Source organism: Leopardus geoffroyi, chromosome B3, assembly GCF_018350155.1.
Source record: "Leopardus geoffroyi isolate Oge1 chromosome B3, O.geoffroyi_Oge1_pat1.0, whole genome shotgun sequence".
NCBI classification, from domain to species: domain Eukaryota; kingdom Metazoa; phylum Chordata; class Mammalia; order Carnivora; family Felidae; genus Leopardus; species Leopardus geoffroyi.
The window spans coordinates 11,739,379-12,027,736 of record NC_059337.1 but is presented as its reverse complement, the minus strand read 5'-3'; the positions used below and the strand labels follow the sequence as shown (position 1 = coordinate 12,027,736).

General features: G+C 44.6%; 3 protein-coding genes, 3 long non-coding RNA genes, 1 other non-coding gene and 1 pseudogene across 16 annotated transcripts; 5 read left to right on the top strand and 3 right to left on the bottom strand.

The window, feature by feature from the left end:
• The first annotated feature begins 12,509 nt into the window (after positions 1-12,509).
• Positions 12,510-59,909, top strand: RGMA (repulsive guidance molecule BMP co-receptor a). Its single transcript, XM_045448738.1, has 4 exons — positions 12,510-12,815; positions 30,306-30,421; positions 48,542-49,056; positions 57,491-59,909. Exons 1-4 carry the CDS (start codon positions 12,802-12,804, stop codon positions 58,211-58,213), a joined length of 1,368 nt encoding a protein of 455 aa, XP_045304694.1. The 5' UTR covers positions 12,510-12,801; the 3' UTR covers positions 58,214-59,909.
• On the top strand, positions 34,185-36,127 carry LOC123582524. The gene is made up of 2 exons (XR_006704425.1): positions 34,185-34,401; positions 35,853-36,127. It is a non-coding gene; the product is annotated as an uncharacterized LOC123582524 (long non-coding RNA).
• Positions 59,910-71,625: 11,716 nt separating the features above from the next.
• Positions 71,626-194,853, bottom strand: CHD2 (chromodomain helicase DNA binding protein 2). Of its 7 annotated transcripts, none has more exons than XM_045448733.1 (39): positions 194,243-194,853; positions 193,765-193,897; positions 171,699-171,930; positions 167,860-167,946; positions 165,812-165,873; positions 159,855-159,962; positions 157,288-157,428; positions 155,664-155,797; positions 154,347-154,572; positions 152,950-153,050; positions 151,923-151,967; positions 151,574-151,752; positions 149,228-149,352; positions 146,053-146,269; positions 143,761-143,850; positions 142,718-142,908; positions 132,104-132,292; positions 126,165-126,327; positions 125,238-125,390; positions 123,000-123,071; positions 119,184-119,333; positions 118,219-118,367; positions 117,125-117,221; positions 116,602-116,694; positions 113,050-113,220; positions 111,886-112,061; positions 108,493-108,534; positions 107,045-107,184; positions 102,698-102,836; positions 102,354-102,504; positions 101,092-101,214; positions 99,732-99,860; positions 98,656-98,796; positions 96,791-96,925; positions 91,530-91,708; positions 89,513-89,612; positions 86,773-86,986; positions 79,955-80,201; positions 71,626-75,151 (listed from the first exon to the last, which is right to left on the bottom strand). In XM_045448733.1, the coding sequence occupies exons 2-39, from the start codon at positions 193,824-193,826 to the stop codon at positions 74,818-74,820; spliced, it is 5,487 nt and encodes a 1,828-aa protein (XP_045304689.1). In that variant the 5' UTR covers positions 193,827-193,897; positions 194,243-194,853; the 3' UTR covers positions 71,626-74,817. The 7 variants fall into 7 exon arrangements, 6 of the variants coding, with proteins under 6 accessions (XP_045304689.1, XP_045304688.1, XP_045304692.1 ...); XM_045448732.1 differs by lacking the exon at positions 194,243-194,853 and adding an exon at positions 189,996-192,892 and having other exon boundaries at positions 193,765-193,878; XR_006704419.1 differs by lacking the exons at positions 71,626-75,151; positions 194,243-194,853 and adding exons at positions 86,365-86,653; positions 189,996-192,892 and having other exon boundaries at positions 80,089-80,201; positions 193,765-193,878.
• A 2,193-nt stretch (positions 194,854-197,046) lies between these two features.
• Positions 197,047-213,585, bottom strand: LOC123582309 (spidroin-2-like). The gene is made up of 6 exons (XM_045448508.1): positions 213,564-213,585; positions 210,486-211,137; positions 208,118-208,176; positions 207,465-207,548; positions 202,467-202,536; positions 197,047-197,410 (listed from the first exon to the last, which is right to left on the bottom strand). The coding sequence occupies exons 1-3, from the start codon at positions 213,583-213,585 to the stop codon at positions 208,173-208,175; spliced, it is 678 nt and encodes a 225-aa protein (XP_045304464.1). The 3' UTR covers positions 197,047-197,410; positions 202,467-202,536; positions 207,465-207,548; positions 208,118-208,172.
• Positions 213,586-220,665: 7,080 nt separating this feature from the next.
• Positions 220,666-261,193, bottom strand: LOC123582522. Of its 4 annotated transcripts, none has more exons than XR_006704422.1 (3): positions 261,068-261,193; positions 260,268-260,463; positions 220,666-221,244 (listed from the first exon to the last, which is right to left on the bottom strand). It is a non-coding gene; the product is annotated as an uncharacterized LOC123582522 (long non-coding RNA). The 4 variants fall into 4 exon arrangements; XR_006704423.1 differs by lacking the exon at positions 220,666-221,244 and adding an exon at positions 238,093-240,562; XR_006704421.1 differs by lacking the exon at positions 220,666-221,244 and adding an exon at positions 254,459-255,118.
• On the top strand, positions 226,277-235,497 carry LOC123582523. Its single transcript, XR_006704424.1, has 2 exons — positions 226,277-226,460; positions 234,567-235,497. It is a non-coding gene; the product is annotated as an uncharacterized LOC123582523 (long non-coding RNA).
• Positions 261,194-266,721: 5,528 nt separating the features above from the next.
• LOC123584753 lies at positions 266,722-266,815 on the top strand (annotated as a pseudogene).
• Positions 266,816-276,853: 10,038 nt separating this feature from the next.
• Positions 276,854-276,926, top strand: TRNAK-CUU. The gene has a single exon. It is a non-coding gene; the product is annotated as a tRNA-Lys (tRNA).
• The last annotated feature ends 11,432 nt before the right edge of the window (positions 276,927-288,358 follow it).

Below are 288,358 nucleotides of genomic sequence, written 5' to 3'. Positions count from 1 at the left end.
CGTTAGGTTAGTTTTGGGCGCACAACATGGGGATCCCATTTCTCTGGAAGTTATGCTGCTCTTGGTTCTTTAATAAATAAATGTAAAGATGACACAATAGGTTCACTTTCACCCAAACTAGGAAGTCTGTGACCTCTCACTTTTTATTGAAATGTTCCAAACCACCTTTCCAAATTCTAAAAAAAAGCGTATTTAAAGTTTATCAACTTTTCGAGTAAGCTTTATGCCCCTCGTTTATGTTCAGTCTCCTCTTCCAAGTGTTCAAAAATATATTCTAGAGGCCTTAACACATTCCACACTGCAAGACTCAAACAGCTTCGCCTTGGACAGACATCCTCATCACACTCACACTCTCGAAAGAAAAATGCAAGCTCGGTCAACCTGAAAAGAAAACCTGTAACAGATACAACACCTTTAGGCAGGGGCAGCGGGTGACAAGGGAAGGAAATACCCGAGGTGACTCCTGATTGCAGCTATAATATTTGATTTTTGCAAATTTGCAAAAACGTATGGCCATGGGAACACATTTGTCCCCTCCAGTCCTTGGAAGGACCCTGAAACAGAATCTGCAGGTTATCCCAACAAGGGGATAACATCGACAGAGGCCCCAGGGGCTTGAGAGGCCACGACAGGGTTCACAGGACCGCGGCAGCTGGGCCCTGCCAGCTCAGGGACACTGACAGAGGGGGAGCTGTGGGTGATGCGATGCTCAGGAAGGTTCGGTGTTTTTTTCAAATGGATGGGGGAAGGGAGAAGGGGAGCTTAGTATTTAATGGGTACAGAGTGGGGACAGTGCACAACAACGTGAACGTACTTAATGCCCCAGAACTGTCCACTGAAAAACAGTTATAGTGGTAAATTTCACGGTACGTATATTTCGCCACGCCAAAATAAATTTTAAAACACGTACACGTTCAAACGTTATCAATTTTTTTCGAAAACGGAGTCTGAAGACAGCTGCAAAGGACCCGCCCATCCACACGCACACCAAGCATTTTCCAAAGCACGGGGCACACCTCACACACCTACCTGCTATTTTGCAGTTATGCGTAGATTTGCTTATTATTTCCCAAACCCGTTTAAAGGTGTCGATTTTCAGATTTTGCCATAATGACTACCTTTCAATCAGATAATAAAAGCCAAACACCTGTAAAAGCGTGCAGAATGGTTCACCATCTAGAAGTAGCCCTGACTTCTGGCTAGCTCGACTTCCCAGGGACGAGGGGTGTCTGTCGCGCTTACGTGCCGGCTCTCGGGTCCCCCGGATATTCTTTCACTGAAGGCACTCTTCCACCTGCTGTCTTCCTGGGAGATTCCCTGCCTTCCGCCTGCCCCCGGGTCCCCCCACCCCCAACCAATTCCTCTGCAGGTAACAGGTGGCTGCAGTTCTTCCCGCTGAATTTGAGAATCTCCTTCCCACCAGCCCAAGGGCTGATCCCCTCTAACCCCCCCCAAGCTGTGCCTGGACCCCCTCCACGGGGCATCCATCACCGGGCCCCGGCCCTCTGGGGCAAACAGCGCTGACCGTGCACCCCAGTGTGGTCAGCACTCCTACGAGATCTCCTTTGCTCCCTTTATGAAGATTACAAAATTACATTTTCTAAGGCCTTCTGCTCTCCAAATGTACAACACCCGCACCCCAACCCTACCTCCATCCCCAGCTCTGGAATATGAAACCAAGCGAAGCCCCAAGATGGGCAGAAATGCAAACCACGGGGCCTCCCAAGGACGCCGTGCCGCTGGGAAGCACCCAGCTACGCCTTTCAACATCTAACACAGCACACAGTGGGGTATGAATGTGGATTCCAGCCTTGCCTCTGGTATCTTACAAGATGGCTCCCTGAATGTAATTCCAAGGAAATTGAGGTTATTCTTGGGAGGGAGGGAGAGAGGGAAGGAAGAGCAGGCTTGGCCTGTTCTATGACTGAATTGCAGTCACCATTCCTTTGTGGCACAGAAACCGTAGGTCAAATCCAGGACCTTCCTGCAGACCAGAGGGAACTGTTCTCCCAGGAATATGAGCCTGGCCTCTTACCTCGTAATAACACCCCCCCAAGTCTCCTGCACTGAGAATCAGCAAAGATGAGGACCCGGGCCCCCTGCCCGCCATCACTCTGCATCATTTAATCGACCGTGTGTGTTTCCCAGCTCTGAGCTCCGAGAGCCCAATCGTGCTTTTTCCAACCACAGGAAAAAATCGTGAAGCTTCGTTTTCCTTAGATTTATCCTTTTGCCTTATTTTTGGAGTTTTCTAAAATTAAAAAACCCAATGTCCAGACCCTGGCTATTTAAAAACAGGCAAGTTAACTTCCGCTGCAGAAAACGGCCCTTTAAATAATTTCCCTGGAGGCCCCGAGATTCCTAAAATGAAGCCATCTGAGGAAGCTGGGAGGTAGGAAAGGAAAGAGAGAGAAATGGTAATTGAGGAGATACTGCCCTCATTTTGCATCCTTGATTTTCCTTCCAGAATCTTCTCAGGCCTGTGATCAAAGGACCTCCCATTGCCACTGCCTCACCCTGTACCACCTCCCACAGCTGTGGGTCTAGGGAGGCCCACCTGAGTTTAGCAGCACCGCCCCCTCCTTGGAGTGATGCCAGGGGAGCCCTATGCCCCACTGAGGGTAAGGAAGAGACCTTCCTAGCGTCTGGCGTGAGTTGGTGTCATTGTTTGGGGGCTCGCTGCAGAAAGGCCCCCCCAGGCTTCCCATCAAAACAGAATGTCACAGCCACAATAACATGGAGATCCCATTACTGAAATCAGTAGATCCAATGATTTGGGGAGTTCACAGATTTTTTTTTTTAAACATGAGGAAATATATACACATTTGCTAACTTTTGATTGTGCCAAGAAAGGATATTTTTAAAACAACCACTTTCTACTAGCACTTTTTCAGAAGGAATGCTTTACCAATTAGATCTTCATATTTACTTGAACTTTGTCTTTTAACACTTTCCTGGCAATTAAAACTATCTGAGAGTATTTGCTTTTTTGTCTAGCATATCTCCTGGGGACCTTGTCTTATTTCCAGCTTGTGTTCTAGTGCCTGGAATAGTGTCTGCCATGTTAATGTGCACAATAAATGCTTGTTGAATAAACAAAAGAAGAAGGAGGAGGAGAAGAAGAAGAAGAAGGCAGAGGAGGAGGGGGAGGAGGAGGAGGGGCAAGAGGAGGGGAGGAGGAGGAGGAGGAATGCTTTAACTCATGCACATACATGCATGCCCACACGTGCAGAAAGAGAAACTCTCAGAGTAAAGAAGAGCCTGTGAGTTAACAATGAACCTGGAGCTTTCTGAAAAAGCCAACCACTGTTGGAGAAGTCCTAATTTGGGGTACCAGCCCCCTCCCTTGGCAATGTGTGGGGACCTAGGCTACATCTCCGTCTAGCAAAGATGATGAGTGGGTTTGAGGGCCCGAAGTTCTGCTGTGAACTTCTCCAGGAAATGTACATAAGAATGAATCAACTCCCCTGAAAGTCATCCCCTCCCTGGAGAAAGAGCAGAAACATGAAAGACTAGTGACCAAAACGTGATGCCCATTCCTTACCCACCGCTCACCGCCCACCAGTGTGGGTTTCCAAGGTCAGCTTAAGTCTGAAGCTTCTGATTCCTGGAGATAGAGGCCTGTCCCGAGAGCGGGGCCAGCACTGTGGTGTGATCTGCTCCGGCATCAGCATGGAAGGAAGTGCACCTGCTTTCCTCCTACCGTAAGGCCCAAGTCACTCCAAATGTCCCCCTCAAAAGACCCCGGAAAACTTTGGGGGCTCAGTGGAGAGCAACAGCAGACCTGCAGAATGGAGAAATGGAGGCCTTCGTTCTGATAAAGACGCTGACGCCCCAGCTTTGTGCCAGGCGGGGAGCCCCATCGTCACTCCAAAGCAGTTTGTAAGGGATTGGAGGCCCTTGAAAGGGGGACGCACCGGTGACCAGGGTTGTATAATCCTGGCCTCTTAGTCACAGCTGACTTTTTTTCACAAATGCACCTTCCGAGCATAGGCACTGTCCAATTTATATTCTAACAGGAGGAAGGACAGGGCCCCTTGGGAGCTTGGCGTGAGCGGCAAGAATCAATTTCCCTTCTCCCTGCAAATATTCGCCCACCTGAATGTGTGCTTCTGAGGATGAAGGAGGAACCTGACGACCGGGAAATAATACATGAACACAAAGCTCTTTTTAAAAGGGGAACAAGGAGATGAACAGGCCGTTAGAAAAAGACTAAAGACATAAATGCAAATGGCCAACAAACCGATCTAAAATATTTAGCACCACTGGTAACTTTTTTTTTTTAGGGGGTTGGGTGGGGAGAGAAATCAAATAGGGGAGGGGCCGAGAAAGAGAGAGGGTCCCAAGCAGACTCTGAGCTGACAGCATGGAGCCAGACACGGGGCTCCAACTCATAACATGACCTGAGCCAAAATCAAGAGACGGTCACCCAACCAACTGAGCCACCCAGGGGCCCTACCAATGGTAACTTTTTAAAAAATGTAAATCGATACAGTGAGTTACCATGTTTAGTACATCCTGCCTGCAAAATAATGTTACAATAGATCTTGTTTCCTGGGGTCTGAGGAAATCGACCCCACAGCAGGAATAGAAACAATTACAGTCTTTCTGGAAGTCAGTTTTTCTCTACAGAGCAAACCTCAGAAACATGCCTATGCTTTGACTCCATGGTTTCACGGGCACAAATGTATTCTAGGAAAAAATAAAGAACACACAAGATGTCTTTATGTAAGGGTGTTCTCTAAATATCCAACAACAGGGAGTTGTTTAAATCAGCTATGGTATACCTAAGTAATGGAACAGGGGAAGCTTACAGGATATGGTAGCTGTGTATTTGTTGAAATGGAAAACAGCTAAGTTGTTAAGTTGTAAAAGAGTTTCAAAAATAGTAAGCTTACTTTTTTTTTTTTTTTTTTTTGGTTAACCCATTATTTCAATCAATAAATATTACTAAGCAAGAAGAATGCATCAAAGATCAAGATAGATAGTTCCTTGGTCTTCTAAAGATTGCGTTTACCAGGGCGAGGTGGGGGGGGGGGGTGTCTGCGGGCTGGATAACAAAAAATAACTAAGTCGGTGAGACAATTATAGTATGAGAACTGCTATACAGGAGATTAGAGTAGGTGACATAGGGGGCCTGGGTGGCTCAGTTGGTTTGAGCATCTGACTCTTGATTTCGGTTCAGGTCATGATCCCGTGGTTGTGACATTGAGCCTTGAGTCGGGCTCCTGGCTCACAGCTCAGAACCTGCTTAAGATTCTCTCTCTCTCCCTCTCTCTCTCTCTCTCTCTCTTCCTCTGCCCCTCTCCCCTGCTCATGCACACTCTCTCCAAAATAAATAATAGTAATAATAAAGTAGGTGACATAATAGAGATCTTTCTGAATTTTATACTGAGATCTGAGTAACGAGAAGGAAGAAGCAATGAGTGTTCCAGACATAGAAAATAGCTCGTGCAAAGGTCTTAAGGCAAGATGGAGCTTTAGATGACATGTTTAGATATAGCCGGGACCTGTGGCTAAAGCAAAGTGAAAGAGAGGCAGAGTGGTAGGTGAGGCCAGAGAGGGGCTAGGGGCTGGATCATGTGGGGTTTGATAAACCAGGGTGAGGAGCTGGGATTTTATTCTATGTGCTATGGGAAGACATTGTAGGGCTCAAGCGGGAGGTATGATCTCATTAATGTCACTAAACGTCACTCTGGCCACCGTGTGAGAGAATGGATTTAAGAGCACAAAGAATGGAGGCAGGGACACCAGTCACTGGAGCCGCTGCAATCATCCAAGCCAGGCTTAAGGCAGGAGGTGGATGTGGAGAGAAACGGACGCAGTCAGGATTTATTTTGGAGCGAGTACCAACTGTATTTGCCAGCGGATGGATGACTCCAAGGACTTCCCCCTCTTTCCTCCTGTTCCCCCTCGGATGCTCCCAGCTCTACGGCCAGTCCTGTCCTGCCAAGGATCATCGTTACCTCCTGCCTTTGGCTCCTGTGGGGTTCCTTGCCCCATAAACGAAATCTCCCTTTCCTCAACCTACTTCAGGCTGGTCTTCACTTCTCGCAACCCTGACTGAGGCCATCGAACACCTGCTGGGTTCCAATCCTCCCGACAGCCCTTCAAGGACACTGCTTGTGTCCACGGCACTGGACATAAGCAAAGCTCAGAGAGGTGAGGCAGCCTGCCCCTCTGCCGGCAAGGATTCGAACCCAGGTCTTCAGGGTCCAGGGCCAGCACATCCTCCTCTGTGCTATGCTGGATGACCAAGATGTACCCCGGTTGCTGGCTGACTACCAAATACCGCTAGCTGTGCCCTGAAATCTCAGCTCCTCTGTTCCCCCAAAGAAGAACAATGGCTGCCGGCCGACATTAATTTCCCGGCCTCCCTTGCAGCTAGGTGTGGACGTGCTCCTTTCTCCAGTGAACTATTAGGAGAAATGACGATGCAAACAGAGACCTTGCTTCCTCCACCCGCTTTCCCCTCCCTGCAGGCAGCAAGCCAGGCTTGGCGGGAAGCCAGCTTCAATTATGCAGATCACAATAAGGCTTTGGGGGATTGTGGAACAATGACTTGGAAGGAAGCTGAAGCCCTTGAATGGCCACACCGAGCTGAGTCTGCCCCCAGCCTGCAAAGCCCACGTGGACCTTTCCGTGAGACAGAAAGCATATAAGCTTTCATCTTTAAGTGATCCTACTGTCAGGTCTCTTTGTACAGCAGTCCTGCCTTACCTTAACCGATGCATCACCTCGACGTGATCTACATATTTTAAATACCAGCGACCTCTCTTGTTAAACAGTCATTGAGCCCCTCAATCAATACTTCTAGAAAACGCACAGATCCTTGAGTTTCCCCATTTCTGTCCATGGCTGAATGTCTCCAGTCCGTGCACTCAAGTCAATGCCTCATGCTCTCCGAAGAGTAACTTTCAAACCCAGTTTGAGTTGGAAACCAAAATTAAAAAGACCTCCATCGCCATGCATGAGAAACAAATTTTTTACATATTATTTATAAACAAATATTTGAAGTATTGTATTCTTTCTTAATAAATGCTCAACAATTGAAAGCAAAATTTAAAAGTCATGCATTCTAATATTAAATCTGCTAGAAAAAAGAGTTATTTTTTTTGTTTGTTTGTTTTGTTTTGTTTTGAATTGGGCTCGTTCCAGAGAGTCCAGCTCTTGGGGGAACGTGGGATCTGGTCTTCAAATGTTAATGAATCATTTTGCTTTTCAAAATTGTGGTGGGTTAGTCAGCGCGCAAGACAAAAACCCTGGTTGATCACGATGAGAATTTATTTATGTCAGCCAGTGAGTTTCTTCCCAAAGTGTCCAAATGGGGAAAGGACAGTAAGAAAAAGGGGGGCCACATGCTTAGTGGGAAATGTACCGGTTTGGGACTCGGATGGGTATGGATCCCAATCCTGACTCGACTCTGTGCTCATCAGCTCATTTAACTTCTTTGAACCTCAGTTCCCTATAAAATATCAGTACTTATACCCACCTCGTAGAGTGTCATGGGGACTAAGGAAGCATCCATAACACAGATAGAATGTTCTGGCAGGCTCGGCCCTTGGGAAATGACCGAAAAATAAAACCCAAGCTCATCCTGCCTCGAGATAAGGAACTCAGCAAGCCTGGCCCCTTTGCCAAGTCGCCATGAAGGAACACGGCATGCCAGCTGGCCTCAAGGTTTCTAAATTGTCAAGGACGGGCTTCTGTGGGTGCTGTTGTGGGGCGGGCACATATGATCACTGACCACATCCCAGCGTTGTCCTGCAGCTGTGGCTGCCCAAACCTTCCAAGCATCCTCGTGGCTAAACCAGCCAGCAAAGCACAGTCAAGGTCTCATGGAAAAGTCTGCTTTCCAGTCACCTTATTCTGTTGTCCAAATTCATGAACAACAATGAGGGAAGGCCCTGTTTGCCTTCTACTCCTGAAGCTGATCATTCACTTTTTAACCAAAACAAACAAAATCAAAACAAAACAAAAATCATTCATTCGCCTTCATTACGGTCCTCACCATTAGAAAACAAATGGCTGGTGTCTGGGAAAGAGGCTAAAGAGAGACAATGGATTGATTAGGTCTTTTTTGTAATGGGCACAGGTACTGGGTTTTTAGCTTAAACAGATGTACATAATATCAAATATGGAAAAGCAAGTAATTTCCTCCGTATAGTTTTGAGGCTCCCCTCCCCCCATGCTGAGACCATGATGGTTGGTCTGATGGCCATCACCCCCACCCCTTCCAAGCTTCTCCTCATGACTCCCCAGCCTCTGCACTGAGCACTCATCGTCTCCAGCACCTCGATACCCCTCCATCTCCCGATGAAGCAGCCAGGTGTTCAATCAGCCACTGCTTCCATATGTGTTCTTAGCCCCTTGACTCACGCTCTCGATAACGTCGTTCCAAGATTATTAGGGTCTTCTAGACACCTCCTGTGTCTCCAAACCATCTTCCATTGGCCTACCGAAAGTGCAGCTTCATTTACGTCATTCCCCCCACTCAATAACCTTCAACGGCTCCCTGTTGCTCATTCCACAACCAAGATTTTCCACCATATGGCGCTAACCTGTCTTCTCAATCACATCTCTCCTCCAGCACCCACATTCCAACCAGACTTCATCACTCACTCCTTACTGAACTTGCCCACCTCTTGCCATCTCCATGCCTTTTTCATGTGATTCCTCTGCCTGGAGTCCTCAGCCTCCTTGCCATTCATTCACACCCCGAGCTCAGAGCTAACCATCAGAGACCATCTCAAAGGATACATCTTCCATAAGGACTTTCTCCATCCTTCCAACCTAACTTCTAAATCTCGTGACATTGTATTTGCACTTTTCTTCTGTCTCTTGTTCCCCTCTACCTTACAGTCAACTCCTAAATGCTTCTGAGCACCGTCTGGTTGGAAGGAAAGGCCGGGAGACTGGGCTTAAACCCCTACTTGAGAAAGCACTGGTTTTACTAGAATTACATGAGAAGGGAGAAGGTCAGACAGAGAGGCTCAGGCACAAACCAACCCTCCCCCGTCCCCCACCATGCCACACAGCTACTGAAGCCTTCTTGGCCTTCTTTTCTTTCTCCCACTGGTCTGCAAGTGCCTTTTTTTTTTTTTTAAGTTTATTTCTTTTGAGAGAGAGCGTGCATGCAAGCTGGGGAGGGGCAGAGAGAGAGGAAGAGAGAGAATCCCAAGCAGGCTCCACGCTGTCAGTGTGGAGCCTGACGCAAGGCTCAAACTCATGAACCATGATATCATGACGTGAGCGGAAATCAAGAGTCTGCTGCTTAACCAACTGAGCCACCAGGCGCCCCTGGACTGCAAGCGGCTTACAGGTAGAGGCTGTGTTCCCTGAGGGGACACCTGCTGCAGGGTCGAGCACAAATACCAGCATCCTGACACCAAGCGGGTTGGGTTCGTAAGAGCAGACACGCCCCTGGGACGCGTCCAGCCTGTACAGCTTCTTCGGTGCAAAACAAGCAGGTCCCCAGCACCCAGTCCCTCCTGGCGTCTCACCGAGGCCAAGCGGGGGACAGTCTTTCCCTTTTCCTCTAACAGCCTTCTGTGAAAGCTTGTGTCCCGCTCCTCCCTGAAGCTGCCATGTTCCTTTTGAACCTAACTTTACCCAGAAAAACATAACGGCGTGGCCCCCAATCCAAAGAGACAGCCCCCGATGCCAGCCCCGAGTGAACGGTCCCGCCAATGCACTCCACGTTGTTTTGTCAGCTGGGAAGAAATCCTTCATCACTTTCCCCAAGAATCCACCTTCTGAGGGTGTGCTCTAGGCCAGCAGGCGCCACCCTGTATTTGAAACAGCCAGAGACAGCAGATCAGCCCACACCCTGGTAGCACCGGTGGGTGTGGTGCCTCGTTCCACCAGCTGGAGCCCCAAGGGCTGGACTGATCACTGTGCCCTTCTCGGCAGGCTAACGCTCTCCCCATGGAGTAAGGGGCTTCCAGAAGCAGCCTGAAGATACATCCAGCCACTGCACGTATCCCTAACCTAAAAAAAAAAGAAAGAGAGAGAGAGACAGAGAGAGAGAGAGAGAGAGAGAGGCCAAGAAAGGGTGGAAGCCACAGCTCTCCCGTTTGCCTACAAAAATGTGAGGCCAAGGCTCATGAGTTCAAGCCGCGAGTCAGGATACCTGTGCGGACAGCTCAGAACCTGGAGCCTGCTTCGGATTCTGTAACTGTTTTTCTCTGCCTCTCCCCTGCTCTCTCTCTCTCAAAACATAAACGTGAAAAAAATAACAAAAATAAATGTGAGGCCAGATTTCAACCTCTCCCTTGGCAACTCTGCATATGGGACAAGAGAGGAGCTGATACAGACATCACTCTTGGACTGCATTCCATACTCACTTCCCCCTACCCCTTGTTTCTTAATGGCCTTACTTTTTTTTTTTCTTTTTCTTTTTTTTAACACTTGAGCCCAGGTTAGCCTGTTTCCTGTTCATATTTGTAAGGAATCCAGGCCCTCGGCAGTAAAGAAAGACAAGCATCCCCTGGAGCTTTATATTAGGAATGTTTCTAGAGTGTTGGTGGAAAGCATGTACATTTGTTAATTTGCACCCTAAACACACCCCATGGCCTCATTTAACTCTGAGTGCTCATGTGTGTCTTGTAACTACCTATGCATGGTTCCAGCTTAATCAAGTACTATTAATGAGCAGCATTAATATTCATTGTCATCTCCATGGGAGCCTATGCTCATCAAGGTAAATATCTGTGGGCTGTATCCAGAGTCTGTGGTTGAACTAAGAATTGTCTGTCCTCATCCAGACAGCCAACTCTTTGTCCCCCGAGATGGGAAAACCCTGCTGGGTACTTTCCGAAGGTTGCTTTGTAAAAACGAGATGCTTCCACTTACGGATCTTTTGCAGATGCCAAGCGATTTGGAAGAGCAGTAAGAAATCCACTATCTGGGTGGTAGTCATTCAGAGAATCTCGTGGCATGCCTCTTAAGTGCCGGACCCTGGGGGTGCGATGATGACCTACCCTCATGGTGCCTACAGTATGGTGGGAGACACCTACATTTATGGAAAGGTCACCCTAAGGAAGAGGTGAGATCAGCGTTTGGCAGGAAACGCGTGGGGTGCTGGGGGAGCCATTCCCCAAAGGAGAGATATTGGAGCTGAGCTGAAAGATGAACGTGGGGAGAAATTAGTTCTTCAACGGCTATTAGGGCCGGAGCGCGCATTTGCACACAAGTGCGCACGCACAGCCACATCGAGTACAACTCCTCTATTTATAGCGGGAGAAACGGGGCCCAGCCAGAGCTAATTATAGAAACCGGCGATCCCAATATCTAATCCCTTCCTGCTAAATCACATGGATTTTATTTACATCCCAACCATAGATTATTTCAATACCTTTGGCCAATAAAACGCAGAATATTGAGTTAAAACCACATCCCTCAAGACCGCAAGCATAAATAACGATCGTGTTTTAACGTGGATGGAACCTTTTCATTTTGCAAATCCAGGTTCTCATATCAAAATCCAAGGCAGTTTGTTTTCTGTACCAACGGGAAGGTCATAACCCTGTCTGAAACGCACTGGCAAAAATCTCTCTAACCGTGCAATGCTAATTCGGGCGTGAGCTGTGTGTTGAGGCTGACTTCACGGCCCAGCTGGGGTTTCAGATTCGCACATGGCGATTGGGTGGCTCTTTACCGTTGCACTGCAAGGGTCTCTCCCCGGACTCCGGAAGCCTCCGGAGATTTACCGCTGTTCTCGCCAGTGCGTGCCTGCGTTGCCGCAGGGTGAAACATCCTTTTGAAAAGCCCGTGAGAATCCACTTGCAGTCTGTGCGTTGGCCTGTAAGAGCGCAGGGCAGGGACTGGAAGGAAGCACAGAGGAGCCCACACTGACCCGAGGTTACCCCTGGGGAGCTGCTGCAGTGGGGAGGGGATAGGACACGGCCTGCTTTTCACTCTCGATATGCCTGAGTGGTGTAAAACTGTACACAAGAACGTGTTTGTGTATTGCACATTGAATGCATACGTATGCGTTTTTTTAAAAGAAAAAGCTTAACCTAACATCTCAATAGAACAAAGGTGCGTCTCCGCAGAGAGAAGCGTTTCTTCTGGATGTGACGGTCTTTTCCAGAAACCTCAGAGCGACGCCCCCGCTGACCGGCACAGAGCTGAGGGTGGCAAACGTGCCTTCCGCAGCATCCCCGAGGGAAATTTGGAAAGTTGGAGGCGCCTCGAGGGTCGCCGCACTTGCCGCCCGCGCCCCCCTTACCGGTGCATTCCCGCAAGCCTTGACTTTACCGCGTGCGCACCCCCCACCCACCCAGCGGGTGCGGGTGCGGGTGCCGGTGCCCGAGGGTGCGGCCGCTGCCGGGGCGGGGCCAGCCGAGCACGCGCCCCCACCTCCTCTCCCGCCCGCGCTCGCCCCCCGCCCGCGCCCGGGGCGCCCGGCCCGCCCCCTCCCCTAGCGCGCAAACGAACCTCTCGACGCCGCGCGCGGCGGCGGCGGCGGGCGGGGGCCGGGCGAGGGAGGGGGCGGGCCCGAGCAGCCCCGACTCCGCAGTTGTCTCCCGAGCGCGGGCTGCGCCGCCCGAGCCGCTGGGCTGGGGAAGCGCGAGCGGTTGGCTCCCGGGCCGGCTCCTCCAGGCGCTCGCAGGCATGCAGCCCGGGAGCAGGCGGCGCGCCCCGGGCCGGTGCTGAGCCGGCCGGGGCGGCGGGGACCAGCGCCTGCCGAGCCCCTCCCACCTTGCCCCGGGGCCCGCGAGCTGCGCTCCGGAACCCCCTCTTCGCCCGCAGCCCCGCCAGCGCCACCCCCCCACCCCCCGCGGGCCGCAGGGGCTCATGCAGCCGCCAAGGTAAGCGCGGGCCGGGAGCGGGGCGGACCCGGCCCTGACATCCCCGAGGCGCCGCCGGCACTTGCGGGTCCTCTCCAGCCCCGCGTCTCTTCTTGCTCCCGTCTTGTCCACAGTTGGAGCTTTGCTGCGCCTCGATCGCTTTAGCTCTTGGCAGCAGTAAAGTTTTTGTGGTTTAGTATTTGCTCTTTTTTCCTAAAATGCTCTCCCCGGGCAGCCGGCAGCGCGCGTGCTTGGACAGACCCGGCGAGCGTCTCTTCCACCGTGCGCGGGCTGGGAGCTCCCTTTCTCCGGCGCGGTCACCGCCCGGCCCGCGCACCCTGGGATGTCCCGCCGTGAGCCCCCATTGGCCCGACTCACCCGGGTACCCCTCCTCCAGCTCCGCGCCTGGCTGCCTAGGCCAGCTGCAGAGCCTTGGGACAGGCGCCGGCCCCCGGGGGGGGGGGGGCAAGGGGGGGCGTCGGTGCTGCACCTTCTGGGCTCGGGTCTCAGTGGTCCTTTGAACTGGGAGCATCTGTACGCAGGAAGGTGCGGGACTTGGGCTCAGTGCTAAGGAATCGGACTCCCGAGTGGCCCCGGCGTTCCTAAGTGGAGGGGTGGGCCCGACGGGCGGGGCACAGAGACGATTCCGCGCCCGGCTCGAGCCGTGGCTCACGCCGGAGAACTAGCTGAAACAGGGGGACAGGTGTATTTAGGGGGAGGACCGACGTGTGTTGGAGCGGGGGGCGGGGAGGGGCGCTCAGTTGCAATTCTTGATTGCATCCTGTTAATGTAATTGCATTAGATTTGCTCCGGGGCAGAATCAATTCCCCCAAATTGAGATTTTTAATGGGAGCCTGCGAGTTGCTATTATGTATGTGGTTTCGGAAGGCGTTGGGTTGTATTTATTTTACAATTCGGGTGTCTCGAGGGCGGAGTAGGGGAAATCGCGCCATCTAGCGGAAATGGTAAGCCGCGCCTTCCTTTTCGCCGCGAAGTTGGGTGTTTTCAAAGTACGGGACTCCAGCGCCAGGTAGAGAGGGGGCTGAGCCCTCCCAGGAAGGGTGATTATCCTAGTTATCCGAGTGTCTACAGACTGCGTGAGTGGGAGCGCCCCGACACCCCCAGCTCAGTGCGCCAAGCTCAAGGGACAGAATTACAGGTTTTTGTGAGTGGCAGGCTGGCACCTCGAGGAGATCTGTCACCTTCTCCATCTGGCTTTAGGGTCCTCCAGCAAAAACAGAAAATGTTACCTTACGGTAGGTGGACACCCATTGTTCGGGCATCAGTCGCAGGGGGGAAAAAAAACATGCGCGCACCTTGCTCTTCTCCAGGACGTCACAGAGGAGTGATTTGTCAGGCGAATCTCAAGCCATGACCCCGAGGAAAGAGATTGACCGAGGACAGCTGAAGGAGAAGTGGGAAAGGGCCTCTTGCAGATCAGGCCAGAATAGCATTTTTTTTTTTTTTTTTTTTTTTACACATACAAAGGGCTTCTGAAAGTTCCACTGCTGCAGCAGATGACAAGCAGGCCCCTTTACAAGGGATATGATCTCCTGGGAACAACAGGGAATTACTTTGCTGCGTGACCAGCAGAGCGGACAAAGGCTCTGGGTGGAGCACCCACACACCCAGGCGGGCTGCACGTTCTCTGTGGCTCGTTTTTGCTGCCACCTTACAGGCCAGAGGATATTAGCCACGCCAGCCGGCTTCTCCCTATTCTAAAGGATAGGTTGGTTCCTTGTAGAACAGCACAGTGGTCCCCCTGGGGTGAAGACCCTTGCCCCCTTGAGATCCTCTTGGTGGTGATGATGGGGAGGAAGGTCCCAGATTCCTTTTGTTCTTAATAAAAATAAATTTTTTCTTACATTTTATTTATTTTTGATAGAGACAGAGGACAAGTGGGGGAGGGGCAGAGAGCGAAGGAGACACAGAACCCGAAGCAGGCTCCAGGCTCCGAGTTGTCAGCACAGAGCCCGACGCAGGGCTCCAACTCACAAACGGCGAGATCATGACCTGAGCCGAAGTCGGACACTTAACCAACTGAGCCACCCAGGCACCCCAATAGAATTTTTTTAAACATTTATTTATTTTTGAGAGACAGAGACAGAGCATGAGCAGGGGAGGGGCAGAGAGAGAGGGAGACCCAGAATCGGAAGCAGGCTCCAGGCTCCGAGCGGTCAGCACAGAGCTGGATGCAGGGCTCGAACCCACGAACCATGAGATCGTGACCTGAGCCGAAGTCGAAAGCTTAACGGAGGGAGCCACCCAAGCGCCTCCCAGATTCCTTTTAACAAGAGCCCTGCCCCTCCCTTTTCCCTTCCAGGGGAAAGACAGGTGCTTACATTCTAAATAGACATGTAGAGTGGTAGGTGGCGTTTCTGCCTCCCCCCATGCTGTCTCTCCCTTTGCAGGCGTTTACTTAATAACCAGATTTGTGACAGAAAGGGTCTTGCAGTGACCTGGCATCTTATTCAAGGCAGGCTTCTCTGACCTTTGCTAAGAAACGCCTTACAAGGTGTGACTGCTGCCTCCCCAGTGTGTGTGATCATACAGAGTGGAGCCATCAGAGTCTCCTATTTATTACGACCCTTGGCCCGGCCCTTCGGCCAGCCACCCCATGTGGGGCCAAATACAGGAACTCTTAGATGAAGATGCAGAATAAAATGATAGGCACTGAGCATCCCTGACATTGGGACAGGAAGTTTTTTCCAGCCATTGTTGTAGTGATGCTCACCAGGCTAGTGATGACGTCTACATCTTGCTAGAGAAATGGATGTCCAGAGAAGTATAGCACAGGTTCTGCGGGTTTAAAGTGCTTTTTTCCCTCCAACCTTGCTACCAAATGAATTAAATTCAAGCATTTGCTTTTCTCACGTGTGGTCCCCAAATTCAGTCATGCCTTAGGAGGTATGATCACCGATCTCTTGAGAAGTCTGCCATCCAGGGAAGATTGGATATCCCCAAGTGAAACCGAGCATAAACAAACTAGGATTACCAGAAACCAGTGCAGGCTCATGTGAATCTGTTAGTTCTGTGAAATGAAAAGGCACTACTCCATAAAGATCGTTGTTCTAGAACCTGACTTATAGTAACCCAAAGGTAAGTTCAAATAACTTTTCAGCATCAGTGGTGTTTCTGTGGCTCTTTCGGAGGATGGCTTGGCTTTTCAAACAACATGCATCATTTATTCATTCAACAGACTTAACATAAATTTAACCCTAAGAAGAAGGAAGGCTCCAGACTCTCCCACCTGCCTGGTATCCAGCCCTAATTCAAAGGACAGACTCCTGTTTTCCTAATTTTGACCCAACGGCAGTGCATTTTCAGCCTCTTTTCCTTTCACAGCAACAGAGTTAGGACACAGCAATGAACAAGGCAGTGGAAAAACTAAGGACTGTCTCACCCGAGTGTGCATACACGGTCAGGCAGAAGTCGGTCTCCTTGGTGACAAATAAACATCTTTTAAAAGGATCCCCGGTTTCTTAGCCAGGTGTGACCCTATGAGTAGAAAACGCAGCATCAGGATGCCTGGGTGGCTCAGTCAGTCAAGTGTCCAACTTCTGCTCAGGTCATGATCTCATGGTTCATGGGTTCGACCCCCGCATTGGGCTCTTTGCTGATATCTCAGAGCCTGGAGCCTGCTTCGTATCCTCTGTCCCCCTCTCTCTCTCTGCCCCTCCCCACTCACGTGCTCTCTCTCTCTCTCTCATTCTCTCTCTCAAAATAAATAAACTTTACAGGGAAAAAAATGCAGTATCATATTAGAGCCTAGGGGTCGAGGCAAGAATGCCTACTGAGTGAGATGTGAAATCTTTTATAATTCTAAGGGCAGTAAGAAGAGGAAATTTTGAAACTTGGGCAGAAATTAACAAAGCAAATGCAAATATCTTTTATAGCCTCATTTAAAAAATTTCAAGGCACTTCTACTTGATGGACGTAAAAATGCCCCACGTACTTACTTGACCTATAAAATTATATCCAGATTACTACAGTAAAGAACTAAAGTGTAGCAAACAGTGTTTATGCAGAAAAAAATTACAGAACTACTGCTTGAGTTTACTTCGTGTTCTCCAGTTGTTTGTTTAAAGCAACACCACGAGGTGAAGAACTTTCTAGAATCAAGACACTAGATTTGCCAGAGTCTGGAAATCTGGCAAAAACTTGAAAACAAAAGCTTCTGTCATCTGTCTGGTAGACCAAGGCCAATTCCTGTAGATTCTGTGTCCTCCATGGGGCATAGCAGAGATCAGCAGATAGGAGTGAAAAATGCCCTAAAACTTACTGATTTGCATCTGTGAGGCATTGCGTAGTAATTACCAGCCCTTGTGGCTGCCACTTTGTGTGTTTCATTTTTCCATCTTCGGGAACTCTCCCACTCCGGGTCTTTGCCTGGTTGACAGCAACATTTTGGCTCGTTTCCTGGTAATGCTCAGCTCTTGTGCCCTCGTGAGCAGAGATACTCTGGCCAAGTCCTCGATAAGAGTCTCAGTACGGTTATTTTATTCTTAGTATGCTGTTCCTCTGAAGATGGACACAGACCATTTTTTTCGTCCTCTTTTGGAGTTGTGAGGACTTCTCTCCCTGATGACTTTTTGAAACGAGATAGGTGGAAATGCACAAACGTACAACGACTTGCCCCAGTGGCCTCCTGAACGTTCGTGCGTAAGCCTTGTCGGCCACAACGCAGACGCTCTACCTCAGAGTTCAGTCTCCTGCTAGTTTTTGATACGTTTCACTGATCCGTACCACGTGGATCTCTTCCCTCCAGTTAGCTATTTAAAAACCATGATACCTTGGGGCGCATGGGTGGCTCAGTCAGTTAAGCATCCACTTCCGCTTAGGTCATCATCTCATGGCTTGTGAATTTGAGTCCCCCCGTTGGGCTCTGTCCTGACAGCTCGGGGCCTGGAGCCTGCTTCGGATTCTACATCCCCCTCTCTCTCTGCCCCTCCCCACTCATTCTCGTTCTCTCTCTCTCAAATATAAGTAAACATTTAAAAACAATTTTTTAAACCATAATACCGCATTGTTCCACACACTTCCACAAAGCTTTATCCTCTGTCAGAGTCTGATCCTCTTGTGAGATCCCAAGATGTTGCTAGTTACCCCCCTGCCGGGACGCTGTTTCACTGGCTCTCAAAGAAGCTTGCTCAGAAGACATCTGCTGGGCAAAAGTGACTTCGAAATTTGCTGCCAGTGCCCATTTTCAGCTCCTGACACTGACATTGGCATCCTGGAGAACGGATTGCTCTCATAAGAATATGTCCCCTGGGTACGGAGACTTTAGGCTACTCCGTGGTGTTAGGGTCTCTGCAGCCGTTTGCTTTGGCCACGTGGCCTGTGGGGATCTTAAATTGACCAGAGCCCCCTCGTGCGAGGGCATGCCCTAGATAGCAGCCACTATCCATCCCAAGCAGATGGAACTCCTGATGACTTCCCTCACGGCCCCCGTGATAAACCATCTCCCCCACCTCCCAGGCCTTTCTCTTTATGCAGCCCTTAGAAAAGACCCCCATGGGGCTCCACAGAAGCCCACTCTTTTGGTCTGAATTGACCGATCTAGCCTCAGCACAGAAACCCTCAAACGCTCTACCGTGGACCCTAATAAAGGCATGAGCCCCAGTCCTGCCTCTCTCCCTGCACCCTCCCTTGACCACCCCACGTGACCCCTCAAGGTATGCGGCATGCTTTGTCTAGATCTGTGAATAATAAACGTCTCCATTTTAGTTTCTCCTGCGGTCTGTCGTTGAACTGTGGCTCACCTCCCGTGCCCCACTTGACAAGGGTTCATTTGACAGATTCATACCAGAAAAGCACATGGAAATGCGTATCCCCCCCACAGAGCCATAAAAGCTGTAGGGTTTCCCCAACCCAGTTGGTAGCTTGGAAACAATACGATTTAACGTGGGTTTGGAAATTTGGGTGTGTACTTTCATTTACATTTAATTTAATATCCGTTATGGAAAGCGGTAGAGTATAAATAATAAATAGACTTTTTAAATGCAATTGCATTTTCCCAGATGGGCTTCCATTTATGCAAGAGAGGCAAAACAGCAAGAAATATAGAGCGTAGAGGCCAGGCTTACCTGTAGACATTATGAGGTTCACGATGGCATCCCTTCACAGGTCCGGACCCACCAGTAACCCCCCCCCTGCTAAGTTTGCTAGGTCATTTTGCCTCAGAACAAGGGAATCACGGGACATTAATGTATGGCGCTTCATGTCCCTTTGTGCCGCTAAAATAGTCTGATACTCAGAATACTGACTTCAAAATTGCTTACCTTCCTATCCTGAAGCACACATTCGGCTTTGTATCTTCACGTATCTCAAGAGCGTATGGTAGGGAAAAGCCAATGCCACCCTTTTCTCTGCTGTGAGGGTTTTAGCTTGCTTTTATTTTCCTCTGCTAAGAGCATGTTAAGAAAGGAGATCCCTGGGGCGCCTGGGGCGCTCAGTCGGTTGAGCGTCCGACTTCAGCTCAGGTCATGATCTCGCGGTCTGTGGGTTCGAGCCCCGTGTCGGGCTCTGTGCTGACAGCTCAGAGCCTGGAGCCTGTTTCGGATTCTGTGTCTCCCTCTTCCTCTGACCCTCCCCTGTTCATGCTCTCTCTCTCTCTCTCTCTCTCTCTCTCTCTCAAAAATAAATAAATGTTAAAAAAAAGAAAGAAAAAAGAAAGAAGATCCCTAAAGTCCATGTGTCTGATTTCTTTATGTGTAAATGGATGCTCTTGGCAGAATCTACAGACTTCAGGCTTAGTTAGAAATATATTTACCTCCCCTGAGCCTGAGCCAGGAGGCAATGAGGACAAAGCAAACCCAAGCCAAGATGGCGCCCAAGCCCAGCCTTTCTGGGTCAGTGACCAATCTCTAGGGGCAGGAGCCCGCCCGGCTTTGAATTGGAGACACGGTCTGAATGGCTTGTTATCTGAAGGGACTGCAATGAATTGAGACTATAGATAGTTTTATCGAAATATCCTGTTGTGTAATATTTACCTGTCATTCAGAGGCTGCATCCAAGTAAGCACTCTATGAAAACTTGCCCCCCAAATACCATTTAGTATCCTAAAGAAAGGAAGGGAATTCTATAACTCTTTCAACTTCCTAAATCTTTGAAGGGGAGGGGGAGATTGTTCAGGCAAATTGTTCTTTTCTGAAAACATTTTGAAAAGTTTGTTTCTGGAAGACCACGTATCTCCAGACATACTCTCATTTCTAACACGTGACCCACCATTCTATAAATGGAGCATATTATTTGACCAACAGAAAAAAGTAAATGCCAGGTGAAGATGAGAAGAGATGTGAAGCAGCTGTGGTTTGGTGGGGAAACACTGAGCTTGCCATCACAAGGCCAGGTTCTGAGGCTCTCCCTGCCCTCGCTATTCTTAGTGACCTTGGACAAATCACTTAATCTCCCAGAGTTTTGGTGCCCTCGTTTGTGAAATGGAGACAACGGTGCCTGCCACACAGTTGAGATGACTCAACGGTTATGTGGGAGACTTTGTGTTTTAGTGGTTGCTCAACAGAACTTGCGTATAGCTAATAATGCACTTAGAACCCACCCAGGAGTCAAGGTTATCCAAGAGTGCTTGGGGGATTCTTCAGATTTCCCCCCAGTTCCCACATGTGCGAAGACTCTAGCAGAATCGGGCGCACGGTAGACACTCTGTTATAATCCAAACAATGGTTCGTGTCCGTGATGTTGTCAGCTACTTAGCAGCACTTACTCTGGGCCAGGCATCTGTCCTAAGTGGTCTGTCTATATTGTGTCAACTCATTTACGTCCTCACAAGAACCCTCTGCGGGAGCTAAAGCTTATCCCCACTTAACAGATGTAAAGGGTCGGTGTTCAGACGGCATGTTCTTAGCCAGAAGGCTGTATTGACTCTCTCACGTCCAAGTGAAGCCTCCAACAAATGTAAAAAAAGAAAACAACGGTGGAGGAGGAGGCTGTCACATAAAGCAACACATTTGTTCTTGCTTCTGCATTGGCGCTCGTCCCCACCTCCCATCATCTAGGGATCTTCGGTATTTCAGCTTTGCATTAGCCATTCTAAACAGTTTTGAATTTGATGAATAACTTGGTTATCTGTTCCTATTGCTAAATGTCTATGGTATTTGTGCTTGGCACCAAATTGTTCATTAATCCAAATACTCCAGCCTTCTGCTGGTGGAGAGAGAGAGAGACAGACTCCCTGTCAGTTCAGACAGTTGCCATTTGGTGAATAAATGGTTCCAAGCTGGTTATTCTCCCCAGTACTTTCTGGAATGGGGAGAAGTAAACACTGGGTGGTCTGTTCTCCATTACGGGAACCTGGTGTTTCTTGGTATGGGTACCCAAAAGCTTCTTTAAAACAAGAGGTTATTACATGTTCAGAAGGCATGGTTTCAGGTGCAGGGTGGAATTGCTGGGGATTATAGCTGAAGAATTTGCTCAGCCACGTTTTTACTGGGGGAACCCAGAAATGTGACAGAGGAGGCCCCAGAATGGCTCCTTGGAGTCAGGTGTAGGCAAAGCCAGTTAGTTACAGAGCTAACACCAGTTGACCGGATCCTTAGAGACCCCTCCTGGGCGGCCAGGCCACAGTTCTGCAGATTGCAATTGTGTCTGAGGGTCCAGAAACAGGACAGAACATTCAGGGGCCACAAAGTTAGAGGTGGAGCCACCCCAAATGCCCCGTCTCTCTCTTTCCCCAGATCCACTGCAATGTCTAGAAAGCCTCAATCTCGACGCTGACAATTAAGCACTTCACAAATGCTATCATTTTCATACTGGCTTTGTGGGCAGAAGAATTTGTAAGCTGTAGACCAGATGGTGGGTGTGCCCCAGAGTCACAGTCCCGAGACCCAATAGGAAGCGAGACTTTCGTAGGTGACACTCCAGTTATACACTGGTTTGTAATCCCTGCAGGGAGAAGTGGGAGACGGATCAAAAGAAAAAGTGTTGGCTTCTCCAAGCGTTTCGTGAGAAACTCAGAAGTCAAGAAAGAGAGGCGAGGAAAGGCAGAGGGGCTGCTCAAATCCAAAGACCATGGAAATGCACTGCCAGAAACTGTTAGCAGGTGATCAGGAGGGCTCCAGCCCAGCCTGGGTTAGGCAGAGTTGACACAGAGGGAGTCTGAGCGAGAAGATGAACGCAAAAGGTGGAGTAGGGATAGTAGAGGCAGAGGGAAGACGTGACATCGCTGAGCCTGGGAAGGAGTTGGTGAGCTCAGCAGAGGTAGTGTGACAGCCACGAGTCGCCCAAACCCCACTCTGCCACCCAGCCATCTGGGTGACCTCAGGTTACCGACCTTCCGCAGTGTAAGTGGGGGTAGATGTGAGTTGTCTGACTTCCAAACGACAGGGGACGGAATAAGCATCTTTAAACGGGAACTGAAGAGGAAAGGATACAATCTGTTTGTACATACATCTGTCAATCCTCCTTGGCTGGTGATCTCAGTTCTTCTCTGATTGCTTAGCTCCTACCACGATGGGGGAGTTCACAGCACTATTTAACAGGAAATACCTACTGGGAGAGAGCAGTCAGAAGGTTGCTAATCGTTCTTGGCGAAATGATAGTGAATGAGCTAGGCTGATTGATTTTATATGTGCTTACATGCACATGGAAATATCTAGAAGGATGCACACGAAACTGTTAATAGTTATTGCCTCCAGGGAGAGTCACCTAATTTCATTTGACAGGAAGTTGATTTGTTTGGATCATGTGCCTATATTGCTGTTTGAATTTTTTTACGAAATTTGATGCTAGACAGAAGGAAATGGAAAGCCCAGAAAATTTGTTCCTTCTAGCATTTTCTTTAAAAAAAAAAAAAAAAAATCCCGGGTATATCTTCCCAGCACAGTGACTGTGCCCATGCCTACCATCAGGGGTGAGTTTCTGGGAGGTTCTAAGGGGGGCACTCCATACCGATGTCCCAAGCCCAGCCAGTTCTCCAGGCTCTGTTCCCGAAATTGGAATCATGAGTGGAAATGCTAGCCCGTGGGACAGTCTGTGTAGATTCCTAACAGGCGGAAGTTTGACAGAAGGTGTTCCAGACAGGGTGAAGCTGATGGCAATGTGGATGTCACCAGTCTTTGCCATCGGTGGTCCTGTTTGTTAAGGAAGTTACTGACAGAGACTCCCCCCGCCCCCGCACACCAACTCTGAGACACTCACCCGTTCTGTAAAGGCCCTAGTTGATGTGCAGTAAGGATGACGGGGAATCGATGCAGGGCTCTCAGCTCCTGAGACACGGAGAAACCGCATCAACACCCATCTCAGAGTTCTGAGCACATTTTAGTGGAAATCATTGGTCTCTACACCTGACTGCTCCCCTGGGCTGCCAGGAGGGGGCCAGGACTGTCTGTTGCTCATCTGAGAATCCCCAACCACCGCCCACCCCCCCAATCCCAGAGCTGAGTGTTCAAGTACTTGGTGAGTGCTCCTTGAGTGAGTAAAACAGAAACACAATAAATAAATAAAAAGAATCTCCCTTGTGTGGGGGAAGACAGTGTTACTGATCTGATCACGTGCATTTAAAGCCACGTCCAAGAGCAAATAAAATCTGCTCATGTATGAAAGTCTTAAGAAAGAATCCAAAGAAAAAGTGAGATACCTCTTCCGTTCCTAAAGAGAGCTGTTGGAATGTCAGGAAATTCTATTTCAAAACATCACTAAAATATTGGAGTACAATCTCTCCATTTTATTTACCAAGAATAAGCATCCCTCGTGGTGAGGGAGGCAGCGCAGAAGCACACGGAGAGGAAAGGAAGCCTGCCGCAGAAGCGAAGAAAACAAGATGGGCCAAAGAAGGAGGACACTAAGACATTCTGAGATCTACAGGGAAGGGGTCCCTCCCTGCCAGAGTCTGAGACTCACAAATGCTTAGGAAGAAGAGAAGCAAAGAGAGGCCCTCTCCTAAATCGTCATGGAAATAGGTCAAGGAAATTCTAGGGCCACCAACCCCCAATCATGTGGACAGAGCGGAGCAGGGGTAATTAAAGATGGCAGCCACGTCCTGGTGGCCAGAATGCGCACTGACCTTCCACACTGGGCCTGCGCCCAAGGGCATACAACCCTGGCCTCCCTGCCCACAAAGGGAGCCCACCCATCTAGGAAGGGGCCCTTTTCATAGCCACTTTGTGGAACATATACTAAAAAGTAATATCACCAGGCACGTTTTAAAGTCCCAATGAACTGGACAGAGCACAGCACACTTCCTGAAAAGAGAACATGAAACCGGAGAAATCTATTAGCATGCTTTGAGGAGGTAGAAACAGGCCCGGCGACGAGGGAGAAACCCAGGGATGAATTATGTTTAGACTTTCAAAATTCCTTCCGACTAAGTTCCACCCCGGGGGTCATTCGCAATAGTTAAGTCGCTCCAGAATGTGCCGGGTGGGGAAGGTGGGGGGAATCACCACGGATTGGAACTGTCCTCAGAGACAGGAAACAAAAGATGGGATAATCAGGTACTTTTCTGGATGAAGAATTATAAACCGTGGGGATCCCCAAGGATCGCTGGTGCTCCCAGACTTAGCTTAAATGTCCATAGATCATCTGAAGGAGCGAATGCTCAGATGCTTCCAGGCCTGTGGATGAATTGAAGGGTCCGGAGACAGATGGAAAAACAAATAGTGGATAAGCTGGAGGACAAGCTTATGAGTTAGCAAGCAAAGGCATATTTAAGCTTTGGCGGGGGGGGGGGGGGGGGGGGGCAGGCCTCAGTTGGATATGGGAGAACATATCCAAATCATAGCAAAATGGACTCTGTCCAGTCTGTTGATAGCCCCAAAATGGGATCTTGGGGGTCTTTGCAAAATGTTTGTGGGATAACGATCGTGCAGGACCCAGTGTTCAGAAGGTGCTCAAATGCTTTCAGAAATGGCATTGGGAGCTAAGCCAAAGATAGGATTCTCCCTGGGCTGTACCCAAACCTGGCGGTTTTATGACTTTGCCCTAGAGAAAAATACCGCAGAACTGTAGAAAGGTTAAGTAATCACCCAGGTAGAAGACTTCCCTGAGAAGCTGGGCTGCTTTGTTCTTTAAGAGCTTTAGGGTGGAAAGATGAAACCCCAAAGATGATATGGTCAAAGTCTATAAAACTTTGGAAGTTACTGTGATGAGAAAACCAACTTTAGTTTTTCTGAGTTGCTGCGTTTTACATTATGAGAACCCTGCTGTGGACATTCAGGTAAGGACTCAAGTTTAGGGTTCCTGCCTTAAGCTCCTGCTTTGCCAGGGTACCTTTTGAAATAACCCTTAGAGTTGAGCCTAAAGAAGAGTTAGTGACCTTCACCTCCACCCCCTTATATATAAGTGCCTGCCACCCCACCGTCTGTCTCCTGTTCACGATCTGGGATGAGGGAATGCCCCTGGCCTGGCCCACTGTGCATCCCACCATCCCACTCTTTCTGGGGCCTATATGCAATACAGCTCACGACTCTAATTCTTTTTGTACATTATTGAAACTACACCTTCCATCAAAATGACTTTATGGGTTTCACTTGCCCAAAGCGGGGAGCTTGGGTGCTGAGGGAACTCCCTGCCTACCGACCCCAGGGGGGTGCTTTTGCCTCCCCACTCAGCCAATCATAAACTGCATATTCTTTTTTTTTTTTTTTTTTAGTGTTTATTTACTTTGAGAGAGAAAGAGAGCGTGAGTGGGGGAGAGGCAGAGAGAGAGGGAGACACAGAATCCAAAGCAGACTCCAGGCTCTGAGCTATCAGCACAGAGCCTGAAGCAGGGCTCGAACCCATGAACCGTGAGGTCATGACGTGAGCCAAAGTCAGACACTTGACTGTTTAACCGACTGGGCCACCCAGGCGCCCCTTTAATATACATATTCTTAATGCAACACACCAGCTCCGGCTGCTCAGCACTGTTACAGAGAGAGTGAACAAGGTCTAGCTCATCAAACCCCAGACCCACGGGAGCCCTTGAAGTTTGAAATAGGAACTTGAGATTAAGTTTTATTTCAATTAAAGAGGAGTGGGTCCCCCCCCCCCTCAGTCGTAGGCAAAACCAACCAAGCTCCTCAAGACTTGGTATAAGCAAAATCTGTTCAAAGGTAGGGGGTGGAGGCAATGGGAGTAGACCCAAGAAGTTCTTCCAGTAAATGAATGAGTTGGGAGCCATTGACGACATATCCCTGGACTTGTGAGGTTGGCGAAAATACTTCTTGGGACCAGTGCTGGGCCATCAGCTTCCTCCTTGTTACGAGTCTGTGCACACAAGTGAGAGAAACCTAAATCAAACCAGTTTCGGCAAAATGAGGAACTCTCTTGTCTCCCGTAGCTGGACCAGGGAGGAGGAGCTACAGGGAGAGTGGCATGGGGAGCCCTGAAAATCTCCAACCGTCCCAGAAAAGCTCACCAGATAAAATGCGATTTTAGTAAAAACAGCACGCTAACTCTGCAGACACATCCTCCACCTGCAACACTCATCAACACTGGCCTTCACATCAGATTGCTACCCGCAGACTGACTCATCATGTAGGGATCAGAGACCAGGATGCGGCTCCCCCATAGCAACAGTCTCAGGACAGATTCTGATTGGTCAGCTTGGGTCATGTGCCAGTCACCACTTTATCGAAAGTACTTGTTAGGTTCTCTGCCTTGCCTTGACTTTAAATCCAAGAGGATAAACTGATCGACTCAGCCTGAGTATTAACGTGCACCCAGGGTTGATGAAGCGTGATGCAACTTACAAACCTAGCGAATCCCTACACATGAGTCACCTGGGAGAGCTCATTAAAAATGCTGATGCCCAGGCTGTACTCAGGGATGCAGATTCAGCTGCTCTGGAATGGGTCCTGGGCAGTGGTACTGGTTAGCCCCCACAGTGGTCTCCCAAAAGAATACGTCTCTCCTCTTCTTTAGACCTCAGGTGGGGCTTCCAGCTGCGATAAGCATGGACACCCTCTCAGAGCCTGTGCTGGCCATTCTCGAGCTTTCTCAGGCTCCTGTTCTGTCTTTCTGCAGCCTAGTCTCCTCCTACAGCCATCCTCAAGCTTTCCAGCCCCTCAGGCAGGCCACACCTTGGTACATGTTATACTGAATGTTCCTTCCGCCTGGAATCCTTGCCCTGCCCCCCCTCCCTCGCCCACCATCTCCCCCGGCACTCTCCCACACTGGGAGAAACTTCCCTCCCCACCCTGCACCTGGGTCTGGGCTGGAGGCCCCTGGCGCCTGTGTTCTGTGTCTCTGCTGTCAGAGTCTGTGTTATGCTTTATTGAAAGTGATTGTTAAGTTATCTGTCTAGCCTTGACTTTAAGCCCAGTGCGGACTTGCATCACTGGAATTAATGGCACATAGAGCACATCAGGCATGGGCTTGGTGTGTTCCACTCTACGGTTTATTAGCCAATAATTGGGTGAGTACTTAACTGCACTCAGCCTCAGTTTCCCCATCTGCAAAATGAGGATGACACTAGAACGTACCTTCGCTTTAAGTGTCTAGAAATGTAAAGTACTTAGCCAGCCCTGGACATAATGTGACAGCACAGGGACACCTTGGCCATAACTGCTGTCATTCTTACTAAAAATGAATCCTTCAAGACAACTCACAAGACACACCATCTTTTTGGGAAAGCCTTCCCCGGGCGGTTGGCCGATCACCCCTCACCTTCCTCTATCATCTGTTTCTACCAGCGATTCAAAGATAGGAGCTGTCTTATTTCTTTAGCCCCCAGGGACTGGCATGCAGTAGTCCTGAGTATATATTTATTGACTGATGACTCAGACCCTGGATTTGGGAACACCCTGTCCGTACCCAGAGGCAGGGAAAGCTAGAGTCCCTGACACCCCTCACTCCTGGGAGGCATTAGCCTTATTCAGAACCTTGCCTTTCAGAAGCCCCGTGCCCCTCCCCCCACAGCCCCACTGCCCGGAACATGGGACTGGGGCGAAGGGTTCAGTGCTGGGGCCTCCACAGCTAGGGCTGGGGAACAGGGAGCAAGAGCCATGCAAGGGAAAATCTCTAACCCGAAGCCCAGAGAACAACCTAGGGGAGAACCCATAAGTGGTCAGACTCTATAATGGGAACTGTCTGTATGAAGTCAGCTACACTTTGAGTTAAGTCCGTTTCTGTGGCGAATGAAGTGCTGAGTTCCATAACCCAGTGGTTCAAGGATTTCTTCTTGCAAAGACCTGGGGAGTTGTCAATAAGCTGGTTGGTTTGGCCAGTACAGACAGATTGTTCCAGGTCAGCAAAACCCCATACTGCTCTACTGGGGGCTGGATTTCTCTTGATAGTCTAAACTATGTAAAAGCCAAATCTCCATTTCGGTGATGTCCAAAATCAGCCTCACACATCTCTCCTCGTGAGGGGGAAAGGAAGTCCTTTGCGTCCCTTTCCCAGATTATTTGCTTACGTCATAAGAATTGGATCTCCTCACAAAATGGCGGCCAGTCTTGGAGCAGGAACTGTGGGGAGTTCCCAGTGCCTCTCCCAGACTGTATTCAGTTGCAGCCACTGGGTGACAATATTATCAGCCTGCCCCTTACAGACAAAGAAATTGAGGTGTAGAGGCTCCAAGTCCTGCTTCCAAAGGTCTACCCTCAGGCCAGGACCATGTTGGAAAGGCCTGCGTTGAGGTCTTCTGAAGGCTGCACAGCCTATCTGCCACTGGAGATGTTGCCTCAGCAGCTGCGATGAATTCACTGCTGGGGATGGCTGACGGATCCCTTCTCTCTCATTAGTGAGAAGCTTTAGAACTAACCGTGAAAGGCACAATCCAGCAAACGGTGTTCATTGATGGGCCTCAAAGGTGCCTCTGTGCCGTCTGGCTCCGTGTGCCTGCCCCCGTGTGCCAATGTTATCCTACCATTCTGTGGACTGAATCCTTAGGTCTGGCCCAAGGACAGGCCCCACTGGAGAGGAATGCCATCAGAGCCCTGGATTGTGAGGTGCTGGGCTCTCACTGGGCAAAACTGCCGTAGTTTTGCAAATCAGGGCTTAAAGTGGACCCCAGTTTGGGGGAGCGATGGATAATTGGAGCCTGTTGAGCTGAGAGCTAACTATTTGGGGGGAAAGCCGCGGCACTATAACGTTAAAGGTGAGCAGTACCTTTGTGGCATTTGGAAATGCCAAGGAAAGACAGCTTCCTTTTGCCCCATGACATACCTGGCTGAGAGACATCAGTCCCCTTTCTTACCTGGTCTGCAGATGCCAGATTCAGAAGCACTTCTGCTTGGCGTGGGACTTCAGGGACTTAGGGCTTTCTTCCCCTTGCCCAAAGCTTGCTCCTCCAGAACTGCCCTCCTGGCAGGCAGCGCCCCAAGCAGCCCTGCAGCCTGTGTGGCCGTCTGCGAGTGAGGACTGCGATAGTGCTTAAGGGAAACATCAGAATTGGATAAAAATTCAGATTTTTTTTTTTTTCCCCTCAAAGAACCAGATGAGTAGGCTTGGAGGAGAGGTGAGGGGGGGCCACGGGAGGAATTGGTTCGACTCAAAACACTTGCTCTGGCCTATTTGTGTTCCGTCCAAAAGATGTTTCCCAGGGAAGGTTGCCAGTCGCTTAAATATCCCAACCAGAGGCAGAAGAGCCTCAGGTCCTAGGGAACCTTGGGGAGGAGACATATTTCTCCTGGAAAAATAAGCGACCAAGTTAAGGGAAGTCACCACCCTGATGCCCTCCCAGGAGCGGCCTTGGTGGCCTTGCCCTGGCAACCCCAGGCGGCTGGGCCCGGTGCACCGCCGGGACCGCAGTATCCACACCTCCTCCGGGGTGGCAGCCGTCCTGCCGCCTCCGTCAGGCTCGAAGGCCCCCAACTCTGGAGTGCAGCCAGGGCAAGTACTGGCGAGGCAGCGAGGTGCTAGAAGGGGATGCCAGAGGCCCTGGGCCCAGGCCGGGTGGGTGGCCCGGCGGGATCTGGGAGGGAGCCGCGAGGTGCGTTAGTGGCGGAGACCCAGCGGGCCGTCCCGGACACCCTCGGATTTTTCGGCCTCCTGCATGGGGGACCCATCTGAGTAGAACAATGAACCAGGGGGTGTCAGTGGCGGCTTCTGGACGCAGTCTGGTTGGAAACGGGGTCCTGGGGTTTGGCTGCAAGCGCAGTGTCTACCCGAGTTGGATATTTACAGGTTGGATGGGGGAGGGGGGCTCTCGGCAGGCGGTCCGGAGGCTGGGCCTCTTCGGCCTGGGCTGCCCCTGGGGTCGGGGAGCCGGGGCGCACCCTGCGGCCCCGGGCCCGGGTTCCCGAGCTCCCGCGACCAGCGTCGGAGCCCCGCCGCCTCGGTCCCCGCCCAGCCTGCCCCCCCACCCCACCCCTCACTCGCCGCGCTGAAACCCGAGCTCGAGGGGGCGGGCCGCGCGGCGGCTGGGGCGGCGGGGCCGCGCCGACATTGGAGGGGACCCGGGGGAAGGGAGGGCGAGGGAGGGACGCGCGGGGAGGGGGGGGGCGCGCCGGGCGCCCGCGGCCGAGGGGGACCGAGCCTCCCGGCTCGCTGCTCCCGCCGGCGGAGCGAGGCTGCCCTTTCTCCGCAGCGTGATTGATTTTCCTCTTCTTTTCTTCTAAACTCTTCTTCCAGGGAGAGGCTAGTGGTAACAGGCCGAGCTGGATGGATGGGTATGGGGAGAGGGGCAGGACGTTCAGCCCTGGGATTCTGGCCGACCCTCGCCTTCCTTCTCTGCAGCTTCCCCGCAGGTAAGGCACTGCCCCCGGCGCGAGGATGGCCGGCCGGGCCCGCTCCCCGGGCCTCGTCGCTGCCCTCGGCCCCGCGTCCGGGAGCCAGCCGGAGCTGAAATCCGCCGGCGCCCCCGGGACCCCCGCCTCCCGGTCCGCCTCCACTGGTCTTTGTTTCCCCTGCGCCCCGCCGAGGGCGCGATGCACCCCCGAGGGGACCGAGGAGGTGGCAGGCCCCCGCCCCGGCTGCAGTGAGAGGGAGCCGGGAGGTCGCAGAGGCCGGGGGCGCCTCCCTCCTTGCGGGAGAGGGGGTGCCGGGGACGCGCCCCTTAGGGGCCCCGAAGGAGGAGTGGGCTGGGCTGGGGAGCATCGACTCGCAGCAGGGGGCACTTTCTCCCGCTGCTCGCCCACCAGTGTGCAGACCTGCCGTGTGCCCAGGGGTGGAGCCGGGGCTGCCCCGGAGGTCCCAGGCGAGTCCCCGGCCGCCCCCTCCTCCGGGACGCCGTCCCGCCCCCACGCGCCGGCCCACGCGGGGATGCCCACGGCCTGGGCTCCCGCGAGCCCGGGTTCCTGTTTGATAACATTCCGCGTCGCCCCCTGTTTGTTTTTATTGTGTCAGAAAGGGAGAGAATTTCAGAATTAAAGCTGAAAAAGCCATCTGTTTCCAATGAATCCCCCATAGTTTTTCACAATGTTTTTGGCAGATCGCTGCTTTCAAATTCCTCCGAGCCCGGACCTCTTGTTTTTGTTGGGGGAAGGGAGACCAACTCCACAGAGAAGCATTTGTTCCTTCCCAAACGCTCCAGTTTCTTTACTTTTTTTCCCTCCCCCCCTTTCGGGGGGAGGGGGAAGGCACGAAACTTAAATCCCCGGTCTGTTTTCTTTATAATGTTTCATAAAACTTTATTTCATTTTGGCCATATGCTACTCACAGCCTGGAAACGCCAGTTAAACCCTTTATACCCACTTTTCTCTTGCTAAAAATACAAATAAACCCAGTGTCACGGGCCAAATGGCCCCCTTTGCAAGGCGGGATCTGCCGGCCGCGTCCATCGTGTTGCGGGGCGCAGAGGTGTCTTTTCGGCCCCGACGCGGATCCGCAGCCCCCGCGCACCACCGAGCTCTTTGCAAGAAAAGATTTCAGTTAGCCTGGGATTGGGTTGTTTTGTTTTGCTTCCCAGCCAACTGGGTTTCAGGAACTGGCGGAACTGGGCAGTCCGGGCTCGGCCTGGCTGCAAGTTGGGGCTGCGGGCCCGCGGGCGGGCGGGCGGGCGGACCGTGCTGGCAGCGGTAAGGGCCAAAGGATCAGTTTACCTTCTCGCCCCAGCCCCGCTTCGGGGCCTCCGGCGCCAACCCAGTCCAGCGCGCCCAGCTCACTCAGCAGCTGCTGGCGCCCCAAGGGCGTCCTGGACAGCCTCAACCTGCTCCCAGCTGTGGATTCCACCGGGGAGGCCCCGGCTGAGGACAAGATGGGGGGTGTCAGTTGCCCCAAAGGGCCCCCGCCCCGGTATGTTAACACCTCTGTAGTGAGTCCAGCAGCCGGGTGGCCTACTCCTTCTTCACACACACACACCTTTTAAAAGGAAAGGCAGTTTCCCCATGCACAGAAAGGCTTGGCTGAAAGGCTGATTTGGTTCCCTTACGAAAACTGAGTAAATAAATAAATAAATAAATAAATAAATAAATAAATAAAAAGGACCATCATCTTTAAAAAGAAATCCACCTTCTGGAGAAGCAGGACTTTGCAATGCGTGTGCATCTCGGTTTGGTCCAGATAAAGATCCAGCCCGTTGGAAGTTTTATCAGATGGGTTGATAAATAGCTTTTGTCCCTTGGCTGCCTTGGGGGATGTGATCTCAGCTCCGAGCTGAAATTGAGAAGGGGGGCTTAGAGGCCCTTAAAACAACACCTTCCCGCTCTTAAAGGGGCAGCACTTGTTAACTTCTTGAATTGGGGAGAGGAAAGGGAGGGCTGGTGGGAGGTACTCAGGAGTCCGGCGGCTGCCAGCAACCGGGTGGTGGTGTTTTTGTTGCTGCTTTCACATCTCCAGCTCAAAACCTTTATTTTAAAGTATCACCCCCCCCCCCCGCCGCCCCCAGTCAGAGCAAAGCTGGTGGGTTATAGAATTCAGAATGCGAATTCCATCACTTTTGTTTCCTAGAAGCCCATTTCTTTTTTGGCTTCAAGGCTGGTAACTAAAACCTGGCAGATAGAACAGATAGCTGTTGCCCTGTCATGCCAGCTGGCTCCCGTTTCTTCTAATTTGAGGACTTGACAGCTGCCTTTAGTCAAAATTGCCCACCTTACTGAAAACAGCTTCCAGGCCTCCCCAAACCAAATGCACCGGGGGCTCCAAAAACTTGTATGCTCAAGAAACCTGGGTCAGAAGACCGTTTCCTAAGTAAGAGATCAAATGGGTCATTTTCGCAACGAAGAGATGGACTGTCCTAGTCTTTGACCCAAGGACAGAGGGACTGCTTTGGAAGAAAGTCAGAAACACTGCAGGTGTGGCAGAGGTCAGGGCAGGGAGGGCCTGGTGGCTGCTGGGGAAAACACAAAGCCTTGGCCAGTGCAGGCACAGAGACCCCCAGGGGCCCTGCGTGCTGCCCACTGAAGGCAGGTGGAATCCAGCTCGAGCAGCCACGTGAAAGCATAGGCTTGTTCAGGGCTGGTGAACTTGAATGACTGCCAGGAGTAAACCCATAGGAGTGCAACTCAAATTGGACGTAGTTATGTGGAGAAAGATGCCTTCAACTCTGTGGACTGAGAGGGTTTGTGTCTTTGGAGAGTGTTCACGTGGACTTACCCAGTGGGTATGACATACCTGCTGTGTCCCAGACTCAGTGACGGCAGTCGGGGCCCTCCTCCATGCAGGGCCGGCAGAACCCCCAACTCCTAAAGGGTGAGGGGTCTGCAGTGTCCTTTGGGCGCTAAGGGCGTGCGCTTGGACGATGCCGTGCCCATAGTGGATGGACCAGTGGCCTCGTCTAGCTGCGGCAAGGAGTGGGGCGGGAAGGAGGAGGCCCAAAAAAAGGCTTCTCGGGAGGAATCTTCCACAAATAACAGCTTGTTCAAGACCCAATTAATAGATCCTTCATATTCTTAGACTTTGAAAGCTTTGTGACTTAATACAACAGATTTTTTTTTTAATTTTTGAATGTTAATCTTTGAGAGAGAGAGCGCGCGCACACAAGCAGGGGAGGGGCAGAAAGAGAGGGAGACACAGAATCCAAAGCAGGCTCCAGAGCGGTCAGCACAGAGCCTAATGCAGGGCTCGAACCCAGGAACACTAGATCATGACCTGAGCCGCCTAACCCTCTGAGCCACCCAGGCGCCCCTCAGATTTCCAAGAGAAACCCATCAAAGACCTATGTTGTAGATACGCTGGCATGCTTCCCGTTAATTTCATGTGGCTGCTGTACTCCAAGCACAGTGGTTCCTAAAGTGTGGTTCCTCCTCCAGCAGCATCAGCCTCCCCTGGGAGGCTCCTCCTCCCCAGACTCACTGAAGCCAAGCTCCGGGGGTGGGACCCTGGTTCTGTACTTCACCAGGTCCGCTAGGGGGTTCTGATGCACACTCAGGTGTGAGGGCTGCTGTTGTAAGAATTATTGCCCCTCGGCCTTTCTCTTTCCCTCGTTGCTTTCCCTTTACTTTTCAATTGCACCTGTCCCAGAAATGTTAATCCTCAGGGGAGAAACTCTAGCTTGGGGAGACCAAGGCTCTCTGCTATGTCCAAGTGCATCTCTGTCATTATAGAGATGACAATAGTTCCGCCAGAGCTGCTGTTCAGAAATGTGCAAGCAAGTCAATTTGCGTACCACATTTTTGTCTTCCCAGTGGGACTTCGTGTCCCAGAGGCAGAGAATGAAGTGATGTCTGGTTGCAAGAGCCAGATGACAGCTGAGCCAGCTAGCAGCTAAGAGGTCTGCAGGGAAGAGCGTTGGCTTCCAGGCAGAGTGAGACGGAGAGTCCTATGGACCATTTGCCCCCTAACCCCTGAGGTGAGGAGGTGGTCTTGTGGTTGAAGAAGGGAAGCCTGCCTGCAGGGTTCCAGTCACTGCTAGTGATCGCCCCCATCTCAGAGGACAGGTGGGGACAGGCTCAGATAAGGATGCTCCGGGAGGTGGGGAAGACGGGGCCCCAGGACCCTGTGGAGGTAAGAGGATGGGGTGGGGCCAGTTTATGTGTTGGGGGCGACATGTGGTTCCTGTGCCAAACCCTCTCTTGAGTGAAATGTGCAAGGCCCTGGACAGAACTGGGCTGAGAACCCCAGCTTTGTGCTCTGGTTGAGTGGTTAGCTACCATGCTGTTTTCCTGCTTGGCTGAATTCGACCTGCCTAAAACTGCAGGCGCTATTTCTTCTAGGGCAACCAGCTCATCTAGTATCGCCCCCTGGACTCTTACAGGTTTAAAGCTGAAAGTCCCGAGTCCTTAGCAACCCTCTCAGTCCTAGGCACACCAAGATGCTTGGTCACCCTCCACTCCTCCCCCCACCTGCTCCCCGGGACTAGTGCCTGGTTTGAGTCCATTAAGGAGCCCGCTGCCCAGAACGGTGAAGCCCTGAATGTCCGATGGGCCTCTCCATTCAATGCAGTTGCTTGGGGCTGGGCCTCCTTCCTCCACCTTTTCCTGCCTATTACCGTTGTCATCTTGCTACAAACAGCTGACCAGCCCTAGGGCCTTCCTCTGGGCACCCCCCCAAACCCCCCTTTTAGAACAAAAGTCCTGCTCAGGAACTCATCCCTCCTCATAGCCCTCTGAAGCATCCAAAAGGGAGGACCCTCTGATTTCTGGCCCCACACTTTTCCCGGGCCTCATTTGCATGGCTTCTGGAACATCCCGAGGCTCCAGGTCACCCCTTCCTGCCCCCCTACTCCACCACCACCCACCCACCTTCCCAGGCCTTCCTTGCCCAATGCCACTGTCCACCTAATCAAGGCCCAAGTTCAGTGCTGTCTGTTGGGGTCCAGTGCCATCCCTCCAATGACCTAGACACCTGTCCCCTTGGCTGCAGACACCTGTGCTTCCTCCCAGTTTCGCTGCTTCACAGGTCTTGGGGTTTTGCTCTCTTCTAAATCACCAGTTCTGTCTATAAGGGCAGAACCGCATTTTCTGTTCCTTTATCCCCTTCTCCTTTCTGGACACACTGAACACACCCAGCAGCATCCTGGGAATTGGAGGGCCCTTGGGTCTTTTTGCATTTCTGTTACGTGTTTTCTCAAGAGACAGAGACCACAGGCTTTTTTTCCCCCAGATTCCCCAACCTTTTTTCTAAAATAATTTTTTCGGGGTTATAAAAGCAATACTCATTTTCAAAGCTAAAAACCATAAAGGGCAAATAAGTACGTGAGAATAACCCAAATGCCGACCTCCCACAGACAACCTATCACATCACTACTTAAGATTATGAACATCCTTTGAGACGTAATACCTTCTCCTGTGCTCTCCAAAGTATGATCGTTTGAAGGAGGACAATCATTTTTAAAGCTCTCCTCGTTTATTGAGCGGCCACAGTATCCTGGGCACTCGGCCAAACGCTTTGAGTACAACACCTCGCGAGATCACCACACCTTCCTCACGGAAGAGAAAGTACCGAAGAGGAAACAGAGGGTCACAGAGGTTGCCTGACATTACACATCTAGCCGGTGACCAAGCTGGGAGTAGAACACAGACCCCCGATCCTTTTCTGTGTCCCATATTGTGAATAAACATACTCCTTAGATTTGCTTCGGAGCATATTCGAGTTTGTGCTGTGCAGCATATAAGGCTTCAAGGTGGCGGGGGGAAGACCCCAAATTTGGAGGTATTAGATAGCAGAGTGAAAAGCTGACCACGGATTCTGTGGACCTAGTGGTTTTTTGGGGTGGTTTGTTTTTTTTTTTTTTTTTTTTTTTGCCTCCTCCCAAAGGCCCTCTCTGCTCCCTGTCTGTCCCTGGCTTAACATTTCAAAGAAGATGCCACCCAGCCATAGGTCAGGCAGAGAAGTTGGCAAGGGCTGTCATTGTGCAAATTTTCCCAAGTCAGATTTATGTCTTTTGGGTTTTGCTTATTTATTCACTTCATGCACCATTTCACCCGAGCAGTCGAAACACCGAGACGCCTATTAAAGTGATCCGTCTGCACCCAGGTCCCCGCAGAAAGGAGCCCATTATTGGTTCGCGTGCTAAGGAATGTCCCATGAACACAGGCTCACACACGTGTGCGCCAGCCGGGCGTGTGCCCAGCTGGCATGCATTTGCCCTCCCGCTGCATGAGGAAGGTGGAGGAGGGAGGCCCGCCTGCGGATGGCGGTGAGGGAGAAAAAGCCACTTCAAATGAACCTAGACGTGGAGCGGCCAAGCAGATGAGCCGAGAGTTGCTGGAGGCAGAGCCAGGATGGAAAATTATCATTTCTTGAGCCAGCCCTGGACTCGGGAAAAGGGGTTATGCCTCCAAGCGGGAAGAACACTTTGCTCACCTGAAAGCTTCATTGATATCTGGAAAGTGATGTCTTTGCCCGTAACCGCTCTGCTTGTGGAACCTGGAGTAGCTTCGTTCTGTGCCCTAAGACAAGATGGTATTGGCCTGGAATCTTGCGCCCGGCTCAGCCCTTGGTCATCATGGGTCCCTCTTCTAAGTTTTTGTTGTCATTGTTGTCGTTGTTTATTTTGAGAGAAAAAGAAGGAGACAGACAATCCCAAGCAGGCTCCACGATGCCAGTGCCAAGCCCCAGGTGGGGCTCGAACCCACGAACCTTGAGATAACCTACGAACCTGAGCCGTAATCAAGAGTCAGACGCTTAACCAACTGAGCCACCCAGGCGCCCCCATCAGGGCTCCCTTTTACCCAGAAGCCCTCAGCCACCTGATTTGACAGGCCTGCTTGTGGCCTTGGTGAACACAGGTGCTTCTGAATGTCCTGTCTGCCATTGATCTGGTTCCATGTGGCCCCAGTGGGAGTCGGGGGAGGGTGCCCAGTTTGGAAAGCTGCAGTGTGCCCTTTTCCTTGGCACTCGGTGTGGTTTCTTGTAGCAACTTGGCGTGTGTGATGGCTGGGGCAGAGCAGCCCTGGCAGAGTGTGACAAGTGTGACGAGGGGCAGTGCCTCCTGCCTCAGCTCAGTAGGTGGCATTTGGCCACCTCTTCCCACACTGGACAGTGAGTTAACCCCCAGCTCCCTGGCCTCCCCACCTCCCCTTCCTAGAGCAGTCGAGACTCTCTGAGAACCTCCCTCTTGCCTGGTTCTTTATCCTGTAGGCCAGTTCCCGGACAATGGGGTTTCCGGAAAAGTCCCAGCACCTTTGAGGGACTCACAGGCTAGGCCGGTTCCCCCCCAGACCACCTTGGGCTGCATAGGGAGGAATGCTTTTTAGGAAGGATGATCACTTCTGACTTCGTGCAGGTTAAGTAAGGTGAATTCTGCTGTAGCTGACAAAATCTTCAGTCTGTCACCGGGCTGTGTTCCTGTAGGAATCTGATGTCAAACACCTGGCACCAGGAGCGGTTCCTGCAGGAGTGACATGAACAGGCAGCTTTAGACATCTCTCTCTTTAAAAAAACAAAGTAAAACATTTATTTATGTTTGGGAGAGCGCCTGTGGGGGAGGGGCAGAGAGAGGGAGACAGAGGAACCAAAGCTGATGTGGGACTCTAGACTCACAAACTGCAAGATCATGCCCTGAGCGGAAGTCGGACACTCGATTGACGCACCGAGCCACCCAGCTGCCCAGCTTTAGGCATCTCTTAACTCAGGAAGACTCCAGAATACCGCCCAGGCCAGAGTTTGCCACATGTTGGCACTAGATCTGATCGCGTCCCCCTCCTTGATTCCCCCAAGTGGGTGGGGAGTGGCCAACTGTCCCCATGCTGAGTGCAGGCAGGCTGGCGCTCCTGGTTTGGTGCTGCCCTCCCCTCCTCCTTCAGGACCCCCTGTCACAGCTTGATGACAAGAGAGGGGAGCCCCAGGGCCTCTGCTGTCCAGGATGGATGTGAGACAGGCCGTGGGGACAGGAACAGGAGGTCTCGGGCTTCAGTGCTGACCTTGGCACAGAGGTTGATCAGTGACTGCTCATTCTGCTTCTGCTTCTGCTCATTCTGTGCCCTGCCTGCTTCTACCCAGACTAAAGCCACCACCTCCTAAAATAGTATTGTGATCATGCCATGCACTTCCTGGAAATTATCCCGGGGCTCCCTACCGTCAACTGCATCTAGTCTGAAATCCTTAGGCTGGTAGGTCAGGGTCCAGTCAGGACAACAAAACCGCATGGGGTATTTCCACGGAGGGACCTTCATGTAGGGGATTGTTGGGCGTTTGTGGGAGCACCGGAAAGGCCACCGGGGACCACAGAGGAACACACACATTGTAGGAAGTGGCTTCCCTTGGGAGGCAAAAGGAAGAGAGAAGCTGGGGGCCAGGTCTCTAGAGGAGGGTACTTTGAAAGCACAGTGATGGAAACAGCCTGGGGACAGCGCCCCCTTGTGGTGGAGTGTAACGGAGCTGGGGGACGAGAGGAAAGGGGTTTGAAGTCCCTCCGGTCCTTCCCCCACCTCCCCACAGCGGAGGAAAGCACTTTGGAGCTGAGCGACACTGGCTACCAGCATGCAAGCAGCGTGTCCCCTCCAGCCAACCTCAGCTGTTTCGGAGGCCCCTGTGCTTCCGCATCTCTGTCTCGCCTCAGCTGGCAAATCCCCCGGCCCTCCGAGACCTGGCTGAACTGCCCCTGGTCCCCTCTCGTGCCTCCACCCTTACATCTTCCTTGTGACTCAGTATTCAGATGCAACGTGTTGGCTCCGCGTTCCAGAAGTTTGCTAGCTGTCTCCACCTGAGCAGAGAAACCACCTGAGGTTTGTTGCAGGAACAGCGTGAAGCCCAGGGTAGGGTCTAGAACTTCCAGCAAGTAAATGACTCCAGGCAGGCAGGTGCCATGCCAGCCACCGAGTGGGACAGAACCAACTTGACCGTGGGGCGTGTGTTCAAAACGAGCCTTACCCCTTTAAGAGGAGGCAGGTTTCCCCCTTTCCCGGCTCACCCCGCCCCTCCTCCTGCACAGCAACTGAAACCTGATCTAATCCCTTTGCACGCGGGTAATTTATTGGTCTATTGGGCTTTTCTTGGTGGCAAATTGCATTGTCTATTCCTGGGTTCGGGCCGCGGAGCGGCTCGCCGCATTCCTGAGACTCGCTTCTCAGGGCGATCCTTCACACCCCCTCGGTGCACAGTGAAATAAGTTTTATTGGGCTTCTTTGTTATGCAAACAGGGCGGTAATAATCAGGCTATTCTTCTGAAAGATTGGGCTTGATTAACAGTTCAAAGGAGGTCTCTGAAAGCAGCTAATGCCGCACTGGTGCATAAATATTTCCCTCCCGCCCGGGTAAGTGCAGCTGATACTCCGAGCTCCCAGCCCCCGTCTGTTTCCGAGAGGCACTGGGCCGCTAGTTAAAGGAAAGGAATTCAGTCGCGCAGGCTGTGAGGCTGTGATTTCTCTCGCTGGCACGTCTCCGTGCACAAAGGAGGAGGTCCGGAGCCGACCTCCCCAACAAGTGAAATGTTACATATGTGGGGTGTCGGGGCACGTGGAAGCCGCCAGCCTCCCCCGCAGACCTAGCAGAGCACTGGGTTGGGGGCTTTAAAAAGGCATCCAGTCGAGCGCCTGGGTGGCTCAGTCAGTTAAGCATCTGACTTCGACACACGTCATGATCTCAGGGTTTGTAGGCTCGAGCCCCGCATGGAGCGCTCCGTGCTGACAGTCGGGGCCTGGAGCCTGCTTCGGATTCTGTGTCTCCTGTGTCTGCCCGTCCCCTGCTCGCTCAGTCACTGTCTATCTCTTTCAAAAGGGAGTAAACTTAAAAAATAAATAAATAAAAAGGCATCAAATCTCCCAAGATGTTTTGAGAGTAGGGTGTGGAAAATAAGGGACCCCTACTCGCAGGGTCTGCGGGCAGGAGGGGGACACCTCAGCTGGGCCCTCCATGGATGACACAGACTGTTCAGTGAGGCCCACAGCAGCCAGGGGACACCCAGGGGGAGCTGAGGGGCCATCTGCAAAATTTGCAGGGTGGTTAACACTTGAGGCTTTTCTGTGTGGCTCTAGAGGAGAGCTGAGGCCCCTCGGCCATCCCTGGAGGCAGATGCGGGTCCACAGCTGGAGCTGTCTAGCACAGGAGGGGCCAGCCCTGCCCTGGCAGATCTCTGGTGGTGGCAGAGGCCGGATGCCCACCGGGGAGGGATGTTACAGGGAGGGAGATTCCATGCTTCTGCTGTGGAGGCTGCCTGGAGGTGGAAACCAGTGACCAGGGACACTTGGTAGCCTCAGGCCCCGGGCTCTAAAACTCCGTGGGGCACCTTGAGAAGCCAACATAGTTTGGTCACCAAGTGTTGAGTAGATAAAGTGATCTTGATGAAGTAGGTTGCACAAAGAGGCAAGGGATTCTAGCCCCAACTGCAGTTGGAAGCAGATGGGTCTGATGCTTGCCGGGGTGGCCGTCTGAGACCCAAGGGGCCACCCACCCTCTAGGCTTTGCCTACACCCCACCCTTAAAGCCAACCCGCCCACCTCAGGGGCACTGGAGGGAGTTCAGGGGCTTCCTGTCATGAGTCCCAGCCAGCCACTGTCTTCGCCTCTGCATTCCCTTCGGTTTGTCCCCTGCTAGCTCATCCTGAAGTTCTCAGTCTCCCGAGGCCTGGGTCAAACCCAGACACGCAGATTGTGCTTCTAAGGAGCATAAAGTTCTTCTGTGCGGCACCTTTGCATTTCCCTGGGGGTCTGAGGTGGCGCCCCAGGTCCCAGAGGAGCCTTGCCTGAGGACTAGAGTGGCTAAGATAGAAATGAAATTCAGGAGAAATTCTTACTTCCCATCAGGTTCTTCCTCCCCTGGCTCTGTGCATATTGGCTGTCTTGGGTCCACCCAGGGGTAGCCAAAAGGGCCAGAAGGGTCCGCTCTGCCGCCTGCAGGAACCAGGCAGGGAGGGGGCAGCCGGGGCCTTCTCGTCACCCCAAAAGCGGCAAGGGGTGGCTCTGCCTGCAGAGCTGGTCTCCCCTTCTGCCTGTGTGAGTTGCAAACACACTTTCCTCTCCTTGCTTCCTTCCTTGGATGTTCAGAGCAGAAACAAGTCCAAGGTTTCCTGCCTGGAACGAAGTCTCCTGCTTTTTTCTTTTCTTTTCTTTTCTTTTTTTTTTTAAGATACGGTACATAAAAAATCAGTCCCTCTGTGGTTTCTTTGGCAGGTGACACTGTGGCTACAAGCTTTTCCTTTTGATGCTGGGCCAGATTACATCCAGGTCCCTGACCTGGGGTGGCCTTCAGCCCGTGATTTAGTGGAGTGGATACGGGGCGGCAGGATGACTCCAGCGAGGGGTCAAGGGCCCCTCAGCTCGCCACCCGTGGGGACCGTCCAGCTCTGGCATGCCTAAAGCCCTTCTGTGACCCCCAGGAAATGACAGCTCATGCATGACCACTTGAGGCAGACAGGCCCAGGAGAGCTGGGTTACCGCCTGGAGAGAAGGCAGAGGGGCACGGGAGCCCCCGACTCTGGTCCCGGGCAGTCACTGACCCCCCAACCCTGAGCTATAGCTCCTCCATCTATGGTGGGAGGTACTTGGACTTGCCCTTAAACTATCAGGAAGGTGTGAAAGGCTGGCTCAGAGTCCCCCAAGGGTTTGGGGCAGCCAAGGAAACCCAGCAATTGGCAGGGGGATCATTTTGCATGAGGACTTGCTCCTGGTATCTCCATGCAGGCCTTTCTGCAGGGAAGGCTTGCCATCCACTGGGAGGGTGGTCGCTGCCCTGGGAACAGACAGGTAGCGCTGACTGTGTGTCAGGAACTGGGCGTGGTCAAAGAAAACACATCTTGCTTTTGGGGATTTCAGGACCTGGATCGTTCTTGGCTGGTGTCCCAAGAAAGGTATGGCAAACGCACTTTGAAAAGCATAGAAGGAGGGGCGCCTGGGTGGTTCGGTCGTTTAAGCATCCAACTTTGGCTCAGGTCATGAGCTCACAGTTTGTAGGTTCAAGCCCCGCATCCAGCTTTGTGCTGACAGCTCAGAGCCTGGAGCCTGCTTCAGATTCTGTGTCTCTCTCTCTCTCTGCCCCTTGCCTATTCACATACTCTCTCTCTCTCTCTCTCTCTCTCTCTCGAGTAAATCAACATTAAAAAAATTTTTAAGAAAGAAAGAAAGGCATAGAAAGAGCCCCAAAGCCTGTGGCGGTGTGAGCCACATGTATGTGCGTCTATCAAATGAGGATAAAATTCCTGCCCGTTGATTCAGAATAGCAGTGAGGGCCTGGCCTTCAAGCAATTTGTAGTCTGCACAGGTTCAGGAAGTCCGGGCGTTATTACCATTATTTCTTTCTTGGAGGTGAGGCTCCGCCCGTGTGTCCACCCCTAGCTCTACCCACGGGTGCACCGCCCCTGCGCGCTCAACCCCCGAAGGGCAGAACCTCCTCTTTATTGTCTTTGTGGCCTCACAGCAAATGGGCTCAGCCTGGTGTGTGTGTGTGTGTGTGTGTGTGTGTGTGCGCGCGCGCACAGGTACAGAAGGTGAAAGAGGAGGGGGAAGCTGCTGGGGGGCTCTGTCAGAGCACCTGGGAGGAGGGGGCTATTTAATGCCTCTAGGACTCAGTTTGCCTGTCTGTGGAATGGGGATAACAGATCGTCCTAGGGCTGTCATAGGTGAATGGAGGTACGTGTGCAATGCGTTGTACCTAGTAAGTGCTCAGTACACATTAGCTGTTAGGGAGACCTTAGCCTCCCCCACAAATTCTCATTTAACCAAAGTTAACACAAAGCTGCCTTCCACCGAGCTTCCTTCCAGTGTTCTCAGGGTTTGCTGCCGTCAGCTCCGCTGGTCCCTGAAGTGTATACTGATGAAGGCACTGATGCATGTCGGCAGCACAGAGAGCAGCGCCGTGTGGCCCCTGGCCACACAGCCACTGAGCTGCACAACTGCACGACTCGACCACGATCATCTGCCCCCAGGGCACATCCCCTGAAGCCCTCCCCACCACTACTGCCTCCCAAAGCGAGGGCCCCCGTTTCCAACTCGGCAGTGCCCAGTGACACAAAATCTGTCACAGGCAGCTTGTTGACACTGACTTGACCCCGGTCTGGTCTCTGGATAGCGAAATTGCCAGGGCCTTCGTTCTTCTGTGTCTCACAGAACCCGAGGTCTGTGCGTTTGTTCATTAACAAGAGTAAAGGCGAACTTGTAGAAATTGTGCTTCGGGACCCAAAGTTTCTGATTGCGCCATCTCCCAGGAAATGGGTGGAAGAGGGATTGTGGGCGCCTTGGCAACAAGGGGGGAAGGGACTGTGGCAGGAGGAAGGGCCACACGTGGAGACTGGGTCACAGAGGCTGGCAGGACAGAGGGACGCCAGCAGGAGATGAGGGCTCGGTTCGTCTCTTCCTCCTGGATGCCCTCTCCGCCTTCAAGAGCCAGGAGAGTCGTCCCAGCCTGGGTCACCCCTGCGACCACAGGTCCTTGCGAGGAGAAGGGACAATGGAATAGGTGAAGTGGAACCCACCCGATTTTTTGGCCCCTGGCCACGCGAACGTCTCCAGTGATCCTGGCTTCTGCAGGGGGGATGCGGGAGGGCCCAGGAAGGGGAGGAGAGACGGGGGTCAAGGCTTGCAGTTCTGGAGGCTGCAAGTCGGGGTGCCAGCGTGGTCGGGTTCTGGTGAGAGCTCTCTTCCTGGCTTGCAGACGGCCGCCTTCTCGCCGTGTTCTCACGTGACAGTGTGTGCCTGTGCCCCCGTGTCTCTTCCTAGAAGGACCCTAATCCCATCATGGGGGCTGTACCTCACGACCTCATCTGACCCTAATCATCCCCCAGAGGCCCATCACCCCCCATCCAAGTGCTGTCACACTGGGGTTGGGGCTTCAGCGAAGGAATTTGGGGCAAACACATTCAGTCCACAGCACCCTCGCTGGTGAGAGGTGGTGAGCAAGGTGGCGGTGAAGCTATCCTGGGTGCCCCCCTTGGGAAGTGTGGCGGCCAGGGAGGGGTAGAGGGCGGGATGCTCCAGCACCCTTCCTGTCCCTTTCGTGTCCCGGACCTGTGACTTCTAATCTCTTACCTCACGGTGGGGCGGGGGCGGTGTTTATCTCCCTCTGGGACCTTTGTCAGGGCCACTGGGTCCCAGGCAGATTCCGTGCATCCTGTTTAACCCTCAGCAGCTCTCTAAGGCGGTTGCTACCCCCGATTCACAGATAAGGACACAGAGGTAGAGCCGATTTCCCACAACTACTGGCAGGGGACAGAGCGGGACTTTGAACCAGACACTCTCCCTCCAGTGCCCACTGCCCACCACCCCATCTGGCCATTGTCACCCTCACACCTTTGCATTTCCGTCCTAGTCCCGGGTGATAACATCGGGAACATTCTGCAGATGGCTGAGAATTGGGATGGGCAGCACTTACGGGGAGGGAGGGGTTGGAGGAGTCCCAGGTCACCTCTGTGTGGACCCTGCCTCAGGTGGAAGGCCTAGCTCCTGGGTGCAAGGGCAGCCCAAGAGTGACCTCAGGGTCGCCCCCTACAGGTGGTGGGAGGAGCTGGCTCTTCAGAGGCGGAGGCAGGGTGGCCCTGTTCCCCTGCGGCTCTGGGAGGGGGAGGGGAGCAGGTGAAGGAGCCCCTCGGCGTTTGAACTGAGAGGTGAAAGGCCTGGTCTCCGAGGGCTGGGGGCCTGGGGTCGTCCCGGGCTGCTTAGGGTTTGCTCCTTTTGGGAGAGCTGTCTCTTCTCTTTGCCCCCCTCTGCAGCCCCCTCCCACCCGAAGGAAATGCCCCATTCACACACTTCAGACTGGCTGGTCTCCAGCGGGGTTCCGGCTTGGCCCTTCTGTGACCATTTGAAAAGAAAATGGCCCAACTCTAAAGAAGTGTGGCCTGCGGACCAGCAGCACGGGCCTCCCTTGGGCCCCTGACAGACACGTCGGGCCCGCGGAGGCCCTGCTGCCCCAGCCCAGGCCGTTGGGGTGCAAGGCGTCATCCCAGGAACGCTGCTCTGAACAGAGTAGTAGGGGCCACATCTGTGGTGACCCCAGAACATGCAAGGGACCCCCTTTCGGGGCACCTCGGTAGGACTTCATGCATGAACTCCAGACACACTGGAGAGCTCTGCAGCCAGGACCCTGCTCGGGGCCATTTTCAAGGCTGTGAAGATACCAGACTCTCATCACCCCGCGGGGGGGGTCCCCCATTTGTGGGGTTAGAGCCACCAGTGGCAGTCAGGAGTGAGACACCTTGCCTATCCCACATTGTCTGTGTGCGGGCTGGTCCTGCCCTAGGCCCCATTCCTGACCCCTGCCTTCCAGCCCCTGCCCAGCCTGTGGGCTGGACCCTGAGCTGTGGCCTCTGGGAACTGAGGGCAAGGCCACGGAGAGCCTGCGGACCACGGGCCTGCCAGCTGGTGGGGTCCTCGGGAAGAGGCTGAGGGTCGCTTTGCAGCAAAGCGTGCCCCTGACCCACTCGGCAGCTGGCAGGGGAAGTCGTGAACATGCTAACTATGTGATGACTTTTGGAACTGTCCACTGCATGGGCTCTTAGGCCCAACAGGCCAGATTCAAGTCCTGCTTCAGCTTCTTCAGGGAGGCCTCGGGCCAGAGAAGCAGCCCTGCTGAGCCTGGCTTTGGCCTCGGGGCTGCCGGGAGGGCTGGCTGGGGTGAGGCCCTGGCCCCAGACTGAGTAGCTGTGACTTCACCCTCTGCCGTCCCGGGTCAGCTTCGGCGGGAGCTGAGGCCGGTGCAAGTCGTGCTCTGGCTGCAGTGGTCTGGTTATAAAGGGGCTAGGGGTCTCCTCTCTCCGCTTTGGGCACAGTGAGGGCCGGAGGGGCACCCACACCCGGCTGTGGGCCGGGCTCCCAAGGCTGGTGGGCGAGCGGTGGGCGTAGCCCAGGCGACTGCCACTCAGCAGCGGCCTGTGCCCCATTCAGACAGTTGTCTTTGATGCCGTGTCTCCAGGATTCTGAGAAAGCAGCATCTCGGGTCAGCACACCCGGAATGGGTGAGGCCGCCTGAGCGGGCGCTGCGGAGCCCCCCCCCTCCTTCCCCTCCTCCCCTCCACCACGAGGGGCTCCTCTACCTTCCCCCACGTAGGCCACGTTAGCATTTGGGGTAGGTTGGGTCTTGGGTGTCTTCTGTAGGTTGGCGAAATATGAAGACAGCAGGAGCGCCTGGGTGGCTCAGTCAGTTAAGCCTCCGACTTCGGCTCAGGTCATGATCTCCTTGTTCCTGAGTTCAAGCCCCCACGTTGGGCTCTGTGCTGACAGCTCGGAGCCTGGAGCCCGCTTCGGTTTCTGTGTCTCCCTCTCTCTCTGCCCCTCCCCCACTGGTACTCTCTCTCTCTCTCTCTCTCTCTCTCAAAAGTACTAAACATTAAGAAAAAACTTGGAAAAAAAAGAAATAGGAAGACAGCATGGCTGGAAACTCTTCCAGCTGCCTTTCAAAGGACACAGGACACCTACCCCCAGGAGCAGGTTTCTGTGGGAGGGAGACCGTGCAGGGTGGGGGGTGGGGGTGGGGTGGCTGTCCCACCTGCAGCTTTTCCCGTGTTCCCCCAGGTGCCCTGTTGTTAGCCAAGTCTGCTGAAGTCAGCACACTTCTTCAACTTGAAAGCTACTAAAATGGAAAATCCGCGGCTCTTCTATTCTGTTGGTTTTATCTGTCCTCATACACGTTGAAGTAAATATGTGACTTCTCAAAAGAAAAAAAACGCCCACCCAGATTCCACCTGAAACAACCGAATTGGCCGGCAGTGTGACAAACACAGGAGAAGTTAGGGGAGGGGCCTGAATTTCGGGACAAGCGCTGGCTGCCCGTACCCAGGTGTGTGACCTGGCCAGGTCAGCCTCAGCTCCAGGCAGGTGCCTATGGAGGTGGCAGATCTCCCAGAGATGGGCCATCCAGGTGGCCACGCACAGGGCAGCTGTTCAGGTGCCTCCCCCCGCGTATTTCTGTCCCAGGTTTTATTTGCAACTTGATTTTGTAGGTCAGAAGCCAGCACCAGAGAAGCAAACGGAGTGTTCCAAGGGTTCATGAGCCAGGCTAGTGGCCTGGGCAGGACTGGCTGAAGCAACAGCCCCGTTCTCCTGCTGATCGTTCAGCCCTGGGTTGCAGTTGCCCCCTCCCCCCCCCCCCACCTCCGCTGGTCCGCCAGCCCCTTTCACTGCTAGAGGCTGCGTAGAATGTTCTCTCCTGCTGCTGGGCTGCATGCCTGGCCACTGAAGTCACTACAGACTGTGCAAAAGAATCTGGGAGGCCGGGAAAGGGCAGGTTCTACGTGTCCAGGTACAAGATGCAGGTGTGTCAAAGCCCCAGTTTTTCAGGCGCCGTCTTTTGTAGCTGATTATCACTAAGGTCTCAAAGCTTGTCAGTGACTTTTTTAAAAACACAACTTAAGGCAGATCCAAGGTTATTACTGTCGGTTGCTTCCCAGCGTCCCCTCCCGAGCAGGATAAAGGAGGGATGGAACTGTGGCCACCAACAGGGAAGCTACTCTTGCTTTGCAGACAGTGACGGTAACCGGGTCTTCTGTGACCAAAGCCCACCGTCAACTAGCCAACATTCATGGAGCTTCTGATCTACGTCAGTGCCATCCTTAGTGCCGTAACACTCTGAGCGGCCTCATAAGGTACATGCTACCATCATCCCGCTTTCTACAGAAGTATAATGAGGCACAGAGAAGTCCAGTGATTTGTCCAAGGTCACACAGTAGCAGAGGCCAGGCCACTTACTGAATAGTGGGGCTTAATTCCCAGCCAAATTTCTGTTGCTTTTGCCAAAATGCTTGCGGATCGCTGTGAAAGCATCAGCAGATGTCCAAGGCGGCAGGGTGGCTTTGTGAGCTCGCAAAGTCTTGCTGCCCAGAAACACTGACCACTCCTCTTTACAGGCTGGGGGCAGTGGGAGGAGCCTCCACCGGCCCTGGTGGCAGGCTGGTCTGCACGCCTGGCCACTTAGGGTCATTCTAGGCGGAAGGCTGGGAAGGGCAGGTTGCACACTGCACTGCCACCTGCGGGGACTCTTTGCCTTCTGCGTGCAAACGTGCGGCGCAGGTGGCGCCCCCTGGGAAGGGATGTCCTCATGCGTGTGCCTGCGGCGCTGGCCCCCAGGGGTGAGGGGGCGGAGCTCGCCCAGGGATCTTGACGGCGTGTCCCTTCCTTTCCCCACAGCCACGTCCCCGTGCAAGATCCTCAAGTGCAACTCTGAGTTCTGGAGCGCCACGGCGGGCAGCCACTCCCCCACCTCGGACGACGCCCCCGAGTTCTGCGCGGCGCTGCGCACCTACGCCCTGTGCACGCGGCGCACGGCCCGCACCTGCCGGGGCGACCTGGCCTACCACTCGGCCGTCCATGGCATAGAGGACCTCATGAGCCAGTACAACTGCTCCAAGGATGGCCCCACGTCGCAGCCGCGCCTGCGCACCCTCCCGCCGCCGGGCGACAGCCAGGAGCGCTCCGACAGCCCCGAGATCTGCCACTACGAGAAGAGCTTCCACAAGCATGCGGCGGCCCCCAACTACACGCACTGCGGCCTCTTCGGGGACCCGCACCTCAGGACTTTCACTGACCGCTTCCAGACCTGCAAGGTGCAGGGCGCCTGGCCGCTCATCGACAACAATTACCTGAACGTACAGGTCACCAACACGCCCGTGCTGCCCGGCTCGGCCGCCACCGCCACCAGCAAGGTAAGCTGAGGCTGAGGCGTGGGCGTCCCTGCTGTGACCAGGGCCCAGACCAGACACCTCCTGCACCCTCCCAGTGTTATTTTCAGTAAATGGGCTGATGACTTAGGAATGTCCAGAGAATCTTTGTCATGAGATAAACCAACCAGGAACCCCCTCTTCATGCTGCCTGGAGTCTGGTATTTTTCAAACTGCCGGGTACTGCCCACCAGGGGTTTGTGACATCAGTTTTCTGGGGTCAGGAACCAGCATACAAATGTCATCTTTTTTTTTTTTTAATTGGGCAGGGTAGAACAAGATGGCATAACCCAACACCGATAGAAAAGGCAGGTTGTGAATGCATTGTACGTGGTAAGGGGACACGTTTCAGGAAGCTCAGTATGTGTGCACACATGTATGCGTATCAGTGCAAATGCTGGGTCCGGCTGTTAACGTGGATTTCTCACTGAGGTTATTGTCCACAACTTTTATTTATTTATTTATTTTTGAGAGAGAGAGAGACAGAGCGTGAACAGGGGAGGGGCAGAGAGAGAGGGAGAGACAGAACCCGAAGCAGGCCCCGGGCTCCGAACTGTCAGCACAGAGCCCGACGCGGGGCTCGAACCCACGAAGCATGAGATCATGACCTGAGCCGAAGCAGGTGGCGCCCCCATCCACTCTGCCACTTGTCCACAAATTTTAGGAACACTCGCCAGGGTACTTGGTTTCCGACTTTTGGGATATTCCTTTCTTGCCTCCAGACTGTATGGTGGTAGAATTCCAGTATTAAAACCCAACGAAAGAGGAGCCTCTCTACAGGTATGTTTCCGTCATCACTCTCAAGGAGGGCGAACTCCTGTCCGCCCTGGACAAGTGTCCCCGACCAGCCCCTGGAGGTGACGGTCCTGCCCGGGGCGTCTCACGTGGCTGCACTGTTGCAGCGTGAACAGATTTTAGAAGATGGTGATTCTGGCCCCACCCCCACCCCCACCCCCTCCAGGCCTGTGTGACACCAGATCTCTGGGTTGGGTCAGGCACGTGTTCTTTTCTTAAAGCCCCCAGTGTTGGCTCGTGGAGCAGGTGAGGGACGCCGGGTTGGGGGCCAGGGCTATAGGACGCTGATGGGGTCAGCAGGGCTGTGGGGTACCGTCCTGCCCTCTCTTTGCCCCACGCCTATATGGAGAGGCCGCAGCCCCAGAGCAGAGAGGGCGGTGGGGTCTGGGAACAGGGGGAGGTGGAACAGGTGAGGACAGAGAAGCAGCTCACAGAGCACCCCAGGGGCCACCCACACAGCTTTCCTCTCCTCCCTCGGGCCAGCCCCCAAATGGGATGCGCCTCTCCACCCAGAGTGCAGTCGGCTGGGAACAGCGAGCTAGCGTTGACCTGGGCCGGGTGGCTCTAGAAGTCGGCCACATTCTCGTTGCCATGAGAGGCGTTTCCGAACCATCTGGAGCCCCAGAGGCCGCTGAGAGCCGGTCGTCTTCTGACCCAAGGAGGCCTCAGTATCTGGGTGGCAAGATTCAAGTCCTGCTCACAGGGCCACAGCCAGAAGCAGCCACAAATGTGGCCTGTGGCCCAGGCCTTTGGACATCCCCATCCTCCACAGACCCTCCCTCCCCTCCCCACTTCCAAGAGAGTCTCCTGTGGCCTCCTCCTGAGACTGGGCCAGAGGGCGCAGCCTCAAGGCCAGGAGGCTGGTGGGCTCTGGGAGCCCAGGGGATGGGGATACGTGTGCCTCCTCAGGGTCTGGCCCACCGCAGCCCCCAGGGCTTTCCGGATTGGCAGTGAGTCTGTTTTCCTAGGAAGAGCACGTTGCAAGGCGTCACGTTGGGCAATGCCAGGCTGGTCCACAAGGGCGTTTCTGTTCCTTCCTGTCCCTCCACGCCCAAGAGGAGGACAGTGAGGTGACCTGGCAGCCAGGAAAATTCCCGCCATCTCCCCCTGCTCCGGTGGCCCTTGCTGCCTCCAGAGGGTCTCTTCCCGGGCTCATCTGCAGGGGCGGCAACAAGTGGGTCTTTGCCCCATGGCTGCCCTAGCAGGGTCCTGGCACCAGGCCGTGAAGCCTAGTGGGCGGCAGGGTTGTGGCCAGCGCCCTCTCCACCCCGTCCGCCCTCTCAGCCCTCCACGGACAGCAGGGCCCACGTCAAGGACCCAGCCGCCTTCCCTGCGGCCCCTGCACCTACCCACCTCCCTCCTTCCCTAGAGCCAAGATAAATGAACGCCAGGAGCCTGAGGCTGCAGCTTCTAAATCCAGCAGCAAACATCCCGCGGGAGGGGACCTCGCCTCCCTGTCCCGTCCTGGCAGGGCCACACAGGGGAGTCTGAGGGTGTGAGAGCGACGCGGGCCTTGGAAGCCCTGCCCCTCCTAACCCAGGGCGGCGTGAGCACCAAATGTGATAACAGAGCCAAGCACAGACCTGGGAAGAATTGTGGGAGGAATCGTGGGCCTCTGCTTCCCACTGCCCCGTGGGGGTGGGGGAGGGGGGGCGTGACAGGCTGGAGCGAGAGCCTTTAGGCCACTTCCCGTTGGGTCGTACAGGCTGGGGTGACATGCCTGGGCTTAGAACCCCTGGATGCCACCCCCCGTTCTTCACTGACACGCGCTGGGACCCCGAGCCCAGCAATGCTGTTCCCAGACCAAGTGGATCAGTCGCCCATTCGTTCTTGTGTGCTGTCTATTCAGACGCCCGCCGTGCTCCAGATGCCCGCTGGGCCCTGTGGCCGGGAGAGGTGCCCGGACAGGGATGGGAGCACCTCTTGCCCTGTCCGGGCATGGAAGTTCTAGAAAGTAGGGAGCTCTGCAGCAGAGCTCGACTGACCCAGCCCCCTTCTGCTGTGACCTAGGGTCACCTCGGCCATCCGGCAGGCTGAGAGCCCAGCCACCTTCTGTTACGCCCTCATCAGCCAGGAGGCAGCAGGAGGCCTGGCCGGACACCCGGCTGTGACGGGCTCAGTCTGTCTCAGGCCTCAGGGCAGACAGGGTACCCGGCTGAGAAACATCGGTGGCCGGTTTCCAGCGCCCTGGGCCTGCCCGCGCCTGTTTTTTTAGGTCTCCACCACGCAGGTGTGTTGGTTTTGTTCATTCATTGATTCGGCAAACATTGACGAAACACCCCTTTTGCGGCAGCCTCGGTGCTAGGTGCCTCCTCCCCTCCTGGCACCTCCCAGGCCGAGGATGGAGAACAAAGCTGGCCGAGGGGTGCCTGAGGTGGGTGCAGGATGCCGAGGCCCTTGGGTGCCCCCGGCTCTGCCCAGAGCACTGGGCAGGGCCTCCTCCACATCCTTCTGCGGAGCCTGACATGGAGGGACAGGAGCAGAAGCCTGGGGGAGAGATGGGAGGGCAGCCTGGAGCCTCGGGGGAGGCAGCGGAAGCCAAGAGGCTGTTATCTCTGAGGGGCCTTTGTGCCTCCCCACCAGAGCCTTCTGCCTGTCTCTTCTGCCCACTTGAACCCGCTGTTCTCGGCCCGCCCCTCACCCAGAGGGCCTTGGCTCGTTTCCTGTGATACAAGCATCATCCAGCCCGGCCCCGTGTTCTCGTAGGTGATCAAGATGTAGGGTTTTCCAGCCCAGGCCGACATTTTAGCCAGCTTCCCGCCCCCACTTCCCCCGGCTTCCTTCTGTGCCCAGCCCCCAGCTTCACTGTGCTGGTAGCACCCCATTGCACAGATGTGAAAACTGAGGCTCAGGGAGGAGAGGAACTGGGGTCTCTGCTCTGCGCTCCCCCTCCCCTCTAGAACTTACCATGTGTCCTACTGCCTCACTCATCTATTTGATGTGTCACCCCTAGAGTGTGAGCTCCTTGAGGACAAGGGGCTTGGACTGTTCAGCCCCCTCACGTGGATACAGCTCCCAGTGCCAGGCCTGGTGGGGGGGGGGACAGGGGGGGCTCAGACCCCTCTGGGCAGGGGGGCAGCAAAGACAGGAGTGGCAGCCGCACCCGTGGCCATGCTGGCAGCGAGCCGCCCGGCTTTCGACAGGCCCCTTCATGCTGTTACTTGTGGTTGAGTCCCTGGCACTGGTACCAAGAAGAGTCTAGCAGCCTGTCAGCCTTCCAGGAGTCTGTCTCCACGAGAGATGACGGTTAGAGGGAAACCAGCCTTTCCTGTTCCAGGAGGCTGATGGCACTTGGAAAGCAGCAGCACCCCCCTCCCCACCCCCCCCCCCAGCACACCAGGCAGGGACACCAGAGCCCCTCGTCCGTCACCCCCTTCCCAATGGCAGGACCACCCACTGTCCAGACCACCCTGGCTGCACCTCCCGGCCCCCCACAGGCAGCCTCCACATCAGGGCGGGAGCCGCGGGATGGAGAGAAGGAAACAGCAGGAGGTAGAGGCAGGAGGTGGAACTGTGAGGTCGCCATTTTGGTAGGCCGGCGAGGGCAGATGGCAGTGGCCGAGGCCCCCCCCGGGGCTCAGAGAGTAGGGCTCAAAGCAGGATGGAGAAGCCACGGCCACCTTTGACATCCCACAGCAAACCAGAAGTGCGCTGCTTCCCGGGACCAGGCGGTGACCTCCCCAGGGTTGGGGAACTGGGGGCCAGTGCCCGATGGGCTGTGCACAGCCGGGCCTCTGGTGCGGCGCTCCACGGACTCTGGCCGGGTCCCCAGCCTCCAGCCTGGGAGCACCAGCCCCTCCTCGTGTCCCGTGTGGACAGCAGAATGTGCCCCCCTCCGTCCTGACCATTCCCCGGGCCCCACAGGCACAGCACCGAGGGCCCCAAGACTGCCGGGGACCCGCGAGAAAGCTTTCATTTGTTTTAAAGTTGGAAGGAAAAAATCAGCACAAGCCAACCTAGACTGTCTTGGCCTGGATCCCAATGCAGTCACAAAATGTAGTTTTAGTATTTTGGAGGGAGGAAGGGGCCCACAAAGGCCCAAGAGCCTGGAGCCCCCAAAAGTCCAACTGTCCATCTCTCTTCCTCACCGTTCTGAGTACTGGGGTGACAAGGGGGAGTTTCTCTCTGAAGGCCCAGGCCCTCCTGCTCTCCCAGCCTGGTCACCCCTACGCTTTACAGTGTGGGGGCGCCCACAGAGCAGCGATGAGACCGCCCTGGACACCTCCAGCTGGGCCCTGGCTACCATGTTGGTTTGCTCAACCTAGAACTTTCTGTGGACCCTGGGCCACCCCGTCCAGTCCTTAGTCTGTTCCCCTAGCTCTGCTCCTGAGGCCCCAGGCTGATGGCTCTCTGCCGCGTCCCCCTCAGCCTCCTGTCTGTGCCCCAGGGCCACGCCCGCACCCCCGGAATTGCAGCCGCACCGCCTGGCCTGGGGCTGGCTCCAGACCCCACCCTCAGCCCTGGCCTTTCCCACCCCTCGGCCTGAGCTGAGGTCCTTCACAGCTGTCCTGCCTCCCCCTGCCGGTAGGACCTGCTTGCGGTTTCTAACGTGCCTGGGCCTCGCCCTTGTCATACACCCACTGTTTGACCAGAAACTCCCGTAGCGCTTCACAGCGTCACCCACCCTCTACCCCGAGGGTCCCCCTAGGCAGTCATCCGCTGCCACGTCGACCAGGGTGCCAGGCACAGAATTCAGCCACAGCCAGGGCGTCCGTGTTGTCAGCAGCGGCCTGCCTCTTACCAGGGCCCCCTGGACCTGCGGCCCCTCTGAGGTGTGTTACCCCCTCAGCTGGCGAGGAGGGCAGCTCCTGGGGGGCAGGAGGTTGGGGCTTGGTGGCTGGGGCAGGGAGAAGGGAGGGACAAATTCTAGGAATAGTGGCCAGGGGTAGGACAGGGATTAGGGGTGGGGGTAAGCAGGGAGCCCCAAAAGGCCTTGGGTGCCATCTTGCCCCATGACCCCACCTGCCTCCCTGGGTTTGGTCTGGAGTCCGGGTTCCAGCTGCCCTTGGCTCAGGGGGCAGTGGCCTTAGAGGCACCCGGAGCCACCAGTGGTTAAAAGCTGGCACCTGGGAACAGGAATGAAGGAGGGGTGGTGGTTGCTCTCCCAGATTTGACTCATGTCTCCAGCTCATGCCGTCTTCCCGGTTGGGACCATGCAGGAAGGAGCAGGGAAGGGAGCACCTCACCCAGGACAATGCGGGGAAAGCACTCACTCCCTGGTCCGTTTGTCTCTCCTCCTTCTCCCAGGCCTCCCACCCCGCGGGCTTGTGGCTGAAAAGAGCCCAGGGGCTGGAACCCAAGAGACTAAACCCCGCTCTGCCTTTTGCTGCCTGTGTGAGCCATTGTACCTCTCTGAGCCTGAATTTCCCGCACTGTAAATGGGAGGTCCTGTCCTTGTCCCTGGCAGTGACACACAGGACTAGAAGCAATACACACAGGGCCCGGCACGGCAGATGCAGCCAGTGGCAGTGCCCATGTCTGTGGTTCCCGGGAGGACAGTTACTGGTGGAGCCACACAGCCACCCAGCCGCCTGCTTTTCCCCCAGCAGCTGCCCCTCACCCCCCAGCTGCAGGCGCCAGCAGAAATGGGCCTTCCTCCTCCGGCCCTGGCCAGGGCTGCATGCTCAGCATGGAACCCCACCCCCGTCTTCCTTCCTCCACTTCCTCTTCCTCCTGCTCACCTCCAAGGCTCAGCTAGGTGGCCCTCGGGGCAGCCCTGCCACAGTAGCCTCTGCTGGCCTCTGCCTGCTCATTCTTTCTCGGTTATGTTCAGCCAGTGGCCCACAGTCCTCTCGAAGGAATTTGGCTGCAGGTCCGCCGGCGGCTTGAAAGATTGTGCTAGATGATTGTGGACCGTATTCGTTTCCTACGGCTGCTGTAACGAATACCACAAACTGTGTTTCAAACAAGCAGAGATTTATCTCTCGTAGCTCTGGAGGCGAGAAACCTGAAATGAGTCTTTCAGGGCTAACGCGAGGGTGTTAGGAGGGCCAGTCCTTCTAGAAGCTCCCAGGAGAATCTGTTCAGTGCCTCTTCCAGCCTCTGGTGGCTGCCGGCACCCCTGGGCTGTGGTCACATCCCTCCAGTCTCCGCCTCCGTGGAGAGAGCCCTCGCCTTTTCTGTGGTCAGATATCCCCCTGCCTCCCTCTTAGGAGGATACGTGTGATTATATTTAGGGCCCACCCAGATAATCCAGGATGACCTCTCCATCTCAGTATCCTTAACATAATCACATCTGCAAAGTCCCTTTTGCATATAAGGTGACATTCACAGTTGCGGGGATTAGGGCCTGATATCCTGGGGGTCATTACTCAGCCTACTATAGTAGATAATGAACTTTTAGGGGCTCCTGGGTGGCTCAGTCGGTTAAGCATCCGACTTCGGCTCAGGTCACGATCTCGTGGTATGTGAGTTCGAGCCCCGCGTTGGGCTCTGTGCTGACTGCTCAGAGCCTGGAGCCTGTTTCAGATTCTGTGTCTCCCTCTCTCTCTGACCCTCCCCCGTTCATGCTCTGTCTCTCTCTGTCTCAAAAATAAATAAATGTTAAAAAAAAAAATTTAATGAACCTTTATTTTTAATTAGCTATGCTTTTCTTTTTATGGTTCACCTCTCTATGTAGTAAATGATCCGGTGTCCTATTTAGGGTAGTGATCTAAAGTTCCCCTTCTAAGTCAGTTGTTTTGTTTTGTTTTTTTAAAGTAAAACAAGTGTGGGTTTTTTTTCTTTACTTCGTTTTTAACTTTAATTTTTTTAATGTTTATTTATTTTTGAAAGAGAGAGACAGAGTATGAGTCGGGAATCGAGGGGCAGAGAGAGAGGGAGACACAGAATCCAAAGCAGGCTCCGGGCTCTGAGCTGTCAGCACAGAGCCCGATGCGGGGCTCAAACTCACAAACTGTAAGATCATGACCTGAGCCGAAGTTGGATGCTTAACCGACTGAGCCACCCAGGCACCCCAAAGTTTTTCATTTTTATTCCAGTATACTTAACATGCAGGGTTATATTAGTTTTTCAGCTGTACAATGTAGTGATTCAAGAATTCTATAATCAGTGCTCATCATGATAAGCGTATTCTTTTTAAGTTTTTTTTTTAATTTTTTAAGTTTATTTATTTTGAGAAAGAGAGAGAGAGAGAATCCCAAGCAGGCACCACACCATCAGCACAGAGCCCAACGTGGGGCTTGAACCCACCAACCATGAGACTGTGACCTGAGCCAAAACCGAGAGTTGCGCGTTTAACCGACTAAGCCACCCAGATGCCCTATTAAGTGTCCTCTTAATCCCCGTCACCTATTTCCCCTATCCCCCCACCCACCGCCCCTCTACTAACCATCAGTTTGTTCTCTAGTAAGACTCTGTTTCTTGGTTTCCCTCTCTCCTTTTGTCCCCCACTTTGTCTCACAGTAAAACTAGTTGTTTCAAGGAAAAGTACTAAGTGCATAATAATGCAGGTGGCACCGAAAGGTGACCAAAATGGGCAATCGGGGCATCATGGGGGCTCCTCCTGTCCCCAGCATCGCCAGCATGGGGCTGGGCCTTCCCCTCTGACCCCCCCCCGCCGCCACCATCTCAGCACCGCCTAACCCCCTCTCTCCACCCCTTTCCTGCCCCCCCTCCCCCCCAGCTCACCATCATCTTCAAGAACTTCCAGGAGTGCGTGGACCAGAAGGTGTACCAGGCTGAGATGGACGAGCTCCCGGCCGCCTTCGCCGACGGCTCCAAGAACGGTGGGGACAAGCACGGAGCCAACAGCCTGAAGATCACGGAGAAGGTGTCGGGCCAGCACGTGGAGATCCAGGCCAAGTACATCGGCACCACCATCGTGGTCCGCCAGGTGGGCCGATACCTGACTTTCGCCGTCCGCATGCCGGAGGAGGTGGTGAACGCCGTGGAGGACCGGGACAGCCAGGGCCTCTACCTCTGCCTGCGCGGCTGCCCCCTCAACCAGCAGATCGACTTCCAGGCCTTCCGCGCCAACGCCGAGGGCCCCGGCACCCGCAGGCCGGCCGCCGCCAGCCCCGCGCCCGCGGCCCCCGACACCTTCCCGTACGAGACGGCCGTGGCCAAGTGCAAGGAGAAGCTGCCCGTGGAGGACCTCTACTACCAGGCCTGCGTCTTCGACCTGCTCACCACGGGCGACGTGAACTTCACACTGGCCGCCTACTACGCCCTGGAGGACGTCAAGATGCTGCACTCCAACAAAGACAGGCTTCACCTGTACGAGAGGACTCGGGAGCCGCCGGGCCGGGCCGCCGCGGTGGGGATGCCCCCCGCCCCCCGGCCGCTCCTGGGCAGCCTCCTGCTCCTCACGCTGCTCCCCGCTGTCCTGGAGGCTGTCGCCGCGTAGGGCAGAGAGGCGGGCGCTGCCTGTCCCTGAGCCGGGGGGGTGGGGGTGGGGGGAGCAGCTGCAGGGAGACTGGGGCCGTCAGGGGGAGGGAGGGCATCCTCCCGGGGTGGGGGGGTCAGGAGCCGAGGCGGCCGCTGGCCAGTGGACTGTGGACGGTTACCTCACAGCTGCCCTGGGCCATCTGCCGGCAAGGGCTGGGGCAGGGGGGCAGCCTCCCCACCCACTCTGCCCCCAATGCATCATTGTCGTCGGCGGGGAGGCCGCGAGAGGTTGTGGTGACCGGTGCTGTGATGTTTGTGACAATAGAGCTGTGTGAGAGGGGGAGCCGCTCCCCTCCACCGCCCCGCAGTGTGAATGTGCAAAACAGAGCCCCTCGGGCCGAAGCCCCCCACCCCGCCCCGCCAGAGACACTGGGATTGATCAGAGTCGAGCTCCTCCCCCCCCCCACCCCGCAATGCACTGAAACAGGCCCAGCTGACTGCTGCCCACGCCCGCCACACGCACACACACACGAGCACACTCGCGCACACTAAGCTGAGGGGCTGAGGCATCTGAGAGGCTGGACCCCCTCCCCAGGCAGGGCCTCCTTTCCCCCTGGGCCTGAGGACGACCCCCGGGAATCGTGACCCTTTGAGAGGTTGTGCCCGCCTGGTGCCTTCCTGCCCGCCCGTGGCCTCCCTGTGAGCCGAGGAGACCGTGTGCAGTGTGGCCGCTGTGCCCCTGCTTTGGTTCCCAGGCCCCCTGCCTGACAGCCCGCAGCTGACGCCACTCGTGGGCTCACGTGCCCTCCTCTGGTTCCTTCCCTCCCCGTCCCCCATTCTCCACCGTGCTTAGGAGGTCTCGTTCTCATTTCTAAATGTCTAAACGGAATTCTCCCCGCCCCCACCTCGATTTCTGTTCCCTTCTCTCCAGCAGGTGGCAAGAGCCTCCTGGGTGGGGGAGCGTGGGCTGCAGGGCGTGGGCAGGAGGCGCAGTGGACAGGGCCAGCTGGCCTGCCCTGATTCTCTCCGTCCTCCTCACCTGCTCCCCCGGAGCCCTGCTCCCCGCCCGTCCACCCAGGTCTGCGTGCTGGGGAGAGGAGCGGGGTCTGCCGGTCAGGGTCAGACGCTCCCTGCCCCGAGCGTCCCTGGACGGTCTCATCCCTCTAGTCCCCTCCCTTAAGCCCATGGCCGCACAAACCAGGAGAGGCTTGCCTTCGAGAGCCCAGGCGCCCACCTCCTGTCAGCCCAGGCCGCCGATCCGAGGAGCCCCGAACCGGTCCCGCCTCTGCTGCTGTTCCGGAGAACCCAGGGACCGACGCCGGGCTGGGCTCCACGCCCGAGGGTGCGGTGCCCGCGGCGGGCGGTTCCCGCTCCGGCCCCTCTGCTGTTCCCCAGGGACCTCTCATACACTGGCCCGGGAGGCTCCCCGCCTCCTCCCCAAGAGGTCCCCTCTCTCTGCCCAACCCCGGGCAGGGCAGGCGGGTGGGAGGCACGGCCCCGGCCCACCCTGCTGGTCTTTAGATGGTCCCTATGTCGGAAGTAAAAAGTGAAGCACTTTATTTTGGTTGTGTTTGATCGCGTTCTGCTTGGAAGTGGGGACCCCTCACTGCGTCCTTGTGTCTGCGACCTGTGTAGAGTGTCACCGCATGTACATATTGTAAATTATTTATTAACGGCTAAATGCAAGTAAAGTTTGGGTTTTTTTTGTTTTGTTATTTCCTTTTGGACTGCGTGTTGGAGTTTGCTTTCTGAATAGACTGGATCCTTTGCAGGGGTGGAGAGTGGGGCACACTGCTGGGCGTCCCCTCACCGTGAGGACATTTGGGTGGGGCTTAGCGCGTGTGTGCGCATGCACTTACGCGGCAGTCGTGCATGCTTGTGGAGGGGAGAACAGTTTAACACAGGATCCCTACTTCTCTAAAATTACTTTTTCTTCTTACGGGGCATGAGGCGTCCCAAGTTTTCTTGCCCTGGTAAGGCTGGAACAGTGTTGGAGACAGATGGCCACGTGGCAGAGGAACATGAAGGGGGTGGGGGGCGCGAGGTTGGGTGGGCTGGCCTCAGATCCAGGGTGACGCCCTCTCGGCTGCCACCCTCCCTGCAGGTCCCCTACTCACATAGCCCAGGTACGCAGTGATGGCTCCACAGAGGGGACCGAGGCTTGCTTGGGGGACCAGGTTCACCGCTGGCTGTCATCACATTTCATCTCTTAAAACCACCCAATGAATCAGGAACAAATTCATGCCCATTTTACAGACAAAGAAACAGAGACTCCAGAGAAATGGATCCACTTGCCTAGGGTCCTTAGCGAGGGCAGGGCCACGACGTATACACCTCGGTCCGTTTTGCCCTGTGTCTGCTCTTAATGCCAAATATGGGGCACGATAGCAGCACTGTTAAGCTAGGCCACATCCTGGGCTCTCCACTTTCCTGGCCCTGTGACCTTGAGCAAGTCACTTCACCTCTCTGAGCCTTTGTTTCCACCTCTGTGAAGTGGGGAGTATCTATCACACAGGGTTAATTCCTATCAAAGTAGGTGGGGGCGTCCAGTGCTGGTATCGCTGTTTTCCCAGAGCAGGAGGGGTCGCGTGAGGCACTGAATGGGAGGAGAGTGGGGAGGGCCACACGGGCCCTTGGAACCTTGGGAGAGAAGCAAACCGAAAAGCTAGCGAGGGAAGGAATCCACTGAATGAGCAAGTAACCCGTCCAAACGGGAGAGGAAGGTCAAAGGCAGGAAGGGAAAACTTTCTAGAACCCAGCTCTCACACAGGCTCCCAGAAGGAACACGGGACTCCTGGGCTTTGGGAGGAGGAACCAGACTAACAAGACCAAACGTACCTATGCCTCTGACCCCATTGACCGAACTGTCAGCACCCACAGGCCTCTCAGTCTGTCAGTAGCAGCCGGGAGGGAACGACACGGGGCCAGCGGAGCCCCTGGCACTGGGCCGGCGCAGAAGAACTGATTACTGAGAAGCCAGGGCGCACAAGATTGAAAATAAAAAATCCCGTTCGCCATCAGATGAAAATGCGACGGCCCTTGCCAGAAAGTATTCTTGGTTTGGAATCTGTACAGGCCCCTAAATTTAACCAGCTGGAATTCTTTCCCAGTGCCATGCTGGTAGTTGCCCATGAACATGGAAATTTGCATTTCATCATGAATATGGAACACAGTCTTCAGCTAAAAGACGCCCAAGAAGAGGCTTCGTCTTGCACCGCGGGCCGGGTTCGGAGCGCGGCGTCCTCTGTGGCCATGGGTCGGAGGCCAGCCGGCCTGGAGGGAAATGCGCTGGCGGATGGAGGTGCGATACCTCGCTGCGTCCCAGCGTTCCAACGTGTGGCAGAAACTCGGAGATGTTGGGCGGCGGACTAGAATTTGTAAGGAGAGAAGACAGGGGAGAAAGGAAGGGGGGAAGCAAATGAAAGGAGGGTCCTGTATAACGAAGGGGGCGGATTCTGGGATGAAGAGAGTTCCCGGGACCCTTGGGCAGGGCAGCAGTGGAGCCAGGCGTGAGTGGGGCTCGTCAGAGCGATGCCGGCCAGCGGCGTGGAGCAGGAGGCGGCCCTCGGGCTTGGGCTGCGGGCCCACTTGGCGTCCAAACTGGCTCTGCCTGTCGCTAGCTGTGTGGTCTCCCTCGGATTTTTGGAGCCTCAGATTCCTTATTTGTAAAACAGAATTAGGAGTACCTGCCTCCCAAGGTCATTATCGAAATCCAACGAGCTAATGCTCATAAATTGCCTCGCACCTGGGCCCCAGCGCAGCCCAGAGAGGCCGCCAGAAATGGAGGTCCTCTCCCACTGCAGGGGCAGGTGCTCCTTTATCCATTTGACAGTTCTTAAAACTTTGTAAGTTTATTTATTTTGAGAGAGGGAGAGTACGAGTGAGGGAGGGGCAGAGAGAGAGGATCCCAAGCAGGCTCCACGCTATCAGCACAGAGCCCGACGTAGGCCTCAAACTCACGGGACTGGGAGATCATGACCTGAGCAGAAACCAAGAGTCGGACGCTTAACCGACTGAGCGACCCAGGCACCCCTTCACTGGATAATTCTTTCATGATCACCGGCACTGAGGGCATTCGGCAGAGGCCACACGTTGTCCCTGGGGAGACCAGTCACTACACAGCACAGGGACACGGTCGAATGTCCCGCACTGACCAGCACCACAAAGGAAAGGGAAGCAGGTTCATCTGCAAGAGGCCCACCCGGATTGCAGGCAGGCGGGGAGGAGCCTCCATCTGGGGTGGGGGTGGGGCACCTTTTTCCAGATCACCTGGGTGGATTTGGGGAATGAGCCTGGCCAAGATCCGGGGAGAGCCTTCTGTGCAGAGAGGTCAGGGAGCGCAAGGAGCCTGGCCCGGCAGCGGCAGAGTTTCAGGGGCAGCAGAATATAATGGGGCTGGACGCCGTGAGCGGGCGGACCGGGGTCCTGGTGAGGCTGCAGGGCCCAGGGAGGGAGCATCGCAGACTGGCGGACCGGAGAGGGGGGCGTGATGTTTTGTGCCAGGGGTCCGAGGAAGCCATCTGCAGCTCCGAGCAGGGGCGGCATGTGTCCGACTTGGGTTTTAAAGGGATCGTCTCGGCCATGGTGAGGTGGGGGAGAGAGAGGAGGCTGGGGGCGCCAGCGCAAAGCTAGCGGGAAGTGGGATGGCCGGGGTGGTGCCGGAGGCGCCAGGAATGATCTGCTTTGGGGTGGAATATGGAGGTGCTGCCGGCCGGTTGGCCGAGTGGGAAAACGAGGTGTGGGCGCTGAGCGCCTGGGTAAACTGTGGCGCCGCTTACTGAGCCACGGGAGCAGCGGGTTTGGGACACGTTATCTGGGGACAAAAATCGTCCTTTGGGACACATCAGAAACCACACGCAGCTGGACTGTCTTTAATTGTTCAATTAAATGACGTACACTTCCCAGGAGCAAATGTTTAAGGAGTGCAGCCCTCATAGGAGAAACTTGTGAAGCTAAGGGAAGATGCCGTCGCTGAACAAGCCGGTGGCAGGGCTGTGGTTGGTAAGACTGGCAGGGGGGGTCTACCGGTTGTCACTTGGTGGCTAGGCCCAAGGCCACACTCCCCGCGGCTCCGGGTGACCCTGGGCCACGTGCGTGGGAAAGGACAACTGGCTGACCGAGATGGGGCTTTACCCCAAATACCAACTTCAGTGCACGGACTGAAGTTCTGATCCGGGTGGGGAGCACGGTGTTGAAACTGTAAAACAGAAACTTCGAGAATAGCAAGGACCCCTGGGCGGGGTGGTATCAACTCCCTGTGGCTCCTGGCTGGTAGCCTCCGTGGGCTAGAAGGAGGCCACTTGCTCCTGGCCTTGCCACTTGCTGGCTGTGTGACCTGGAACCTTAGTCCCCTCGTCTGCATTATGAAGGTGGTGGCCGTCCCGCAGGGATACCTGGGAAGACCGGTACAAGGAGTAACAGAATATAGGGAGCTCTCCCCAAGCAAGCCATAGACCCCAACAAGCATTTACTCCCTCCCCTTCCCATCCCACGGGTCACACCGCCTTCATGGGTTCACAGCCTGAGCTGGCATCCAGGGGGAAGCCCCTGGTCCTGCCTGCCCCAGGCTGACTGAGATCTGGAGAGAGGGCACTTGAAGCAAAGGCCCAGCCTCTAGCCTCACACGTTCTGTGTCTCCCACCAGACACTAAAGGTGGGTGGGGACCCTACTCTGCTCCGTGTGTTCGTCTCTTAGGTGTGGTCTTAAAATCACATCTCTTTGGTCTGATTAGCCTTAGCTGTCCAACTCCCGAAATAATTGAAGAGCAGGGCGCCTGGGTGGCTCAGTCGGTTGAGCGTCCAACTCTGGGTTTTGGCTTAAGTCATGATCTCACAGTTCATGAGCTCAAGCCCTGCATCAGGCTCTGTGCTGACAGCATGGACCCTGCTTGGGATTCTTTCTCTCTCTCTCTCTCTCTCTCTCTCTCTCTCTCTCTCTCTGCCCCTCCCTGGCTTGCTCACTCTCTCTCAAAGGAAGAAAGAAAGAAAGAGGAAGAAAGAAAGAATTGAAGAGCTCTTTATCCAGCTCCTACTTGGGCCAGAGAAGCTTGGCGTTCTGGCCAGGGGTCAGTGGGAACCCCACACGCCCTAATCAGGAGTCCAAGGACCTCTAATTCCATGGAGGCTCTTGTTGCCCTGGGAAACCGCCACCTCCTGAATGCGTAGGCTGAGGACCCCACCACCTGTTTCAACAGCTTCCTCTTAGCTAACTTTGGGCTTTCTGCACCTTTGGCCATTTAATCATTTCCTGCCTAGGACATGGGGAAGTGCCTAGTACCCTGAAGGAGAGGAACAGAAAGGAGTATTCTCAGAAAGTTCCAGCAGAACGGACTTAATTAAGAGATGGCAGTGGTGGATATACAAGGCATGGTGTGGTGGAAGCGTGGGGGTTTCTGGGATCAGGGGACACAGTCCCAGGCAGCCTAGATCCTGAGGCCAACAAGGGCACACGACCTGGCCTCATTTCATCCTTGCCCAGAGGAGTGCTGTGATGGCCCATGGATTCTTCCACATTTGAAGCCATCCCGACTCACCTGATGCCTCCCTCTGGCAGGAGCCAGAACCTTCCCCAGGCCAGAGGAGTTTGCTTTGTCCAAAGCAGTGGTCAAACCTACTGACCGTGTGACAAGGGCGAGATGTCATTGTTCTCAGCCTCAGCTCCCTCTCAACCATGAGGTCCTCCTAAAGATGAAATACCTACATACGAACCTGACCTTGAGTCTTGCAATTGCCTTGACAATTTTCACGACACCCTGGAAGGTAGTTGCCATTGCCTAGTTTCCAGATGAACACCCACACCCATGCCACCTACCTGCTCTTCTCTTGAGGGCAGAGAAGGGGTTCGAGAGCCCCCACACATCGGTGGAGTCAACCCAGGGTTCTGGTCCTGGGTGAGCAGGGAGTGGGGCCAGACCCCTGCCTGGAGGCTGGGTGGGTAGAGGGACTTCAAACCTGGACCCTGAAGAGAAGGAGGATGGGAGAGATGGTCCCTCAGATCTGAAGGCTGAGAGGCTTAGAGTCCAAGAAGGAGATGGCCCCAGGGTTCCAGAGAGTTCTTGGCTGAGTCACCACAGTCCAGGGGTGGTCATCAGCTTCCCCAGGTGGGGGACAAGCCTTCTCGGCAATCCCAGACATGATCCAGCTGCTGGAACGGACCCGCCCCCATTTGCATGGAGACTGGAGTCACCCCAGCATGACAGCTACATTTTTTGGCCACCTGCCACCTGCCAGGCACCCTGCCAAATGTTTGATTCCAGTAGTGATTTATCATGGGGGAGCCCCCTTCTAGCCACCTCCCTCCTGGAGTTCAAGTGGCTTGAAGCCCAGGCTCCATCCTAGAGCCTTGGTGAGCAGGGCTCCCGAGTGGCCTTCAGGCCCCCAGCCTTGACCACCAGAAACCAAATGCCAAGGTACAGGGCCAGGGCCCCTCTCCCCTGGGCACTGCAGGACAACTGCATGTTGACCTCACACAACTTTTCCTTTGCTAACGATCGGGGATGAACCCCTAAGGCAAGTGGCCCCAGCCTCGTCCCTCTGGGGTGTCCACTCTGTAGGTCTAACATGGCCACAAAGGCATTCCTGCCTTCCTTTCTCTCCCTCCCTCCCTTCCTTGCACGAACATTTTAGGAGCATCCCTTATGTGTCCCATCATGGTCTGGGCTTGGGGCATCCATTTGCTTATTCCACATAATAATCACTGAGGCCCTATGGGGTGTCGGCACGAGGCTCCGTGTTGGGGATCGAGCAGTGCAGTTGACCCCAGCAGATGAATGTGCCTGCCCGAGCGGCACCGACTTCTTGAGAGAGAGACAGTGCACGAGTTAGTTTGCTGTGAGCAGAGCAGGGAAGGGAGTGCAGAATGGCCACGGGGATGATATACCGGTTCTCCCCACTTGTTAGTCCTCTGTCCCTGAGCCAGTCACACATGGCTTCTGAGCCTGCTCATTGATAACAGGGGGAAGGTTAGGGCTGAGTCCCGGGGCCTGCAGGAATAAGATGACACCAGTGGGACAGTACTTGGGTGACAGTAAGGGAAGCCATTGAAGGAGGCAGTGACAAGGTGGCCCTGAGAGGTGGGGGGAGCTGGCGTGCAGTCTGAGCTCCACCCCTCACTAGACGTGTGATCTTGGGCACATTTTCTAAAGTCTCGGGGCCTCGTGATGCTCAACTGGAAAATGGGGATAAATCCTGCCTCCTAGCATTTTCATGAGGACGTGATTCTAAAAATACAATAAAGCAGGGGCGGCCGGGTGGCTCAGTGAAGCATCTGACTCTCGGCTCAGGTCGTGATCGCACGGTTTGTGAGTTTGAGCCCTGCGTGGGGCTCGCGGCTGTCAGCACAGAGCCGGCTTTGGATCCTCTGCCCCCCTCTCTCTCTGCCCCTCCCCGTTCATGTTCTGTCTCTCTCTCTCTCTCTCTCTCAAAAATAAATAAACATTAAAAAAATACAATCAAGCAAAGGGCCTGGAGCCTGACACCCAGTAGCCATCTGCAGACGGTGGCTTTTGCTCTCACAGGCACATCCCGTGGGGCTGCTTCATTTACTCTTAAGTTCAGGTCACCAACAGCTCAAGGTCCCCAAACATACAAGACATGCAGACCCCTTCCGGGAGCCAGTCTTTCTCCAGTCCCCCCATGGCTGGAGTTTTTATAATTCATGAGGCTAGGTATAAATTCTTAATTGTAATAAATTGTAATTATAGCTCCTTTCAACTACAAATCCAGACACACTTACCAATCAAGCCCAAACCAAACGCAAACAGATCGCATTAAACTGCAGTGATGAATGACACTGTTTTGCGGACACCGAGTGGGCCCTCTTCGTGTGACGAAGGTGGGGTTGTCTGGCCCCTGTCATTGCTGCCAGGCAGTGACTCCGGACCCCGCCTTCTTTTCACTCTTCAGACCCCGTCAAACTTGTTGCCTTGTGCCCCCCTGTCCACCTGGGTAAGTAGCACTGACCGCTTTGTGCCAATGTAACACCAGAGTCCTGGGTTCCTTTCTTCTCCCCGTTCTTCCAGATCATCCAGGATTTGCTTAGATTAATTCTTTAAAGTGTTCACCAAGGGACACCTGGGTGGCTCAGTTGGTTAAGCGTTGACTCTTGATTTCAGCAGGTCATGATCTCATGGTCATGGGATCGAGCCCCACATCCGGCTCTGCACTGAGCCCTCTCTCTCTCTCTCTCTAAGTATTTTTTTTTTAATGTTCATCAAAAGGAAAACAGAAAAATTTTAAATTCTTCCAGGTATCTCTAAGAACGATCCGCCCCATCATACGTCTGTAGGCCCCAAGTTTGGGAAACACCAAGCCAGTGTGCAGTCCAGAGGGAATTAGCTAATCTGATTACTATTTGTACCCGCTGGCAGAGCAGGCCTCAGAGAGGATTTCAGGGAAGGAAAGAATGCTCTGGGGCAGTGGGGACACAGTGACGTGTGGGATGGGGCTCAGAGGAGGCCCACAGGCTCTGTGGTGGGGCCCCCTGAAATGTGGGAAGAGGAGCCAGGGAGGCCCACAGAGGCTTCATCTCTAGGCTCTCGGGGGCAGGGAGGGGCAGGGTGTGGGCTTGACCCCAGGACAGGTTACCAGGCTTAGGCGGGGCCACGCCGAGGACCCCGAGCCTTGAGGAGTTGGCCACAGTAATGATGGTCCACCTTGCACTGTCCTTAGCACGTGCCAGGCACTGCTCCCCCATCAGGTTTGGGTGGAACTATTCCCTCTGAAGGTTAACACCTGGCCCAGCTCGCGACAGTCGGGGGTGAACCCTGACTTGAAGGTGGACGGTGTCTCCGGAGCCCATGCTCTCAGCTCAGCTGCCGCCGGGGCCCTGGGTCTCCTCGCTGGGACCGAGGTCCCTCTTGTGTGAGCCCACTCGGCTTTGCGCCTGCTGCCGCCACCTTCACACCTTCCTGCCTCCTCACCCTTCTGCCTGCTGCACAGAGTCCCCGGCCAGGGCCTGGGCTAAGGCAGTTGGGGCCATGGAGCCAGCCCCCCGCCCCAGCAGAGCCATCCCAGACCCTGCCCCACTGAAACAGTACCATGGTGGCTGGTGAACTGCCTCTCCTTACTACCCGCTCTGGCTATCACCCTTTTAGATTCAGCTCCCTGAGGTTTGGCTGGCGGCGGGCAGGGGGCTCCAAGAGACGGGGACGTTCGGAGTGGCCAGCAGGGGCAGGTCGTAGAGGGCTTCGGACCCAAGCCAGGGAGCTTGCAGCTAAGGTGAAGGTTACACACAGGGAGCAGCAGAGTGATGCCTGGGCCTTGCGGCTCAGGACGTCCCTCTGGCGGCTACACGGAGGGGAGGGGGAGGAGAGGCTGGACCCGGAAGGGGCAGGAAGGAGCCTGGGTATCCCGGAACAATCGCTGGACGTGTCAGTACATTCGGGGCTGGCTGGTGGGGAGAGAGCCCCCCGTGCTGGCTGAGAGGCCTAGGCCGCCACTGGCCAGCACTACCCCCTGGGCCTCCTGCTTGTGGAGCAGGTGAGGCTGGCTTCTTCCTGCAGCCTCTCCTCTTCCCCATCCCCTGTCACGCTTCCTGCGGGGATGAGGTGGCTCCACGTCTCTGGCTCCAGCGTGGGTTCCTCAGCCAAGGGAGGCGGCCCGCCAGGGCGGAGAAACGACGGTAAGCCTCCCCAGGGGGGGTTCTGTAAATGTAGGTGTTGGCAGTGAGGCAGGCTGTTTGTGGAAATCTTCTGCCCCCTGCAGGAAGATTCTAGAACCACATTCACTCAGGACCCTCGGTCAGGGAATGAACGGGGAACTACCGCTCACTTTCCAAATACAACTCAGGCCCCAGGTCTGGTGGCATGAGGGGTCTGTGAGGAGCCTCAGGATGTTCCAAGGCCGCCCTCCGACACTGATGATGGCCACCAAGCCGTCTCCCTCACCCCCCCACAGGCTGGTATTCTCCAACAGGGAGGCTCAGAGAGCTAGAGAGTAAGCCCAAGAATGCCAGTTGGTTCAGACCCAGCTCTGCCCACTTCCTACACGCACGCCTTCCCCGCCTCCTCTGGGCTCCGCTGCCACCACCTGTTCCCGCTCCCATGTCCCGGCACTGAAGTGACATTTTGTCCTCTTATTGTTGGTCTAGGTGTGCCTCACCACCTCTCCGTCGAAGAGGGCGGGGCCCTCATCCTACTTCACCCTGCATGCGTCCCCACCTTTTAGAACAGGGCCTGGCCCACAGGAGATGCTCAAGATCTTGGTGGAGGGACAAACTTTCTCTCTAGTGACGGTCCCGTCCCCGTCGGACTGTGAGCTCCCTGCAGGGCCTTGCTATTGGGGTCCAGTCTCCCCCTAGAGCAAGGCCTCTTCCTGGGCCCCTCTGATGAGCTGGTCCTGGGCTGACGGCTGCTGGGGCAGAACGCTAAGCTGGGCCTGCCCAGCAAGTGCCCTCCACGGTGTCCCCATCTTCCCCCACCTCCCAGCAGGGACTGATGAACACTGTGTCCCTCTGGGCAGCTTTAAGGGTTTATAAACCTTCCCCTTTTCCACTGTGTGAGCTTCTCACGTCTAGAAGCTGCCTTCCTGGTGTGCAAATGAGGATGTGGATGTGGAGGCCATCTGCCCAGCTGCACACAGGGCGGGGCCCCCACGGAGACAACACACTGACCTTCCTGCCAGCCCCTTTAGACCATTGAGGTCCCCTCTCCCCCCGCCAAAGCCACCGTGGTGCACGTGATCGGCAAGGACTGAGTTTCAGCAAGGACAGCCCCCTTTGGGGTCACACACGCACACAAAATTTAGGAAGATACCGTGTGCGAACACTCCATGAGGCAGCTGGCCCCAAGAAGTAGATAACCCTGCCTGTTTCTGAGGTGAGAAGGCTGTCTGTAGGGCAGATGTGTCATGTTCCCACACAAAGCCAGATCACATGGCCACAGAACTGACCGGGAAACTCCCAGACGTCAAGCCTGGGACAGGGTGCCCCATGCACCACGAGGGCCCAGGTTTCTACGGGATGAAGAGCTTTTTATTCACTCGGGCTCTGTCCCTTTCCCAAATCACCTAGCAGAACAGACAGCGGAGGCAGGTTGGGAGGCGACGGGCTGAGTGGCATTCCAGCCTCAGAATGTGACGGGCAGGGGGTTGGGGGGACGCCGACACAGCGAAGGCACAGCCTCTGGTGGCAAACCCGGTCCTGCTCCTTTAAAGAGCCACAGGTCGGCATCCGGAGTCCAGACTGGTCTGGCAAACCACGGGGCCTTGTGTTTCAGTAAGTGACCTTTCAGTCGGTGCTAATTGAGGAGGGCTTGCCTTCATGCCAGACACTTGAGGCCCCGCCAGGGAGGAGGGAGGGGGCCTTGCGCCTGCTTCTTCCAGTAAAAGGCAGGCTTCTTGGCAGCGGTCGGTGTAGAAGCCGCGTTGCTATTGTAAATCCTGAGCTGATTATTGCAGTGCTTGTTCTTAAAAGTTTCCCAAAGATGTTCCAGCCGAGCTGTGAGTTGCAACACGATTGTTGAGTTGTTTATCGGCAGGAGGAGCCCTCAACTCTTCTTTTGAGTCTTGGACTCAAGAACTCTTGTGCACCAAATATCCCAGCCTCTCCCTCCCGCACAGGACAGGCTGAGGGAGGGCCCCCGTGGCCGGGTCTCCCGGGTTGAGAGTCCCAACCGGGGAGTTAACTGAGCTAACGTTATGGGTTTATTGGGTATCAAGAATAAGGAGGTTCGAGAAGACTAGGAGTTTGGTTTTGAAATCCCCCTAAGCATTAGCAAAACCCCTTGGGTCTGGCAACCTTCTCCAGCTCCTACTCAGACGGGATCTCCACCCGAGGGCTGGGCCACCCCTCCTGTCTGGGCCTCGTAGGAGCCGGGCCTGCCCCTGTGCCAAATTGCTAGAGTTAACATTCGTGTCAGTGTTTCCATTATAAAATGCCTTTTTCCCTCTTCATGAATATATAACCCAACTGTTAAATCACCCTCACTGCTGTGGACTGGCAGACGCTGTGTTTTCACTTCCTCTGGATGGAAGGGGAGCTACAGGACCCTGTCTGGATGACACAGGTCTTCAAAATGCACCTTCCAGGTCTCCAGGGCTCCTTCTCTGGCACAACCAACGTGGGAAAGGGTGGGCCGCTCTGCTCCACCAGGGACTGTCACTGGTCCGGGTAATCCCATCAGATGTGGGGAGCTGCCCAGCCAGGGACCACTACCCTTGGCAGTGGCCACGCAGGGAAAACCTCCGGAACCTGTGTGTGAGGGTCCTAGACCCAGCAACACACTGGTGCTGGTAGGAAGAACACTGCGACTTCAAAAGGCTCCATTTCACAAGCTGTCGAACAGGCCAAATGACCCGGCAGCCAGGGGAAGGGAGCTGGATGCGTATCTGGTCACGTTTCACGCCGATGCAACGCAATGCAACGTGTCCGCCCAATTCTAAAAATCCTTAGTAACACTGTTTAATATACAAGAATCAAAAGTACAGCAGTTGTACAATGTAGGAAAATTTAATACATACTATATAAACAACATTATTTACATCAGAAATCACTAGGACAGTGGCATTTTTCACAAATATAAATTAATTACTGTTTAGTCAACAGGTTTGAAAAGTCCACAATTTTACAATAAAGAAAAACCATCTGTCCCCAAACGAGTGGGGTCAGATGGACTAAAGCAGCCTGGACCCTTGGCCTGGCTCTCTCCGCCTGATACTGCGGCCCTCAGACGAGCCCGGAAGACCACCAGTGCTGGGCCCCGGGCCACCATTCCTGCTGACGAGTGGATTTTGGTCTGTAGGGTTCCAGTGTCCCCATGTGAATTCGTAACCGAATCGCGTGTGCACCACACATCCTGATATAGCTCTCAGCCATCAGGCTAGAGTGCCTGCAGCACGATGCGAGAAGTGTTCTGGCTTCCCGTGAAAGGGCCAACGCAAGGACTAGGAGAGAGGGGGACCAGGGGCCGTAAGATGGGGCTCTGCAGAGGGCCTGGCAGCTTCTCTCCAGCATCTCCGAAAGACCGCAGTGATGCCTGGGGCTCTCACCGCACCCCTTCCCAGGGCTGTGGGATACCATGCTAACCCTTGTTCCACACTCAGACTTCAGGTGATGCCAACTCCCCTCTTCCTCAACCCCTGCAGTCTCCACCCAATTACTGAATCTTTCAAAGCTAGGCTCTGTGATATCACCCTCACAGGTTCCTGGGGTACTTTATCCTATCCACAAGGGAGAGAATTCCTATCTGTGCAAATCTGTTTTTGATAAAAGCATACAATATTCATACTGATTTAGGTCAGTGAGGAAATGCCTCCTTTTTCCTGACTCTTTAAACATACCTCAACACCTAAAATAGATGCTTTTATGGGGATACTGTAATTTTATAATCAATTTAACACTGATCTGGCTAATATTGCCTTTTGCTACATCATATGGCACAGTAAGTCCTGAATGTAAACAAAAGGAAGTTCCTTTTTCTTCATGATGAGACATCTTTGGGAATAACTCACATCTCCTATCAGCTTCAGAGGAAAAAAAAACCCTGATGAGTATTGAAACACAGGGCCTCCGGTGACTTTCCTGGCTTCCCAGGGGACACAGCCTGACTTCCCTCCCACAGGGGAAGACATCCTGGGGCTCATCCCTCCCTCCCTTCCTCCCACCACAGGAAGGGACAAGCCAACCTAGCCCTCCTCTTTGGCCTGGGCAAGAAAGACACAGGGTAGTGTCAGCAAGAAGTTAAGCTGGTGGAGGCCACAGCAGACACCCTCTTCTCTCCCAAGCAGTCACAGCATGTGCCCAGTGGAGTGGCTGTGGCCAGAGGCTCCCAGGCATTCTTCGGGCTGTGGTCCAGGGCATGGTCACCGGATACGAGCCCACGGTGAACAATCCCAGTCCCGAGAGGAGATAAATAAGGAAGGGGCAGACCTACTAAGCTCCCAACATAAGCTGTGAGGACCCAGACTCTCATGTGGAACTCACACCCGGCCAGCCCCACGAGGCTGCGTGCGATGACCCACCAAAGCCACATCTGCTTCCCTAGGGCGAGCGGACTTGGGAATTTCTCAGTAAAGGCAATAATGGTGCTGCCCAGGTTACCAGCAAGTAAGCGATAACAGTTTTATGAAGTCCTCACAGGTCAGTTCAGGGAGTTTAACCCTGTGCACACCCAATGGAAAGGTGGTCACCAGCTCTGAGCCTGGACGCATATAGGCACAGTGTAGGTTCAAGTCAGTTATTCCACCTAGAAAGGCCTTTGGACAGTCAAACAATACTGGCAAGCTATATTTAAAGGGAATAAAATGGAAGGCCCAGTATCCGTAGAATGTAAAATGAAAGGAGCCTGATTAATTGGTACAACTGACTCACCTTCCCACTTCTGACTCTGTTCAACCCGAGTAGGACTCTTACTGTCTGCAGCTCAGTCCCCTGTCCTTGGAGGCTTCCTATTTTGGAAAAACTTTACCTTAGGTGTACGCCTTATTTGATCTCATTCTAAAAACAATGGAGTTCAATTCTAACGATCTCCGACTGGGAGTGGGAGCCTGTTCCCAACAGGGACCCAGACTTCATCTGTCCACCCGCCCTGTGGCGTCAGGAGTTGCATGTTCTGTGCAGTCTACTTCTTCAAGCTGTGCGAAGGGAACTGAAGTAACGAGCGTGGCTGCAAACGCTGACCTGGCGCAACAGTGAAGCCCCCCCCCCCCAACCTCCCCCGGGAAGCATGCCTGCCACCCACACCCCTGCCTGGGCGCGCGCTTGCAGCAAGCTTCCCCTCCTCTCCAGGCCCTGCCCTCAGACTGCTCATCCCAGGAATCAGAACCCCACCGGGGATTCCGGGTCCCTGGCCACACCGCCCCTCTAGCCCCTCTCTCACCCCTCTCACCCCACTCCCAGCCAAGGAAGACCCACGCCAGCTCCAACGCTGCCGAAAACTCACAGTACGCACAAGTTAGCCAGATAGGCCCGACTCTCCCCTGGACCAGGGCAAAGGAGACCCGCTCAGGAGACCGAACCTCTGAAATGTCCAGATAGTGTGGGAAAGGTTAGTGTTGTAGGGAAGGGGCCACTGTGGAAGCTGCTCCCCACCAGCCCCTGCACCAAAGGCATCACAAGGAGGCCCAAGTGTATGGTTCTCCCAAGAACACATGTGAGGAGTGTACCTGCTCCCCTTCAAGTCTTACGAGGCGACACCCACGCCCCGCCCTGTCAGCAGCATCCGTCACATCACAGTGAAGCAGATCACGCACGGCCCAGCAGGTCCCGTCAACCTTCACACACACACACACGCTCCTTCCCAGCCCACTGCACATGGGCCCAGAGCACACGGACCCAGCAACAAAATCCTCGTGACTGAGATCCCTTCTTCCTTCACTGGGGAAACACAGCCCACGAAGCTGGGACACAAAAGTCACGTCTTCCTCCTAGCACTCCTCGCAGTGGGAGGCCAGGACCAGGCTGGAATGGGAGGGGGTGTCAAAGTGCAGGAGTGGCGACCCAAACCCAAGCTGGACCAAGTGAAAGGCCCCCCGCTCCTTGAGGTGCTCCTTCCACCGGCGAGCTGACAGCAGCAGCATGTCCAGAAACTCCACTCACTGGTCTAGATAACTGGCTCCTACTGGATCAGACCAAAAATATCCAGGTGCTTAATGACTCTTGCTCTCCCCTTCATTCCCAGCTGTCCTTTATGTTTTCCGAACATTCCAGTTATAATCTGGGTTGTTTTTCTGTTCTAGTGATCTCTCCAAAGGAGACCTGTGATCCAGGGGTGACTTGGAATCGTGGGGGGATTTCTGAGAAGGGGGCGAGCGAGGGTCTGAGACGGCGGGGTGCAGGGGGGGCAGGGGTTGTTTATACTCCCCCAGTTTGTCTGTGTGGAAAGAGCGGTAATGGTCCGAGGGTCCCTGGCCATGGTAGCCCACAGGGGGGCGGTGATCAGACATTCGTCGGAAATCCTGCTGGTGGTAATTTTGAGGCCGAAATTCATCGGCTCTCCTCCGCTTGGAGTCATGATGGTGCCTGAAACAGAGACACAAGGCTTAGCTGACAGCTCAAGCCCGACCCTTCCTCCTCGCCCACCTGGCTCACCCTCACGCGCTCATACCCAAGTACCCTTCCAAAGGACTCAGAGTTCACAAATGTTCACATTACTAGGAATCAAAAACAAACAAACAAACAAACAAACAAACAAACAAACAAAAACAAAAGTAATAACAAAGGGCTATTTTACACTTATTGGCCAATCCTACCCTACAAAATGACATACACCTCAAGTCTGCAATGAAACAAGGACACCCTTGAATCACTGGAGGTTCTGTAAAGATGCACTCCCTTCAGGAAAACTGGCCAGACCTACAAACATTTTCATATTCTTTGACCTGGCCTGAGGGGAAAAAGAGCCACAGAAATTATTCGAGAAGTTATTAGTAACAGCAAAAGCCACAATCAACCCAAACATTCAACAATAAATGAAGAGTTAAATAAAGTATTTAATAAATTGACTCCATGTAAAGAATAGTAAAATTTTTACTTAGCACCACAGTAAACTGCTTGTTATCTTACTAAAAGAAAATTGGTACAAGTCAACAACAAAAAGACAAACAACCCAATTCAAAAATGGGGAAAGGACTAAAACAAACATTTCTCCAAAGATCTACAAATGGCCACTAAGCACATGAAAAGATGCTCAACATCTTTAAAGAATATTAATCATCAGGGAAATGCAAATCAAACCACAAGGAGCTACTTACCTGATTCACACCCACTAGGATGGTCACGTTGAACACACACACACACACACACACACACACACACACACACACACACAGAAAGTAAGTGTTGGCAAAGATGTGGGAAAATTGCAACTCTCATATGATGCTAGTAGGAATGTAAAATGTTTCAGCCACTGTGGAAAACAGGTGGTTTCTAAGAAGCCAAATGTAGAATTCCCATACAACTAACAATTACCTCTTAGGTATAGACCCAAAAGAACTGAAAACAGGTATTCCAACAAATAATTTTGTGCTCATGTTCATAGCAGCACTATGTACAATGGCCAAAGGTGGAAACAATTCAAATGTCCATCAATGAGTGGATGAACAAACTGTGGTATATATATACAATGGAATATTACTCAGCCACAAAAAGAAATGAAGTACTACAATGCAAGCTACAGTGTGGATGAGACTCAAGCATTATGCTAAGTGTCCAAAGAAGCCAGTCACAAAAGGCCACATCTTGCTTGATTTCATTTATACAAAATATCCAAGACAAGTAAATCCATAAAAACAAAATACAGATTGGTGATTATCTGGAGCTGCAGAGATAGAATGGAGTGACTGCTTAAGGGTCATGGGGTTTTCTTCAGGACAATGAAAGCATCTGGAACTTAACACCAGCAGTGGTTGCACAACATTGTGGATGTATTAAAGGTCACTGAATTGTTTGCTTTAAAACAGTTCATTCAGTTTATGTGAATTTTCCCCTCATTAAACAAAAGAAAGAGAGCTGGTGACTTCAACTTCCAGTCAAGGTGGAATACGGGGAACTAGTCTCGCCCTCCTACCTGAAACAAGCAGAAAGGGACAAAAAATGGTTTTAAAGATACCAGATGTCCATTAACAAAGAACAGCGATTCCCTGAGGGATGGAAAACTAGTGAGATGAGGCTTGTAACAACCCCACTCATTGCCCTGAGACAGTTTCCAGGCCTCAGCACAGGGAAGGGGAGACGTCCTCAGTTGAGAGGCAGGGGGCAGAACCAAGGCAGCTGGAGCTCACAGGATGGAATGCAAAAGAGAATTCTGCACACAGAAAGAAGTTCAAAGACCTGCAAAGGGTTCCCCTTGGGTATTCAATTGAGCACTATAAAGTGTGTACATGTGAAGAAACTATCCAAGGCCAGGAAAAGAACCACCCAGAAGATTAGAGGTACAAGGGCCCTGTTCTCACCAGCCACACCAAAAAGCCTCAAGCTTCAAGGGACATCAGTGGAGTACAACAAAGTGTTCTTACCCTAGTGAGGGGGAACAATTAGACTGCCAGAGCATTGTTCTCATTCTGACAAATCTTAACAGCAAGAGCTGAAACAATCAAACTGCCTCTAAATAACCTATTTCTCAGAACAGAGTTCCAGAATATTTATAGGAATACAAAATATCCAGCACTCAGTGAGGCATCTAATCAAAAATTACTAGGCATGGAAAAAAGAGGAAGGACCATAATGAGGAGATAAATTAATCAGCTGCAACTAATCCAAATGGTAGAATCAGACAACAATGATATAAAAACTATTTTTTTTATATTTAAAAGGAGAACTATCATCTTTGAGAGCTGCTGCTTTTACTTTTATTTCATTTTATTTATTTGTTTTAGAGAGAGTGGTGGGGGAGGAGCAGAAAGAGAAAGAAGTTTGTTTTTTGTTTTTTTTTTAAATTTTTTTTCAACTTTTATTCATTTTTGGGACAGAGAGAGACAGAGCATGAACGGGGGAGGGGCAGAGAGAGAGGGAGACACAGAATCGGAAACAGGCTCCAGGCTCTGAGCCATCAGCCCAGAGCCCGACGCGGGGCTCGAACTCACGGACCGCGAGATCGTGACCTGGCTGAAGTCGGACGCCTAACTGACTGCGCCACCCAGGCGCCCCGAAGTTTGCTTTTTTAATTTTTTTAATGTTTATTTATTTTTGAGAGACAGAAAGTGAGCGGCAGATGGGCAGAGAGACAGGGAAACACAGAATCCGAAGCAGGCTCCAGGCTCCAAGCTATCAGCACAGAGCCCCTGACACAGCGCTGGAACCCACGAACTGCAAGATCATGACCTGAGCCAAAGTCAGATGCTCAACCAACTGAGCCACCCAGGCACCCCTAGAGAGAATCTTAATCTTAAGCAGGCTCTACACAGAGCATGGAGCCCGACCAAGGGGATTGATCCCACGACCCTGGGATCATGACCTGAGCTGAATCAAGAGTTGGACACGCAACCCAGTCGCCCAGGTGCCCTAAAAACTATTTTTAAACTGTATTCCAGATTTCAAAAGGTTAGAAAGATTTAAAAAAAAAAAAAAAAAAAAAAAAAAAAAAGCTCAAATACAACTTCTAGAAATACAACTATAATGTATGAAATGCAAAATATATTGTATGGGGCTCAAGGCAGGTTAGACATTGAAAAAGAAAATCTTAGTGAACTTGTAGACACAGCCAACAGAAACTATCCGACTGAGACAGAAAGAAAACAAAATTAAAAAAAAATAAGCAGAGCATTAGTGAGCTGTGACAGCAATCAATGCAAACAGCTTAATACAGGTTTAAGTGGGATCTCCACAGGAGATGAGGGAGGTAGGACAGGAAAAACACTGATGAAATAATGGTTAAAAAAAAAAAAAAATCTTCCTAATTTGATAGGAAAGACAAACCCACAAATCCAAGTTCAACACTTCCCAAGCAAAACAAACATGAGGAAAAATACAGCAGGATGCAGCACTACAACCAAATGGCTAAAAACCAGTTAATGAAGGAAAAAAAGACATGTTTTATAAAGATGACAGATTTTCCATCAGAAACAGAGCAAGCAGACAGAAGAGGAACATCTTTAAAGTACAGAAAGTGTTAACCTGGGAATTTATACCCAGCAAAGTATCTTTCACAAATGAAGGCAAACTAAAGACTCTCAGACATACAAATGCTGAAAGAATTTAACCCCAGCAGACCCATACTAAAATAAAAGTCCTTTGGGCAGAAAAAGAGTGATGCTGAATAGAAATACAGATCTACACAAAGAAATGTAGGGCAAATGCCCACTGGAGCCACACAAGATGATACAGAAGGGTGGGGGCAAAGGGGCTCAGTTGAAACCTCCTCTAAAGGAGACAGCTGCTACTTGGCTATATAATGTGTTACCAGATCCTCCAAAAAGGGAGATGCTGAATATGAAATTTTCCAAATTTAAATTCAAGTCCAAGCAAAGCATGTCGTTAGCCTAAGAAAAGCCAAAGTTGCTGTGAGGTTAAAATATAGTCAAGTCCTATTCTAGGAAGAATGCAGAAAACTTTAGCCCTTCCTATATACTTGGTAACTCTCCCAAGTTACAATCTCGGCTCATTAATGGTGGTGTATAGTTGTAGACAGGGTAAAACTTCACAAGTGTTTCACCCCTAAACTGTGGACTGGTGGCAGGCAAGGTCCACAGGCTGGGACCCATCTCAGGATCCCTGCTACCCAGTGTATCTGAGAGCCTCACATCAAGCTCAATAATTTTGGTCGTGGACTCTAATGTTTCAAGGCTACCACTTTCCTACATTTCCACAGAAGAAGACACAAAACTCTTTTCCTGTACAAGCAGAAGGATAAAACTGCAAATGGCTCCCTATGACCCAGAGAACACAACTTAAGACCTATAATCTGGCATTCAAGGCCTTCTTACTATCCAATGTGTCCATCTTCTGGACTTCCCTCCCCGGATGCTCACCCTTGGCCTGGGCCTGTGATGCCCATTCCCTTTCTGTTTAGCAGACTCTTCGAGGCCCAAATCAACAATCAGCAACTTCTTCTCTGCCTCAGTCCTCAGGAAAAACTCAAAACCTCTACTTTCAATCATCCACTTAGCACACCATATCAGCTGTCTACACCGTGATACCTCCCCAACACCCTGAGGATGTCCTGATGGCAAAAACATTGGTTCAGACTAGGGACCATGACTGGCACAGGATGAGATGTTCAGTGAACATTTAATAAGTACATTAATGTGTATGTCACTTTATCTCTTCCCCTTAACCAGTGAGACTCCTGGCAGAGGTCGGCCTGGTGTCTCGGGACCTTCTGCCTACCTGTCATAATAATCTCTGTGTCCCCTGTGGTCTCGGTCGCTACTGTACTGGTCATAAGGTCTTTTTCTGGACAGATTGTTGGGTCTGTAGCTCCCAGAGCGGTGGGCGTCCATGTGTCGCCGGTCCCCATAATGGTGGTCCTTGTACCAGTGCTGCTCATACTGGTGGTGCCGGTCACTACCCCACGGAGGATTGCTGTTGCCACCACCATAGTTGAACTTTCTTTCCCTCTGCCAGTCTCCTCGATCTGCGGGAAAAGAAAGAACAGTTTCATGACTTCAAAAAACGGCTGAATTTCACATCCACTGAAGTTTAAACTCAAAGGCTGACACGTTATATAAATAGACATTAAATTTCCTCCTTCCTAGCCTTTTTGCTGCTGGTAAACATACCAGTAATGAGTCCCAACCTTCTCTCCCTCAACTTTTAAGGCAAAAGAAAACTCACTGCTTTTCTCCTTATGAAATCATAAAAATTACTGCTTTTTCTTTTCCATGCCTCTTTACCCTCCAATCTGGGGCAGACCCTTAAAATCAGATTTCACTCAAAAAAAAACCCCAGAAACAAAAAACAAAAAAAAAACCTAAACATTAATTCAGAAAACAGAACTGCTGAGTTTCATAGCCATAAAGTGGTATCTTCTGTTTACACATCTCAACTTTATTTACCCACTGCTACAGATAACATGGTCAGCCAGTGCCTGGTCTCTGAAAATATTTCCAGGCTATTCATACTGATTCTACTACTACTCTTTCCCAGCCCACGTCAAGGAGATAAACCTCCTCCTATAAAAAGTGAATCCTCTAACGTTGGATTTGGATCAATACACTAACTCTCAAAAGTAGGGCCAAACTGATATCTGTTTCAGCTTCTATAGCCTCCTTTTTCCTTCAGAAGAATCACACTTATTTTAATCAGAAAGGCAGTAAACACATAAAAGTCCAGGAATGGAGGCTATAGTGGGTTTAAGTGTGACCCCCAAAATGTATGTCCACTCAGAATCTGTGACTTTACTGGGAAACTGGGTCTTTGCGTATGTAATTAAGGATTTTGAGATGAGATCATCTTAGATTTAGGTTGGGCCCTAAATCCAATGACAGATATTCTTCTAAGAGAAAGGCAGAGGGAGGTCTGAGACAAGGAGAGACTAGAGATGGAGGCAGAGACGGGAAGAATGCAACCAGAAGTCAAGTAGCAACAAGGGTTGCTGGTGGCCACTACAAGCGAGGAGAGAGGCAGGGACCAGATCCTCCCCCACATCTCCCAGAGAGAGACAACCCGACCGACACTCAGTGCAGACTTCTGGCCTCCAAAAGTGTATAAAAATACATTTCCCAGTTTGTGGCGCCTTAGGAAACTGGGACACAGGCTTACCCAGAAGAACTACGTGGCCTCATGGGAAATTCGTCTTCTATCTACAACTATATTAACACCAAAAATAAGCCACCAAGTAGATACCCCTCTACTCATGCTGCCGGTCTTCTAAATACTTTTCTATAGAGCCAAAGAATAATGAAGGAACCTGACAGCTTAGGAACTGATAACACACTCAGCCAGTGGCTTAAATTCCCTGCTGCTCTGGTTGTGGATCAGGCCAGAGGACCAAGAAGTAAAACACTTTAACTATTCAACCTAATAACTTAACAGACAACAACAAAAAGAGACACCTTCACAACATGAAAACCAATCACTTGGCGATGGCTTCAAATGGAAAGTAGTATTTCAAATGGGGTGTCAGTGTCTGCGGTATCATGGAGAGGCTTACAAATCAAGCCAACTCATTTATTTCCAGAGGAACTGAACAGTGCTTTTCTTTCTTCTCGAACCCATCATGAGGTAGGTCGCTGTTAGGAAGTACTGAGCTATTTAGTAGATGGGTGAAGAATCCAAGACTTAAATAAAAGACTACAGTGATATAAGAAGAGTTCTTTCAAAGGATCAGAATACAAAATCAGTGACATCACACGAATAACACAAAACCAGTCTGATCCCAGGAAGAAGTCAATACAGATAATACAATCAGATCTACGAACATGGATATATCTCGCTCGCTCTCCCTCTCACTCTCCCTCTCTCTTCCTCTCGAGAGGAATTACTCTTGTAGAGTAATTACCTTTTGTCCCCCTGCATCAAATGGGGATCAATTAACTCAGAACTACTTAGATTTGTAACATTAGAAGACCTGGCACTTGTGCTTCCAGGCAATTCAGGGTAGCTTACAGCAGAATTATGCTCCTCCAAGGACAGTAAGAAAGGCCAGATAAATAAAAATTACCTGTTTGAGGACATCAAAGAGTAGACAGGGCATTCAGGACTAGACTAGAAGGCATTAAGACTGAAGAGCAGAAAACCTTAGAGAGGTAAGGTGACCGCTGTAGTCATTGGGGAGGCCTGTGATTCTGAGCAGAGGCAAGGAGCTGAACATCTGAGCTTTTACCAGCACAAGCTGAGCCTTCGGTGGTCTTTCTAGGCTAGAGGGACATGGCAGACTTGAAGGGCTCAAACACACATCCAGTCTTCCCTTAAGATAAGTGCTGAATCTGCAGGGAGCAGAAGGCTGAAGACCTAAGCCTCAGAAGAGCAGAGCAGTCCAGGTAGTCTCATGGTGCTGAGAAAACCAAGATTCGAGTCTAGGGCCTGCAGAAGATGAGGGGCAGAAAGTGCTCCAGGCCCTCTGCTGAGCACTCTGAAGAGCTAAGCCCCAGGAACAGGGGAGCCCAGAGGCAGACTAGATGACTAGACCAGAATGATCGCCTTACACTCCATGTGCCCTTGGGGAGGAAAGAATGAGTCCTCTCTAGGAAAGCAACACCACCTGAAGCTTCCATAATTTTTTTTTCAAGTAGGCTCCACACCCTGCATGGAGCCTGGCATGGTGTTTGAACTGACGATGCTGAGATCAGACCTGAACCGAGATCAAGAATTGGATGCTTGACTGACTGAGCCACGCAGGTGCTCCTGGAGCTTCCACAATTTTTAAAACATAGGTTCCCCCACTTAATCAAAAATAACTAGGCATGCCAAAGACAGAACTATATGGATGAAAACCAAGAAAAATAAAACACACAACAGAAAATGATTCACAAGAATTGAGATACTGGACTTAGCAAAGATTTTTAAATAACTGTTCATTCGTATGCTCAAAAACAGAGGAAAGGATGAAGAAAATCAAGTTTTCTAAAAGCTTGAGAATTTTACCAGAAGAATGAAATGTATTTTTCAAAAGAAATCAAATGGAAATCCTAAAACTGAAGTTTAGAAAGAAATGTACACTTCGTTAAGATTATTATGGAATATTTGATTCTTTGCAAAATCCTATACTAGGACTTCTATGTATGCTATATATAGTGTGTGTTTTCACAACTTTCTCGATACTAATTCAAACACAGTATTGTTCTGAATAAGCATTCAAAACAGTATTCAAACATACACTACAGAAAACGTTTGATGGTTCCTCAAAAAATTAAATTAGAATTACCACATAACCCAGCAATTCCCCTACTAGGTATATACCCAAAAGAACTGAAAATAGGTACTCAAAAGTAACTTACAGATTTTCACAGCAGTACTATTCACAATAGCCAAAAAGTAGAAACAACCCCAACAGATGAATGGATAACAGACTGTGGTGTGTACCCACACAATGCGAGGTTATTCAGCCACAGGAAGGAGTGAGGTACTGATACCCATTACAACACAGACAGACCTACAAAACCACATTGAGATACCACCTCACGCCTGTCACAATGGCTAAAATTAACAACTCAAGAAACAATACATGTTGGCGAGGATGTGGAGTAAGGGGAATCCTCTTGCACTGTTGGTGGGAATGCAAACTGGTGCAGCCACCCTGGAAAAGTGTGGAGGTTCCTCAAAAGCTTAAAAATAGAACTACTCTATGACCCAGCAATTGCACTACTAGGAATTTATCCAAAGGATACAGGTGTCATTTGAAGGGGCACATGCACCCCAATGTTTATAGCAGTGCTTTCAACAATAGTCAAATTATGGAAAGAGCGCCAATGTCCATTGACTGATGAGTGGATAAAGAAGATGTGGTACATACATTCACAATGGAATACTACTCGATGAAAAAGAATGAAATCTTGCCATCTGCAACAACATGGATGGAACTGGAGGGTTTTATGCTATGCAAAATAAGTCAGAGAAAGATACATATCATATGATATCACTCATATATGGAATTTGAGAAACTTAACAGATGACCATAGGGAAAGGGAAAGAGAAATAAGAACAGAAAGGGAAGCAAACCATATAAATACGGAGAACAAACTGAGGGTTGATGGGGTACGGGGTTGGGGGGCATGGGGAAAATGGGTGATGGGCATTGAGGAGGGCACTTGTTGGAACGAGCACTGGGTGTCATATGTAAGAGATGAATCACAGAAATCTATTCCTGAAGACAAGACTACACTGTGTGTTAACTAACTTGAGAATAAACTAAAAAAAAACAAAAAAAACATTAAGAATAATGAACTATTAAAAAAAAACAACATACAAAACAGCCAAAAAACAAATAATCCAGTGAAGAAATGGGCAAAGACATGAATAGACACTTCTCCAAAGAAGACATCCAGATGGCCAACCAACACATGAAAAAATGCTCCACATCACTCATCATCAGGAAAATACAAATCAAAACCACAATGAGATACCACCTTACACCTGTCAGAATGGCTCACATGAACAACTCAGGCAACAACAGATGTTGGTGAGGATGTGGAGAAAGAGGATCTCTTTTGCACTGTTGGTGGGAATGCAAGCTGGTGCAGCCACTCTGGAAAACAGTATGGAGGTTTCTCAAAAAACTAAAAACAGAACTACCCTACGACCCAGCAATTGCACTGCTAAGCATTTATCTAAGGGATACAGGTATGCTGTTTCAAAGGGACACATGCACCCCCATGTTTATAGCAGCACTATCCATAATAACCAAAGTATGGAAAGAGCTCAAATGTCCATCGATGAATGAATGTGGTGTATATATATATACAATGGAGTATTACTCGGCAATCAAAAAGAATGAAATCTTGCCATTTGCAACTACGTGGATGGAACTGGAGGGTATTATGCTAAGTGAAATTAGTCAGAGAAAGACAAATATCATATGACTTCACTCATATGAGGACTTTAAGAGACAAAACAGATGAACATAAGGGAAGGGAAACAAAAATAATATAAAAACAGGGAGGGGGACAAAAGAGACTCATAAATATGGAGAACAAACTGAGGGTTGCTGGAGGGGTTGTGGGAGGGGGGATGGGCTAAATGGGTAAGGGGCATTAAGGAATCTACTCCTGAAATCATTGCTTCACTATATACTAATTTGGATGTAAATTTTTAAAAATAAAAAATAAAGTTAAATTATAAAAACAAACAAACAAAAAAACATAAACCTTGAAAACAGAAGTCAGACACACATAGTATGATTCCATTAATATGCAATGTCCAAAATACATGAATCCAGATAGACAGGATACAGACTGGGGACTGCGGAGGCTGAGAAGAAGGAATGGGGACAAACTGTCTCCTGGATGTGGGATTTCCATTTGAGGTGATGGAAATGTTTTGCAACTAAGATAGAAGTGGTGGTTGCACAACACTCTGAGTGTACTAAATGCCATTGAATTGGGTATTTAAAATGGTAAAGTTTAACTTAAGATACAAAACAGGTGAATGTAAGGGAAGGGAAGCAAAAATAATATAAAAACAGGGAGGGGGACAAAACATAAGAGACTCTTAAATATAGAGAACAAATTGAGGGTTGCTGGAGGGGTTATAGGTAGGGGGATGGGATAAACGGGTAAGGGGCATTAAGGAAGACACTTGTAGGGATGAGCACTGGGTGTTAATAAATAGGGGATGAATCACTGGAATCTACTCCTGAAATCATTATTGCACTATATGCTAACTTGGATGTAAATTAAAAAATAAATAAATAAGTAGATAAATTTTAAAACTAAATGTCAAAAACAGAAAAAAAATGAACAAATACATTTAAAAAGAAATAAAAAATAAAATGGTAAAGTTTATGTTATATGATTGTCACCTCAATAAATTTAAACACAGACATATAGATTTTGTTGTTGATCTATAAAGTCAACTCATTCTTTTTAATAATTGATGATAATATTTAGAGTACAAATGTCCTACTATTTATCCAATGATTCTCCTATTAATGGATATTCAAGTTATTTCCAACTTTTTGCCATTCTAAGACTGAATGGCATCTTCATACATACAGAAAAGGGGCTTATGTATTTAAGATATTTGAGATTAATTCTTGGAAAGATTGTAGCAATTCACACTCTTAGCAATTTGTATGTATTTCACCCTTTTAACTTTTGTTGATCTGAATGGCTGAAAAAAAAAAAAACTGGTTAGCTTACCATTGCTTTAATTTACATTTCCCTAACAGCAATGCTGGCCATCTTGTCATACTGGCCATTTGAATTTCCTCTTCTGTATGAATTCCCAACTCCTAACCTTTGCCCATTTTTCTATTTGGTTATTCTTTTGTTACCAATTTACAAGGCTCTTTCAGTATTAGCAGTTTTAACCATGTGACTGTCCTATATAATGTAAATTGTTTCTCTCAGTCTGTCATTTGTTTATGATGGTGGCCATGTTCTTCTTAGAGCTGGAGCCTTTTGGATCTTTACTTCATGTGCTGTGCCACTAAGACAAAAGAAGACAGTAAAGTGTTGAAGGAGAATAAAGTACAAAGGTCTAGCTATTTTCGGAAAGTACAATGATTCTTTTGGCATCTCTTTTTAAAACTCCACTTAATGACCTACCTGCATTACTAAAGTGTCTCTTGTTGGGGTGATTATAGTTATCTCTTGGGTGTCCGTGCATCTGTGGGCCATGGGAGGCAGGCAAGTGAGGCTTCTGAGGGTGAAGGTTGTGTGGGGTGTGGGACTGAGATATCAGGGAGTCCCGGCTGGAGCCTGAGGCCTCTGGTCGAAATGGCTTCTTACCACCAATCACATCATCTTTCTTCTTTTGCTCCTGAGAATAAAAGGAAACCAAAGAATCTTAAGACCCCAGGCTGAATTCCCAAGAATAGTACAGAGGTCACCACCTCTAAGTATTCCCCTCTTGCCCCTCTTCCGGCTTCCAACCTGCCATCTACTATATTCTTATAAACCATGTTCATAAGTTTCCCTGAGCAACCCCTGCTGCTCTGACAAGAAAGTCACGCTCCCCTGGCAAGTCACTGTAAGACCGTGTGCATGGGCTGCTGGGTGCCACTGCACAGGGCCCGCCCAGGACAGATGCCCGGGCTGTCAGCCTTCTCAGAGACTCATCTTGGACCACGTAAAAGTAGGAACACAACTTTCCTAGACTAACTAGAGCAAACAACCTCTGACTAGCCCAGTGGGAACTAGTTCCTACACCAAAGTCATCAAGCTAAACATCTCAATGTTTATTTACTTCTTTACCACACAAGAAAATGTAATAGAGGGGCGCCTGGGTGGCTCAGTCGGTTAAGCGTCCGACTTCAGCTCAGGTCACGATCTCACGGTCCGTGAGTTCGAGCCCCGCGTCGGGCTCTGGGCTGATGGCTCAGAGCCTGGAGGCTGTTTCCGATTCTGTGTCTCCCTCTCTCTCTGCCCCTCCCCCGTTCATGCTCTGTCTCTCTCTGTCCCAAAAATAAATAAACGTTGAAAAAAAAAAAATTTAAAATAAAAAAAAATAAAAAAAAAATTTTTTTTAATAAATAAATAAATAAATAAATAAAATATAATAGAAAAATATTAGAAAATATAATAAGAACAGCAACAGCAAAAAATAACATAAAGTGCCCTAAAATCTCACTACCAAAGAAATTAATGTCTGCGATTTGGTCCATATCTTTCTAAGCTTGTGTTTATATGTGTGTGTGTTATTTTTTTTTTTTTTAACAACAAAAATATTATTTGGTATTCTTCTTTCACTTAACACATTATGAAAATTTTCTCATGTAAACACTTACTTACACTATTGTATTATGGCCGAATAATATTACCCAGCATGAATATATCATAATCTATTTAACCTATTTTTTATTGTTGGGCATTCAAGTCATTTCCACAATAAACATGTTTAAATCCTTAATTACCTCATTAAATTCTCAGAAGAACTGTTTTTGTCTTTTGACAAATCTGACTGAACTGTCCCTCCAGAAGGCTGTGATAGTGCACACCCCCAGCAGCAGGACCACTACTTTTGTTCAATATGCTAACTGCTGATACTTAGACTAACGTGGCCCCTTTACCATCGTGTGTTCAGCTATAAACCCTCATCGTAACTTTCACTCCCCACTACAGGGTCTTTCCCACTATTTCATTCCCTCCTCAGGCTTTTCCTGACTATCCTCGCAAACTTTTATAATGCTTAAAATTTACATTAACGTTCAATGATACTAGTATATTATCTCTATATATTACTACCATATCATATTTTTCTAAATTATAAACTACTTGAGCATACTATTCTACAGTACAACACAATACTAAGCATGTTAAGTTCATGCAACAAATACTTCTAAGCACCTTCGCTGTGCCGAGTACCTTTCCAGGCACTGAGGATATAGCAGAGGATGAGAAGCATAATATCTCTGCCTTTGAGGAGCTGACAGGTTAGTGGAGGAGGTATTAAATGTCCAGAGACTGGCTCTAAATGGCTGATTTGAGGGCCCTAAAGGGCTGATGTGGCAGGTCAGCAGATCTGTGAACGGGCATGTCTTCAAAATCAGCTAAGGCATTTATGTGCCCATCCCCCTATGCCAAAGAAGGGAAGGAACTTCTGGGCACCTTCTCATGTTGGCTCCTTTACATGAGTAGCTGGGACGTTACATACAAACGCGGGAAGGAACGCCAAGTATACGTGACCCAGAAAAGAACAAAACAAGTATTTTCTGCCCACATGACTTATCAAGAGCCACGTTTATAAGCTACCACAAGACGAGAGAATAAATGATTATGGGCATAAGAACGCAGGGTAGGGGCGCTTGGGTGGCTCAGTTGGTTAAGCGTCTGACTTCGGCTCAGGTCATAATCTCACAGTCCAGGAGTTCGAGCCCTGCGTCAGTCTCCATGCTGACAGCTTAGAGCCTAGAGCCTGCTTCAGACTCTGTGTCTACTTCTCTTTCTGCCCCTCACCCTCCCTCCCTCCCTCCCTCTCTTGCTCTCTTCCTCTCTCTCAAAACTAAAATTAAAAAAAAGAATGCAGGTAACAACACCTTGTCAGAATTTCAACACTCTTTGGTTCTAACAGATTGGCTATTTCAGCCACCGAGTCTGTCACTTTCACTACCAGTGTGCTGAGAAAGCGCAGAGCTAATACGGCATAGGAGCACACAGTACAGGGAGGCAGGGCTGTGGAGGACCTGAACCTCCGTCTGTGAGGGGAGGGCAGAGAACCAGGGACGCTTCTAGCACCAAAAGTATCATTCCATGACCATCTCCCCAGGGAAAAACAGTAACTAAGGAATTGCTCCGCGCAACTGGCTTTTATCTGTTAGTACGAATTAGGATTAAATTTGTATTTTACCTCCTCTTCTTGAGATCTTTTCTTATGAGCCATCTTGTACAATTTATGCAATTTTCGAGCATCAAATTCTGTAAACTTGGAAACAAAAATCCATAGGTTCCTAAAAAAAAAATAATAGTTTTAGTAAATTACAGAATTTTTAAAATAACTTTTTATTCTCTTTATGGCTGGCAAGCTACTGAATTCTGCAATGGATACTCTCCAAGTGTAGAAATTAAATAACAGAAACATTCTTTCAGGTCTGTGTTTCATTAACACTCCTTCAGATGCCGTGTCCACAGAGTTTGACTGAGGGGTCTGGAGACGAAGGCTCTGTTTCCGAGCTAAAATCCCTTATTTCACTGGCACTCAGGAAAGCCCTGGAGTCTTCCTCCACGTTCTGCACTTCCTGGATTCTGCCACCCAACCCGTCATTACCATCTTCCAGGTGGAGACCTCCATACACTCGGGCATCTCCGTGCTCCTGCCCCTTCTCCTCCCAGTTGTCACCACAAAGTCTATCCTTTCTTCCTGAAAACTCCCAAGAGGCGCCTCCACTGTAATTCCACCACATCCACCCCAGCAAGGCATTACAGTGAACAGGAGAGTGCTGGGCAACACAGGTGTCTAGAACAAGGAGGCAGGGGTACTGGCAGTGAGCTGGAAAAGGAGTCTCACCTCTCTCCACACAATGAAGACAAGAGTTTCACCATGGCACACCACCCACAGGAACCACGGGTTCCCTAAGTAGTAAACCTGCTGCATCAGGTGCAAAGCCATCGGTGGTCTTAACAAACTGCCTTTAAACCCTAAAAACCTCCCAGCCCCCCTTCTCACTGTCTCACTTTGAAGCCTTCGCCAAAGCCTGAAAACTCTCCTCATCTAAGCAAGTCCACCCTGCCCATGCCCACTCGCCTGCCTCTCAGAAGAGTTTCCTCCGACTGCTCTTCTGCAGGCCCCTCCTCCTTCTCGAACACCTACCACACACATGGTCTCACAATCACCACTTCATAAAGGGCCGTCTCTTCTGAGTGGACAAAGACCTTCTTATGAACTACTGTTAGCCAGGACCACAGTACCTGGTACAACTAAACACAGACAGGCCCCAGGTCACGGGAGGAAGCCTAGCTTCACAGACTATGTACTAGAATGACCTTTTGTTATCTTCCAACAGAGATTAAGTTGGGTAGAAATACATCCCAGAGGCTAGCTACGTACAGGAAGAAGCTGGTTAACAGTATAAAGGGGAATAAAAGTAACATTTGAAGGTTAATATCTTTTTAACGGGTGTGAAGCATGCTACAGATAGCATCATGGCGAAGTTTTCTTAAATCTATTTTTCACTCAAAACCAATCCACTGAGATTGGGCATATTATACCTAAATAATTATATTAACCATGAAGTATAGGAGTTCAAAGACTGTGGATTTTAGAGATTCAGTGTTACAATGATTTTTGAGGAAGACACTCCAGTTGTTTTTGTAAAATATCGTAAGTGAATATATAAATGAATATATACGAGCCATGATATGCCTTAAAAACTGAAGTTCTGTATTAAACTGTATTAATACAAATGACTACTAGCGTTCTTTTTATTTATCAGAGAGAATAGAGAAATCACAGTTCTGGTGATTTTAACCTTTGCTTCACCTCATGTGTTAGTAAAGAACTGATCAAATAGTTTTTATATCTGACTAGCAACCTGAGGTGGGTGAAATAGTGAGACCAGATGATTTTTATCCCTTCCAGGCTTACAGACCAAGTCCTTGTTCTGAGAATAGGCCAGCAAATTCGGTACTCCTGCTGTTCTCTTGTAAAATAATGACATCATCCTACCTATTTCAAAGACTGGTCTCAGTGGAATGACCTATTGCAGGAAAATGAAATTGAAGCCTGCAGGTATGTTGCCAATAGATGATTTTTATTGGGGGAAAGATTTTCATTAGGTGGTTATGTCACCCTTTATAAAACAAGAACAGATCCCCCGCCCCATACACTGTCAAATCAAACAAGGCATTCTGAGACCAAGGCCACTCACCTCCTCCACAGTTTGATGTGCTCCTGGTCTGAGTAGGCTTTAAGGCACTCGGCTATCCGGTCTCCGATTTTCAGCAGGCAATTTCGGGTATGCTCCAGCTGTTCCTGCACATTGAGCCCCTTGTCAGGTTTGTCCAGCTGTTTCAGTGCCTTTTTCACGGGCCTCATCCTCTCTTTGCACTGGAACAGGCCAACAGAGTAGAGATATAAAACACTTGCAGCAAAGACACCTTGTCTTTGGTTCCTGTGCCCTAAATTCCCAGAGAAAACCTGGCCCACTCTCACGCCATGTTACCCTAGAGGAGGAATGCGTTAGAGTCAGGGGAACAAGTGTAAGTATTAAGTCAGGAAAACCTGAGGTGCAGGTCCCAACAGCATCTCTTCGAGTGAAGACCTCTACACCTTTCCTTTATTATAGCTCAAAATGCTTCTGTTTCCTCACCTGCAACAGGGGCATGATAATGCCTCTTAAGTCCATTATGAAGATCCGATGAGAAGCGAAATTACAGACCTAACCTAGAAACTTCTCACCACCATCTAAACTATCTAAAACTGCAGGATAAAATATTTACAAGTCCTTCAGGCTTATAAGAAACTACGTGGGTAGCTTCCAGATAAAGATGGTGGGCTAAACACCAGAATCATTTTCTCCTCCTGCCCAACTCCACTAACACAACAGTAAAGGGAGGGTCTTAAAAAGACATAAGCCCATAAAGACAAGGGAAAATGAGAGAGAAAACAAGAGCCACAAAATATTGGCAGCAAGGGAAATCACTCAACAGACCTAACAGGCGAACCAACCTGGTTTATACTACAAAATTCCCCCCAGAGTCTCTCTAGACACCCCTGCAAGTAGGAGAGGGTGAAAACTAAGGATTGGGTTTTTTCAACAATGCTTAGAAGTAACTGATACCCAGAGTCACAAGAGACGCCCAAATCTCCAACTCTGCCCAGAAAAAGATGTGGAAGTTATTCTCTGGAGAGTATGAAGGAAAGGTCTCTGAACTGGGCTACATGGGCACAGCCAGGAGGCAAGGCTGCCGCACTGAAACAGGAGCATATGGACATATGCACACTAGATGAGCCATCACCTGGCCTTGTGCCTCCCAGACTCCAGAATGAAGACAGCCAGGCCTTCGCCCTCCACTCAGGAGATGGGAGGATTCTTCTCCACAAAATCTGACCATCTAAGAGGAGGAACTACACACTGGAAGCCTCCCAAGGCAGCAGCCCTACCATATCACCCATGGTGAGCACTCAAAGTTGATCAGGCTCCACCCACGTCAGATGGCTAGGCCCCTACTCCTAAATATGTGTGCAGACAATGATAACCAAGCCATTTGAAAAAATATCTAACATGAATGATGGAAAACAAATTCAACAGAAATATAAAAACATTCAAGAGAACCATGAAGGGGTGGGGGTGGGGGGGAGATCTGGGAAATAAAACATGACAAGAGAAGTAAAAAGCCTGAAAGAAATAATGTGAGGCATGCCCGGGTGGCTCAGTCGGTTAAGTATCCAACTCTTGATTTCGGCTCAGGTCAAGATCTTATGATCATGGGATTGAGCCCCGCATTAAGCCGTGCTGGGTGTGGAGCCTGCTTAAGATTCTTTCTCTCCCTTCCTCTGCCTCTCTCCCCCACTTGTGCTCTCTCTCAAAAAAAAAAGAAAAAAAGAAGAAGAAAAGACATAATGTGAGATAAAGTGAAGGGCATCTCCTAGAAAGTAGAATCTAAAAAGCAAAAATGGAAAATAAAAAAGGTAGTAATATTGGGAACCATCCCAAGAGTTCAATATCCAAAACAGAAAGTTCCATAAAGTTAAAACCAAGAATTAGGAGGAAATTACCACAAAATAATTCAAGAAAACTTTTTCGGACCCATAGAGAATGGTTGTCAACGGCTTAGATACTTGGCACAACAAACTACTAAGGCACAAGATCATGACATTTCAGAATGATGAAAACCCCACAAACTTCTATCACTCTGTGATAATTCCTTCTGTTTACTTTTCAGAGTTATACCTCAATTTTAAGAAAAAGGACACAAAATAGAAAAGTGTACCACAACCTGGAAGATACCTAGAACAACTGTTATGAGTAACAAATTAGTATCATGAATGTATAAAGGGCACTATAGAAAAGGTAAGAACAAGCAAATTACCCTAAAATAGGCAAAGAATATGCACAGGCAATGCATTAGAAACATGAATGCCTAACAGATACGAAAACAAGTGTTCACCTACGCCACTGATCAATAGTTCATACTTCTCAGATAAGCAAAAATTAGGAAGTCAGAAATTACCAAGTGTTTCTAAGACTGGGAAGCAACTGGAACTCAAGTTCACTGTGAAAAGGCGTGTATAAATCTCCATAATTGCTTTCAAGGTTAATTCAACAGTACCTAGGAAAGTGATGGGTGTGCATGCAAGCCCTAGGAAGACCCAGAACTAAAGAAACGTTTACACGTGTAAATGAAAATATTTACATTTTTCGGGGTGCCTGGGTGGCTCAGTTGGTTGAGCATCCAACTTCGGCTCAGGTCATGATCTCGCAGCTTGTGAGTTCAAGCCCCGCATCAGGCTCTGTGCTGACAGCTCAGAGCCTGGAGTCTACTTCGGATTCTGTGTCTCCCTCCCTCTCTGCCCCTAACCCACTTGCATTCTGTCTCTGTGTCTCTCAAAAATAAATAAACATTAAAAATTTTTTTAATAAAATATTTAAAACAATTTTGCTATTTTTAGTAGTAAACATTTGGAAAACCTCAAGGTTCATCTACAGGAGAAACCATGAATTATAGAAGTCTTAATACAGAATAATACAAAAAAAATTATTTTAATTTTTAATTTTTTTGTTAAGTAAGCTCTACATCCAACGTGGGACCTGAACTCTAGACCACGAGATCGAGAGTTGCATGCTATACCAACTAAGCCAGCCAGGCACCCCGAAAGTTTAAACTACTAACATGGATAAACCTCAAAAAATAGAGATGCTGCGAGAGGAAAATCAAGTTACATGACATACACAGCGTGGCATTTATATCAAGTCTTTGAATACGGAGAGCAAGATAATGTGCTGCATATGGAACTCAGGAGGCTGTGCAGTAGAACAGTTAAGAACCCAGGCATTCATGCCCAACTGTCTGGGTCAAACCTCTGTGCCACATCTTAACTGTGGTGACACTGGACAACTTATGTGACTCTCTTTACCTTATTTTTTTTTTTTTTAATTTTTTTTTTTTTTTCAACGTTTATTTATTTTTGGGACAGAGAGAGACAGAGCATGAACGGGGGAGGGGCAGAGAGAGAGGGAGACACAGAATCAGAAACAGGCTCCAGGCTCTGAGCCATCAGCCCAGAGCCTGACGCGGGGCTCGAACCCACGGACCGCGAGATCGTGACCTGGCTGAAGTCAGATGCTTAACCGACTGCGCCACCCAGGCGCCCCTACCTTATTTTTTAATAAGTAGAGTGGAGATAACTACCTACCTCATAAGATTGTTGTGGAGAAAAAGCCCTAAATGCACACAAACAGTGCCTGGCTGTTTATGTGACCCATTATGGTCTTTATAGACAAACAAAAGTCCTAAAACTCTCAAACCAAGCACAAGAATGACAACTGGACCTAAAACCACCCTTATTCCTGGGGAAGGTAAGAAAGGAGAGGTGTGGGTTTAGAGTCAGAAACACCAGGGACTTCAACTTTACCCTCAGTTTTAAAAACTCACATTTGACAAGGCTTCATGGCACCTGTATCAATGTCTCTCGTATTCTTTACATTTTTCTACATTTTTTAAGGATTTCATAATCCTTAGCACAATTAAAAGAGCCAATATGTAAGATGATTCTGAAAACGAAAATGGTACACAGAAGCACTAGCTGGGGTTTCCTCTCAGAAACACTGGGCTAAGGACAAACCAGGATACAGATCAGACGGCTGGCTGTACAGTGAACTTACCCCTTTCAGATAGCTTAAATACTCAAATACTGATGTATCTTTTACTTTAGAGATACTTCTTCAGATACACTTCTTACACCTAAGTATACTTGACATAAGAAAGTAGTCCCCATCAGAGAGCTCAGGGCAGAACAGTAACAGAGGAGTAAGATAAATGAGAGAAGAAAGAATAAAAAATAGATATGTGTGTATAGATTTGGGGGAACACAGAGACAGGAGTAACGAGAAGACTACCTTACAGGATGAGGTCAGTATCCTACCCTCTGCTGCCACACAGCAGGAATATTTTGAGATTTGGAAGACCAGGTTCTCTTTGAGACTGAATGAACTACTCTAGCGAGCTGTGATTTATGCAAGGTTGGGCAGAGGAGGTGAGGGGACTCATGGAGCACACAGCCCAGTGAAGAACCTGCAGCTCCGGTGAGGGGCTAAGGTCGCCCTTAAGGACACACTGGACTGTTTGCAATCCCACATGAGACCTGGGCCGTGACTTAGCCCCTAGCACCGCAGTACAGAGCATGGAAGGTAACACCAGGCTCACCACTGCTCCAGTGCACTCAGCCAGGACCCCGGCCGCGTCTCGTGTCATGCTGTCCCCTTGTTCTCACCACACAAGCCACAGTGGCCTTCTGTGACCCCCTCACTGCACCATAGGCAGTTCTGCCACACAGCCTTTATGCATGCTGCTGCCTTGCCCTGGCACGTTCTTCTCTGCCCTCGTCTCCTGTGACTTCTTCCTCTTCCTTCAGAACCCAATTCAAACATCACCTCCTTAAACATGCCTTCCCAATAGCCCCTGCCTGGGTCCGCTCCCCTTCTCACAGGATCTTCAGAGCATCTGCTGTCCCCCCCGCACGTCCCCATCACAGTAGCACAAGCACAATCTGTGTGCCTATCTGACTATCTCCCCCACTCAAATGTAAAGTCTGCAGTGACAGAAACAGTCCTCTTTGCAACACAGTAGGTAACTCCAGGGGCTGGCACACAGAGAGTATTTAGGAAATGCTACCTCAGTTAACACTTGGGTTTCCCAAATGCCTCTAAGGGCCGCTTGCAGCCTTTCTGAGTGGGAGCACAAGATATGAAATCGATCCCCCAAACTCTCTCCCCAGAGAGTGAGTAAGAAAATCTCTTCCTGCCAGCCTGTTCCAGAGCAAAAGGTCTTTAGACAGTAGAAGCAATGTGTTCCAAAGTAATATACTAACACTCAGGCCAACTGTGGTTGTGTGGCTGACCTGAGAAAGACGGAGCCACGGCAAGCACTGTGGCCACACACACCAGCACCCCTCAATTTTAAGACTTACTATGCTGAATGTCTCCTGGTCCAGATCATCGTCCTCATCCTCTCCAATGGGGACAGGCTCACTTCCTGCTGTAATATGGACAGGACCCTGAGATCGCTTTGATTTACTTGAAGATTTGGCATCACCACCTTTAGGCTTTTAAAAAAGAGTTACAAGGAATCATTGTCATTTGTGCAATCCTGCCTTGTAAGCTGGACTTCTTACCTATGTCACATCACTCCAGTGGGGAAATGTGACGGACTCAGTTTATAAAAAGGGTAAGATGAAGTCTTCAGAAACACCATGTAATCAAATCTACACAATTAACAAATGGCTTAATCACACATCATTTCCATTTCTTTCTCCAAAAAGCCAATTATAACTTCAGCTTCAGAACAATGCTATTTTGGCTTCTATCCCCTCACCATAAAATGCACAAAAACGTCATCAACAGGCTAAGATTATAAATTGCCAAAGCTCTTGTAAAGTATCACGTAGCAACTTTTATTAAGAGCTTATGAACATACACTTTGATCAAGAAATCTGTATTAACTTTAGTACTGTAAATGACTGAAATGCACACAAATCCACATGGATAAATCTCATTTATCCATGAAAGGATGCAGAAGGATGATGATACATACTATACACTGACTTCACATATGAACATTTGAAAACCTAATAGTATGCTTTGTTTACGATTCTTTAATACATGGTAAAAGTATAAAAATACAGATAGGAAGGTTTCAAACCATGAGAGGAAAAAACAGGGAGGCAGAGTCAGGAAATCAGGTAGAAGGAATGGAGGGGGCTTCAACAGTGCCGGTAAGGTGTGCACAAAACACAAAATACACCAGCCAAACAAAAGGCACTTGGAATAAACATGAAAAAATGTTGGTAACAGTTATACATGGGTGGTGGATGAGTGGATGTTTGGTACACTGTTCCTCGTGCTTTTATTTTGGAAATGTTTCACTTAAAAAAAAAAAAACTGATTATCTTTCTGTGGGAGCACAGATGCCAAGGTATCTGGCACAGGTTTTCCTAACATAAAAAATTTCAAAGTGATTTCAATATGGGAAGCTTAAATTGCTTCCAAGATATATAACCAAACAGAACCTTCTTTATTCAAAGTGATTTTAACACTTATTCACTTGGAATGTTGTTTCTGATGTACTGCTGAATTTGGGATAAAGGGCTACCCAAAGAGTCTGAGTTGATCTTCATTTTATACTCATCCGTATAAAACAAAAGTTCCAAAGGGACTCATCAAGAAATCTACTATAGAGATCACTGGATGATGGGATTATAGTAGATATTTGTTTGTATGTTTTAATGATTAAGAGTGAATTACAAAATAATTTCATCAGAAGTCAGCAAGCATACAAGCAACACTCTACCAGAAGTCTGTGGTTTAGAATTAACTTCTTAAAACTCCCAAAGCAAAGGTTCTAGAATAGCAGCGTTTTTCATCCATTTCTACTCTAAACACTTCTCTGGATATATTTGGTTCAACTCCTAAACCCATCAAATATTCAAATTCATCTATGGATTATATTCTTCTACCATGAACGTAAGAACATATTTCAAGTCATTACCTGTGAATGCAGATTTCTCTCACCTGTCCTATGTCATTCAAAACTTCCCCTCTGAAATGTTATGAGAGATCAAAGGCCTTCTATATTAAAAAAAAACAAAAAAAAACCCAAACTGCACATTCCCCTCTCTGTAAGAGGAGGTGCGAGCATCCCCCTGACAACCCCATCCTTCCTTCTTAGATGTGCCCATAAAGAGACGATGATTTCCGGACCCTCAAACCCCATTCTAAATCCTAGAAGAAATTTCAGAGGCTGTGGGTATCTCAGTAAGTAGAAGGACACTGATACCTTCTCTTTCTTATCTTTTGACTTCTTCCTCTCCTTGTCCCCTTCTTTGTCTTTCCTAGAACTCATTTGTTTCTCCTTGTTCTCCTTGTTCTCTTTCTTCTTCTGTTTCTTTTTCATTGGACTTTTTTCTAAGCCATCATCCTAGAAAACAAACAGGGCTATGAGCTTTAGCCACAAACTTTGTATCTACTCACCTACTTTCTAGAGAGGAGCAACCGTCTACATTGGTTCATCACTACATCTACACTTGGAAGCTTGTTTTCACGCTTACAGCCTTAATGCATGCACTCACACAACTCTAAACTCCCCAATGATAAATAACCAGTTAGGCCTGGAGCCGCAGATGCTCTTGACTCACATCTCTCTAATTCTCACAGCAACCCTTCAACCAGAGGCATTATCATTCCCATTTCACAGACAGAAAAAACTGAGGCCCAGAGATGTTATATACCCGCCACCTAGTAACTGTCAAGGTTGCTAGTTTTTGAATTCGCGTATGCATGACAAACCCATGCCACTTTCTGCACCCACTGCTGACCCTCTTGGAGCTAATCTCAAAGTACCATCACACCCAAAGGGAAACGACATAAAATCCCATAAAGTTGTTACTCCCTGAAACAACACACCAAATGCTACCAATTTTTCAGTTTGCTCAGGCCAGAGGTCTCACAAGCTGCCAGGCCCCGGGCCAAACCTGACCCACAGAAGCGTTCTGTTAGCCCACGAAGCACTGAACAGCAGAGCCGCTGCCCCTCAGCATCAGGCACGAGGCCCCTGGTGAGCCACAGTCCCCACCACTCCCTAACCTTTCTCACCGCAAGGCTTGGTGTTGTGTGCCATTTATCACTTCACCTTGCACGGGTCCCTTCATTTACTTCCACTATCTAGGACTCTGCAATGGCCGACTTAAATGAACCGATTCCCCTCTCACGGGTTAAGCAAAGACATATAGATTCTATTTTCACTTTATTGACTCTGCATATAAACCAAACACATCTTGAATGGTTTTATATATACCAGTTGGCAAAATACATGTAGTGTACAAGCAAACTGTCAACTGAAATCCAGCCGCATACCTTTACTTCTCCCTCTTCCGATGGATTGTCTGAGTGTCTAGGTGATGAAAACTCAATCCCATGCTCATCTTTCAGCCTGGGCTCTTTGTTTTCCTTCTTTACTCGAGGCTTCCGCTTCTTTAATTTGGCCTGGAAGAGAGAGAAAATGATGTTAAAACCACAAATCAAGTCCCTTAAAAAGCATGACCAGGTAACATTAGGACTCTTCGGAGCAGGAGCAGTCATACAATTCAAACGAGAAGATTCAAAGGCAATTCAAAGCATGCAACTTATTCTACCTGGGGGAGAAAAAAGGAGAACAGTCATGTAGGCCGTATACAGGGCCCTATGCCACATAAAAGCCTCCACATCCTTGAACCTATGGATTCCAGTATTTGGAATTCACACTAAAGACAGAATACAGAAGAAGGAAAAGCACCTTTATGCACAAAAATACCAATAAATTTAATGTGAGACATAACAGTGACATTTGAAAATCGAGAAGTACACTCTATCTAAAAATTAGGAAAAAGGTTAAAATATGGATCCACTCCAACATGGTTCAGAAATCTACAAGTATAAACATGACCTAATCTGTCCCTCCAGAACCTAATGTACACTTCATACTCAACATGCTATCTGGAGAATGGCACTACTTATGACACTATAATATTAAAAATGATCAGAAATGAAATGTGACTTTATATAAAATTTGTTTTGTTTATAATACAGGGAAACAAATGCAAAAGGCAGAGCTCTCAGAGGACTAGGAACCAGCACCCACAAAGGCTGCTACTACCAAATGTAACCTCTCTCCTCCTCACTGTGATTCTCATTTGAAATGAAAAATTGGGAAAATAAAAGCAGATTAAGGTTTAGATGAGTTCACTGGCAACTGTGCTGGTATTCTTCACTGAGCAGGTAAGGCAGTCCTAACTGAAGGCCAGTTTCTGAATCCACCGAATCCACTAACCATCCATTAGACCTACGGGACCCATCATTCAAGCAGCCCAGAGTTAGCTACACCAGGTAAACCTGGTGGTACTCATACAACAACCAGTACCATGTTCCAAAATTGAGGAAGCAGCATAAAGAAACAGTAAAAGCATATGTCTGGAGGTGGGGCTGGGAGAGGTGAGGACTATTTTGAGGCAATACTGGAGGACAGTGGGCTTGTAAGAAAGGTGCCAAGATGTTTAGGTCAATTACCGAATGAACTTTTCTATTACCACCAACCAAAACATCATTACTGCACCCTCAAAAGCAACACGTGACTATGGAATGTACCTCCTGGAGAGGGCAAGCATCCCTTCTCCTACCTAATTCTGCAGGGTTGGAGCCTCGGCCCGCTGAAGGATGCCCGGTCGGCTGCCCCACTCACCTCTTCCCCGCCCGTCACAGCCCCCTTCTTCTCCAGACTCTTCCTGAGCAGCTTCAGCAAGTAGTCCGCCCGGGTCTGCAGCTGCTTCCCCTGCGGCTTTTTATCCGTCTCCACGGGCAGAATCTTCAACAGGAAAGGAAGAGAAGCACCCGCCACCACCCATGTCCTGGTTAGTGGATCCGGATACACAGAAACAACAAAGAACTGAGCAGTCCTTTCCCTCCCCAACCACCCGAAATACAGATAAAGCCTCAGATCCTATCTCACGTCCATGGCTCCCGGTCACTGAAAATCCCTCATGAGCCGTTCTCGTTTTACAAAATGGGATGGAGAAATCCAGCTCTCCCACTGGCTCCTACCTGTGCTGTTAACAGGGTAGAACAACTCAGGTAGGAGGGGCTTGTTGGCTTCATCTGCTAGAGCATCCCAGCCGTCGTGGATTTCCTCCTTCCAGGAGCAGGGAATCCCTGGAGCTAGGTTAAAGCTTCGTTTTAGATTGAAAATGCTTCTTAGAGCATTGCCGGAGAGCACTGAGCTATGCCAGGACGTGGTCCGTCCCTGCTACCACGGTGGGACCTCTCGGGCCAGACTGGATTTGGTCTCAGTGCTTATGGCAGGGTGCTGTCACCCTCTCAGAACACCACACGTGGGATGAGCATTGTTTGACGTGCCAGGAAAAGCCCTGCCAGGAGCACAACGTGGAGCGCGTCCTACTAAAGTTTGAGCCAGTCAGCTTTCCCTGCTTACAGCTCTGAGCACGGCCTCACTGTCTGGTAGCCTGACTGCAACGGGTAGGGTGGGAGGCTCGATTTTGTGGGAGACGTACAGCCAAGGTTTAATCCCATTACAAAAAACACCAAGGTGCGGCTCACTCTGTGTGCAGAATGGAAATACGACTGCTTCAAATACAGTTTTAAACAAGCGGCCAACAGCTAAGGCCGAAGAATCCTTGTATTATTAATAATCTTACCCTGGTATTTGTTGCAATGACATTTGATGTACCTTCAAGAAGAATTAGAATTTTAAGATTTCTCCTGTGATTTCCCCAAAATTTCACCTGGCTATTATCTTCATCTATGTAACAGTGCCCCAGTCCACCAAAGATGGTAATAGTCCCCAAAACAAAGAAATCCCAGGAATTTACTACTGTACTAATTTCAAATTTGATCCCCCACCCCCCAGAAAATAGTTAAAAATAAGTTAGCAAAAAATATATATTATTCAACAAATCTGGAAATCTCCAGCATCACAGATTTACTTACTTTGTCAGTTAACTTAAGCTCTGGATCCGTTTTAATTAACTCCCAGTTTCCATAGCCATGCTCATAAATTCCCAGGAGTAAACGCGAATCATCCTCTACCCCCCACTCGACATCGAAATGTGCAGCTTTCACTCGACAGGTTAAGCAGTATCTAGAGGGATTTCAAAAACAGGAGGACATGAGAGGGGGGCCCTTTCAAATTTGGAAATGAACGCAAATGACACAAAGTATCCTGATGCATGTTACAAAAGACAGTGAAAACATGACCTGACAATCCATGACTTAACCCCAAACCCACTTTCTTACAACACAACCACTCATGAGTATGCACAGGACAGACTCACTTTTTTTTTTCTTCAGGGTCCACAGGGATAGATTTATGCAGCATCTCAAACTCTTCCTCATGTTGTATAATGGATTTCACATTAACCTGAACCCCAGATATTTTGATTGTTGGGCCTCTCTTTTTCCCTGGTCCTTTCCCTGAAGAACACCAATTTCACATTAGTTAAGTGAGAATTTGCTGGAGTTCCAACTCCTATTCACTAGAAATCGATCTGTGGCTTATTGTTATAGTTCAAAGATATAATCTAAAATCAAAAGTTTCTCAATTAATGTTTATAAAGTAGCCTCCAAATAATTCAGATTTTTAAGATTTAGGATTTTTTTTAATCCACTGGTATTTATAATTCTATTTTAACTTTCCTGTTTGTTTTATACTTTGGTTATAAAATTAAAAGTAAAAAAGAAGATTTGGAAGGATGAATTGTAATACTGATTTCTTTCGTTTTCTAACTATCTTCTTAACAATTCAAGAAAACTTGAAATTTTTTTTTATGTTTATTTATTTATTTTGAGAGACAGACAGACAGACAGACAAAGAGAGTGCAAGCAGGGGAGGGGCAGAAAGAGAAGGAGAGGAAGAACCCCAAGCTCACAAACTGAGAGACCATGACCTGAGCCCAAATCAAGAGTAGGACACTTAACCGACTGAGCCACCTAGGAGCCTCAAGAAAACTCCAATGTTACAAAGATGATCTTCTCCATGAAAAAAGTAGATCAAGTTAATACCAACTGAAATGATGAACATAAGGTGTCATGGAAAGACTTCTTTAGCCCTAGTGCCAGATTAAAATAATCCTAGAATTAAAGATGAAACCCAGTCAAATCTAGTCATAGTCCAGCACAAGATGATGACACTTGTCTATGAAAGGAAAAAATGGCTCAGAGCCTGAAAAAAAGATTTCTTTTTTGTTAACATTCAAGTTGATGAAATGATGCTATGATTATAAACCATCATTTAGATACTCTTCTGTAACCCACTAGAATTCACTTGCAAATACTATTCCCAATACAGAAGAGAGTTGGAACAGAATGTGAGAAAGTGGGAAAGGCACTTCTCTAAAACTCAGAAATCTGGATTTATTCCCAAATCTGCACATAGTACCCCTTCCTCCCTTCCCTTTTCTCATTCTCACTTCTAGTTATTAACCTGAGTATCAGTTTCCCCACCTTAAAATAAAAGGATTACAACAGAAATACGGGCAAAGGACAGAGACAACTCACAGAGAAGCAAATACAAATGATTCCTAAACATTTGAAAAATACTCAACCTCACTCACAAGAAGAAAAATGCAAATTAAATATATATGCATACCATTTCTGACCTATCATGTTGAAAAATTCAAAAATTTGAGAAAATTATGTTGGTGAGACCAAGAGACCAACACCCTCATTCAATGCCTGGTGGGAGAGAATGGTGCAAAATGGAAAGCATACACAATTATCTACCACAATACTGTAAAGCAAAAGATTATACAGCTGAATGTCCCTTAACATATGGTATATCAGTAACAGACTATGCAAGTCTTAAAAAGAATAAAAATCAGGAAGTGGGAAAAAGATGAATCGTTTTTAATGGTATTGAGATATACAGTAACCATACAAAAAATAAATAAAATTGGGTAAGTCCAAGTGGGTCAGAGATATAAAAGTAAATGAAATCATACAAGAGGAGAAAAAGTCACAGTGAATTCCTTTTTATCCTGGGAGTAGAGGAAATGTTTTTAACGGACTCAAAACCTAAACACAATAAGGTAAAAAGACTGATACATTTGATTATATAAAAAATTTAAGTTTTTTTAAAATGCCATAAGCAAAGTAAAAAGACAAATTACAAACTATAGGGGAAAACCAGGAACTTCCATCAGAAAAAGAGATCCTAAAAATTAAGACCAACAGCTCAAAAGAAAACAAAGCAGAAAATGGGTGGTTCACAAATGGCTCTTAGAAAAACCTTACTCATTAAAAGAAAAACAAGACACCATTTCTCACCTATCATCTTGGCAAAAACCCAACCATTTGACAATATCCTGTTTGTGAGGCCTGTAAACACCACCAATATCCATTGCTGGTGGCAGTATAAATGGTACCAGACGGTTGGAGGAGAATTTAGCAAGTTCCAACCAAGTCATACTTCCCCAGGACCCAGCAAACCCCTTCCAGAAACCAATCCAAAAGATACGCTAGCAGAGATACGAAACAGCATATCCATTAGACTACAAATTCACTGTGGCTTTCTTTAAAATGGCCGAAGATTAAAAACAACCCAAATATTTGTTGCTCGGGAACAATGAAGTCCGAACTAACATTTACTACGTGGTGGAGCACTGCAATTGCAAAAGGAAGGAGTGATCTCCGCACGTGAAAATACGAGGAACACAACAGGGGAAACACACACACACACACACACACACACACACTGAAATTCTTACAGAGAAACAGTAAAAAGATAAACCCTAAAGTATTATTAGAAACACCGACCTATGGGGGAAGAAGAAAGCAGGACTGGGGGCTGGGATGAAAGTAAGATTCTCTAAAGGAAACTTGTTTCAGAGTTTTGGAGCTTTGGACCATGTAAATGAGAGTTAAGTCAACATGAGAAAAGCAACCCCTGAAAGTTGAAAATAAATGAAACTTAAAGGGGTTGCGCTATTAAGTGGGTGAGCTAACAGCAGAGAGAAAAGAAGAACTTCAAATAATTTTAAAACACAGTATTTTGACCGCCCAGAGCCAGTGGGATGAAAAAAAGCAAAGAAATCAAACTTTGAGGAGTAAGACTGGTATTGATATTTAGAAATGTGTCCAATGTAGGATAAGACAAATACATAATTATGTTAGCTTTTTTAGGAAAAATTTCCCGCTTAAGGAAAGAGTTATCGACAATCTTACATCTGAATGAGAAATGTCATCCTGAACCCAGAGTTCATGGCAAATACAGATAGGGGGAACAAGTTACCCAATGGCAGGAGGAAGCAATTAACCGGATCCAGAATGAAAACATGAATCAAAAAAGAGGGATGTGGGAGGCAGGGAACTGTTACAAGGAAATCTCACCAAAATATACTGGGAGATAGGAATAGCAAGGCGCGCAGAACATGTGCTGCATTTTGTAGGAATAAGGGGAAAAAATATCATCTATTCATTTTTTGTAATACGTATTTTCTTATTTCTAGAAAGATACAAGAAACAGGGTGCCCGTTTTTAAATTTTGAACCCTGTGAACGTAAAATTTATTCACAACAATTACAATGAAAAAAGAAAACACTGTAAACTTAAAGTTTATTCTTGGGTGTATTCTGAGTGCTATAAAAACATGAACTGGGATCACTGTCCAAACCACTTAAGTTTCTTTCACAAAAAAGGAAAAGACATCTAAAGAAACTTTTGACTCTACTGAAGATATTTTAATTTTTTTAATATTTATTTTTGAGAGAGAGAGAGAGAGAGCGTGCGTGAACACATGCACACGTGTGGAGGTGGGGCACAGAGAGAGGGAGACACAGAATCTGAAGCAGCCTCCAGGCTCTGAGCTGTCAGCACAGAGCCTGACAGGGGGCTCAAACTCACGAACCATCAGATCATGACTTGAGCCGAAACTGGACACTTAACTGACTGAGCCACCCAGGCACCCCATCTAACTGAAGAGATTTTAAAATTCTACTACTTTCGATAATGCCCTTAAAAAAATCTAAAGCACAAATACCTCTTCACTGATCTTAGCTAACACTGCAAGCCAGACAACATGCTAATAGGCACTTTTCAGGTATGGGATTACGCAGTAATCGTTCTAACCTGAGGCTGGCACCGTTACTCTCAGCAAATGAGACCACTGAGAGGGTATAACTTGTCACTCATAACAAATTCTAGTGCCACGAAAATCTCGCTGTAACAGAAATGTTTACAACATTCATCTCCTATTTTATTTATTTCAATTCTCTAATCCTTTTAAGTCTGCCACAACACAACTCATGTTTGTATATCCCAGATAATTAGAGATGATCGTTGTCAACAAGGTCCTCATTTGTAGCTGAAATACAGATGTATACAGTCAGCTCTGCCCACTCAGGGCTTTAGAGCGTTAACACGAATCTAAGGTTTCTGGAGCAACATCAGAAGAAAGCATTCATGCTGTTCATTACCTCCACCTTCTGCAAATCAACTTCGTTTGTGAGTCGAGCTCTGGGATCTCACAAAACTGAGCTCACAGAAAGGAAGGTCAGAATACACACCTCAAAGGATTAGGGATGCATGGGATAGAAGTCTGTTCTTCAAAAACCAGCCCCTTAGCACAATTCCCATTCCCAAGCGCCACGTCCAGGAGAACCATGGGCAGGGACTTGCTGACTTACCCTCGCTGGCATTTTCTTTCAGCTGTTCTTCATACTCCTGCATTGCTGATACACAGCTGTTGTGAATCAGCTCACCCAGGCGTTTCAGATCCGCTACGGACTTATCTACCAGCTCTGCATCTCGGGCTATGCACTCCAGCCTGAGGAAGGACAGATATGGGGACACATCAAGGCCCTGTGGCCACTGTTCTAATGTCACATGAGCTACCACCTGGTCCCCTACATGCTTGCTCCTGCAAAGACATCTTTCTCTCCTTTCCTCACTGGTTGTTTCAAGGCTCCACCAAGAGCCCTCCAACAGTGACGCAGGGCTAATGTACCCATTCCATCATTAAGAACTGTGCCTTGGAGTAGTTCACAAAACAAAGTAATTTCAAAAAACACAGGGGAAAGGAGTCGGCTTCCTTTACTAACTAGATGGGCTGTCTGACAATGGTAGCAGGTCAAGTGCCAAAAACTGCACTACTCTGCTGCTTTGGACAAGCTCACAATCCTTTCTCCAGCCCTACTCTCATTCGTTACAATATTCCTAGAAGCAAAGTACAGTTACTGCTACAGTATGTTTCACTGATCTCACATGAAGCATGCAAATACGTTAACGTCTAAAAATCAGTCTGCCCAAAGGAGCTAGACACACTTTCCCAGACCCTGGTGATTTTTATGGTACCAGGCTCAAAGACCAGCATTCTGACCTGGAGGATCAGCAACAATCCTGGGAAGGTGCACCTGACTTTCTTGGTTTCACTGTTGCTACTGCTACACGTCACTGCTTCCTCTCCAGACAGGACAAAAAACACACAGGCTTGTAATGTTCTACTACTACAGAAGTTTATCAGGAATAAGAGAAAGGAATCTGGTATTCCCTTCAAATCAGTACTATTATTTATAGGATATATTGCTAATTCTGGACAAAGTACTAAACTAGGTTGAAAGAGTCTTGCTGAAATCCAACTTCTGAGTTCATTTTCAGAATGCACGTAAAATAGTGAAATAGTAGTGACAGTCAACCTTTAGTAAGTTACAATTGGAAAGGTCTCAAGCTATTTGCATTTAATCCTCATGACACCCTATTAAGAAGAAGAAGAAGACTACAAAATCGCAAATTTACATTACTGAATAAGAACTAGGATGCAAATAGTTACTACATGTATTCTTTCAAATGGAATTATGTCAGCATCGCTTCTGGAAATTATTTCTTTGCATTACAGTTTTGAATGTACTTGCTACATCTTCCACTCCAGCAAAATCTCTCTTCAGATGGTCATCTTTGTCGTCCCTCCCCAAAAGGCCGTGTACAATCACACAACACGCTAATACTTGTTAAAAAATGTTTCCAGGAAAATAAATGTTCTTAGCGTTAGTACTAAATGGAAAGTAGTACCTCCCCCCCCCAAAAAAAACCCTGCTACATAATAAAAATGAAAAACAGGTGGAGATAAGGAGCTTACCGTTCAAGAGGGAGACCAAACTTCTTATATGCCTTGATGAACCTGAGAACAGGATCAATAAAACACATTAAAAAAGAGGCTCTTAGCTCTGCTGATGCAAATACAACACATCCTGTGATGAAACACGTCATACACACTGTCAAAACAGACTGAGCCCAATCCTTGCAACTGCCACTAACTAAAAGAGTGCTGAATGACTCTGAAACTTGTCAACTGAAAATAACGAGTGCTAAAAATGTAGTCAAAGTAAAGATCAATTTTACTCAGTGACTGAGCAAGAAACTGAAAGGGTCATTATAGAGAACAGAGACCTAACTCTAAAAATACCCTTTTTAGAAGGTACAAGTTTGTGGAGTTCATATGGAGTAAATGATTCAACCACCACAACTCTTGGGATAAGACTCCAATATGATTAACCTCTCTATTCAGTCCAATACAGTTACTATCGATTCCACGTGGTAATATTTTTTATTCTTTTCTGGTCAATAACACAACTGTAAGATTTTTAAGACTGCCTCAAATACTTCTGGGAACAAGGCAAAGTAAATATATGATTTAAAAGTTCTTAGGCAAAACTATTTTGCAAACTCTACTGACTCCTCCTGTGCGACCTTATCTGCAAACAAAAATCCAATCGATCCACAAATCTCTACCCTTAACTGTGTTCTGTGCTGGCTCGTGTGTCATCTGCTTCCCTCCCAACAGCTAAAAAGCAGGATGTCATGATACATCATAGTCCTCACCGTAATCTGCCACATCACTAAAATCAGACATTTAACCGACTGAGCCATCCAGAGGCCCTCATTCATTCATTCTTAAGTTTTATTTATTTTAAGAGAGACAGCAAGCATGAGTGGGGGATGTGCAGAAGCTGACACGAGGCTCAATCCCATGAACCATGAGATCATGACCTGAGCCAAAATCAAGAGTTGGACGCTTATCCAACTGAGCCACCCAGGTGCACAGCCTCCCGCTCTGCCAGCTGATTTTTTAAAACAACTGCATAAAGCAGTAATTATAAAACTGTGTTGATGTGTTTATAACATGTAAAAATATAACTTGCTTGACAATAATAGCACAGAAGAGGGTTGAGGATTAAAGCTATATTGGAGTAAAACTTTAAGACAGCACTGGAATTAAGTTGATGATACTCCAAACAAAATTGTTTCAAGTTAAGGTACTAATTATAATTTCCAAGAAAACCACTAGGAAAATAACTGAAAATACAGTAAACGAAACTATATGGGAAAATTATGAGAAACACAAAGAAACAAGGGAATTAAAATGATCTACTAAAAAGCACCTACATAACACAAAAGTTTGTAGCCCTAGGAATAAAAAAAAAACAAAAAACAACAAAACATAAGACATAAAGAAAACAAATGGCAAAATGCAGACATAAATTCTAACTTCTCAGTAATTACATGAAATGCAAATATGATTAAAGACTCCAAAATGAAAAACTTGAAAGAATAGATTTTTAAAATATGATAGAACTACATACTGTCTGTAAGAGACACAACCTAGGTTCAAAGACAGCATACTGAAGTAAAAAAGAGAAAAAGATGGTGTGCATACAATATCCAAAAGGAGCTGAAGTGGCAACACTGGTACAGATTTTTTTTTTAATTTATTTATTCGACAGAGACAGAGACAGTGCAAGTTGGGGAGGGGCAAAGAGTGCGGGAGAGGGAGAGAACCCTAAGCAAGCTCCACGCGGCCAGCGCAGAGCCTGACTCGGTGCTCAAACCCACAAAACTGCAAGATCATGACCTGAGCCGAAACCAGAGTCAGACGCTTAACCAACTGAGCCACCCAGTCGCCCCCAGTATCAGATATATTAAAATGAACTTTAGGACAAAAATCATTACGAGAAACCAAAAAAAAAAAAAAAAAAAAAGAGAGAACATCTTATGATAAAAGGGCCAATTCATGCAGATCAGTAAGGAAATGGAAGACTCAGACAACATGGAAACAAACAGGCATAACAAACATCTGTAGAACGTTGTGTTCAACTATCGCAGAATATGTTCTTTTTTAAAAAATTTTATTTATTATTTTTGAAAGAGAGAGCGAGCGCACGAGCAGGGGAGAGACAGAAAGAGGGGGAGACAGAGGATCTGAAGCAAGCTCTGTGCTGACAGCAGACAGCCCCGTGTGGGGCTCAAACTCACGAACCACGAGATCATGACCTGAGCTGAAGTTGGACGCTTAACCGACTGAGCCACCCAGGAGCCCCCACATTCTTTTCAAAATAATAATGAGGGTAGGAGGCAAGAGGACGTAAGGTATACATATAAGACTACCTACAAATTCAAAATGGTTACGATGATAACATCGTAAGTATGAGAGGACATATACTCTATTCTGTCAATGTTTGCATATATTTACACTGTTCCATAATAAAAAAAGAAGGAAAGGATAGTTATAACAATTCAGGGGAAAATAAAGACCTCACAGTTTATATTAACTTGGAAGGACTAATTGATATGAAGTATCTTCATACTATTTTCTTCAGCCTAAAATAAAAAACATCATGCAAAGTGGGGGAAAAAATGCTTACGAGCATTTTTGGAGGGCAGATGTGTACGAATTACATACCAACAAATGCGCAATAAGTATGGACACAGACATCTAACATCAGTTACAAGTGAGAAAAGGATACAGAACCAGTATGTTGGGTATACTACTAATAAACCAAACCACATCCAAATGGGTATCAGCTTGATGGGAAGTGAGCTGGGAAGACCAAGGGTATGAAAGTAGCATTATCCATACTGTTTTAATTTTTTACATTCATACTATTTCTTTTATATACACAGACACTTGGGCATGTGTGCATTCTAATTTTTTTTTTTTTTTTTTTTTTTCTGAGAGAGAGAATTCAAACTGAGGAGAGGCAGAGAGTAAGAGACAGAGAATCCCAAACAGGCTCCATGTTGTCAGCACAGAGCCCGACACAGGGGCTCAATCCTACAACCCATGAGATCATGACCTGAACTGAAACCAAGAGTCGGGGGCTTAACCAACTGAGCCACCCAGGCGTCCCTATATTCCTATTCTTAAATAAAAAAAAGAAAGGCTCAGCCCAAGTTTACCTCCAATTATGTCTTTTCTCTTGGCTGGACTTCCTTTGTGAAAATGCTCAGAGTAACCAGAGAACAGAAGAAAACAAAAAGAGCTGAGCAACCAACAAGAGAGTGCTCAAGTGAGGAAAACCCTGGAGAGGGAAGAACCATTTTGGAGACTCAGGGAAGGATTCCGTCTCCTGCCTTCCTTGCAGGTTGTCAGCCTCTGCCCTCCCTGTCTTAAATGCAGGAATCCCAGCAGCCCACGGCTCACAGCACACCCTCCAAACACACTCGAGTGAGAGACAGCAGAGCCTCCACCAACCTTCGGATCTCTGCATCGGTAAATCCCTCGACAAGGTCCTTCCGCACGCTTCGGGGGCGCCCCCTGCGCTTTGGCTTCTTGTCATCATCGGAGTCATCGGTCTCACTCTCAGAGGCAGAGGATCTCTGGGCTTGCCTCTTGGACTCAGTGTCAGAGTCACTGTCATTTGTCTGAGCCTGAAAGGGCAAAGTCACATTGTAGCTAGTGCCAAGCACAAGAGGCCAAAGGACCAAAGCCAGCCCGTCTTAATTCTTTAGTACCCGGAACTTTTCATCCTATCGGACACGTCCATTTTCCTTTAAGAAAATAAGGAGGCAGATTTCACATCATGAAGGTAGACCTGCTTGGGATATTCACATTTCCAGAGATATACTGAAACGTAATGCCAAGTGAAGTGGAATAAAACTATCTGAATTGTAGGTTCATGTTTACTTCCTTGGGTAAGTTACTTTACCCCCTTTGTGCTTACATTTTCCATTTGTAAAATGGGGAGAACAGTACCTCTTACTTGGGTTTTCATGAAGATTTAAATGAGTCAATAGGCACAATAACATGACTATGCCTGGCACACAATTAGTGCTCAATCAACGGTAGCTACTATTACTAATATTCATTTGCTATGACCTTGGCCAAATCTGTTATGTCCAAGAAACTAGGTAATAAAACTTGTTCTACCTATATCAATGTTGTTGTAACAATTAAATTAGATGGAGCTTGTAATGGTGCTTTATAAGCTGTGAAGTACGTGTTTGTTCTCTGTTTGCGGTCATATAATCTCTTACGAAGTATTTATACCAAGTGCCATGAACAAACACTTAAAGGCAAAAGGAGGTTGGCTCTAAAAGTCAAAGGCACAGTCAAATAGAACCAAGCTGCTAGGATTACTGGTTCTAATCTCAACAGGAAAATGCACATTTCTGCCAAACTCCAATCCCATCCATCCGTCTCACAAAGAACCAATTTATAAAGATCAAATGTCAAACCGGTGCACTCATGAGCAATGCAGAGTGCTCTTTCTCTGAGAATTTTACTCTGAAATATTCCTCCCATGTCAAGGCAACAATGTAAACCTCTTTCTTGAATAATCAGTACTTCCATAGTAATTTAATAATTAGTACTTTGCAGAGTAAGAAGTACTTTCCTATCTTGATCTCAGTTGATCACCTTTTTAGTGGAACTCCGAATTCGAGGCAACATATAAATTTCTTCTAGCTCCTTCTGACGCTCTTCCTCCTCTACTTTTTTTCTTTGCTCCTCTGGAATGATCTCATCCCAGTCCTTATGAGGCCGCTCTTCTAGCTCTTCTTCATCTTCCATTGTTGCAAAGTTGGCAACCTTCAAACAAATGGACAACTCATTGCCTGACTGACATTTCCCTATTTCCCAAACACCATCTGCTAAACCTCCAACTCAGCCAGCATTTTGAATCCAAAGAAGACACTGTAATATCAGAACTCCTGTGATATTATATAATCAGATAATCAAATATCTGCTAATCTCTCCCTTATTCTCCCTAAATCATCCTGCCAAACCCTCATCAGAAATATTACTGAGAAATAGGGAAACAGATACAAAGATATAAATTGTCTTAGAAGTTTTATGCAAAGATTTGTTGTTAAATCATACACACTTAAATATGATACTAACTGGAAAATTTAGAGAGTTACTTAAATACCAATCCATTATGAAATTACAATTATAAATTATAAATTGCTACTAAGTCGTGCTCATTGGACATAATGCATAACTCAAAGCAGAAGCAATCAATACCCAACCAGCTGCCTTACTCATTTTTATCCGAAGTATAGAAACTAAAGGTATGCAATGATTTCATACACTCAAAAGTGCACGTTACTCTCAGAAATGAAAACGAGAATACAAAACACAAAAAATTCAAACAAACCTGGAAGAATATTCCATTTGTGACATATCAAATATTTATTATCTGGCATCGATTTGTACATATGTACACATATGTATATGCGTATGTATACGTATTATGTATATGTATATATGTACACCAGAACAAAAATCATCTAAGTGTACGCATTTCAAAGACTCAGACTATGGCTACACACAGACACATCCTACAGCTCTGGTCAGCCTCTGAGCAGTGGTGGGCAAGCCCCAGACACAGGCTTCACATCCTTTTTACACCCTCCCATCTAGTCTTTAAGGCTATAATTAAGTACAAAAGAGCTTTTGGAGGTTCCACTCCTCAAAGTCACTTAGAACTGACAGTGAAGCCAGAAGTTTATGACTTTTGGCCACAATTAATTCTAACTTCCACCACAAGATACTGTGGTCTTCAGGATAAGATTTTTATAATTCCAAGGCAAAAACAAGAGGTATAATTTCTTAGACTGAAAATTTAACATTTTTGTTTTATAAAATCATTTGGCCAATCTCTTAAATTAAGTACTGTCTGTAATTACTTTAGATCTGACTTTTAAAATAGCTAGATAAAAATAACATAAATGATATAAATATATATGTCAGTGGTTCATGCAGACGGGAAGTGAAGTGGTTAAAGCACGAAGTGGTTAAAGGCCACACGCTACAGGCCAGACCCCCTGCCTAAGATGTAATCATAACTCTAATACGTGTTACCTTAGGAAATCTACTTAGTCCCTCTGTGCCTAAGATGCCTTATCTACAAAACGAAGAAAATAATATCTATTTCATCCTAGGGTTGTAAAAGGGCTTGAAGTATCCAAATATCAATTACTATTGCTTAAGAAAATAGTAATCTTAAGTTATCTCAAAAAAAGCTTACTATCTTTTCCAACATATTAAATTAGGATAAAAAAAGATTTGTGGGAAAAACAAAGTCAATTCAGTTGAAACACTCCAGAAATAAAAAAGCCCCTCTAGGGTAGACAGACTCTTACTGTTAATCAAATCACTTGATCAGGTACTGAAATATAACAGCCAAAAAGGCTTTAGAAAGGCAAGGGTCACCAGTAATATGCTGACCACTTCTGATTAACCTGTTAATATGCAGAAATTGTTATACCTAAATAATCACATAATATTTTGACCAAATCATCATCATGAAGATTACTTTTTAAAAGGGAGTAGGGGCGCCTGGGTGGCGCAGTCGGTTAAGCGTCCGACTTCAGCCAGGTCACGATCTCGCGGTCTGTGAGTTCGAGCCCCGCGTCAGGCTCTGGGCTGATGGCTCAGAGCCTGGAGCCTGTTTCCGATTCTGTGTCTCCCTCTCTCTCTGCCCCTCCCCCGTTCACGCTCTGTCTCTCTCTGTCCCAAAAATAAATAAACGTTGAAAAAAAAAAAAAAATTTAAAAGGGAGTAGTATTCATAGAAGTGGGAGTCCAGTACAAACAGTAATAATTCACCTTGAGCCTCAAACACACTTACTCTGATCCTTTGGTTTATTCAATTCCTTCTGTGTTCTTCCTCTGAGACAAGTTCTACCTGTGGCCAAACTTGGACCTCATCACATACTAGTGCTCCCTTCCCAACACTTCACCCATCTCTCTCACAATCCTAAAGGTTGTACTGCATTTAACCATCACTGGAACCTCCAGATGTCCCCTGCTTCTCTAACCTGTATGGAAGCAGCCCATAGCCAATCCTTTCAACCATGTTCTCACTTGAATTCGGGAAACTTTTGCCACGTGGACAATCCTCAGTATCACAAGCCAATCTCCCACCTTGGGACCACCAAATGAACCAATCCCTCTGGCCTCAAGTACCACTGGAGGAAGTCATATGACCCTGCTGATTGGCTCCAACTTGAAGTCCTATCTTCTAAATTCAGCTCACTCCTCCCTTCAGTTTCTCCCGTAACTCTTGGCCCCACCTATGGCTGTCTCAAATCATTTCTACTTTATTTACTTACTGGTAATTAGAGTCACCAAGGAAGGAATCCCACATCTTCTCTCCCTTCCTAGACCCTGAAGCGTACCTTCCTTTTTCTTTTGAAGGCCAACTCCACCACCATGTTTTTGATTATATCCCTTCTACTCTCTTCTAAGGCAATGTGTTATCAAATTTTCCTTCTTTCCTTAGAACCTCCAATATCTCCCTATTCTCAAGCTCTTTCCTCAACCTAAAGACATAACATCTTTCAAAACCCTTGCCTTCCTTGACCCTTCTATCCTCATAAATCACCTCCACTACACTCTTTATAAGCTTTTAAATTAAGTCTATACTCAATGCTGCCACCTCCTTCCTATTCATCTGGTGCCCAGCTTCTGCACTTAGATCTGATCTCATTTAATTTTGTTGTATCAGACACCACTCCATATTGCTCTTAAGAAAGAAAAAAAAAAACCATCAAGTCATCAAGAGCTGTCTGTCACCTTCTGTTTCATACCTTTGACCTCTTTTGTCATCTGATTCTATTAATGTCTCTCCACAACCCCTTCCACACTTTCCAGAGCTCCACACTATCTGCTTCTCCACATATCTCATTGACACATATTCTGAGCCCCTTCACCAACTTTTCTCTATCCACTGGCTCTGACTGGGCAGGACACACCACGTAAGCGACCACCTCCACACAGAAGACTATCTATAGTCTACACTCACGATAACTATCTACACACACACCTGGAACTCGGGAAAAGAAAGGTAAGAGTCAACTGAGGTAAATTAAACGTAGAGCACCTTGCACACAGGAAGTACTCACAGATAATTAGTAGTAGTTAATAAATCAATGCTGAGAATTTCCTCCCACAATAATTTTCATACCTTAAACTGTGACAGAAGCTCATCTGTCGCACTTGTTGACACTTCATTCTCTCTAGTTTCAGCCAAGCGTAAAATTTCATCTATGTCCATTTCCTAAAGGGACACCAACAATACAATATGGTAAATGGGCAACAGTTATCAGCATGAACTGCAGACGTTTGGTGCAAATAAACCAAATCTCCTTTCTGATACTTCATTTACCTTTACAGTACTCAAGCTTATTCCTTTACCTCTAATGTCTCAAACTATTATTTACACAAATGACAAGGTGAACTTAGGAAATTACAGGAAATAAAACTGGAATGAAAAGGAGCAAAGACAGAATCCTCAAATGCTTTTCTCATTCTTTCCTATTCTATTTAGTAAGAGCTTTGAGCTCTATTAAAAATAAAAAAGAAACTATACCCTTCAAGTAATTACTATTCTTTATAAACACCTCTAACAGACTCAAAATCTGCTTCCAGAAAAATTTAGACTCCCACAGATGCTTGTCAAAAAACGTTTTTTCCTCATTGTTAATTACCTGAGGCTCTGACTCCTCCCCTTCAAGTTCTTTGAAGAGATCCTCTGCTCCAAATTTCAAAATAGCTGTCAGCTCTTCTTTATTAAAAGGATTTGAGCTGTAGAAGTAAAATGTAGTTGTAATCTCTCAGGAATGTCAAATAACCTCTATGGAATTCTACTATAAAATAGCTACCCTTCAAAAAGGAGTCAAATTACTGGTAAATTCTGCCCCAAGAAAAATGATCTCTCAAAGATTTCATTTTTTTTAATCCCCAGGATAAGTCTGTGTTGGTAAAGCTAACCTAGCAGCAGACTAAGAAATGAATTATTTTCCCGACGGCTCATCCATTACAGGGTTAAGAAACATAATTAGCAACATGAAAGAAGAGAATTCTTTTTTCTCTTTGTCCTTTGACTCAGAAAGTTATCGTTTACCAAGAATTTTCAACCTCTCATCTTTGGTCCAAAATAAAAGAACCAAGCTTTTTCCATTTAGGTTCCTCTTGAATGGAAAATGATCTGAAAATATTCTTTTTAGGGAAGGGCTCATTTGACTTCTACTTGTGACAGAGGCTGCAGGGAGGCCTCAGAAGACACTCAGCAATTTGGTCAAAACGTAAACTCAATCAGAGAAATAATTGTGCTCCTAAATAAAACCAACTGAAACTTGACTATCTTCCTTCTAGACGTTTCTGTTTTTAGTAGGAAAAGTAACAATCTCCACACAAACATTTTTCACCAATAGTAAACAGCGGCCGACCCATCTGGCAGATTCTCACTACTGAAATGTTTAAGGCAACTTCGCGCTGAGATGAAAGTATGATGGAGGGGCATGTGGCTGCCACTGCTGCTGCGTCAAATGTCATATGTGGAGACAAAACCAAAAGGCAAGCAGAGGAGCAAGAAAGGGAGAGCACATGAGCAGAGGGCTGAGAGGCAAAAAAAGAAATTAAAAAAATGAAAATGACATCTTGTGGTCTTGGATTGGCCTTTTCTAGGTAATTAATGAATAACACCAGTTGTAGAGAATCCTATTAGAAGGATGAATTCTATCAACTGTTGATGTAAAATCAGTTTGGCTCTGACCACCTCCTCTGTCTTTCTGGCACTTACTTGGACCTTCCTGAGTTGTTTTCTAGAACTGTCCGGCCAGTGGTATCCATGCGCTGAATCACCAGATGGTCCAATACCATCTTCTTTTTGGCCCGTTCAATGATCTCCTCCTCCACAGTCCCCTTTGTAACCAACCGGTAAATATTTACCTACACAAAGAGAAAAGGTTATGTTTATACCAGATCACACACACACACACACACACACACACACACACACACAAAAGTTACCTCTGTCTAAAACCAAGAAGAGAAATAAAAAAAGACTTACTCTCCTACCAGAAATGACTACAAGCCATCCATCCAAACAGGTGGCTTGAGTAGATGCAATATTTTTACCGTAACCAGTTACAATCTTAAATAAAACTGCCTCTAAAGAACTATTATTATAGCCTATTCTAACGATAAAAATCTTGCTAAGAATAATCAGTTTCACTGATGAGAAGTTTCACCAAAACTGAACCTCTGGCCAAATATGAAACTTAGGTGTTACCCGATACTAGAGCAGATTTTGAGATTCACATGGAATCTCAAAGCAAAAAACAAAAAACAAAAAAAAGCAAGCATGTATTTTTACAACATAGCTCAGAGCAAACACTGTCATGTATAATAAAAATAGGCCATTTTAAACAATGTTAGATTATTTAACAACTTACCCACATTAAAATAGAGAACAATTTCAGTTCTAAATCTATTCATCAAATCTCTTTCCTGGGGTAAACCTGAAAGTCATTGGTGATGTACTTTTCAAACACCAAAAGAGAACAGTTCCCTAAGAAGTTCATCTTAGCCCCAAAACACCTTAGACGCCTTCTCTGTACTAATTAACAAGCAGGCATCTACACTTAAGGAAATGAAAGCAAACCAGGAAAAAAGCATTTTACAAACATCCTGGAAGGGCTAAATAACACCCCCCCGCCTTTTCCGCCTCCCCCAAACCACATCCAGATGTCTCTCTCCACTGACCTGCTTCTTCTGACCAATTCTGTGGGCTCGGGCTTGTGCCTGCAAGTCGTTCTGGGGGTTCCAGTCAGAGTCAAAGATGACGACCGTGTCTGCCGAAGCCAGATTGATTCCCAGGCCACCAGCCCTTGTCGAGAGCAGGAAACAGAAGTCCTGTACACAATGCAATATACTACTTTATGCAGTGGCCTTCTCAGAAACAGTTTCACAGTCCAATAAGCCCTTACACCTGGAAACCCCTGCAGGTGTGAAGAAAAGTGAGATATGATGGACAAACTTTATGGAGGCTACAAGAATGTCAGGGACTTGATGGTAGAGTGAATTTTCGTTTCATTAAGCTGAAAGAGTCAGTGCAGTACACTAAGGAGTAAAGTCGATTCTAATAAGGCAACCAGAACCAAAGAATTAGTGTTTTCTCCCGGCTAAAACTAGTGTTACAAGCAGTTAACAAAATCCAGAGAAACTTCATTATCAAGGGGATCATTCCAGCAAGTGGCCTAGACACTCATTTTCTGGGTAAAGGTGAACTATGCCTCATAAGGTAGTCGGTTAAGTGGGTGAGGAACACAGCGACACTGCACCAACAGATCACATGCACTGGGACCAGCAAGAAGCACAGGATCCCTGATGAGCACGGCACACGCACAAAAAAAACGGAGCTGAAAAAAAATGTGCAGAGCACAAAAAAATGTGTGGCTGAAGAGTCACGTGCAGGAAAAGACCCAGGCTCTGACATACTCGTTTTCACACCAATAATAAAGAATAAGCAGCCACGTATACCTGCCTGCACCTGAGCGCTCAGAAAATATGGGGCAGGAGGCAGAGAATAAATTATGTGAGTCAGAAGAAAAGAAAGCCAAACAGATTTCTATTTTTAGGGCATTTGATCATGTATGTCAAAGGCTGACACCTTTTTGGCACACAAGTGACACTCAAAAATTGGTAGTTCTGAGTTGCATTTTGATAAATGAGTGTATTTAATATACAAAGACAGAACGAAAAGCTCTCCACAGTCTAATTAAGTCACCCTCACCAGCATTTGGCCATAAAAATTTTAAAAATAGAGATAGCAGTCTCAGAAGAACTTTAAACAATTCCAGTAAAGACTGATCAACAGCTGTGCTGAGGCACACACTTCATGATGCTTGGTACAAATACCAAGCGACACGCCACACTCTAATTTACAGAAGCCTACAGGTAAACAGTGGACACTTCAGAATGAGATACCTACACCAAATAAAACACGGGGTCTGAATTAATCATAGAAACAATTTTCTCTATCAAAGATAATATGAATTATAAGATGTTATTTGTGTCTACTATCACACTGAAGAGAGAAACTCAACGAAATTCAATGCTGCTAAGTGTGACATAAAAATGGAAATACTCATGCACAAGGAGTATGAATATAAACAGTTTTGGGAAATGTAGCAAAGTATACCAAAAACCTTTTTTAAATGCTCATACGCTCTTGACTACACATCCAAAGACAACAAAGTATGTGATCAGGTTTAATCATTAGGTTAAATAAAGGCACGAGCATGAGAAAATACTAGAAATTAATGTTTTTAATCTTTAATGACATGGGAAAATGCTCACAGAATTTTAAATGAAAAGTGACAACTATATGCAAAAGGATCCAATTAGGTAAACATACAGAGAAATAAACAGTTACATCCATTATGAATGGAAACACACCCCAATGATGTGAGCAGCCAGTTGTCTCGGGAATGGGGGTTTTGTACAATTTTTCTTCTTCATACTCTTCACCATCTCCTAAATTTCTAAATGTGCATCGCATATTTCTCCCCAATGTTAAAGTATTTAATTTTTCTTAATAAAAAAGGCTCAGATGTGCAAAAACAAAAACACAAAAAATGGTAGAAAACCTGTATCTTATATACAGCCATGGGGTGAAGAATTGAGATTTAAAAAAAAAAAAAAAAAAAAAAAAACCGGCAACTTTAGCTTTTCTCTGAGAGAAAAGGGTAATATGAAACATTCAAAATATTTTTAATGTTTATTTATTTATTTTGAGAATGTGCAAGCAGGGGAGGGGCAGAGAGAGAGGGAGAGAGAATCCCAAGCAGGCACCGCGCTGTAAGCACACAGCCCGTGTCCATCTCATGAACAATGAGATCACGACCTGAGCCGAAATCAAGAGTCAGATGCTTAACCAACTGAGCCACACAGGCACCCCTCATATTATTTTTTAAACTAAGAGTAGGGAACACAAAACCAATTTCAATAAATACTAAATAATAAAAATAGCTAGCATTTACTGAGTACTAGTTATGTGTCCAGCAAGGAGCCTAGTGATTGCTGTGTGTGGATTACTGCATTTAATCCACTAACATTTTAGGCTAAAGAAGCCAAAATACTTTTTGTCTAACTAGGACTACGATGTGCAGTTCTAGAGGCAGAAGACATACCATTTTGGAGAAACAGACATAAACACTAAGAATTTAGCATTTAGCCCTTTAGAAAGCAGAACATCGTTAACTAAAATTTAAATGGAAAAAAAAAAGACGTAAGAGAACTCTTTATAACTTTAAACGTTATGTTTCATTTTTTGTTCTTGGTGATAGTTATATGGGTGTTTTCACTTTGTAAACATTCATCAAATTCTATACTTAAAATGTGCGTACTTTTATTTTTGAGAGAGTGAGAGTGCACGGATAGCACGGAGCCCAATGCAGGTTCAAACTCAAGAACCATGAGATCGTGACCCGAGCTCAAGTCAGACACTTAACAATCGAGGCACCCCAAAATGTGTGTACTTTTTTTTTCAACGTTTATTTATTTTTGGGACAGAGAGAGACAGAGCATGAACGGGGGAGGGGCAGAGAGAGAGGGAGACACAGAATCGGAAACAGGCTCCAGGCTCTGAGCCATCAGCCCAGAGCCCGACGCGGGGCTCGAACTCACGGACCGCGAGATCGTGACCTGGCTGAAGTCGGACGCTTAACCGACTGCGCCAACCAGGCGCCCATGTGTGTACTTTTTTATATGCATGACACTTCAATTTAAGAAACCTGACTTGAAAAAAATCAAAAGAAAGCAGAATGTTCAGTCCGTTCTACCTACACAAAGTAGTGGCCCAGGCTTCAGAAGCGCTCATGTTCTCTCTGAAACTCTAGTTCTACTTCTGGCTGTCTCTGCTGATGCCTTTACCCGCACACGGGGCTACAGTGTTTTCTCCACTAAACCTCTTCTCCCCAGCTTCTCTCAAATCCCACAGCATCTAACAGTTTGATATGCACAAACCACAATATTACTATGGTTTCTAACTTTTCCTAAGCACCCCTTCTATATGTGCCTTAAAACCAAAATACTTAAGAATGCAAATCTAAGGTGGACAACACAATTTAAGCCATCTCGTACCAGCAATCCAACAAATATGAGACCTGGCAAATGTATTTTTCAAGCCTCAGTCACCAAAAAAGTACATATCAGAACCTTCTGATGTAACACACATGTAAAATTAATCCTACAGGCCAGCCGTCCCCAACCCTTGCCTTGCTACTCTCCCAGGCCCAAAATTTTGCTATCTGGAAGTGACTAGAGAACACTCAATTGATATTAGAACTACTCTGTCAGTAATCCGGACCAGGGGAGATAAACAAGCATGCATATGCTTTTCTGGAATAATAAACAAAATTAAGAGGCATCCTTTATCTTGGTGATTTCTCATTCCATTCTCAAAGCAGGAGAAATTTACAGCGAACTGTTTCTGAAATGAAATATATTAAGCCAGAAAGGCTTTCCCCTGGACACAGAGCCCAAGCTGCCCAGATAACAAAGCCATGCATGGTATACCTCAGACCCATCTGCATTGAAGTGGTCCAGGGCCTGTTTTCGGATTTCTCCCTTGATGGAACCATCCAGACGCTGTAAAAATAAACCACAAGAAAATCATAAGGTAGGAAGATCAGCTACACTCTGAACAAAACACCAGACTTGCAACCTTTATCATTCTAACAACACCCACTTAGTAAAAATAACCGGAATGCACTGGCAACATGCTGTCAGGGGACTGTGCTTAAGCAGCACATCCTACTTGCCCAAGCTCTCCAGTTACAGACTCAAGGTCAGAAACTTCTGGATTCAAAGGGCTATCTAGGTTGATCCAAGGATCAGAATGGCTGCTGGGGCCTATAAGGAGAAAGATGGCAATATTCAAGCTGTGCTCAGAAGCTGTGTTTGCTTCTACATCTATAGGTACTAAAGAGATCAGGACACTGTACCACTGGTCACCTAATAACTAGCTCATACAGAAAATGGTCCTTCTTAGCTAATGCGACTACAAGGTGCACAGTTATTAAGGGCTACACAAACCAAAAAATTTTGTCCGGAAACATTTTGCCATAACATTAAAAGTGTTAAAATTAAGTTGATCATATATCCCAGCTTTTCCAAAAATTACACTCTGAAATCAGAGTAAAATGTTTAAGCAGCCAAAATGCATATTCAAGAGAGCCTCTGGCATTAACTAGTTCTTTTATTAGAGTATGTGTCAGTTCTAGATCCTAATGTCACCATAGAAAACCGTATGTCAAAAAAATACTTGAAACTGTCACCTGTCATCTGTACACATAAAGCATTTCTTACTCTTTAAAATCATATTCACGTGTCTTCCCCTCACAATCACCACTTGAGATGAACAAAATATCTCATTTCACAGAAGGCAAAACTGACCCAAGAGATGATGTCAGCTGGCCAGTGATGGGCGAGTGGCCAGGGACATAGTCCATGGAAGGACCTACACCTCCCCAGCTCAGAGCTCTGCTGACCAGACCCAGAGCCACAGAAACACACGTCAGATCACACCTGGCAACCCTCTTTCTCCTTTCTTACTTACCGACTCTGTTCAAAGCCTTAGCCCAAATATATGTTTAAATGGCAGGTTCAGAGCCTATATTTGAAATCAGAGAACCTAAATGCTCTCCTTTAAAATTCCCATTAATAAAAAACAGCAGACATGCCAGACCCAAGTGGACTGCAGTCTAACATTCCCTTCGGAGAATAGAAATGAGTTTTTGTTCTACTTGATATCAAATGATGAGCTTGACCTGAAAGCTCATCAGACACACTGAGAGATAACTGTCTTTATGCAGCGTGATTTCTTAAATAATAACCACAGTATTAAACCATATTCTAAGACAGCTGCTGAAAGACCACACAAGATATTATGGATATGACAACACCTTTCAGGGCATTTTGAAAGACAATCTGTTAGTGAGTTTAAAGCTTGGCCTTCTTAAGAAACAATCACTAACTCCAAGTTTCTTCAATACCAGTCTAATTACATAGGTTGGTTGGAGAGTCCATCCACTCAAAGTCAAAGAAAGAGTATTTCCCAGACAATCTTAAACATCAAAGCACTTAAAGGTTATGCCAAAAGTCAAGATAAACAGCACACACGTCCATAAATGTATCCGAGAGAAGTTTCACACAGTCTAATACCCAAAAAAATACTGTGCTGAGGAAACTCCTCTCCCTCTTATCTGGTTTTTCTCCTTACATTGTAGGAGATAACTGAGTGAAAACAAAACTCCACAGTAACAATCCCACAGAGAAGAGAGGGGCCACCTGCTTCAGGGCCCAGCAAACTTTTCACGTGCGCTGATCCTCTGAGTCCCAGCCTCACAGCCAGGGTCAGCTTCCTCTGGGATGAACACACAGAACTATCACCTCTCTCTTTCTTCCTAGGAACTGGACTTCTGTAATTAGGTCTACACTCCTTCCTCTCTACTATTACCCCAGACATGGGGCCATAGGAAACCATCTGACACATTTCTCTTGCCTGCTTTTCCTCTATTACTCACCTCTTTACTGCCCCCCCGGCCCGCCCCCAAAACAGAATGACCTCACATGACCATTTTCATTACAGGGTAGCTTAAAGGTATGGAAATAAACATAAAGACCCTCCTGGAACCTTAATTTCAATTTGTTTCCAGATAGGAAACTTGTTTCCTAACTTTAGGATAATTTAACAAGCAAAGCACATAAGCCGGAGAGAGGCAGGCAGGGACTCCAATTCCTGAGTGTCCTTACCTGGAAAGGATAGTGCTTGATAGTCAGGTACTCAGCCAGGATGTCCAACATTCGGACCATCTGGGAGAAGATAAGGACTCTATTCCCCCTTTCTCGAAGTCTTGTCAACAGTTTATCTAATAGAATCAGCTTCCCACTGCTCCTGATCAGGGACTGGAGATTAACAAGACATTCCAATCATCACACACCAACCCATACTTCAATTTGCCCTTAATCACAAAGAGTTCCTTTATTTTTAATTTTTGTCAACATTTATTTATTTTTGAGAGACAGAGACAGAGAACAAGCAAGGGAAGGGCAAACAGAGAGGGAGACACAGAATCTGAAGCAGGCTCCAGGCTCTGAGCTGTCAGCACAGAGCCCGATGTGGGACACGAACCCATGAACCATTAGCTCATTACCTGAGCCGAAGTCAGATACTTAACCAACTGAGCCACCCAGGTGCCTTGAAGAGTTCCTATTTTTAAAATCATCTTTAGGGGCACCTGGGTGGCTCAATCAGTTTAGTGTCCAACTCTTGATTTCGGTTCAGGACATGATCTCACTGTTCGTGGGATTGAGCTCTGAGCTGGGCTCCGCACTGACAGTGTGGAGCCGGCTTTCCATCCTCTCTGCCTCTCTGTCTCTCTGCCCTGCCCCTCTCGCACAAGTTTCGCTGTCTCTCTCAAAATAAATTTTAAACCCATCTTTAGGCTGAAACCCCATATAGTCTGGCTGACAAGTAATTCCTGAAATGCTCTTCACCTGGTTTATCTGCGACATTATACTTTCCATACTTCTCCTATTTAACTTTCCTCATCTGTTTTTAAAGCTTCTTTTGATGCTCCATGAAGAGTCATCAAAGGAAGAAAGAAAAGACTTTGATAAAAAGCATCTATAGACACTGAAGTGCTTGAGGACTTCATTACAAACAAGGTGGCCACGCACCAGGAGAACCTCCTGCCCGTTCTCTCGCTCACTGTCTTCTGGGGGTTTGATCAGGTAGCAATGGTTGCAGCATTTTTTCAATTCCATCACAATGTTCAGGAAACCAGACGTGCTGCCTCGTGTTCCCTTGGCAAGAGCCTTGTAATTCCTGGTCAGAATCCATCTGCAAATTAAAATAATGACCTTCAATTCAAAGAGAGAATCAGAGGCATCAGATTATAAGAGAGAGCAAAGTTACTGGAAAGATAAAGACCAAAAAGGCCTAGGACCGTTAAAAACCATAGAGGGATATTTCACTTTCCATCTCCTGCCGCCCAACCAGGACCGCTCACAGCTTGAGTCTGGTTCAGAGTGTTAACCACTGGGTAAACATGTTCTACTGGGCATTTCAACCTGACTGAACACAGGAATATTAAAAAGAAATAACAGTGAAATATATGTACATATACACACACATGTGAAACAAGGACTGTCACCGAAGCACTCTTTATCACAACATAAAAATGGAAATAAGTTGCCTAATAGTAGGAGACTAGTTAAATAAAGATTACCAAGAGACAGAAGCTATGTACCCATTTACAAACTGTTGTAGAAGGACATTTTATATGACAAAATGCTCATGGTAACTATCTTTTATATCTAAATTTTAAAAGAGAAAAGGAGAAATACATAGGTATTTATGTATATCCATATATAAGCTTTAACTATACACTATAAAACATTAAAAGTGCTTTTTTTCTGAGCAATGAAACCTCTTTACACTTTTAACAATCCTACTTTTAGAAATCTATCTCAAAGTAGAGTGTTCAAGGATTTTCACTGTAGTACAGTTTGTAAGAGTAAAGTATTTGAGGGTTGTCTGGGTGGCTCAGTTAGTTGGGCATCAGACTGCTAATTTCAGCTCAAGTCATGACCTCACGGTTGTGAGATCGAGCCCCATATGGGGCTTCGCACTGAGCGTGGAGCCTGCTTAATATTCTCTGCCTCCCTCTCCCTTTGCCCCTTCCCCCACTTGCCCTCCCTCTCAAAAATAATAGATTAAAAAAGAAAAAAAGAGTCAAGTATTTGAAACAATCCAAATGTCCTCCACGAGGGCTGGTTGAATAAACTAGGCTACAAATCGACAATGGAATATTATGCAGTTGCAAAAAGAAGAGAGTATCTTTATAAACTACTATGGAGTGTTCTTCAGCACACATCATTGAGTGAAAAAAGATACAGAAAAATGTATACAGTATGCTGTTTATATAGGAGGAGGGAGACAGCAAAATGGTTAAAATGTATTTGGTTGTATTTTAAAAATTAGAAAATAAAGGAAAGAAAAACATTAAGAATTTTACTTGGTATCACCTAAGGGAAGAAAGGCCTAGAATGAAGGGGACAGGGATAGAAGCTAGACATATTTGAACATGCCAGTTTTTGTAGTTGTGCCCTTGGAACTCTACAAATATTATAAATAGTTATGAAGAAATATTAAGCAAAGTCATCTTTAAAAAGTAAAACTAAAATGAAATCAAATATTGTATCTAGTTAGGAGCATATCCACAAGACAAAGGATCTCAAGTGCTTTTAAGACTCTTATCCATTTCTAATAGAATATACCTTTAAATTTTATTTATTTTTGAGAGAGAGAGCGAGCGAGCGAGCGTGCACGGGTTGGGGAGGGGCAGAGAGAGAGGGAGACACAGAATCTGAAGCAGGCTCCAGGCTCTGAGCTGTCAGCACAGAGCCTGATGTGGGACCTGAACTCACGAACCATGAGATCATGACCTGAGCCAAAGTGGGACACTCAACCAACTGAGCCACCCAAGTGCCCCTCCAGTGGAACACAAACAAAATACAAACAAAAAAACCCCTTAACCTGTTTTTGTTATTCACAATGCTGACAATAATCCTTGCATTGTAATTATTGTAAAGCTGTGTGTGTAGTATGAATTAGGTTGGTGCAGTTGAGAAGTCAAGTTTTTGGTAGGGGTATTAAGACTATTAAGGTCAAATAAAATCTCTATGTTGTCCTGTTTAAGTGAAAAAAAAAAAATCATGATATATTTTTCTTCTGTTTAAAAACAAATTTTCTAATTCTGTCCACGGAAAAAGCCTGTGAGTGATGTCCAATGTAGCTGCAAATAACAGCTCTAGTAGCCAATTTGTGGTCTCCAAATTCCATCTTCCAACAAAATAGTATGCAGAGCATGCTGGATATATGGCTGACTCTAGTTCTGGGGCAGGAAATGTACAAGATGAACATGAACATTTTATTATTTCAGAAAGCAAAAAGCTATCAACTACTGCGAGGATTATGTCAAAAGGCCTCAGAACCAACTTGAATAAGCTCCTCCCAGCTAAAAATGGAGCCATTCTAACCATGAGTGTAAAACAATACCTGTCACAGAATGAAGCACAAATTTGCTTATTGAGGAGTTCATAATCATACCAAAACAAATCTCATTGGTCAAAACCTCTGAAGACGTGGAGATAACCTATTGGTTCTTTTAAAAATGTCAAATATCCAACATGAAAGGACCTCGAGCACACTGTGCTACGTCAGACAGAGAAAGACAACTACTATATAGTATCACTTATATGTGGAATCTAAAAAGGCCAAACTCATAAAAACACAAAGTAAAATAGTGGTTACCTGGAAATGTGGGGCTGGGACAGATGTTGTTTAAAAGTACAAACTGCAATGAGTAGTAAATGATCCCTAGAGATCTAATGCATGGCATAGTGAATACAGACAACAATATCATATATTCAGCCACTCTACTACGAGACTAGAACTTAATGACTCCAACCACTAAAAATAAAGGATCATTAGGTAACGTGATACTGGTGCTAACTACACTACAATGACAATATATTATAGTATATAACTATATCAAAGTAACATGTTATACACCTTATATTTGTACTTTATATGTCAAACATGTTTCAATTTACTTATTTTTTAATGTTTATTTTTGAGAGAGAGAGTCAAAGAGCGAGCAGAAGGGGGACAGAGAGAGAGGGGGACACAGACTCTGAAGCAGGTTCTAGGCTCTGAGCTGTCAGCACAGAGCCTGACATGGGGCTTGAACTCACAAACCACAAGATCACGACCTGAGCAGAGTTCGGACATTTAACCAAATGAGCCACCCAGGCACCCCAAACATATTTCAATTTAAAAAATTATATTTTGTTGGGGTGCCTGGGTGGCTCAGTTGGTTGAGCATCCAACTCTTGATTTCAGCTTGAAATCCCCAGGATCATGGGATCAAGCCTGGTGTCCAGCTCTGCACTGAGCGTGGTGCCTACTTGGGGGTCTCTCTCCCTCCCTCCCTCTCTCTCTCTCTCTCTCTCTCTCCCCCCCCCCCACTTTGACCCTTCCCCACTTGTGCTCTAAAATAAAACAAAAAACACTTTTTAAAAAATTAGTGTTTTTTAAATGTCAAAAATCAAAAAGAATTATGCATTTACTTATTCTGTTTTTCCTATATGAACTGTTCCTCAGTTGAAACAGGGAAGTTTCTTTTTGTAGAAGTGTTCCAGCTAATAAACAAAGGAGTACTAAAATTTGAATAGCACCACTTTGTAATCCCTAATAAAGTAACGGATCTAGGCAATGCTTACCAAATACTTGCTAATATCACAAGAAGACAATCTCCTATGAAAGAATGTACCTTTGCATTCTATGAAATACTCATATTGAATCTGAGTCTAATCAAACATCTACACTTATCTGGAAATGAGAAGGGATCAAATAAAAATATTAAATGATGCCACAGAGCTAGAATCAGAAAAATCCAGGCTGTGAAAAATATCTAGAGAACACAGACTCAGCTTCTTCTCAAAAAATTTACAAGGACGGGGTAAACGGGTTCAAATAAACTAAAGAGACATGGCAACCAGTCATAATGTATGGAGCTTACTTAGATCCCAATGCAAACAAGCCATCTGTGTGCATGTGTGTATGTGCCTGTGTACATTATGTATATGACAACCAGGGAAATGTAAACACTAAGTATTATAAAAATAAGGAATTATTGATATTTTAAGTATAATAGTATTGAAGTTATGTTTTTATTGAGGTATGATTGACATGTAACACTGCATTAGCTTCAGGTGTACAACATGATTTGATACTTGTATATACTGCAAAATGATCACGGTAAGTCTAACATCTATCACCCTACACAGTTACAAAAACCTTTTTCCTCGGTGGTGGGGACTTTTAGGATCTATTCTCTTAACAAGTCTCAAATATACAATATGGTATTATTAATCATAACTGCCATGCTGCATGCTCCATCCTCATGACTTATTTTATAACCAGAAGTTTATATGTTTTGACCCCCCCCTTCACCCATTCCTCTCACCCCCCATCTCACCCCCTCCCCCGGCAACCACTGTTCTGTTCTCTGTACTGTAAGTTTGGTTTTGTTGTTGCTGTTGTTTTGTCTCACTTTAGTCCTTATCTTTTAGGTACCTATAGAAACATTTGATAAGTACCTGAACCATGTTTCAAACAATCTAGGGGTGGAAATGGGGGTGCAAATGAAGATACAGGTGAACTGAGGCTGGCTATGAGTGGATAACTGAAACTGGGTTGACTCTGGGTACATGACTACCTCCTATTCTATTTCTGTACATAGCAGAGATTTCCCAGAATAAAAAGATTTTTAAAAGTCAAGGTAGTATTAGGCAAAAGGGTCAGATAGTAATTTTTGACCACTAAAATCCTGTGGTTTTTTTGGTTTCATTAAAAACAAGCAGGGACTGGGTGCCTCGGTCAGTTAAGTGTCCAACTTTGGCTCAGGACATGATCTCATGGTCTATGAGTTTGAGCTCCACGTCAGGCTCTGTGCTAATAGCTCAGAGCCTGGAGCCTGCTTCAGGTTCTGTTACCCGCCCCCACCACACACACACACACACCTCTCTCTGTCAAAAATAAAAATATTTTTGGGGCACCTGGGTGGCTCAGTCGGTTAATCGTCCGACTTTGGCTCAGGTTATGATCTCACGTTTCATGGGTTCAAGCCCCACGTTGGGCTCTGTGCTGACAGCTCAGAGCCTGGAGACTGCTTCAGATTCTGTGTCTCCCCTCTCTGCCCCTCCCCTGCTCATGCGCGCGCTCTCTGTCTCAAAAATAAATAAACATTAAAAAAATTTTTTAAATAAATTAAAAAAATTTAAAAAAAATTTTTTTAAGTTTTTAATTAAAAAAAAAAAAAAGCAAGGCATATTATTAGAGAGATTACCAAACTTTTAACCTTAGACTATAATTTTCACGGTATGTAGTTATAATTACTCCAGATTTAACTTGAAATAATCAAAGAGCATATTATATACCACCCCTGTCCCAAATCCAGCATTTTGCCTTAAACTCATCATAACCTAAACCAAGTCCATAACCTGGCCAGGCCACTTGGGGTGCCAGAAAGGAGAGCATCTTCCCCCATCAGCACAGAGGGGAGCACTTTTCCTTCTAAACCTGCACATCCCCCTGCATCTGCCTCAGTTAGTAAACAAACCTGTTTTAGCCACTTGTCTCTACTCTGTCTTCCCTACTGAGCAACACTTCTGGCAGGAACATGTTCCACCCATCTTCGTACTCCCAGTATTTAGCACAATGCCTGCCACTTTGTAGAATCTTAGTAACTGATTGAATTGAGTAGCAGAGAAGAAATACATGACTGAGTGAAATATACCTGTTTATTGGAAGGGGATTAGCATTAAAATTTAACATATACTTCAGACTACCCACATAATGAAAAGTGCCGTGCAAATTCTCACCCAAAGAAAAAAGCAAGAATAAAACTTCCTCTTTCTAACCATGAGTATACTGCTTCTTAAATCTGTGTTGAGGCATCACTGAAAAAAGCAGTCTGTCAACTGTCTATCTTATGGCTTCTCTGTACTGATGTTAATCCCACTGAGGCTTGACCCGGCCCATAGCTTACTTGTAATACTGCTTCTGCAGAGCAGACATCTCCACCCTGAGGATCTGTTCCACTTTGGCAGGAAGGGATTTTTCTACATCCTTTTTGACCCTACGGAGAAGGAAGGGTTCCAACACCTTATGGAGACTCTGATAGCCGTTTTCCCTTCCTTTCCCATGGTCCTCTTCAAAATCTTCCCAGAATTCAAACCTGGAAATAAAACAGGACAGTGTTCATTACAGAAGCAACCGAGAAGAAAAAGAAGCATTTTTTCAAGCTAAAATTTCAATTAACTAAATGGAAAAAATAATCTGCAAACAAACAACAAACAAAATAAGACTCTTCCCTATAAGGAAACATAAATTTTATCAGTCACTAGCTCAGGAATACAAGAGAGGGGAAAACAGTAAGGAAAGAGAAAACCACTGAATCAATCCAATGAGTCTACAGAGAAAACCCACTGAATCAATCCAATGAGTCTACACTGGATATCACTGGGTTTCCAATTCTTAGACTGGATCTAGAGTTCACAGGACACTTCTGTATAACATGCAATGAGTAAGTATACATAAGTTATTGTTATGAAATGTTCTTCAGAAAAACTAATAAGCTATCTTTTAATAAGCTGCAATTTCTTAGGAAACAAATCCAAAGGTAAGAGAATTAGTGATAATATTACAGCTGTCACCACTCAAAGGTAAAGTCAGTTACATAATTTCCATCAATAATCTTCACTGTTCATAGATTAAAAAATTAGTGGATTTATGATGACAGTAACCAAACTATAGCCCCCAAATAAGAACAGTAACACAAGTGACACCAATTTAATAGTATTAGAACTTGAAGACACAAATTTTATTAACAATAAATTCTAAAACTTAGGGGTGTCTGGGTGGCTCAGTCAATTACATGCCCAACTTTGGCTCTGGTCATGATCTTGCAGTTTGTGAGTTTGAGTCCCACATCGGGCTGTCTGTTCTCAGCTCAGAGCCTGCTTTGGGTCCTCTGTCCCCCTCTCTCTCTGCCCCTCTCCCACTCTATCTCTCAAAAATAAATGTTAAAAAAATTTTTTAATGAATTAAAAAACTTGTCACCATAATAATTCTGCCTCAACTCTATAGAGGAAAGTTCCTTGCATTTCAACGTCTTTTAACTTTTTTTCAATGTTCATTTATTTTTGAGAGACAGAGCATGAACAGGGGAGGGGCAGAGAGAGAGAGAGGGAGACACAGAAGCTGAAGCAGGCTCCAGGCTCTGAGCTGTCAACACAGAGCCTGATGCAGGGCTCGAACCCATGAACCGTGGGATCGTGACCTGAGCCAAAGTCGGACGCTCAACTGACTGAGCCACCCAGGTGCCCCCTTGCATTTCAACCTTAATTCAATCATCTTTGAATTAAGGGCCTGTGGCAGAAGTCCAGAATAGGACACGGTGAACGGATTTCTTTCAAAAACAAACCCCAAAAATGAAGGAAATTTATTTCATGAGGATTGAAAGAAATACACGGTTTTGCCACTAGAAAGCCAATGATGCCCTTGGAGGAGCTAGCAGGGTTCTGTGTGCAAACTAAAGCTCAGTAGGGGAGAGCATGCCATCGACCAAGCCTAGCACTGGAATCTCAGTTAATCGCTGCTGCATGGTCTGCCCTCTGATACCAGGCAGCCCTCCTCTGTTGAGGCCAGTCACGTCCCGGAATAAATAGCTCAACATTTCCTAGAGCTCTGTAAGACTCCAAAGCAACTACTCTCTGGTAAAATGGAAAGTCAGAGAGAAAATGCCAGCACCGCTAGTGTGCACTGGCGTCAAGAGAGCCTGCTGCCATTTCTGAACTGATAAACGGCCTCGCATTTCACCAGGCACTGCGAGGTGGGTCAACACCTGCCTCGGTAACACCTAGGAATGAACAAAACAGCCATCTTCAGGAAGTTCAGGCAAAAAGATCTTTTGGGGTAGAAATCTAAACACATCACTAGAGCTTACAGCCTGATAAACCTAAGTTGTATTTTGTCACACTTCTATGAAAATACTCCAGGAACAAAAATAAATGAAGAATTAAAACCAGGAAGAAGACTAAAATGAACAAGGCCAACTGAACTATCTCAATGCTAGGGATGGCACGTCACACACAAAATGTATGAAGCAACTGGACATCAGGAACTATCACTATATCAAGCTATTTTCTGAAGAGCTGGGAGACAAATTTAAGAGAACATTTCAATTTACTTAACATTCATTATTGTTAATTAAAACTATATTAGTCTAAAAACTTAAATATAAACCTTATTTATAAGTTACTTCCCCTACTGTGCTAGACAACAAATATTTTCACCTACTTAGTGTTTTCTTACTAAAAAGCATAAGAATCCCTTTATGTATACACTGAATGGTTTATGAATGGCCTATGGCTGCTTTCCCGCTAAACAGCAGAGATGAGTAGCTGTAACAGACCATAATGCCTACAAGCTGGAAATGTTTCTTATCAGGTCCCTTTAAGAAAAAGTTTGCTGTTCTCTAGAGCAGAATACTGTCAACTTAAAATACCACCTACATAAAAGGTATAGGGTTATAGCAGTAAGTAACTTAACAATAACACCATGCTACAGCCTAGAGGTTATTTTAGATATATCCCTATTATCAACTTGTGTACATAACATCTGTCTCTCACAAAAGTAGGAACAATTTGGATTGCTTAAATATTCCAGACTTTGGGACTTTAGAAAAATAGAAGTTCACTCTACTGAGGAATAACAAAGAAGAAAATTAAAAGAATGAAAACAGTATGCTAGAATTCATGTGATAAATATGCAAACAAATTCAGACTGGCCTAGACAGCAGAGGCAGAAGCAGAAGCAAAAACAAAACAAAAAACAAATCTTATACCAAGAGGTTACGTCTCTGAAATCTGCTCTACTGAGATATTTTGTGGAGTGGGTATGCAGTACATTTTGCAAGTGATTATACACTCAATTCTTGGGGCTTGCTTTATCTTTTTGTATTTTTAATACCAAGCACCATGCTTTGCAGAACAGTACTTACAAAGTGAATGACTGGTACATATTTTAATAAGGGTAGTGATCAAATTGCTAAAAAGGGTAGTAGTCTGGTCAGAGCCACCATGCAGGAAAACTGACTGGACAGACCATGTGCTAAGAAAACAGATTACAGTTGGTTAAAAAAAGAACTAACTTCTGGATTTAAAAAACAGTAATAGACCAGCGAAGGAAACAATCAGCAAAACTAAAGGCAACCGACGTAATGGGAGAAGACATTTGCAAATAATATATCAGATAAAGGGTTAGTACCCAAAATCTATAAAGAACTTATCAGGGGCGCCTGGGTGGCGCAGTCGGTTAAGCGTCCGACTTCAGCCGGGTCACAATCTCGCGGTCCGTGAGTTCGAGCCCCGCGTCGGGCTATGGGCTGATGGCTCGGAGCCTGGAGCCTGTTTCCGATTCTGTGTCTCCCTCTCTCTCTGCCCCTCCCCCGTTCATGCTTTGTCTCTCTCTGTCCCAAAAATAAATAAACGTTGAAAAAAAATAAATAAATAAAAAGAACTTATCAAACTCAACACCCAAAAATCAAATACTCCAGTGAAGAAATGGGCAAAAGACATGAATGGACACTTCTCTAAAGAAGACACCCAGGGGCGCCTGGATGGCTCAGTCGATTAAGTATCTGACTTCGGCTCAGGTCATAATCTTCCAGTTCATGGGTTCAAGCCTCGCGTCGGGCTCTTCCCTCTCTCTTTGCCCCTCCTCCACTCATGCTCTCTCTCCATCTCTCAAAAATGAATAAACGTTAAAAAAAAAAAAAAAGAAGACATCCAGATGGCTAAGAGACACATGAAAAGATGCTCAACACCACTCATCATCAGGGAAATACAAATTAAAACCACAATGAGATACCACCTCACACCTATCACAATAGCTAAAATTAACAACTCAAGAAAGAGCAGATGTTGGCGAGGATGCGGAGAAAGAAGAAACCTTTTGCACTGCTGGTGGGAATGCAAACTGGTGCAGCCACTGGAAAACAGTATGGAGGTTCCTCAAAAAACTAAAAATTGAACTACCCTACGATCCAGCAATTGCACTACTAGGTATTTATCCAAGGGATATAAGTGTGTTGTTTCAAAGGGGTACCTGCACCCCAATGTTTATAGCATCACAATCAACAATAGACAAAGTATGGAAAGAGCCCAAATAACCATCAACGGATGAATGAATAAAGAAGATGTGACATACACACACACACACAATGGAATATTACCCAGCAATCAAAAAGAATGAAATCTTGCCATTTGCAACTACATGGATCAAACTAGAGGGTATTATGCTAAGCAAAATTAGTCAAAGAAAGACAAGTATCATATGACTTCACTCATATGAGGAATTTAGGATACAAAACAGATGAACATAAGGGAAGGGAAGCAAAAATAATATAAAAACAAGGAGGGGGACAATATAAGAGACTCTCAAATATAGAGAACAAATGGTTGCTGGAGGGGTAGTGGGAGGAGGGATAGGCTAAATGGGAAAGGGGCATTAAGGAAGACACTTGTTCGGATGAGCAGTGGGTGTTATACACAGGGGATTAATCACTAGAATCTACTCCTGAAACCGTTGCACTATATGCTAACTTGGATGTAAATTTAAAAATTAATTAATTTAAAAAATTTAACACAGTAATAGGCTGTAACAGTTGAGGAGATGAAGGTACAAAAGTTATCTGACCAGGGGCACCTGGGTGGCTCAGTCAGTTAAGTGTCTGACTTCGGCTCAGGTCATGATCTCATAGGTCCGTGAGTTCAAACCCCGTGTTGGGCTCTGTGCTGACAGCTGAGAGCGTAGAGCCTGCTTCAGATTCTGTGTCTCCCTCTCTCTCTGCCCCTCCCCTATTCGTGCTCTGTCTCTCTGTCTCTCTGAAAAACTAAACATTTAAAAAAAAAAAAAAGTTATCTGACCAAATTTAATTCCGCTCTGTACAATAATTTTTCTTCAGTGGATCATTTCTTTAACAGGACCAAGTGGTTCTGTAGCACCATCTGGAATCTAAGGAACTACAGCTAAGCATGAGGAAAATACTGGATTTTAGTCCTCTGCATACCAAGCTCAGGCAGAAACAAAGGTAAATCTTAATTCCTTAAAAAATGGAGTTGCACGAATCTTTGTGGAAAAACAATCTTTTAAAAAATGTTTGAGGAGCCCCTGGGTGGCTCAGTCAGTTGACCGTCCTGACTTCAGTTCTGGTCATGATCTCATGGTTTATGAGTTCGAGTCCCGCATCAGGCTTGCTGCTGTCAGCACAGAGCTTGCTTCAGATCCTCTGTCCACCCCCTCTGCCTGTCCCTCCCCCATCCCACGCTTGCACTCTCTCTCTCCCTCTCAAAAATAAACACGTAAAAAAAAATAAAAAATAAAAATGTTTGAAAACAATGTTTTACAAAATTTTTTTAATGTTTATTCATTATTTTTGAGAGAGAGAGAGAGAGAGAGAGACAGAGCACGAGCAGGGAAGGGGCAGAGAGAGAGGAAGAGACAGAATTTGAAGCAGGCCCCAGGCTCTGTCAACACAGAACCCGACACGGGGCTCAAACTCAGAGACCGTGAGATCATGACCTGAGCCGAAGTCAGATGCTTACCCAACAGGGCCACCCAGGCGCCCCGAAAACAATGCTTTAAAAACAAAGCTTTCGAAGAGAAAAAGTTCTCTTACACACACACAAAACTACATCTCTAACTCCAATCCATCATTCCAAAAGTAATTCAACTGGCCACAAAGAACACTTTGGATGAACTATCAGAATAATCATGTCTACTAGGAATGCCACAGTTGCTAAATAGCAAAAAAGTAATTATGACCAATTAGGAGCCAAAATCCCTACCATCCACTCCAGTAGTCAAGTACAAAAGGGCAAATCTAGCTAACCATTCATTGGAGGAAACTATGCACCACATTCTTTTTTCAGGGGACAAGCACAGATGTTGCCTGGTGCCTCAAGACTCCTACTACGTAGAATGGTCTCATCTCATCTCAGTGGTGCTATGTAGGATGTACTTCTTCTCTTAGAATTTGAAGACCAAAGGATATTGACCTTAGTCATAGAAGACCTGAAACTGACCTCAGTCCATCCAACTTATTGAATGATAAGGGACACATTTTCATCATCTAAGTCAGCATTCTGAAGCAAACACTTCCAGTGTATCGAAAAGACCCAATATGAAAACTATAAAGTAATACACAGGAAAACACACTATTTCAGAAAACAAAGGTTAATAATAAATAATTGACAATTTGACTATTTCTAAACTTTTCTACGTTATGTTTTACGGCACTTGTACCTTTGAAAAGCATGCTTTATAAAAACTCGGCCTTATGCTAATATGTGATGAACAGAAGGTACCTTCATTACAGAAGGTACAACAGACTGTTCAAGACGAGAAGAGGGCAACTGTCTCCATCCTCAGGCTACTATCGACTCACAGAGCTCTGTGGAAGGGACAGAGGACCCAGGTGAGAAGAAACAGGACAGGGAAGAGGACAACAAGGAGATGGGATAGGCAGGGTGCAGTGTGACAGGAAAAGAACCTCTAACATAGTGTTTCTCGACTGGTGGTGATGCCCAATGTCCCCCAATCCCTGGGGGACACTGGGAATGTCTGGAGACATTTTTGGTTGTCACCACTGAGAAAGAGGGCAGCTACTGACATGTGGTGGGGTAGTGGCGAGGGATGATGCTCAACAACCTATAATGCAAAGGACAGCCCCCAGCAAAAAAGAATTATCCAGCCCAGAATGTTAATAGTGCCGAGACTCAGAAACTCTGCTCTGAGAGAAGGCAGAGAAAGGAGGGGTGCCGAGGGAGCTCCACTCCCAGAAGCACACCGTAGTGAGGGTGCCTGAAAAAAAGGGAAATAGTTTCAGCCTAATCTGCTAACGTAGTAGTCAGGGCAGCATGGTTAGAGTGGTCAAGCTTCTCTACTCATCTTCTGAAGAGTCTTAAACTATCCTTGAAAAATAAAAGTCAGGGGCGCCTGGGTGGCTCAGTCGGTTAAGCGTCCGACTTCAGCTCAGGTCACGATCTCACGGTCTGTGAGTTCGAGCCCCGCGTCAGGCTCTGGGCTGATGGCTCAGAGCCTGGAGCCTGCTTCCGATTCTGTGTCTCCCTCTCTCTCTGCCCCTCCCCCATTCATGCTCTGTCTCTCTGTCTCAAAAATAAATAAACATTAAAAAAAAAAAAAAAAAAGAAAAAGAAAAGTCAAAAAAGGACAGCCACCGACAAATGAAAATAGAGAATTTGTTGCTAGTAGGCCTGCCTCACAAGAAATACTAAAGAAGTCCTGTAAGCTAAAAAGAAGTGATTTTAACCCAGTGACAATCTCCATGGGGAGAAATAAATATAACTGGAAATGATAATATAAATGTGTAAATATGAAAGACTATGTGTTTTTCTCTTATTACTTTAAAAGACAAGCCTGGATAAAGCAATAATTTTATCACTGTCTTCTTGGGTTTACAACACAAGTAAGGAAGTAAACACGAAGCCATCCTGGAGAACAGCTGTTATATTTTACCAGAATTAAATTAGTATTAATCTAAAGACGACTGGGATGAGATGCATACTAAAAACCCTAACAACCAGTAAGAAAATAACTTTTTAAAAAAATCAGTTAACAGAAGAGTTAAAGTGGCACACTATAAAATATTTGTTGAGACAAAAAAGGCAGTAAAGGAGAAATAGAAAAGAGTAAGACATATTGGGGAGAAAAGTAAAATCGTAGACATAAATCCAACCATATCAATAATTACATTAAATGTGAATGAATTAAACTCTTCAAAAGGCAGAGACTCAATTAAAAAGGGAAGATCCAACTACATGTTGTCTACAAGAGACACATTTTTAAACTCATAAACAGCAAGTGAAGTAAAAGGACAGAAACAGCATAACATGCAAACAGTTACCAAAAGACAGCTAAAGAGCTGTCACATCACACAAAATAGACTTAAGGAACAGGAAATATTACTAGAGATAAAGAGGGGCATTTCATGATAAAAAGATCAACACATCAGGAACAAAGAACAATTACAAGCGTGCACATACCTAACACCTGAACCCCTTAACATACACAGAGGAAAAAGTAACAGAACTGAAAGTAGCAGATCACTCAACAACTACAGTTAAATATTAAAATATTTCACTGTCAATAACAAAACTAGCCACGATGTCAGGAAAGGTATGTAAGACTTGAATAAGACTATTTATTAACTAAGTTGACTTAATGGACATTTACAGAACTCCACCTTATGAAAGCAGAGTATTATTCAAGTACACAAAGAACATTCTCCAAAACAGAAAACATACTAAACCATATAAAAAAAAATTTTAAGATTTATTCATTTTTTACAGAGACAGAGCGTGAGTGGGGGAGGGGTAGAGAGAGAGGGAGACAGTATCCGAAGCAGGCTCCAGGCTCCGAGCTGCCAACACAGAGCCCGACGCGAGCTCGAACCCACGCACTGTGAGATCATCACCTGAGCCGAAGTCAGACACTCAACCAACTGAGCCACCCAGGCACCCCAACATGCTAAACCATATATAAATAACAGTGAATTCATTTAAAACATGTTCTCTAAAACAAAATTGAATTACGAGTCATCTGGGAAAACCTAAATATTTCAAATTAACCAACACACTTTAAAAAACAAACAAACAAAAACCATGCAACAAAGAAAAAAAACACAAAAGAAATTAGAAAATAGGTGAAACTGAATAAAAACTTGGGCAAGAGATTTAAGCAGACATTTCACCAAAGATCCACAAAGGGCTAATGAACACATGAAAAGATGTTCAACATTTTTAGTCATTAAAGAAATGCAAGTAAAATCCACACTGAGATACCACTACGCTCCCACCAGAATGACTAGACTGATGACATACCACGTATTGGTGTTGGTATAGAGAACTGGTAGGAATGGCAGATGGAAAGTGAATACCTACTTTCCAAACAACCCAGCAATTTCACTAAGTATCCAACCAAGATAAATAAAAACAAATAAATAAAATAATAAATAAATAAAAACAAATGTCCACAGATAGACACAATAGCCCAAAACTGAAGCAACTCAAATGTCCATCAACTGGTGATACATGTAATGGAGGATTACTCCACTTTAAGAGAATAAATAAATCTCTATGACACAGGTGCATCTCAAAAATATTATGCTAAATGAAACAAGCCAAAAACAAAAGATTACTTATTAGGATTCCATTTATATGACATTTCTAAAAAGGTTAAATCTAGAGATGAAAGCTGATTAGTGACTGCCTCAGACTAGAAACAAAAGCAGATTTAACTACAGACAAGAGGGAACTTTCTGGGTGAAGAAACTATTATAGAACTAGATTATGGTGATGGTTGCACCAATCCACAAAGTTACTAAAAAAAAAAAAACAAATTGCATACTTACAATCATGTATTTTATGATATGTAAATTACATCTCAACAGTGTTTACAAAAAAGTTAACAGCACATGGGGGAAGAGACCACTCATGTTTTTCATTATGCTATCCAAAATGCCTTGCTTAGTTTATGGCACATAGCAGGCACTCAAATATTTTGAGTTATAAAAAAAAAAAAAAAATTGTGGAGCATTTCCCTGTCAATCTGACAACTCCTGACTAGTTACTGCATGCCAGATACTACTCCAGCCAATGTGGACCATTGAGGAATAAAGTAAACATGATCCTTGGTACTTCTGAATGCATAAATTTAATGACATGAGATGAATGAGGAAGAAAGGAAAGCAGTGAGGTACCACATAGAAAAAAAACAGGGTAGGGTGATAAGCATGTCTGACAGGCTTTTGTAGGTTAGGTGGTCTGAGAAGAATCTGAAAGGAGGTGGTCATAAAGGCTCAGGCAAAAATGTTCCTGGACATGTGAAGATGAGGAGAAAGACCATCCCAGATAAAGAGTGGCAGTGGCTTGGCAGGTTAAAGGTACAGAAAGCTGGCAGAACAGCTGGCCATTCTGGGATGGGATGGGAGGAATCAAGAGTACCATCGAGGTGCCACACTGGGCGGGGTCTCCCAAGGTAGGGCAACAAATTTAGGTTTCATTTCAAGCATCACTGAATACTGCTGGATAACTAAGTTTTATGAAACGTGTATACCATCTCCCCCATAAAAATCTTTTCAATAAAGACCTCTATGATTCTTTAGTAAATTACAGATCTGAGTAATAGCTAATGCTGATTGCTTCTGTTATCACAGGTTTGGGTTTAAGATATTAACACCTGTCAGACTGAGTACCTTGTATACTTCATTTCAATTCTTGATTACCTTATAACAACAGTGAGAAGGTCTAACATTTCCTGTTTACCAATTATTTCCCCAAAGCATTAACAGATTCAAATGTCTTGTAGATAATAGGCTTTCCTCCTTGACATGCTGAATTCTGGGCCTCCTAACATTTATTATGGAACGTTTTACTAATTTTATTCCTGCAGCAGTTTAATGTTTTGCTGTTCCCAAATCATGCCATCTGTTTTCCCTAAGGTCTATTTTTAAAAAGTTAAAAAGCATTGGCATTTCAGACATTCTAGCATCTTTCGAAACACACAGGAAGGAGCTTACTTCTCCGGCATAATAAAGTGCAGCAAGGACCAGAGCTCTTTGAGGGAATTCTGCAGAGGGGTCCCCGTAATCAGGAGCCTATGGTGGGACTTGAAATCAATCAGAGTTTTATACAATAAAGAGTCATCATTCTTCAACCGATGGGCTTCATCCACTCCCAGAAAGGCCCAGTTAATACTGCCCAGCACAGTCTAAAGTAAAAACAAAACAGAACGAGCCACCAGGTCAGAAGGAAACCCAAAGTACTTTCAAGTGTTAATTATCTCTGTACAAATGCCATCACAAAGGTATACACAGAAACATTTATTCTTCACGGACTTAAAATTGTATTAGGACTCTTCTGTTTAGTCTGTGTTTTGCCAGACTAGTGTCTCCTCGAAAGAGCACACCACCATCCAAAAGGTTTTGGGGGAGAGGGGGAATCTCTTATGCCACGTACTGCTGCATGCCCCACAGCAAGAACACAGAAATTGGTATGCTGGGCAAAAATGATACAGAAACAAAAACTGTGATTTTGCAGTCTCTCCTTAATTAAGATTCTCCTCTGCCTATTCTCCACCCCAACCCTGAAGCACAGAAACAACAAAAGCCACCAAATTGAACTTATTTACACTGATCTCCAGTGGGACCACCTGCCACATACATTTCTTAGTAATTGTAGAAAAGAGAGGATATGAAGAACTTCATTTTTACGTCCTCCTCACAGAGACCATTCACATCATCTGTTGTGGAGAAATTCCTTTAGGATGATACGATGGGAAATGCCTGGGATGGCAATCAAGCCCAGGTTCCAATGGCTGACTAGAATCTCAGGTAAGTTACTGGCTTCAATACCCTTTCATCCTACTATTTAATTCAATTGGACTAAACGATCTAAAGTCCCATTCAACTGTAAGGTTCTGATTTTTATTTATAAGCTCAGTATTCTTTGTGGATTTTTGTTTGTTCACTTGTCTGTTTTTCACTAAATAAAGAAAAGCAACATGGCAAGCGGGAAGCACAGAACCCACCATTTGGACAAGTCACACTACAAAATTACACACCTTATCTTTTAAGAGAATCTCATATGTTGTTATAAGTGCATTGAACTTCAGCCTTTTAGTCTGAGAATGAATCCATTCATATTCCCGTATCTAGAAGAGAAATCAGTAATTAAGATACAATTTCAACTTTTACCTTTCTTATCACCAGCAGTCTTGTGACAGATGCATAGAAACATGCCAAATAAAAAAACTGATTAGAATTTAATGAATATTTTATACATTCTAAATTGACTGAAGCAACCAAACTATAGAGCAGTAAAAGAATTAAAAGATCACTGAGCAGCAGAAACTTTACTGCCAGAACTCAAATAACCTATCACTTCCCCCTGCCCCCATCCCAATACATCTGACAAAACTGACAAAAAAACGCATTCCACCTGCAATTAAACCCTGGTGACTTGAACTGATCTAGCAACCTCCCAGAATGTGAATTTTCTTAAGGAATATTTTATTATTCTTTGCTCTTTGGTAGTGCAATACTTTTATTAACAAATAGAATTCCCAACCTCTGGCTTGGTCAGAAATTTCATTAATCTAGAGCAGAAAGATGTGGCCTCCAAGAAAAAGGAAAAGGAAGGTTACAGGATGAAAATGTAAAATGCATGAAAATAATGTTAATGTAAAGGAACACAAAAACTAACACATTCATACTTCAGTGTGACCGGACACGCAGCAGGCACAATGGCCCATCATACTGCAGTGTGACCGGGAGTCTGGCAGGCACATGGCCCATCATACTGCAATGTGATCGGCTGCCCAGCAGGCACGATGGCCCATAACAAGGCTCCTGTAGTTTGGCCGTCAAGTTGGGGAGCGGGAAACAGGACAAGGAGTGCGTGCAGGTAATCACCACCAAGTGGGAAGAGCAAAGAAAAGGAGTATGAGAGTCCACATAGAAAATTTCCCTGACTCAGGGCGCCTGGATGGCTCAGTCAGTTGAGCATCCGATTCTGACCCAGGTCATTATCTCACAGTTCGTGAGTTCGAGCCCTGCACTGGGCTCTGTGCTGACAGCTTGAAGCCCGGAGCCTGCTTCAGATCCTGTGTCTCCCTCTCTCTCTGACCCTCCCCCACTCGCACTCGGGTCTCTCTCTCTCAAAAATAAATAAACGTTAAAAAAATTTAAGAAAAGAAAAGAAAATTTCCCTGACTCCACAATTTTCAGAGTTCACTTTGTCTTCACCTTTGAATGCAATGCTTGAAGCCATTTTGCATCATCTAGGAAGTGTTTTTCTTTTATAATGGTTAACAAATAGATTAGCAAAGCTAAGAACTGCTTAGAAACTCAAAATTAGAGCAGGGAAATCTGCAAATCTACCAGGTTCAGGTTAGATGATTTGAATGAAAATATTTAATAAAAATAAGTTTCAATCGGTATAATATATAACATATCTCTCAAAAGTTTGAGAATTCCTGATGGCTTTCTCTTGGGATAAGCAATCTCCCAGAAACAGTTTTCTCTAACACACAGTAATGAAAGAGCAAAGGTCTGGGACCAGACACATCTCTGTCCCAACCCCAGCTCTGCCACTTTGTAGCTGGCCTGTGGACAAGTGTTAAACTATGAGTCCTTTTCTTCCTCAGTCGGTTAGAAAGAATACCATCCACTATCATGAGGACTATCATGAGGATTACAGGTAATATACCTGTAAAAGGCACCCAGCACAGACAAGCCCTCACACACAACAGGTGCTTTTAAAAAAATTACTCATAATCAAGAAAAGAACTGCTAAACAGAGATCAACTCAAGCCTCTCTGTTCTAAGTTCCCTATGCTCAAGTTAAGGTTGAAAACAGACAAATAATTCTCATTTCTATAGCCCCAGCAAAGTCCATTGTCCTTTCTCATTATTCCTACCTTACTAAGTTATGCAACCTCACCATTTTAAAAGGCTGGGAAACAAACTCTAAGAACTTGATCATTTTTAGTAGTATCTCTCTGTTCAAACAGCAAAAATAATAATATTAACATTCCACAGGGTATTAACTCCATCTTATAATCCATTATAAATAAAATAGTCTTAGAAGTATGAGACAAAGCGAAGAAAAACTTAATACTGCAATCCAACTAAAACAAATCCCCATTCACATACTGCTATTGCTTTCCTTTAATATAGTAAGCATATTTTAAAGAATATGTGAGTTGCATTTTTGTGATACATAAATCTCCCAACAGTGGGGGCACATTACAGTGTCGGAATCATAATGTTACTAAAGACTATAATGGTTTTAGGTCAATTTCCAAAATACATTTATAACACAGATTCTATCCCAATTCTTTTTGTTTACACACCGTATTTCTGCTCATCAGGTCACCTATGTAAACCACTACGTTAATCTCTGGTGCCCAGATTTCAAACTCCCTCTGCCATGAGGTGAGGGTGGATAAAGGGACGACTATAAGAAAGGGGCCATACAGCTGGTGTTGGTGGAACAGGTAGGAGAGGAATGATATGGTCTGGATGGTCTTTCCTAGGCCCATTTCATCAGCAAGGATTACACTGTTACTTCTGCAGGAAGAGAAAAATAAAAACAAAACAAAACAAAACCATTAGTACGTGTACACACACACACACACACACACACACACACACACACACAAACCAGCATGTGCACAAACAGCAAGGACACCAATGACTCCCAATTCACCAAGCAAGGCACTGGTTACCAGCCTCAACTGTATTTCCTTTGTAGTAGAAACTACAAAATAGCAGAAGAACAAGTGATCTAAGTACAATCAAGCTTTGGAAATACTTTAAGAGCTTATTCAGACTATGTTCTTTACCTTGCATTTTGTTCTTTTACATCTACAGAGCTTATTCAGACTATGTTCTTTACCTTGCATTTTGTTCTTTTACATCTACCCCTTGTAACACAGAAGGCAGGTTTTGTTTTATTGGGGTATCCAAGAACATGACCTTGGGCTCCACCATTACAGAAAGCAGGGGGGCAAACTGGCTATCCCAACTGCTGGTGAACCCTACAGCCTGATGGCCACGTGCCTTTGCTCAAATCATCCACCCACTCCACTGCATGCCACTGGGTTGTTTAATGCTACATACACTCCTCCCCAGGCCTATGTGCTGCAGATCTGGAGCTTGTTGTTGTTGTTTAATTTTTTTTTTTTTTTTAACGTTTATTTATTTTTGAGACAGAGAGAGACAGAGCATGAACGGGGGAGGCGCAGAGAGAGAGGGAGACACAGAATCGGAAGCAGGCTCCAGGCTCTGAGCCATCAGCCCAGAGCCTGACGCGGGGCTCGAACTCACGGACCGTGAGATCGTGACCTGAGCTGAAGTCAGACGCTTAACCGACTGAGCCACCCAGGTGCCCCAGAAGCTTGTTTTAAATACAGCACAGTCTACAGCAGAGACAGGCTGCAAATCAGATTTCTGAATCCACCCTACACCTACCAAATCAGAACATCTGGGAAAGGGCTCAAAGAGCTGTACTTTTAACAGACACTTCTGGATATTCTGATGCAGGTGTATTCCTTGGACCACACTTTGAGAAACACTGCTCTAGGAGACAGTCTGCATATTTTAACAGGATACTAACAGGAGAGGATTGTTCAGCTAGAAGAAAAACACTTGAAGAGATGGCCAGAGGAGGAAAGTATGTTCAGGAAATAGAAAACAGCCCTTTTGGCAGGGAATTAGAAATATATACATGGCAAAAGGCTGCAAACATTAAGAGTTTCTAGAAAAATCAGGCCATTAAAGGTTTATACATGTATAACAAATGTTTAATCAATAACCCAGAAAGAACTAAAAACAATAGACAAATTACAAAGAACTGAATGGATTAGAAATACAAGACATTTAATTTACCAAGAGACTGAATTTTTAAAAATACATTCCGTGTTCCACAGAATGGCTAGTTTTATGGGAAAAGAAAAGGACAAAGGCAAATATACTGGGGCAGGGGAGAAGGAAGAGGCCATACCTCTCTATAAATCTAAATCTAAATCTAAATCTCTATAATCTAAATCTCTATAATTTATGCACTATTCAGATATGTTATATTCCTTTCTATAATTTCCCTCCTATTTCTCTCACCTTTCCACGCTAGTATGGAGGGAACAGGATTTTCTCCAACATTTCCTCTCCCTAACAAACTGCCATTGTTCATACACTGAAAGAGATTTGAATGGATTTCCCTGTTTTTCTAAAACTAGGCCAAAACAGCATATTACTTAATGTAAGGTTCCTGTGACTAGGGCCTAACAACTGTTTGGGTCCTCTTCAGCACACGGTGTGACAGTGATGTTCGTGACATGACTGCACATGACATCTTTGTGGCTAAGACCCTTCAAGTACAAAATGACAGGGTTGGATCCCACAACCTCTTGAGGTTCCACCTAGCTTTAGAACTATCTTCTAGGAAGATGAGATCTCCCTGTTCTCTGAAACAAAACCAGTTTTTATGCAATTTAGAATAGTTCTATCAGACTTACATCCTTAGTCACACAAACTGAAGCTCACCAAGGGCTCTAATGTTCATAACTGAATGCTAGATGCTGTATTAGATTTTACAGGACAAAGAATATAGGTAGTTTCATTGGGAAGCAGGCATTCTAAATGTACCTCTAACCAGAAACCACTTTTTGGCACTGAGAAAACCAGTTCACATGGTTTCATTTCCAGGCTGCAGTTCAATTCGGAAACAAGAATTTTTGCCTTACTGTAAAACACTGAAACACTTAAGAATTGCATGTGGGGGAAGGAGTTTGTAGGTAAGCATGAAAGATCCTTCCCACACTGTATGCCCTGGGAGGACAGGGAAACTAGGTCTGTCTTGGTTCACGGTTCAAACTGTCCAGGCCTAGATGGGGCCTGACACATAGTAATCAGAGACTACTTAGATTTGCACCTGATCTGATGAATAACATCCATGAGTACTGCCTTCAAGCACCTTTAAACCTCAAATGCTTTCATTGTCACACCTTTCCTTTTCAAAATTAAGGTGGTTTTGTTACAAAAAGTAAGGACAATTTTATAGGTTCAACCATCAGAGACCTTCCTCTACATGGGATAGCATGTACAGCAACCTTAGGAGGGAGGGGGGTGTTTCACACTATTCTTCAGCACTACCACGAGAAATGAAGGGAAAGGTTTCCCTGGCCTAGAAGGAAAATGAATGGAAAACAGACATCTTCTTTCTTCCGGAGAAAAACGACTTCCACATCACAGATGCGGGCAAAAAACTTGCTACTTACATTCACACTCATAAACAACATGTTATGACATAGGTTTCTGGCTAGGACAAATTATCCCCTAATAACTAATTAACAAAGTATTCTTTACTTCAGATTAAAATGGTATTACACATACATATGAACTCCTACAAAAGCCTTCTCTCAATCATATATTTTTGTTTCTATAATACACAACAGAAATAATTATTTGCACTTAAAAATAAAGAAGCCAAAAACGGTACAGAGAATTTCAAACCTATTTTCTACCTACTTGCACCAGGAATGAGCAAGCCAGTTGAGACCTTCTAGCTGATAATCACGAAGCTCCAGATTCTCCCCTCCTAAATATGCTGGCTGTTTCTTTAAAGCCACAAATCGTGGTCTCTGCTTCAAGGCCTGAAAGACAAAAAAATTCACAAAGCCCACGTCTGAAAAAGACTTTCTTCCTGTTCCCATGTTAAAATGCTATCTATGATTTATGTGCTCTGAACTAAAGCACAGAAGTTTAAATTTCACATCTGAATCGCCAACCTCACCTACCCCACCGCACCCACACCTCCTTTCATTGAGGTCTGTACTCCCAAAGCCAGATGTATCCTGAAATAGTCTTTGGTTAACATGCTCCTGTCCTGAAGTCAGTCTGTGAACATCCTTACACAGCACTAATTTTACATCATCTCTATCATATGGCAGGGAGTGCTCCATTTTCATCTTTATAATCTCATTCTAAACAGTACAAAACAAGACCACTGGGGAAGTCTGTATAAGCGAAACACAGCAGAAGGTCACCATGAGAACATCTGCAAATTCCAAAATGCCAACCCCCTGACCTTGAACCCCCCCAAGTGTGTGAGTTTGGTTTTCTAAAGGAAAGGATGTGAAGAACATCAGTCTAGTAAGGTCATGTCTCTATGCTTTGCACAGTACAAAATGTGGATTCTGTGACTAAATCCATTTGGGAAACAATGTAATACAAGTTACATAAATTTCATTACTGTGACTTTTCAAAGTCTAAAACGCTTGTCCATATTGTGAATTTACAGAAAAACTTCATTTAGGAATGCTTCCCAAAGTTCTTTGGCCACAAAGTCTTTTCATAGCGAGCATTTCTCTGAAAATTAGGGCTCTATGGAATCAGCACCCTATTACATGATGTATCGCCCTTGCAGTGTACTTGGTTAAGGTGATTACTGACCATCTCACCTCTCCTCTGTGAGCACCCAGCAGTGAACAGAATCTGAATCCTCACACTCAGCCACCGAGCCCCACGTCCACTTCTGCCATGGCTCCCCCAGAGCTTCCTCCCCTCCAATCCTTGCATCCCACAGTGACTTCCCTTGTCCGCACACTGTGGTTCCCTCACGGATTTCCAGGGCATGTTTCTGGCTGGACCTTCTGGCTTTCGTAACTACACACTGCCATTACATGAAGTTTTCCGAATACAACACTGTTTCCATCATGCTGCTCTCTCTCAGGGAGGTAGGCATGTCCATACCCACCAGATAAAGCCAGCATTACCCTCCAAGGTATTCAAGACACGCACACTTGGACCTAAGTGCACTTGCCAATAACACCTTCCTCTCTTCCAGCCCCAAGACCATCTTTCTCCTGATGGGTCCTGATTGCCCCTCGGGGAGGGCAATAACCTGGGCCCCCTTCCATCTGTCCATCCAGCACCAACCCATTCTTCAAGAACCAGGGCAATTCAAGTAGTGCAATCTCTTTAACCCTTAAAACCTCCTCATGGACTACTGGAGCTCAGTGACTCCTGCCTCTGTACTTCTCTGACCACAGTTCGTTTTTACACTCACTGCCCCCTCAAATACACACTGCATTCCACAGATGGAGGTCTGGTGCCATGAACTGGACGTCAACTCCTCAGAGACAGAGCCCATGTCTTACACAGACTTCTTCTGCCAAGGACCCAAGCACACCATTTTACATGTGGAATGAATTCCAAAAAAGGGAAAGGATTTATGCAAACAATCAAGCAAATAAAAAGCCTATATGTTTGGTTTCTAACTTAGAATTCAGAGCTTCTCCCCTTTCCCATCACATTTCTTTATTTTATTTAAGTTTATTTATTTTGAGAGAGAGAGAGAGAGAGAATGTATGAGCTGGGGTGATTGAGGGGCAGAGACAGGGAGAGAGAGAAAATCCCAAATAGGCTCCGTGCTATCAGCGCGGAGCCTGACACAGGGCTTGGACTCACAAACTATGAGATCATGACCTGAGCTGAAATCAGATGCTCAACCAACTGAACCACCAGTCGCTCAACCATCAGTCACTCAACCGAATGAACCACCCAGGTGCCCCACCATACAATGTCACGTCTCTTTAAAGTGCTTAAATTCTTTCAAATATTCTGCACAATATCTCTAATTAGACATATCCAGTTCCGTGAATTTTAAGATTAAAGAGGTCAGCGAAGCCATTATACAATTCATCTTCTTCTGTTTTAATATTTTCCTTTGATGTCAAGGTTAATTCATCTTTCACATCAAAATGGGAATTATCATTTACTTTTGTACATTTTCTCTTCCCAATATCTATGTGATCAACCCTTCCCACCAATACATCTTTCCCCCAAAAAACCAAAAGCCAGCCATCACCACACCTTGCATTCTCTCGTCGGGATGGTTTTTGAGTTGTTCCGACTATGGAAGCTGTCAATACAGCTCTGGAACTTCTTTCCAATCAAAGCTTCATCTTCCCAGCTGCACTCTGAATAGGGCAGTCCCATCCATTTGCATAGATATTCAGGTTCATTTGAAGGTGCCGGCTTCCGACTGTGAGCTGTTTGGTATACAAAAATTAGTAGATTAGCAACTGTCAACCAAAGAAGGGGAGTGTCACTGTTTTACACATAACCATTGAAACACCAAGTGGCAAAACTAAATACACTGCAAAACCCGAACTGCTCTTAGATACTCACTAACATTTTGTTAACCAAATCTTTTGCTTACCTGGAAAATCTGATTGACCCAATGTAGATTTGCTTGTCTTCACGGCTACACAAAAGGAAAATATGACAGAAAAGTTATCACTATAATCAAGGAAAGAATGACATTTTAGGTCCTATGAATAAGAATACAAATATACTCTATAATCTGACATCATTTAAAAAAAAAAAAAAAAAAAAGGAACACCGGTCTTGCTCTCACAGCCCTGAGTAGCTACAACCCCATTTATGTTCCCCTTTACAACAAAACTCCCCAGGAGAGTTGTTTTTACTCACGGTGTCCCCCTCATTCTCTCTTGAAGCCACCCCAATCAGGCCTCATCCCCACCACTCCACAGATCCTGAACCAGCCCAAGTTCAAGGATCAAGTCTCAGTCCTCCTTCCCCCCAGAGCATCATGCTCTCAGCCCCCCTCCTCTCTCACCAGACTTTATTTCTCTTCTCCTGTGGCTTCTCCGTAACTTCCAAAACCTGGAATGCTCTCAAACTTCCTAGTCTCACGAGGTATACTATTTCTGATAATCTCAGTAAATCTTAGGCTTTAAATACTATCTACATACTGATAAATTCCCAAATATAAATCTCCAGCGCAGACTGAGAGTTCTAAACTCCAAGCTCACATATGCTACATACAACCTTCACGATACTCCCCAATTAGTCAACCAAGAAGAATAGCAAACTTACAAATATCAAACCCAGCTCTTGATTTCCACTCCAAGCCAGTTCTTCCCTTAGCCTTTCCATTTCAGTAAATGGTACCTCTGTTCTCCTATTTGCCTGGGTCATAAGTCTTGGCATCGTACTTGACACCGCCTTCTCTCATCTCCCACGTCCAAATTTACCAGCAAATCTTGTTAACTCTTCCTTCAAAATCAATCTAGATAGCCATGTATTCTCTTGCCTTTTTTCCCCTACATCTATTCTCTACAAGTAAATCTACAAAATGCATTTTTAAATTTACAATATCCCAAAACCAAAAGCCATTATTTGCGGAGCTCAAACACTGCTAAAATAATTTTCCATGTGCTCACCGATTATTCTTTCGACTATCTGATACTGTTTGTTCAACTCTGAGGCCAGCTCTTGTTGGCAGTTGAAATATTCCACATCTTCAGGAGAGACTTTTCCTAACCTAGACAGAAGAAAAGAAAAACATATTCCAATTAGATTTGGGAGATCCATACAAATCTATCAAAACAAAGTCTAAGAAGAGCAAAGGAAACTGAGCCTTTACTTACATCTGTCCCTTTAGCAACCTTTACTAGTAATTAAGCCAGAGATTTTATAAAAAACATATACTTTTAGGAAATCTTAGACTCATAAAACATACCAGTTGTTCCTTCTTTATAAAGAAACCTAAAAATAATTACTTTGTGTAATAAATTCCAATATCTAAACAGAATAGGACCATAAAACTGTCTCCCAGATTTAAAAGGAAACATGCCTTTTTCATATAGGTATGTGCTTTGGGAGAGATTAAATGTAGCTTTTACACAAAGCTAGTTATTCTTTGGACTAAAATTCTATAGAAGGACAATACTGGCAAGCTGAAATGAACTATTACTGTACTTGCGAGGATTTTAAATTTGTAATTGCTTTACAACCGACCCCGTTCTTAGGGATACCTAAAGGAAAAATAAGTGATTTACTGAAGGAGCACATCGTGCACAGTAGTAAAATGGGAATTAGAACCCATCTGGCCCTATTTCTAACACAAAATAACCTGATCACATTACACTGGCAGGTGGGTCTTCAGGGTTGAACCTGATACCTCTAATTAGTCAGTTTAGGTCTGTGGGTGCTATAGACCCACATATTTCTCATATGCAACTTAACCACGTTCAAAGTTGTAAGTAAATTAAACTAAAAACAATGGTCTATCAGAGCTTCAGGAGTTCATCTGTTTCAGTCACATCATTTCTGCAAATTGTGAAAACTGAGATTAGTGGTAAGTGTACTGTAACCCAGACAGTTCTGGAATATTAACTCCTGACATCTAAGCCACCCCAGCGTAATCACAGGAAAATGACAGCGTGCCTAAGACTTAGCTCTGGATTCGGGCTGCCAGAACTCCAATCCTGGGACCTCCCGGAAAAGTTGCCTTGTGCCTCACTCTCCCTATCCACAAAATGTGTACAATGGTACAAATCTCATGGGCTTATCATGAGGATAAAAAACACTGGGTGTGCAAAATGCTCCATAAGCTACTTATTATTATTATCAAACTCTGCAAAATTGGTGGCCATATACAAAAACATATATATATAGTGTCTTCAGGTCACAATTTTATAAAATGGAATTGTGACCAGCTCGGTGTTCAGATAATTAAGGCAAAATCTGAGTTCCTAGACAGCTATGTGCTCCACACATTCTTTAAAAACCTTCCTTCCCTCAAGGCTGCAAATATACCATTGCTTGAAAAATGTACCATTGCTTGATTTCATCCTCTTTCTTCTTGAAGTTCTCTAATTTTTTTAGACCCTTCACTTTCTGCTGTTGTAAGGATTCTTCACTCTCCCATGTGCTGTGGATGTAAGACCAACCCTTCCACTTGATGAGGTACTGGACTTCACCCTCATCCTTTTCAGTGTCAAAGTCGCCACTTGGGTCTCCATTAGCTTCAATCGCATATACAGTAGTAGAAGCTCCCGTAGCTGCAAAAGGATTCAGGTAAACATTTAAAAGTATATTAAATCAGACCCTGAAAAGGCTTCCTGAGTACACATTCAGCTAAAGAATCTCTTTTTGGAGGAAGCATCAAAATCCTGTTGACTGAAAAATAAGCAGAAATTCACAAACAATACAGGATGAACAAGATTCGTAATTTCAAATATTGTCAAAACGCAAACCCAATTTCTACACTTTAAAATGTTTTCCAAAATATGTTGGTGAAATCAAAGAAATCCTTGTGTCTAAACACAAGAGAAATGGAAGAGCAACACCCTTCTGGTTTGGTCCCTACTAACTCAGAAAACAAATCTGTCTCTCCAAGAATACTAAGAAATAGGGGTGCCTGGGTGGCTCAGTCAGTTGAGTGTCCAACTTCGACTCAGGCCATGATCTCATGGCTCATGAGTTCAAACCCCATGTCGGGCTCTGTGCTGACAGCTCAGAGCCTGGAGCCTACATCGGATTCTGTGTTTCCCTCTCTCTCTGTTCCTCCCCTGCTCGCATTCTGTCTCTGTCTCTCAAAAATGAATAAACATTTAAAAAAAAAAAAAAAGAAGAAAGAAAGAAAGAAAGATCCCCCCACCATCCCACACCAATTACCCATCCACCCAAAGTTCTGTGTTAACTCTTAACCAAAAGTGAGGCTGGATGGAAACAAAAAAGAAAAAAGAATTAAGCAGTATTTTGATATTTTCTATATGGAAAGGTTAAAGAAACTACGTTATAAGACACCTCAAGTTAGATATAAAAAAATTTTCATTCCCTATCACCCAGGAGATTCAGAAACACCTAATTAAAGGTAAATTTGTTTCAGGTTTATAAACCAGAATATCTTTGACATCACTGCTTTTTAAGCTATAAACACATCTTAAGTTTCAAGTCTCAAAGACATATCGGACACATCCCTACATCCTCTGCAATGAAACATGACATTATGCCAGAACAACTTCCACATTTCACGACCACTGTGAGCATGGACTGAAATTCTTCATTTGAGAGCTGAAATACAGAAGATTTCAGTAAGAAATCAGTAAGAAATACAGTAAGACATAATTTGCTCCCCACAGAGACATACCTCCTTTCTTTCCCAGCCTTGAGTCTAAGACCTTCTCAATAGTTTCACTGTTGTCCTGCTGTTCATCGGCTCCTTCTCCGGTCATTTCGATGAGGTCGTCAGAGTCGGTCTCAAAGTCGTCATCTTCCTTATAGCTGCGTGAGAAATAGTGCTGGATAAATGAAAGGCTACCTTTCCAGAATTAAAGACCAAATACAATGACGTTCAAAAACCATATCCTTTTGGCTCCAGCATGTTGTTTTAAGATCAGCCACAGATGAAGTGGGCTCAAAGTACCTGTTTTCTCCTACTTAAGTATTAATGCATGTTCATGGAGAACTGTAGGAAGGCTTACAGTTCAAAATAAAAACAGACTACTGTTTGTAGTGATTTGTGTAAGCAAGATAGAGAAAACTACACGGACATGCCTATGCTTTTGTTTTTCAACAGGAGGTTACTATGTAAACAAGGAGACTACAAAGAAAACATATACTGAATGAAAAAACACCTACTGTTTCATTAAGCAAAAAGGAAACACTATTTCTAAGATGAAATGTTTCAACCCTGTATTTTGTCTGATAACAAGAATATGAAATTTAAGTATCCTCAAACTGTTGAAAACTTCAACAAACATACTTCCTGGTAATGAAATATCAAAATGTAACCTTTCACAATGTAACCTTTCACCTAATATAAACAACAAATGGTTTGGGAGTCACACAAGAGAAAAACACAATCCTGGATGCACAAGAGCTGCAGGAGGAAAACGTACACTTTGGCATATTCAGCACATTGTCCAAGCTTTGGAATCATTAACTAGACACACTGGACAGGTTAATATCTCCAGGACTTAGTTTCACTATCTCTCAGTAGACCAAAAGAAACCTGTGTATCCTCTGAAAGAAAATGAAATATCCTTGGACTCATATAAAGTAAAATACTGATGTCTGCATGTTTCTATTCCTTTATTTCATTTTCTATTAATGCTCCATATCCTATTAGTAAGCTTAATAAAATTACACCCAAATACCAGTACATAAAGTGATCCTCAGAAGAATCTGTCTGATTGAAAGAGCAATTTAGAAGTGAGAATATAATCCAAACATCTTTCCTTAAAAAGGGTGACAGTTATCACTGACGAACCCACCTCAATAGAACATCAACTTGAAGTGCTTTTCTTTACAGGAATGAAGGCCAGAAATGAACCACTGCTATTCCTTCCATATTCCCACTGGCCAACATCATTCTTTTTTGCAAGAAATTTCTAAACACAACCTCAGGACACGGGTCATTATTTATGCCTATCAAAATCCAAAATTTTGCAAAATCCTGGTGGCACCTGGGTGGCTCAGTCAGTTAAGCATCGGACTCTTGGTTTTGGCTCAGGCCATGATCTCAGTTTGTGGGTATGAGCTCCACAATGGGCTCCACACTTACGGCACAGGGCCTTCCTGGGCTTCTGTCTCTCTGCCCCCTCCCCCGCCACCACCAACTCATGCTCTCAAGTGTGTGCACACGAGCACTCTCTCTCTCTCTGTGTCAAAATAAACTTAAAAAAAAAATGCAAAATCGTGGACTCACCTGAACCAAGTTCTACCCAACTATCACCCTCACGCCAATGAAACACTTCTGGGGCACAACCTACCTAACATTTTTAGCTGCTCTGCGACGAGTCTGCCTTTTAGGAGCTTCATCATCTTCATCATCGTCATCAGAAGAATCTTGCCTTTTTCTCTTTCCACGCTGAGTCTTAGGTTGCTTTTTAACACGAGGTTTGGGCACTGTTCTAAAATGAGAAGAGAAAAAATGGCAAAGTTTTTACTCTATCACTTGGTGTCTATTTCAAATCTATAATTTCCCAGAGCCACAATACATATATAGGATTAACCTGGGGAATGTCAGAAATGTATATTCCTGAGTCCCATTTGCTAAGATTCTAATCAACTAGAAATCTGCATTTTCAACACAAAAGTAATTGTAATACTGATAATCCTCAAACACATATAGGAGATTCAGTGAATTCTGAGGCAATGGTTCTCAACTACTCCTCAGGGTTACCTGACATAAAAATATACATGCAACATGTTACTGATGGTACTTCTTTGGCAGACAACTTGGAAATATCTATCAAACTTAGAAATGTCAACATTTTTCATTTCTGGGAGTTGATCTTACAGATATACACTGATACAGGCACAATAAGGTATTCACTGTAGTATTATTTGCAATTAACAAAAGACTAGGAAAACTCTAAATCTTCATCAACTTGGAATCAGTTCACTCAACAGAATAACTAGGTAGGCATTAAAAAAACAAAAAACAAGAAACTTTTCCATGTACTGATATGAAAAGATTTCCAAGATAACTAAAGAAAAACGCAGGGGTGCCTGGGTGGCTCAGTCAGTTAAGCATCCAACTTTGGCTCAGGTCATGATCTCACGGTTTGTGAGTTCGAGCCTCGCATCGGGCTCTGTGCTAACGGCTCAGACCCTGGAGCTTGCTTCAGATTCTGTGTCTCCCCCTCTCACTACCCCTCCCCTGCTCACATTCTGTGTCTCTCTGTCTCTCAATAATAAATAAATGTTAAAATATATATATATATTTTTTTAAATGCAGAACAAGATGCATGAAATGCTATCTGCATAAAAGGAGCAAAAGACAAAAAACTACACGCATATTTGTGTGACATGTACAAAATATATCTGGAAGACTACCTGAGAAACCACACCCTGCCACACAGACTAAGGAGATGGCCACCCAAGGGAACTCACACACAGCCAGGACTGAGAACCACAGCCTAGGCACTCCCGTAAGGAAATCCCGAAATACTCTACCAGTGGTAAAAAGGTGAAAACAGGAGAAAGAGACAGATGGAAACTCACAATCTTATCTGTTTCTCTCACACCTTCCATAAGCAACACTACAGAGAGATGATCAGGGTAAATGACAGGTAAACTCTAGAAGAAAAAGCTGAAGTGGCTTTCCAGTCCTGTGACCAAACTAAGTTGACAAATTTCCCTGCCAGCGTGGTGGGCCAGTGTAGTGTCCTAAATCAGAGGTAGGCAAATGTTGGCTGCAAAAGTCCAGAGCACAAATACTGTTGGCTTTCCCAGACAAGACGCAAAACTGAGGCCACTATGCAGGCACTTACTTAACAAGAAAAAATAAATTTTCACGTAATTTTTACTGACAAAACTCAAAATGAAATAATAATCACAGGATTTATGGGATACACATCTAATGATAAGAACTGAATTCTTTTTGAAGGGATAACATTTCACTGAACTGAGGTTTAAATTTAGTGTTGCCTATCATCAAACTATAAATGTTTATCTCTAAATGCTATACTTAGCTCACAGGCCATCCAGAAATAGGTGATTGAGTGGGATGTGGCCCAAAGGCAACAGCCTGTCAACCCCCATCCTAAGCAATACTGCAAGGAGGAAAATTCCCCTGAGATCTCTGCCTCCTGCCCTCCTTTCCCCAACATGAGTACCTTACATTGCCAGCCAGCTAATGAAATTACCAAAGTTTCAGGGCACCTGGGTGGCTCAGATCACTTAAGCAATCCAACTCTTGATTTTGTCTCAGGTCATGGTCTCATGGTTTGTGAGATCAAGCCCCACATCAGGCTCTGTGCTGACAGCACGGAGCCTGCTTGGAATTTTCTCTCTCCCTCCTTCTCTGGCCATCGCCCCACCTCTCAAAACAAATAAACATTTTTTTTTTTTTTTTAATTACCAAAGTTCCCTGCGACCTCGGCCTACTTCTTTCCCTGCACAATCAGATTCTCTGCTTAATGTCAGATTCTAAGAACAAGGTAAGAAACAGTGAAGCATGCTTTCAACCAAACAGTGTTTTAAACTTAGGAATTAGTTCTTCCCCCAAAAAGCCTGCATACTACTCCAATACACAGGGAGCTTTTTTTAAAAGCAGAAGATACGTTCACCCCTCATAACTAGTAAGTCGGGGAGTAAGAAACAGAAGCTTCGCTCTACATGACACACCATGCAAACACCCACAGTCAAATGCAAGCATCCTCATCACCTAATCACTTGCTAACGAGGAAGCCTAGCAAGAAGTGAGCCCGAGACTTCCAAAGCCCCGAATCACAGCACACCGTAGGCCGTCATTCTACCACTGTACCATCCTTCTCAAACTAACACAAACTAAGCTCCACCAGAAGCAGAGATGTTCAAGCAAACACTGCACCTTCTGGGGACAGGTCTTCTGGCTTTCACTTTTTTCTGCTCTGGTTCGCTCTCTGCACTGGTGCCTTGTTCCTGTTCATCTTCTGAGGGCTCCCGTTTCCATTTTTCTCTGTGATCAAAAGCAAAGCAAAATGATTTTTTTCTAAATGAACTCCTCAGGATTGTTTAGTTTGAAGAATCTGACAAAACCAATTTCAATAGGATTCTCCAAAAGGCAGAACATGTATATTTTAGGTATTATGGCTAAAAAAGGTTTATTCTAGCTCTATTTAAACTCTGGCTATGTTCCTTCCTAGACTGTGTAATATCTATGCCTATTTTTTCTCTGGTGACAAAAATAAATGAAAATGGAAATGAAGAAAGTATTTTTTAAACTATTCTGGAAAAAAAAAAAAGCTGTTAAATCTCTTCTACTCTATTTTTATTTACCACTACCATTGAACAGATTGAAGTCGTAATATATACTAGACCAGTGGTTCTCAAATGTAAGATGATCAGAACCACCTGAAGAACTTGTTAAAACAAATTTCTGGACGAGTGCCACAGTTTCTGATTTAGCAGGTCTAATATGAAGCCTAAAAATGTTTATCTTAACAAATTCACAGATGATGTGAATCTTAATAAATTCTAATACTGGTTAGAAACTTCTTTTAAAACTACTATAATACTAGACATGCTAACATCTTTAAAATATATTCGATAAAAGTCTCTAAAATTATTTTTCAGTGATAAACCTACCACTTAGTAAATAATCTATTCAGCCAAAGATGTAGTTCTTAATAATTATTAGATACAGTAGGTGTTCCTTTGCTCCTTGAGATCTTAGAAGGCTTTAAAGAGCCGTACCTTATAGCTCTCTCCTACCACCCCAAAGAGTTTTTGAGGTTTAAAGACCAAATGTGGGACTTAGCTCATTTCTAGGGAAAAAGGAGAGAACACATAATAGTCACTGAGCATGAAATATCTAGGAAAAAAAAAAAAACTCACAGGCAAGTATCTGAGGTTTTATAAAACAACTACCACTGTGCCTCTGGGTCTATGCATAGGAAATAAGATTATGCTGAAGACAACTGTCACAGAATCAAAGTCAAGTCAATATTCTTCATGGGAGAACAGGTCAAAGAAATAGCAGGATCTTATTGCAAGAAGGTGGCTTATCTACAGATTCCTAAGAATCTTCCTAAAAAGTCCAGGAACCACCCTACTTTAGGAAGCATGAAAAGGCAGTACAGCACTTTTATGTACATTACTCAAGTTCTACTAGCACTGTTGGTTTCATATCGGTTTCCCTTAGAGTAAGTGACTGCTTCTACGAGGCAGGGCCACTTGTCTTCATCTTTATACCAGAGTTCAGCACAAAGGCAAGCAAATGGAGCTACTTCTTTGTTGAGGAAAGAAATAATTAAAGAATGAACCCTATCAGCCTAACAAACAGGTAGGGTACTTTTCTTTTGGACACAGACTGCTGAGACACTAAGGCCTATTAATATTGCATAATATCCTTGCAGGTCCCTTTTTAAACAAAGAATTCCTTATATCTAACTAAACTCTAGGCATGTTAGTCCCCCTCCCTAGAACCTAGCACAACAAATGTTTGCTAAGGAACCAAACGAATAGATGGGGACGGCCAGGAAGGAAGAAAGAAGATGTCTCCAGGCACTAGAAGATTGGCACATGAGACTGCAGTCTCCTTTGGGAGAACAGTTTGGCTCTCAGAAGGGACACACATAGTCAAACTGGAGAGAAGTGGTTTCACAGTTAACAAGCTTGAAAGAACATGAGCAATTACGATGTGAGGGAGAGCAGATCAGATGAGAAAGATGCACAAATATTAGTTGTAATTTACGGAACTCCACAGGAATTAAGAATCTAAATCAGGGCACTTAATGAGGTCCAGTTCTATGACTTTATGGAACTAAGGTGGCAGTAAACTGACAGAATCAGTGTTGACGCTAGAGTCCTCCAGTTAAATTGGAGGTATACAGACTTATGGACAGCCAGGAAGATTCAGAAACTTCTAGTATGAGAATGCACAAAAACTGAGCAAATCAACTGGTCCAAAGTCCTCCTCCTAAAGAAGGAAACTAAAACCCAGTGAGAACAAGGTGTTTGCCATTACATGTCAAACCTACAGCCCTCCTCCTCTCAGTGACAATCCACTGAAGACCACAAAATCAGGAAAAGTCAGACTTACACATTCTGGGAGGATCTGAACAACAGAAGGCTTAGAAGGCCTAAATGAGTTAGTATGCATGTGTATCTGAAACTGGCTGGATTATTTTAAATTTTGTTTTAACTTTCAAGAACAGAGGGAAAAGTTAGATCAGCAGTACTAAGTCACTTTGTATAAAGGGAAGGTGAAAAGAGTGATCATTATAAAAAGATTACTTCCCAACTCTGTAGATGTACAGGGCTCTCCTAGATCACTGGCTTCTTCTATATAATGCAAACTTTATGAGCACGACTCCCTGACTAAGCCATATGTATAAGTCAGGCTACAAAGAGGAGTTGTCTAAAATATAAGGTTGTGATTAAAAATTTTTTCATATGTTATAGGAGATGTGAATTGCCAGATCCAGCTCTAAGAGGGCATCGGCAGGATTCCCTAGGAGAGAATCAATGGAATTTTTACCAAAATTTTGGGGACTAGGGATAAAAATACCAAGGTCTGGCCACTAAGGCCCCACGGCAATGTAAACAGATATGAAAAAGTCAGAATGCAAGCTAATGAAGCATGGTTTTCTTCCTTTATTGGAAAAAGGTGGCTGGCAGAACACAAACCCTAAGACAGAAATCAAATCTAAATAACTGTAAAATTCCTTTGTAAATAAAATGGGCCTAAATTCTGGCCAAGAGTCACTGAGGCTTCCTACTAACTATCTCTAAGAGCCCAGAGAAGAGGATTCCTTTCTCCTCCACTTTAGAAGGCAGATCATGAAAAGAGGGAAAGAACTGCTTAAACTTCACTGATTTTCAGTACATTTTCCCAGAGAGAATGCCTTTCAGGAGCAAGTTTCAATGAAAAAGAAAACTCTGGGACAAATTCTCCACTGTGTCACAAGTTTCTGACAGTTACAATTCAAAGAACTGGAAAGAAAAAAATAACTATGGTCCCAGAAGAAAAACTTCCAAGTGATTTACGGCTAACACATTTTTTTTTTTTTTTTCATTCCAGTTGGGAGAAGATGTTCTGGAACCATTCTAGAGTGCCTTGAAAACCTGATGGTACCATAATGAGCCAGCATAGGTCCTCTACATTTCACAAATTTGGACAATATTAAGAAGTACTGCATGGGAAAGGGCTGAATAATCAAAACAGCATGAGTGGGTCAAATAAAATTTGAAAAATTATTGGTTAGCATGACTAGGTCAGGAGTTACAATCTCCAGTACCCACTCGGGCCAGGTAAGGACTGTAAATGGAGTCAAAACAGAGAACTCCCAGTCTATCTGAAGATTACAAAGACCACTTGTTATGAGGACCAGTACTGACAGATTTTCTCAAAAAAAAAATCTAAAACTCTGAATTCTTAAGCATCGTCCCTCAAATTTTCAACACTGCCAACTTGAAAAATGTTCTCAATATCGTGCAGAAACATTATGCTCTATAGCTTCTAAATTTTTTAAATGCTAACTTACATTATGACCCTGGGGAGTTATTCCCTTGTAAGACTGTATTCTTCAAAGATGCCAACGTCATAAGAGCACAGAAGGGCTGTGAAAGACCACTAATACAGGATCTAATCCTAGATGGGACCCTGAAGTGGAGGTGGGAAATGTTATAAAAGACACTCCTGGGTCAAGTAACAAAATGGGGATATGGATTAGACAAAACTATGCTAGCAATGTTAAATCTATTTGTAGTAAAACTATCCTGTGCTTAAGAAACAGAGTATCCTTATTCTTAGGAAATCCACACTTCAGTATTTAGGGGTAAAAGGCCATGATGTGTGTCAATCTTAGTCTTAAGTGGTTCAGAAAAAATATTATATGCACGCATACATAAATATTTACAAAGAAAGCACTCACAACAATAAAAACAAATGAGGCAAAAGTGGTAACCAATGGTAAATCTGGGCAAAATACACAGGCAGTCTTTGTACTACTGCTTTATTCTTACATTTTTAAACTTTGAATTTTTAAAAAGTTTAAAAAAATAGCTTTTTAAAAACTTCAAAATCTGTGGTACAGCGCGCAGCGTTTCAGAAAAACCTTTCCTTGTGCTAATGCTTCAAAATCTCTGCCCCCTTTGAGTCTCTCAATTCTGAAATCCACATGCCCACACACTAGGTCCCATTAATGCTTGCTCACATCACACAGGCCCCCGTTAGTGCTGAGGCTTTGCAGCGGGAGTGCCAGCACCTACTGCACCTCCTCCTACTAATTATAATTAAACGGACTCAGGAAAAGAGCTCCCTATAAGCCCCAGTACTCACCTGCTGCCCAGAGGATAGCAGGAAGCGAGGCCAGCCCAGGGCCCAAATAAACAGGAAGAGAACTCCCCCAGCTCTGGCTAAGTTCCTAGGGAAGAGGCCGGGGAAAGGAAGGGCACTTACAGAAGATACAACCCCTTGCAAGGAACGAAGAGGTTCTACTCAGGGAAAGAAGGCCTCTAAGAACGGTCAACTTTAGAGACGTCTAGGATTGACAGAAGGAAAGTGAGCACAGGGGCCAGTGCGCTTCTGCACACCCAGACGCCATCGAAGTAGAAACTGGAGGTTTTCAAGCACAGCACCATTTAGATCCCAGTCAGGAGACCAGAAGAACACAGCCAGATGGTAAAGGAAAGAACACATGCACAGACTTCCCGAAAGCCCCCAAAAGGCCATCAGATCAGAATAATTTCCCACGCAGGCCAAGGAATGGGGTAGAAAAAAGCCTTCTAAGATGCCAAGAAGTGCAGGCTTGCCTACAGTTTTTCCTCCAACTCTAACAAATATTTCAAACACAAATGAAAAGTGTATGTGCTCTGGAGAGGACATACTAAATACTCAACTTTTCCTAACTCCGTTCCCAATAACCCTGTTAGGTTGGCAGAATGAGTGTTACTCTATTTTGAAGATGAGTACGTGGGTTTAAAAAATTCAAGCTCCTTTGCCTTAGGCCAAATACTTACTAAAGATTACTAATTAGTAATTCTATTACTAATTACTAATTCTAATTACTAATTCTAAAATTACTATTTGAGAACAGAAAATACATATAACTGGGGCTCTATTTTAATAGGTACCATGGACAATCGTTTACCATGAGAAACCCCTGAATTTGTCTGCCAAGTTTTCAATAGCTACATTTTCAAATGAAGCTCCTCAAGAGGTGGGCTATAGAATTTAGACTGTCAAAAAGATCCAGACACTCTCCAAAAGTAATTTTTTTAATTCCAAAAAAACCCAAAACAAAAACAAATTTTTTTCACCTTAATTAAGTAGAATTTGTGAATTTTTAAAATAATGAATATATAATCTACGTTCTAAAGGAATGTCATGTTAAGCCCAAGAATTAAAATTTTCTGGTTTGTAAACTGCAGTATTAAAATTATACAGTAATAACACTTTGAAATTTAATACTAAATTGGGTGTCAGTCCAACAAATATAATGTTGCCACACCCACACAAAGAACAAATTACAAGAAAAAAGAGCAAATCTAAATTTGTTCCTTGCTCAACCAGAATAGAACTGGTGCACATTTTTAAGAAAAACACAATTGTGCTAATCAGGCAAACCAAATGGAACAAGCTGGGGTTTGCCCTAAGAAGTAGTCCAAGCACATGGGAACACATGCAACCCTGAGCTTTGAGGGCTGCGGCATCAGTGGGTCGTGACGGACTGCAACCCAAGACAGCAAGAAAAGAAGCAGACTCCGGGACCCGGGACGGACAACCACACAGAGAAGGGAGCCCCAGAGAAGCTGACATGTTCAAAACCCCTGGGGGAAGTAACTGCCCCATGAAAGACTTACTGTTTCTTCAGCTGCCTCTGGCCTCTTCTTTTTGGGCTCCCACTCTCAGACCCGCTACTTGCCTTCAGTGTGTGAGAGGGGAAAAATGATTACAGACTTTAATTCACAGTTCATAGGGACAACACGATCCCCTGCTTCCACAATCTACTCAATAGTAACGTTATCCAATGTGAGCTTTCAGACAAAAGAAACCTGTGTTTGATCGTGCTCACTCTTCTTTTCCTTTGAAAATTAATTTGTCTGTAATGACAGAGTTACCTCTAACACCGGGAAACCCTCCCTCAGCTTGACTTCTACAAGGGCTCAGTCCAATAAAATTCTCTGTGATGATGGAAATATTCTGTATCTGCAGGGAACAATCTAGTGGCCAGCAGCCACATGTGACTACTGAGCCTCTGAAACATGGCTAGTGCGGCTAAGGAACAGAATCTTTCGTTTTATTTTACTTTAATTAAAAACTTTAAAAGCTACATGTTAGTGGCAACCAAACGTGATACTGCATATCTAGAATATCATGTGAAATGCCACAACATTTAGTGTGTCATTAAAGGTGGTGACTGCTGATTTGTACCATTTTAGACTCATTACAGAGCATGTCCAATCATGAGCCAACAGTGCCCTGCTGACAGCACTAGACCAAGGAAGGTTTATAGTCAGAAACATTTAAATGTCTCTTTTCCCCCAAAATTAGGGAAACTATTTCTATTGCTGTCTTGTGCCCTATAGAGAATGTGTTAATGGACGTAAAAAAGAGGAAAGAACGGACACAACTACGTGACCGGTTGTAACAAACATGGCTCAGCAACCTTGTCCTAGACACTGTGGAAAAAGAAAACTCGGGCAAACCAGCTCAGAGGTCATTCAAAATAAAACACCATAAAGGCAATGTCGATGTTACAGTCAATTAGATTTTTAAAATATGCTTACCAAAACCCACCTCCAACTCACTAACCTCTGACTCTTAACTTTCATCAGAAGAATGCTACATACTTAGGAATAGCAAAGTCCTTCTCTCTCTCTCTCAAAAATAAGCATTAAAAAAAATTTTTTTAAAGGGGGGAGGGGGAGTGCCTGGGTGGCTCAGCTGGTTAAGCAAAGTCCTCTTAAGAATACAGAAAGGGGGGGCGCCTGGGTGGCTCAGTCGGTTGAGCGGCCGACTTCAGCTCAGGTCATGATCTCTCGGTCTGTGAGTTCGAGCCCCGCGTCGGGCTCTGTGCTGACAGCTCGGAGCCTGGAGCCTGTTTCGGATTCTGTGTCTCCCTCTCTCTGACCCTTCCCCGTTCATGCTCTCTCTCAAAAATAAATAAACGTTAAAAAAAAAAAAAAAAAAAAAAGAATACAGAAAGGGGACATCTCACTGAGGCACAGAAGAGCACCTCTTCAGAATGTGGTCTATACACGTACTACAGAGGTAAGAATTGACAAAAATACCACATGAACTGAGAAAGGTGAGAAAAGTCTATTCTATAGAAACAATAGAACCCAGTAATTACCAATTTTAAAAAGCTACTCAATCTCTCACAATTAGATCAGACTAAATGTGTGTGAATTATTTTATACTGCACACTAAAAACAGAAAGCAAATTTGAATTAGTTAAAATGCAGTATTTAAGCAAATTTTCCTTCCTTTCTCAGAAATAAATCTGAAACAACTTCCACTATTACATTTGTTTACCAAGCAATGACTCATTTTACAAAATGTAGATTTAGAAACTAGGTATTTTAAAAGGTAAACTTCTTATGATAATCAATTTCACTTGAAACTTGGAAACCTTAAAAAAAAATTAATAAAAACAAAAATTTGAAGCCAATCTGTACAATACTCTACTAAGACATTCATTATGACACAATCTTCCTGGTAAGTTTCTTCCTTTAAAAGCCACCTGTGGTTTTCCTTGCCATATTAAGGTGAGAAAGCTCACATTAGAGTCACTTAACTCCAAGGCAACAAGTTCAGTCATGTCAATGGTAGCATATACCAGAGTCAAAAAGGATGAGGTAAGATAAGGAGTTTAAATGTATCCCCTTAAAACATGTCTTTTTCTTACCTCCTCCTTAATATTAAATCGTGATGGTTCTTGTCTGCTTCGGTTTGACCGCCTAACCCCATAAACATCAGGATATTCTTCCCACATCTGTAAAATTAATAGACCATGAGTGAATCCTTTTTGATTTACTATCTTCATTACTGGAACATGTATTTCAATTTAAGAAAATTCAAGTAACTAAATGTCTAAAGGGTGTTTTGTGTCAGTTCTGTTTATGAGACAATAAAGTACCATCTTTATTATTCTGAAACACACTGAAGCTTAACAATGCCTCTTCTTTACTGAATGGCTCTTAAACTACATGGCACACTACATACTCGTCATGAAAATATAAACTTACAATTGAATAATATGGCAAGGCTCCTGCTAAAGACAAAATCTTTACTGATGAATTTTAAGTCCCTAATGCTTTCCAGTATCAGCGATGTCCACACACTGACCCATCTGGGAAATCAGAAACCAAGCAGGGCTCCAACCATCTATTTGTACATTTCCTCTACTGCCTCGGAATGTGTAACGTGCCAGATGTACGCAAATTAGGCATTTCCAACACTTAGCTAGATGCTCTCAAATGAGAACCACTGTCTCATCTGTACACTGATCCCTGTCTCTGTACCCTGTATTCTCCAGCAGTAATTACCCTTAACCTTTAGGACTTGATTTTTAGTTACAATCCTCGCTGGTAATAGAAATATATAAATGAAGTTGCAAGGAGAGATTAGTTGAAGAGAAATTTTTTTTCTCAATATATCAACATCATCTTATTTAAAAGATGCAAATCAACAAATCTATAGAAAAAATGTAAAAGACCCTTCCAACCTCTAACGATAACAGTCTAATCCCCCAATCTCACTCTCTTTCCCAAAGATAACTCACACCAAGCATACCATGTGTTTTTCTAATGAAATCAGTCACACAGCGGCAAAATGAATTTGGATGGATTGTGGAACACTGAGATGAAGATGTTTAATAGGAGTTAAACATGTAGAAAAGATGCCTGACAGCCAAGATTAGAAATGTGGGCTTGTTGTCAAAACACAGGTGACAGCAAATGTCATGAAAATATTTAGAAAGTGAGGCCACAGGAGAAGCCACTGGCTGAGACTCGTGAAGTGTGTAGAAAGTGGACCCCAAAAAAGACAAAACTGATGAAAGACAATTCAAAAAGACAGAATGTCACTAAGGCAAGGGAGGATATTATCAACAGTGCCTTAAAAAACAAAGTGCCAAGTAGGCTGAATAAAACCAAAGCCTCCAAAGAAAACAAGCAAGATGTTCCAGGAAAAGGCACTTTAGAACAAGAATCCAACAAAACCATGAAACCCAGTGTTCCCAGTTTATAAAGGTGACAAATCCGTAATGGCCTTAGAATAATCTCAGAGTCGGGAGGACAAAAGGTCCAACCAGGAGGAGTTAGGAATAACCAACTGGCAAGAAATCTGGGTGACAGAGGCAGCAGGACACTGAACAAATCTGGCAGAGAAAGGAAGGAGACAAAAAAGTTTACTCTAGCCCTGCTGACCCTGACCAACCCCAACTCTTACCCCTTTTTGGACTTCTGCTAAAGGTACAAAATTACTCAACACAGGTATTTAAGGAGCTTTTATTAACTGGGGTAGCTAAATCATTTAAGTGTCACTGTACCAGTTAGTTTTATCATTTTAAAATATTAGGCATTCAGGCTCAACTGCTGAGACTATATGACAGGATATACTGTAATGCACACATACTAAAATCATCCTGAGCTCATCTTTGTCCTTTTGAAGGCTATGATATCTAATTCAAGTCTTCAATTAAAAAAAAAAAAAAAACAAAACTGCGCCATATACAGAAAACAAAGAACCTTCCTCAGAAGTTCTCATTTTAGAATAGCATCATTAAAGTCACAATCTGATCAGGACACCTGGGTGGCCTGGTCAGCTTAGGTCATGAGCTCATGGTTTGGAGGTGAGTCCTGCATCAGGGTCTGCACTGAGAGTACAGAGCCTGCTTGGGATTCTCTCTCTCTCTCGCCCTCTCCTGCTTGTTCTCTCTCTCAAAACTAAATAAGTAAACTGGAAAAAAAAAAAAAAAGTCACGATCCAATCATTCTACCTAGTTAGTACATCCATCCACCTGTTAACCTTATTAACTTTTTGGAATTTATTGCCTTAACTTTGAAAGTGTATTTTAGGAGCACCTGGGTGACTCAGGTAAGTGTCCAACTCTTGATTTTGACTCCGCTCATGATCTCAAGATCCTGAAATGCAACCCAGCGTCAGGCTCCGGCGCAGAACACAGAACCTGCTCAAGACCTTCCCCCCTCCCTCTACCCACTACCCAACTTGCACGTGCACACACACTCTCCCTCAAAAAGTTTTAAATTAAAATGTATTTTAATATTTCTGTCTGAAACTTTACTTGTATTTTGAAATTCAGTCTTAGTAATAATTTCTCCTTTCTTAATTCCCTTTTATCTACTTATATAAGGTTAAAAAAAATTATATATATATATATACATATACACACACATACACACGGTCTTATAGTTAACAGCTGAGAATCCCAGTCAACTAGATTTCAGTGAAGTTTTAAACACTATGTAAGTCACAGTTTCCATGGTTTCCTTCTATCTTTTCAAGTAAAGAATTCCTCACTGCACAGAAGAAAGTTATATTCAGACGTTTTCTATCCATTATATTTTCTTCAAAAGTGTGTTGTGGTGTTCTGAAAAGAATACCCAGTCTAGATGTCGAGGAAACCAGGCTCGGACATTATCCTCTGAAGATTGCCAAGCAAAGCCTTCTGCTACAAGCCTGGAGAGTAAGTTTCTGAGTTTAGTGATACTCGGAGCAAAATCTCTCAGTGGTAATCTACATGCAGGGTGTTTTTGCACTTCCACTTGTCAAAGGTTCACTGACACACTGAGCAGGTAGACAAGGTACAATACCTGAGTGTCTAAGTCACTGGTGATGACTGAATTAGCAAGAACAGCTTTCATTTTCTTATCCCTAACGGCTTCAGATGCTTCATCTGCTGAAGCATCTATCAAAGCTATTCTGTAGAACCTGCAGGTAATTTAAAAAGTTATTCGTACTACTACAAAAATCTGAGTGCTCAGACGAAGATTTCTGTCTTAAGAGTAATAAGAACTGATTTAGCATAAAACTTTCATTAGGACATCTTTTAAGTTTCTAAAAGAATATTCTTTTGCATTTTCAGTGATTCACACCTAACTGTCTCAAAATGGAATTTTAAAAGATAAGCTGTGCTCTTGTGACTAATTAGACCAAGTCATTAATTTTTCCCCAAAAGGAACACATCCCAGTTTGTGCATCAATGAGAAGACACTACGCACTTCAATTTTTGCCTTTTGCATTCTTTGCTACAAGACTCCTCCGTTAAGCAAACAAAATCTATATTGCCTAGATGCAAGTAACTTTTTTTCCTATGAGAAGTATTTTCCTTCCATCCTTCAGAGAAGAAAAATTGCCCTTATTCTTGAACTGTTATTACCCATAACTAAGCTCCACAAGTACATTCCATAATCTGTCAGTAATTCACTCTGTAGTGTTCGGTACTATTACCTTTTTTAAATGTTAAAAACCGAAACTATAAAAATTTGTCTTTTTGCCCTGTAATTTGATGGTTCGTGTAATTATTTCCCTTATGGCCCTGTGTCTACTATATTCAAAGAGTAGAACAGAAAGCAATCTTTATATCCACAGACAGTATATTATTACAAAAGGTGGTGGTAGTTTTCATTATCCGAATACACTAATGAGTTTTCCATGTGAAATAAAGTTCTGCTTGCTGGTCCTAGCCAGCAGCACATTTTCACTGTATAGCAAAGTAGATACCTTCTTCACATCAGCTATCCGTTCCTTCTTAGAGGCTGGCTTCTCTTTGGCTTCTGGAAGGACTGGCTGGGATTTGGAACCCGCCGACTCACTTTCAGATTCCGACTGGCTCTCTGAAGATTCAGAACTGCTATTTGACTCACTGCCATGTCCACTTCCTGGATCGCTGCCCTGCTCACTCTCCGACTGGCTGCCTGAGTCTGAACCCGAAGCCTCTTCAGATGCTGAGTGGCTTAATTAAAAAAAAAAAAAAAAAAAAAAGTACAAGATATAAGAACTGCCACATAAATCTGTTTTTTAAAAATTCCACATAAATCTTTTTTAAAAAGTGGTAAAATGACAGCAGAGAGTAATTCTAGTAATACAAAATCAAAATCTTCAAATTCACTTTTACATTCTTATATTGCCAATAATGTCATTATCGTTCCAAACATTCCTGGCAGCGACCATTTCCTGAGTGCTTAGATGATGCCATATACCACTTAATTTATATAGATTAGCTCTTTTACTAAACTCAAAAAGGGTATGTTATTTTCTCCTTCACTCAGATGAGGAAAAACTGAAAAATGAAACCTTAATGACAGGTAAGGAAAAACTAAAACCCAGAAATAATTAAGCAAGTATCCCAAGATGACACAAGCAGATTTGAAACCAGGTCAATCTGTCAGGATCCACTAAGTCTTATTTGTTCAGTATCAGTGTTTCCGTCCTCAAGACAAATATTCCCCACACTCAAAGAAAAAATCAACACAGAACAAAACAAAACCAAAGCGAAGTTCCCCAAAGAGTAAGAATGCAATCTGGATGCAATTATCTAATCACTGGTTATCAACAATAGGTGCAAATTTGGGGAGTTGTATTGAAAACACACCCACTAACCCCAACCAGAGGTCCTGCCTGGGAATCTCCAGCAGTGAGTTCCAGAGCTGATAGCAGAAAAAAAATAAACAAAAAGAGCACTCTGAGTCTGATGTGAAAGCCAATAAATGTGTAGCCAATTGATGTGTAAACCAATAAAGACTGCTATGGGCTACCACACATGCCACCCCTTCCTCATTCCAAACACCCCTCAGGAGGGAGGGACCTAAGAAGGCAGATGACAGCAGAAGTTACAAAACACAAACACCAGAGGCTGTGGGAAGACTGAGTATCAATCCTGGAAGCCGAGTAGGCTACATACCCTGCCCATTTTCGAACAGTAAAAAAGCAATTCAGGGACACACTGGTAGTGTGAAGCCACTTTAAAGGGAAAGCCCTACAATGAGAAAGAATGAAATCTGGCCATTTGCAGCAACGTGGATGGAACTGGAGGGTATTACGCTAAGTGAAATAAGTCAGATAGAGAAAGTCAGATATCATATGTTTTCATTCATATGTGGATCTTGAGAAACTTTACAGAAGACCATGGGGGAAGGGAAGGGGGAAAAAATAGTTACAGAGAGGGAGGGAAGCAAACCATAAGAGACTCTTAAATGCAGAGAAAAAACTGAGGGTTGATGGGAGGTGGGGAAGAGGGAAAAATGGGTGATGGGCATTGAGGAGGGCACCTGATGGGATGAGCACTGGGTGTTGTATACAAGCGATGAACCACGGGAATCTACCCCAAAAACCAAGAGCACACTGTAAACACTGCATGTTATCCAATTTGACAATAAATTATATTTTAAAAAATAAAAATAAATAAAGGAAAAGCCCTCAACTGGATGGACTCCAGAAAAAGGTGGCCAGTTCAACTCTTCTGCTTAGAGCTAAAGCATAGGAGGGGAGGCTAGCAGCAACCCAGAAGTGAGAGTAACCGTAACTTAACCCAAAGGGCCTTGAGTTCAGCAACCAGGAGATAAAGGGCACGTGGCATGAAGCCCAAAAGGTTAAAGAAGGGAGGCTTCGTACTTACACCCACTATATCTTCCCAACTAGAAATTAGGGCCTATCAATTGACAAACGTGTCCACACAATGACCAGGGCAGTACACTGGGAACTGGGATTGACCCTCCAAAATCCCACATGATCCACAGTAAGTGCATTACAGCAAAGGTGCCTTTGAGTTAAGATGAGGATGCAGTCAGTTGGGGGGGGGGGGGTGTCCTAGCCTGGGGAGGGGAAAAGAAGGGAAAAACCATGTATTAATTACCTAATCATCTAATAGGTGCCTGGCCTTACTCTAAGTACTTTATATGTATTATTTTGCTTATTTCCCAGAACACCCTATTGGGAATTTTTATCCCCACGTGAGGGATGAGAAAACTGAGATGGGCAAGGATCCCAACCCCCAAGTCCGGCTCTAATGTCCATATTCTATTTGACCACAAGGGTTCAAAACCTTAAGAGGCTCAAAAAGTAAACCTTTTCCATGTTACACAATGTCCAAAACTAGTTAGGCATCCCTGTTAACAGGTGATTCACACTTCCAAGGCCTCATTATACTAACTCCTTGGCTCTTTGAACAGTAAAGGCGGACTGATCCAGCTGACGAAAGCATCTGAAGTCACTTATCCTCCACCTGTGACCAAGCATAAGGCAGTCCACCAGGCAAAGAAAACAAAGAGGAAGGCTGGACAGTATAGTTAAAAAGTGCAGGCTGCAGCATCCACAGCTCGGGTCTCAGTCCTCGAGCCTATCTCAGCCTATGCCACTTTTTAACCTGTTACATCCTCTGTAAGGTCATGAGGCAGCTATGACAAATGGCACCTATGACAGCAGCACTCTATAAATGTCGGGGCCTTATCCAAACATTAGACTTTTCAGAATTTCACAATTTCACATTTCCCTTCTAACACAAAGTTCTTCCCAGCTAGTGCTCATTATTAGTGAGTCAGAACCATACAATCCATGGCAGTAGCTGGAAACGTTATTACTTTTGCCTCCACCATCTGCTCACAGTTTTAAAGGTCCAGAGGCAGCTCCAGAATTTCCTTACAAGGAGTTTATAAAGAAATCACTTTTCATTTAGAAGGGGAATTAGGAACATACCTGGAGGTTGCACTTACACAGCCAAAGCCCCGAGTGCTTAGAGAGGCCTGGAGGGTGAGGAGTCAGCTGGCCACCTCCCCTCACCCACCCTGGGCCTGATGCTGGTACCATCACGTCTCAGCATGCGGATGAAACCTGGCCTCCACCTGTCAAGTTCTCAGGACTCAATGCCTAACCATTCCTCCCCCTCCCCCTCACCTCCACTACCCCAGCCTTACTGAACCACTGAGTACAGAATGAGCCCTAGGATCGCTCACCTCCAATCTCTGCTTGTGACAAACACCACTCCAATTCTTAAAGCCTCAGGTATTACCTTCTCTAGGAAAACCTCCTTTGTGCCCTCGCCAATCCTACACTCAGCACCTTCTAAGTCTTCCATAATACTCTGCCACAGCAACTGTGCCAAAGCAGTTACTCCCATGGGCCAAAGAGGCAGCCTCATTTCAGTCTGCGTGTCAACCACTGGCTCTCGTTACTTTTATTTTTTTTTTTTTAATGTTTATTTATTTCTGAGACAGAGAAAGACAGAGCATGAGAGGGGGAGGGGCAGAGACAGAGGGAGACCCAGAATCGGAAGCAGGCTCCAGGCTCCGAGCTGTCAGCACAGAGCCCGACGTGGGGCTCGAACTCACAAACCGTGAGATCATGACCTGAGCCGAAGTCGGTCATTCAACCGACTGAGCCACCCAGGCACCCCGGCTCTCGTTACTTTTAGCAATGACACATCCCAGCCTAGGGGATAGACTCCAAAGCCCCAGTTGTTAACATCCGTGCCTCTTTGCCTCCCCATTTGTCCCATCCTATGCAAGTAATTTGGTCATTTGTTGACCTCCCTAACAGATGTGAGAGCTAAACTGTCTTCTTTGACGTTTGCTGTGCCTAGTATGCATGCTAGAGAACAGAATGGAAAGGCGGGCTTACTGACTTTGCTAGAATATGCAACCGTTTTGAAACACTTTTGAAATTAATGGTTTTTTTAATTACTGTAATGCATATTATCTCCAGACAAGGGATTAAGGCTGAAATCTCATTTTGGCAATCACCACCAACTAAAATTGTCACAAGACCTTAGTATGATCCATATAGTGCCATGAAACACAAAACATTCCAACAACAACCAGACAGAAAATATTCAACTCCCAATTTAAAGACACAGGAAGTCACAAATAGCAGCATTCATCTGCTGAAGATAACTAGAATAGTCCAATGCTAATAGTCCAGTTAGCATTTTGTACTGAAAAGCAAGAATCACTGCAGATGTGATGGAAATGTCCCAAACCAACACCCACAATGAGGTATGTGTATATGTACGCTACATCACTCCCTTTAAATTGCCCCAGTTAATATGAAAACTCTACTTTTATTTAATCTGTCCCCAATTAGCGGGACATTTAGACTATTTTTAAATTGTTCTCTTAAACAACAAGCCACAGATATCCTTGATATACTTCCATATTTCTATATTTCTGAGTAGAATATTTGGATTTCCAAAATGTTCACCGTAACTAATAAAATATACCTATCCTTGTATATGCCTTCTGCAGCTGTAGATTTGTGTTTGTGGAGGGAAGCGACCTCTAGAAATGTAACAGTGCACACGATACCTTTTAAGAAAAAAAAAAAAAACACCACCTATGTTGTTAAGAGTGGTTTACTCATGGAGGCACCTGGGTGGCTCAGCCGGTTAAGTATCCAACTTCGGCTCAGGTCATGATCTCACGGTACATGAGTTTGAGCCCCGAGTCGGGCTCTGTGCTGACAGTACAGAGCCTGGGGCCTGTTTCAGATTCTGTGTCTCCCTCTCTCTCTCTGACCCTCCCCCACTCATGCTCTGTCTCTCCCTGTCTCAAAAATAAATAAACGTTAAAAAAAAAAAATTTAAAGAGCAGTTTACTTTGTTGGATGAGTTATTTCAAGTATATTAATGGGAACCATCAACTACTTGTGTAATTTCAACAACAACAAAAAAAATCAAGTAAGCATGAAAACCAAACCTCCAAAGAAACAAACACCAAATTCACAATTGCACTTACCTCTGGGGGCTGAGGGAGACAGATGTGATCACAGAATAATATTGGTGATGTTACATGACTGAAGCTGAGTGGTGAGTTCATAGTTGCTCATTATATAAGTATCAGTCTTTTTAACACTTAAATGGCTCATAATATATCCAGACAAAAGAATCAAATGCAACGCAAGAGATACTAGTACCCCAATCCTACACAAAATGAGCTACAGATTTGAAAGAAAGACTAAGTGTTTTTTAAATTATTTTTGAAACCAGAAAGTCATATTTAGCAGACTTAAAATAATATTTACGGAAAAAAGGTGTTTAAAAAAAAAAAAAAGGCTAACATCATATTCAATGGTGAAAAGGCAGAAAGCTTTTCCTAGAAGATCAGGCACAAGTCAAGTGTGCCTACTCTCACTGCTCCTCCTCAACACAGTACTTTAAGTCCTACCTAGAGCAATCAGGCAACAAAAGGAAATATAAGGTAACTGAAAAAGAAGTGAAATTGCTTCTATTTGCAGATGGCATGATTTTACATGGAGAAAATCCTAAAGACTAGACTCAACCAAAAGGTTGTTGGGTCTAATCAATTAATTCATTAAAGTTGCAGGATACAAAATTAACCTTCAAAAATAAGTCCTATTTTTATACACTAAAAATGAATTTTCTGAAAAAAGAAAATCGTTCCCACTTACAATAGCATCACCAACAATAAAATGCTTAGGAACACATTTAACTGTGGAGGTTAAAGATCTCTATTCTGAAAACTGCAAGACATTAATGAAAAGAATAAAAGACTACACAAATGGTGGGCACCTGGCTGGCTTAGTCAGTGGAGCATGTGACTCTTGATCTTGAGGTTATATATTCGAGCCCCACATTGGATGTAGAAATTACTTAAAAATAAAATCTTTAAAAAAAAAAAAGGAAAAGTATTTGGTATTCATAACTTGGAAGAATACTGTTAAAATGTCAGTATTATCAAAAAGCATCTATAGAGTCAATACAATCCCTAACAAGATTCCCATGGCATTTTTTACAGAAAGAGAAAAAGCAATCCTAAAATTTATATGAAACCACAAAAGACCCCAAAGAGCCAAAAATAAATACAAATTCTTTTAAAAATCTTGAGAAAGAAGAATAAAGTTGGAGGCATCTCACTTCCTGATTTCAAATTATAAAGCTACAGGCATCAAAACAGTAGGATACCGGCATTAAACAGACAAACAGACCAACGGAACAGAATGTGAGAGCCCAGAAATAAACCCAAGCATACACAATCAACTAATATTTGACAAGAAAGCCAAAAAAAAAAAAAAAAAAAAAGATGAAGGGAGAATAGACCCTCTCTTCAATAAATGGTACTGGGATAACTGGATATTCATATGTAAAAGAATCAAATTGGACCCATATGCTACACCACTCAACAAAAATTAATACAAAACATAAATTAAAACCATAAATTTAAGACCTAAAACCATGAAACTCCCAGAAGAAAACAGAAATAAAGCTCCTTGACAGTAGTGTTGGTAATAATTTTTTGGATATGACACCTAAAGCACAAGCAACAAAATCAAAAATATACAAGTGACCGGGGGGCGCCTGGGTGATTCACAGTCTATTAAGCATCCAATTCTTGCTTTTGGCTCAGGTCATGATCCCAGGGTCATGAGATGGAGCTCCGCAATGCCTGAGATTCTCTCTCTCCCTCTCTCTCTGCCCCTCCCCTTTGTGTATGCGCTCACACGCACTCTCAAAATAAACATTTAAAACTAAATAAATTATCTTCTGCACAGCAAAAGAAACCATCAACAAAGTGAAAAGACAACCTACAGAACGGGGAAAAAAATATTTGCAAATATTATATCTGATAAGGAGTTAATATCCAAAATATACAAAGAACTCCTATAACTCAATAGCAAAAAAAGAAATTATTTAATAAATTAAAAATGAGTAAAGGACCTCAACAGACATCTCTCCAAAGATATACAAAAACCCAACAGGTACATGAAAAGGTGCTCAACATCACTACTCAGTAGGGAAATGCATGTAAGAGCCACAACAAGATGTCACCTCACACCAGTTCAGAATGGCCATCAACAAAAAGAGGTAACAAGTGTTGACGAGGACACAGAGAAAAGGGAATCCTTGTCCACTGCTGGTGAAATTGTAAATTGGTACAGTCCCTATGGAAAACAGCACAGAGGATACTCAAAAAAATTAAAAATAGAACTACCATATGACCCAGTAATCCCACTTCTGGGAATATATCCAAAGGAAACCAAAACACTAACTCAAAAAGATATACCTGCACCTCCATGTTCATGACAGCATTTACAATAACCAAAACATGGAAACAATCTAAGAAAAAGAAATACCGTGTAGTCTCACACGTGGAATCTAAAGTAACTAAAAAGTAAATAAAATAACTTTTTAAAAACTCATAGGGGATGCCTGACTGGGTGGCTCAGGCGATTAAACACGTGACTTCGGCTCAGGTCATGATCTCATGGCTCATGGGTACCAGCCCCACTTCAGGCTCTCTGCTGTCAGTGCAGAGCCCGCTTTGGGTCCTCCGTCCCCTTCCTCTCACTGCACCTCTCCCACTCACGGTCTCTCTCAAAAATAAACAAACGTTAAAAAAAAAAAAATCTCATAGAAAAAAAGAGATTAGACTCATAGTTGCCTGGATGCACTGAGAGGAGGGAGAACTGGAGGAAGGTACTTCCAAAAAGGTGCAAATTTCTAGTTATGAGATAGATAAGTAATAGGGACATAATATACCAGATGACTACAGCTAACACTGCTGTAGGATCTATCTGAAAGTTGTTGAGAGTAAATCCTACAAGTTCTCACTACAAGAAAAAAAAAATTTTTTTTTTTTACTGTACCAGTATAAGAAGATGGGATGTTAGCCAAACCTACTGTGATAATCATTTTACAGTATATGTGAATTAAAACACCATGCTGTTTGCCTTAAACTTACACAGTGATGTATACCAACTGTTTCTCAAAACTGGAAAGAAAAAAAACATGATATTACCTTTACAAGGAAAAGAGTCTTAATAAAGGTATAACTCAATTAATTTGCATACTTCTTTACTAGGAGGATAAGCTCCTAAATGTTGAAAGAGAAAAGGAGTATTTTTTTTAAAAAGAAAAGGAATATTTAAGAAACAAAAATTATAAACACCGACAGTCTAGTTATTCCCTCCAAAGGCAAGGTTAAATATTACACAGACTTGCTATTAATGCCGAACTATAATACAAAATACTTGTTAATACTAAATTGTAGCTTATGATGCTGATGTACCGGGGTCAAACTGAGTTAGTAGGAGAGGAGACCTTTAATCAGGCTTTCACCTAAACAAATAAAGTAATAAAATGACCAGATTTTCAAAGGCATTAGTAGGAATAAAGCAATTAAAAATGGAATATTCTGGGGGTGCCTGGGTGGCTCAATTGAGCATCCAACTGTTGACCTCGGCTCAGGTCATGATCCCAGGGTCACAGGGTCCAAACCCACATCAGTCTCCAGGCTGAGCATGAAGCCTGCTTAAGATTCTCTACCTCTCCCCCTCTGCCCCTTTCCCACTCGTGCTCTAAAATTAAAAAAAGGAGTACTCAAGAATCTACCACATATACAAAATCCTCATGAAAAGTAAGTGTATCTTAAAATTACTCCAAACCTAATTTGCAAACAAGTCTTGTAATTTTTCATGGAACAATCACGACACGGGAAAATCAGTGCAAAAATAATGAAAGGGACTCTCGTTAAAACTGTGATTTTAGATTCTAATAGGAAATAAATGTTTATGAAAAAAAGCTTAACACTTCTCACTTGTAGATAGAAGTTGATTTGGTAGCTCTTCAAAATCCTTTTTGAAGGTGGCAGAAATGTAGTATGAAGTATATTTCACAACTGGACTTTGAGAGCAAGCAGCACTGGAGTAGCTCTTGTTCGTTTTAATTTATCACCGTTTCCCAGATGGCCACAAGAGGGCAGCACAGCAACATGTCAGTTAGAAAGCCTGTGGGTTCTCTGCCCGAGAGCTGCCATTTCAGGCTTTGGGTAGTCTTTACTTTCCTAAACACTTAACAAAATGGCTGAACTGCTTGGCAGAGGATGGTTTTTTTGTGTTGGTGATAGAAATATGTGGTAAAAACACAAAGCAATCTACACAGGAACTCCTTAAAACTTATTTCCAGACTACATTCTATCAACGATATAATAGCTGATATTTATGGAGCACTTTCGCATCAGGCATGGGCAAAAATTGCCCTCTAAATCCCTACAAAAACCCTCTAAGACAAATTACCTTCATTTATAGAAAGTCTTAGCCCAAGTGTGTATACATGTTATCCATCAGCCCCACAGTATGAATTATGGAATCTACACTCTTCAACTGTAACTGGTATTGCTATCCCCGCCATGCATACCTACGTTCTTCAGTTAAACAGATCCTTAAACCACCCAAGGTTGATGCAGAATGATTCCCAGAATGATTCCTTCTCAATCACTTCTATGTGTTTGAAGAGTACGAAAAGGCAAAGATCATTAAACCATGAGTTTCTTATTGATAAAAAAATACTGGGTGTAGTTCCTTAAATAAACGGAACTGCATTTAAGACCTTTAAGACCTCCTCCACCTCTCGTTCAAGTCCTACTATTCTGAAGAATAAGCTACATTATAAACAAGGTTAAAAGACAAGTAACAGACTGAGAAATTTCAATGTATGCACAACAAAGGATTTCTACAGAGAACATAAAAATAACCACAGATCAAGGAAAATTCCAGTAGAAAACTAGGGAAAGGAAAGGGACATGCAACTACAGAAGAAAAACTGAGATGGCCAAGAAACTTATAAAAAGGAAATTAAACATCAGGGGTAATTTGAAAATGTATTATTACAACAGAGTAGTTCACATTCACCTGCTTTGTAGAAATTAAAATGTGTGACAGTATTAAGTGATGGGGAGAAAACAGGGGAGACAGTCTTCATACACCATTACTGAAAAAGCAATCAGCAGATGCTTTGCAAAGCAACGTGGCATTTTCCAGTAAACCTCAAAATATGCATATGAATCATGCAATTAAATCTGTGAGTATGTAACCTGGCAAATTATTGAACTTGTGCGGGAGGTGGGAAGTACGGCTCTGCTCATAAAAAACAAGGGGGAGCGGGGGAATAATCTAAATTTAGATTCATATTGTGCAATTAAATACAAGTTAGACCTAGTAGGGATTAGATTTATAAATGTCACCATGACAATTTCAAAAACTATTCAATTTTTAAAACAAAAGCACATTACTTGAACCATGTACCTTTTTAAAAATACCAAGGTTTTTAGATGCCACGTTCATGAAAGTGACTAAGGAGAAGGGGCAAATAGGATTTTAGCCATATCTAACTTGTTTAAAGCTTTAACTGTAGTCTTTCAATTTTTCTGAGTTTTTCTGAATTTCTCAAAAAAGAGCTATGTTTCTAAGATTGCAGAATTGATCAGTATTCAGAAGCAGACCTTCCTGCAGCACCTCCCAAATTAAGAAACTCAGTGCTAATGTGGGAAAAACATCTATCTTTGATAAGCATGTTCCTAACATTTTCAACTGGTGCCAGAGTAAACCTTGTCTTGATCACGCTACTTCTGCTCCTCCACTAACCAAATAACACTGAGTAGTCCTAAATAGCTTAGGAAGCAAACAAATGGCACTCAGGCACACAAACGATGAGGAAAAAAGCGAACTATAGCAAGAAGCCTAGATGAAGTACAAACCTAGATAATGGTTTCACAAAGAGCTACCCAATTCAGATCTGGCAAGGCACGAAGACTAGACAAGGACAGGACAAGTTCTCTGCAGGAAAGAACATGAAGACTTTCTAACCCACCAAGTAATGAAAACAGGTACCAGGGGGAAAGCTGTTCCTATAAACCTATCATCTCAGGTGGGTACCATTTAGAACCCTGAGGACAGATGGGACTAGTTTGAATTCCTTTCAGAATATTTAAAGTCTTATCTTTCCTTACTAACCTTTAGGCTATGATATTTAGACTTTCCAAAGATAACAACTCCAACAGTTCAAAGGAGATTTAAAAGTCCTGAATGCTCACCTCAATAGTAAGTGCAACTTCTGCCCCACAGAGACAGAGGAGGCAAGTACGGTCCTTGGATCAAGCCACAGAAATCAGCCAGAATGGTGAGAACTCACAACTTTCTCAGTACTCACGGTGGCAATACTCACTGTGGCAGGCACTTCCCCAAATGTTATAGACCAGTTTCTTAAGTGGGCCATTACTGACACTTTGGGCCAGATTAATTCATTCTTTGTTAGGGGAGGCTGTCCTTACACATTGCGAGAGGTTTAGCAGCATCCCTAGCCTCTACCTAGCACACACCAGATGTACCGTAGCTCCAAGCAAAAAGATCTCCAGACACTGCCAAGTCAGGGAGGGGTTGTCCGTAGTGGAAAACCACTGCTTTCAGACGTATTATTTTATTTAATTCTAACTTCCCTGAGACACATACTCTTCCTTTATCAAAAGATAAAGAAACAAGCTCAGAGGTTCTTGCCCAAGATCATACACAGCTAAAAAGCAGAAGAGAGATGAAAATTCTTGTCCCAATTAGCTCTTATTTCCCAAACCTGCATCAGCACTAGAAACCACCATAGTTTTTTTTCAAGATAGATTCCTGGGACTCGTCCTCCCAGACCTGACTGAACTCAAATATGCAGGCAAGAAGGCTGGGAGTACGTTGAACAAGCACCCAAAGTGGCTCTTAGCAAGTAAATCTAGGGGCTTAAATGCCTCTGTAAAGCTAAGTTCAGTAGGAACTTTTTTATTTTTTTATTATGTTTTGGTAAATCAAGCAAGGGAAATGGAGAATCTGACCCATCACCCTCTGCCCTCAAAGTCACAACTTCCCAGCCATATGCTGCTCTATTTGAATGTCAAATAACCTCATACAGGAACTGAAGACACTCAGGATTTTCCACACCCACCACATTCAAGAACTATTTCCCTTCAGGGCACGTCTATAGAACACTGTTTCCAACCCTGGCTATTTATGTCAACAGACCCACCTGGAATGCTATCTCCCCTGCCCTACTACTACTTAACCCCTAAAATCCAATCAGGTAAGGGGCCTTTTAAAAGTTCTCAAGTGATTCTGATGCAAATGCTACCTGCGAAGTAAGTAAGGGAACTAAATTTAGAACAAAACAACAAATTAGAAACCTGGTCTTCATAAATAAATCACTGCCAAACCCAAGGTGTGTGGGGGAGCAATGGGAGTCAGACTGCAAAAAGATGGGGTTCCTCTGCAATTCCCAGTACCTCCCCCTCCCAGACACCTGTCTTTCCTCGTTGCCCCAACTTACCCCCATGGGAATTAACTTCACCAGCAACATCTTCACTAGAAATTCTTTATGCAAAATGACTTCTTGAACTTTGTTTCCAGTATCAATCAAGACTAAAATGTATTTTGAGTTTTCGGTTTCTTTAAAAGTGTTTTAAGAGAGGGGCGCCTGGGTGGCGCAGTCGGTTAAGCGTCCGACTTCAGCTCAGGTCACGATCTCGCGGTCCCTGAGTTCGAGCCCCGCATCAGGCTCTGGGCTGATGGCTCGGAGCCTGGAGCCTGCTTCCGATTCTGTGTCTCCTTCTCTCTCTGCCCCTCCCCCCTTCATGCTCTGTCTCTCTCTGTCTCAAAAATAAATAAACGTTAAAAAAAAATTTTAAAAATAAATAAAGTTTAAAAAAAAAAGTGTTTTAAGAGAAACAGAGTACAGGCTTATTCTAGATTTTCACTATTTTCCCCTACTATAGTTTCCTCGTAACCATTTAATCAAATGACAATTTTCTTTTTTTTTTTTGATGGCAACTTTTTTTTTTTTTTTTAAATATTTGAGAGACGGAGTGTGGGACAAGCGAGGGAGGGGCAGAGAGAGAAAAAGACAGAGAAAATCCCAAGTAGGCTCCGAGCTGTGAGCGCAGAGCTCAACTTGGGGTCCATCTCACAAAATGTGAGATAATGACCTGAGCCAAGATCAACAGGACGCTTCACCGACTGAGCCACCCAGGTGCCCCTTGATGGCAATTTTTGACAAGATGCTTAAGTGACCCTGAAACCAAACTGCCAGTGTTTAAATCCAATGCCACCACCTGCTTCCCCTAATGCCTGTTTTCTATTGGCAAAATAGGGTAATGATAATCACACCTGTCTCAGACTTGGGAAGACTACCCAAATTAACACATACAGAGGACTGGTTCTAACAAGTTCCAAGCTCACAGTAGGTACTATAAATGATAGGTATTGTGTCTTTCCAAAGCATACAACATAGTTTCCATTGAAATACCTCTCACAATCATCTCATTTGTTGGTTTGGTATGTTACTGAAATGCAAAATTACAAGGGAAACCAGCATAAATAAATCTGAGAAGTATCTGCAAATCCTTGTTATGTATACAGCACAAATGAAGGAACACAATGGGATGGGTATAAAAGAGCTCAGCAGGGTGTAGGACCCCCCACAGGCCTTCAAAGGAAGAGAGTTCTGTGACAGTTAACCTGGAGAGCTAACCAGAAGGTCACTAGCATTTCTGCTGCACTAACCATCATTATTAAATACACAATGAAAAAGAAAAAAACAAAACCCACCTTCAGTGCCTGACAGAGTAACCACTCCAAAAAGCATAAATCTATTCCAGTATTTTCCCACAAAATGCTTACCACATGCTGCTTTCCTTTATGATACAATCCAAAATGAAAGATTACCAGCATTACAGGCACTGCTTGACTTAGAAATAAACCATACAAATGCCATTCCTGAGGTCTATTATCCTATTGTATTCTCTTTTATTTTTTTTAATGCTGGGGACAATTCACAACCCACCACTGTAAATAATTGCTTCACAGCAGAGCCCACGTCCACTGCTTTCAACAGTTACCTGAATTAGCTGTTAAGGAAAGGGGATTCTGAATGGAATGCATTCCTGCATTCAAAAGTCAACTCTGGAATCCAAACTTTTAGAGGGATCTAAAAAGGGCTTAAGTAGAGAATCCTAGTAAAGAAGAGATGCACTAGAATTTAAAGCAATTAGGACAAGAATTCAAAAATCTTGGAGTCAAAACTCCATCAGCATTCACTGTTAAAGGTATGCTACTGCTGGATCCAGCATGACATTTAATGCGGAAACTGTCCATCTTCCATCAAGCATACAACAACCCTTAAGAGAGCCCCACCCACTTTTGCTTCCAGATCTCTAAACCTAAGTTTTTGGTAAAATTGCCCAAAAGGGGCACAGAGAAAATGAGGCAACGGGAACACCGACAGTTAGAAGAGAATACAAGAGGGGCGCCTGGGTGGCTCAGTCGGTTGGGCGGCCGACTTCGGCTCAAGTCATGATCTCGCGGTCCGTGAGTTCGAGCCCCGTGTCGGGCTCTGTGCTGACAGCTCAGAGCCCGGAGCCTGTTTCGGATTCTGTGTCTCCCTCTCTCTGCCCCTCCCTCGTTCATGCTCTGTCTCTCTCTGTCTCAAAAATAAATAAACGTTAAAAAAAAAAAAAAAAGAAGAAGAGAATACAAGAGGTGCTCTGTCAAAAGAGGCGAAACACACGCAAACATACGGAAACACGCAACTGTAAACCACATGGAGGGCTTTGGAAAATTAACTCAATCCTGGGGAGCTGGGCTGAAGAATTTTTAGATGCTCTCCAGAGCCTGATATAGAAACAAAATACAGAATTCAACTCCCTCACAAACCAAAAGAAAAGGAAATGAAGAAAAGTTGGGGAACCAACAACACAGAAATCTTAAGCCTAGACTACAGTCCTAGCAGAATAAGACTGAACTCTGGACGTGATGCTGAGTCCAATATATGATGATGTGCTGAGAATGGATTACTAAGAGCAAGCCACAGCCAAGTAGACATTGGTTGGAAATATTGCAATTACATCTATATCCAAAGAGCACTGCTCCTTGGTATTCATTATTCACTCTTGCACAGCTTGAGAGGGGAAATGAGGCAGAGGGTAAACTAGGGCAATAACCACTAGCTCCAGAAGAGGGGTAAAAGGGATCTAGTCAGAGTTAAGTGCCACGGGTAGGGCTGTGACTCACACAAGAAGTTGTTCTGGTCCAGGAAGAATCATACTCTCCCTTCAAAAGGCTGGCTTTCTCAGAAAGAAATTCTAGGAGAAGATTAACTGCAAAACATACCCAAGGTTTCAACTAACAAAAACGGACTTGCCTTTTTTTTTTTTTTTTTTCATGTTTATGTTTGAGAGAGAGACAGAGCATGAGCAGGGGAGGGACAGAGAGCAAGAGGGAGACATAGAACCTGAAGAAGCAGGGTCTGAGCTGTCAGCACAGAGCCTGAAGCGGGGGCTCGAACTCACCCCAGACTTGCCTTCTAAAATCATTTTAACAACCCTCTCTCCTAAGTGGCCTAAAAGACCTCTTGTGGGAGGCCAGGACGCCAACTTCAACTCTCAGGAACCATTTGGCTCTTAATGAAGCACAGGAGGGGGAAGATAGTAAAGCATTAGAAGTAAAATATTACTCACAACTTACATTTAATAAGCACTTTCAATGTAACCGCCTCCTTGCGAATCACTATATAGGCATTGTATTACTTAACTTCATTACCCAATGAAGAGTATCCTTATCCACATTTTTAAAGTCAGGAACCTAAAAATCCAACAAGTACTTCACTGGCCTAAGTTGGAGACAGTTTTCAGTACTCAAGGAAACATTGCACTGGTGGGGATTAGGTACACAGCTCTCGTCAGGCATTGAGGTTAACAGTTAAACACATCACAAATAACAAAATAACTTCCTAGATTGAATTCAAAGTATAAAATCAGAACCATCCTTAAAATGATGCTTTTGCCAAAGCTCCAGCATTTCCCCGAAACTATGGAGACTTTCCTGTAAAGGGAATTTAAAGTACTTTTCAGTATGAAACATAATCCAGACAATGTCCCTGAAATAAATAACCGAGAAAGGTGACCCTAACCAAATATCGTAACAATAAAATACTAAATTGCAAGTGTTTCAAAATGTAGCATGAAAGGCTTCCTTCCATATACCTAGGTTCTCCGGGATTTATTTCACAAAGGCTCATTATTTCCCACCTCATAAATTGCACTCAAGCTTTTTTAAAAAAGGTCCCTCTCCCCCAGACTTGTCCTGTTAATTAAAGCTTAAACTATTTAGGAGACAAGGTCATAACAGACATTAAAAAAAAAAAATGTGTTCCAACACTGTGCTTACTGATTACAACGTAAACATACAACAGACTTTAAGCATAGATATTTGATGGTATTTGGTATTTGATGGGCATTTGATGATGGAGTCAAATTTTGTTGTTCTGGCTTTACACTAATAACACTGAAGTTCCAAAGCAACAGCAATTTAACCAATTTTACCAAGGTATGAATTTCAATTCAGTGCCCAGGCAGGCTGGAAAGCAGGAGGGAATTGCTCAGCTATGATAAGCACCCAGCAGAGTTTATTTGTATACTAATTCTTAGGCGATTAAAAAAAGTTTCTTGGCTCATGTGCCCCCCATTCCTCAAGAAAGCCAACTGAAATCTAAGGTTTTTTACAAAGGACCTAAAACACCTTTTTAAAAAAAGCAAAAACAAAAACAACTCATAAGCAGAAAAAACTTACTAGGTGACAGAGCAGTCACTCACAATTTGTGTTGGGAGCAAGTTTACAGTAGTACCCCATCTTACAGGAGAAAGGATAGGAGTCTGGAAAGCTCAGTGACCTCAGGAAGCATCTTTCACAACTGTTAGGGATTTGCTATACGAGGGAGGGGAGAGGAATAAACTGATTATAAAATCTGTGAGTTTCAGATACTGTCAGGTAAAATTCAACTGACCTTCCAGATTCACCTCTCAAGCAGTAACTTGGTAAAGTTTGCACAGCACTCCTTATCAAATATTGTCTGATGACGTTCCCGCAATGACTTAATCTTTACAGAAGATGCTAATTCCTAAGGTGCCAAATATCAACTGGAAATTGTAGGTTTTAAAACCAAGAAGTCAAAGAGATTAAAGACAGAAAAAAAATGCACAAAAGTCTTAATGTACAAACCTAATCACTCTGGCTCCTTAAAAAGTTCACTGGTTCCACGTGGCATGCCAACAGCTCATAGATAAATTGCTATTATTCAAATACGCATTTTAGCACACACAGTATCTATTTTGGACTAAACACCTTCAACAGGGTAGTTTATATCCTGGAACATGACTGCAATGCTACTGAATTCTATCAGTTTTTAGAAACGTAAGGACAGTTAGCGAATAACAAAAATTTAATCCAACTAACAAGTCAATCTCAATAATACACAGAAAGAACCTTCATTCTTGTTGCTTTGAATGCACTTCAGAAGTTCAAAACACCAGTGAGTGATCAAGTTCCATGAGAATTTACCGCTATCTAAAGCTAATTCGTTTATATATAACTTATAATTGAGCATACAATTCAAAAATCCATTATCAAATCTTTGATGAGCAAGTCTATAAAACAAACTGAAAATCCTGTTTCACCTAATGTTTCCATAAACTATCCAAAGAATTCTTCCTGAAGAATCGAGACTGTGGGAACCTATAAAACCCACCATTACAGTGAATTTTACCTTTTATAAACTTCTTCAGAAACTTAAGGTATGCCTAGGTAAACCTCTCTATCTATATGGTCCACATCTCTCTGCAAGTGACAGATCTTACTCGGTAAGAAACTTCTGACATATGGCCAACTAAGTGACAACTCACTCCTGTCGGTGCTAAAAGGACTCCAAAAGCACAGAAAAAAAGGTTTTTTTTTTGTTAAGGTGCAGAAGGAAAACAATACGGCCTTTCCTTCAGGCTGAAATTCATTACGTGTAACTGAATAATGAAGTCATCATCGCTAACCTCTAATTTCTTCTTTTTTTTTTTTTCAAACAGAAATCCCTGCAAAGGGTTTCCAAACCAGACAGACCATGAGCATAACCACAGCACTGTAATCAGTTTACCAGGACCAAAGTAAAATCTCCAGAATGGGAGATTTGAGATGTTTCCCAAGGTTCTTCCGAGTGATCCATTCCACTATCAACCAAGTTTTGGGAGTCACCGTTCTCTAGCAAAGTGCTACTAACACTTAAAAGTTGTTTTATAACACTTGTTTGCATAGTAATGGATGCCTCATGCTGTCTTATTTTTTAAAGCTAACTTAATATTTATAGTTACTTTGTGAAAACTCCTAAGCTGCTTTCTTATTCCAGAGTTAATGTTAATCATAAACCACTTTGCACATACTGACCTGGGTTTTCCTCCATCAAATGCCAACTGAGAATATGTACGGTACCAAGTAAAAATGCACGGGGACGGGGACAAGTTCAAATAATCCTCCCTTTTTTTATGAGCCATGATCACCCAACAGCTGTAACACCCGTTAAGACCTTTCACTGTAAACAAAAATATCTCCTCTTGGCAGTGAAAAGGTTTTGGTCAATGGTAACACAAGATTAAGTTTACTAATCTCTTCACGCTGAACAAAAAAGGTAAAAAAAGGAAAAAAAAAAAAAAAAAGACCCGCTAGAATATGAGAAAGGAAAGCGAAAAATGTAAAAACTGGTAGGTTTTCGATTTTAAGGCTTCCGAATAGTGCCTTCTACTTTCTCCAAAAGTAGAAGCCGCTTTCTGAGACGCCAACCCTTCCGACGGAAGGGCAAAGAAAATACACGCTGCAGGGTGTGGACTAAGAGGAAGGGCGCAGAGGACTGCCAGAGGCGAAATCGGTCGGGTGACCACCCACCGGAAAGCCCCAGTCCGGGTTGCTTCCCGTTCCCTTTCCTACCCCGCGCCCCCAAAGCTGCCGGCTCCCCAGACGAAGAGGCAGCACCCCGGCTGCGCACGCAGCCCTACGTCACTGCGTTCGCTCCTCCTAGGAGCGAGGGGACGCGCCTGACGTCACGGGGCGGGGCCTGCCGAAGGCCGCCGCTGTTGACCCGCTGTTACCAGGCGTGCGCACAGCCAATCAGCAGCATGCGCCGGCGCCGGCGCCGGCCGGCCTTTGAACTCGGCACGGCAACTTCCTGCTGTTTGGCGAGTACACAGTGCAATGCAGTATGTCTGTCAGCGCTGCGGCACAAAGGAACAGCCATTTTGTGACTGAGCTGGACCTGCACCAAGATGCCAGGGGCTCACGGAGTTGCTGCCCGCGCTACCTACCAAGCTGCCCCTTATTTTCGCACCAGAGAACCAAGAAAGGGGAGGCTGGGGGTGGGAAGGAGTTTTGATATTTCAAGTTTCAATTCGATTTTGTCTTCTCAGAAATCCCGATTCTTAAGAATTATCAGCATCATAAAATGGCTGCCACTTAAAAAACTGCCTGTTCAGTCCACAAGCAACTGCATTATGCCATTTCTAATTAGCCCCAGGCTTTTAGAATAACTGCTAAAAGGCTGATTAAAATTTGCCCACATCGGAGGTTGACAAAATAAATCTGGTTCAAAGGCAGACGATTTAGAGATAAATTTAATAAACTGTGTTTTTAGATAAAATTGCAAACGCAGCGTCCTAGAACAAACAGAACTCTTTGTGTGCACACACAGTTCCAATCACATTCCCTTCTCTCCTGTCTCCATTCTTTAGTATTATTGGAGTTATCCCAAACTGCCAATTATTTGGGTAAGAAGTGTGTGGTATACATTTCTATGTATGTCCATCACTAAAACTTTGTTTTAAATATTTAGAAACTTCACAAATCTATCAAGGTATTTTTAAATTCGTATTTTTTGAAAATGAACTTTTTAATCTTCAGAAATCACGATATGCAACGTGTAACATACTTAAAAGCATTAACAAAAGAATACAGGAGTAACATACAACTTTATGTAATAACTATTAAGTGACTGCATTATTTCCAAAACAGGGAAGTATCAGGTTTACCTAAACTTGCACTCAATCCTTTCATATTCCTAAAGTAATTCTAAGTTTACTTGACCTGCAAACTCCTCCCTTCCCCTCTTGTGGCTCAGGATACAAAATTTTTGTAGTATTCCCTGCACACTAGACTTTGTGCCATAGAAACTAGGTCCTAGCGAGGAAATTCTAATGGATTAAGGGACCAAGTACTAGTACCTAAACAGTCTCCTTAAATGTAGCTTCCTAAAAGTAACATTAATCTACTACAATAAAACACCACTAGCATCCTGTTAAGCTTTATAATTTTAAAAGGAAGTGATGTCATAATTATGTACATGTATTCAGATATGCAATTTCGAATAACTAATTTAAAACTCCATCTTCAGGGAGTCTATCAGATATTTTTGGACATTCATCAGGTTTGTGAATCAAAACACTTGACAAAATGCATTTGAAAGTACAGTGCACGCTTCCAGTTAAGCTGTAACCCCACTGCCAACAGGCAAAGTCATGATAACTTCCAAGTCGTTTTCTAGGTAAGTAAATTATTAAAAGAAAGAATAGCAACACTGCTTAATTTTTTAAATTAGAAGGCAGTCTCATCAATGATGTTAACCACAAACCTTGCATAAGAGAGCCAAAACCTATGTGAGACTATGCAAATCATAAATACTCAAGGGAGTAACAATTTTAGATACTGAATCTTTAGTAATTTGTCAAATCCACCTGGGGATTCCTGTTTCTTCAAATTGGTGTTAACTTCTCAGAAAAAGCAGTTTAGGATCAGTTAGATAAGTTTCCTGTCCTAAATCAAACCTGGGTAATTACATGGGCAGTTCAGTTCAAAAGACAGTCCAAACTGTGTGACAACTCAATTTGCAAAAGAATTTAGAAAGTATTTTTAAAGGGTCAAAATATTGTTAAGTATAATAAAACATAAATAAAACTCAACCTTGCAATAAACCATCTCAAAACTTTTGAATTCACTAACCTAATAATAAAGTATATTTCTATAAAATTATAGAAGTAAAAACAAAATTGGATAAAAAAATCATATAACCAATCACATCCTTAACTGCATGATTTAAAATTCATGACAATTTATAAGAACACACATCAAGAAATGTATTCATAAGCACTTTTAAAAATTAATATACAGTTCATACAACAAAATGTCTCAGAGGCTTTATTACTTAGTCACTAATAATGTACTCCAACAAATATGAAACAAATCGTGATTTGAACAAACTGTATTTGTAAGCTTCAGAAGATAAAGCATTCCAGGTGACTCTGTCAAAATAAATCAATAAATTTAAAAGCAGCTACAACTAAAATGCAAAAGATACAGGTCTACCAACCAGAAAGTACTGTCTTAATATGAGCATATAAATGCAAACCTTAAAATATTTTAAATGTAAAATATACAAATAGAATCACAGTAACAAACACAAAAGAGAAGTATATTAAGAGTATTCCAGGATTTCTGTGATCACAGGTTTGATTTCATAAATGCAGGAACTGTACCCATCGAGTAAAGGTTTTGATAAATCTTATCAAAATTTCCTAAAATGTCAAGAGTATCAAAAGAAATACAGAGTCAAATAAAAATACAAACTGAGAGGCATCAGTCAAAGGGTCCTTTTTGCAATTTCATTTTAAAATGTACATTTTTTCATTCATATAACTTTCTCAAACGTCTATTTACTATAATTTACTACCACAAGGCTCCTCTATGGCCTTCAGTTACAAGTTTGGGTATCCTAGATTCTTCAAAGAAAAAATTTGCCTTGTATGTAAAATGGTGCAATGCAGCAATGGCTAAACCGACAAGGTCATTTTTCTACAGCACAAAAACCTAAAAACTGAAATTTATTGACAGAAAAACTGGAGTTTACAGGAAAGGCCCCCTTGAATAAAGGTACCTTACCTTTTGACTGCTGTAAGAGGCCTTAAGTCACAACTCAACTTTCATAAATTGCTACCAAAAAATTAGGGTGTGGCATATTAGCAATCTCAAGGTCACGCTTTAAAAAACGAATCCAAATTAGTAAAATACCTAAAATAAAACAGACAGCTATCCCTGTCTGTCAAGGTAAACAATGTAAGCTGAGGTTTCCCCCAAAAAAGAGAGAGAAAAAAGGAAGAAAGTTGATAGCTCATACCTCGATGCATTGCTGTGTAGCGAACTGTCCTCCTCTTGGCTTTTGTCCTTATTTCTCATCATCTTTTAATTCTTAAATATTAAGGGGGAGGGGGAATCTGTGTTTGCTTTGAAGTCCTGTGCCCAGGTATTTACTGTCAAAAGTTGAAAGAAAGGTAAGGTCCCAGCTTCTATCGATGTTTTTATTATCAGGAACAAAGTCCTGACGATGTAGCGATATTGTTATAATACAACAGCGGTAAGCACCAAAAAACAAAATATTTCTATTTTTTCTTTAAAAAAAAAAAAACAAAAACGGATAAACCGAACAGAAGGAATCATCACTATCAATAAGGAAAGTTTCTCAAAGTAACACACTGGATACAAATAACAATCTCTGTATCTTATTGCGTCATCCAGGAATTTCTCATATTTACAGAAAATAAAGCAAACTTAAACATATAAATCTTTAAAATTATCACTAATGATCATGGACTTACCTGATCCATGTAGTAGGTCCAAAGCAAGAGTCCTATCTAGTAGTAGAAAAATATCAGATCCCAAATAATTAAAAATAAAAACAAAATTCTCCGTTACAAAAACGAAAAATAAATACAATAATCCTCAAATATGTTAACTGGTCAAAAAAATAGAGCAACAATTAATACTAAAACGGGTCCGGAAGAAAAAAAACCTCATTAGGAGAGCGCACAAAAATGGAGGTGCGCCATGGCTTCTAAGCTGGAAAAAACAACGACCTGGGCTCTCAGTACGGCTGCTTCTTTCCAACAAGGCACGAAAAGAAAGCTCCCAAAAGCTGCTTTTCTCCCTTAAAAAGGTTCGAATCGACCCCAGTAAGTCACTAGGAGAGGCAGGGGGCTGCGGGGGCCCCCTGAGGCTGCCCGAAAGTTAGGGAAAGTTGCGTAAAGTGAGGCGAAGGCAGGGAGCAGAGCGCGCTCTCTCTAAGGCACAGCCGCCATCTAGAGCCTCCTTCCCAGCTCTGAGAGCTCTGCCTTTGATTGACACTCTCTACATTTACCCCACAACTCAGGTGATGTACCATAGACCCACCCCTTCATCTCCACCAAAAAAAAAAAAAAAAAAAAAAAAAGAAAGAAAAAAAAAAAGATCCTCCATCCCAGGGAGCCTGAAGACCCCTACCCCCACACCTCCCTGCCCCACCAGACCACCCCATCAAGGGGAGGAGGGAGGGTTTCTTAACCCCCTCTGGCTCAAGCACCCTTTTTAAGCCAGAGAGAAATGTAATTTGTTCCTTTTGTCTAAAGATCTGCTAAATATTTCAGTCCTTGAGCTAAAATAACTTCCTCTCTGGACAGGAAGTGGTGTTTTATCAAGCCATTTTGAAAGAGGGATAATTCTTAGAGAATATAAAGCTAAGCTTAAGTACTAATCTTTTAAAAAATTAACCCCCCCATGGGTAAAATGGCTGTCTAAATAAAAGCAAAACCTCAATTTCATAAATTAAATTCAACTCTTGCCTTCTTTATGAAGTCTAAAAATTATCTAAAGACAAATTGTAAGGGGGGATTTTCCATCCCAACTGGAAAAAGGGGGTACAACTCAACAGCGCCTCCCTAGTGTTCAGTTGCATTAGGGCAAAAATTAATGCAACTAGTTTACATCCAAGAATCTCCATTTTTCTTTCAACTTTCACAAAATTCTTTAACCCATTATATATAACCTTGAAAACTTCACCAAAAAATTCAAGACCACAATACATTTACTTCACACAGAGCCAGGCAAAACAAAGTTCTTAAATTTAAGAGCATGAAATTACCATGGGCACCCTTAAGTAACAAACCCAAGAAACTCCACCTCCAAACCAATACAACAGATATATTGCAACCATTCCCTTGTATTTCAAATCAAATTCTAAGTATACATACACATTTCAACAAGGCAAGTTATTAACAATCAGTCCTATCTGATGGCAAAGTTATCAGAGCAATGTCACAGGGCAAATTCTCCTAAATATCAAAACCATGAGATATACGGAAACAAAATGAGAAAATGAGTACTAATGCCAAAAACAAATTATTCAACACTTTTTCTTTCAACAAGCACCCCAAGAAAACATTCACACATCCAAAAAAATCAACTTTCCTCACTTGACATTACAGTATGCCAAGACGATGTCCTCCCCTCACTGAAGAAATCCATTTTAGGTTTATACCTAACAAAAGCAACAATGTTGCATCTAAGGTAGTAAAATCCATAGGCAAAACCTGGTTTCAATTCTGTACTTTCTACAAAAGATTTTCTACCAAAATCAAAATCCAACATTCCACTTTTGATTTATACAGACCAACCACCTCCAGTCAGTCAGTGAGAACAAATATTGCACATGTACTGATCAGAGATATCTGCCCTATGATATTTGACAATCACAAATCGCAGAATGATTTTCTCACAAGCAAAAAACTGAAGCTGAACTACTCTTTATTGTCTGTATAATGTGAAAAATATAATCAACAAGTCATTTGGTCTATCAAAATAAAGCCTACTCCACTTTTATAAGTTACTAAAACTGGTATTAGTCATTTATCAATAAATGGAACAGCAGTATTCACCTAGAATCCAAAAACAGTAATTACACGGTACGATTCATTTATTCTAAATTCCTAAATGTACAGAATAAAAATACAAGATAAAAGCCCTATTTCACATTAATATAAAATGTATTATACACATCACCACCACCAAAATTTTAAGTTCTTTTGTGAATACCCTAAGGACACTTCCATATAAATCCAACACTTCTTCCCCTAATATTAACTATTAAAACAACAGGAAGCATCAGTTTAATATAAATCTTTAGATGAATATTCAACTGCAAGACATTTATAATATTAAAAAGCGTAGGTAAAAAAGACCTTGTCCATCAACACAAAAGAACTTATAAAAATACTTTATCGCTCATCCTGAATTTTGAGGCAAAAGGCATTTTATTTTATAATCTCATTACACTCTCATGGCAAATTAAAGACCTATTATTACCCCTTGTTAAGTTTTTTCCCCAAGATATTTCAAAAAAGCACAAAATAGCATTTCAACCAAATGACCATCTCTTAATGCACAAATAAATTTCCACAACTTTGTGAAAAAAGACCAATCTTAATCAACCAAGTAAAACATTTTCCAGCACACCATTTCCATTTTACCAGCTTTATTCAGTACACTTTCCTGCTGGGCAACTGTAAAGGTCAAAGTGTTATTTCAAGCAGTAACTGAACATTTAATGAAACGTCAGCTTTAAAAAAAAAAAAAAGCCCAAACTGAGAAATTTTAAAGTGTTAGAAATTTTATTAAAGTTAACATTTCACAAGGTCATACTCATACAAATCAAACTGCAAAAAGTTCCAGGCATACAAACTATCATTTGTGTTAATGTGCCATCTTTCTTCTCCAAATGTCAAAAATGTGCTTGTTTTAATGATACAAAAAGTCTTTAGAAAGTCCATTTGTGCTGGGTAAGAAACCTATGTCTTCATTCATTTCATGAAATCCATGTTAAAAGAACCCTGTCTTGGTTGTATATTATCACAGCACTCTTGTATTAATCCATTTTCCTCAATTCCCCATAGTGGACTGCCATCTTGTTTTCTCAGTGGTAGGGTCCATTTGAGACTCTTCAAGCTGACTGGGTGCTTGATGAAAACATTAAAAGAAAAAAATGCTGTTGGAATACCAATCATCTTATTCCTTCAAACAGAGAACATCCACCCACCTTGAAGATACTCTTACATACACAAAGCTTTAATTTTGTAACAGCTTTCAACTATGAAACTGTATTATATTAAAGTTGTATGCACTGCACACACTTCTCAATGAAGAGAATCATGGAAAGACTGCAAACGAGTAACAAAGTTCTACTGTCACAGATATATATGTAACTATAAAAAAGTGGTAGTGAATAGTCAAATTTTTACATGTGTAATGTTATTATATGGTCAATATGAAATAAAAATTCAAATTCAAAATCCTGGAAAACTAAATTACAACAACACTATGGATTCTAAATCTCAAGACAGAGAAGTTTCCAAGCTTCTTCAAATAAAACTAGTTATGGAAAAGAATCCTAAGGAAGAAAAGAAAAAAAAAAAGGAAAGAAAAGAAACCAAGGCAGTGGGTAAAGCATAGTTTTCCAGCCCAACAGATGTTAATTTTGTTTAGATAACACAAATGGCCAACAGAGATGTCACCATCATCAGCTACTTATTTGAGAATACAGAAAATATGTAGCAACTAGGAAGCAAAAAGATCAGAAATGCAAACTGACTTTTTGGTATTTGCCATAAAATGCTATCAGCTTTAAAATTAAGCACAAGTAAAATACTCCTATTGACAAAATACCAAATGTTCCTCAACAAAAATCCATTACTTAAATAATTTGAACTAAAGTTTTTAGGTGGGCAATCGGGATACTGTATTATTAAATAAATAATCCTGATCCATCAAGATCAAACATAACTATAAAAGTAAGTTTTAACCCCAGTCTTCTCAATCAGTTTTGCAGCTCAAACTAAATCTATAGAAATAAAGTCTGGGTGACTAGAAGATTATTAAATGAAAAATATTTTTGATCTTCTGGTAGTCAATCCTTACCTCTTAAACTATCATTAGAATTTGTTATCTACGTATATAATACAAAAATCTACTCAGTAAACTACTGGGTAACCAAGAGACACTGGCACTCATGTTAGAAATGGGGTAAGTGTCACAGCATCAGTAACAACATCAGATATAAGATCTTTCTCCTTCACATACTTTCCTTATTTCTCTCCACTCTACAATAAGAACTACATAACTCATTCATTACTATTGTCAATAAAATACCTTCCATTTGAATTATTCACTTCAAAATTAAGGAACATATCCTTCCTATGTTTAAGTATAAAAATAAAAATACCATCAGTTCTCTTGCACCATTAACTAATTTGTCCCCAATCTCTACTGGTACAATGGCAGATCAAGCTCTAAATGACATTGGGGATGTAAACACAATTATGATGAAAAAGACATTAATGTACAGAGAACAAGTTATGATCATTTCAATGGCTATAGGTGCAATATATTCAATTTAGTACATTAAATGATAAACTCAATGCTTTATATTCTTCTGCCACAGGACAAGAGGTAAAATTCATCCAGGACATTATATGAAATTTCATTTTAAAAATCATTATTTAAAAAAAAATTCAAAAGAAACCTAATGATACTAAAATCATTCTAAAATTACTTAATAAAATGCACTAGTTTGTGTGACAATAGAGATTACAAAATACTAGCAAACTGATCATTCTATCACATATACTGTTATGTTTTAAGACAGCTAAACAAAGAGGAATGAGAAAAGCCAATGCTAAAGAGAAAGCAGACTCTGGTAACATTGTAAGGCCATGATCAGTCTGCACTCCTACAAAGCCTATCAAAAGCCAACAGTGAGAATTTTGTTAATAAGCAAAAGTGCACAGTCAAGCATCAAAATACCTAAAAGAGCAATGAGGGATTTATGAGTAAGCCATTTATCTTCATGGAATTCCAAATTCTTGCAAAAACTGAATTTATAAATAAGCAAAATTATGTTAAAAAATAAAGAAAGTAGGCATGAGTTCCTTCTGTGAGCCTGGAAATTTTCTTGGTAACAAAATCCAGTTCTTCATGTGTAAAATGGAAATTGTACCTACCTCATGTGGCAAAAGTGAGAATTAAATGAGTCAGTACATTTAGAGCTTTCACATTACCTGGCATATAGAAAGACCTCAATAAATGTTATTTAGCTATTATTCCCATATACCACAATAACCAAAGTACATGGAGATCTACAAACTAACCTTACAGAAGCAAAATAATTTATATTCCAATAACAACAATGTGAAAAATCCATACGATATGGATTGACCCTATATGGGATCAACTGTTTAAAGACAAACACTTTCTGCTTTAAAAAGATAATTTAGGGGCACTTTGGTGGCTCAGTTAAGCATCCAACTTTGGCTCAGGTCATGATCTTGTGGTGTGTGAGTTTGAGCCTGGCACCAAGCTCTACACTGGTGGTTCAGAGCCTGCTTGGGATTCTCCCTCTCCCTCTCCCCCACTTATGTGCTCTCTCTCTCAAACAAACTTTTTAAAAAATAAATAAATAGATAATTTAATCTTGCATTAAAATAAGATCAGTATAGAAATCTGAGTAGTGTTCAGATATCAAAACCCTACTAACTCTACATCTCTCCAGTAACTTGTGAATTCCTATGGACATACTGAAAGGATGATGGTTTGATATAGAATTCCATCCTCAAAGAGACCTTCATCTTTTGTTTACTTCACATACAGGCTCCAAGCTCATTCCATGAACAGGTAGAATTTTTCCACAATGACGTTCATAGTTTATATCTCCTTTTGAAGGAAATTGTTCTAAAAAAAATTCCCAAAAGCCAAAGCAAAGACTTCTATGGTAAGAAGGCACTAAATAAAGCTACCCCTTAAAATCCCTAAATATTGTACATCCAAAAATTTAAGAATATGAAATTAAGGAGATCTTCTCTTTAAATTCTAATTTAGTTAATGTGTTCCAAAATCACTGGTATTGTAAAATCAAGTAAGTTAGCTGAAATACAAGTGAAGTTGTCTGTTGAAATCCAACTCCTGACTGAACTAGGCTTACGAGGGCCTCCCCTAAATTAAGGATAAGTAATCGCCTTACTTCTACTTCCCAGCAAACTCCCATTTTTATTAGCAACAAAAAATGTGAGGGACAGGGAAGAGTACAAGGAAAAAGAAAAGATTAACGACTCTTAATTTTTAAAGTAGGTGGTTCTAATAATGCCACAATAAATTAATGTTAATTTTTATTACTTTAAAACTTAAATACTTATTGCAAAACCAAAGGGACATAAGGGTATAAACGAGGAGCAAAAATCGAATCTTCCCATCATGTAATTTAAATTCTTGGTGCTTATGACGACTTCAATCTTCTTTGCTCTGATCTTTAAATTTGAAAGCATTTGGGGCACCTGGATGGCTCAGTCGGTTAAAGGTCTGACTCTTGATTTCAGCTCAGGTCATGATCTCTGGGTTCATGAGTTCAAGACCCCTGTCGGGCTCCAGGCTGACAGCACTGGAGCCTACTTAGGATTCTCAGTCTCTTTCTCTCTCTGCCCCTCCTCCACTCCCTCTCAAAAATAAATGAACATTAAAAAAAAAATAAACTTAAAAACATTTAATAGTGAATTGACATATACAGTTTTATTACCAAAAGTAACTTGAATCCTCAATAGGATCACAATATATTCCTGCATCCTAAATACAATGGGGATAAAACTTAACTCCAAAATTATTTGAAAAACACCAGCCAGCTACTGATCTCTTAAGAGAATAAGATCAATTATGGTAACTAAGAAAAAGAATCATGGTACTTCAAAGTTTTACAATCAAATCAAATCTTCTTTATTTTCCATATATTAGTTTAAAATCTGACTATATATGCATGTTAAAAGGCTCAAAGTTGTAGTCTGTATCACTTTCCATTTTTATTGAGTCAAAAATTTTAGTTTTTAGACAGTAAAAATAAATACCGCATTAAAATGTATATTTTCATAATGAATTTGACCTTCTTTTTCAATTAAACCTAAAGTACTAGTTGATAAATAATGTTTGGCAAAAATTATATACCATAAATCAACAAGCATTCATTGAGGATCCACTATGTGCCAGGTAATTAATGTCTTTAAAACATAAGACAGCAGATCAATGGTTGTACATTAGAAAAGTTTTCATCTCTGCCCTCACCATCACCATCGAAACATAACCAAGAAATAGCAGACATTTATACAGAAATTGAAGTACTAATTAGAGCAAAATTATCATCCATAATGTAGATTCCCGAATGGGATTCAAATGTATGAATCAGCTAGTATGTAAAAATACCAAAAAGTTCTCTCAATAATAAAACCTTTAGAGAATTCATCCAAATCCACTTCTACAGTCTTTTCCCATTCTTTCTCATGCTGGGAGTTAGAATAAACTCTTCCATAGTAGTAGTAACCAAGTCTTCTAACATCAAAGCATAATCCCAGTGTGAAAAGAATTTTGTATTGGGCTTTCAAGTTTAAGGAAAGTTCAGAATTAATTTACTAAAATTATTACACTGAAATCCATTAAAAAGGATGTTCTATTACCAAAAGAAAACCCAAGGGCTTCTGAGTTCTAGGAAGAATTAAGTTGACACAAGGGATGGATCTAGGACAAGGACAGGTAAGCTTTCTTTACAGAAAAAGATAATAAATATTTCAGGGTTTGTGACCATTAGCTACCAACTATTCTCAACTCTGCAGCTATAGTGGGAAAGTTGACACAGACAATGTGTAAATAAAAGAGCAGAGCTGTGTTCCAATAAAACTTTATTTTTAGGGGCAGGTTACCAACACCCAGCTCTAAGGTGAAATGTCAGAAGTATGTTCAAATGTGAGTTACTTTGAATTCTGTAAGGGAGTTTAAGTGAAGAAAGAAAATAACAACTTGGAGTAAATAAACAAGCAAAATTTTAATAAACTTCACACACATCTAATCATGTTTTTTATTTTTGTACTGCTTTGAGCTTCACCAAATCTCTCTATATTTTTACAAGTAATTCAATTATTCAAATTTCCAAAGTCATATGAAAATTTAAAAACCGATCAAACATGAAAATTAAATAAAACTTACTAAATGGTTCCACCAACATCTATTACGTTGTACAGGCCCTTTAGAGAATTCAGTCTCAGGATTCACATTTCTGCAAGAAACAAAAAGAATATAATTTTATGCACAGAAAAAGATAAAACTAAGACTACTAAAATGCATTTGAAAACTTCAACATGACGATCCACCAGAAGACCAAGACATACACTTATTTATGAACAACACAGTCCAAGCAGAAGTTCTTACCCCAAGGATTTTTTTTTATTTCTTAATTTTAGTATTTATTTTTGAAAGTGAGAGAGACAGAGTGCAAGCAGGGGAGGGACAGAGAGGGGGGGAGACACAGAACCTGAAGCAAGCTCCAAGCTCTGAGCTGTCAGCACGGAGCCAAACATGGGGCTTGAACCCACAAACGACAAGATCATGGCCTGAGCTGAAGTTGGACACTCAACCAAATGAGCCACCCAGGTGCTCCTCTAGCCCCAAGGATTTTCAATCTGGCTATTTGGAGACTTACCTATAGAGTAAGTTACTACAAAAACCATTCATAAGTCTCAGCCCCTAAGAACTCCCAACAGAGCAGATAAAATCTGGCCTCCCTATATGGATCTAATGGGCAATTAAGGTAGAGAACTAGTTGTTTCAGAGTCCAACATCACCTCTTAACAGTACAAAATTATTTTCTGATCTTTCATTCTAATCTACTTTCAAGACTCGTAAAGGAAAACTTCCATTACCCACCTGCAAGGCCATGTTTCTCTATTATTATTATTATTATTATTATTATTATTAGTTCAATATTTAATCAAATTATTTTAAGATAAAGTGATAGAAACCTTTAGACAAAATTTCAAACGACTTTTGTCACCAACTGTATTGACCTACTCAAGTTAACTCTAACCCTTTTTAAAATACATTAACAAAAATACCATATCCATACTTTCCACTAATTAGACTGAAATGCCCCATAAACAAAACATGGAAAATGATGTTTTTCACATTTCAAATGCCCTCTGACTACAGGTATTTTTTCAGTCACTCCTGCTCTGAAGTATAATAACCATACTATGTAGAGCTATCATAAAAGCTCTAAGTTCAATATTAAAGTGTAGTAATTTAAGGATTTTTAGAAAGCACAATAGTTTAGGATTTAAGTTAAAACTAACCTATTCAAATGTTGTTCCATAACTAAGATTTCAATTTTTCAAATTATAAATCAAGTTCTTGATTATATTACCAAATCTTAATCCGTTTAGTCATTTTGACTAATCATAATCAAAAAATGAAGGAAAGACCTGCTTCAAAATTATCTCTAAGAGTTAAGATGCTAAAATATTCTCCTAGCAAGTTAACAAATGAAGCAATTTATAAGAAAAAGGATTATTTACTTTTAAGCTTCCAAATTTAATTTGACCTTAATAAGAATAGAGATTGTGAATAAAGACAAGTCTTAAATCAAGTAAGTGAACTAAACTGATTTAACTCTTAAGAGAATGGTGGAATTGACTTTTATTTGTGGAAAAAAAAGGTCTGAGGGAATCCTTCACACTGGGCTGGTAATGTGATTAAAAAGCTACCTACCAGTACAAGTTTGTCGCCTGTGGGTTTCACTTGGGAGTTCACTTTGCACCACTTCAAAAATTACTGACACCAATGTAATCTGCCGTATCATCTCCTTTCCCAAAATTGAGAAAGCAGTATTCCGCCTTCCTTTAAAAATGGTGGGGAGAAGCCAAGTTTGGCTTCAGCAGGCTACAAAAGTAGGTACTTTTGCTCATATTCCTACCTATCTTTAATATTTTGCCGTATCATAGATTCTTTTGACTTATATATTAAAAGGCAAAGACTGTTATCTTTATTAGCCCATCTGGGCTTTTCTTAAAATATTGACTGTTACCTTTTTAAGTCCTTAACGCAATTCTTACATATAAGAATAAAACCTGACAGCACTTTTGAAATGAATATATGAAATCTTCCACAAAAATAAGGTAGCAATAAAGTCATTACCGCTTGTAAGAAAATTCAGAAACCATTCAAGTTAAGCAAACTACCTTGATAATCTAAATTAAAATGATTATGATCACGATATAGTACACATCAAGGGCATACTGCTTATTTGGGAAATATTCCTTATCAAATAAATAGCTTAATTTCAAAAAGCAAAGGATTGTTTTCCAAAACACAAAACTATCTAACTTTGTATATTGTACAAATCAAAACTTTACCCAATTGTTGTAAGAAATATGCCACTTGAATGTTATGAAAAAAATCAAGTGCTACAGTTTTTATTTATAAGCTTCAGAACATCATCAAATTTGAACTGTAATGGTTAACTACATTCAGAAATTAACAGCCAAATGTGAAAATTAAGTTTGTACTGAGCCACTCAATCTAGTAGGGGAAGATAGCTTGTGTCTTTGAAATATAAAAATTTTTGGAAGGAAATTAAATAGATTATGTCAAGCATGTAAACTACAAATCCTTATTTATAGTTGTGATAGCCAGCTATAAGTGTTACATTGAATACACTAAATTTTACGTATATTTATTTAACCCAGCAATTTTTTATTGCAGCATTCTAAATCTCACTTGTTTAAATACAATTTCACACCTTAACTGGTTTTCAAGATCAATTTTCCAACATCTGCATTTAGATTATAAATATTTTGGAATGCCTACAATCAAAAAAGTCGGGTACACTATCACCCAGGGGTCATGTTATTCAAATCATTTCTTCACAGTAACAGCACATATATTTATTATGCAAAATTACAAAAACTATTGTCCAGTTTGTGTAAGATACTCCTTACTATTATTTTTATCACACAATTAAAGGCTAAAAGATATTTTAAGAGATTAGAAACTCCAAATACTTTCTATAGATTAGAAGACAAGGTCTGCAGTGAAATATCAAGATTACAGGGCTAATCTACATTTAGAAGCTCGGTTTCCTGATTGCCGATTTCCTGATTTCCACTCTTATCACACACACCTCTCATGAATGAAGAAGATGGAGATGTCCTCATAGTCTGTTTCCCCTTAAGCCTCTCAACAAAGAAAAAACCCGGAGCAAATAAGTAAATTAATTGGTTGTCCACAGTCCAAATTTTTAAATAATCAAAAAACTAAGAATAACAGTAAATTCAACTTCAAAGAAAATTTATATTCAACATACATACCTCTATCGCATAATCTAGCCTCTAAGTGTCATACCATAGTTCGTGAAAATCTTGTGATTAACTATGGGCAGAACATGGCTGCTTTCCTTTCTGTGGAATTTCAGGTAATTTTTTAAATAGTACCATAATAACAAATGCAATAAAACCTATCACCAGTTCAACCTAGTAATGATTTTTAGGATCCAAAAATTAGTTCAAAATGCCAAAATAAAAACAAGTATTTAAGTATCACTTTGGTTCTTAAGCAGAATATAGCAGTAAACCAGAAAGTTACTTTTTATACGAAATCTGGTAACTACTGCCTATTTTACAAGCAGTATTTTACAGCAAATATCAAAACACTAAATATAAGCAGCATCAGCATTAAAGTTCAAGTACATGTAAGACCTTTTTAAAATGTGACTTGCTATAATCGTTTATCTTGTTGGTGATAAAAGAAGCTGCAATCCATTATATTGAGGATTAATTTAGAAATTACTGTATCATTTAAATATTTTTTTAATTCTTGATACTGGAGTAAAAAACATAAAAACCAAATCATTCAACATTTCTAACCTTCAACCATTCACTTTTTATTTTAATGGGTCAAACTGCACCTTTGATAGGCCATTACAAATTTATTGCTGATTTGTACTTAAAATTACATTACACTTCACATACATTTGTGTCCAAAAGGCCCAATTCTCAATTTTTATGACAGTGACCAACCACATGTGAATGCTAATCTAATATCGTTATCATTTACATACAGGAAACCGTAACCTTGGCATTTGTGTCAAAGGTTAAGATGAAATAGATTTTGATTTTATATATATATATAAGATCTTTAAAAACACTATAGTTACAGGTCTAACATTTAGTTTTCTTTTGCACACTAAAACACAAATTTGATCAAACTGCAAAATGACTGAAAAGGAAAAACTAAGCTAAAACAAAGGCAATAAAAATATTACCTTTATCACCTATCTCAATGATATAATTAGCCAACATCAACAGATAAAAGAATTTCCACATTTCAAGGACAAAGGTAAACTTGCCTTTATATTACTTATTTGGCTAATTTGGCTATTCTTAAAATTTCCGAAGGTACTATATATATACATATTTCCTCTGCTAAATCCCCAACATCAGCTTGACAGTAATTTCCATGTTCAGTGTTAACTTATAAAACACCTTTCTGGAAAATTACCGCAGACGTATTTTTTCATTCACATATGTAGTTTTAAGATGTGAAAGTATTATATACATGTTGAAAATTATTTGTTCCTTTTATGCTTTAAAAACAATTACAAAGTTATAGATTAGGTCTCTTTAGATGCGTTATTCTAATTTCCTGTAAGATAACTCACTTTAGTACGAGTTTGAAAACAAACTCATAACAACAGTTAAAATGAACATATTAATTCCATTAATAAGAACTAAAATACGAAAGTGTCTTCAGTTTTTAAAATACAGTTCTTTTAAGAAATGTTAAGATCAGCAAATACAAAATTCTAAACCATTTCCAAAATGTGACCTTCATCATCCAAAAAATGGCTGAAGAATTACAGATTATAAAGACATACAACTCTGATAACTACTGATTTAACCATAATCCTGAAGCAGCAGATTATTGGAAAGTAATGACCATCTTACTGCTCTGATATAAATTACGTGTATTAACTGTTTTATTATAATACAAAAGTGCTTTGATGTGAGATAAAGGAATTTGATGGGCTTTTTTCTCATCTCTTTTTCGAGATGAACAGTCTACATTTTGTTTCATTGACCAACTTAGTGATATTTTCCTACTCAAATGTTGGTAGCTATTAAATTTCAGATGTTGAATAAAACATTTACTTACTTGCTATATAAAATAGACTTTTGCAAATATTTCCTTTATCCTCAAGGATAAAACTCCACGGTCTCAGTCTTCAAAATGGCATACCTTTTGGGGGGGAGGGGGAAATACACCAATATTCTAAACAATTTATTGATGGAACAACAAATAGCAAGTAGAAATGTTTTAAAACTTTTATTGTATAAAGAAAACAAAAACAAAATCCATGCTCACAAAACTTGATTTTTAAAATGTTCTTCCCTAAAATCTACTTACTACAAATACTAACTAGCTCAAATTTTCCAATAAATTCATTTCTTTAAATACTTAAAAAATTAATTTGCACAACATATTAGAGAATTACAAAGAAAAAAATGTATCTTTGGTTCACAGTTTTTCTCAAAATATAATCAGTCTTTTCTTGTTCCCCAAATTAAACAAAGGCTTAAGGGACCTTCAGTATTTTAAACTATTCAAAAGGCACATTAAGTTACAATGGCTAAGCACATACACTTTTCATTTAACGGAAAGGTTTAAAGGCTTTGTCAAATTATTTCAGATATTCAGTTATTCATACTCATAATCACTACTCATTGGAAATACAAATTTATCAAAGAGCAAAATAAAAACCAAATAGGCTTTTTATGTTAAAGTAATTAAAATTTACCCAGCCTTACCTCATAAAAGCTGTATTTGTTCAGAACCATCATCGACCATATTTAATCTGGTAAGTTACCTTAAAAAAAAAAAAAGATGTATCAATGTTTTGATTTTTAAACATTTCTTGGCCAAAGTTTCAGTGTGATGAAACAATAAGGAAATATTCCAAATACATGATCTATGGGCAAATTTAGGGACGGCTCATGGACACACCACCTTTACAGTTAAGGATGCAGTTATTTCTTATCTTAATAATCTATCAGTCTTTGTTTTCCTCATCTTTTGGTGGCATGAATAAACACTAGAGATTAAGGCACGGAGATTAAATAAACTACAGAAAATTCATATCTCCAGACAGATTTAAGATTATAACCTCATTTTTATTTTTCTTTTGATGCCAGGCAATACACAAAAACAAAGGAAAAGTTTACCCTGCTTAAACACTGAAATCATCTTAAAAATTACATTAACCATCTAGAAATACCTTTTACAATTACAAACAATTAAAAATTAACTCCTCCAGGAGAAATTAGTGAACTTAAAATGGCTACTGGTTACTTTAAATTTTTAAACCACAAGTTATTTGATCTCACCAAGTGAGATATTAGCTTTGTCTTTTAAGCAAGTCTAAAACATGTAGTGTCTATGACCTTTATTCAATTTCAAACCAGGGTCTTGGAAATTTTGTGTCTCCCTTCCCCCATTTCTCCCATAAAAAGATCCTACGAGGTTAAATTGCTAGCAATTATTTTGCATTTCACTATTCAAAAAAGGAGCCTAAAAAAACAGATTCAGAATATACATTTAAAACTTCTTTCAGTGTTCAAATATAAAAAATGCGGTTTTGAAAAACCAAAATTGATACTTAAGATTCTGTAAATCAAGATATGCGCAACTGATGTAACATGTAGCACTATATGAATGCCTTTCAGAAATAAAGCAATTTCACTGACAAAAAAAAAATACCATCAGAAATACGGTCGATTACACCAGTAACTCTGATTTTCTAAGTACTACGTAAATCTGCCCAACACTGTTTTTACGTAGATCTGCACCTTTACAACAGGAGAGCTACCGCAGAATGAAGACAAATATATTATAAAATACACAAAGGTTTGTGCATTTGTGGTTTGCTCCTCAAACCATTAAACTTAAATTCCCTCTCAGTTTTTCAAACTCAAAACTATAGAGGACTCCGCAAATTCTTGAGAAAGCAGTATTTATTATTAAAATACTCTTCCGTTTTCAGCAGATCTAGATTTTTATGCATGCAACAAATGCAACAAATATGGCTCCTCTTCATCGCCCATTACCGAGAACAGTCCTACTTTAATATTTACACTAAGAGAAAGTAACTTCACAAAGAGATTTGGCGTCAGAATATTCCTTTGTAAAAGTTTCGTCGACCACGGCTTGTGCTAACATACATTATTTTTAAAAATAATAAAATGATGAACTTCAACTTTTAAAAGTCCAGAAACTGATCCAAGTACGTTCTAACATTCAGGTGTGGTAAGTTACAGATAACGGCTCCTTATGACCTTTTAAAAAGTACCCAACAGTATATTTAATCATTATTCAAACACCAGAATGTCAACTAATCTTGGCGTAACTAGTCCGCAAAATAAACTATCTTGATCAAACGTCATCGTCTACTCTCGTAATTAAAACCTATTTATTTCCATTAAACAGCCGAGACGACAGCATAGTAAACTTATCTTCGTAATTTTTGAAATACCAGCGGCACTTCTCCAACTTGCATTTTTAAAAGACAACCTTAACGTCATCAAGGTTTTAATAAGCAGCAAGTACCTTCTTGTCTGTAACACTGCAGCCGTTTTCAAAATCGGCTTTGAAAGAGTTAAAAGCCAACACCCAAAAGAAAAAAAAAAAAAACACAAGTTTTATTTTTGTTTAAACGTAGTCAGGGTTCCATTGTTCTTTTTAAATTCCACCATGAAGGAGAGCTCCCACCTCGCCGGAAAGAGGTTAAAAAAGCTCCCCCGTTGGAGAACCTGAAAAGGATTTTTTCCCCCTTACCCTAAATATCAAAATAACTCACCCGGGCAGAAAGGGGCTCTCCTCGCGCGGTCCCCTTCAGGCTCCCGCCTGCGGTCCCCCGCCGCCGCCCCTTTCCCGGCCGGGCCGCTGCGGGCAGCGAGGCCGCCCCCCGTGGGGTCTGCCGCGGGGCCCCGCGCGCCCCCCGGCCCCGCGGCGCCCGGCGCTTCCCGCCCGGAGAGCCAGCGGGCGCCGCCGGCGGGGCCGCCTGGGGAGGGCCGGCCAGCGAGGCCCGGCCCGCCGCCCCCTCCTGCTCGCGCGCTCAAGGACATTTTGCTTTTCCTCCCAAGGACAAAGGACAATAAAAGGAGCCGGGGAGCCACTCACCGGGTCCGAGCGCGGCTGTCGGCACCTCCAGGTCGCCCGCACCCGCGTTCCGCGCCGTGCCGCCCGCCCGAGCCTCCCGCCCGCGCCGGGTCCAGTCGCCGGGGCCCCGGGGAGCCTCCGCGGCCGCTGCCGCAGCGGCGCTTTCGGCGTCGAGGGCCCGGCCGCCCCGGGCGCATCTGCCGCGGGCTCCGACACCGGCGCGCGGCCCGCCTCGCCTCAGCCGCGGCCGCTTCGCTCCCGCGGGCCTGAGGGTCGCCCAGGCGCAGCTTCCCGCCGGCCGGCGGGCCCCACGGCCGCGGCGGAGCGCCTGACAGCTCGGGGTGCTGCTGCCTCTCCGGCCATCTTGTGCCGTGTGTGTGTGGTGTCTCTCTCCCGTCTCCTCTCTCGGCTTTACTCCCTCCTCCTCCTCCCCCCGCCCCACACACCACACAACATGGCCTCTTCGCTGCGGCGGCGGCTGCGGCGGCAGCAGCAGCTCCACCGCGCTCCTGCCCGCTCCCCTCCCCCACTCTCCCCGCCTCCCGCCCGCAGCCCCGGGTCCCAGTGCGCACGCGCGCTGCCGCCCGCCCGCCTCGCCCATTGGCTCCGCGAGCTTCCTGCCACCCCTTCCCGGGAGCGGCCTCACGCACGCTCGCAGGCGTCTTCCTCCCTCCTAACAACAACTACTTCGGCGCTATTGGCTAATTTTGATCCCACCCCTTCGGCTGCCTCCGCGCGGATAGGCTGACCTTAGTGCCACTCACCTCCCTTAGGTGTTTCTGGTTTTCTTGAGGGGCGCCAGCCCGCGATTGGCTGGTGATGGAACCTTTGGGTTTGGAGCTGAGCTGTTGCTTTTCGCCCCGCAGTGCGGACCCCTCCAGGCTGGCTGGGGACGGGAGGAGTGCGGGTGGTGGTTCCTGGCGCAGACTAGGCCAGGTAGAATTTAGTACAGAGACCTTCACTTCTGGTTAATAGCTTCACTTCTGGAAAAAGCTCGGAATGCAGTGCTTCTGAGCTGAGATTTTTGTCTTCTTTTTTTAGAAAAAGGAAAATGACTGACAGGTTGATAAGCAAACAAGATGCAGGTTCATAGCCCTTGGGCAAGCAGCCATGTCTCCTCAGCTGTAGAACTCAAGATCTAACCAACCAGTCTTTCCCTAAGGGTCACAAAGTCAGGACCAGTGGTTTTTACAACCAAGCACATATCCCCAAGCCCAATAACCAAATTGAGTTGCCATCTACTTGAGGGTTGGTAAGCTTCCGGTTGCCCATTTATGCGAGGCAGCCTATTCATAATGTACAGTGTCCTTAGAACTTACTGAATCAGTATTTCATAATCTTGGTTGGACTTGATTCCACCCTTTAGGGCAGTATTTGTTTAAAGGGGTAATTTTAACTTGAACAGTCACAGTCTACCTGTCCAACCTTCTCCCTGAGAAACCAGGCAAAATAAACTTAATTTAAGAAAATCTCACTATTTTTCACTATGTCTTCCTACTTTGATCTGGAAGCTATTCTAGGCATTCAACAGGAATAACTGAAAATCTAAACTTCCCTGAAATGGATGAGAAAGGAAAAAGTGGCTCTCTCCCACTGCCACCACTATAGAAATCTTGCTTCTTTTGGCAGGGAATCTAGGGAAATGGAAGAGAACACCAGAGGCTCTTAGTTTTAACAGATTTATTTGCAAGGCTGATTCTTGGGGCAACTATTAAATTCTCTAGAGACCCTGCCCCTGGGTTAGAATGTTAAATACTCATCAGGCCCAGGAACTAGCTCTGGTCCTTATTTTAAAAAGAGCACAGTTGAAGGGTACCTGGGTGCCTCAGTCAGTTGAGTGCCTGACTTCGGCCCAGGTCATGATCTCACCGTTCATGGGTTTGAGCCCCATGTCCGACAGCCCCCTGCTTCTGATTCTATGTCTCCCTCTCTCTTTCTGTCCCTCCCTCACTCACTCTCTCTCTCTCAAAAATAAACATTTAAAAACAATTTTTTAATAAAAAAAAATACTACAGTTGTTAATTGCCTTGGCTCAAATTGACATCAATTACTTAGGGCAGAGCTAAGACTAGAACCTAAGTCTCCTGACTTATAGATTGTGGATTCCTTCTATGCAACCTGGCCATTCACCCTAGCAATATAAGTTTAGTTCTAAGTGGGCACACAAAAAGAGTGCTTCTTTAATTAAATTTCCTCCATTTAATTTCCAACAGACGTCCCCATATACAGTCTAGCTTTGAACACCGTACACCTGCAACAAGACTTCTTTCTCTGAATTAGCGCCACCCTGAACCCTTTTTCTTCATTCTTCCTTGTGTTCTTGCTATGCTATTGTTCACTCCCCTTTTCCCTTCCTACCACTACCTTAAATCCATCTGTGATTCTACTTTTCCATATGCTTCACCAAGTATTCTGGGCCAGCAAAACAGACCTGAACAGGCCTTTATTAAAAATAGTAATGTCTGGGGGTGCCTTGGGTGGCTCAGATGGTTAAGTGTCCGACTTCAGCTCAGGTCATGATATCACCATCCATGAGTTTGAGCCCCACATCAGGCTCTGGGCTGAAAGCTCAGAGCCTTGGAGCCTGCTTCAGATTCTGTGTCTCCCTCCCTGTCTGCCCCTCCCCTGCTCTCTCTCTCTCTCTCTCTCTCTCAAAAATAAATAAACATTGGGGGTAATAGCTGAAAAGCCTTGAGTTAGCTATGTGCCAGGCATTGTTCTCACCCCTCATTGTAGATTAATTGAGCACCCCTATGAGAGACTATTATTATCCCTCTGTATTATCTTTATTAGGAAACTGAGGTGCAAGGAGTTTAGTTTGCCTAGGCTCACACCAACAAGACTTACCAGAACCAGGATCGAGCCCAGGTGGTCTGGCCCTGGACCCATTCCCTTCAGCCTCTCCCAGTTTCTTTTTGAAGACTGCACCTTGCCAGAGAAGTTCAGTTGGATCCCTGTCATGTGGGGCTGTCTAATTTGCCAGCTGCCCCATCCTCGACTTCATTGAAATGTTCCACCTTCAGAATTGGGCCTCCCTCCAGTTGGGAAATATCTGGTCCATCCTAGGTGAATTCCCAGATGCAGGCCCCACCCTGTTACCGTCAAACTCCTTGCACGCCATGTGGGAAACATCTAGGTCTTGTTTTGTTTTATCTTTGAGCATGGACCCACACAGCTCAACCGTGGGGTGACTCCCTTAGGCAGCTTACATAAAGTAGCTTTCTTCTCCCAAGCTTCTATCCCACACAACATCCTCTTCAGAGAAAGCCCTTATCAGCCACGTTGAAACTTTATTCCCTGCCACACGTGACAGCCATAATTTCCTTTGCCATATCTTTAGCGTGTCTTTAGCCATCCTTCATTAAAGTTAGACTAGCTCTGTCCTAAATTAAAGGCACCTGACACCTGGAGGACCCCATCCTATCCCCTCCACTGTTCTTTTTCGGGCTAAGTGATCTGCCAATGAATGGAGAAGAGATCCCTCCCTCCCCCACAATGGCTTCTATTACTGCTGTTTCTTTGCAGGGGAAGATGAAGAGCCCTTAGCCTTGACTCACGTGAAGGAAAGACCTCTGTGTGTGCTCTGAGTAGTTGTGGTCCTATTTAATTGTGACCGAATGAAAATACGGATGAACCGAGAATATTCTGTAAGGATACAAGGATTTGTTTACACTGGTTGCCTCCATGGAGATCTCGAAGGTAGAGAATGAAGTAGGAACTGGGAATGTCACTTTCTACTTTATACCCACTGGTGATTTTTGAAATTTGAACCATGTGAATGTAATACCTCTTTAAATAAAGAAAGAAAAGAAAAACCTGAAATCCAAATAATCTGCTGAGCTAAAAGCTGACACTGTTAGACAGGAAGGTAAGTTTTTCTTTTAACTATTTAATTGTGGCATCTGCATTTGTTATAATAAACACTTTAAAAAAAAAATGAAATAAAGGTCACGCAATGGTTGGTACCTCCAGGGATGTGAATAGCATTTAAAATGTCCCTGGTTGGGGCGCCTGGGTGGCTCAGTCAGTTAAGTGGCCAACTCAGGCTCAGATCATGATCTTACCGGTTTATGACTTCGAGTCCCACGATGAGCTCTTTGCTGTACGCTCAGAGCCTGGAGCCTGCTTCAGATTCTGTGTCTCCCTCGCTCTCTGCCCCTCCCCCACTCTGTCTCAAAAATAAATAAAGATTAAAAAAAGTTTTAAAAATAAAAAAATAAAAAAATAAGGAGTCCCTGCTTGATGATAAGGATTCCTGGAACATGAAATGGAGTCAGCAGTTTTCATTCCCAAGGTAACATGGTCTCATACGCTGCAGAACCGGGCTTCCCACTGTGCCCCTGCTTCCCCGGAGCTCTCCAGATCTGTTTCCCTGTTTCTGCCCTCCTGGCTCCCTGTGGCAATTAAAAAAGAGGCAGAGACGCCAGCAGGGTCTGCTTTTCTTCGTTTTCTGTCCTTTGTGTCTACCTTGGTCTGGGGTGTGTCCCTTATGTGATCAGCCCCGCTCATGATGGAGGCTCAACAGAACCCAGGATATCTTTGCCTCAAGTCAGAGACACGGTTTTCAAGTATAGGCCTTTCCAGATTCCTATAGTTCTGCTCCTGCTCTCTGCTGTTTGTTTTGCCGCTTCTATTCTGCATGATTATATGCAGACTCGTACTTCTGTACCCACCCCTCTCCTTCTTCCCTTGTGACAGTCTTCCTTCCTCCCAGGGTACACTGCTCCCGGGATTGACATTCATTTGAAACTCCAAATATCATTTCCAAACACAGTTATAACAATGTGCTCAATAATGAGCTTCTTCCATGTTTGAAGTACTGTTTTACAAGCGGGGGGGGGGGGGGGGGAAGGGGGGGCCGAGGTACCTGTTCTCATGGAGCTTACATTCTAATGGGGCAGGAGTCCATAAGTAAGAAAATACCAGGTAAGTGCCATAATGACGGGGGCCTGATTTCAGCTGAGTGGTCAAGGAAGGCCTCTCTGAAGAGGTGATGTTTAAATTGAAGCAGGAAGCACACAAAGGAGACAGCTATCTGTATAACTGCGTGTGAGTTTCAGGCTAAGATGGCAGATGGTATTCATGCAACTAATTTTGCTCCAACCCAAAACTGCTCTAAACAGATTTTCTTTTCTTTTCTTTTTTTTTCAAATCTTTTCTTTCTTTCTCTCTTTCTTCTTCTTTTTTTTATTTTTTATTTTTTTTTTTTAAGTCATAAACTCAGAAGGAAAGGAGAACAGGAGAAAAGAGCAACACAATTTCAGAAACTGGAAAATAGATGGCTAACCGGTGGTAACCGGTTTAGCAGATCAGAGAAAGCTGAGCTGCATCCCAGCTTCTACTGTAAATACCTCAAAAGGCTCAGAAACTGCCAGAACCAGGGATCATTGGGACTGAGGGTAGAAGAGAAGGCTAAGTGAGTGAGAGCAATTTGAAAAGCAGTTGGATCCCCCATCCCATCCCTGATCCCAGCAGAAGATTGGAGGTTCATCCTGCAGTGAGAATCTCTGATCTAGAGGACGCCAGGCACACAGAGGACATAAGAACCATGGCAGAAATGGGGGGGGGGGGGGTTGGGGGATCCAGAGGCCAGATATATAGCAAATGCAGCAACTCCAACCATCTTGTGCCATTTTGGCTCTCAGAATGCTGGCAATACGATCTTCACCTTCCAGATAAGAGACTGGAAACCTCTTCCAGAGGAATCTAATCAGCCTCTGAGGAAAGACCCACAGAGTCTGACACTGGGGCATCTCCCAACTGATCCGATCAGGTCACCGTTCAGTGAAGCTCAGGGTCAGTGTGCCAGACACCTCGTGTGCACCACTTCTCATCCTCTTACTTCTCATCCTCTTACTCTGCCCACAGTTGCAGGCACTGCCCCATCAAGTTCCTTGCATCTTCCCAGAGTAAGTATGATGGTTAATATTATGCGTCAACCTAACCAGGCCACGAAATGCCCAGATAGTAATCATTATTTGTAGGTGAGTCTGTGAGGGTATCTCTGATTAGATTAGCACTTGAATTGGTAGACTGAGTAAAGCAGATTGCCCTCCCCTATATGGGTGGGCCTCGCCCAAACTGTTGAGAGCTTAAATAGAACAAAAAGGTGAAGGAAGGGAAAAGTTGCACTCTCCTGCTCTCTCTCTGCCTTATTATTTTTGAGATGAGGCATTGGTCTCCTGCACTGAGATGAGAACTTATGCCATTGGCTGTCTTGGGTCCCAGGCAAGGGGACTGGAACTATCCCATTGGCTGTCTGCGTCTCCAGTTTGCAGAATCATGGGAGATCATGGGACTTCTCAGCATAATCACATGAGCCAATGCCTAATATCTATATCTATCTACTATTGTTTATGTTTTTCTGGAGAACCTTAGCTAATATAGCAAACACAGTTTCACCTCAGCCCTGAATCTTGCTTTCCATCCCAAAGCTTCTCTGATACCCATGTGGGTGTGCAAAAGCACTCAGCATCAGCATTCAGGCATGTGCAGCCCAGAAATTCAGGGATGATAAGGTCTGTGGATCTACCTTCGAGGATAAATGTTTCTTTCCCTCTTTCAGCCCCTGGGTGGACAGTTCTGAGACACTCTCCTTAAGACTCAGAACATCCCGTGGAATGGAGCACCAGTCACTACATCAATGGCCAGCTGGATAAATTTCTGTCTTTTTTCACTCCCCCTATCCCTTATTCCTGCTTCTTTGGATCGCTCACCAAATGCACTACCTCCATGTAAGTCTTGAGCCTTTAGACTGTACTCTTATTCATGAGCACACGGCTAATGACAAACAGCTAAAGAAAGCTTCTCAGTGAAGGATAAGGACCAAAACCAGCAGGGAAAAAAAAAAAAAAAAAGTAACTTGAAGGAAAAACAGACCATGCAGGGAAAAGATATCAAAAAATAAATTTAGAAAATTATCATTAGTATTTTCAAAAGGAAAAAAAATAATATTGCATTCATGAAAATAGGAAAGGATGCCATATAAAGAAATTATTCACGGGTGGCCAGGTGGCTCGGTCAGTTAAGTGTCCGACTCTTGATTTCAGCTCAGGCCATAATCACTCAGTCACAAGATGAAGCCCATGCCGGGTTCTGCACTGGGCATCAAGTCTGCTTGAGATTTTCTCTCTTCCTCTCCCTCTGCCCCTCCCCACCATCTCTCTCTCTCAAAAAAAAAAAAAAAAAAAAAAAAAAAATCAAAGAAACAAAAAGCATTCTCGGAAATAAAAAATGGTATGTCAGAAACAGAAAACTCAATAGAAAGAATGATAAGACTGGAGAAAATTCACAGAAAGTAAAACAAAAAGGTAGAGATGGACAATAGGAGAGAAAATTAGAGGCCAAGTCATGTGGGTTCAACATCTGAATAATAGAAACTCCAGAAAAAGAAAAAGAAAAAAGATAATGAACCCAAAGAATCATCAATTAAATAATTCAAGAAAATTTCCTACAAGTGAAGGATACAAGTTCCAGATAGAAAATGTTTATCAAGAAAAAGACCAACAGATGAATGCAAACACACACCAAGGCCCATCATTGTGAAATTGTAAAATACAGGGGATGAAGAAAAGATTCTACCAGCTTCAAGAGAAAAAAAAAAGTCACATACGAAGGACCAGAAATCTAACAGTTTTGGAGTTCTTTTTTTTTTTTTAATGTTTTATTTATTTTGGGGAGGTGGGGGATCTGAAGTAGGCTCTGTGCTGACAGCAGCAAGCTGGATGTGGGGCTTGAACTCAGGAACTGTGAGGTCATGACCTGAGCCAAAGTCAGACACTTAACGGACTGAGCCACCCAGGTGCCCCTGGAGTTCTCAATAGCATCACTGGAATCAAGAAGATATTCAAGTAACATCTTCAAACTGCTAAGAGAGGGTACCTGACTGTGTGGCTCAGTCAGTTAAGCATCCAACTTTGGCTCAGGTCATGATCTCCCGGTTGTGAGTTTGAACCCTGCGTGTTGGTGTCTGTGCTGACAGCTCAGAGCCTGGAGCCTGCTTCAGATTCTGTGTCTCCCTCTCTCTCTGCCCCTCCTCCATTCATGCGCGCTCTCTCTCTCTCTCTCTCTCTCAAAAATAAACAAACATTAAAAAAATGCTAAGGGGAAATGATTTTCAACTTAAAATTCTTTGCCTATCCAAATCATTTAGTAACTATGAGAATAGAATTAAGGTGATTTTCATGTAAAATCTCAAAAAATTTTACCTGCCAGGCATGCTTTTTCAAGGAGCTGCTAGAGAATGGAGTCCACAGGGCACTAAACCAAGAAAGAGGAAGCAGTAAGATCAAGGACAGAGGAGATCCATTGCAGAAAGCAAGCAAACAGTCCCCAGGTGGATGGTACAGAGAGATTCCAGGATGTCAACTGTGCTCCAGATGGCCACCAGTCAGAGCTGGAACAGTATAACCCAAGAGACAGACATGTTGAGGATGGCTTCATCCACGGGCTCCCACCCATCGTTCCTTCCTTTTCACCTGACGACTAAATCCACAGGTGCACCTGACCCAGATTCTACTGTTCCTCGACCTATCTTGGACCATGTATCGAGAAAAGTGTTTCTCCCCCTCATAAGCCTTGCCACCTAGATCACCGGAGGACTCATGTCTTCCCCCACAGAAGCGATCTCCTTTGACATACTTCTAGGCTATGGCGAGCTTAGAAGCAGATAAAAACAAGAGTGGCACACTCCCCCGACCACATAACAGCCACACATCTAACACCTGCTTCCTACTATTGCCCTACCCGTGCCCTAACTGTGCTGCACTCGGTTTTCCCCAGGATTCACTCATGACATTGCCTAGGAGAAGTTCTGGTAAATTCCCAGAGAAGCTGAATTCAGACTCTAACCTAGGGATCATTCCCTTTGTCTTGGAGGCGCCTTCATCTGACGCTGGCGTTATTATTACAGCAAGGTGTGTGCTTGCTACTCGGCTTTTCAAAACTAAATCATAACTATTCAGGGAGACCTGTGTGGCTGATTTGTTTTTTCAACTATAAATAAAAGCAAGAGAACAACTGACCCTAACTCAAAACTCAGGGGAATGGGTAACCTCTGGTGGGGGAGGGGCACAGTCACGAAGGGGAACCCAGGAGGCTGCAAGTGTACTGTTAACAGTTTATTTCTTAAGCTGGGCTGTGGGGACAGGGTGTGCCTTTGGGTATTATTATTTACTTGTAGGTAATATACTCTTTATTTACTCTTCAGTATGTAAGAACATTTCAGATGGTAATTTTATTTATTTATTTAAATTCAAGTTAGTTAACATAGAGTGTAGTATGTAGGTTTCAGGAGTAGAATTTAGTGATTCATCACTTACATACAACACCCAGGGCTCATCCCAACAAGCCCTCCTTAATGCCAGTCACCCATTTAGCCCATCCCCCCACCCACCTCCCCTCCAGCAACTCTCAGTTTGTTCTCTGTATTTAACTGTCATGGTTTGCCTCCCTCTCTGCTTGTAGCTTATTTTTCCTTCCCTTCCCCTGTGTTCGTCTGTTGTGTTTCTTAAACCCTCATATGATAATTTTGTTATAATTCAATTATGTAGTGATAATTTTTTTTTTTAATATTTTTTTTTCAATGTTTATTTATTTTTGGGACAGAGAGAGACAGAGCATGAACGGGGGAGGGGCAGAGAGAGAGGGAGACACAGAATCGGAAACAGGCTCCAGGCTCTGAGCCATCAGCCCAGAGCCCGACGCGGGGCTCGAACCCACGGACCGCGAGATCGTGACCTGGCTGAAGTCGGACGCTTAACCGACTGCGCCACCCAGGCGCCCCTGTAGTGATAATTTTTAAAATAATGATCCAACCAGGAGAGAAAAGCCACTGAAAAAGACCTAAGGCAAGAAGAAACTTGTTTTATACTGAAATCGATAGTGTTTGAGGAAGGCTAGCCTTGTGAGATGGGTGAGCTAGGAATTATTGCAAGTGTCAAAACCCCTGATTTTGCCCAAGCTGACTTTCTGTCCAACGTCTTCTGCCACCATCACATTTGCCCAAATCAGTTGGCTATAGACTGTTAAGGAGAGAAGTCACAGGAATGGGTTGGGGACCAAGGAGGAGAGAACATCATAAGAAATAAAGAACTCAGCCTATTTGTAGGAAGTTTTCATGGTAGTTATCACCAAGTGAAAGATCATCCCAAGGTCTCATCCCATCCCCAGAGACTCATCGTTAAAAAACACAAAACGGGTATTAATCATCAGTTTTTCTATTACAAAAGATAGAAACCCCACTGTTATCTATAGTATGTTAAAAAATCACCACAAAGCTTTGTGGCTGAAACAATAATGTACATGTATTATCTCACACGGTTTCTGTAGGTCAGTAATCAGAACAGCCTAGCTTTGTGATTCTGTCTCCGGGTCTCCCATGAAGTAGTCACGATGTCAGCTGAAGGCTTGACTGGGGCTGGTGGATCCTCTTCCAAGATGGTTCACTCACAAAGCTGTTTGCAGGAGGCCTCAGTTCCTTGCCAGATGGATCTCACATAGGGCTGTCTGAGTGTCTTCACAATAGGGTAGGTAGCTTCCCTCAGAGTGAGTCATTCAAGAGAGAGCAGAGGTAGAAGGCAGCACTTGTAATGTCTGTTATGATATAGCCTCAGATGCCACACATCCTGATTACACAGATCAGCCGTGTTCTGTATGAGGGGGACCAGAGGAGAGCAGGAATACCAGACTGGGGGAGTATCACTGGGGCCATCTTGAAGCCTGGCTACCACACCAGCTTGACTTCATAAACATTAAAAAGTCTTGAATTTCTTTCAAGATACTAAGAAAATGAAAAGACATGCAATAGATGGGGACAAAATATTTGTCAATATGTATGCAATAAGTCTTTTATGCAGAATAAAGAACTCTCAATATTCAGTAATCACAAAGAAATATTTGTAAATGGCAAAATATTTGTTTTTTTTTTAACGTTTATTTATTTTGGGGACAGAGAGAGACAGAGCATGAACGGGGGAGGGGCAGAGAGAGAGGGAGACACAGAATCGGAAACAGGCTCCAGGCTCTGAGCCATCAGCCCAGAGCCCGACACGGGGCTCGAACTCACGGACCGCGAGATCGTGACCTGGCTGAAGTCGGACGCTTAACCGACTGCGCCACCCAGGCGCCCCTTATTTGTTTTTTTTTAATATTTATTCATTTTTGAAAGAAAGAGAGAGACAGTGTAAGCAGGGAAGTGGCAGAGAGAGAGGGAGACACAGAATCTGAAGCAGGCTCCAGGCTCCAAGCTGTCAGCACAGAGCCTGAGGTGGGGCTCAAACCTATGAACTGTGAGATCATGACCTGAGTCAAAGTCCAACACTTAACCAACTGAGCCACCCAGGCACCCCTGGGCAAAATATTTGAAGAGACCATTCACCAAGGAGGATATACAGACAGTTTAATAAGCAATTGAAAAGATCTGGGGCCCCTGGGTGGCTCAGTCACCTGAGTGTCCGACTTCAGCATAAGTCATGATCTCCCAGTTCATGAAAATTCAGATCCTCTGTCCCCCTCTGTCTCTGCCCCTCCCCCCCCTCTCTCTCTCTCTCTCTCTGTCTCTCTCTCTCTCAAAAATAAATAAACATTTAAAAACAACACATGAAAAGATCTTCAGTATCCTTAGTTATTAAGGAAATCCTAATTAAAACCAAAATGAGATGGAGCACCTGGGTGAATCAGTCAGTTAAGTGTCCAACTTTGGCTCAGGCCATGATCTCACTGTTCGTGGGTTCGAGCCGCACATTGGGCTCTGTGCTGACAGCTCAGAGCCTGGAGTCTGCTTCAGATTCTGTGTCTCCTTCTCTGTCTGCCCTTCCCCTGCTCACTCTCTCTCTCTCTCAAAAAAAAAAAAAAAAAATAATTAATTTTAAAAAATTTTTAAAAATGAGATACTACTATGCATGTAGTAGAAAGTTGAGAAATCCTGTCAGGGGGTGAGGATGTGGGGCAAGTGGAACTCTCCTTCCCATTTTGTTGGCGAAAATGCAAAATGGTACCAGCACTTCAAAAAAGGTTTCTTTTACAGTTAAACATACTTAGCATATGACCCCTACTCTTATTTGCTCAAATGGTGTATCTGTGAAATGAAATACTACTCAACGACTTTTAATGAATGAACTACTGATACATGCAACATGGATGAATCTCAAACCTAAGTTAGTTTGACTGGGGCGCCTGACTGGCTCAGTGGGTAGAGCACACGACTCTTGATCTTGGGATTGTGGGTTCAACCTCCACATCGAGTGCAGAGATTACTTAAAAATAAAATCTCTAAAATAATAATAACTTTGCTTGAGTAAAAGAAGCCTGACACAAAAGTACATACTATATAATTCCATTTATATAAACATTGAGAAAATTCAAACCAATAGCAAGCAGATCAGTGCTTTGGTGGCCTGGGGATGGGAGACAAGGTGGGGAAAGGTAGGAGGCAGGGATTTCAAAGGATATGAGAAAACTTCCAAAGGTAGTGAATAGGTTCATTATCTTTATTATGCTGATTGTTTCACAGAAGGAAATGCATGTCGAAACTTCCCAAATTGTACACTTTCAACATGTGCAAGCTACCATGTGTCAGCTATACCTTAACAAGGCCACTTCTTTAAATGGCAGAAGAGTTTGCCTGTTTGCTTATTTTTGATGGAGCATCCTGTGAAGATTTTAATCTTAAAACGTTTGTTCTTATTTTATTCCTTTTTTTTTCCTGGCACACATGTTCTAGTCTTTGATTTTTTTTTAATTTTTAGGTTTTTTAATGTTTATTCATTTTTGAGAGAGAGAGAGACTGAGAGAGACAGAGAGAGAGCAAGAGAACATGCATGGGGGAGGGGCAGAGAGAGAGAGAGAGAGAGAGAGAGAGAGAGAGAGGGACAGAGGATCCAAAACAGGCTCTGCCTTGACAGCAGCAAGCCAGATGCGGAGTTCGAACTCACCCGCCAAGCAGTGAGATCATGACCTGAGCTGAAGTTGGATGCTCAACCGACTGAGCCACCCAGGTGCCCCTAAGTTTTTTTAACAGTTAACACCTGGTTCAAAATTCAAAGAGTACAAAAGGGTACACAATGAAAACTCCCCATCTCTGTTCCCATTTACCCAGTACCCCTCTGGGAAAGCAGTTTATGTAACTATTTTCCTAACTCCTTCTAAAGACATCCCAGATTTTAGTGTCCTTCCAAAGATAGTCCACATTTTATTGTAAGGAACACACCACTAAAATGAATTAGACTAACATAGTTGGCTTGAAGCTCTTGGCCTTAAGGCCATCTTCTTAGAAACCACCACACCATGAGAGCCAATGTGCAGCCTAAAGTGAAAAAGAAGAGAGACGAAGCAGAGGTCCAAGTAAGCCACTAGCTTGTGCACCTGTGGAAACTCCAGGAGCAGAACCAAAGAAAGCCATAGGTTAGGGCCGCTGATGCCAATTGTTGGACTCCATGCCTACTGTCTAGAACCTGTCTAATGGATCTAGAACATCCATTGCCATCTGATCACAGTAACCATCTTTGAGAGACCCTCCTTGTTCATACCTAAACGGTCCTCTTTGGTCCTTTGCCTTGGACCTGTGACATCCTGGGTTAGCTCTGTTCTCAGTTGTGGCTGAATGTTACATGTGCACAATAAGCCAATCTCTTCTCCCTTAGCCGAAGGCACAAACAAACAAAAAGGTTGCAGGATCAAGGGCATGTTCACGTCACACAGACCAGTACAGTCCTCGGGAAGCCATGCCACCAGGAAACCCCTTCCATAAAACCATGACCCACAGTCTCAAACGTTTCTCGGCCTTTCTCCTGCACCTCACACTGACCACTCACCCCCTATAGCTCTTGGGACCTGGCCCTTTCTGACTTTGCACACTCTTTGCTTTCTTCTGACTGCTTTACCATTTCTTCTCAATCACCTTCTTGGTTGCCTTCCTGCTCTCCCCTGGCTCTTCTCATGAAGACAGCCCCCAGAAGCTGGTCTTGATCAGTTCCCTGGAACATCTCATCCATTTACAGCTGTCCTGTGCGAGAGGAGACCACTTTCAGGTCTAAGATTGGTGTTCTGCCAGCTTGGTACAGCTGCTATTCAGCAGGACTGATGGTTTCACTCTCACGTGATCCTGTCTGGCACCTGACGGCCCCTTACCTTTGCACAGCCCTCCCCGTAGACCTCAAATATGCACTGCTCACATTTCCAACTAGGTACCCATCCTACAGAATCAGTTCATGCCAAACCGTTCTGTTTTCTCTCTTCCAAAGTGATTGCTTTTCCTCCTTGGAATTTCTGAGTTAATGGCTATGCTATTCAGTATTCAGGTAGCCCTTATCATAAGTTAATATTTGTCTATTTGGGTATACGGCTCCTATCTCCCTAAGTAGACTCCACGTGGCTTTACCGGAGGTAGAGGCCTTGACTTAGACTTTATTTTGTTTACCACTGCACAACTGTAGATGCTCAAATAACAGCTGATTGAAGATTTGCTACAATAAAATTACCCAACAGGTCATCAAAATACCCACCAACCATAAATCAAATCCCATTTAATAGATTTGGAGAACTTGATATCGGATGGGCTTCGTCATGATTTAGCCAAAGTAAATCATCACAATTTAATGTACTTTTAATGTAAATATAGGTTTCCACTTATCAGAGCTCCTTAAAAGTAGGACACACCCTGTGTGTGGGTAGTGAAAAATAGATCTTGCCCCCAGCTCTCTGATACAATCGCTGGAATTGCTATCATGTTATGCAATAGTCCATGACTGGCCAACCAGAAATATCTCCATCCTGAGCACTCCTTTGGACTTTATTTAGGCTCTTTTAATTTCCAGTGTGCAGGAGAGCGATTCCTTTACGTGTGTTTTCTCCTTGCTGGGTATAGGCACTAGGAAGACAGAGTGGATAGAGGCAACATAGCACCAAGCGAAGCACAGGGGCCATGGCACCATGAACTTTGGGATCCAACCTGAACTTAGCCATTCTCTGGTCATCTGACCCCAGCCCAGTTCTGAACTTCCTTTACAATTAAAAAAAAAAAATCATGACTCCATAGAGAATCCTGCATCACTCAGTCTGTCTGCACACCCTTGGCAACCCTCACAAATACACCGGACAAGGAGGAGACGGCCCCAGGTGTCTGGGAACCTGAAGCTAATAGGAAACAACCATTCCCGTTGCACAAAAATGCAGGGGTGTGAAATAAGCAAGCAGCTGGCCTTCATTTAAAATTTTGATATTTTGTTCAGCAGGGATATTTGAATATTAATTTTAAACTTTTAAAGATACTACCTTAAAACATTCTTTGTCTTGATTTAGTGCCTCTTACATTTTGTGCCCAAGGCAAGTGCCTCACTTGTGTCACCCTAATCTCAGCCCTCTTGGAATTCTAGAATTTGAGAAAAGGGACTCTGGTTACTGAAAAGTCTTTGCTTCTTTCTCTTTTTCTTTTTCTTAGATTTGCTTTAATGTTGATTTATTTTTGAGAGAGAGAGAGAGAGAAACAGAGTGTGAGCGGGGGAGGGGCAGAGAGAGAGGCAGACACAGAATCCGAAGCTGGCTCCAGGCTCTGACCTCACCTCTGCCATTTACAAGCTTCAAGACCTGGGTTTCCCAGGGCATCGCCCTCACAACTTCCTCTGCCATACAATATAGATGATTATATCTGCTGCAGTTTCTTTGCAGGGCAGTTAACTATGAAAGTCTGATGAGTTAATGTAGGAAAAGAACACTTTTAAAGCAGCATTGTGTTACATACACAGAAAGGGATAATAATTAGCACTGGCTTATCTTCAGGCTTGCACTTTGAGCAGGGATTAGCAAACACAGCTTGATCTGGGAGCTCGCAGGATCAGCCCAGAGAGTCAAGCAAACAAAAGTAGAACATCTTTCCCCCAAAGATTACTTAGATGCACGAAGAAGGGGTATCTGTGACACACTAAAATGCACACACATGCCAGAAGTCCTTTGCCCGAATTTATATCTGCTTTGTACAAACTGTGGTAAGCTACATATAAGGTAAGATTTACCACCTTTAATCATTTTAAAACATAAATTCACATTGTGGTCTCTGCTTTTTAAGAGTTCATGAGGCACAGGATTTTGTGGTTCGTTTAGTCACTGTTGAGAACATGAATCAAGGCTATTCAGGAGATTTGGAAAAGCCTGTAAGGAGAGGGTTTCAGTTAGCAGAGGATTGGCTTTGATTCTCTAGTGTTCCCGTGTTTCTGTGGGTCCGGTAGGGCCACGGGGGCCTGCCTTGTGCCCCAGGGTAAGTTATTCTGAGAGGCAGTGTCAACACAGGAGCTGAGAACTTGGATCTGGAGGCAGACTGTGCGCCTTTGAATGGAGGCTGCAAGACCTTGAGAGGTTGCTTAACCTTCTGTGCCTCCATTTTCTCTTGTGTAAAATGGAGGTAATAACACCCAACTTATTGGGCGGCTGTGAGGATTAGTAGAGTAAATACATAAAGTCCTTAGAACAGTGCCTGCTGTGTCTTACATGCCCTGAGACTCAGCTAATGTTACTGGGGGAGGAGAGAGAGGGAAGGAGAGACGTGGGTGGTGGAACAGAGGTGATGTTTCTGCGTTTAGCCTTGAAAGAGATGGGGCCAAGTCAACACAAGAGGGTGGAAACAAAACAAAACAAACCCCAGCAGAAATGATTTCTATCTAAGATAGAGGCACTGTTGGTGAAGTGGGGTCTGAGCCAACTTGAGAGGCTTTTCTCTTTGCTGATTTTGTTTGGTACCATTTATACTGGGTTCTACGAGTCCTCCTAGCAAGTTATTGAAGTTGAGAAAGGTCTTGGGGACCCACAAGACAAGGAAATCTTAAGATCATGCTGCTTTAGTAACTTTGTAGGCTGACTTTTTTCTGGGCACAGTACTAGGATGATTGGTGAAAAACCTGGTCAGTCTCCTGAATGTTGCCTGCTACCATCTTTTACATAATTTCCTTTTATTTTCTCAGTTTCCTAACTTTCTAGGGAATTTGGATGCTTTTGAATATCAAAACATATTATTCAATGGCCATTCCTTTTCAGGCATGTAACATAAATAAATTTGGTGGAGTTTTTCTCATCATCTAAATATTTTCATGTTAGCCATCATCTTTAGTGACTACAACTAAGATTATCTTGAGCTCAAAATGCAATTAGTCTATGAAGAAAATATTTGCAATAGAATTATTTTTATGAAAAGTGCACTAAAACAACATGTAGCTTATCTAATTAGATAATAAGTTTAGGGGTCCCTGGGTGGCTCAGTCAGTTAAGCGTCCAACTTCTGCTCAGGTCATGATCTCGTGGTCCGTGACTTAGAGTCCAGCATGGGGCTCTATGCTGACAGCTCGGAGCCTGCATCCTGCTTTGGATTCTGTGTCTCCCTCTCTCTCTCTGCTCCTCTCCCACTCATGCTTTCTCTCTTTCTCTCTCTCTCTCTCAAAAATAAATAAACATTTAAAAAAAGAATTACTTAAAAATATATTAAATTTAAAAGGTATGCATTAACTTTGAAATACTCTACAAATGTTTCCCCTCCTTTTCTTTCTGTCAGATTGTCAGTAATGTATTCCATTTTCAGATGGAAAAGTAAATAACCAAACTGAAGTGACTTCTCATTTCTGGTCCCTAAACAGTGCTCAAACCAAAAGTCCTTCCTTGGATTTTACAGGACGACAGAATAGGCCAAAACTTCCAAGGTAGCCTTGAATGGTTCAAATTACCTTTGGCTTGAGCATTATGACTGTGATTGACTACTTATGACCATGTGCTGTTTCAAAGACAAAGACAAAAACAAAACAAAACCAAAAGCAAAAAAAAAAAAAAAAAAAAAAAAAAGCGCAGAAAAAACATAACTTCAAATTTTACTTTGAAACTTTAACTTTTCCATCAATAGATTTCACCAAGAAACTCTTCCCTTTAATTTTGTGTTTGTATTTGCATCAGTGTTGTGTCTTTCATATTATTCTGTGGGGTGATAGAAAACATTAAATGTCTCTCTATCCAGAGATCTAGGGAACAAGGCTCTTCTTGGGTAATTGCTGTTGATGAACATATGGAAAGACACTTATTCCTTCAATCTGTAAAAACAAATTCCAGCGTGTTTAAAAAAAATAAGCTTAACTAAAATGAACTTCTCCACAAATCAAAACCACAAAGTGGTATCACCTCACACATCTTAGAATGGCTACTATCAAAAAGACAAAAAATTACAAGTGTTGGTGGGTATGTGCAGAAAAGTGAATCTTTGTGCACAGTTGGGAATGTAAAACACTGCAGCCACTGTGGAAAACAGTATGGAAGTTCCTCAAAAACTGAAAAATAGGACTACAATATGACCTAGCAATCCTACTTCTGGGTATTTACCTTAAGTAAATGAAAATATCGCTCTGAAAAGATGTGTACATACCCATGTTCATTGCAACATCATTTACAATAGTTAAGATACGGAAACAAACTAAGTGTCCATCAATGAATGAAAATATGGTGTGTATATGTGTGTGTGTGTGTGTGTGTGTGTGTGTATGTATACACAATGGAATATTAGTTGAAAAAAAGAATGATTTTGCTATTTGTGACAATTTGGATGGATCTAAAGTGAAAAAAGTCAGAGAAAGACAAATACCATCTGATTTACTTATACATGAAACAAAACAGAGATAGGCTCATGGATGCAGAAAACAATATGGTGGTTGCCAGAGGTGAGAGGGAATTGGGGGATGGGCAAAATAAGGGCAGGCGATCAAAAGGTATAGACTTCCAGTTATAAAATATATAAGATACCGGGATATAATGTACAGCATAGAGGAATATAGTCAATAATACGTAACAACTTAGTATGATAACAGATGGTAGCTAGATTTATTGCAGTGATCACTTCGTAATGTATATAAATCTTGAATCACCATGTTGTTCATCTGAAACCAATATAATAAAATATGTCAACTACACTTCAATAAAAAAAAAATCTCAGCTCATTCAAATGAAATTTCAGTGTAAGTTTTAAAATAGCTATTATTGCAGGACACATGGGTGGCTTAGTCAGTTGATGGTCCAACTTCGGCTCAAGTCATGATCTCATGGTTTGTGAGTTCGAGCCCCTCATGGGGCTGTGTGCTGACAACTCAGAGCCTGGAGCCACTTCGGTTTCTGTGTCTCCCTCTCTCTCTACCTCTCCCCCCCCTCCCCCACACTCTGTCTCTCTCTCAAAAATAAAAATAGAACATAAAAAATAATTTTTTAAATAACTGTTATTGAAAAAATGCTCATGAAAATAAAGACCAAACAAATATAATTTAGTCTTAGGGTGGATTGTTCAGAAACTTGAATGTTGGTTTCCTGCTCCCCTTACACAGAAAGTCTGTGAAACTTCTGAATAATCCTGTATTGTGATTCTAACTCGGTGATTCTCAAAGTTTTTGTGAGCATTTTAAACATCTTTACTTGGTGAATGGATAAATGGAAAGTTATGTACACCTTTAAATTATCTCATTGAGAAATCTTTTGGTCTCTTTATAGGATAGATATATATTCAGAGTCTGAATTTTCATGCCACCATTTTTGTTAAATTATAAGAACTTCTCAGGGCACCTGGGTGGCTTGCTTAGTCAGTTTTGACTCAGGTCATGATCTCACACCCAGTTCATGGGATCCATCCCCTCATCAGGCTCTGTGCTATGTGGAACCTGCTTGGGATTTTCTCTCTCTGTCTCTCTCTGCCCCTCCCACGCTCTCTCAAAATAAGTAAACTTAAAAAAAAAAAAAAGTGTTGGTGGAGGTTGGTTCCTTTGGAAGATTATTAGAAAAATCTGTTCCACACCTCTCCACTAGCCTCTGGTGGTTGCTGGCATCTTTGCTGTTTCTTGGCTTCTGGAAGCATCACTCCAATCTCTACATCACCTTCACATGGCATTCCCCCTGTGTGCAATGTCTGTGTCCTAGATCCCCTCCCCTTTTTTTTAAAGTTTATTTACCTTGAGAGAGCATGAGTGGGGGAGGGGGAGGGAGAAAGGGAGAGAGAATCCCAAGCAGGTTCCTTGCTGTCAGCACACAGCCCGATGCAGGGCCCAAACTCATGAACCATGAGATCATGACCTGAGCCGAAACCAAGAGTGGGATGCTTAACCGACTGAGCCACCCAGGCATCCCATCCGCTTTTTATAAGGACACCAGTCATATTGGATTAGTGGCCCCTACTCCAGTAGGACCTCATCTTAACTAATGACATCTGCAATGAAAAGGCCTCATTCTAAGATTCCAGAGGTTAAGATTTTGACATATGAACTTAGGGGGGGATGGACATAGTTCAACCAATAACACATATGAAGACATTTATCTTAACAGATAACTACATGGCATTGTGCGAGAGACCTACCCACTCTGAACGTCAGATTCATTTCTCAGGAGGTGTTTGTGACCGTTTAGTCCCAAGACTGTGTGTCTCCGAGAGACTGAGGACTGGTGTATCCTATTGAACAGCTTGAGTGAGAAGCAGGCCCAGCTTTGCTTCTTCTGTCCACACAAGTCCCTGTGAACAGGACTGTCCCCTTGCCCCAGCACCAGTGCTGGTGGTAGAGAGTCCTTTGTTTCACTCTATTGTGATCCTCATATATAGGCTCCTCTTCATTACCAGCTCGGCAACAGCTACATACATAATTCCATTCCCATTGCCAGGATGCAGGAGCTCCCGCCGCTCACCCTCCCAGGACCTGACTGGTTGCCATCACAGGCTATCACATCTGGCTCCATATTCTTCCTCTGAACTGGTGGCACCCCAGCCAACTAATGCTTCCAGCCTCCCTTTCCCAGGTCTTGCCTTGTTCCCTCGACTATTAAGCAGGTGCAGAGCTGATGTTTTAGCCCAGGCCTCCGTAACACCCCAGACAATGGGTACACAACTGCGCACTCAACAGTTCCTCTTATCACATGTCCTACTAGATCTGAAACTGTCCAATGACCATGTTGTCCAAGCTATATATAATGTATTCCTAATTTCTAGAATGGGATTCCCTTCAATCCAAATTTTGGAGCAGTACTTTTGTACAGCCAGTGAACCAGCCATAGAAACATTCTGACAATCATTGTATTCATAAATGAACTATCAGTATCTTATAATATATTTAATAAAACCTAGGAGACTACGTACTCACAAACAAGCTTATGGGATCACTGAAGCACGATCTGAGAAAGAAATCCACCCAGTGGGAAGATTCAGTGTGAAGATTAATTTCATGTGTCAGCTTGGCCAGGTTATGGCGCCCAGTTGTTTGATCAAACACTAGTCCAGATGTTGCTGTGAACGTTTTTTGTAGATTTAATTAGCATTTACAGTGAGTTGACCTTAAGTAATAAAGACTACTCTCAATAATGCCTCTTCAAATCAGTTGAAGCTCTTAAGAGCAAAAACTGAGGTTTCCTAGAAAAGAAGGAATTCTGCCTCAAGACTGTAACATGGAAATCCTGTCTGGATTTTAGACTTGCTAACCACCCCAACCAATCACATGAGCCGATTCCTTAAAATAAGCCTCTCTAGATAGAGAGATGATGATGATGATGATGATGATGATGATGATGATGATTCCTATTGATTCTATTTCTTGGAAGGACTCTGACTGATATATTCAGATTTATTCTTAATGGTGGCCAAGAGAACAGGTTGAGTTGTCTGAATAAAGAATTTGAGATGAATACATTGAGAAGTTAGAAACCCAATCTTTAGCAATTTTCCACTCTGGGTAGTAGGGAAAGAGAGAAGAAAGATAACGGCTCTCGACAACTTCAAATGATTCGCTTCCCACCTGGAAATGGCACCAATAAGGTGCCATCCCAAAAAGGATGTCTAAGATGTTTTCTTAAATCCACATATATCAGATCCAAAAAAAGAATGAATTCTCAACCTCTACAGATGAATCCTTAGAAAATTGCCCTATTGACAGACTATTATTACTGTAAGGTGAAATTTCCTTCTGTCTGTAAGGTGGACTTTCCTTCTGTCTCTATACAGTTCTTGAAAGGATGCAATAAGTAGGTTATTCTAGCCTCAAAGGTAATGAAATGAATTATGAATGACTCAATGGATAGCAGTGAACAGATAAAAATGTATATCTTCTGGGCCAAAAATAAGCTAATTAAATCAAAACTCAAAAGGCAAACACTAGATGAGGGGAACTATTTATTAATAATGAGGAACAGAATTAATAGTTTTAATATTTAAAGAGCTCATAACCTTCAGTAAGAAAAACCTCGATAAATATGCAAAGGATCCTACCAGACATTTCTCAAAAACAGGTAATAGAAATGACCGGCAAACATTTGGGAAAATGTCCAGCTTCACTAATTCCAAGAAATGCAAACTGAAGCAATGATGAGATTGCACTTTTCATCTACCAAATTAACAAAGATGGAAAAAAATTAAATAACCATGATGGTCCTGATGGGGGTAAACAGCTATTGGAACACAATTTGGTAAGACCTAAAAGACTTGAACTAGTAATTCACCTTCTGAAAATCTACCTAAGGAAGGGTTGGATCACAAAAATGTTTCACACACCATTATTTCAAATAGTTAGAAATTGAAATGTCCTACCAAAGAGGAATGCCATTCTCATTTAGCCATCCAAATAATTATTGAGTGCCTACTATGTGATCATTTCCTGAGATTGCTAAACAGTGGCTAGTTGTTCTAGATTAATCTTTTTAAAAAAAATTTTTTTGGGGGCGCCTGGGTGGCGCAGTCGGTTAAGCGTCCGACTTCAGCCAGGTCACCATCTCGCGGTCCTTGAGTTCGAGCCCCGCGTCGGGCTCTGGGCTGATGGCTCAGAGCCTGGAGCCTGTTTCCGATTCTGTGTCTCCCTCTCTCTGCCCCTCCCCCATTCATGCTCTGTCTCTCTCTGTCCCAAAAATAAATAAACGTTGAAAAAAAAAATTTTTTTTTAATGTTTATTTTTGAGAGAGAGAGAAACTGACAGAATGCGAGTTGGGGAGGGGCAGAGAGAGGGAGGGAGTCACAGAATCTGAAGCAGGCTCCAGGCTCTGAGCTGTCAGCACAGAGCCCCATGCGAGGCTTGAACTCATTAATGGCGAGATCATGACCTGAGCGGAAGTCAGAGGCTCAACTGACTGAGCCACCCAGGCGTCCCATAGATTAATCTTCTTTAAAATATGGGCCGAGATTTGTGTAAATAGATGTATGTGATTATACATAAGCTTACATATGCTTGTATCTGCTTATACCAACACTGGAAGTATACACGAGGAACTCATAACAGAGATGGCCTTTAGGAAAGATCCGGGTGAGGGGGAGAAGGGAAAATTACCTTTCACTATACTCTTGTACCTTCTTGAATTTTTTAAATGTGAACATTGATTTTGGTCATGTTTTGAAAGTACACGATACATAAATAATTTTATTTCTTATAAAGAAGTCTTTAGTTGTTTTCAAGTCATTTCATGGGTGTCTTGTCTTCCTGAATGTGGAATACTCTTCAAGGGAAGAGACTGCTTTATATTTCTTTGTATTCTCCCATAGCGCATACACAATTCTGGCACATAGTGGGTGTTCAAAAATATTTGTTGAATAGAAAATAATGTAATTTGGTGCTCAGATAGAAGTTAGTTAACATAAAAGTGAAAATCAATAGTTCTGGGTATTGCTTTAATGCTGATTTGTGTGTTTTAAAGCATATCGCTTATTGTTTATATCATAAATTGCTAATCTGGAAAGAAGAAAAAAACAAGATAATTGATGGAATTCTTTGTTGAAACTATATAGGGAAATGAAAAATGCCCTTTTAATTCATATGCATCTACTTGTAACCTTAATAAATTGATTTAAAGACCCTTCCAGAGCAAGTATGGAAACATAGAGATAATCTCAAGGTTTTAATTATTACAAAATTTTAAAAATTTCAATATAAGGTCTATTTTGTGCATTTGTAAGAGATTAGATTTGTTTTAACACACTTTGTAAGGTATTTGTAATCTACAGCAATTCCTTTATCATCAAACACATGTTTGTTTGTTTGTTTGTTTGTTTGTTTTTATTCTCCTGTACATGAGAAACATGCAACAAAATTGTTACGGTAACACATTGCATTTACCAGTGAATTTATCTCTTTTCTACAGTTTCATGAATGAATGGACAACATCACTTGATTTGGTATATTGATTCCCTTCACTGACTCCCTCCCCTCGCCCATAGTCATTTACTTTCAAAATATCATTGCCTGCTGGAGAAATTAGCTGGCATACTACCAAAAGGAAGTATATTTCACTAAATGGAGTTCCTGAAATGCAGCTTTTGTTTTTTGTTTCTTTCTGCTCTGCCAGCAACTTCAGATTATGAGAAAGTATATTCTCCGCATTGCGTAGCAGAAGACAGTTCAGGACTGTTCCAGAAGGTGCAGCTGCTATTTGGTACAAAGTACAAAGCAGGGGGAAAGCTTGAGGAAGAGACTGAAGAAACTTTTGAACAAAAGATCTGTTTTCCTTTCTGAAATGAAGGAAACAGTTTGACGTGGAGTGAAGTACTAGGCCCTCCTAGTGAAAAAGCTAACAGAAAAGGAGGCTGGTCCAATGTGAAAACAGAATTGGAGGCAGAGCTGGAAATAAGGTCTCTTAATGAGGGAATGAAAAGGACAAGGTTCAGTGAAAACCATAGTGAGCAAAATTCTCCCAGCGGATTGAAAGGACTTTGCCGCAAAATTCCTTAATGAAGGAAACCCACAGGTTTGCTGGGATGCCGGTAGGCTAGATGGCAGGAAATTGGAAAATTTTATTCAGCTTGAAAATAAAGATTCAGATGCTGGTCATAATAGCCCATGTATGTAGCTCTCTGTGCAACAACGGACAAATGACCAATTGCCAACTGCCAGCTTGTGACCAGAAATCAGGAAAGGTGGCCCAGTAAAAAAAAATAAATAAATAAAACAAATGCCTTGTCGTTGAAGAGGAAGGAACAGTGTGCTGTATTTATTGTGGTCTCTGCATTGTTTCCATTGGTAAGAGAAAGAAAGAAAGAAAGAAAGAAAGAAAGAAAGAGGGAGGAGAAAGAGAATGAAAAAAGCAAAGAGACCGATAGTAGAGAAATTCTCATTTCAAAGAGAATAAAGAAAAAGGAGAACAGGACGAAGAAGAGGTGGGAGCCGACAGTTAAAGATATCATTTTGGGGTGCCTAGGTGGCTCAGTCTGTTAAGCGTCTGACTCTTGGTTTCAGCTCAGGTCACCATCTCACAGTCTGTAGGTGCGAACCCCACATCGGGCTTTGTGCTGACAGTGTGGATCCTGCTTGGGATTCTCTCTCTCCCTCTCTCTCCCTCTGCCCCTCCCCTGCTTGCTTGCTCACTCTCTCTCAAAATAAATTTTAAAAGCTTAAAAAAAAAAAAAAGATTTCATTTCAATTTCTCTTCTCTACAGTTCTGAAGCCCACTTTTATTCCCATTGTACAGGTGAGGGAGGCTCAAGGGCACATAGCTATGAAGGGATAGAGCCAGATAGGACCTGATGACAACGATTCCCCTCATTTCCATGCCACACGTGACCATTATCAGCAGTCGGCGCTGAAGAGGGTCATCTGTCAGCTGTGGCTCATCGGTAAATGTGCAGAGCGGAAGTCAGCATGTGGGGCATTACCTGCAGAATTGTTGCTGTAACATTAAGTTAAATTTCACCTCTGGGAAAGAGGTAATGAAAGACACAGAAAAGCTTTGAACTCTTTTCCACACAGGAATGGAAATTACAACTGGTCATAATGACATGCTAAAAGCCTTGGCCTTTAAAAAAAAAAACCAAACAAACAGAAAACTGGATTAGTTTATCCTGGAAATGAAAAGCTGAAAAGAGATGTAATGTTCTGTGATACAAAAATTACTGATATATTTAAATCATCACCACACACACACACACATACACACACACACACATACACACACGAGAGAGAGAGAGAGAGAGAGAAGGTGGGGGGGGGAGAGAAGGAACGGTAACACAGTTGAGTGTTTACAACTACAGGGGCGAATTATAAACACTTAACTTGGGATTTTCTGCTCTCTCTCAAAACATCGCGGATCTCTTGGAATTGAGGGACTGGCTTCATGTGGTCTTGTCTCAATGCAGAGGTTTATGGGCTGAGTTGTTTCTTTGTTGGTGCTGACAGTTGGTTAGAAATTACAAGATGCAGACTCCCATGTGGTGTCGGGCCCATCGTTTCACAGAGGAGAGTGCTGGGGTCCCAAACCCTCCTGGGTGCCCCCTGTCATTCTGAACCCCCTTCAGTCTGAAGACTCCTCAGTTAGGCATCATTCACTTAGTCCCCAAAACTACTGTGACCTCTTACTCCAGGGAAGGGCAGTCAAGGGGCACTGGAATCACCTTTGGACCCCAAGCAAGGCACAAGGCCCTAAGTTCGACTCCAAACCCTATACTTTGTCCTTGTCACAGTGTGCCTCCGTCCTAGCTCTGGTCCCTGGATCTTATTAAAAGTACAAAATACAGTGTCCTCTTAACTGGCTAAGGCAAAAATGAGACAAAAAACACCACTGTAGAGAAAATGAACTTGTTTTTAATTAGTTAATTATTCCTATTTGGGGAAAAATACACAGCATAAAACTTACCCATTTTTTAATTTTCATTTTAGAGAGAAAGCACGCACAAGCGGAGGAGGGGGACAGAGGAAGAGAGAGACAGAATCTTAAGCAGGCTTCATGTACAGTACAGAGCTCAATGCAGGGCTCAATCCCATGACCCTGCGATCATGACCTGAGCCAAAATCAAGAGTCAGACACTCAACCCACTGAGCCACCCAGGCACACCCCCCACCTTAACCATTTTTAAGGGTACAGCTCAGGGCAACCATCATCCATCTCCAGAACATCTCGCAAAACCGAAACTCTGTTTCATGAAACAGTAACTCCCCATTCCTCTTTCCCTCCGGTCCCTGGCAATCACCATCCTCCAGTCTGAATCCGTTATTTAACTACTCTAGTACCTCATATAAGTGGAATCTTACAGTACTTGTCCTTTTCAGACTTACTTCACTTAGCATAGTGTCCTCAAAATTCATCTGTGTTGTAGCATGTACCAGAATTTCCTTCATTTTCAAGGCCAAATAATATTCCATTGTATACACGTCACACATTTTGTGTATCCGCTTATCTGCTGATGGACATTGGGGTCACTTCCACCTTTTGGCTATTAAGCTGGTTTTCAAAATCTTGCATTTGCCTAGAAATTTTTCTTAAAAGTTTGAAATCACTTTTCCATATATGATCTCGCTTTATTCTCTGTATCTTCTTCATTGCATTTAGAGATAAATTCATAGGGTTATTATTTTACAAGTTTTGAAAGTGAAGGCAATCACAAAAGGTGGAAAACAACCAGGGAAGGCATGCCACAGCAACCAGTGCATGGAGAGGCCTTATCAAAGGCAAGGCAAGGCAAGAGGCTCCCAGTTCTGTTCTCCAGGACGGCCCTGGGTGTTGGGTTGCCTTTGGCACACAAGAGAAGTCCAATACCACGTCGGAACTGGCAGGAGAAGGGTAGGCTTGCCCTAGATTCTGACATTTATCATCCACTTCCCTGGTGTTTGATCACAGGCAAAAAATATAACAGGTTCAATGTTTCTCTAATATAAATGAGGTCAGAACACAAAGAAAATCAACTCGCTTGTAATTTATTTGTTAAATCTGACATTTGTATAAAACAGGATTAGGGAGAGTCCCACCATGGTTACCCCTATCAGAGGGAAGCTTCTATAGAATGAATGACTAGAGAAAACAGCTGAAGAATATGACAAGTATTTGTCGTGCTCACCAACAAATGCTACGAATGTTAGTCACTCAGCAAACATTTTTAAATGTTTATTTATTTTTGAGAGAGTGTGTGTGAGTGGGGGAGGGCAGAGAAAGAGACGGGGACAGAAGATCTGAAGGGGGCTCTGCGCTGACAGCAGTGAGCCCGATACAGGGCTCCATGTCATGAACCGTGAGATAATGACCTGAGCCGATGTGGGATGCCCCTTAGCAAACATTTTTAAGGACCTGGTGGGTATCAGCACTTTCACATGGGTTGTCTCACCTTGACCTTGTGAGAACCCTCTGCGACAGGCCTGTTTCGTCACATTGTACAGGGTTAGTACCAGGCACAGTGCTGAGGGCAGCACAGCAACCGGGGGGTCCCGGCCCGGCTCCACCATTACCAGCGGCACCGCCTGCCGAAGGGACTTGACCATCCCCAAGTTTCAGTTTCCACATTTCTAAAATGAGGCCCGTAGTAATGTCCACCTCCTAGAGCCATCACAAGGATGGGGAGAGATAAAGCATGCAAGCCACTGAGCACGACGCCTGTCACACAGCTGGTGTTGAGTCTGCTTCAGCCAGTATTATACACATGCATTCACCTGAGTTCACCTGGTTACCAACCCCATGAGACATCTATTCCTAATATGCCCATTTTCCAGATGAGAAGACCTGCCCGAGGGCCTGCGTGTTGGTAGTAACAAGAGAACTGGGGTTCAATGCCGGTGTTTGGTTGTCCAGATCCTGGCTCTGCTCCATTTTACGGCTGTCTGTGGAGCTGGATCCCCCCGGGCCAGGAAGTGTTCGAGGAGCAATGATGCAAGCCGCACTGTCCTGGGACGCCTGCAGGCAGCTGTCCCCACTGGGCAGGGGGAGGCCAGCGGCATCCTTAACACAAACAGCTGCCCAGTGGGTCCTCAACCTGCACACCCCAGCTCGCCATGAGTCATGCCAGTGACCTGGCCCCTGCTCATCTGCCACCCCGAGACCTTTCCTGTGTCTGCCCACCCGCACCCCCTCGTCCCCTTTCTCCTCTCACCTCCTCTTTGCCTTCCCACAGCTGTATTTCCCCTCTCCATTTTCCTCTCCCTCCTCTCTCTCTTCCTTCTAGGCAGCCTCATTTGGAATGGAACTAAATTATTCTGTGTTCGTGAAACAAGGCGTTAAAGTTTCCTGTTCTGTTTTAAAAGCAGATGAATTGAATTTTTAGGCCAGGCTTTTTAAAAAGCCTCAAACATCAGTGGCTTGGAGAGATAGAAGAATATTCTGTAAGGAAAGCCAATCTAGCAAAATGTTCATCGTAGATAGAGTCTAAGTGGTAAATAGATGGGTGTTCATTGCAAAATTCTCTCAAGTTTTCTGTGTGTTTCAGAATTTTCATGATGTTGGTGGGGTGGGGGGGAATCCAAGGCTTTCAATGAATTTTTGTTGTGAGGAGGGCTGAGACAATGGCCTCAATATAAAAAAAGGTTTCTCGTCAGTCCAGGCAGAGTGCATTCGGGCCTTCCCAGTGTCCGTCTCTCTTTCGGAAGGGAAATCACTGAGGGGCTCGCCCAGGGCCCACAGTGGAGCGAGCCATCTCCAAACAAAGCCAGGCAGAGGCAGACATCGGGCTGTCGGCTTTTCAAGGAGCCTCCCCAAAAGCTTTCATCTCAGGGAAGAGAATGTGAGAACTGAGCTGACTTAAGTTGCTCAGGTCCCTTCGTACGAGAAACAGCCATAGGTCGGTAGCCTTCGGAGAATGCCATCATCCTGCTCACTCCTTATGTGTTGGTCCACATCACTCAGAATCACAGGCGGTGCCTCCAGCGGCAGGAGTCACAGAACCAGCCCAGTCCCTGGCACAGAAGGTCCTGCTGTGAAAGGTGACAGAGGCGTATCTGGCAGGGCATATTTGGGGAGGCTCACAGTGTCCTTTCATTGCTGCTGCTACCCGATCTCAGTGATCAGTCGAGCTGCCGTCCGGATGCCTTTTCTGAGCTGCCCCTCCACGAACGGACTGTCTTCTGACTACAGTCCTATGGAGGACAGTCCAGCGGTAATAATGCCTCGCTGGCTGGGGGAGGGCAGGCCAGAGTCTCTGCTCCCTTCCTCCTTGACACACGTGACATACGAGAGCTCAGAGGGGCCTGCGCAGCAGTGCGACAAAAGGCACGAGCAGATTCAGTATGCTGACTGTCGGAGCTCCGGATCAGAAACGGCCTCACCAGTCACTGCAGGAGACTGGTTGTACAAATCATGGCAGAGCCCTGCAACAGCTTTACAGCCTCTTTTTCAAAAAGGGAGAGTGTGTTTAGGTATTGACAAGGAAGAATTTCCAAGCTGCATTGCTAAATAAAGATAAAAAGGAAGAGAGAGGGAACAGTGTGTATGTGCCCGTTTGTGTGGTTTAAAATACATCCCTCTGTGGCTACAGATGCAAGACTATCTTTGGATGTACCAAAAAGAGGTTGTCTCAGAAGGTGAGGGCAGGGGGCAGGGGTAGGATGAAGACTTACTCGCTAGACACAATACGCTTTTCCTGTTATTTGACTTTTGATTAGGTGTATGTTTTCTTTTCTTTTTTTGTTTTTTACTTTGTTTTTGAGAGAGAGAGAGAGAGAGAAAGAGAGAGAGTGCTCGAGCAGGGGAGAGAGAAAATCCCAAGTAGGTTCCTCACCCAACATGAAGCCCGACGCAGGACTCGATCCCACGACCTTGGGATCATGACCTGAGCTGAGATCAAGAGTCAGACACTTAACCGACTGGGCCACTCAGGTGCCCCCATGTGTGTATTTTCTACTTAAAAAGACATACTTATGTCAAAAAAATAAAAACGAGACCAGATTCTCAAAGCAACAGCCTGGGGACTGTAGTATTCAAGGTGTCCAAGCTCCCTTTTCTCCCAGATACGTGAGTCCCAGTAATTAATTCAACCTCGGGCCTGGAGGAATAGAGACCAGCTTATGGCAGATAGTGAGGACCTGCTAGGGAGACCCCTCCCCCACAGCCTGAAGCAGGGTCTGTTCGGGAAGCTGCATTACCACCACTACCACCGGCGCCCAAGGGCACCATTTACAGCTCTCATTTCTGATTTCCAGGCAGCTGGTTTGATTAGAGGGGAGGAAAAGAGAGGGGAAAATGCAGCCAGGTTGGTGTTGTTTTGGTTTTTGTGTTTGTTTATTCATTTATTTTTTGAGAGAGAGAGAGAGAGAGAGAGAGAGAGAGAGAGAGTGTGAGTGGGGGAAGGACAGAGAGAGAGAGAGACAGAGTCCCAAGCAGGCTCTAGGCTCCAAGCTGTCAGCACAGAGCCCGAGGCAGGGCTCGAACTCACAGACCGCGAGGTGATGACCTGAGCCAAAGTTGAATGCTCAACAGCCTGAGCCACCCAGGGACCCCTAGGTTGGAGTTTAGAAAGGAATGTGTGGCCGTGTCAGTCAGTGTGGGTGTTTCCAAGTGGGCCTCTGCCAAGATTTCCCGGGGGTTATGGAGCTGTGGTGTCTCCCATTCTGACTCCCGGGGACACTTAGACCCTAGCCTTTGATGGCAAGCTGTCTGGGCTTCCTCCCTGTCCTGGCTCTACCCTTGACTGGCTGTGGGACTTGGGACATAATAAAATTTCTAAGACTCAATTCTTTCTTCTTTTTCCTTTTTTTAATGTTTATTTATTATTGAGAGACAGAGAGACAGAGACAGAGTGAGAGCAGGGGAGGGGCAGAGAGAGAGAGGGGGACACAGAATCTGAAGCAGGCTCCAGGCTCTGAGCTGTCAGCAAAGAGTCCGACATGGGGCCCAAACCCACGAACCTCAAGATCATGACCTGAGCCCAAGTCAGACGCTTAACCAACTGAGCCACCCAGGAGCCCCTAACACTCAATTCTTTCATTCAGAAAGTAGGAGGAAACGTAAAGATGGGGAGAGAATAATGCTGCTAAAGATGACATGGGGTGGTTGTGAAAATTAAGCTTTCAGTGAATGCTGCCTAGTTTAGCAAGGTCATAGACTCTGGAGCCAGACTGCCCGGGTTTAAATAACTTTGGAAAAGTTATTCAACATCTTTGACTCAGTTTATTCACCTGAAAAATGGACACAATAATGGTACCTGTATAATAAGGATTTTATGAGATATACCTAACTTACCGCCTATAAAATGCTTAGCATAGTGCCTGGTCTATAGCAATTTTTGAGCTGGATAAGGTCTTAACCCAACCTTTTATTTTTAATAATGAGGAACTATGGTCCAGAGAGCAGAGAGGGACTTGCCCAAGAGTTGACTGTTTATTAGTGACACAGCCAGGAGTATAACCCAGTCTCCCAACCTCCAGTCTAGAATATTTTCCACTGTTTAGGCCAAAATGTTTTCTCATGTTCTGGTATAAAATTAGAAAGAAGTGAGGAAAAGCCTGTTTTGGATCAAATAAAACAATATCGGGTTCAGATTCAGTGTGTGGCCACAGCCCAGTTTCTTGACCTCTCTAAACCTACCCCTCCTTGGGAATAAGAGGAGGATAAAAATATGAGCCTCATAGTGGTGTTGTGGCAAGTGAGCTTTGACATGTAAAATGCCTGGCATAGGGCATTTCTTAATAAATGATAATAATATCAATGCCAGTTAACAACAGGTGATAGTGTAATGAGGCTCACGAGTCCCACGTCTGTGAATAGATGGCTTTTACTCCTCACTCTTCCCAGGGCCTGCAACCTAACTGGATAAATCCCAGCGGGGATAATTATTAACGATACAGACTCATTTGGTAGCAATTATCTTTTAAAACAAATTGGAAATGCAAGAATAAGCTGTCTATTATCAGGGGTAGGGATGAGTTGGTATTAGGACTATGAAATATCCTAGTAAATAAGGTTGGTTTCTAAATTGGGTCATGATATTTCTGATCCAAAGTAAGTATGGCATCAGCAGGAAAATGCAAATTAACACCACAATGAGAAACAACTCCACACGCGTCAGAAGGGCTAAACTCACACTTGCTAAATACGCATTGCTAGTAAGGATGGTCTGGAACCCACACACACTGCTGGAAGGAATGCAGAATGGTAAAACCACTTTGGAAACCAGTTTGGTAGTTTCTTATAAAGTTACCCACAATCTTACTATATTAGTTATCTATTGCTATGTAGCAAATTGCCCCCAAATTTAGTGGTTTAAAATAGCGTGCTTTTTTTTTTTTTTTTTTTTTCTTTTTAAAAAATCTCTCATAGTTTCTGTGGGTCAGAAATTGGCTCAGGGCACAGTCTGCTCCACCATGTCTGGGCATGGCTGGAAAACTAAAGGCTGGGGATGAGACCGCCTGAGGGCTGGCCCACCCACATGTCTAGAGATGAGGTTGGCGTTGGCCAGGGGCTGTTGTCTGGAGTCCCCTCACATGGCTCCTCTGCTTGGCGCGGGCTTTCTCAGTGCTGTGCCTGGGTTGGTTCCCAGTGCAAGCCTCCCAAGAGAGGAGACGGAGGAAGCGAGAGAGGGAGAAAGGGGAAGAGATAGAGAGGTAGAGAGAGAGAGAATACCTGAAAGGAGTTATCAAGAGAGTTATGAAGAGTTATCACGTCTTGGGGCGATTGGGTGGCTCAGTCAGTTAAGTGTCCAACTCTTGATTTCCACTCGGGTCATGATCTTGAGGTTTGTGAGTTTGAGCCTCACATCATGCTCTGCACTGACAGCACGGAGCCTGCTTGGGATTCTCTGTCTCCCTCTCTCTCTGCCGCCCCCCCCCCCCTCACTCGCACTCTCTCTTTCTCAAAAATAAACAAACATTAAAAAAAAGTTATCACGTCTTTCCCATTTTTAAACTCTCACAACGGCTTCAACCTGGTAAGTAACCTCATAATTAAGCGAGTGAATTTTTCAAACCAGGCGTGTTAACCTCTGTGGTGGTTAATTTTGTCAGTGTGTCCAGATGTGTGGCCATTATTCAGGATGTTTGTGTGAGGGTATTTTTGGATGAGCTTAACATTTAAACCAGGGAACTAGAAGTAAAGCAGATTGCCCTTCATAATGTGGGTAGGACTCATGCAACCGGTTAAAGAACTGAATAGAACAAAGACCGACCTCCCCCAGCAAGAGGGAAGTCCGCTAGCAGACAGCTTTCAGACTTGAACTACAATATTGACTCTTCCTGGGTCTCCAGAGTGTCCGTTCACCCTGCAGAGTTTGGATCTGACATCCTTTATAACCACAGGAACCAATTTCTTGAAACAAATCTCTCTCTCCCCATAGGTTCTGTTTACCTAGAGATCCCTGACTAATACAACCTGGTTTCGTAAATACCACCAAAACCATAGACTTCTTGTTTGGAAGTTTTTGTCTTGGTTCATAACTACAAATAGGATTTTCATTTAACATATTTCCTGTGCTACTTCTTAATAATAGACAATGTACCCCTAATACCCAGCATTTACATAGTGGCTGTAAAGCTCATAGCAAGGTGGCAGTTCTCAGCGGTTTTGCGAGGAGGACGGGAACAGGAGCCATTACATGGCTCATCAGTTATCTGTTGCAAAGAAGCTGTGCTCATCAGCGCAGAAGTAAATCTTTCATTACTGGAAAATGTGAATCAACTCAAGTGAAACAGGGTTCTGTCAGCTTATAAAACTTAATTATGTTTCTAACTCCATAAATTCATCCAAGTAAAGACGTTTGAAAACACCTAACTTCCAGTTTGAACCGACAGAGAATTAATGGCAAGAATGCAAACGTACACAACACCTTAAAAAATTTCTGAATTTCTTAACTGTCCTTCCAACACGAGCGTGAGCTTTACATTTTTGTGTCCACTCGGCATCAGAATTGCCCCATTTCCTTTCATATGACCAGCTGCAGAAAATTCTCGACTTTCAGAATAAGAACAGTTCCCCCATCCCCCCACCCCCACCAAACAAGAGAATATGGAGTGGGAGAAATCGGTGTGTGGCTTAAGTTTTTCACCCTTGCAGAGTTAAGAAAAACACTTCAGCATGAGGACAAAGCTCCCTTGTTTAAGAGCCTCCCCAGCTGCACTTCAACTAAATATATCCTGGGCAGAATGTTTTCATTTCTCCACCCCTCTCCTGGAGCCAATCACACGGTGACAAACAGCTCAGAGGCCCCTGGGGACTGGCACAGCGGAGGTGAGGCCTCGGTTACAGGCTTCACCTTCCTTTCCCGGGCTGGCCTGCTCTGTGGCCGGCCCGCTTCCCCCAGAGGCTGCAGGGAGCACAAGGCAGGCTCACGGAGGGCTCCGCGCAGGGAGGAGGCCTGCAGGGGTTAACTCGGAGGCCTCTGCCTGGAATTCAGGCACCACCTGGGCTGACAGCATGAATGACTCATTGTTTCCCCTCTGAACAGTCTGAGGAGTGCTTCTCGGTTGTCAATAACCGAGGCAAAGTAAAATCGTTGCTTCCCTTTCAACATAACCAATTTTCTAAAACTGAATATAGAACTGGAAATCTGGAGAGTGTGTTTCTTCTGCAGCAACCGTAGCCAAGGTTACTGCTTTGAGTTGGTCTGCGGGGACAAAGGATTTAAATTTATGGTCTACAAACAGAAAGAGGCCTAAAGCCAGGGGTCCTTTCATTTACAGCTGTGTGACAGGTCCTATAACACAAAGCAAAGTTGGTTTAAACCTCTAGTCTGCCTAAACCTGTGCTCTGACCGGATTCAGTACTAGATTTTGTATGACTCATGCGTTGTATAAAGGGAAATTTTGACTGATCATTTCCCAGAGCCAAATTGAAGACGCACATGCACGGAAGCCCACAGATGAGTCTTCTGCACCCCTATTTCTAAAGTAGCATGTTAACAGTAATGCCCCACTTCGGATTGTCCTGTATGGCACCCTTCTTTGATGTCAGCGAGTTTTATGCTCCTTGGGAAACTGGGTTGGTAGATTTTTCTGGACTGTGGGATCTCTTGCTTTCCATAAGTATAAATTTAGCCCCAAAACTTGAGAGCCTGACTATACAGACACTGTACTACTTTTCTGCATTTGGGTCACACGCAACACATTTTGAACTCTTGTTTCCATGGTCCTTTCCATTTCCTTATCTACAGTTTAGGTATCTCCCGGAAAATGGTCAAAAGGAAGACGTAGAAAGACAAGAAAAAAGTCCTGTGCAGATTTAGGATCTAGGCTCCAAGTCAAATCTGGGAGGTTAGCACACAGCAGAGGGTTTTCCTCATCAAATTAAGTAACGGCCCTGAATAGATTCCAAGTCAGTTTGACTTAGAATAAGGAAACGAACAGTTGGTGTTGAAGAAAAGGGAATATGCATGGGATGTGAAGATTAAATTGGGTGATTAATAAAATGGCAGAGATGCCGTCATTGTAATCACCATCGGTCAGTTTACATATCCTTCAAATCACCGCAGCAATAGGAGACTGGTTTGGTTTTGGCTGGTTCCCTGTGATATATACAGGGCTACTCCATACCATGGATGGAAACTCATGCAGATTCTGCATTGGAAAGAATCAAAATAACAAAAAATAATTGCCCTCTCTTTCAAACCAACGCTATAATTTGGCAAATTGAGTTTCTTTCTTTGATTGTCAGTATCCTTTAAAAAAAATGTTTTTTTAATGTTTATTCATTTTTGAGACAGAGAGAGAGAGAGAGAGAGAGAGAAAGAGATGGGAAAACAAACAAACAAACCCTGACCTAAAAAGAAAAAGGAATGTTCCAGGCACACTCGAGATTCTTGGGTTAGTCCTTCTCCATTTGTCTGAAGGCCAGTCCTCCCTCCCCCATTTCCTTGGCTTGTTTGTCTCTCTCAGCCATGGGCACAAATGCGGAAGCTGTAAGATTATCAATTGCTCAGGGCTCAGATCTTTGGAGAAACTGTCTCTCCTGAGCTCATCAATATAAATAAACCTCCGATCCTCCAAGATCTCCGCTCCAAGAGTGCCACTTGGTTCTTCCGTCAGTGATTTAGCCTGGTTCCCCAACCGGGAAACCCAACCCCGCTGGCTCCTTGTTGCCACTGGTCTGGGACAATGGTGGGGTGGTGATGGAATGGGGAATCTCAGAGGAAAAGGGTGCTCCTGCCAGGTTGTTCGGCAGCTTCCAAACCCTATTGCCTCGGTCTGACCCCGCTCCGTCTTTCCACCGGACTCGAAGAGACTTAGCAGGTGAGGGCCTGGACCCGACGACGGAACTGGTAAGATACTATGCCCCAATTCAGTCAAGCCCACCCATAGGGGTAGAAGGGGGACCTGATCACTCCTCGGAGACCTCAGAGGTCTCACAAGTAGGAATACTGTGGGAGGGAATGTAATAACCTCTGGTGTGTATGTGAGTGTGAATGTGCAACTCGGTCTGGCTTGCCTGCCGAGTTCGACTTTATGGCTCCACAGATGGGCACCCTTAAGGTCTCCAGAAGTCTACAGAGTCTGACTGGGCTCTCCTGCGTCGTGATGAAAGGCATATGGTCTAGGGCGGCATGAGAAATAGGCTCCGACTGTAAGTCACAAAGCTGAGTCCACTATGGCTAAGCCTCACCAAAGCTCCTTCTGGACGCGGCCAGTCAAGCATCTGGTCTCCTCGTTTGAAGGGACTACCCTCCCTTTGTCTGTCTTCGCGCCACCAGACATAGGGAGACTCAGAAATGGGATCAAAACAGAATAAGCCCACAGTCCTCTAGACTATGCTCAAAAATTTCAAAAAGGGGTTCTTAAATGATTATGGAATGAGGATAATGCCAGGAAAGTTAAGGACCCTACGTGAGTTAGAATGGCCTACGTTCAGTGTAGGATGGCCCTTAGAAGGGATGTTAGATGTCCAAATAACCCAACGAGTCTAGCTGGTAGTCACCAGGGATCCAGGTCACCCTGACCAATTCCCACACATCTACTCTTAGCTAGAAATCACCCAAACCACCGCCCCCCCCCCCCCGCCCCTGCCCCTTGGGTGCGATTCATCCATAGCAAACAGGGCCAGGCAAGGGTCCTAGCCACCTCATCCGAAAAACCAAAGACACAACAGAAGCCCAGCTCTCCTCTAGTGTTGGCCGATGACCCAGAGGACGATCCTGTCCTTCCCCCACCCTATGACCCACCAAGGCCTACAGCTCCCGCTGCCCAGGGACCTGACACCCATCCACCTTTCGGCTCTCCTCCTCCCCCCAACTCTGCCCCCTGGTGCTGAGGATTCACTCGCACCTGGAGCGGCGGGGGGGGGGGGGGGGGGGGGGGGGGGGGGGGGGGGTGCGGGGAGACAGACTACGCCCCCGACCTGGTCCTAGCGCCCTCCAGATGCCAGTACAGGATATGCGGGAACCCAAGAGGCAAAATGAAGACGGAGCAATCCAGCCCAGCTGTTCCATGATGTGTTATCAGCCTTTCTCCACCACTGACCTCCTCAACCGGAAACACAACACCCCGTCCTACTCTGAGAAACCACAGGCAATGGTGGATCTGATGGAGTCCCTCTTCCAGACTCAGTGGCCAACTTGGGAAGACTGCCAACAGCTATTCTGTACCCTGGTTAACAGAGAAGAGAGAAGGAGGGTGATGAAGGAGGCCCGGCGATACCTAGAGGAGCATGCCCCCATGGGAATCATTGACCGTGTTGCCTGGGCTAGGGCAGCCGCTCCCAAAGAACACCCATCATGGGACTTCACCACGGACAACAGACAGGCCCACATCCGCTGATACCAGGAAACCCTCCTCTGGGGAATCCGAGCAGGGGCCAAGAAACCCATGAACACGATCAAGACATCATCAGTCACCCCACGACCAGGGGAGTCCCCCGGGGACTACTACGAAAGACTTTATGAAGCCCACCGGGTCTACACTCCATTCGACCCTGAGGCACAGGAAAGCCAACAAATGGTAAATCCCTCCTTTGTGGCTCAGGCCCCCCCAGACATCCCGAGGAAGCTTCAGAAACTAGAAGGCTTTGCTGGTACGAACATCACTCAGCTAATAGAGGTCGCCAAAAGAGTCTACGTAAACAGGGAGGTCACAGCCGAAAGGGAAGCTGAAAAGAAATTAAAGAAAAAGGTCACCCTCCTCACTGCTACCCTAAACGAAAAGGATAATACAAAGATGGGGAAGCCTCAACCACCAAAAGGGGGGAAGCCCAGAGCCCCCTTGGTGAAAGATTAATGTGCCTATTGTAAGGAAAAGGGACACTGGAAAAATGACTGCCCTAACCATAAGGGGACCCAAAAGCCTAGCCGATACAAGGAAGAACCCCAAGAAGGGTTCACAGAAATAGACTCACAGAAATAGACTCATCGGCCTTACAGAAATAGACTCAGACTGAGGGGGACCGGGCTCTCTCTCTCGGCCTTCACGAGCCCACTATCAGAATGAAAGTGGGGGACCAAACAGTGACATGGTTATGGCTAACACTGGAGCTGAGCACTCAGTCGTCACTTCCCCAGTGGCCTCTTTCAGCCAAAGACTGCAACCATCCTTGGGGCTACTGAGACGTGGGCAGTACAACAGCCTTTCTGTCAGGCTCAACAATGTGAACTCCGGGGCCACAAGGTCTGACATGAGTTTCTCTGCCTACCTGATTGCCCTATTCCCCTCCTGAGCTGAGATTTACTTTCCAAGCCTGGGGCTCGAATAACTTTTGAGCCCACGGGACACACCAGCCTCCAATTAAACCCAAAGCAGGAAGAGACCCTGATGTTAACAATCACCATGCCGAGAGAAGAATGGAGACTATTCTGTGCCCAGACCCAACCCTGTAGCCCGCCAGAGTTTAGGCTTGCCTTCCCTTCTGTGTGGGCTGAAGGTAACCCACCTGGACTAGCCTGAAATCAGGCCCCTCTATCGCTGTTGAACTCGTCCCGGAAGCCCAGCCTCAGAGGCAGAGGCAGTACCCACTTCCACAAGAAGCTAAGATGGTCATCCAAGAGCATCTGGTCAAACTGAAAGAGGCAGGTATCCTAGTTAAATGCCATTCAGCTTGGAATATCCCACTCTTGCCAGTCAAGAAGCCAGGAGGAAGATACCGACCGGTTCAAGACCTATGGGCCATCAACAACATAACTATTTCTCTGCATTCAGTGGTTCCGAACCCATACATGCTCCTCAGCCAAATTCCACGATCAGCCAGATGGTTCACTTGCCTGGATCTAAAAGGGTGCCTTCTGTCTCAGCCTAGTTTCCCAGAGCTAACCACTGTTTGCTTTTGAATGGACTGAACCCAATACAGGACATCAAATGCAACTCACTTGGACCCACCTTCCACAAGGGTTCAAAAACTCACCAACCCTCTTCGGGGAGGCGCTGGCTGCAGACCTTGCCAACTTTCCAAGAGAAGCCACGAGATGCACCCTCCTCCAGTATGTAGATGACCTCCTCCTTGCCAGCGACACCCAAGAAAACTGCACAGGAGGCACAAAGGCCCTCCTGCAGCTCCTGTCAGACTCGGGGTACCGAGTCTCATGGAAGAAGGCACAGATCTACCAGCAGCAGGTCCCATACTTAGGTTTCCTCCTCACCCAGGGAAAGAGAGAACTAGGGCTGGAAAGGAAGAAGGTCATCATCTCTTTGCCACGGCCCCAAACAAAGAAGGGCCTGCGGGAATTCCTGGGAGGCTGCAGGATTATGCCGCATCTGGATCCCTGGGTTCTCAGCAGTGGCAAGACCCCTCTATGATCTATTAGGGGGAACAGATCAAAAGCCCCCTGTGTGGACTGAGGAAGCGACAACAGCCTTCACAGAAATAAAGACAGCTTTAAGGCCGGCTCCAGCTCTGGGCCTCCCAGACACAGAAAAGCCCTTCAATCTCTTTGTACATGAAAAAGACAAAATAGCACTCGGGGTACTCACTCAGACTGTAGGACCTTGGCGACAGCCAGCTGCATACCTGTCAAAGAAACTGGATCCTGTTGCCGCAGGGTGGCCACTATGTCTTAGGGCACTAGCGGCCACAGTCCTACTCATTTAGAAAGCAGACAAACTTACCCTGGGGCAAGGACTTAATGTCAAGGTCCCACACACAGTTATGTCCCTCGTGAACACACAGGGGCACTGCTTCCTCTCCAGCTCTTGGCTAACATGATACCAAGGGCTCCTCTGTGAAAACCCGTGGGTCACCCTCGAAACAGTAAGGACATTAAACCCAGCAACTTTCCTCCCCACGGAAGAGGGGGAACCCGACCATGACTGCTCCAAAGTAACAGATGAGGTCTATGCTAGCTGCCCAGATCTACGGGATCAAGCTATAAAAAATCCGGAGCTCACCCTGTTTAATGATGGTAGCGGTTACTTACAGGAGGGTGCCCAAAAAGAAGGTTATGTAGTGACCACAACTACTGAAGTCTTAGAAGCCAAGGCATTACCTGAAGGGTGGTCAGCACAACGAGCTGAACTACATGCCTTAGTCCGAGCTCTCACCCTCAGTGAAGGCAAACGAGCGAACATTTACACGGACTCTCGATATGCCTTTGTTACTGTACCTGTACATGGGGCCATCTATAAGGAAAGGGCGTTCCTTACTGCCGCAGGGAAAGCTATCAAAAACAAGAAAGGAATACTAAAACTCCTTGACGCCATCTGGCTTCCAAAGGAAACAGCAATCCTCCACTTTAAGGGACACTGGAAGGTAGACGACCCCACAGCGCGGGGCGGGGAAAGCACCTGGTAGATGAAGCAGCCAAGGCCGCAGCCGGCAAAGACACAGGTAGGCCTGCAAGGACCCTGATGTCTCCAGTGAAAACCCTTCCACCCAGTTACATTGGAGAAGAGAGAAAATGGGCTGTGGCAGAAGGGGCCACCCTGACTGAGAAGGTATGATGGTTATGCCAGATGGATGTGTCTTCGTTCCATCAGCAACAGGGGGACACCTAGTCAAGGAGTATCACCAACTCGCTCATCTAGGAAAGACTGCATTAGAGGCCCTCCTCAAATAACACTACTACATCAGCCAATGGCCAGCGCTATGCAAAGCTACCACTGAACAATGCATAATATGTGCTAAAAACAATGCTCAGTCTGCACCATGGCCCCTGCCAAGCATCCAAAGAATAGGAGCTACCCCCTTTGAAGGTCTAGAGATACACTTCACAGACGTGCGGCCAAGCAAGGGGTTCAGATACCTCCTGGTGATAATGTGCACACACTCTGGATGGGTTGAAGCCTTCCCGACCAGGATGGAATGAAACCAAGACTTGGCTAAAGTCCTCCTGTGGGAAATCGTGCCCCGGTTGGGCCTGCCCTTAACAAGTCACAGTGACAATGGGCCCGCATTTGTGGCGGACCTTATGCAGACCTTGACTAAGTCTCTCAACATTACCTGGGGACTCCACACCGCTTACTGGCCCCAGAGCTCAGGAAAAGTAGAGCAGATGAATTGCACCCTCAGAGAAACCTTAGCAAATTCCTGTCAAGAGACTAGCCTCCCATGGCCAGATTTACTGCCCTTAGCTCTAGCATGCTTGCTGCACACCTGGGACATTAGGTTTCTCCCTCTTCGAGTTAATATATGGGTGGCCTCCCTCATGCCTGGGAAATCTTCCAGGAAACTTACATCAGGTTGGGGATAAAGGAATAAGTGAACAGCTTCAGGCACTAGAGACCACCCTAAATGAGTTACAAAGATATATTATAGAGAGGGCCCCAATTCTCCTAGGGTCCCTAGTACATCCCTTCTTGCTAGGAGGATCAGTCTGGGTCAAGGACTGGAAAAAGAAACCTCTTAAACCACAGTGGACTGGGCCACACATTGTTATCTTAACCGCCCTTACCGCCCTTAAGGTTTCAGGCATCACCCCATGGGTTCATCATTCCAGGGTCTCAAGAGAGCCTGTCCTGAGGAGTCTCTGACCTGGAGAGCTGACCCAGACCCAGTAGACCTGCTCAAACTAACCCTCTGGAAGACTCCGACTCCTGAGATCTTCAGCCATGCTCCAGCCACGTCCCAGAAGCTGGCTGGTCTAAGCCTGGCCGAAGCCTGAGGATTGGACGGATTAATTGGACCATCCTTAACACCCCTGTTCAAGCAACTCTGTCAACCCCTGCCTCTTGCCTTGCTTCTTGCCATCGGACTAGCAGAGGTTGCCTCAACAGATTGGACATGGGTCAAAAAGCTTATGTTGGGTCTCACCTACCTCCTCTGGATGGGAGGGCTATTATGTATTCCTTAGATCTTATGCTAACCTCTCTCACCCTCACAATTATTACATACCCACAATATCCTGAGGATTGTTATAAGATGGTAACAAGAGGAAAGTCAGAGAAAACAAAAGCATTCGGCTCCCTCACCTCAACAGAAAATGTTACAAGGCTGGGGGGGGTGGGGGGGCTTTGTTTGCCAGTCACAGGACGCTGGGTCACGTAAATTTTGGGCCACAGAGATTATCAAAACAGATGGACTCTGCAAAAACAAGGGCCTTACAAAAGGGAAGAAAGCCTGCTTTACTTACCTTCCCCTGTTGGGAATGTCAGATGGGGGAGGAATGCAGGATATGGCCCTTCAAAAGGTTATAAAAAATACACAGGCCAAGCTGGTACAGCCATAAAGGCAACCACTCCAACACCCTACTGGGGCCTAAACCTCTTGGCCCTTAATCAAATGATTTCTGATTTCCCACTCTCTGGCACTGGCCAACACCACCTACCAGGTCCTCCATGGCATAAACACCATCCAGACTTGCTGGATGCGTTTGCCTCTCCCCTGGAAGGGCTTACTTAGCCACTTTTGTCCCCTGGGACTGGGAAGCTCCTGAAAATCTCACAACAAATGTTACTGTCTTAATTGGGCCCTTGGCTACAGGGGTCCTTCTCACAAATGCTGTTAATCTAACTTGGATACTCCCTGAGGATACAGACGGGACCTCCCTATGCAGGAAAAACCTAACCATAGATAAAAATGAAACCCTATGCTCACCTCCCGGGGTTTTCTGCCTATGCTCCAATTCAGCCTATCAATGCTTAGAGGCCAACTGGACTCAGATGCGCTAGTCTTCCTACACCCCCCACCCCCACCCCAGATATCTGTATACACTGAAGGCCAGTTCCTGGCAGCCTTTAGCCCTAAGCCCCAGGCTAAACCAGGAGTCCGGCTACCTGTCCTAAGACAAATAGGAATTGCTACAGGGATAGGAACCGGGAGAGGAGGCATAGACTCTTCTGTAGGACTATACCACAAGCTATCCCAGGAACTAAATGAGGATGTGGAGTGGGTCGCTGACTCCCTGGTGACCTTACAAAATCAAATAAGCTCCCTGGCAGCAGTAGCCCTCCAAAATAGGCGAGTCCTCAATCTCCTTACTGCAGGAAAGATAGGCACTTGCATCTTTCTAGGAGAGGAATGCTGTTATTTTGTAAACCAATTAGGAGTAATCACAACTAAAGTCAGGGAACTGACAGAAAGAATTCAACGCAGACAACAAAAGGGTAACAGTCTTTGAAAAGGATGGGATTTTGCAAGTTGGACACCTTGCTCCCTGCCCTGGCAGGACCACTCCTTTCCATAAACTTGCTCGTAACCATTGGCCCACGCATCCTAAACACCCTGGCGTGCTTCATTCAAAAGACTGCCACATGCCAAACTGCAGCGTGTATTTCAGCCCTTCAAGGATATCAATCGATAAGACAGAAAGATGACGCCTACTAAAAGGAAGACTTTTAAAGGCATCAAAGTGGGCGAATGATGCGGGGGGAAAAACAAAACCCTGACCTAAAAAGAAAAAGGAATGTTGCAGGCACACTCGAGATTCTTAGGTTAGCCCTTCTCCATTTGTCCGAAGGCCAGTCCTCCCTCCCCCTTTTCCTTGTCTTGTTTGTCTCTCTCAGCCATGGGCGTAAATGCGGAAGCTGTAAGATTATCAATTGCTCGGGGCTCAGATCTTTGGAGAAACTGTCTCCCCTGAGCCCATCAATGTAAATAAATCTCCAATCCTCCAAGATCTCCGCTCCAGGAGTGCCGCTTGGTTCTTCCGTCAGTGATCCAGCCTGGTTCTGTAACAGGGGAGGGGCAGAGAGAGAGGCAGACACAAAATCTGAAGCAGGCTCCAGGCTCTGAGCTGTCAGCACAGAGCCCAACGTGAGGCTCAAACCCACACACCGAAAGATCATGCCCTGAGCCAAAGTCAGATGCTTAACCAACTGAGCCACCTAGGCAGCCGATTGGCAGTATCCTTAAAATAAAGCGAGGGATCAAAATACTTGTGCTGCTACCTTTGTTGAAGCTAACAAGAATCTGCAAAGATTCCATATTTCTCCGTTTTTGTAGACAGGACACAGTTATTACAGCATGCTTAGAGAAATAGCAATAATCAAAGCTTCAGTTTCTCACATCAAGCCACAAGTAAACGTGTAGTTCTCTGAATAAGCCTGTTTTTACATCACATACAAGGAATCTATTTGCCAACGAACTTCCTTAGCTACTAAAGACTGTGTGATCCTTGTGCCAACAACATAATCGAGCATGACTGTTAAAATATCTGGAGGACTGTGATCAGATGGCCGAACAAACAAACCCTACTACGTGCTCTGGATTTTCTAACACAGAACGAAATGTGAATTTCTGGGCAGCTTTCTAGGTGCGGAAAGAGGCAATTTATTTCCATTTTCTCAGCAGCAGAGCCACCTTACCCAAACCTTACAGTGTCTTTTCAAGAAATCACGGAGTCTTGGGGCGCCTGGGTGGCGCAGTCGGTTGGGCGTCCGACTTCAGCCAGGTCACGATCTCGCGGTCCGTGGGTTCGAGCCCCGCGTCAGGCTCTGGGCTGATGGCTCAGAGCCTGGAGCCTGTTTCCGATTCTGTGTCTCCCTCTCTCTCTGCCCCTCCCCCGTTCATGCTCTGTCTCTCTCTGTCCCAAAAATAAATAAAACGTTGAAAAAAAAGAAAAAAAAATTAAAAAAAAAAAAAAAGAAATCACGGAGTCTTTTCAAGAAATCACAGGTCTCAGGACTCCAACTTTGCTTTTAGGTCCTTTCTATCGGGTGGTGGGTTCTTTTGGCTTTTCTCAAGTCCAAAAGAAATGCAACTTGCATAGCCGATTGTTTTCTCTCCAAGTGCATAGAAGTCTTTCACAACGAGTGTTAACAAATGTAAAATTCTCTAACACACCCTTCTCCTTTAGACACCCCTCCCCAATCGCTGTATAGCCTTCACTTGTTTTTAACTGGGCCTAACAGGAACACTGGAGGTTCTTAAAAACAGCATATGTCAGAATTAACTGTGAGGCTTTTCCTAACAGAGCCCACTACCAACCACTGCCCCAGTAGCTCTACACATTTGAAAAGGACAGGTACAGCCAGGCAAGACAATAACTTAATGGCTTTTAAATCCAGGCAAGGAAAAGGAGACAGGTGACTTGAGCTTCATTTTATGATGTCACAGCACGTTCAGGGCAGAAAGGAGTACTTTGCATTTTATCATTCCATTTTATCATTCCAACTTAATAATGCCAATAAAGGACAGCAAACACTCAAGGTGTTCAGAAAGATTCCCTACTCCCTTTAAACCAGATAGGATGCCTGTTCAAACAATGTAAATCTAAGCTATGACAATTTAGGAGGAAATGATAATTAAAAATCCTCCCTTGAAAACAAAAGCTCTATTAAGCAATGTTTGAAACTTCTTAAGTAAGGTTTTGTTATCTTGATCAGTTTTACGTGAGACAGAATATCAATATTCTACTTTGTACGCACATCACATCGGTGATTCTTATCTCACTGGTGTTTAGAGAGAAAAGTTAGTATTTATTTAGATGCTCCTTGTGATATGTAAACACAGATTGCAACAGGACTAACAATTTGCTCTTATTAGGAAATTTTACAGAATAGTTATCAGTTCTATCCATCAAACATGATCTATTTTAAAGTGCTGTGATTAAGCTTCTGAAAACCAATTACCTGAATGAAGTGAACTTTTTTGTTGTGCGCATTCTATGCCTGTGGAGTCATCAAGAAGAGAGGGCATATGTATGAATCTACCTCACTGGGTTTTGCTAAATTGCTCTCGGAATCTGAGTATCACATGCACGCTTGACCAATCTGCCGCAAATGTCAGAAGAGATAGATGTTCAGGGAGAAACTGAAGGACTGGATAATGGTGGTAAATTGGAAAGTCTGTTTAAGTAGCTGAATTAAAAAGTTTGGAATCCTAACCATCTGCTGAACTTATTTTTCTTTTCTTCCCTCCCTTCTTCAAATAGCTTTTGAGTATCTATGTACGGGTCAAAAACTCAAATATCCGTAGTGGCCAGGAACAAACGTAAATAAGCAAAGCAGGTGGATTTTAAGAAAAATAGAGACAGACATATTTTATGTGTCTAATTAACACAGAGACAACTCTTCTCTCCCACCACGAAATGGGCTCTCTCCCACTATCCTCAGAAGATGCTTTAGTCTTGCTTCCTCTCTTTCGGTACTGAGAAGTATTTTACTCTAAGAAAAATATCAGTGCGCACTCACTATAAATGATACCTCATACTTAGCTTCAGTGGGAAAACGATAGGAGGGGCAAAGGCTGAGGCAGAGTGGAGAGCTCCCGTCCTGTCTAAAGTGGCGGTCTCTGGGTCCCTGGCTCTTGATTTCAGCTCAGGTCATGATCTCAGGGTTCCTAAGATAGAGCGCTTTGTCAGTCTCTGCGTTGACAACGTGGAGCCTGCTTGGCATTCTCTCTCTCTCTCTCTCTCTCTCTCTCTCTCTCTCTCTCTCTCCTCTCTCCCTCTGCCCCTCTCCCACTCATGCTCTCTGTCTCTGTCTCTTAAAATAAACAAACTTCAGGGGCGCCTGGGTGGCGCAGTCGGTTAAGTGTCCGACTTCAGCCAGGTCACGATCTCGCGGTCCGTGAGTTCGAGCCCCGCGTCAGGCTCTGGGCTGATGGCTCAGAGCCTGGAGCCTGTTTCCGATTCTGTGTCTCCCTCTCTCTCTGCCCCTCACCCATTCATGCTCTGTCTCTCTCTGTCCCAAAAATAAATAAACGTTGAAAAAAATTTAAAAAAAAAAATAAATAAATAAACAAACTTCAAAAGATAAATCAATAAAGTGGCCAGTATCTTTACCAAGTACCTGGTGGAAGCAGGTACCTCTCCCCCTCTCTCTCTCTCTCTCTCCTCCTCCTCTTCTCTCTCTCTCTCTGCCCCTCTCCCACTCATGCTCTCTGTCTCTTAAATAAACATCAAAAGATAAATCAATAAAGTGGCTAGTATCTTTACCAGGTACCTGGTGGAAGTAGGCCCAGGACGGCCACATCTTAATTTTAAAGAGACATAAAAGACCCTGGTTTGTAGGTAAATCCAGATTTTAAAATGTGATCTGGAATTTTTAAAAAACTAATTTTAAAAAGAGTTAAACAAAATAGTTTGGTGGTCTGGATGAATCCTGTGATTCACCAGTTTGAGCATCAGGCACCCTGCTGTGAGGTGTTGGAATTCAAAGCCTTTTTTTTTTTTTTTTTTTTTTTAGAAAGATCTTGGATCTTGGGGTGCCTCGGTGGCTTAGTTGGTTAAGCATCCGACTTCAGCTCACGTCATGATCTCATGATTTGTGAGTTCGAGCCCTGCGTCAGGCTCTGTGCTGACAGCTCAGAGCCTGGACCCTCTTAGGATTCTGGGTCTCCCTTTCTGCCCCTCCCCTGCTCTCTCTCAGAAATAAACCTTGAAAAATTTTTTAATTAAAAAAAAAAAAAAGAAAGATCTTCAATCTCAAGAAGTTTATGGACTAATACATTTAACATGACTAGACACCCATGTCTATGTGTGCCCAGGGGAGACCAAGTCAGATGCAGGTTAGTGGGCAGGGAGGCTGGTCAGGAAATGATTCCAGAAAGTAGGTATGCTGAGCTGTCTTGCTAGTTGAGCGACACAAGCAGAAACGTAGAGGAAGGAGGTCCAGTGTCAGGTATCACCCTATGCTAAGGCACGGAGGCCACAAGCAACCTGAGCCTTTTGTTAAAGAAGCTGAGGTCGGGCAGAGGAGGCTTAAGAGGTTGGGGGAGGGGGAGGTCCTCCCCGTCAGACATGTCCAAGGCTGTGCAATGAAGAGGGATGACAGAAGAGTTAAGACTGAACTCAAAAGTACATGAAAGCCAGTTGTCTGTTTGGCAGGTCTTAGACACATTTTCATGGTCTAGTGCAGCACGCAAATTCACTCAGCATCTGCTGGAAATTAGATGTAATTTCAAAGTAACCAGGAAGTAAGAATTCGAATTAAAATAGAAAACCTAGCCCTCAGCATTAGGTAATATGCTTCTCCTGGCTTCCTACTTTTTAACTCATTATTATGTCTGTGTGAAAAGGTGGGCTGGTAAGGTGAAAATTTGAATCCAAGTAGACTCCTTGATTGGAAGAGCTGACCTGAGTTGTCTCTGTATCTCGTGTAAATATAAATCTAAAGAAATAAATTTCTCTAGTACAGAAGGGGGTCTCTAAAGTCAAACATTTACTTTAGAAAATTTGTGATTGTAAATTCTCTGCCCCTTTGAGAGGCATGTAAACCTTTTTAAAAGCTAAATAAGCCTCTTGCCCTTTTTACAACCCGGGAATGACCTGGGAGCCATCTCTTTGAAATGTAATCACCAAGGAAGAGAGCATCCCTATTTCTGTAGGAGGGTAGGAGTCTAACTCAGGTTCCCCGTTCCAAGTTACAAACCTACCTCCTGTGATAAAGGTGTAAGTTTACTTTTTCCTTTGGATAATGCTAATTAGCTAATACCAATTTCCAGCTACCAATTGCCAAGGTGAGTTCAAGATGAACTCTGTATGACAAATGGTGCCAAGTCCTCTTACTTAAAACTAGTTATTCTGAGAACGGGTATGTGATAGGGTGTATCTCCTTAGCTGTGCAAAAGGGTGAAATTTCTTTCTGTCCTTCCAATCTCTCAATGGATTGATGTGATGCACATCCTATTTCGTTTTAATGCTTTCTTTATTCAATGATGAAACTGTTGTCTTTCTCTTCTACTTGTGCAAAGATTTCTTCGTGTTGGCAGAAGATTTTGTTTTTAATTTTATTTGCCCAACACCTGCCACCAAGGTTAGTTGAATTTGTGTCTTCCAGCTCGGGGTCTGGTAAGCGTCTAAATGCCCTGACTGATACAAGTGTGAAAAGTCTATTCACAACAAAGAGGAACATTATTTCAGGGAAAGAGACTTACACGCTCGTCCCCCCAAAAGTGCTGCAATTAGAAGACATCATGGACTCCCTGCTGTGTTTTCGGAGGCAGTATGTGGCACAGCGGCAGCCTGGCGCAGGCTCTCCTTAGGCTGCCTGGGCTGGACTCCGTTTCCCTCATTTACTAGCTGCGATGCTTCCGGCAACTACTCGACCTCCTGGTGCCTTCGTTTCCCTACCTGTAAAACAGGAGAGAAAAGCTATCTCATAGTACGCGCCTCTTAGCACAGTGCTTGGCTAGTAAAAAAACCTCAAAAATTAATTAGGATTATTTAGCAACATTATTCCAAGATTTGTTATAGACAGAAACGCCTCTGGGACGTAAAGATGAATAAAACATAATTCCTATCCCCAGAGGTATTTACCATCTTAGAATAATGATAATGTTACCATGAGATTAATCTGGGTTTAACCTAACCTTTCAGGAAAAAGAAAAACAGAAAAATCAACAGGTATTCTTAAAGGAGAGCGGATACGGCCAGGGGGAATTACCGTGATTGAGCTCCACTTAATTATATGGTCTTTAACATGGGGCGTCATAGACCGGTTTAAATTAGAAAACACTTCTTCCTCAGCTAGTGTAACAGGAAAAAACAGAATTCTTATCAAAAGAAACGAACGTATCCCCAACTTTGAAGCCATAAGACTAGGAGACCACGGCTCACACACCCTGAGGCGATCCCCGATTTTTCTCCCATCCAGACAACCTCAACAGAGAGGACTTTTGTAAAGTTCTAATTGTAAATAAAAATTGACAACAAACACTCTTAAGGCCAGGCATACAATTCTCGCTTTCCCCTAAGCTTAAGGGTGTTCAATTGGCTTTGTTCCGTGCGTATTAAAACAGAACTCGGAGGCCATCTTGGAAACAAAAGGGTTTTGGGGGCCGGGGGTAGAGGAGGCGGTATCCTGGCAACGGGAGGCGCGCGTTGCGCCGCGCAGCCGCACTCCGTCGCACCCTGCCCCCTGCCGCGTGGGCGGGGCTGTCCCGGCCGTGGAAAATTACCGCGGCTGCTCTTAAAGGCACCAGCTCATTTCGTACCCGAAGCCCCTGCGCTAGTGGCCCTTGTAAGCTAAGATGTGGAGTCTCCATTTTATCTTCCTAGAGGAAATAAATTCATTTCGCGGTCTATAGGACTAAATTTATAATTAGGCAAATAATATCGAAATGAATAAGCTTCCATATAACCAGGAAAAGGGGGGAAAACCCCAAACACCTGAAATATCGGCTCTGGTGCAAAGAGAGCCACTAAACACACGAGAACGGGAAGAAAGGAACAACTTTAGGGAAAAAGTTACATAGGCTATGCAACAAGTTTAAAAATGATTCGGCTCTGAAGCAAAGTAAACCTATTTTTGACAGATGGATTGACAGATTAGAACACACTAAACCTTACAAAAAACAAGATAAACTTGTTTAAGAGGCAACAGGATGGGTTCAACGTGCATCAAAAATTTATCCTCTTTATAGATCAGTTTTTGCGGTAGAATAAATAATCTATGAGATTTTTCCTGGTTCTTAGTTGTCAAAGAACTTTCTTCATGTTCGAAACTCTTATGATGTACAAGTTAAGGGATAGGTTTATTGCTGTCTTACTTCTCTGAAAGAACAAATAAATAACCTAATTCTCCTGGTTTTTGCAACGTAAACATCTAGGATATATTCTACTACGCTCCGTGGCTCTAAATTTATTCCCCTTACCAAGCTATATTTACTAGAAGCCATCCTGGAAACATCGGGGTGAAAAAGAAATATTGGCCTTCCCCAAGTAAAGCTCTTGACGTATTGAATCTCTGTTCAATCCGTTTTAAAATATGAAAGATGGTCCCTCATTCTGTTCCTACTCTGTTGGTTTGCTGGGTAGTAGTTGTCTTTTCCTTTGTATACTGCTATCAGGCATACCCATTCACTCCTGTACCCGGACTCTGACTGTGTCAGAATGGATCCTTGCGAAATGTGAAGGTGATGTTCCAGGCTTATCGTGGCCCTGGCAAATGGATTTTCCACTCCAGGACTGAGCCATTTTCCTTATGCTTTTTTGCCTTATTAAGTCACATTATGTCGCCACCCCAAGCCCTTTTTAAAATGTCCCCTTTTCCCCTCCTAATGTAAATTCTGTCACATTTCAATCACCACTTCTTAGTAATTTGATGGACGTTTATGTTTTTTTTCAGAACTCACAGCTGTGATATTTGAGCACTAAGCATTTTTTTTCTTTTTTTTTCTTTTTTTTTTTTTTTTTTTTGCACGAGTTTAGACGCGTAGGACAACGTTTAGCCTGTAAGTTTCAAGTTGGGATGTTAAAGAAGAGAGGACACTTGTGACATTATCTTACTTTGTAGAACCACAGGGAAAGCTAATTACATGTAACAAAAAGGTGTGTGGTGTAGAGTTGTCAGTCGCTCCTAAGCTGTAGGGGAATGTGCTTTAATGTCAGGGGAAATGTTCCTTTGAAACAAAAATATGTGCAGGCGCTGCTAGTGTCTACATTTTTGGCCTACGAGATTTACCAGGGCTAAGAGACTGAAATCTGAAAATGCCCATGTCAGATGAGATGCTTTTTCTAACTCTTTACGGAGTCTTGCCGTGGAAAGCCTGGTCTGTAATAATACTTCACGGCTGCTGAGCTGGCCAGTGAAGGTGCTAGTGCTTGGTAGTGTGGCTTCTACCCTTCCTCCACAGCGAAGTGGCGTTTTACAACCTGAACAGCTTTTGGAGGAGGTTGATGAAGGTTTCTAACCTCGGAGGGCAGCCCTGATGCCTCCTGTGGGCAGCCTGCTGTGCTGGGACATAATCTCCGTTTCGAGATGGAAAGTTCAAATGGAAAGAGTCACGTGGATTTTCCCTCTCAGATCCAATTCTGCGATTAAGTGGCTAAGAGTCTAAATTACTATAAATTAGAATCTAACTCTGATGGTTTAAAATGAAGGAGTTTTGGAAGGAAGCAAAGTTTTTAAATATGTAAAAAAAAAAAAAAATGAGTAAGCCAAGTTGGGAGATGTGGGTTGTTTATTTAACAAAGATGGTAAGACTGCATAGTTCACACAATCCTCAAAGAAGAATCAACCGGGTCTGAACACAGGAAGACAGGGTTTGGGAATTCGGCCTTTGTGGTAGGGTTGCCAGATAAAATACAGAATATCCAGTCACATTTGGATTTCTGATAAACAATGAATAATTTTTTTTTAGTAGAAGTAATATTGGGGACATAATTACGCTAAAACTATTGTTTCCTGAAAATTAAAATTTAACTGGGCAACTTGCATTTTTATTTGTTAAATCTGGCAATCTTACTTTTTTAAAAATTTATTTATTTATTTTGAGAGAGAGAGCGTGAGTGGGGGAGAGGCAGAGAAAGAGAGAATCCCAAGCAAACTCCACACTGTCAGCACAGAGCCCGATGTGGGGCTCAAACTCACTAAACCGTGAGATCATAACCTGAGCCGAAAAGCAAGAGTTGGATGCTTAACTGACTGAGCCACCCAGGTGCCCCTGGAAATCCTACTTTAAGGGACCTAAAAAGGACACATTTAATTAGGTTTCTCCATCTGCACTAGAGTGGTAACGACCACTGAAAGCTCCCGGTTCAAAATGCCAGGCTGAGGTGTGAAATATGACACACAGCATACAACTATGTTACCACAAATAAGTAACAGATGGCTATCACATGCAGCCCATGAAAATATCATGAGCACTTACTATTACCTTGTTCATTCATCCATTCATGCAACAATTATTTATTGAGTCCTTCGGTGCATCAGGCATAAATTCCAGGACCAGTAAGATAAGCAAAAGTAAAAATCCCTGTCTTCGAAGAGTCCTTATTTTTGTCAAGTGAACTAACATGGGAACTGATAATTGCAGTCAATGACTAGTGATCACAAGTTTGATAGATAGCCATGGGAACATCAAGTTTGTCTGACTAAGGCAGAGGAAAAACAGCCAGGTTTTAAAGGGGAAATGCTTTTGGAAGATGGCTGGGCTCACCACTGTATCACCAACCCAAAAGAGGAAGGGACTTTGAAAGAGACTGAGCCAGGAAAGTAGGAAAGGACATTAGTAGAGGAATCTGCTTGTGCAAAGGCAAGAAGTGTGAAGAGACTGGATTAAAAAAAAAAATCAAACACAACAGGACAAACCAACAATGGAAAAAACCGTGAGAATCAGGTGTAGCTGGAGCTACGGAGAGGGTTTGCTGGGAAAATCTGATAATATAGGGCGGGGCCAGATTATTAAGGTGAGTCTACAAGAGCTCAAACTCTCCTTTGGACAACCAGAATAGGATCAGGACAGTGGTGGGAGAGACCCATTGCTAGACTTTTTCAATTCACTCCAAAAAAAAAAAAAAAAAAAAAAAGTGTGTGTGCATGTGTATCATCTGGGCCTGGATCTTTGGAACCTAAAAATGAATACAATATTGTGGTGCCTGGGTGGCTCAGTCGGTTAAGCATCTGACTTCAGCTTAGGTCGTGATCTCTCTGTTCGTGAGTTCAAGCCTCACATCAGGCTCTGTGCTGACAGTGCAGAGCCTGCTTGGGATTCTCTCTCTTTCCCTCTCACTCTCTCTCAAAATAAATAAATAAACTTAAAAAAATGAATACAATATCAATCCTACCTTCTACATGCTCTTGGTTTTCTAGGGAATCCAGTCTCTTAGGCAGTTACGTTCAATACAATGGGGTGAACTACATTCAAAACACCTGGGCAAATCAGGAAGTAGGAAGGAAGGAGAAATTGGCTGGGAAGGGAGGGAGTGGGCCAGCCAAGGCTTCCCAAAAGAACAGATGCTTGGAATTAAGGTATTTTTTTAATTTAAAGAAAATGTAATATTTTATAGAAATAGTCATTTTCCCAATGGAACAAAAGAAAATATACAGTGAAAAGAAAATCTTTCCTCACCCAGACCCTTGACTGCCCATCAGAGGCAACAACCACTATTACATTAATATAAATGTAATGTAAATATATCAGCCCTCTCTCTTCTTTTTAGACAAGTGGAGGTGTCTTCTACTCAGCTTTTTATATCTCGATTTTTTTAAATGTAACAATATATTTTGGAAATCAGTACTTGTGGATCTACTCACTTCTTTTTTATAGCCCTGTATTTCATCATAGGGATAAATCATAATTTTTATACCAGTGGTCTACAGGACATGTAGGATTTTACAATATTTTGTTTTGCTATCACAGATAGTATTTTTATATATTCTTTTTTTTTTTTTTCCACATGTGTGAGGCTACCTTTGGATGTATTCCTAGAAATAGAATTCCTGGATCCACAGGTTGATGCATTTAAATGTTGGCGGTTTTTATAAAAATTGCCCTTCTAAGGAGTTACATTGATTTATACTTTCATCCTCACGATATTAAGGTTTGAGTTTTGATGAATGAGTAGGAGTTTGCCAGGCAGATAAAAGAGCTAAGGGCATATTTAAAGAGTGACACAGGGGCGCCTGGGTGGCGCAGTCTGTTAAGCGTCCGACTTTAGCCAGGTCACGATCTCGCGGTCCGTGAGTTTGAGGCCCGCGTCGGGCTCTGGGCTGATGGCTCAGAGCCTGGAGCCTGTTTCCGATTCTGTGTCTCCCTCTCTCTCTGCCCCTCCCCTGTTCATGCTCTGTCTCTCTCTGTCCCAAAAATAAATAAACGTTGAAAAAAAAAATTAAAAAAAAAATAATAAAGAGTGACACAAAGGACAGCAAGCTGCTCAGGGCACTAGGCAGGACGGCTGCAGACTGGTTAGGAAGCAATTGGTCAAAGGAGAATGAGGAACAGAGTGCAGGTAGGAGGTGGGTTAAAGTAGAAGGATTAATAATCAGTGCCTTCTGCTAAGAGCTTATTTGTGCCAGGCACTGTGCTAAGCGCTATGTACTGCCCATCATTTACTTCTCACCACAAAGAAATAGAGAGCTCCAATTTACAGGGATGGAAGCTGAGGCTCAGAGATGTTACCCTGCTCAAGGTCACAGTTTGTAAATTCCACAGAACTAGAACCCAAATCCAGCTAAGCCATTAACCACTGCTCCATGGAGCCTTGAAAGAATGAGAACTTTAGAGCTATCTGATATGGGGGAGAGGAGATTTGGGGAGACTAGAAGGTAATAATGCATTAACAAAGCCCTGTCTCTGGTGGAACGTGCCCACAACTTGCCAGTACAGCAGTGTAGACTTTAGGGCCTAAAGTCTAGGACAAGAGACAACCTAGATTCCCTCTATTATTTCTGGCAGGGCTGACTTGAGGGGCTAGTTTATGAGACCTCTGCCTTTCATTGCTGACCACTAACTGTACCTGAGAGTGAAATCTGGATGTTTTCAAGATTAAAGAATATTCAATAACTTTAAGTATTACAAAAATATATTTATTCTCCTTCTCCTCCTTCTTCCTACTCCCAGCCCCCTTCTTCGTTTATATCAGTAGCAGATTTTAAACTTCAGTTCCATCGCTTCTCGGCCTTTTGGCTAAGATCAAGTGTAAACTTCAATCCCAAGGAGACAGGTTTCTTTTTTTAAAAAAAATTTTTTTTTCAACGTTTATTTATTTTTGGGACAGAGAGAGACAGAGCATGAACGGGGGAGGGGCAGAGAGAGAGGGAGACACAGAATCGGAAACAGGCTCCAGGTTCTGAGCCATCAGCCCAGAGCCTGATGCGGGGCTTGAACTCACGGACCACGAGATCGTGACCTGGCTGAAGTCGGACGCTTAACCGACTGTGCCACCCAGGCACCCCAAGGAGACAGGTTTCTAAGAGCTATAGAGCTCTCAAAAGCTGCTCAAAGTCCATGGTCCCTTAAAAGAACTAAAATGTAAAATATTCATCCATTTGCTGTCTTGGGTATCATCTATGAAACACAAATGATAAAATGAAAAAAATCTAGAGCTGTTTTTTAAAGGATTGGAGTGAAGGATTCTCTTACAACAGGTTTTAATTTCAGATACATAGTGCTGGTAGAACCAAAAAAAAAAAATCTTCACATGTTTATTGCTGTTTGTCTGCAGAATCAGACTATTGAGTAGCTGGTCTCAAAAACGATAGTCCTTAAGTAGAGATAAGCCTCTGCACTGGGGTACTGTCACCAAAAGGAAGACTTCTAGAACAATAATGATTGCCATGTATGGTAGCTCTTCAAGTCTCAAATGTTTGAATATTCTTAACAAACTTATTCTAGGGCAATGGATCTTATTTCAAGTTTAGTAATTAGGATTTCATTTAAGGAGAGACTAGGGTTAATTAATTTATTTTTTGAGACTAGGGTTGTTTAAAGTATAGGGATGAATAGAACCGATATTGCCCCAGGAAAGAGCGTCACATTCTCTGAGATAATTCTGAGATGATCACAGAATGGCTGCTGATTGATATGTATCCTTTATGCATACATTTGTCTAATTCCTTTTTACTTCTCAGTATTCTCTAAAGGATTTTTAGAGAGAAGGATGTGGCAAACAGGTTAATTTTGGAAGAATGGTCTACACAGAATAGTTTCCTTTTATTTTTTTATAAAGTTTATTTATTTTGAGAGAGAGGGTGTGCACATGCACGTGGGGAAGAGGCAGAGAGAGACGGAGAGAGAATCCCAAGTAGGCGCCACACTCGGCCCACAGAGCCCGACATGGGGCTCTCAGGAACCGTGAGATCATGACCTGAGCCAGAATCAAGAGTTGGACGCTTAACCAACTGAGCCACCCAAGCACCCCCAGAATGGTTTCCTGGTAAGGAGTATCCCAGTATCATCGCAGTGATCTACAGAAACCTTAGAACTACTGGGCTTGGTCACTTTGCTTCCAACAGAGTTGTTTTTCCTGTCCCCATGGTTAAAGGTCTAGCAGTATAGCCACAACAAAACCACTGGAAACAATAAAATGATATATGATGGTTAGAGGCCTTTAAACTAAAACCTCATATTCCCTTAGTTCATTTATTCTATAACAAGAACTACAAAGTTGATATACCTGCCTCACACTGGAAAGAAAACTTCAGCAATTAATTTCTTTTTGTGTCACATTTATACACAGAAATGAAGTAGTTCCAAGAAAAAGAGGTCTCTGTATTTTTAACAGTGAAAGGATGCCTTTTAAATGTTTAACCTAAACACTCACGTCTGGTACATATTTGACATGCATCCATATCAAAAACAATGTGCCAAGAATAAATGATTTATAATCAAAACAAATAAATTAAGAAGAGAGCAATGAAAGCACAAGAGATGGGATTTGACCTTAGGTGGCAGGCTGATGCACAGTAATTAGAAGGCTCAAGATGGAATGCTATTAACTCCATAGTTTGGGGAGGCAATATGTACCAACTAATCTTAAAAGCTCAGATTCATTGTAAACCTTATTTCTCAAAATGTGAAAAGCTTTTTGTACATAAGTATTTGTTTCAATACTACTTACAAGAGCAAAAATTGGCAAACAAATTCGGTGTTCAATAGTAAGCAGTTAATGGTTAATTCATTTGATAGAATATTACACAGGCTCTAAAAATCATTAACATTCTAATTCGACCTAAGAAAATGTACATTATACGTGGCTAAATACAATCCACGAGTTGCAAAACTAGGGATGGTATTACTTTAAGACAAACCATTTGTTTAACAGTGGTTATACTTTGATAGTGGCATTCTGGGTGATTTTCTTTGTATTTTTCTGTACTTTTCCTGTTTTCTATTGAGCATAATTTGTTTTAGTAATATAAACTAAAGCAACATATATTTAAAAGGTACCAAATTGTACACACAACATAATCCCCCGAAAACAAACTTAAAATAAGTTTAAGTATCTCTTGATACTTAAGTATCTTGAATAAGTATCTCTGAATTATTGGAGTACAGATTCTTTTAGTTTTCTTCTAATTTTTTTTTTTGTTAAAAAAAATCAAATTTGCTATAACATTTCATTCTAAAATTTAAAGTCCATTTTTCTCCTTTTAACAGGAGGGCAGTGCTAATGAAATTCTTGGAGGCAAACAACTTAAGTCCTGAGGATACTAATTCTTGTGCTCAGTGCTTTTTGCAGAAAAAAGTTGCCCAAGATCTGAATCGTGTGTACAAAAGGAGACAAAATGGGGGTAATCACTGCAAAATACAAAGACTAAATGGGGCAGGCCCCTTTTGACCACATGCTTGCATTCTTTTCCCAGGCTGAAGGGAGAGAGGGTCCTTACCCCTTCAGGTGAAAGAATCCTTTGGAAACAGTCCAGCCCTTTTTTGCAAAATGATGGCCGCGTCTGCATTGAAACCTTGTAAGGCATGGATACAAAAAGCAGGAAATGAAGGGAAATTCTTTCAAACCTTTGCTGGGGTCAGAAATCTGCACTTAAGCCTTAAGATAAAGGCCTCGAGCTTTCTTTTTCCCCTCTTGACCACATTATGCCGTTTCTAGTCTGTCACTTAATAGCGACGCAGTTTTGGTCACAGCATAAGTGTTAAAAACCCCACAAGACCGAGAAAACCGTAAGGGCTCCTTCATAAACAAAGTAATGTCTTTCCTGAGCTTTGTCACTGTAGCGTGCCCTCATTCAAGCCCTTCGTACATTCAGAAATTTTTACTAATTAAACCTCCCCAACCTTTGGGAGGCAAGTTTTATTATTTAAAAACAAACAACCCCGCCCTCCTCCCCCAAACAGTCTCATTTCGGAGACTGGCTAAATGACCTCACAAATTACCAAGAATGAGCATCTCAAAGCAAGAGGACAAATTTATCAACCCGGCACCCGCCAAACCGTCACAATATTTCACAGACTTACTAAATGATCTCACAAATTTCCAAGAATGAGAGCATCTAAACGCAAATAAGGGGATAAATTTGTAAATAAAACTAAGGACAAACGTCTCCTTTATTCTAAATATACCATCACAAGCAGCATGTCTTGTGTTAACTATTTTTACCCACACTGGCTCTTTTGCGTCTCAATCTCATGTAAAATAAAACGACGAGGAAGGAATATCGAGCCGGGGCAACTGTCCAGAAAGAGGCTGAATGGCTCGGTCTTCCAGCTCCAGATCCACGCACAAGGGGAAGCTGCAGGCTTTTCTCTAAAAGCCAAGAACTAAGCGACTTCGCCTTCTTTATTTCCTGCAGTAATACACAACCACCCACATCTACATTTCTTTCTGAAAACATGACCAAGGTGGATGATAGAGAACAACAGGGCTTCGGCTTCTGCCACAGATTCGGGGTGCAGGGCAGCTCCCACGTACACACTGGGCACACTCATTCATACCACACTGGGACAGGGCGGGGAGGCCACTTTAAAGCCTAGATTCCTGAGGGTCCCCCCGCCCCCCCAACAGGAGGGAGGCAGTTCTAACTCTGAACAAAGGCAGGAAACGGGCAATCAAAACTGCAGGAAAGAGAGGAGGGACTGCATTTCGAGCCAACTAGGACTCGTCCAGCTGGATCTGCCGCCCCTAACCTCGCCCTCAGGAAGAAAACGCCCCGAGAAAGGCGTTTCTGCTGTCCTAGTTTGTAGAGAGCAGCAAACGCAGGGCCAAAAAAAAAAAGAAAAAAAAAAAAAAAGCCCAACAAGCCCAAAGCAAAAAGCCAAAACACCCACAAAAAACAACCGGGACTGTGACTGCGAAGCAGGTCGGCGACTGCAAGCGAATGCGCCGCAGTGACCTTGCGGGGAGGGCCGGGCCTGACAGCCTAGCGCGGCTGCTCGTCCCCCAGTGCAGAACAGACACAGCCGACGCAGCCGGACAAAGGGACAGAACGCTTCTCCGCGCCCTACTCCACACGTCTGCTCTGTTCCACGAACGCCAATGCCCTTTAAGGGACCTGACAGCTCAGGGGCGCCCGGTGGGCCCCGCCCCCACGCCGCCGCCATCTTGTTGTTTTTTCCAGTTCCTCCCGGCCGCGCACGTGGCACGTCGCTGCGGAAGCCAAGGTGCCGCCCCACTTCCGGCCAGGCCGGTTCCAGCCGGCCGCGGCCCGCAGACGCGCGACTGCCCCCTGGCGGGCGGCCGCTCCGGGCCCCGCCCGCCCCCGCCGCCATTGCCTCCCTCGCCGGCCGCACGTCCGCGCGCGCGACCAGTCCCGAGCGCAGCGGGGCGCGTGTGGGCGGGGCTGCCGGCGGCGCCGGCGCCTGTGCGGCCACGTTGCGCTTGGGTTCAACCGGGGTCACTTGCATCCTTGCACGCAGTTTGAACCGTAAGCGCTGTACAGTTGCATGGAGGGGTTTGGGTACGCGGTGCTCGGTGTACCTGAAGGCTTTGAAGCAGGAGCCCCCACCCCGATGTTCAGATGTGTGTGTTCCAGACCCTGTTTGTCCCCGCGGTGGGGGCTCCGGCTCCCGTGTCCCAGGAGGTCCCCTGCCCTCCCCACGTCTCTCGCGCTTCCTTTCAATAGCGTGTGTTAAGATCGAGGCCGTGCATGTGGTGCATCTTGGCGTAATCTGCAAGCAGCCTTTGCGATGGGAGGTGTTCCATTTATTAAGAAAAACACTGAAGGTGAGAGAATGACTTGCGCCAGTGGCGCAACCTGTAGTTGTAATCACAAGCATCCGAGTTCCCGCTCCGCCAGGAGGCTCCCAAGGGACCCTGTGACCAGCAGCTACTGCAGCATCAGGAGTTGGTTAGAGATGCACTTGCCGGGGCCTCCGCCAGACTTCCTAAATTGGAAACTGGGGGCTTGCTGGGGCCTCCGCCAGACTTCCTAAATTGGAAAGTGGGGGAGGCAGGAGACAGTCTGTGATTAACAAGCATCGAGTGTGAGGCACGCTAAAGACCCCTGAACTCCCAGGCATTTTAAGGGTAGGGGAAGGAAAACTCTGTTGAGGGCTGACTCCAGGCCACACTATGGCTAGGTATTTTCGTAAGTCTCTGATAGAATCTTTCCTACCGCCCTTTTACGAGAGAGGAAACTAGCTCAGACTTTCCATGAGTGTAGAATGCTAACATTGGTATAAAATGGCACAAGATTGATGTGTACCGTTTGCTTGTAACATATATGCGTAAAATATCCCTGGAAGGATATCAAAAGTGATTTTTTTTTTTTTTTTTTTTTTACCTCCAAGGAAAGGAGGTAGGTTGCTGGGCGGGGATACTGAGTTGGGAACATTTTTCTGTAAATCTTTGTAGCTTTTGCATTTCAATCATATAAATCAGACCTATTCTGAATAAAATCAACAGTTAAGAATTATCCTCAGAATAGTATTAAGAGCAGAAACCAGAATTTGAATTCAGGTCTGACTGGCTGCAGGTTATATTCCATGTGCCCTATTGACTACACATGAAAAACTTTTAAACGTAAAATGCTGTATACATTTGAGGTCTTGTTATTAATAATGAAATACTAATTTCTTAGAAACTTAGAAACTTTAAAACTTTCTGTTTTAAACCTTCAAACAATGATCGTGCCTAATTGTTTTCTACATGACATGTTATATGTTGCGTAACGTTGTTCTCGTTTTCATTACTAATCACGGCAGTAAAATGACCATAAAACAGACCATAAATGTAATGTGTAGCCTCTGAGGAATATTGATATAGAATTAATTGATAATTGCAAAGAGATTTGAGCCCCTTTACTGAAGATGAATGAGAAAAGGCAAAGTGCTCTTATATCCAAGACTGATCATTGTGAAAAATTTTATTGGTGTATTTATGTGTTTATTAGGTTCAGTTTACAATTACATAATAATTATAAATAATGCTGCTTATTTTTACGCAGATCAGTATCTAAAACATAGAAGTTCCTGGGTTGGGAGAGCGTCATTTATTCTGCTCCTCTTTGTTGGAAATTGCAAAGACAGTTCAGGGCTGTGTGGCTTTTTAAAATTTTCAATTTAATTTTTTTAATGTTTATTTTTGAGAGAGAGACAGTGCTCAAGCAGAGGAGGGGCAGAGAGGGAGAGGGAGAGACACAGGATCCAAAGCAGGCTCCAGGCTCTGAGCTGTCAGCACGGAGCCCACCGTGGGGCTCCAGCCCGTAAGCCGTGAGATCATGACCTGAGCTAAAGTCCGACATTTAACCTACCAAGCCACCCAGGCACCCCAGGGCTGTGTGACTTCAGGCGTGTTTACTTAACCTTGCAGTGCTTCAGTGTGCTTGTGTTGAAACAGATCTTGAAAGTACTTGCCTCATAGGCTTGTTGTGAGAGTAAATTGAGTCATGGTGTATACTGCACTTGGAACCGTGTGTGGCACAGTCAATGTTAGATAAATTAAAAAAAAATTTTCTTTAACGTTTATTTATTTTTGAGACACAGAGAGACAGAGCATGAACGGAGGAGGGTCAGAGAGAGAGGGAGACACAGAATCTGAAACAGGCTCCAGGCTCTGAGCTGTCAGCACAGACCCCGACGTGGGGCTCAAACTCACGGACCGTGAGATCATGACCTGAGCCGAAGTCAGACGTTTAACCGACTGAGCCACCCAGGCGACCCAGGTAAATTTTTTTTAAGTTTATTTTTGAGATAGAGAGAGTGAGCCGGGGAGTGGCAAAGAGAGGGGGACAGAAGATCCGAAGTGGGCTCTGGGCCCTAACTCACTAACCATGAAAGCATGACCTGAGCTGGATGCTCGACCCAACGGACTGAACCATCCAGGCGCCCCAATGTTAGATGAATTCTTAAAAAAAAAAAAAATAATAATAATAATAAAATATGAAGAAATAAAGTATGATGACAGGATAAAGAGGTAGTGTTGTTTTCTGTCTAGAACTTTCTTGTTGGGTAGGGATTGTAAAGATTTGTGTTTATTTTAAACACTTGTTCCTAGTGGTAGCATTTGGTCCCTGAAATTAGGAAATTGACTCTCTGTAGTGATTCTCTGAAAGCTTCACTGTCCAGTTCCTGGGCCTGCAAATCCTCACTGAGAGAAGAGTGGTTTTTCCATAGGTCAGTGGCTGGGAGTTGGCTGGTGAGAAGGTGCTTGTCTCTTGGTGACATCATGTTGGCAGCTTGTAATTGGCATGATGGGACTGTTTATGTCTCAGGAATAGGTAAAGCTACAAATCCAAGGCTTTTGCCCCTGGGGAACTGTTTGTTAAACATTTATCAGCACAGTGTGTTATCCTACAGCAGAAGCCCCGCTGGGAGAAGCCCCAAGAAGGATGTTGCTCCTCTTGGGTTGCCTCCTGTGATGATGTGCCTGGAGTCAGGAGTCCCATAGTGGCCTTGGGCTAAGATGTTTCAACAGTCCTAGTCTCTTAAGTTGTAAACTAGGGGTGAGTCACGAGTTTTTCCTGGTGAGTCTGTTCTGTATTGCACAAGCGTTTCTGGGGCAAGGGGGAAACTGAGCAGCCCAGGGAGCTGTCTGCCCACCCCACACTCCCTGGAAGAAACTTGCACTGCAAAGGAAGGGAGCTAAATGAGCAGAGGGGTCATCCTGGGAGAGCTAAATGCTGGGAGGTATCTGTGGCCCACTGTATTTTGGGAGTCAGGAACTGCAAAAACGCCCCCCCCCCCTTTTTTAGGTATGGAATATTCTAGAAAGGTCTCCTTGTGAGGGCTATAGCTAAAGTCAGTGAAAGAGATTTGGCACAGTAGAGGAAGTCATTTGTTCGTTCATTCAACAAACCTGTAGTCGGTGCTCAGCTCAGTAGTTTTCACAGCTGGAATCACATGGGAAGTTTACAGATCGACTTCAGTTTAATCTACCAGGGTTTGGGTGTGTGGTACGCTGAATGATGGCCCCTCCCAGAAGACATCGTAATTTCCGGAACCTGTGAATGTTATCTCGTCTGGCAAAAAAATAAAAAAATAAAATATAACAGCAAGAAAACAAACAAAAAAACCCTTGCAGATGTGACTAAGTTAAGGATCTCGTGATGGGGAGATTTTGGATCGTCACGGTGGACCCCACTTGTCATCACACATATCCCCATAAGCAGGAGACGGAAGAGCATATGACTACAGATGCGGAGATTGGAGTGACATGGTTACACTGTAAGGAATGCCAAAGAGTGCTGGTAACACCAGAGGCAAAGAGAAAGGCGCGGAACAGCTTTTCCTTTAGAGCCTTCCGAGAGAGCACAGCCTTACCAACACCTTCTTTTTGGACTGCTAGCCTCCAGAACTTAGAGGGAACAAATTTCTGTTGCTCTAAGTCATCCGGTTTGTGGAATTTGTCACTGCTGCTCTAGGAAACCAGTTCAGGGTAGGACACGACTTGTTTTGAAGTGTCTTAGTGGCATTTTCCATATGATTTAGCAAATATCGGTTGTCCATGTTAGAGGTGGGTACTGATAAGGATCACAGAGGGTGATGTCTTGACTCAGTGGCTACTGTGCACTAACCAGAACCCTGTTCCCAATAGGCCTGGAGCCAAGGAATCCGTATTTTGCAAGCAAGCGAAAGCAAACCCACATGTGATTCTGAATCACGGGTATTTACAAGTCCATCCTTCTGCTATGTATTATGATAGACATTAGAGATGCAAAGATAAATAGATACATTCCCTGTTCTCAAGGAGCCTACAGTCCAGCAAGGAATTAGATAATCCTAGTAGAGTCTTTTAAGCGTTAGTATTTGTTGAGCTGTTTCTTCATGCTAAGTGCTACACCTATATGCCGTCTCTCCCGATCTGCAGAACGATTCCAGGAGGAAGGTATTAATATCCCCTAAGAAAAGAGGTTTAGCAGGTTAAGCAACTAGTTCACTTTTGCCCAGCTGGGAAGCAGGCAGGGTTGCCAGGGAAAATGCCGGCACAGGCATTTCAGGCATGAGCCATCGTGTGAGCCAAGGTCAAAAACATGCCTGTGGCAGAGAGCCAAGTCCTGCTGGGAACTGCCTGTTGTCTAGGGTGGCTGGAACACGGGGTGATGGCGGAGTGAGGCAGGAGATGAGGCAGAAAAGTGGGCACTTGTGCCCGCAGACTGGAGCAGGGACCTCGGTGCTGTAAGGTCCCCTTCAGCAGCCAGGAAGGAGGAGCCCAGGAACCTGGTGCGTGACCAGAGCAGTGCAGGGCGAGGGGGGCCTCTGTCTTCCTACATTTATGTCCCCAGCATTGCTGTGGCTTTCTACCCCTTAGGGTTGCTATGCCTGCCGGAAGGGAAGGCCTCTCAGCTGTCGGACTCTAAAATCCAAGGAATTGGGCTAAAGCTTCCAATTAGTCATCAGCAGTGTTTAAGTCATCAGCTGGTTTTTTAATTTCTTTAATTTTTTAAAATCTTTATGTTTACAAGAGAGAGACTGAGCACGAGCTTGGGGGAGGGGGAGCAGAGAGAGAAGGAGACAGAATCTGAAGCAGGCTCCGAGCTGTCAGCACAGAGCCTGACTGGGGCTCGAACCCACAGACTGTGAGATCATGACCTGAGCCGAAGTCAGACGCTTAACTGACTGAGCCACCCAGGCGCCCCAGTCTTCAGCTGTTTTCAGGCGAAAACAAAAAACAACAAAAAATCCCCACTCCAACCCAAACCTTATATTTTATAGCAAATCCGAGAAGAAAATGGCATTATAGCATAAGCTTTGACCCTAGGGAAGAACAAATAGAAACACATCTCCACTAAACAAACAGAACCAGGTGCTGGCACTTTGCATATCTTCCCCCTCCAACCCCAGCAACTGTTTTTTAAAAAAAACTTATTGTTATGAAAAAAAAATCTACAGAAGTAGAAAATTGGGGTGCCTAGCTGGCTCAGTCGGTAAAGCATGAGACTCTTAATCTCAGGGTTGTGAGTTCGAGCCCCATACTGGGCATGGAGCCTACTTTAATAAAAGAAGCAAAAAATAGTGTTATGAACCCCCCATGCTTCCCTCAACCCACGATTCTTAGCCAGTAGTCAGCCTGGTTTAATCTGTACTCGTGGTCCCCACCAGGTATTTCTTTGTTGTTAAACACTTTTTATTTAGATAATTTCAGGGCTACTGAAAAACTACAAGAATAGTCTCACAAACATCTGTATCAGTGATTAACCGATTTTTCCCACCTTCATTGAGGTATAATTGACATATAACATTATGTAAGTTTGAGTTAGGTAATGTGTTGATTTGATAATATTGCAAAAGGACTATGGCCATAGCATTAACTTAGATTCACCAATTAACATTTAGCCACATTTGCTTTATCTTTTCCCCTCCCCCCCCCCCTTTTTTTTGAAAAGAGAGAGTGTTCGAGCTGGGGGAGGGGCAGAGGAAAAGAGAGAATTCCAAGAAGGCTCCATGCTCAGCATGGACCCCACAACCCTGGGAGCATGACCTGAACAGAAATCAAGAGTCAGACACTCAACCGACTGAGCCAACCCAGGTGCCCCTCTTCTCGCTTTCTTTTTATTTATATGAGAATTGCAGAGCATTCCTATTTTAAAGTTCAGGAACCTAGGGTTTAGAGAGGTAAATAAGTAGGATGAGCAGTTTACTGGGACCAGAATCGAACCACATGCTAGTTGTAATCTTTTCTCCCCATTTTGTTCTTTGTGGCTTTGATTCTTTTGAAACCTTCCCTTATCTGTATTTTGTCCTCTGCCTGCAGTTAGATTTTTTTTTTTATGATTTTAATTTTAAGTAATCTCTACATCCAAGGTGGGGCTCGAACCCACAACCCTGAGATCCAGAGTCACATGCCCCACCCACTGAGCCAGCCAGGCCACCCTTGTAGTCAGGTTTCTAATGCTGCCTTCAGTGTTTCTTCCTTTCCTTTACCACTTGCTGGTCTTCATCCAGATGGCCTCAATGCTTCTCCAGTCTTCACTCCATGGTGGTCTCATCCCTGCCCACCTGACTCTACATGGTTCTGTCTTTGAACTCTAGACTCAGATGTTCCTTTCCCTTCTGGATGTTTCTGCTAGATGTCCCAGAAGCCCCTCATAGCGCCGTCTAACACTGAGCTCATGACTCCCCACTACCCAACCACTATTCAAGACCCTTCCCCCCCCACCCCCCACCCCCCTCCTCGGTTTCCCTTCCATCTCCTGTGCTGTCTGAACCGTCTCTGGCACTTTCTTGCGCCCACCCCCTAGCCATTGAGCCAAACTGTCTCTTTATCTCCATTGCCCCTACCCTGATCCCAGGCTCCTCCTTCCTTCCTGGACCCCATAGACGGTTCTCTAGCTGGTCTCCCTACATCCACCTGGCTAGCCCTCAGTGGAATCCCTGGAGCAGAGACAAGTGACCCCTTCAGAATGCAGTTGTGACCTTGTCAAAGGCAAATCCAGTTTAGCCACCCAGCTCTGTCCCTTCCCAGGGTGCAGAACCCTTCAGTGACCTATTGCTTTTTGGATCTAGACCCACATCCCCTGAGTGAGCAAGGCTTATGAGGCCCTTCGAGGCTTGGCTCCTGCTCAGCCCTCCAGGATGGGCAGCTCCCAGCCCATTGCCCAGTCCTGTGGGTTCCAGCTACAGTCCTCCCTCTCACTTGGGAGCCTTTGACAGGCTCTTCCCTCCACCTGAGTGCTCCCTTCCCTCCCCTTACCCACCAAGTCCTGTTCTTCAGACCTTAGCAGCTACCCCTTCTTGGCCTCACCTCATTCTCAGGGTTGCTCTCCTCCCCAGGGGGCCGGCTCGCCCCTTGTGCAGTATCACAACCCTTGTGATATTTTACTGGTGTGATTCTTTGTCCATTTTCTCACCTGGAACTGTAAGGTCTGTGGAAAGAGGCTATGTCTTCCTTTGCTGATCCTTGTGGTGCCAGGCACACAGAAGGTATTGAATAATTACTTCCTGAATGAGTGAATGAGTTAATACTGAGCAACAAATAGCGCTCAGTTCGGCGAACCAACATTAATAACTAATTACTTAGCACCGTTACTGCCATCTAGTGGCAACTCATGTTATTATCCCGCTGGGCCCATCGTCAATGATTGCCCTTCATGGTGGAGATCTGTCACTCTGCTCCTGGCACAGAAGGAAATCAATACACGAATAAGAATAATAGATACTTGTTGCGCTCTGGCCTTGCTTCAAGTACTATAAGAGACACGTGAAAAGACTGCCTACTTGATGCCTGAGCAAAGCGGTCTGTCCAGGGTCAGGGGCTAGAGGGAAGACCCTTCATTCAACACCAGGAAACAGAGCCTGTGTTTTTTAACTCTGCCTCACTGTTTCTGCATTTCTGCCACTTAGCATATGAATTCTACCCATAGGACAACTGGGATTGTTGTAGTGGTTGCAGAGGGCTTGAACAAAACCCTCTTTAATGGCAGGAAACATATTTTGGAACTAGAGAGGGTACTCTGGGGCTCTTCAGATTTCAATAAAACGTCTGAATTCCCGGAGGGTTGCTTATGCTGCAGCCGGGGACCTGTGAGTGCTCTCATTTCGAAGGCCCCTGTACTATTGGATATGCAATCTTTCTGGGGGGGTTCACAGATACTTTTTCTTGGCCTGTATTTCCTAGGCTTTTGGACTTTGTGGCCTAGAAAGCTCTAAGTCTCTCCAAAGCCTTAGATAAGTCTCTACAAAGCCTCAGATCTTTCATGGAGTACATTTTGAAACAATCTTCCGAAAGCACACTTGAGATCTATGGTAAACATTAATTATACGTACACCAGCTGTCTCATGGTTTTTGAAACAAGGGAGAACATATATGAAGTGTATGAAACAGTTGTACTTTGTGTTATGTTCCTGAAAACTTCATGCAAGTACATTTTGGATGGGCAGGTAAATTTGATGTATATATTTTTAACGTTTATTTATTTTTGAGAGAGAGAGAAAGCGTGGAGGAGTGGCAGAGAGAGAGGGTGGTGGCGGGGGGTGGGGTGGGTGGTGGGGAAGAGAGAGGATCCAGTGTGGTTCTGCGAAGACAGCAGGGAGCCTGATGTGGGGCTCGAACTCACGAGCAGAGCTGTGAGATCATGACCTGAGCTGAAGTCAGACGCTTCAGCTCTGAGCCACCCAGGTGCCCCAATAATGTTATCTATGTCAAATAAAGTAAAGGGAGCCACAGTGTTAACTTTTACTGGCAAGTTGGGTGGAGAAGTAAGATGCGTACTATTTATTTAAGAGATCTGTGGTGAATTCTGTTGCAGAGAATGGTTTTAAATGTGAACTTTCAGGGCACCTGGGTGGCTTAGTTGGTTGTGTCCGACTTCTCAGGTCACGGTCTCATGGTTCGTGGGTTCGAGCCCCACATCGGGCTCTGTGCTGACAGCTCAGAGCCTGGAGCCTGCTTCGGATTCTGTGTCTCCCTCTCTGTCTGTCCCTCCCCCACTTGTGTGCATGCTCTCTCTCTTTCTCTCTCTCAAAAATTTTAAATAAACGTTAAAAAAAAATTTTAAATGTGAACTTGCATCAGAATCACCTCTGCTTGTTAAAGCATAGGTTGTTGAGGCCCCACCCCCAGAGTGTCTGACTCAGTGGGGCTGGGAGAGAGCCAGATAATTTGCGTTTCTAACCAGCTCCCAGGGGATGTTAATGTAGTTGGTCTAGAGACCACACTTTGTAAACTACTTGAGCGGTGAATTATACCCTAATTTATTGCAGTTCTGTTTCCTTTCTGTCTTTTCCCGGCAGGTCAAGATCCACCAACCTTCACTGTTACTCTTCCCCCGATGGAGGAAAACAGGACGGAGGGATTCTCCATCAGCTTCAGTCTCTGTCCAGCCTCCACCTGGAAGCCACAGCTCTGCTAACACACAGGTCAGGTGGTTGATGTTGCCCCAGACCTTTCAGGATAATCATTTATTCTCACAGAATAAAATCTCTCCTTTAGTACGATGCCCGAGGCCTTTATATCTGGCCCCTCCTTACCTCTCTATCCTTTTTCCTCTAATGTGGCATTCTGGTTTTTCACATTCCGAACTTTCTGCTCGCAGCATTTCTTTGGCTACTTAATTCCCTTTTGTGTTCCTCAACCTGAGGATAAAACTGCCTAACTGTCTGATCCTGGCATACGTAGGTTTAAGGGACGACTGAACAAATGCATGAATGAATAAATGAATACATAAGAGGACAGAAAATGGATTCCCCCCCCCCCCCCAAATGTTTATTTGTTTATTTTGAGAGAGAGCGAGCATGAGCAGGACAGGGGCAGAGACAAAAGGAGAGAGAGGCTTCCAAGCAGGCTCCACGCTGTAAATGCAGAGCCCGATGCGGGGCTTGATCCTACGAACTGTGAGATCATGACCTGAGCCGAAATCAAGAGTCAGACCCTCAACTGACTGAGCCACCCAGGCACCCCAAGAAAATGGGTTTTTTAAAATTGTGGTAAAATACATATAACATACAACTTACAATCTTAAGCATTTCTCAGCGTACAGTTCAGTGGCATTAAGTGTGGTTATACTGTTGTCCCATCATCACCGCCATCCATCTCCGGAACATTTTTCACCTTGTGAAACTGAAGCTCTGTGCCCATTATCCACCAAGTCTCTACTTCCCTCTCCCCCCACTTCTGGTCACTACCATTTGGCTTTCCGTCTCTACGGGTTTGACTTCTTTAGGTTTGGTGGGATCATGCAGGACTGGTCCTTTTGTGACTGGCTTCCTTCACTCAGCATAATGCCCTCAAGGATCATGCATGTTATCGCGTGTGTCCGAATGTCCTTTTTTTTTTTTTTTTTTTTTTTTTTTTCAACGTTTATTTATTTTTGGGACAGAGAGAGACAGAGCATGAACGGTGGCGGGGCAGAGAGAGAGGGAGACACAGAATGGGAAGCAGGCTCCAGGCTCTGAGCCATCAGCCCAGAGCCCGACGCGGGGCTCCAACTCACGGACCATGAGATCGTGACCTGAGCTGAAGTCGGACGCTTAACCGACTGAGCCACCCAGGCGCCCCAGTCCTTTTTTTTTTTTTTAATGTTTATTTATTTTTGAGAGAGACTGTGCATATGTGAGCGTGTGAGCGGGGGAGGGGCAGAGAGAGGGGGACTGAAGATCCGAAGCAGGCTCTGTGCTGATAGCAGACAGCCCCATGTGGGGCTCGAACCCACAAACTGTGAGATCATGACCTGAGCTGAAGTCGGACACTTAACTGACTGAGCCACCCAGGTGCCTCTGAATGTCCTTTTTTTCTTTTTTCTTTTTTTAAGGTTGGATAATATTCCATTGTAGGTATTTACTGCCTTTTGTTTATCCTTTTGTACAGAGGATAGATTTTTATACCAGGATTTAATTTTCAGCACTGTTTGAAGTAACAAAAGGTTGGAAGCCATTTAAATGTCTGTGTGTAGGGGATCAGTGATATAAAGTAGACATAACCTCACAGTGGAATAACAAAAAAATGGGGCCTCTCCTGAACTGGTACAGAATAGTCACCAAAATAGAACATTACAGTGTTGAAAACAGTATAGACTGTTTTACTTTTGGTGTAATACCAAAAAAAAAAAAATTCCAAAACAGGGCATATGTACATGCTTTCCATAGTCGCCAGAGGCTGTGTCTGGGGGAGGGAACCAGATGATGTACTTTTTGCTGTGTGCCTTCCCCTCCCCACCATGTACTCTTTGATATCTTTCGCATTTTGTACCAAGCGTTATGTATTTCCTCTTTAAAAATGTTGAAAAGAATGCAAATAACCTGTCCAGAGGGAAAAGTGATTAATTTCCTGCAGATCTTACATAAGGAAGGATGCTTTGTGCTTACAAATAATTATTAAGTCAGTAAGAAAGACTTAAATTAAATTAAACTTGGTTGGTTAATTCTCTTGACTCTCAGTAGAGATTAACAACGGATCTGATTCTTCGACTACCCCAGGGATTTTTTAATAACAATGTTATCAGCAGTTTGGGGATCAGATCTATGCAGTACTCAGAGACTGACCTGAAAAAGCTCCATCCAAATGAATTTAAGGACAAAGCCTTGACTTGATGCACTGCTCCTCTTTTTTTTTTTTTTTTTTTAATTTCTTACAGTTTATTTATTTTGAGAGAGTATGAGTGGGGGAGGGGCAGAGAGAGAGGGAGAGAGAGAGAATTCCAAACAGGCTCCACGCTGCCAACACAGAACCCAGTGTGGGGCTCGAACTCATGAAACTGTGAGCTCATGACCTGATCTGAAAACCAAGAGTCGTTAAACCAAGAGTCGTTTAGCTGACTGAGCCACCCAGACATCCCTTAAATTTTTTTTTTAGTGTTTATTTATTTTTGAGAGAGAGAGAGAGAGAGACAGAGATAGAGCATGAGCAGGGGAGGGGCAGAGAGAGGGAGACACAGAATCGGAAGCAGGCATCAAGCTCTGAGCTGTCAGCACAGAGCCCGATGCTGGGCTCGAACTCATGAACCCTGAGATCATGACCTGAGCCGAAGTTGGACACTTAACCAACTGAGCCACCCAGGCACCCCTGATGCATTGCTCTTCTTAACGGCTATTCAAGTGCAGGCTTCCAAGGGAACACTCCTTCACAGCTATCTAAAGCTTCAAGGAAAACTGCTTTTAGATGAATTTGATAGCCTTGTCTGAATAAATGCTTACGTCTGAATCCAAAGGGGTTGGTGTCTCCAGATCAGGGTCCATGGATAGGCCTTCTCATAGAACGAATATTTGTTCATAACGGAGGTATCTGAGTTAATCACCAGCATTTGCATTATGGGCTCCTCAGTGCCTAAGCAATGCAGGCATACCTTCAAAACTGTGAGATTATCTGGGGGCACTTGGGGGGCTCAGTCAGTTCAGAGTCCAACTTCCGCTCAGGTCGTGATCTCACAGTTCATGAGTTCAAGCCCCACATCTGGGCTCTGTGCTAACACTGCGGAGCCTGGAGCCGGCTTCAGATTCTGTATCTCCCTCTCTCTCTACCCCCCCCCCCCCCCCACGTTCTGTTTCTCTCCTCTCAAAAATAAGTAAACATTAAAAAAAAAAAAAAGCTGTGAGATTATTCAATCCTTGCTCTCAGATGTAAGATCATGCTAGCACCTTAACACCGAGACAGATGGCCCTGGACATTCATTACCAATGACAATTTTTGTTTCAAATATTCCCATTGATAAAAAGGTAATCATCATGTGCCTGGCTTCTGAAGAAATATGCTTGGAAATTCTGTATAATTGGTGTGGCTGTGATGACTCTGGATATCACTAATAATGGCTTACATTTCTATAGCTCCTTCCTACTTCTCAGTGACTCTTCATTGGTCTCAAAGCAAAGAGTCCTTCCGGAGGCACCGAGGGTTTTCAGGATCTGATCCCGATCCTGTCTGTCTGATCCTGTCTCTTCATACCCCTGCACCTTCTGTAATATCTTCTCCAGCTGTCCCCAAGTGTTCTGTTGTTTGTGTTTGCTGGACTTTGAACTCCTGTGGGCAGTGGGTCTCAAGACTCCTCCGGCATTGTGTCAGCATCTTTTGGGGGGCTGGTTAAGGCAGGGCGTTAGGCTCCACTCCAGAGTTTCTGATTCAGTAGGTGAGGCTTAGACCTGAGAATTTTTTTTTTTTTTAATTTTTTTTTTCAACGTTTATTTATTTTTGGGACAGAGAGAGATAGAGCATGAACGGGGGAGGGTCAGAGAGAGAGGGAGACACAGAATCGGAAACAGGCTCCAGGCTCTGAGCCATCAGCCCAGAGCCCGACGCGGGGCTCGAACTCCCGGACCGCGAGATCGTGACCTGGCTGAAGTCGGACGCTTAACCGACTGCGCCACCCAGGCGCCCCAGAATTTTGTTTTTAAAGAAGCATCTAGTTGATGATGATGGTTGTGGTCTGGGGATTACCCTGTGATGACCTCTGCTCTGGGGGAAAGGACTGGGCTTGCATTCTTCCTTTCTGTGTCTATAGCGTCTGCGCCATCTTGGTGCGTGTTGGGAGTCAGCAGGTATTGGTGTTGAATGAATGAGTGCAAAGACAGTTATGTTGGGTACTGTGTACACTGGGTGTTTCCAGTAATACACCAGAGGGAAATCTGAACAGTGTCAGTGAACGGATGACGAAGACGGTGAGGGAAGAGGCAGTGCCGGGTACACAGGAAGAACTCAGTAAGCACAGGGAAAAAGAGGAGGGAAAAGTGTAGGTAAGGTGTGAGGGAAGTCAAGAGTGAGGAGGTGAGGGAGATAGATTCTTTGTACCTCCAGAAGTTGAGCCCTAACACATTAATTTTGTAACGTTTCTTATTTTCTTAAAAAAATTTTTATTATTTTTTTGCTTTAGAAAGAGAGAGTGAGAGAGCATGAGTTGGGGAGAGGGGCAGAGGGAGAGAGAGAGAGAATCTCAGGCAGGCTTCACGCTAAGCCCAGAGCCCAAGGCTCAATCCCATGACCCTGGGATCATGATCTGAGCTGAAATCAGGAGTTGGACGCTCAACCAACTGTGAGCCACCCAGGTGCCCAACATTTCTTCTTTTCTTTTTAAGATTTGTTTTTTTTAATGCTTATTTATTTTGAGAGAGAGAGACAGTGTGAGTTGGGGGCGGGGGGGTAGGAAGAGAGAGGGAGACATAGAATCCAAAGCAGGCTCCAGGCTCTGCGTTGTCAGCACAGAGCCCGATGTGGGGCTCAAACCCATGAACCACGAGATCATAACCTGAGCCAAAGTCGGACACTTAACCAACTGAGCCACCCAGAGGCCCCAACATTTCTTATTTTCTAGTGTAAACTTTTGTAGGCTGTAAACTTCCATCTAATTGATGTTTTCTTAAATCCTGTGTGTCTCAGGTTATAGTTATTTTGTTACGGTTCACTTTTACGTGTTTTGAGATTTCTATTATAATTTCTTCTTTGATCCATGAGTTATTTAGAAGTGTATCTTACATTTCCAGTCATGGGGTTTTCTTGTTATCTTTGTGTAATTGCAAACTGCATTGTGGTCCAAGCACGTAGTCAGTATGGTGTCATTTTTTTGAGGTAATCCTACTGGCCTATCACGGGGCTGCTTTTTGTAAATGTTTCATGTGTGCTTGAAAACAATGTGCTTTCCCCATTTGCTGGACGCTGTGGTCTATGTACGTCCCCTGGACCAAACTTAACAATGGAACCATCTTTATTCATATGATTGTTAATATAGTTCTACCATTTTTGGGCAGCTTGATCTCTTTGAAAGAGGAATGTCAGAATCTCTCACTTGATGGTGGATTTATCAAGTTCTCCTTGCAGCTGTGTTAATTTTTGCTTTGTATGTTAGGTACATACAAAGTTAGACTCGTGTTTTTCTGATGAATGCAACCTTTTATTATCATGAAGTTATGTTGTCATCTCTTTGTTTACAGCCTGTTTTGTCCGATGGTACAGCAACATCAGCTTTCTTATAGTTAGTATTAGCCTGCTGTATTATTTTTGATCTTGGGCTTTTCACCTTTCTCTGTATGTCTTCTCTCCCTCCCTCCCTCCTTCCCCCTGTCTCTCTTTTGAGGGGGATGGCTTCTCTTTAAAATAGCAGGTATAACCTTTTGATTGTTGTTACAAAATCCAGTCTGAAAAATCATTTTTTTTAATTGGAAAGTTTTGCCTTTTATTATAATTGCCGATATATTTAGATTTTTTTCCTATCATCTTATTAAAATCTGTATTTCCTTTTTTTTTTTTTGGCTCCTCCCCTTTCACTATCACCTACCTTTCTTCCTTCTTTTGGGTGATAGATGGTTTTGTTTTCCCCCTTATTCTAGTACACCCTACTTCCAGATATTTGGACATTCTGTGTCAATATAAAAATATTCATTCTTTCTAGTGGTTACCCCAGATATTTTGATGTATATACTAAACAAAATTTATTTAAAGTTTGTTGGGGCTTCTGGGTGGCTCAGTCAGTTGACTGTCTGACTCTTGATTTTGGCTCAGGTCATGACCCCAGGTTGTGGGTTCAAGCCTCGCATGGGGCTCTGCACTGAGTGAGGAACCTGCTTGGGATTGTCTCTCTTCCTCTCTCTCTGCCCCTCTCCTCCACTTGCTCACACACTCCCAAATTTTTTTTTAAAGTTTGTTAAAGAACAAAGATGAAGATCTAATTGGTTTTATCAAGTGATTCACAAACTGGGAAGCACCCAGTCCGGTAAGTAGAAGGGAGCTCCAAGAAGTTGTACCAAATGGAAGGTTTTTATAAGATGGAGAGTACAGGAAGAAGGAAGTTATTAGCAGAAGAAAGGAAAGGATTATTTCAAGCTAGGTCACTTTCTCCAACAGGGAAGAGCAAAGGGTTTTATCATGCAGATTACCTCATCTTCTTCTCCGGGCAGTGGAGAGGGCCCATGTGACAGTAACCTCGTTGGTGTTGACCAGAAAACTCCCGACTGCCTGGTTTGGACTATGTTTCTGGGGGAGGTTGAAATTGCAGTTAGGTTAGATATTAAGCCCCAGTTTAGTGACATGGCCTAGCATGAGTGACTCCATCTTGGGCGTGTTTTTCTTTCTTTCTTTTTTTTAAACAGGTTAATCAATTTCTTATCTTCTTTCAGATACAAAGCTCTTAGAATGTTTAGATCAGCATCTTCAAATTGGAGCATTCATGCATTTACATTATATATAGTATGGTGATTGTTTTACGGGAATCAATTTCCAGATCCTCTGTTTTCACATGCACTCTTTTCTAAAATTGATTTCCTGGCAGCCCCTTTGAGATGAAAGGACGGGGTTTTGTGTTTTTTTTTGTTTTTTTTTTCTGGCTTCATCTTTCTTAATCTCCATTTTTCTCTCTGGCCCATCCTGAATCTAACTCTGGCACATTATGCTGAGTGTACAAGCCTTTAAGCTACCAACAAGGAGTTGACTAAAAAATATTGGTGTTAGGTTTGAGGTTGGTAATTTTTTTTTTAATATTAGAACAATATTTAATATTTATTTGTTATTTTAAAAAATGTTTATTTATTTATTTTGAGAGAGAGCACGTGTGAGTGGGTGATGGGTAGAGAGGGAGAGAGAGAATCCCAAGCAGGGATTCATGCTGTTGCAGGGCTCGATCTAAAGAACTATGAGATCATGACCTGAGCTGAAATCAAAGTCAGACGCTTAACCAACCGAGCCACTCAGGTGCCCCTGAATAATTTTTTTAAAGTAGTCTATACACTCTACATGGGGCTTGAACTCATGACCCTGAAATCAAGAGTTGCATGCTCTATTGGATGAGCCAGCCAGGCTCCCCTTTTATGAATAATTTTGATGTTAGATCACATTGATGAGAATTTAGCTAAACTGCTACATAATATTACTACCTCAGCATCTTTTTGTTGTTGTTTAAGATTTTATTTTATTTATTTATTTATTTATTTATTTATTTATTTTTTAACGTTTTTTATTATTTATTTTTGAGACAGAGAGAGACAGAGCATGAACAGGGGAG

Coding starts and splice junctions, on each gene's coding strand:
- RGMA (XM_045448738.1), top strand. Junction 30,422..48,541: donor TCTCTGCAGCTTCCCCGCAG/GTAAGGCACTGC, acceptor CTTTCCCCACAG/CCACGTCCCCGTGCAAGATC. Junction 49,057..57,490: donor CCGCCACCGCCACCAGCAAG/GTAAGCTGAGGC, acceptor CCTCCCCCCCAG/CTCACCATCATCTTCAAGAA.
- CHD2 (XM_045448732.1), bottom strand. CDS start 190,102: ATGGCTCATAAAAAAAGGGAGGATTATTTGAACTTGTCCCCGTCCCCG. Junction 165,874..167,859: donor GATTTAATATTAAGGAGGAG/GTAAGAAAAAGA, acceptor CACACACTGAAG/GCAAGTAGCGGGTCTGAGAG. Junction 126,328..132,103: donor CTGCAGAAGCAGTATTACAA/GTAAGCTATGGG, acceptor TTTAATTTGCAG/ATGGATTCTGACCAGGAATT.
- LOC123582309 (XM_045448508.1), bottom strand. CDS start 213,585: ATGGCGTGCAAGGAGTTTGACG. Junction 211,138..213,563: donor GGCGTGCAAGGAGTTTGACG/GTAACAGGGTGG, acceptor AGTTGTTGTTAG/GAGGGAGGAAGACGCCTGCG.